At 49.5% G+C, this 288,358-nt stretch overlaps 1 long non-coding RNA gene across 1 annotated transcript; it reads left to right on the plus strand.

Moving 5' to 3' along the window:
- Window positions 1-53,739: 53,739 nt before the first annotated feature.
- On the plus strand, window positions 53,740-154,438 carry LOC140459038 (uncharacterized). Its single transcript, XR_011953833.1, has 3 exons — window positions 53,740-53,849; window positions 102,132-102,353; window positions 154,268-154,438. It is a non-coding gene; the product is annotated as an uncharacterized lncRNA (long non-coding RNA).
- Window positions 154,439-288,358: the final 133,920 nt, after the last annotated feature.

The raw sequence follows: 288,358 nt of genomic DNA on the forward strand, positions 1-288,358 counted from the left end.
ACCTCTGACAATGCTGCACCCCGTCCAGACTGATCCTCTGACAATGCTTCACCCCCTCCACACTGATCCTCTGACAATGCTGCAGTCCCTCCATACTGACCCTCTGACAATGCTGCACTAAATCCACACTGTCTCTCTGACAATGCTGCACTCCCTTCATACTGATCCTCTGATAATGCTGCACCCCCTCCACACTTATCCTCTGACAATGCTACACTCCCTCCACACTGACCCACTGACAATGCTGCATTCCCTCCATACTGACCCTCTGACAATGCTGCACTCCCTCCATACTGATCCTCTGAGAATGCTGCACTCCCTCCACACTGATACTCTGACAATGCTGCACTCCCTCCATACTGACCCTCTGACAATGCTGCACTCCATTCATACTGATCATCTGATAATGCTGCCCCACCTCCACACTGATCCTCTGACAATGCTGCACTTCCTCCACACTGTCGCTCTGACAATGCAGCATTCCCTCCACACTGATCCTCTGACAATGCTGCACTCCATCCATACTGATCCTCTGTCAATGCTGCACATCCTCCACACTGATCCTCTGACAATGCTGCACTCTCTCCACACTGACCATCTGACAATGCTGCACCCCCTCCACACTGATCCTCTGACAATGCTGCACCCCCTCCACACTGACCCTTTGACAATGCTGCACTCCATCCATACTGATCCTCTGACAATGCTGCACATCCTCCACACTGATCCTCTGACAATGCTGCACTCTCTCCACACTGATCCTCTGACAATGCTGCACTCACTCCACACTGACCCTCTGACAATGCTGCACTCACTTCATACTGATCCTCTGACAATGCTGCACTCCGTCCATACTGACCCGCTGACAATGCTGCACTCAATCCACACTGACTCTTTGACAATGCTGCACTCCCTTCATACTGACCCTCTGACAATGCTGCTCTCCCTCCACACTGATCCTCTGACAATTCTGCACTCCCTCCACAATGACCCTCTGACAATGCTGCACTCACTCCACACTGATCCTCTGACAATGCTGCAACACCTCCAGACTGATCCTCTGACAATGCCGCACCCCCTCCAGTCTGATCCTCCGATAATGCTGCACTCCCTCTACACTTATCCTCTGACAATTGCGCACGCCCTCCATACTGATCCTCTGACAATGCCGCACTCCCTCCATACCGATCCTCTGACAATGCTGCACCCCCTCCACACTGATCCTCTGACAATGCTGCACTCCATCCATACTGATCCTCTGACAATGCTGCACATCCTCCACACTGATCCTCTGACAATGCTGCACTCTCTCCACACTGATCCTCTGACAATGCTGCACCTGCTCCACACTGATCCTCTGACAATGATGCACTCAATCCACACTGATTCTCTGACAATGCTGCACTCCCTTCATACTGATCCTCTGATAATGCTGCACACCCTCCACACTGATCCTCTGACAATGGTGCACTCCCTCCACACCGACCCTCTGACAATGCTGCACTCCCTCCACACTGATCCTCTGATAATGCTGCACTTCCTCCACACTGATACTCTGACAATGCTGCACTCCCTCCACACTGACCCTCTGACAATGCTGCACTCGCTCCACACTGATCCTCTGACAATGCTGCACCCCCTCCAGACTGATCCTCTGACAATGCTGCAACCCCTCCACTCTGATCCTCTGATAATGCTGCACTCCCTCCACACTGATCCTCTGACAATGCTGCACTCCCTCCATACTGACCCTCTGACAATGCTGCACTCCCTCCACACTGACTCTATGGCAATGCTGCACTCCCTCCACACTGATCCTCTGACAATGCTGCACTCCCTCCACACTGACTCTCTGACAAAGCTGCACCCCCTCCATACTGATCCTCGGACAATGCTGCACACCCTCCATACTGATCCTCTGACAATGCTGCACCCCCTCCACACTGACCCTCCGACAATGCTGTACTCCCTCCACATTGACCCTCTGACAATGCTGCACCTCCTTCACACTGATCCTCCCTCAATGCTGCATTCCCTCCAAACCGTTCTCTGACAATGCTGCACTCCCTCCACATTAATCCTCTGACAATGCTGCACTCCCTCCACACTGATCCTCTGACAATGCTGCACTCCCTCCACAAAGACCCTCTGACAATTATGCACATCCTCCAACTGATTCTCTAACAATGCTGCACTCCCTCCACACTGATCCTCTGACAATGCTGCACTCCCTCCACACTGACCCTTTGACAATGCTGCACTCCATCCATACTGATCCTCTGACAATGCTGCACATCCTCCACACTGATCCTCTGACAATGCTGCACTCACTCCACACTGACCCTCTGACAATGCTGCACTCACTTCATACTGACCCTCTGACAATGCTGCACTCACTTCATACTGACCCTCTGACAATGCTGCACTCACTTCATACTGATTCTCTGATACTGCTGCACCTGCTCCACAGTGATCCGCTGACAATGCTGCACTCCCTCCACACTGATCCTCTGACAATGCTGCACTCCCTCCACACTGATCCTCTGATAATGCTGCACTTCCTCCACACTGATACTCTGACAATGCTGCACTCCCTCCACACTGACCCTCTGACAATGCTGCACTCGCTCCACACTGATCCTCTGACAATGCTGCACCCCCTCCAGACTGATCCTCTGACAATGCTGCACTCCCTCCATACTGACCCTCTGACAATGCTGCACTCCCTCCACACTGACTCTCTGACAATGCTGCACTCCCTCCATACTGATCCTTTGACAATGCTGCAGCACCTCCATTCTGAGCATCTGAGAATGCTGCACCCCCTCCACACTGATCCTCTGACAATGCTGCACTCCCTCCACACTGACCCTCTGACAATGCTGCACCCCCTCCATACTGATCCTCTGACAATGCTGCACACCCTCCATACTGATCCTCTGACAATGCTGCACCCCCTCCATACTGATCCTCTGACAATGCTGCACCACCTCCATACTGATCCTCTGACAATGCTGCACACCCTCCATACTGATCCTCTGACAATGCTGCACCCCCTCCACACTGATCCTCCGACAATGCTGTACTCCCTCCACATTGACCCTCTGACAATGCTGCACCTCCTTCACACTGATCCTCCCTCAATGCTGCATTCCCTCCAAACCGATTCTCTGACAATGCTGCACTCCCTCCACACTGATCCTCTGACAATGCTGCACTCCCTCCACACTGATCCTCTGACAATGCTGCACTCCCTCCACAAAGACCCTCTGAAAATTATGCACATCCTCCAACTGATTCTCTAACAATGCTGCACTCCCTCCACACTGATCCTCTGACAATGCTGCACTCCCTCCAAACTGATCCTCTGACAATGCTGCGATCTCTCCACACTGACCCATTGACAATGCTACACCCCCTCAATACTGAACCTCTGAAAATGCTGCACTTCCTCCACACTGACCCTCTGACAATGCTGCACTCCCTCCACACTGACCCTCTGACAATGCTGCACGCCCTCCACACTGACCCTCTGACAATGCTGCACTCGCTTTACACTGACCCTCTGACAATGCTGCACTTCCTCCACACTGATCCTCTGACAATGCTGCACTCCCTCCACACTAACCCTCTGACAATGAAGCACTCCCTCCACACTGACCCTCTGACAATGCTGCACCCCTTCCACACTGATCCTCTGACAATACTGCACTCACTCCACATTGACCCTCTGACAATGCTGCACCTCCTTCACACTGATCCTCCCTTAATGCTGCATTCCCTCCAAACCGATTCTCTGACAATGCTGCACTCCCTCCACACTGATATTCTGACAATTTTGCACTCCCTCCACACTGATCCTCTGACAATGCTGCACTCCCTCCACAAAGACCCTCTGACAATGCTGCACTTCCTCCACACTGATCCTCTGACAATGCTGCACTCCCTCCACACGAACCCTCTGACAATGAAGCACTCCCTGCACACTGACCCTCTGACAATGCTGCACTCCCTCCACACTGATCCTCTGACAATACTGCACTCCCTCCACACTGACCCACTGACAAGGCTGCACCCCCTCCATACTGATCCTCTGACAATGCTGCACCGCCTCCACACTGACCCTCTGACAATGCTGCACTCCCTCCACACTGATCCTCTGACAATGCTGCACTCCCTCTTCACGGACCCTCTGACAATGCTGCACTCCCTCCACACTGATCCTCTGACAATGCTGCTCTCCCTCTACACGGACCCTCTGACAATGCTGCACCCCCTCCACACTGACACTCTGAAAATGCTGCACTCCCTCCACACTGATCCTCTGACAATGCTACACTGCCTCCATACTGATCCTCTGACAATGTTGCACACCCTCCACACTGATCCTCTGATAATATTTCACTCCCTCCACCCTGATCCTCTGACAATGCTGCACTCCCTCCACACTGATCCTCTGACAATGCTGCACTCCCTCCACACTGACCCTCTGACAATACTGCACCCCCTCCACACTGATCCTCTGATAATGCTGCACTCCCTCCACACTGATCCTCTGACAATGCTACACTCCCTCCATACTGATCCTCTGACAATGCTGCACACCCTCTACACGGACCCTTTGACAATGTTGCACTCCCTCCATACTGACTCTCTGACAATGCTGCACCCCCTCCATACTTACCCTCTGACAATACTGCACCCCCTCCACACTGATCCTCTGATAATGCTGCACTCCCTCCACACTGATCCTCTGACAATGCTGCACTCGCTCCACACTGATCCTCTGACAATGCTGCACCCCCTCCATACTGATCCTCTGACAATGTTGCACCCCCTCCACACTGATCCTCTGAAAATGCTGCACTCCCTCCACACTGATCCTCTGACAATGCTGCACTCCCTCTACACGGACCCTTTGACAATGTTGCACTCCCTCCACACTGACTCTCTGACAATGCTGCACCTCCTCCATACTGATCCTCTGAAAATGCTGCACCCCCTCCAAACTGATCTTTGACAATGCTGCACCCCCTGTACACTGATCCTATAATAATGCTGCACTCCCTCCACACTGACTCTCTGACAATGCTGCACCCCCTCTACACTGATCCTCTAATAATGCTGCACCCCCTCCACACTGATCCTCTGACAATGCTGCACTCCCTCCGCACTGCTCCTCTGATAATGCTGCCCTCCCTCCGCACTGACAATGCTGTACTCCCTCCACACTGATCCTCTGACAATGCTGCACCCCCTCCATACTGATCCTCTGACAATGCTGCATCCACTCCACGCAGATCCTTTGACAATGCTGCACCCCCTCCACACTGACCCTCTGACAATGCTGCACTACCTCCATACTGACCCTCTGACAATGCTGCCCTCCCTCCACACTGAGCCTCTGACAATGCTGCACTCCCTCCAGACTGACCCACTGACAATGCTGCACTACCTCCATACTGACCTTCTGACAATGCTGCCCTCCCTCCACACTGAACCTCTGACAATGCTGCACCCCGTCCAGACTGATCCTCTGACAATGCTGCACCCCCTCCACACTGATCCTCTGACAATGCTGCAGTCCCTCCATACTGACCCTCTGACAATGCTGCACTAAATCCACACTGTCTCTCTGACAATGCTGCACTCCCTTCATACTGATCCTCTGATAATGCTGCACCCCCTCCACACTTATCCTCTGACAATGCTACACTCCCTCCACACTGACCCACTGACAATGCTGCATTCCCTCCATACTGACCCTCTGACAATGCTGCACTCCCTCCATACTGATCCTCTGAGAATGCTGCACTCCCTCCACACTGATACTCTGACAATGTTGCACTCCCTCCATACTGACCCTCTGACAATGCTGCACTCCATTCATACTGATCATCTGATAATGCTGCCCCACCTCCACACTGATCCTCTGACAATGCTGCACCCCCTCCATACTTACCCTCTGACAATACTGCACCCCCTCCACACTGATCCTCTGATAATGCTGCACTCCCTCCACACTGATCCTCTGACAATGCTGCACTCGCTCCACACTGATCCTCTGACAATGCTGCACCCCCTCCATACTGATCCTCTGACAATGTTGCACCCCCTCCACACTGATCCTCTGAAAATACTGCACTCCCTCCACACTGATCCTCTGACAATGCTGCACTCCCTCTACACGGACCCTTTGACAATGTTGCACTCCCTCCACACTGACTCTCTGACAATGCTGCACCTCCTCCATACTGATCCTCTGAAAATGCTGCACCCCCTCCAAACTGATCTTTGACAATGCTGCACCCCCTGTACACTGATCCTATAATAATGCTGCACTCCCTCCACACTGACTCTCTGACAATGCTGCACCCCCTCTACACTGATCCTCTAATAATGCTGCACCCCCTCCACACTGATCCTCTGACAATGCTGCACTCCCTCCGCACTGCTCCTCTGATAATGCTGCCCTCCCTCCGCACTGACAATGCTGTACTCCCTCCACACTGATCCTCTGACAATGCTGCACCCCCTCCATACTGATCCTCTGACAATGCTGCATCCACTCCACGCAGATCCTTTGACAATGCTGCACCCCCTCCACACTGACCCTCTGACAATGCTGCACTACCTCCATACTGACCCTCTGACAATGCTGCCCTCCCTCCACACTGAGCCTCTGACAATGCTGCACTCCCTCCAGACTGACCCACTGACAATGCTGCACTACCTCCATACTGACCTTCTGACAATGCTGCCCTCCCTCCACACTGAACCTCTGACAATGCTGCACCCCGTCCAGACTGATCCTCTGACAATGCTGCACCCCCTCCACACTGATCCTCTGACAATGCTGCAGTCCCTCCATACTGACCCTCTGACAATGCTGCACTAAATCCACACTGTCTCTCTGACAATGCTGCACTCCCTTCATACTGATCCTCTGATAATGCTGCACCCCCTCCACACTTATCCTCTGACAATGCTACACTCCCTCCACACTGACCCACTGACAATGCTGCATTCCCTCCATACTGACCCTCTGACAATGCTGCACTCCCTCCATACTGATCCTCTGAGAATGCTGCACTCCCTCCACACTGATACTCTGACAATGTTGCACTCCCTCCATACTGACCCTCTGACAATGCTGCACTCCATTCATACTGATCATCTGATAATGCTGCCCCACCTCCACACTGATCCTCTGACAATGCTGCACTTCCTCCACACTGTCGCTCTGACAATGCAGCATTCCCTCCAAACTGACCCTCTGACAATGCTGCACTCCCTCCACACTGATCCTCTGACAATGCTGCACCCCCTCCAGAATGATCCTCTGACAATGCTGCACACCCTCCACACTGATCCTCTGATAATGTTTCACTCCCTCCACCCTGATCCTCTGACAATGCTGCACTCGTTCCACACTGATCCTCTGACAATGCTGCACAGCCTCCACACTGATAGGATAGGATTTATGCACATCTGGATAAGAATGATGTGATCAAGGATAGTCAGCATGGTTTTGTGAAGGGCAGGTCGTGCCTCACAAACCTTATTGAATTCTTTGAGAAGGTGACGAAGGAGGTAGATGAGGGGAAAGCGGTAGAAGTGGTATATATGGATTTTAGTAAGGCGTTTGATAAGTTCCCCCATGGTAGGCTACTGCAGAAAATACAGAGATATGGCATTGAGGGTGAGTTGGAGGTTTGGATTAGGAATTGGCTCTCTGGAAGAAGACAGAGGGTAGTAGTTGATGGCAAAGGTTCATCTTGGAGTGCCGTCACTAGCGGTGTTCCGCAAGGATCTGTTTTGGGACCATTGCTGTTTGTCATTTTTATAAATGACCTGGAGGAAGGGTTAGAAGGTTGGGTGAGCAAGTTTGCGGATGATACGAAAGTCGGAGGAGTTGTAGACAGTGAGGAAGGATATGGCAGGTTACAGCAGGTTATAGAGAAGCTGCAGAGCTGGGCAGAAAGGTGGCAAATGGAGTTCAATGTAGCTAAGTGTGAAGTGATTCACTTTGTTAAGAGTAATAAAAAGATGGATTTCTGGGCTAATGGTAGACTACTTGGTAGTGTGGAAGAGCAGAGGGATCTTGGTGTCCATGTACACAGATCTCTGAAAGTTGCCACCCAGGTAAATAGTGCAGTGAAGAAGGCATATGGCGTACTGGCTTTTCTTGGTAGAGGAATTGAGTTCCGGAGTCCTGAGGTCATGCTGCAGTTGTATAAGACTCTGGTGCGGCCGCATCTGGAATATTGTGTGCAGTTTTGGTCGCCATACTATAGGAAGGATGTGGAGGCACTGGAACGGGTGCAGAGGAAGTTTACCAGGATGTTGCCTGGTATGGTAGGAAGATCCTATGAGGAAAGGCTGAGGCACTTGGGGTTGTTTTCTTTGGAGAAAAGAAGGTTTAGGGGTGATTTGATAGAGGTGTACAAGATGATTAGGGGGTTAGATAGGGTTGACAGTGAGAACCTTTTTCCACGTATGGAGTCAGCTATTACAAGGGGGCATAGCTTTAAATTAAGGGGGGGTAGATATAGGACTGATGTTAGGGGTAGGTTCTTCACTCAGCGAGTCGTAAGTTCATGGAATGCCCTGCCAGTAGCAGTAGTGGACTCTCCCTCTTTCTGGGTATTTAAGCGGGCATTGGATAGGTATATGGAGGATAGTGGGTTAGTGTAGGTTAGGTGGGCTTTGATCGGCGCAACATCGAGGGCTGAAGGGCCTGTACTGCGCTGTATTCTTCTATGTACTATGTTCTATGTTCTATGATCCTCTGTTAATGTTTCACTCCCTCCACCCTGATCCTCTGACAATGCTGCACCCCCTCCATACTGATCCTCTGACAATGCTGCACTCCCTACATACTGACCCTCTGACAATGCTGCACTCCCTTCACACTGGTCCTCTGACAATGCTGCAACCCCTCCACACTGATCCTCTGATAATGTTTCACTCCCTCCAACCTGATCCTCTGACAATGCTGCACTCCCTCCATACTGACCCTCTGACAATGCTGCACTCCCTCCACACTGATCCTCTAACAATGCTGCAACACCTCAATACTGATCCTCTGACAATGCTGCACACCCTCCACACTTATCCTCTGATAATGTTTCACTCCCTCCACCCTGATCCTCTGACAATGCTGCACTCCCTCCATACTGACCCTCTGACAATGCTGCACTTCCTCCACACTGGTCCTCTGACAATGCTGCAACACCTCAATACTGATCCTCTGACAATGCTGCACACCCTCCACACTGATCCTCTGATAATGTTTCACTCCCTCCACCCTGATCCTCTGATAATGCTGCACCCCCTCCACACTGATCCTCTGACAATGCTGCACCCCCTCCATACAGATCCCTTGACAATGCTGCACCCCTTCCATACTGATCCTCTGACAATGCTGCACCCCCTCCACACTGATCCTCTGAAAATGCTGCACCCCCTCCACACTGACCCTCTGACAATGCTGCTCTCCCTCCACACTGACTCTCTGACAATGCTGCACCCCCTCCATACTGATCCTCTGACAATGCTGCACCCCTTCCAACCTGACCCTCTGACAATGCTGCACTCCCTCCATACTGACCCTCTGACAATGCTGCACTCAATCCACACTTACTCTCTGACAATGCTGCACTCACTTCATACAGATCCTCTGACAATGCTGCACTCCCTCCATACTGACCCGCTGACAATGCTGCAACCCCTCCACACTGATCCTCTGATAATGTTTCACTCCCTCCACCCTGATCCTCTGGCAATGCTGCACTCCCTCCATACTGACCCTCTGACAATGCTGCACTCCCTCCACACTGGTCCTCTGATAATATTTCACTCCCTCCACCCTGATCCTCTGATAATGCTGCACTCCCTCCACACTGATCCTCTGACAATGCTGCACCCCCTCCATACAGATCCTTTGACAATGCTGCACCCCCTCCATACTGATCCTCTGACAATGCTGCACTCCCTCCATACTGACCCTCTGACAATGCTGCACTCAATCCACACTGACTCTCTGACAATGCTGCACTCCCTTCATACTGACCCTCTGACAATGCTGCTCTCCCTCCACACTGATCCTCTGACAATGCTGCAACCCCTTCACACTGATCCTCTGATAATGTTTCACTCCCTCCACCCTGATCCTCTGACAATGCTGCACTCCCTCCATACTGACCCTCTGACAATGCTGCACTCCCTCCACACTGGTCCTCTGACAATGCTGCAACACCTCAATACTGATCCTCTGACAATGCTGCACACCCGCCACACTGATCCTCTGATAATGTTTCACTCCCTCCACCCTGATCCTCTTATAATGCTGCACTCCCTCCACACTGATCCTATGACAATGCTGCACCCCCTCCATACAGATCCTTTGACAATGCTGCACCCCCTCCATACTGATCCTCAGACAACGCTACACCCCCTCCACACTGATCCTCTGAAAATGCTGCACCCCCTCCACACTGACCCTCTGACAATGCTGCTCTCCCTCCACACTGACTCTCTGACAATGCTGCACCCCCTCCATACTGATCCTCTGACAATGCTGCACCCCTTCCAACCTGACCCTCTGACAATGCTGCACTCAATCCACACTTACTCTCTGACAATGCTGCACTCACTTCATACTGATCCTCTGACAATGCTGCACTCCCTCCATACTGACCCGCTGACAATGCTGCACTCAATCCACACTGACTCTTTGACAATGCTGCACTTCCTTCATACTGACCCTCTGACAGTGCTGCTCTCCCTCCACACTGATCCTCTGACAATGCTGCACTCACTCCACACTGATCCTCTGACAATGCTGCAACACCTCCACACTGATCCTCTGACAATGCTGCACCCCCTCCAGTCTGATCCTCCGATAATGCTGCACTCCCTCTACACTGATCCTCTGACAATTGCGCACGCCCTCCATACTGATCCTCTGACAATGCCGCACTCCCTCCATACTGACCCTCTGACAATGCTGCACTCCCTCCACACTGACTCTCTGACAATGCTGCACTCCCTCCATACTGATCCTCTGAAAATGCTGCACCCCCTCCACACTGATCCTCTGACAATGCTGCACTCCCTCCACACTGACTCTCTGACAATGCTGCACCCCCTCCATACTGATCCTCTGACAATGCTGCACACCCTCCATACTGATCCTCTGACAATGCTGCACCCCCTCCACACTGACCCTCCGACAATGCTGTACTCCCTCCACATTGACCCTCTGACAATGCTGCACCTCCTTCACACTGATCCTCCCTCAATGCTGCATTCCCTCCAAACCGTTCTCTGACAATGCTGCACTCCCTCCACACTGATCCTCTGACAATGCTGCACTCCCTCCACACTGATCCTCTGACAATGCTGCACTCCCTCCACAAAGACCCTCTGACAATTATGCACATCCTCCAACTGATTCTCTAACAATGCAGCACTCCCTCCACACTGATCCTCTGACAATGCTGCACTCCCTCCAAACTGACCATCTGACAATGCTGCGATCCCTCCACACTGACCCAATGACAATGCTACACCCCCTCAAGACTGAACCTCTGAAAATGCTGCACTTCCTCCACACTAATCCTCTGACAATGCTGAACTCCCACCACACTGACCCTCTGACAATGAAGCACTCCCTCCACACTGACCCTCTGACAATGCTGCACCCCCTCCACACTGATCCTCTGACAATACTGCACTTCCTCCACACTGTCCCTCTGACAATGCAGCATTCCCTCCAAACTGACCCTCTGACAATGCTGCACTCCCTCCACACTGATCCTCTGACAATGCTGCACCCCCTCCAGAATGATCCTCTGACAATGCTGCACACCCTCCACACTGATCCTCTGATAATGTTTCACTCCCTCCACCCTGATCCTCTGACAATGCTGCACTCCCTCCATACTGACCCTCTGACAATGCTGCACTCCCTCCACACTGACCCTCTGACAATGCTGCACTCGTTCCACACTGATCCTCTGACAATGCTGCACAGCCTCCACACTGATAGGATAGGATTTATGCACATCTGGATAAGAATGATGTGATCAAGGATAGTCAGCATGGTTTTGTGAAGGGCAGGTCGTGCCTCACAAACCTTATTGAATTCTTTGAGAAGGTGACGAAGGAGGTAGATGAGGGGAAAGCGGTAGATGTGGTATATATGGATTTTAGTAAGGCGTTTGATAAGTTCCCCCATGGTAGGCTACTGCAGAAAATACAGAGATATGGCATTGAGGGTGAGTTGGAGGTTTGGATTAGGAATTGGCTCTCTGGAAGAAGACAGAGGGTAGTAGTTGATGGCAAAGGTTCATCTTGGAGTGCCGTCACTAGCGGTGTTCCGCAAGGATCTGTTTTGGGACCATTGCTGTTTGTCATTTTTATAAATGACCTGGAGGAAGTTAGAAGTTGGGTGAGCAAGTTTGCGGATGATACGAAAGTCGGAGGAGTTGTAGACAGTGAGGAAGGATATGGCATGTTACAGCAGGATATAGAGAAGCTGCAGAGCTGGGCAGAAAGGTGGCAAATGGAGTTCAATGTAGCTAAGTGTGAAGTGATTCACTTTGGTAAGAGTAATAAAAAGATGGATTTCTGGGCTAATGGTAGACTACTTGGTAGTGTGGAAGAGCAGAGGGATCTTGGTGTCCATGTATACAGATCTCTGAAAGTTGCCACCCAGGGAAATAGTGCAGTGAAGAAGGCATATGGCGTACTGGCTTTTCTTGGTAGAGGAATTGAGTTCCGGAGTCCTGAGGTCATGCTGCAGTTGTATAAGACTCTGGTGCGGCCGCATCTGGAATATTGTGTGCAGTTTTGGTCGCCATACTATAGGAAGGATGTGGAGGCACTGGAACGGGTGCAGAGGAAGTTTACCAGGATGTTGCCTGGTATGGTAGGAAGATCCTATGAGGAAAGGCTGAGGCACTTGGGGTTGTTTTCTTTGGAGAAAAGAAGGTTTAGGGGTGATTTGATAGAGGTGTACAAGATGATTAGGGGGTTAGATAGGGTTGACAGTGAGAACCTTTTTCCACGTATGGAGTCAGCTATTACAAGGGGGCATAGCTTTAAATTAAGGGGGGGTAGATATAGGACTGATGTTAGGGGTAGGTTCTTCACTCAGCGAGTCGTAAGTTCATGGAATGCCCTGCCAGTAGCAGTAGTGGACTCTCCCTCTTTCTGGGTATTTAAGCGGGCATTGGATAGGTATATGGAGGAGAGTGGGTTAGTGTAGGATAGGTGGGCTTTGATCGGCGCAACATCGAGGGCTGAAGGGCCTGTACTGCGCTGTATTCTTCTATGTACTATGTTCTATGTTCTATGATCCTCTGTTAATGTTTCACTCCCTCCACCCTGATCCTCTGACAATGCTGCACCCCCTCCATACTGATCCTCTGACAATGCTGCACTCCCTACATACTGACCCTCTGACAATGCTGCAACCCCTCCACACTGATCCTCTGATAATGCTGCAACACCTCAATACTGATCCTCTGACAATGCTGCAACACCTCAATACTGATCCTCTGACAATGCTGCACGCCCTCCACACTGATCCTCTGATAATGTTTCACTCCCTCCACCCTGATCCTCTGATGATGCTGCACTCCCTCCACACTGATCCTCTGACAATGCTGCACCCCCTCCATACAGATCCTTTGACAATGCTGCACCCCCTCCACACTGACCCTCTGACAATGCTGCTCTCCCTCCACACTGACTCTCTGACAATGCTGCACCCCCTCCATACTGATCCTCTGACAATGCTGCACCCCTTCCAACCTATCCCTCTGACAATGCTGCACTCCCTCCATACTGACCCTCTTACAATGCTGCACTCAATCCACACTTACCCTCTGACAATGCTGCACTCACTTCATACTGACCCGCTGACAATGCTGCAGTCAATCCACACTGACTCTCTGACAATGCTGCACTCCCTTCATACTGACCCTCTGACAATGCTGCTCTCCCTCCACACTGATCCTCTGACAATGCTGCAACCCCTCCACACTGATCCTCTGATAATGTTTCACTCCCTCCACCCTGATCCTCTGACAATGCTGCAACCCCTCCACACTGATCCTCTGATAATGCTGCAACACCTCAATACTGATCCTCTGACAATGCTGCACACCCTCCACACTGATCCTCTGATAATATTTCACTCCCTCCACCCTGATCCTCTGATAATGCTGCACTCCCTCCACACTGATCCTCTGACAATGCTGCACCCCCTCCATACAGATCCTTTGACAATGCTGCACCCCCTCCATACTGATCCTCTGACAATGCTGCACTCCCTCCATACTGACCCGCTGACAATGCTGCACTCAATCCACACTGACTCTCTGACAATGCTGCACTCCCTTCATACTGACCCTCTGACAATGCTGCTCTCCCTCCACACTGATCCTCTGACAATGCTGCAACCCCTCCACACTGATCCTCTGATAATGTTTCATCCCTCCTCCCTGATCCTCTGACAATGCTGCACTCCCTCCATACTGACCCTCTGACAATGCTGCACTCCCTCCACACTGGTCCTCTGACAATGCTGCAACACCTCAATACTGATCCTCTGACAATGCTGCACACCCTCCACACTGATCCTCTGATAATGTTTCACTCCCTCCACCCTGATCCTCTGACAATGCTGCACCCCCTCCATACAGATCCTTTGACAATGCTGCACCCCTCCATACTGATCCTCTGACAATGCTGCACCAACTCCACACTGATCCTCTGAAAATGCTGCACCCCCTCCACACTGACCCTCTGACAATGCTGCTCTCCCTCCACACTGACTCTCTGACAATGCTGCACCCCCTCCATACTGATCCTCTGACAATGCTGCACCCCTTCCAACCTGATCCTCTGACAATTCTGCACTCCCTCCACAATGACCCTCTGACAATGCTGCACTCAATCCAACTTACTCTCTGACAATGCTGCACTCACTTCATACTGATCCTCTGACAATGCTGCACTCCCTCCATACTGACCCGCTGACAATGCTGCACTCAATCCACACTGACTCTCTGACAATGCTGCACTCCCTTCATACTGACCCTCTGACAATGCTGCTCTCCCTCCACACTGATCCTCTGACAATTCTGCACTCCCTCCACAATGACCCTCTGACAATGCTGCACTCACTCCACACTGATCCTCTGACAATGCTGCACCCCCTCCACACTGACCCTTTGACAATGCTGCACTCCATCCATACTGATCCTCTGACAATTGCGCACGCCCTCCATACTGATCCTCTGACAATGCCGCACTCCCTCCATACCGATCCTCTGACAATGCTGCACCCCCTCCACACTGATCCTCTGACAATGCTGCACCCTCTCCACACTGACCCTTTGACAATGCTGCACTCCATCCATACTGATCCTCTGACAATGCTGCACATCCTCCACACTGATCCTCTGACAATGCTGCACTCTCTCCACACTGATCCTCTGACAATGCTGCACTCACTCCACACTGACCCTCTGACAATGCTGCACTCACTTCATAATGATCCTCTGATACTGCTGCACCTGCTCCTCACTGATCCTCTGACAATGATGCACTCAATCCACACCGACCCTCTGACAATGCTGCACTCCCTCCACACTGATCCTCTGATAATGCTGCACTTCCTCCACACTGATACTCTGACAATGCTGCACTCCCTCCACACTGACCCTCTGACAATGCTGCACTCGCTCCACACTGATCCTCTGACAATGCTGCACCCCCTCCAGACTGATCCTCTGACAATGCTGCAACCCCTCCACTCTGATCCTCTGATAATGCTGCACTCCCTCCACACTGATCCTCTGACAATGCTGCACTCCCTCCATACTGACCCTCTGACAATGCTGCACTCCCTCCACACTGACTCTCTGACAATGCTGCACTCCCTCCATACTGATCCTCTGACAATGCTGCAGCACCTCCATTCTGAGCATCTGAGAATGCTGCACCCCCTCCACACTGATCCTCTGACAATGCTGCACTCCCTCCACACTGACTCTCTGACAATGCTGCACCCCCTCCATACTGATCCTCTGACAATGCTGCACACCCTCCATACTGATCCTCTGACAATGCTGCACCCCCTCCACACTTACCCTCCGACAATGCTGTACTCCCTCCACATTGACCCTCTGACAATGCTGCACCTCCTTCACACTGATCCTACCTCAATGCTGCATTCCCTCCAAACCGATTCTCTGACAATGCTGCACTCCCTCCACACTGATCCTCTGACAATGCTGCACTCCCTCCACACTGATCCTCTGACAATGCTGCACTCCCTCCACAAAGACCCTCTGACAATTATGCACATCCTCCAACTGATTCTCTAACAATGCAGCACTCCCTCCACACTGATCCTCTGACAATGCTGCACTCCCTCCAAACTGACCCTCTGACAATGCTGCGATCCCTCCACACTGACCCATTGACAATGCTACACCCCCTCAATACTGAACCTCTGAAAATGCTGCACTTCCTCCACACGAATCCTTTGACAATGCTGCACTCCCACCACACTAACCCTCTGACAATGAAGCACTCCCTCCAGACTGACCCTCTGACAATTCTGCACCCCCTCCGCACTGATCCTCTGACAATGCTGCACACCCTCCGTCCTGACTCTCTGACAATGCTGCACTACCTCCACACTGATCCTCTGACAATCCTGCACTCCCTCCATACTGACCCTCTGACAGTGCTGCACCTCCTCCACACTGACCCTCTGACAATGCTGCACTAACTTCATACTGACCCTCTGACAATGCTGCACCCCCTCCACACTGATCCTCTGGCAATTCTGCACACCCTCCACACTGATCCTCTGATAATGTTTCACTCCCTCCACCCTGATCCTCTGACAATGCTGCACTCCCTCCATACTGACCCTCTGACAATGCTGCACTAACTTCATACTGACCCTCTGACAATGCTGCACACCCTCCACACTGATCCTCTGATAATGCTGCACTCCCTCCATACTGATCCTCTGACAATGCTGCACTCCCTCCATACTGACCCGCTGACAATGATGCACTCAATCCACACTGACTCTCTGACAATGCTGCACTCCCTCCACACTGACCCTCTGACAATGCTGCACTCCCTTCATACTGATCCTCTGACAATGCTGCACTCCCTCCACACTGAACCTCTGACAATGATGCACTCCCTCCATACAGATCCTTTGACAATGCTGCACCCCCTCCATACTGATCCTCTGACAATGCTGCACCCCCTCCACACTGATCCTCTGACAATGCTGCACCCCCTCCACACTGATCCTCTGACAATGCTGCTCTCCCTCCACACTGACTCTCTGACAATGCTGCACCCCCTCCATACTGATCCTCTGACAATGCTGCACTCCCCCCACACTGACCCTCTGACAATGCTGCAGTCCCTCCACACTGACCCTCTGACAATGCTGCACTCCCTCCACACTGACCCTCTGACAATGCTGCACTCCCTCCACACTGACCCTCTGACAATGCTGCTCTACCTCCACACTGACTCTCTGACAATGCTGCACCCCCTCCATACCGATTCTCTGACAATGCTGCACCCGCTCCACACTGATCCTCTGACAATGCTGCATTCACTCCACACTGATCCTCTGACAATGCTGCATTCCCTCCACACTGACCCTCTGACAATGCTGCACTCCCACCACACTGATCCTCTGACAATGCTGCACTCCCTCCACACAGACCCTCTGACAATGATGCACTCCCTCCACACTGACCCTCTGACAATGCTGCACTCCCTCCGCACTGACCCATTGACAATGCTGCACTCCCTCAATACTGATCCTCTGAAAATGCTGCACTTCCTCCACACTGACTCTCTGACAATGCTGCACTCCCAACATACTAATCCTCTGACAATGCTGCACCCCCTCCAGACTGATCCTCTGACAATGCTGCACTACCTCCGCACTGACCATTGACAATGCTGCACCTCCTCCACACTGATCCTCTGACAATGCTGCACTCCCCCGACACTGAACCTCTGACAATGATGCACTCCCTCCATACTGACCCTTTGACAATGCTGCTCTCCCTCCATACTGATCCTCTAACAATGCTGCACCCCCTCCACACTCATCCTCTGACAATGCTGCACTCCCTCCACACTGATCCTCTGACAATGCTGCACTCCCTCCATACGGACCCTCTGACAATGATGCACTCCCTCCACACTGATCCTCTAACAATGCTGCACTCAATCCACACTTACTCTCTGACAATGCTGTACTCACTTCATACTGATCCTCTGACAATTCTGCACCCCCTCGACACTGACCCTCTCACAATGCTGCACTACCTCCACACTGACTCTCTGACAATGCTTCACCCCCTCCATACTGATCCTCTCACAATGCTGCACCCCCTCCACACTGATCCTCTGACAATGCTGCACCCCCTCCATACTGATCCTCTGATAATGATGCAACCCCTCCACACTGATTCTCTGACAATGCTGCACTCCCTCCATACTGACCCTCTGACAATGCTGCACCCACTACACACTGATCCTCTGATAATACTGCACTCCCTCCATACTGACCCTCTGACAATGCTGCACTCCGTCCATACTGAGCCTCTTACACTGCTGTATTCCGACCACTCTGATCCTCTGAAAATGCTGCACGCCCTCCATACTGATCCTCAGACAATGCTGCACCCACTCCACACTGATCCTGTGATAATTCTGCACTCCCTCCTCACTGACCCTCTGACAATGCTGCACTGCCTCCACACTGACTCTCAGACAATGCTGCACTCCCTCCACACTGACCCTCTGACAATGCTGCACCCCCTCCACACTGACTCTCTGACAATGCTGCACTCCCTCCACACTGACCCTCTGACAATGCTGCACTCCCTCCACACTGACTCTCTAACAATGCTGCACTCCCTCCACACTGACCCTCTGACAATGCTGCACTCCCTCCACACTGATCCTCTGATCATGATGCAACCCCTCCACACTGATCCTCTGACAATGCTGCACTCCCTCCATACTGACCCTCTGACAATGCTGCACCCACTACACACTGATCCTCTGATAATACTGCACTCCCTCCATACTGACCCTCTGACAATGTTGCACTCCCTCCACACTGACTCTCTGACAATGCTGCACTCCCTCCACACTGATCCTCTGACAATGCTGCACTCCCTCCATACTGATCCTCTGATAATGCTGCACTCCCTCCACACTGATCCTTTGACAATGCTGCACTCCCTCCATACTGACCCTCTGACAATGCTGCACTCCCTCCACACTGACCCCTTGACAATGCTGCACACGCTTCATACTGATCCTCTGACAATTCTGCACTTCCTCCCAACTGATCCTCTGACAATGCTGCACTCACTCCACACTGACCCGCTGACAATGCTGCACTTCCTCCACACTGACCGTCTGACAATGCTGCACTTCCTCCACACTGACCCTCTGACAATGCTGCACTCCCTCCATACTGATCCTCTGACAATGCTGCACCCCCTCCATACTGATCCTCTGACAATGCTGCACTCCCCCCACACTGACCCTCTGACAATGCTGCACTCCCTCCATACTGACCCTCTGACAATGCTGCATTCCCTCCACACTGATACTCTGATAGTGATGCACTCCCTCCACACTGACCCTCTGACAATGCTGCACTTCCTCCACACTGACCCTCTGACAATGCTGCACTCCTTCCACACTGACCCTCTGACAATGCTGCACTCCCTCAACACTGACCCTCTGACAATGCTGCAACACCTCCACACTGATCCTCTGACAATGCTGCACTCCCTCCGTCCTGACTCTCTGACAATGCAGCACTCCCTCCACACAGATCCTCTGACAATGCTGCACTCCCCCCACACTGACGCTCTGACAATGATGCACTCCCTCCACACTGATCCTCTGTCAATGCTGCACTTCCTCCACACTGACCGTCTGACAATGCTGCACTTCCTCCACACTGAACCTCTGACAATGATGCACTCCCTCCACACTGACCCTTTGACAATGCTGCTCTCCCTCCATACTGATCCTCTAACAATGCTGCACCCCCTCCACACTCATCCTCTGACAATGCTGCACTCCCTCCACACTGATCCTCTGACAATGCTGCACTCCCTCCATACGGACCCTCTGACAATGATGCACTCCCTCCACACTGATCCTCTAACAATGCTGCACTCAATCCACACTTACTCTCTGACAATGCTGTACTCACTTCATACTGATCCTCTGACAATTCTGCACCCCCTCGACACTGACCCTCTCACAATGCTGCACTCCCTCCACACTGACTCTCTGACAATGCTGCACTCCCTCCACACTGACCCTCTGACAATGCTGCACTCCCTCCACACTGACTCTCTAACAATGCTGCACTCCCTCCACACTGACCCTCTGACAATGCTGCACTCCCTCCACACTGACTCTCTAACAATGCTGCACTCCCTCCACACTGACCCTCTGACAATGCTGCACTCCCTCCACACTGATCCTCTGATCATGATGCAACCCCTCCACACTGATCCTCTGACAATGCTGCACTCCCTCCATACTGACCCTCTGACAATGCTGCACCCACTACACACTGATCCTCTGATAATACTGCACTCCCTCCATACTGACCCTCTGACAATGTTGCACTCCCTCCACACTGACTCTCTGACAATGCTGCACTCCCTCCACACTGATCCTCTGACAATGCTGCACTCCCTCCATACTGATCCTCTGATAATGCTGCACTTCCTCCACACTGATCCTTTGACAATGCTGCACTCCCTCCATACTGACCCTCTGACAATGCTGCACTCCCTCCACACTGACCCCTTGACAATGCTGCACACGCTTCATACTGATCCTCTGACAATTCTGCACTTCCTCCCAACTGATCCTCTGACAATGCTGCACTCACTCCACACTGACCCGCTGACAATGCTGCACTTCCTCCACACTGACCGTCTGACAATGCTGCACTTCCTCCACACTGACCCTCTGACAATGCTGCACTCCCTCCATACTGATCCTCTGACAATGCTGCACCCCCTCCATACTGATCCTCTGACAATGCTGCACTCCCCCCACACTGACCCTCTGACAATGCTGCACTCCCTCCATACTGACCCTCTGACAATGCTGCATTCCCTCCACACTGATCCTCTGATAGTGATGCACTCCCTCCACACTGACCCTCTGACAATGCTGCACTTCCTCCACACTGACCCTCTGACAATGCTGCACCCCTTCCACACTGACCCTCTGACAATGCTGCACTCCCTCAACACTGACCCTCTGACAATGCTGCAACACCTCCACACTGATCCTCTGACAATGCTGCACTCCCTCCGTCCTGACTCTCTGACAATGCAGCACTCCCTCCACACAGATCCTCTGACAATGCTGCACTCCCCCCACACTGACGCTCTGACAATGATGCACTCCCTCCACACTGATCCTCTGTCAATGCTGCACTTCCTCCACACTGACCGTCTGACAATGCTGCACTTCCTCCACACTGAACCTCTGACAATGATGCACTCCCTCCATACTGACCCTTTGACAATGCTGCTCTCCCTCCATACTGATCCTCTAACAATGCTGCACCCCCTCCACACTCATCCTCTGACAATGCTGCACTCCCTCCACACTGATCCTCTGACAATGCTGCACTCCCTCCATACGGACCCTCTGACAATGATGCACTCCCTCCACACTGATCCTCTAACAATGCTGCACTCAATCCACACTTACTCTCTGACAATGCTGTACTCACTTCATACTGATCCTCTGACAATTCTGCACCCCCTCGACACTGACCCTCTCACAATGCTGCACTCCCTCCACACTGACTCTCTGACAATGCTGCACTCCCTCCACACTGACCCTCTGACAATGCTGCACTCCCTCCACACTGACTCTCTAACAATGCTGCACTCCCTCCACACTGACCCTCTGACAATGCTGCACTCCCTCCACACTGACTCTCTAACAATGCTGCACTCCCTCCTCACTGACCCTCTGACAATGCTGCACTCCCTCCACACTGACTCTCTGACAATGCTGCACTCCCTCCACACTGACCCTCTGACAATGCTGCAACCCCTCCACACTGACCCTCTAACAATGTTGCACTCCCTCCACACTGATCCTCTGACAATGCTGCACTCCCTCCGTCCTGACTCTCTGACAATGCAGCACTCCCTCCACACAGATCCTCTGACAATGCTGCACTCCCCCCACACTGACGCTCTGACAATGCTGCATCCCCTCCATACTGATCCTCTGATAATGCTGCAACCCCTACACACTGATCCTCTGTCAATGCTGCACTGCCTCCACACTGATCTTCTGACAATGCTGCACTACCTCCACACTGACTCTCTGACAATGCTTAACCCCCTCCATACTGATCCTCTGACAATGCTGCATCCCCTCCTCACTGATCCTCTGACAATGCTGCACCCCCTCCATACTGATCCTCTGATAATGATGCAACCCCTCCACACAGATCCTCTGACAATGCTGCACTCCCTCCATACTGACCCTCTGACAAAGCTGCACCCACTACACACTGATCCTCTGATAATACTGCACTCCCTCCATACTGACCCTCTGACAATGTTGCACTCCCTCCACACTGACTCTCTGACAATGCTGCACTCCCTCCACACTGATCCTCTGACAATGCTGCACTCCCTCCATACTGATCCTCTGACAATGCTGCACCCCTTCCAACCTGACCCTCTGACAATGCTGCACTCCCTCCATACTGACCCTCTGACAATGCTGCACTCCCTCCACACTGACCCTCTGACAATGCTGCACTCCCTCCACACTGACACTCTGACAATGCTTCACCCCCTCCATACTGATCGTCTGATAATGATGCAACCCCTCCACACTGATCCACTGAAAATGCTGCACTCCCTCCATACTGACCCTCTGACAATGCTGCACCCACTACACACTGATCCTCTGATAATACTGCACTCCCTCCATACTGACCCTCTGACAATGTTGCACTCCCTCCACACTGACTCTCTGACAATGCTGCACTCCCTCCACACTCATCCTCTGACAATGCTGCACTCCCTCCATACTGATCCTCTGACAATGCTGCACACCCTTCATACTGATCCTCTGACAATTCTGCACTTCCTCCCAACTGATCCTCTGACAATGCTGCACTCCCTCCACACTGATCCTCTGACAATGCTGCACTCCCTCCACACTGACCCTCTGACAATGCTGCACTCCCTCCACACTGATCCTCTGATAGTGATGCACTTCCTCCACACTGACCCTCTGACAATGCTGCACTTCCTCCACACTGACCCTCTGACAATGCTGCACTCCTTCCACACTGACCCTCTGACAATGCTGCACTCACTCCACACTGACCCTCTGACAATGCTGCACTCCCTCCTGACTGAGCCTCTGACAATGCTGCATTCCGACCACTCTGATCCTCTGAAAATGCTGCACGCCCTCCATACTGATCCTCAGACAATGCTGCACCCACTCCACACTGATCTAGTGATAATTCTGCACTCCCTCCTCACTGACCCTCTGACAATGCTGCACTCCCTCCACACTGACTCTCTGACAATGCTGCACTCCCTCCACACTGACCCTCTGACAATGCTGCACCCCCTCCACACTGACTCTCTGACAATGCTGCACTCACTCCACACTGACCCTCTGACAATGCTGCACTCCCTCCACACTGACTCTCTAACAATGCTGCACTCCCTCCTCACTGACCCTCTGACAATGCTGCACTCCCTCCACACTGACTCTCTGACAATGCTGCACTCCCTCAACACTGACCCTCTGACAATGCTGCAACCCCTCCACACTGATCCTCTGACAATGCTGCACTCCCTCCGTCCTGACTCTCTGACAATGCAGCACTCCCTCCACACAGATCCTCTGACAATGCTGCATTCCCCCCACACTGACGCTCTGACAATGATGCACTCCCTCCACACTGATCCTCTGTCAATGCTGCACTGCCTCCACACTGATCCTCTGACAATGCTGTTCTACCTCCACACTGACTCTCTGACAATGCTGCACCCCCTCCACACTGATCCTCTGACAATGCTGCACTCCCTCCACACTGACTCTCTAACAATGCTGCACTCCCTCCTCACTGACCCTCTGACAATGCTGCACTCCCTCCACACTGACTCTCTGACAATGCTGCACTCCCTCAACACTGACCCTCTGACAATGCTGCAACCCCTCCACTCTGATCCTCTGACAATGCTGCACTCCCTCCGTCCTGACTCTCTGACAATGCAGCACTCCCTCCACACAGATCCTCTGACAATGCTGCACTCCCCCCACACTGACGCTCTGACAATGATGCACTCCCTCCACACTGATCCTCTGTCAATGCTGCACTGCCTCCACACTGATCCTCTGACAATGCTGTTCTACCTCCACACTGACTCTCTGACAATGCTGCACCCCCTCCACACTGATCCTCTGTCAATGCTGCACTGCCTCCACACTGATCCTCTGACAATGCTGCTCTACCTCCACACTGACTCTCTGACAATGCTGCACCCCCTCCACACTGATCCTCTGTCAATGCTGCACTGCCTCCACACTGACTCTCTGACAATGCTGCACCCCCTCCATACTGATTCTCTTACAATGCTGCACCCCCTCCACACTGATCCTCTGACAATGCTGCACCCCCTCCATACTGATCCTCTGATAATGCTGAAACCCCTACACACTTATCCTCTGACAATGCTGCACTCCCTCCATACTGACCAACTGACAATGCTGCACTTCCTCCCAACTGATCCTCTGACAATGCTGCACTCCCTCCACACTGACCCTCTGACAATGCTGCACTTCCTCCACACTGACCCTCTGACAATGCTGCACTTCCTCCACACTGACCCTCTGACAATGCTGCACTCCCTCCATACTGATCCTCTGACAATGCTGCACCCCCTCCATACTGATCCTCTGACAATGCTGCACTCCCCCAACACTGACCCTCTGACAATGCTGCACTCCCTCCACACTGACCCTCTGACAATGCTGCACTCCCTCCACACTGATCCTCTGATAGTGATGCACTCCCTCCACACTGACCCTCTGACAATGCTGCACTTCCTCCACATTGACCCTCTGACAATGCTGCACTCCTTCCACACTGACCCTCTGACAATGCTGCACTCCCTCCACACTGACCCTCTGACAATGCTGCACTCCCTCCATACTGATCCTCAGACAATGCTGCACCCACTCCACACTGATCCTGTGATAATTCTGCACTCCCTCCTCACTGACCCTCTGACAATGCTGAACTCCCTCCACACTGACCCTCTGACAATGCTGCACTCCCTCCACACTGACTCTCTAACAATGCTGCACTCCCTCCACACTGACCCTCTGACAATGCTGCACTCCCTCCACACTGACTCTCTAACAATGCTGCACTCCCTCCTCACTGACCCTCTGACAATGCTGCACTCCCTCCACACTGACTCTCTGACAATGCTGCACTACCTCCACACTGACTCTCTGACAATGCTTCACCCCCTCCACACTGATCCTCTGACAATGCTGCACCCTCTCCATACTGATCCTCTGATAATGATGCAACCCCTCCACACTGATCCTCTGACAATGCTGCACTCCCTCCATACTGACCCTCTGACAATGCTGCACCCACTACACACTGATCCTCTGATAATACTGCACTCCCTCCATACTGACCCTCTGACAATGTTGCACTCCCTCCACACTGACTCTCTGACAATGCTGCACTCCCTCCACACTGATCCTCTGACAATGCTGCACTCCCTCCATACTGATCTTCTGATAATGCTGCACTCCCTCCACACTGATCCTTTGACAATGCTGCACTCCCTCCATACTGACCCTCTGACAATGCTGCACTCCCTCCACACTGATCCTTTGACAATGCTGCACTCCCTCCATACTGATCCTCTGACAATTCTGCACTTCCTCCCAACTGATCCTCTGACAATGCTGCACTCCCTCCACACTGACCCTCTGACAATGCTGCACTTCCTCCACACTGATCCTCAGACAATGCTGCACCCACTCCACACTGACTCTCTGACAATGTTGCACTCCCTCCACACTGACTCTCTGACAATGCTGCACTCCCTCCACACTGATCCTCTGACAATGCTGCACTCCCTCCATACTGACCCTCTGACAATGCTGCACTCCCTCCATACTGATCCTCAGACAATGCTGCACCCACTCCACACTGATCCTCAGACAATGCTGCACCCACTCCACACTGACTCTCTGACAATGTTGCACTCCCTCCACACTGATCCTCTGACAATGTTGCACTCCCTCCACACTGACTCTCTGACAATGCTGCACTCCTTCCACACTGACCCTCTGACAATGCTGCACTCCCTCCACACTGACCCTCTGACAATGCTGCACTCCCTCCATACTGAGCCTCTGACAATGCTGCATTCCGACCACTCTGATCCTCTGAAAATGCTGCACGCCCTCCATACTGATCCTCAGACAATGCTGCACCCACTCCACACTGATCCTGTGATAATTCTGCACTCCCTCCTCACTGACCCTCTGACAATGCTGCACTCCCTCCACACTGACTCTCTGACAATGTTGCACTCCCTCCACACTGACTCTCTGACAATGCTGCACTCCCTCCACACTGATCGTCTGACAATGCTGCACTCCCTCCATACTGATCCTCTGATAATGCTGCACTCCCTCCACACTGATCCTCTGACAATGTTGCACTCCCTCCACACTGACTCTCTGACAATGCTGCACTCCCTCCACACTGATCCTCTGACAATGCTGCACTCCCTACACACTTATCCTCTGACAATGCTGCACTCCCTCCACACTGACTCTCTGACAATGTTGCACTCCCTCCACACTGACTCTCTGACAATGCTGCACCCCCTCCATACTGATCCTCTGATAATGCTGAAACCCCTACACACTTATCCTCTGACAATGCTGCACTCCCTCCATACTGACCAACTGACAATGCTGCACTCCCTCCACACTGATCCTCTGACAATGCTGCACCCCCTCCACACTGATCCTCTGACAATGCTGCACCCCCTCCATACTGATCCTCTGACAATGCTGCACCCCCTCCGCACTGATTCTCTGAAAATGCTGCACTCCCTCCACACTGATCCTCTGACAATGCTGCACTCCCTCCATACTGACCAACTGACAATGCTGCACCCCCTCCATACTGGTCCTCTGACAATGCTGCACCCCCTCCGCACTGATTCTCTGAAAATGCTGCACTCCCTTCATACTGATCCTCTGACAATGCTGCACTCCCTCCACACTGACTCTCTGACAATGCTGCACTCCCTCCATACTGATCCTCTGACAATGCTGCAACCCCTCCATACTGATCCTCTGACAATGCTGCAACCCCTCCACACTGATGGTCTGATAATGCTGCACTCCCTCCATACTGACCCTCTGACAATGCTGCACTCCCTCCACACTGACTCTCGGACAATGCTGCACTCCCTCCACACTGACCCTCTGACAATGCTGCACTCCCTCCACACTGACCGTCTGACAATGCTGCAACCCCTCCACACTGACCATCTAACAATGCTGCACTCCCTCCACACTGATCCTCTGACAATGCTGCACTCCCTCCGTCCTGACTCTCTGACAATGCTGCACTCCCTCCACACTGATCCTCTGACAATGCTGCACCCCCTCCACACTCATCCTCTGACAATGCTGCACTCCCACCACACTGATCCTCTGACAATGCTGCACTCCCTCCATACGGACCCTCTGACAATGCTGCACTCCCTCCATACAGACCCTCTGACAATGCTGCACTCAATCCACACTGACCCTCTGACAATGCTGCACTCCCTTCACACTGATCCTCTCACAATGCTGCATTCCCTCCAAACTGATTCTCTGACAATGCTGCACTCCCTCCACACTGATCCTCTGACAATGCTGCATTCACTCCACACTGATCCTCTGACAATGCTGCATTCCCTCCACACTGACCCTCTGACAATGCTGCACTCCCACCACACTGATCCTCTGACAATGCTGCACTCCCTCCACACAGACCCTTTGACAATGATGCACATCCTCCACACTGATTCTCGGACAATGCTGCACTCCCTCCACACTGATCCTCTTACAATGCTGCACTCCCTCCACACTGACCCTCTGACAATGCTGAACTCCCTCCGCACTGACCCATTGACAATGCTGCACTCCCTCCACACTGATCCTCTGACAATGCTGCACTCCCTCCATACTGATCCTCTGACAATGCTGCACCCCTTCCAACCTGACCCTCTGACAATGCTGCACTCCCTCCATACTGACCCTCTGACAATGCTGCACTCCCTCCACACTGACCCTATGACAATGCTGCACTCCCTCCACACTGACTCTCTGACAATACTTCACCCCCTCCACACTGATCCTCTGATAATGATGCAACCCCTCCACACTGATCCTCTGATAATACTGCACTCCCTCCATACTGACCCTCTGACAATGCTGCACTCCCTCCACACTGACTCTCTGACAATGCTGCACTCCCTCCACACTGACCCTCTGACAATGCTGCACTCCCTCCACACTGACCCTCTGACAATGCTGCAACCCCTCCACACTGACCATCTAACAATACTGCACTCCCTCCACACTGATCCTCTGACAATGCTGCACTCCCTCCGTCCTGACTCTCTGACAATGCTGCACTCCCTCCACACTGATCCTCTGACAATGCTGCACCCCCTCCACACTCATCCTTTGACAATGCTGCACTCCCACCACACTGATCCTCTGACAATGCTGCACTCCCTCCATACGGACCCTCTGACAATGCTGCACTCCCTCCATACAGACCCTCTGACAATGCTGCACTCAATCCACACTGACCCTCTGACAATGCTGCACTCCCTTCACACTGATCCTCTCACAATGCTGCATTCCCTCCAAACTGATTCTCTGACAATGCTGCACTCCCTCCACACTGATCCTCTGACAATGCTGCATTCACTCCACACTGATCCTCTGACAATGCTGAATTCCCTCCACACTGACCCTCTGACAATGCTGCACTCCCTCCACACTGATCCTCTGACAATGCTGCACTTCCTCCACACTGACCGTCTGACAATGCTGCACTTCCTCCACACTGACCCTCTGACAATGCTGCACTCCCTCCATACTGATCCTCTGACAATGCTGCACCCCCTCCACACTGATCCTCTGACAATGCTGCACTCCCCCCACACTGACCCTCTGACAATGCTGCACTCCCTCCACACTGACCCTCTGACAATGCTGCACTCCCTCCACACTGATCCTCTGATCGTGATGCACTCCCTCCACACTGACCCTCTGACAATGCTGCACTTCCTCCACACTGACCCTCTGACAATGCTGCACTCCTTCCACACTGACCCTTTGACAATGCTGCACTCCCTCCACACTGACCCTCTGACAATGCTGCACTCCCTCCATACTGAGCCTCTGACAATGCTGCATTCCGACCACTCTGATCCTCTGAAAATGCTGCACGCCCTCCATACTGATCCTCAGACAATGCTGCACCCACTCCACACTGATCCTGTGATAATTCTGCACTCCCTCCTCACTGACCCTCTGACAATGCTGCACTCCCTCCACACTGACTCTCTGACAATGCTGCACTCCCTCCACACTGACCCTCTGACAATGATGCACTCCCTCCACACTGACTCTCTAACAATGCTGCACTCCCTCCTCACTGACCCTCTGACAATGCTGCACTCCCTCCACACTGACTCTCTGACAATGCTGCACTCCCTCAACACTGACCCTCTGACAATGCTGCAACCCCTCCACACTGACCCTCTAACAATGTTGCACTCCCTCCACAGTGATCCTCTGACAATGCTGCACTCCCTCCGTCCTGACTCTCTGACAATGCAGCACTCCCTCCACACAGATCCTCTGACAATGCTGCACTCCCCCCACACTGACGCTCTGACAATGATGCACTCCCTCCACACTGATCCTCTGACTATGCTGCACACCCTCCACACTGACCCTCTTACAATGCTGCACTCCCCCCACACTGACGCTCTGACAATGCTGCACTCCCTCCACACTGATCCTCTCACAATGCTGCACTCCCCCCACACTGACCCTCTGACAGTGATGCACTCCCTCCACACTGATCCTCTGTCAATGCTGCACTGCCTCCAAACTGATCCTCTGACAATGCTGCTCTACATCCACACTGACTCTCTGACAATGCTGCACCCCCTCCACACTGATCCTCTGTCAATGCTGCACTGCCTCCACACTGATCCTCTGACAATGCTGCTCTACCTCCACACTGACCCTCTGACAATGCTGCACCCCCTCCATACAGATTCTCTGTCAATGCTGCACTGCCTCCACACTGACCCTCTGACAATGCTGCACCCCCTCCATACAGATTCTCTGACAATGCTGCACCCCCTCCACACTGATCCTCCGACAATGCTGCACCCCCTCCATACTGATCCTCTGATAATGCTGAAACCCCTACACACTTATCCTCTGACAATGCTGCACTCCCTCCATACTGACCAACTGACAATGCTGCACTCCCTCCACACTGATCCTCTGACAATGCTGCACCCCCTCCACACTGATCCTCTGACAATGCTGCACCCCCTCCGCACTGATTCTCTGAAAATGCTGCACTCCCTCCACACTGATCCTCTGACAATGCTGCACTCCCTCCATACTGACCAACTGACAATGCTGCACTCCCTCCATACTGATCCTCTGACAATGCTGCAACCCCTCCATACTGATCCTCTGACAATGCTGCAACCCCTCCACACTGATGGTCTGATAATGCTGCACTCCCTCCAAACTGACCCTCTGACAATGCTGCACTCCCTCCACACTGACTCTCTGACAATGCTGCACTCTCTTCACACTGACCCTCTGACAATGCTGCACTCCCTCCACACTGACCCTCTGACAATGCTGCACTCCCTCCACACTGACCCTCTGACAATGCTGCACTCCCTCCACACTGACCCTCTGACAATGCTGCACTCCCTCCACACTGACCCTCTGACGATGCTGCACTCCCTCCACACTGACCCTCTGACAATGCTGCAACCCCTCCACACTGACCCTCTGACAATGCTGCACTCCCTCCACACTGACTCTCTGACAATGCTGCACTCCCTCCACACTGACCCTCTGACAATGCTGCACTCCCTCCACACTGACCCTCTGACAATGCTGCAACCCCTCCACACTGACCATCTAACAATGCTGCACTCCCTCCACACTGATCCTCTGACAATGCTGCACTCCCTCCGTCCTGACTCTCTGACAATGCTGCACTCCCTCCACACTGATCCTCTGACAATGCTGCACCCCCTCCACACTCATCCTCTGACAATGCTGCACTCCCACCACACTGATCCTCTGACAATGCTGCACTCCCTCCATACGGACCCTCTGACAATGCTGCACTCCCTCCATACAGACCCTCTGACAATGCTGCACTCAATCCACACTGACCCTCTGACAATGCTGCACTCCCTTCACACTGATCCTCTCACAATGCTGCATTCCCTCCAAACTGATTCTCTGACAATGCTGCACTCCCTCCACACTGATCCTCTGACAATGCTGCATTCACTCCATACTGATCCTCTGACAATGCTGCATTCCCTCCACACTGACCCTCTGACAATGCTGCACTCCCACCACACTGATCCTCTGACAATGCTGCACTCCCTCCACACAGACCCTTTGACAATGATGCACATCCTCCACACTGATTCTCGGACAATGCTGCACTCCCTCCACACTCATCCTCTTACAATGCTGCACTCCCTCCACACTGACCCTCTGACAATGCTGAACTCCCTCCGCACTGACCCATTGACAATGCTGCAATCCCTCCACACTGATCCTCTGACAATGCTGCACTCCCTCCATACTGATCCTCTGACAATGCTGCACCCCTTCCAACCTGACCCTCTGACAATGCTGCACTCCCTCCATACTGACCCTCTGACAATGCTGCACTCCATCCACACTGACCCTATGACAATGCTGCACTCCCTCCACACTGACTCTCTGACAATACTTCACCCCCTCCATACTGATCCTCTGATAATGATGCAACCCCTCCACACTGATCCTCTGATAATACTGCACTCCCTCCATACTGACCCTCTGACAATGCTGCACTCCCTCCACACTGACTCTCTGACAATGCTGCACTCCCTCCACACTGACCCTCTGACAATGCTGCACTCCCTCCACACTGACCCTCTGACAATGCTGCAACCCCTCCACACTGACCATCTAACAATGCTGCACTCCCTCCACACTGATCCTCTGACAATGCTGCACTCCCTCCGTCCTGACTCTCTGACAATGCTGCACTCCCTCCACACTGATCCTCTGACAATGCTGCACCCCCTCCACACTCATCCTCTGACAATGCTGCACTCCCACCACACTGATCCTCTGACAATGCTGCACTCCCTCCATACGGACCCTCTGACAATGCTGCACTCCCTCCATACAGACCCTCTGACAATGCTGCACTCAATCCACACTGACCCTCTGACAATGCTGCACTCCCTTCACACTGATCCTCTCACAATGCTGCATTCCCTCCAAACTGATTCTCTGACAATGCTGCACTCCCTCCACACTGATCCTCTGACAATGCTGCATTCACTCCACACTGATCCTCTGACAATGCTGCATTCCCTCCACACTGACCCTCTGACAATGCTGCACTCCCTCCACACTGACCCTCTGACAATGCTGCACTTCCTCCACACTGACCGTCTGACAATGCTGCACTTCCTCCACACTGACCCTCTGACAATGCTGCACTCCCTCCATACTGATCCTCTGACAATGCTGCACCCCCTCCATACTGATCCTCTGACAATGCTGCACTCCCCCCACACTGACCCTCTGACAATGCTGCACTCCCTCCACACTGACCCTCTGACAATGCTGCACTCCCTCCACACTGATCCTCTGATCGTGATGCACTCCCTCCACACTGACCCTCTGACAATGCTGCACTTCCTCCACACTGACCCTCTGACAATGCTGCACTCCTTCCACACTGACCCTCTGACAATGCTGCACTCCCTCCACACTGACCCTCTGACAATGCTGCACTCCCTCCACACTGAGCCTCTGACAATGCTGCATTCCGACCACTCTGATCCTCTGAAAATGCTGCACGCCCTCCATACTGATCCTCAGACAATGCTGCACCCACTCCACACTGATCCTGTGATAATTCTGCACTCCCTCCTCACTGACCCTCTGACAATGCTGCACTCCCTCCACACTGACTCTCTGACAATGCTGCACTCCCTCCACACTGACCCTCTGACAATGATGCACTCCCTCCACACTGACTCTCTAACAATGCTGCACTCCCTCCTCACTGACCCTCTGACAATGCTGCACTCCCTCCACACTGACTCTCTGACAATGCTGCACTCCCTCAACACTGACCCTCTGACAATGCTGCAACCCCTCCACACTGACCCTCTAACAATGTTGCACTCCCTCCACACTGATCCTCTGACAATGCTGCACTCCCTCCGTCCTGACTCTCTGACAATGCAGCACTCCCTCCACACAGATCCTCTGACAATGCTGCACTCCCCCCACACTGACGCTCTGACAATGATGCACTCCCTCCACACTGATCCTCTGACTATGCTGCACACCCTCCACACAGATCCTCTGACAATGCTGCACTCCCTCCACACTGATCCTCTCACAATGCTGCACTCCCCCCACACTGACCCTCTGACAATGATGCACTCCCTCCACACTGATCCTCTGTCAATGCTGCACTGCCTCCATACTGACCAACTGACAATGCTGCACTCCCTCCACACTGATCCTCTGACAATGCTGCACCCCCTCCACACTGATCCTCTGACAATGCTGCACCCCCTCCATACTGATCCTCTGACAATGCTGCACCCCCTCCGCACTGATTCTCTGAAAATGCTGCACTCCCTCCACACTGATCCTCTGACAATGCTGCACTCCCTCCATACTGACCAACTGACAATGCTGCACCCCCTCCATACTGGTCCTCTGACAATGCTGCACCCCGTCCGCACTGATTCTCTGAAAATGCTGCACTCCCTTCATACTGATCCTCTGACAATGCTGCACTCCCTCCACACTGACTCTCTGACAATGCTGCACTCCCTCCATACTGATCCTCTGACAATGCTGCAACCCCTCCATACTGATCCTCTGACAATGCTGCAACCCCTCCACACTGATGGTCTGATAATGCTGCACTCCCTCCATACTGACCCTCTGACAATGCTGCACTCCCTCCACACTGACTCTCTGACAATGCTGCACTCCCTCCACACTGACCCTCTGACAATGCTGCACTCCCTCCACACTGACCCTCTGACAATGCTGCAACCCCTCCACACTGACCATCTAACAATGCTGCACTCCCTCCACACTGATCCTCTGACAATGCTGCACTCCCTCCGTCCTGACTCTCTGACAATGCTGCACTCCCTCCACACTGATCCTCTGACAATGCTGCACCCCCTCCACACTCATCCTCTGACAATGCTGCACTCCCACCACACTGATCCTCTGACAATGCTGCACTCCCTCCATACGGACCCTCTGACAATGCTGCACTCCCTCCATACAGACCCTCTGACAATGCTGCACTCAATCCACACTGACCCTCTGACAATGCTGCACTCCCTTCACACTGATCCTCTCACAATGCTGCATTCCCTCCAAACTGATTCTCTGACAATGCTGCACTCCCTCCACACTGATCCTCTGACAATGCTGCATTCACTCCACACTGATCCTCTGACAATGCTGCATTCCCTCCACACTGACCCTCTGACAATGCTGCACTCCCTCCACACTGACCCTCTGTCAATGCTGCACTTCCTCCACACTGACCGTCTGACAATGCTGCACTTCCTCCACACTGACCCTCTGACAATGCTGCACTCCCTCCATACTGATCCTCTGACAATGCTGCACCCCCTCCATACTGATCCTCTGACAATGCTGCACTCCCCCCACACTGACCCTCTGACAATGCTGCACTCCCTCCACACTGACCCTCTGACAATGCTGCACTCCCTCCACACTGATCCTCTGATCGTGATGCACTCCCTCCACACTGACCCTCTGACAATGCTGCACTTCCTCCACACTGACCCTCTGACAATGCTGCACTCCTTCCACACTGACCCTCTGACAATGCTGCACTCCCTCCACACTGACCCTCTGACAATGCTGCACTCCCTCCATACTGAGCCTCTGACAATGCTGCATTCCGACCACTCTGATCCTCTGAAAATGCTGCACGCCCTCCATACTGATCCTCAGACAATGCTGCACCCACTCCACACTGATCCTGTGATAATTCTGCACTCCCTCCTCACTGACCCTCTGACAATGCTGCACTCCCTCCACACTGACTCTCTGACAATGCTGCACTCCCTCCACACTGACCCTCTGACAATGATGCACTCCCTCCATACTGACTCTCTAACAATGCTGCACTCCCTCCTCACTGACCCTCTGACAATGCTGCACTCCCTCCACACTGACTCTCTGACAATGCTGCACTCCCTCAACACTGACCCTCTGACAATGCTGCAACCCCTCCACACTGACCCTCTAACAATGTTGCACTCCCTCCACACTGATCCTCTGACAATGCTGCACTCCCTCCGTCCTGACTCTCTGACAATGCAGCACTCCCTCCACACAGATCCTCTGACAATGCTGCACTCCCCCCACACTGACGATCTGACAATGATGCACTCCCTCCACACTGATCCTCTGACTATGCTGGACACCCTCCACACTGACCCTCTGACAATGCTGCACTCCCTCCTTCCTGACTCTCTGACAATGCTGCACTCCCTCCACACTGATCCTCTCACAATGCTGCACTCCCCCCACACTGACCCTCTGACAATGATGCACTCCCTCCACACTGATCCTCTGTCAATGCTGCACTGCCTCCAAACTGATCCTCTGACAATGCTGCTCTACATCCACACTGACTCTCTGACAATGCTGCACCCCCTCCACACTGATCCTCTGTCAATGCTGCACTGCCTCCACACTGATCCTCTGACAATGCTGCACCCCCTCCATACTGATCCTCTGATAATGCTGAAACCCCTACACACTTATCCTCTGACAATGCTGCACTCCCTCCATACTGACCAACTGACAATGCTGCACTCCCTCCACACTGATCCTCTGACAATGCTGCACCCCCTCCATACTGATCCTCTGACAATGCTGCACGCCCTCCGCACTGATTCTCTGAAAATGCTGCACTCCCTCCACACTGATCCTCTGACAATGCTGCACTCCCTCCATACTGACCAACTGACAATGCTGCACCCCCTCCATACTGGTCCTCTGACAATGCTGCACCCCCTCCGCACTGATTCTCTGAAAATGCTGCACTCCCTTCATACTGATCCTCTGACAATGCTGCACTCCCTCCACACTGACTCTCTGACAATGCTGCACTCCCTCCATACTGATCCTCTGACAATGCTGCAACCCCTCCATACTGATCCTCTGACAATGCTGCAAACCTTCCACACTGATGGTCTGATAATGCTGCACTCCCTCCATACTGACCCTCTGACAATGCTGCACTCCCTCCACACTGACTCTCTGACAATGCTGCACTCCCTCCACACTGACCCTCTGACAATGCTGCACTCCCTCCACACTGACCCTCTGACAATGCTGCAACCCCTCCACACTGACCATCTAACAATGCTGCACTCCCTCCACACTGATCCTCTGACAATGCTGCACTCCCTCCGTCCTGACTCTCTGACAATGCTGCACTCCCTCCACACTGATCCTCTGACAATGCTGCACCCCCTCCACACTCATCCTCTGACAATGCTGCACTCCCACCACACTGATCCTCTGACAATGCTGCACTCCCTCCATACGGACCCTCTGACAATGCTGCACTCCCTCCATACAGACCCTCTGACAATGCTGCACTCAATCCACACTGACCCTCTGACAATGCTGCACTCCCTTCACACTGATCCTCTCACAATGCTGCATTCCCTCCAAACTGATTCTCTGACAATGCTGCACTCCCTCCACACTGATCCCCTGACAATGCTGCATTCACTCCACACTGATCCTCTGACAATGCTGCATTCCCTCCACACTGACCCTCTGACAATGCTGCACTCCCACCACACTGATCCTCTGACAATGCTGCACTCCCTCCACACAGACCCTTTGACAATGATGCACACCCTCCACACTGATTCTCGGACAATGCTGCACTCCCTCCACACTGATCCTCTTACAATGCTGCACTCCCTCCACACTGACCCTCTGACAATGCTGAACTCCCTCCGCACTGACCCATTGACAATGCTGCACTCCCTCCACACTGATCCTCTGACAATGCTGCACTCCCTCCATACTGATCCTCTGACAATGCTGCACCCCTTCCAACCTGACCCTCTGACAATGCTGCACTCCCTCCATACTGACCCTCTGACAATGCTGCACTCCCTCCACACTGACCCTATGACAATGCTGCACTCCCTCCACACTGACTCTCTGACAATACTTCACCCCCTCCATACTGATCATCTGATAATGATGCAACCCCTCCACACTGATCCTCTGATAATACTGCACTCCCTCCATACTGACCCTCTGACAATGTTGCACTCCCTCCACACTGACTCTCTGACAATGCTGCACTCCCTCCACACTGATCCTCTGACAATGCTGCACTCCCTCCATACTGATCCTCTGACAATGCTGCACACCCTTCATACTGATCCTCTGACAATTCTGCACTTCCTCCCAACTGATCCTCTGACTATGCTGCACTCCCTCCACACTGATCCTCTGACAATGCTGCACTCCCTCCACACTGACCCTCTGACAATGCTGCACTCCCTCCACACTGATCCTCTGATAGTGATGCACTCCCTCCACACTGACCCTCTGACAATGCTGCACTTCCTCCACACTGACCCTCTGACAATGCTGCACTCCTTCCACACTGACCCTCTGACAATGCTGCACTCACTCCACACTGACCCTCTGACAATGCTGCACTCCCTCCAGACTGAGCCTCTGACAATGCTGCATTCCGACCACTCTGATCCTCTGAAAATGCTGCACGCCCTCCATACTGATCCTCAGACAATGCTGCACCCACTCCACACTGATCCTGTGATAATTCTGCACTCCCTACTCACTGACCCTCTGACAATGCTGCACTCCCTCCACACTGACTCTCTGACAATGCTGCACTGCCTCCACACTGACCCTCTGACAATGCTGCACCCCCTCCACACTGACTCTCTGACAATGCTGCACTCCCTCCACACTGACCCTCTGACAATGCTGCACTCCCTCCACACTGACCCTCTGACAATGCTGCACTCCCTCCACACTGACTCTCTAACAATGCTGCACTCCCTCCTCACTGACCCTCTGACAATGCTGCACTCCCTCCACACTGACTCTCTGACAATGCTGCACTCCCTCAACACTGACACTCTGACAATGCTGCAACCCCTCCACACTGATCCTCTGACAATGCTGCACTCCCTCCGTCCTGACTCTCTGACAATGCAGCACTCCCTCCACACAGATCCTCTGACAATGCTGCACTCCCCCCACACTGACGCTCTGACAATGATGCACTCCCTCCACACTGATCCTCTGTCAATGCTGCACTGCCTCCACACTGATCCTCTGACAATGCTGTTCTACCTCCACACTGACTCTCTGACAATGCTGCACCCCCTCCACACTGATCCTCTGTCAATGCTGCACTGCCTCCACACTGATCGTCTGACAATGCTACTCTACCTCCACACTGACTCTCTGACAATGCTGCACCCCCTCCACACTGATCCTCTGTCAATGCTGCACTGCCTCCACACTGACTCTCTGACAATGCTGCACCCCCTCCATACTGATTCTCTGACAATGCTGCACCCCCTCCACACTGATCCTCTGACAATGCTGAACCCCCTCCATACTGATCCTCTGATAATGCTGAAACCCCTACACACTTATCCTCTGACAATGCTGCACTCCCTCCATACTGACCAACTGACAATGCTGCACTCCCTCCACACTGATCCTCTGACAATGCTGCACCCCCTCCATACTGATCCTCTGATAATGCTGCACTCCCTCCACACTGATCCTTTGACAATGCTGCACTCCCTCCATACTGACCCTCTGACAATGCTGCACTCCCTCCACACTGATGTTCTGACAATGCTGCACACCCTTCATACTGATCCTCTGACAATTCTGCACTTCCTCCCAACTGATCCTCTGACAATGCTGCACTCCCTCCACACTGACCCTCTGACAATGCTGCACTTCCTCCACACTGACCCTCTGACAATGCTGCACTCCCTTCACACTGATCCTCTCACAATGCTGCATTCCCTCCAAACTGATTCTCTGACAATGCTGCACTCCCTCCACACTGATCCTCTGACAATGCTGCATTCACTCCACACTGATCCTCTGACAATGCTGCATTCCCTCCACACTGACCCTCTGACAATGCTGCACTCCCACCACACTGATCCTCTGACAATGCTGCACTCCCTCCACACAGACCTTTTGACAATGATGCACATCCTCCACACTGATTCTCGGACAATGCTGCACTCCCTCCACACTGATCCTCTTACAATGCTGCACTCCCTCCACACTGACCCTCTGACAATGCTGAACTCCCTCCGCACTGACCCATTGACAATGCTGCACTCCCTCCACACTGATCCTCTGACAATGCTGCACTCCCTCCATACTGACCCTCTGACAATGCTGCACTCCCTCCATACTGACCCTCTGACAATGCTGCACTCCCTCCACACTGACCCTATGACAATGCTGCACTCCCTCCACACTGACTCTCTGACAATACTTCACCCCCTCCATACTGATCCTCTGATAATGATGCAACCCCTCCACACTGATCCTCTGATAATACTGCACTCCGTCCATACTGACCCTCTGACAATGCTGCACTCCCTCCACACTGACTCTCTGACAATGCTGCACTCCCTCCACACTGACTCTCTGACAATGCTGCACTCCCTCCACACTGACCCTCTGACAATGCTGCAACCCCTCCACACTGACCATCTAACAATGCTGCACTCCCTCCGTCCTGACTCTCTGACAATGCAGCACTCCCTCCACACAGATCCTCTGACAATGCTGCACTCCCCCCACACTGACGCTCTGACAATGATGCACTCCCTCCACACTGATCCTCTGACTATGCTGCACACCCTCCACACTGACCCTCTGACAATGCTGCACTCCCTCCTTCCTGACTCTCTGACAATGCTGCACTCCCTCCACACTGATCCTCTCACGATGCTGCTCTCCCTCCACACTGACCCTCTGACAATGATGCACTCCCTCCACACTGATCCTCTGTCAATGCTGCACTGCCTCCAAACTGATCCTCTGACAATGCTGCTCTATATCCACACTGACTCTCTGACAATGCTGCACCCCCTCCACACTGATCCTCTGTCAATGCTGCACTGCCTCCACACTGATCCTCTGACAATGCTGCACTCCCCCCACACTGACCCTCTGACAATGATGCACTCCCTCCACACTGACCCTCTGACAATGCTGCTCTACCTCCACACTGACCCTCTGACAATGCTGCACCCCCTCCATACTGATCCTCTGATAATGCTGCACCCCCTCCATACTGATCCTCTGATAATGCTGAAACCCCTACACACTTATCCTCTGACAATGCTGCACTCCCTCCATACTGACCAACTGACAATGCTGCACTCCCTCCACACTGATCCTCTGACAATGCTGCACCCCCTCCACACTGATCCTCTGACAATGCTGCACCCCCTCCATACTGATCCTCTGACAATGCTGCACCCCCTCCGCACTGATTCTCTGAAAATGCTGCACTCCCTCCACACTGATCCTCTGACAATGCTGCACTCCCTCCATACTGACCAACTGACAATGCTGCACCCCCTCCATACTGGTCCTCTGACAATGCTACACCCCCTCCGCACTGATTCTCTGAAAATGCTGCACTCCCTTCATACTGATCCTCTGACAATGCTGCACTCCCTCCACACTGACTCTCTGACAATGCTGCACTCCCTCCATACTGATCCTCTGACAATGCTGCAACCCCTCCATACTGATCCTCTGACAATGCTGCAACCCCTCCACACTGATGGTCTGATAATGCTGCACTCCCTCCATACTGACCCTCTGACAATGCTGCACTCCCTCCACACTGACTCTCTGACAATGCTGCACTCCCTCCACACTGACCCTCTGACAATGCTGCACTCCCTCCACACTGACCCTCTGACAATGCTGCAACCCCTCCACACTGACCATCTAACAATGCTGCACTCCCTCCACACTGATCCTTTGACAATGCTGCACTCCCTCCGTCCTGACTCTCTGACAATGCTGCACTCCCTCCACACTGATCCTCTGACAATGCTGCACCCCCTCCACACTCATCCTCTGACAATGCTGCACTCCCACCACACTGATCCTCTGACAATGCTGCACTCCCTCCATACGGACCCTCTGACAATGCTGCACTCCCTCCATACAGACCCTCTGACAATGCTGCACTCAATCCACACTGACCCTCTGACAATGCTGCACTCCCTTCACACTGATCCTCTCACAATGCTGCATTCCCTCCAAACTGATTCTCTGACAATGCTGCACTCCCTCCACACTGATCCTCTGACAATGCTGCATTCACTCCACACTGATCCTCTGACAATGCTGCATTCCCTCCACACTGACCCTCTGACAATGCTGCACTCCCACCACACTGATCCTCTGACAATGCTGCACTCCCTCCACACAGACCCTTTGACAATGATGCACATCCTCCACACTGATTCTCGGACAATGCTGCACTCCCTCCACACTGATCCTCTTACAATGCTGCACTCCCTCCACACTGACCCTCTGACAATGCTGAACTCCCTCCGCACTGACCCATTGACAATGCTGCACTCCCTCCACACTGATCCTCTGATAATGCTGCACACCCTCCATACTGATCCTCTGACAATGCTGCACCCCTTCCAACCTGACCCTCTGACAATGCTGCACTCCCTCCATACTGACCCTCTGACAATGCTGCACTCCCTCCACACTGACCCTATGACAATGCTGCACTCCCTCCACACTGACTCTCTGACAATACTTCACCCCCTCCATACTGATCCTCTGATAATGATGCAACCCCTCCACACTGATCCTCTGATAATACTGCACTCCCTCCATACTGACCCTCTGACAATGTTGCACTCCCTCCACACTGACTCTCTGACAATGCTGCACTCCCTCCACACTGATCCTCTGACAATGCTGCACTCCCTCCATACTGATCCTCTGACAATGCTGCACACCCTTCATACTGATCCTCTGACAATTCTGCACTTCCTCCCAACTGATCCTCTGACAATGCTGCACTCCCTCCACACTGACCCTCTGACAATGCTGCACTCCCTCCACACTGATCCTCTGATAGTGATGCACTCCCTCCACACTGACCCTCTGACAATGCTGCACTTCCTCCACACTGACCCTCTGACAATGCTGCACTCCTTCCACACTGACCCTCTGACAATGCTGCACTCACTCCACACTGACCCTCTGACAATGCTGCACTCCCTCCAGACTGAGCCTCTGACAATGCTGCATTCCGACCACTCTGATCCTCTGAAAATGCTGCACGCCCTCCATACTGATCCTCAGACAATGCTGCACCCACTCCACACTGATCCTGTGATAATTCTGCACTCCCTCCTCACTGACCCTCTGACAATGCTGCACTCCCTCCACACTGACTCTCTGACAATGCTGCACTGCCTCCACACTGACCCTCTGACAATGCTGCACCCCCTCCACACTGACTCTCTGACAATGCTGCACTCCCTCCACACTGACCCTCTGACAATGCTGCACTCCCTCCACACTGACCCTCTGACAATGCTGCACTCCCTCCACACTGACTCTCTAACAATGCTGCACTCCCTCCTCACTGACCCTCTGACAATGCTGCACTCCCTCCACACTGACTCTCTGACAATGCTGCACTCCCTCAACACTGACCCTCTGACAATGCTGCAACCCCTCCACACTGATCCTCTGACAATGCTGCACTCCCTCCGTCCTGACTCTCTGACAATGCAGCACTCCCTCCACACAGATCCTCTGACAATGCTGCACTCCCCCCACACTGACGCTCTGACAATGATGCACTCCCTCCACACTGATCCTCTGTCAATGCTGCACTGCCTCCACACTGATCCTCTGACAATGCTGTTCTACCTCCACACTGACTCTCTGACAATGCTGCACCCCCTCCACACTGATCCTCTGTCAATGCTGCACTGCCTCCACACTGATCGTCTGACAATGCTGCTCTACCTCCACACTGACTCTCTGACAATGCTGCACCCCCTCCACACTGATCCTCTGTCAATGCTGCACTGCCTCCACACTGACTCTCTGACAATGCTGCACCCCCTCCATACTGATTCTCTGACAATGCTGCACCCCCTCCACACTGATCCTCTGACAATGCTGCACCCCCTCCATACTGATCCTCTGATAATGCTGAAACCCCTACACACTTATCCTCTGACAATGCTGCACTCCCTCCATACTGACCAACTGACAATGCTGCACTCCCTCCACACTGATCCTCTGACAATGCTGCACCCCCTCCATACTGATCCTCTGATAATGCTGCACTCCCTCCACACTGACTCTCTAACAATGCTGCACTCCCTCCTCACTGACCCTCTGACAATGCTGCACTCCCTCCACACTGACTCTCTGACAATGCTGCACTAACTCCACACTGACTCTCTGACAATGCTTCACCCCCTCCATACTTATCCTCTGACAATGCTGCACCCCCTCCACACTGATCCTCTGACAATGCTGCACCCCCTCCATACTGATCCTCTGATAATGCTGAAACCCCTACACACTTATCCTCTGACAATGCAGAACTCCCTCCACACTGACCCTCTGACAATGCTGCACTCCCTCCACACTGACTCTCTAACAATGCTGCACTCCCTCCACACTGACCCTCTGACAATGCTGCACTCCCTCCACACTGACTCTCTAACAATGCTGCACTCCCTCCTCACTGACCCTCTGACAATGCTGCACTCCCTCCACACTGACTCTCTGACAATGCTGCACTAACTCCACACTGACTCTCTGACAATGCTTCACCCCCTCCATACTTATCCTCTGACAATGCTGCACCCCCTCCACACTGATCCTCTGACAATGCTGCACCCCCTCCATACTGATCCTCTGATAATGATGCAACCCCTCCACACTGATCCTCTGACAATGCTGCACTCCCTCCATACTGACCCTCTGACAATGCTGCACCCACTACACACTGATCCTCTGATAATACTGCACTCCCTCCATACTGACCCTCTGACAATGTTGCACTCCCTCCACACTGACTCTCTGACAATGCTGCACTCCCTCCACACTGATCCTCTGACAATGCTGCACTCCCTCCATACTGATCCTCTGATAATGCTGCACTCCCTCCACACTGATCCTCTGACAATGCTGCACCCCCTCCATACTGATCCTCTGATAATGCTGCACTCCCTCCACACTGATCCTTTGACAATGCTGCACTCCCTCCATACTGACCCTCTGACAATGCTGCACTCCCTCCACACTGATGTTCTGACAATGCTGCACACCCTTCATACTGATCCTCTGACAATTCTGCACTTCCTCCCAACTGATCCTCTGACAATGCTGCACTCCCTCCACACTGACCCTCTGACAATGCTGCACTTCCTCCACACTGACCGTCTGACAATGCTGCACTTCATCCACACTGACCCTCTGACAATGCTGCACTCCCTCCATACTGATCCTCTGACAATGCTGCACCCCCTCCATACTGATCCTCTGACAATGCTGCACTCCCCCCACACTGACCCTCTGACAATGCTGCACTCCCTCCACACTGACCCTCTGACAATGCTGCACTCCCTCCACACTGATCCTCTGATAGTGATGCACTCCCTCCACACTGACCCTCTGACAATGCTGCACTTCCTCCACATTGACCCTCTGACAATGCTGCAGTCCTTCCACACTGACCCTCTGACAATGCTGCACTCCCTCCACACTGACCCTCTGACAATGCTGCACTCCCTCCATACTGAGCCTCTTACAATGCTGCATTCCGACCACTCTGATCCTCTGAAAATGCTGCACGCCCTCCATACTGATCCTCAGACAATGCTGCACCCACTCCACACTGATCCTGTGATAATTCTGCACTCCCTCCTCACTGAACCTCTGACAATGCAGAACTCCCTCCACACTGACCCTCTGACAATGCTGCACTCCCTCCACACTGACTCTCTAACAATGCTGCACTCCCTCCACACTGACCCTCTGACAATGCTGCACTCCCTCCACACTGACTCTCTAACTATGCTGCACTCCCTCCTCACTGACCCTCTGACAATGCTGCACTCCCTCCACACTGACTCTCTGACAATGCTGCACTAACTCCACACTGACTCTCTGACAATGCTTCACCCCCTCCATACTTATCCTCTGACAATGCTGCACCCCCTCCACACTGATCCTCTGACAATGCTGCACCCCCTCCATACTGATCCTCTGATAATGATGCAACCCCTCCACACTGATCCTCTGACAATGCTGCACTCCCTCCATACTGACCCTCTGACAATGCTGCACCCACTACACACTGATCCTCTGATAATACTGCACTCCCTCCATACTGACCCTCTGACAATGTTGCACTCCCTCCACACTGACTCTCTGACAATGCTGCACTCCCTCCACACTGATCCTCTGACAATGCTGCACTCCCTCCATACTGATCCTCTGATAATGCTGCACTCCCTCCACACTGATCCTTTGAGAATGCTGCACTCCCTCCATACTGACCCTCTGACAATGCTGCACTCCCTCCACACTGACCCCTTGACAATGCTGCACACCCTTCATACTGATCCTCTGACAATTCTGCACTTCCTCCCAACTGATCCTCTGACAATGCTGCACTCCCTCCACACTGACCCTCTGACAATGCTGCACTTCCTCCACACTGACCGTCTGACAATGCTGCATTTCCTCCACACTGACCCTCTGACAATGCTGCACTCCCTCCATACTGATCCTCTGACAATGCTGCACCCCCTCCATACTGAACCTCTGACAATGCTGCACTCCCCCCACACTGACCCTCTGACAATGCTGCACTCCCTCCACACTGACCCCCTGACAATGCTGCACTCCCTCCACACTGATCCTCTGATAGTGATGCACTCCCTCCACACTGACCCTCTGACAATGCTGCACTTCCTCCACACTGACCCTCTGACAATGCTGCACTTCCTCCACACTGACCCTCTGACAATGCTGCACTCCCTCCACACTGACCCTCTAGCAATCCTGCACTCCCTCCACACTGATCCTCTGATAGTGATGCACTCCCTCAGTACTGACCCTCTGACAGTGTAGCACTCCCTCAGTACTGACTCTTTGACAGTGTGGAAGTTGCCCTATACTGACCCTCCGACAGTGTGCCCCAATCTCAGGACAAAACCTCTGACATTGCAGCACTCCCTCAGTACTGACTCATTGACAATATAGCACTCCCTCAGTACTGACCCATTGCCTTGGTCGTGCACCTCTGACAGTCCAGCAGTGCCTCAGTACTGTCTATCTGACAGTCCAGCACTCCCTCAGTACTGACCCTCTGACAGTGTAGTACTCTCTCAGTACTGACCCTCTGCCTCGGTTCTGCACCTCTGACAGTCCAGCAGTGCCTCAGGGTACAGTCTATCGGACAGTGTAACACTCTCTCTGTACTAACCCTCTGACAGTGCAGCACTCCCTCAGTACTGACCTTCTGACAGTGCAGCGCTCCCTCAGTACTGACCCTCTGACAGTGCAGCACTCCCTCAGTACTGACCCTCTGACAGTGCAGCACTCCCTCAGTACTGACCGTCTGACAGTACAGCGCTCCCTCAGTACTGACCCTCAGACAATGAGGCACTCCCTCAGTACTGACCCTGTGATGCTGTAGTGCTCTCTCAGTGCAGATCCTCTGATAGGGAGGCTTGCCGTCTGGACTGACCCTCTGACAGTTTGGTGCGCACTCAGTACTGACCCTCCGACAGTGCAGCACTCCCTCCGTCCTGACTCTCTGACAATGCTGCACTCCCTCCACACTGATCCTCTTACAATGCTGCACTCCCCCCACACTGACCCTCTGACAATGATGCACTCCCTCCACACTGATCCTCTGATAATGCTGCAAACCCTACACACTGATCCTCTGTCAATGCTGCACTGGCTCCACACTGACTCTCTGACAATGCTGCACCCCCTCCATACTGATCCTCTGACAATGCTGCACCCCCTCCACACTGATCCTCTGACAATGCTGCACCCCCTCCATACTGATCCTCTGATAATGCTGCAACCCCCATACACTTATCCTCTGACAATGCTGCACTCCCTCCATACTGATCCTCTGACAATGCTGCACCTCCTCCGCACTGATTCTCTGAAAATACTGCACTCCCTCCACACTGATCCTCTGACAATGCTGCACCCCCTCCACACTGACCCTCTGACAATGCTGCACTCCCTCCACACTGACTCTCTGACAATGCTGCACTCCCTCCACACTGACCCTCTGTCAATGCTGCACTCCCTCCGTCCTGACTCTCTGACAATGCAGCACTCCCTCCACACTGATCCTCTGACAATGCTGCACCCCCTCCACACTGACTCTCTGACAATGCTGCACTCCCTCCACACTAATGCTCTGATAATGCTGCACTCCCTCCATACTGACCCTCTGACAATGCTGCACTCCCTCCACACTGACTCTCTGACAATGCTGCACTCCCTCCACACTGACCCTCTGTCAATGCTGCACTCCCTCCACACTGACCCTCTGTCAATGCTGCACTCCCTCCGTCCTGACTCTCTGACAATGCAGCACTCCCTCCACACTGATCCTCTGACAATGCTGCACCCCCTCCACACTGACTCTCTGACAATGCTGCACTCCCTCCACACTAATGCTCTGATAATGCTGCACTCCCTCCATACTGACCCTCTGACAATGCTGCACTCCCTCCACACTGACTCTCTGACAATGCTGCACTCCCTCCACACTGACCCTCTGTCAATGCTGCACTCCCTCCACACTGACCCTCTGACAATGCTGCAACCACTCCACACTGACCCTCTAACAATGCTGCACTCCCTCCACACTGATCCTCTGACAATGCTGCACTCCCTCCGTCCTGACTCTCTGACAATGCTGCACTCCCTCCACACTGATCCTCTGACAATGATGCACTCCCTCCACACTGATCCTCTGACAATGGTGCACACCCTCCACCCTGACCCTCTGACAATGCTGCACTCCCTCCGTCCTGACTCTCTGACAATGCTGCACTCCCTCCACACTGATCCTCTCACATTGCTGCACTCCCCCCACACTGACCCTCTGACAATGCTGCACACCCTCCACACTGACTCTCTGACAATGCTGCACTCCCTCCACACTGACCCTCTGACAATGCTGCACCCCCTCCACACTGACCCTCTGACAATGCTGCACTCCCTCCTCACTGACCCTCTGACAATGTTGCACTCCCTCCACACTGACCCTCTGACAATGCTGCACTCCCTCCATACTGAGCCTCTGACAATGCTGCATTCCCACCACTCTGATCCTCTGACAATGCTGCACCCCCTCCACACTGATCCTCTGACAATGCTGCACTCCCTCCACACTGATCCTCTGATAATTCTGCACTCCCTCCTCACTGACCCTCTGACAATGCTGCATTCTCTCCACACTGACTCTCTGACAATGCTGCACTCCCTCCACACTGACCCTCTGACAATGCTGCACCCCCTCCACACTGTCCCTCTGACAATGCTGCACTCCCTCCACACTGACCCTCTGACAATGCTGCACTCCCTCCACACTGTCCCTCTGACAATGCTGCACCCCCTCCTCACTGACCCTCTAGCAATCCTGCACTCCCTCCACACTGACCCTCTGATAGTGATGCACTCCCTCAGTACTGACTCTCTGACAGTGTGGAAGTTGCCCTATACTGACCCTCCGACAGTGTGCCCCAATCTCAGGACAAAACCTCTGACATTGCAGCACTCCCTCAGTACTGACTCATTGACAATATAGCACTCCCTCAGTACTGACCCATTGCCTTGGTCGTGCACCTCTGACAGTCCAGCAGTGCCTCAGTACTGTCTATCTGACAGTCCAGCACTCCCTCCATACTGACCCTCTGACAGTGTAGCACTCCCTCAGTACTGACCCTCTGACTGTGGAAGTGGCCCTATATTGACCCTCTGACAGTGTGGCCCAATCTCAGGCCAAAACCTCTGACAGTACAGCACTCCATCATAACTGACACTCTGACAGTTCAGCACTGCATCAGTACTGACTCATTGACAGTGTAGCACTCCCTCAGCTCTGACCCTCTGCCTCGGTCCTGCACCTCTGACAGTCCAGCAGTGCCTCAGGGTACAGTCTATCGGACAGTGTAACACTCTCTCTGTACTAACCCTCTGACAGTGCAGCACTCCCTCAGTACTGACCTTCTGACAGTGCAGCGCTCTCTCAGTACTGACCCTCTGACAGTGCAGCACTCCCTCAGTACTGACCGTCTGACAGTGCAGCGCTCCCTCAGTACTGACCCTCTGACAGTGCAGCACTCCCTCAGTACTGACCCTCCGACAGTGCGGTACTCCCTCAGTACTGACCCTCTGACAATGCAGCGCTCCCTCAGTACTGACCCTCTGACAGTGCAGCACTCCCTCAGTATTGACCCTCTGACAGTGCAGCACTCCCTCAGTACTGACTCTCTGACAGTGCAGCACTCCCTCAGTATTGACCCTCTGACAGTGCAGCACTCCCACTGTACTGACTCTCTGACAGTGCAGCACTCCCTCAATATTGACTCTCTGACCGTGCAGCACTCCCTCAGTACTGACCCTCTGACAATGAGGCACTCCCTCAGTACTGACCCTCTGATGGTGCAGTGTTCTCTCAGTGCAGATCCTCTGATAGGGAGGCTTGCCGTCTGGACTGACCCTCTGACAGTGTGGTGCTCACTCAGTACTGACCCTCTGACAGTGCAGCACTCCCTCAGTACTGACCCTCTGACAGTGCAGCACTCCCTCAGTACTGACCCTCTGACAGTGCAGCACACCCTCAGTACTGACCCTCAGACAATGAGGCACTCCCTCAGTACTGACCCTCTGATGGTGCAGTGTTCTCTCAGTGCAGATCCTCTGATAGGGAGGCTTGCCGTCTGGACTGACCCTCTGACAGTGTGGTGCTCACTCAGTACTGACCCTCTGACAGTGCAGCACTCCCTCAGTACTGACCCTCTGACAGTGCAGCACTCCCTCAGTACTGACCCTCTGACAGTGCAGCACTCCCTCAGTACTGACTCTCTGACAGTGCAGCACTCCCTCAGTATTGACCCTCTGAGAGTGCAGCACTCCCTCAGTACTGACCCTCTGACCGTGCAGCACTCCCTCAGTACTGACCCTCTGACAGTGCAGCGGTCCCTCAGTACTGACCCTCTGACAGTGCAGCGCTCCGTCAGTACTGACCCTCTGACAGTGCAGCACTCCCTCAGTATTGACTCTCTGACCGTGCAGCACTCCCTCAGTACTGACCCTCTGACAGTGCAGCACTCCCTCAGTACTGACCATCTGACAGTGCAGCATTCCCTCAGTCCTGACGCTCACACAGTGCAGAACTTCCTCAGTACAGACCATCTGACTGTGTGGCTCTGCCCCCATACCGACCATGTGACAGTGCGGTACTCCCTCAGTACTGACCCTCTGACAGTGCAGCTCTTTGGCAGTGCAGCACTCCTTTAGTTCTGACATTCTTACAGTGTGGTGCTCCCTCAGTACTAACCCTCTGAGAATGCACCGCTCCATCAGTACTGACCCTCTGACACTGCAGCACTCCCTCAGTACTGACCCTCTCACAGTGCGGCACTCCATCAGTACTGACCCTCTGACATTGCAGCACTCCCTCAGTACTGACCATCTTACAGTGCATCATTCCCACAGTACTAACCCTCTGACAGTACAGCACTCCCTAGGTACTGACCCTCTGGCAGTGCAGCACTCCCTCAGGGCTTCATGGTAATTTCAGACATGATAGAGATTGAACCAACAATGTTGGCATCACGAACCTGTTAGCTGAGGTTAATGACCCCCCTTTGTAGCAGAGGGATTCAATCCCTCTGACAGTGCAGCACTCCCTCAGTGTTGACCTTCCGACAGTGTAGCACTCCCTCAGTACTGACTCTCGGACAGTGCAGCACTCCCTCAGTACTGACCTTCTGACAGTGCAGCACTCCCTCAGTACTGACCCTCTGACAGTGCAGCACTCCCTCAGTACTGACCCTCTGACAGTGCAGGACTCCCTCAGTACTGACCCTCTGACAGTGCAGCACTCCCTCAGTACTGACCCTCTGACAGTGCAGCACTCCCTCAGTACTGACCTTCTGACAGTGCAGCACTCCCTCAGTGTTGACCTTCCGACAGTGCAGCACTCCCTCAGTACTGACCCTCTGACAGTGAAGCACTCCCTCAGTACTGACCCTCTGACAGTGCGGCACTCCCTCAGTACTGACCTTCTGACAGTGCAGCACTCCCTCAGTGTTGACCATCCGACAGTGCAGCACTCCCTCAGTGTTGACCTTCCGACAGTGCAGCACTCCCTCAGTGTTGACCCTCTGACAGTGCAGCACTCCCTCAGTCTTGACCCTCTGACAGTGCAGCACTCCCTCAGTGTTGATCTTCCGACAGTGCAGCACTCCCTCAGCACTGACCCACTTTTTTTCTATTTCACAGAGTCTTGTGGAAATTTGGAGACATAGGGTTTGCAGATTCTGAGGAAGCATGAGAGAGACACACAAACCAAACCCTGTCTGAAACTCTCGGCAATAGACTATTCAGAGGCACAGAGTCACTGAGCTGAAACTCTCTGCAATAGACTATTCAGAGGCACAGAGTCACTGAGATGAAACTCTCTGCAATAGACTATTCAGAGGCACAGAGTCACTGAGATGAAACTCTCTGCAATAGACTACTCAGAGGCCCAGGGTCACAGAGATGCACAGCTTGGAAATGAACCCTCCTGTCCAACTCGCCCATACCAACCAGATATTCTCATCTCATTTCATTCCATTTGCTAGCACTTGGCTGATATCCCTCTTAACCCTTCCTATTCACATACTCATCCTGATGCCTTTGAAATGTCGCAATTATACCAGCCCCCATCACTTCCTCTGGCAGCTACCTGCATGCCCTTGAATAAGTGCTCAAACATTCATACTGTCGATACAAACTCTAATAAACACCAACCTACGAAGGATACCATTGTCATTTTCAACTGACCCTGAGCTTCTTCATTACGCTGATTTGAACAGAGGTAAAGAAACAGAGTTAGTGACCATCCACCGTCACCCTGTTATAAAACTTATTTTCAAATGTGGCTTGTATGTGATTCCCACAGCCTCTAATAGTTGCCTGGAAGGTGGGGGTGGGGTGTACTCTCTTGCTGCAGTCCTTGGGTGTCCCACAGTGATGTTAGGGACGGAGCTCTGGGATTGTGACCTGAACCATGTAAAGAGCTCTCTTACTGGAGTGCTTTTTTAAAGTTGGGAAGTTATTATAGACCAGGAGGACCCGAGAGCTGTTGTTCTGTCAGAGAGAGAGGCCTGGTGGGTCACACACCTCAGGTAAGGGGCGAGGTTGAGAAGCTGGGGCCTTCATGGTCATTTCAAACATGATAGAGATTGAGCCAACAATGTTGGCATCACGAACTTGTTAGCTGTGGTAACTGACCCCCCTTTGTAGCAGAGGGGTTCAATCCCTTGAACAGAGCAAGCTTGAGAATTCAACACTAAAATCAATCTGTACGGACGCGCTGGAGACCTGAAACATCAATATAGAGATTGCTGAAGAGGCTAAACATGTCTGGCTGCATCTCTGAAGGGAGAGGGAGAAAGAGACAGAGAGTTCACCTTTCAATCCAGTGATTTCTGCGGGAAAGTTCCTTCAGAACAGACCATTTTGATGAAGGGTCACTTGACAAAGGCACTTCACAAAGATCCTGATCAATGTAACTTTGTGATGTTAGTTCAGAAGGAACAGCTCAGACCTAACATTTCGGTGTGCCTTTGTTCTGTATCTGTTCTCCCATGTAGCCCGCCCTCTGAATACAATACCTTACACAGCCTTAAACCTGTTTGTCAACTTTCAGCAGAAGCAGCCTCAGGGCATTGAACACAGACTGAATTACTCAGTGACACTTGGATCAGGTCATGTTCTCAAGTAAACAGATGGTGGGGAAATTCAGCACAATTCAGCAGGTAGCAACGGTGAAGAGAGAGAGGAACAATTCGCATTCCAAGTGACTCTTCCTCAAAACGGTCTGTTCTGAAGGAACTTTCCCGCAGAAATCACTGGATTGAAAGGTGAACTCTCTCTCTGTCTCTTTCTCCGTCTCCCTTCCAAGATGCTGCCGGACATGCTGAGCTTCTTCAGCAATCTCTGTTTTGATGTTTCAGGTCTCTAGTGCGTCCGTACATATTGATTTTAGTGTTGAATTCTCCAGCTTACTCTATTAAAGGGATTGAATCCCTCTGCTACAAAGGGGGGTCAGTTACCACAGCTAACAGGTTCGTGATGCCAATATTGTTGGTTCGATCTCTATCATGTCTGAAATGACCATGAAGGCCCCAGCTTCTCAACCTCGCCTCTCACCTGAGGTGTGTGACCCACCAGGCCTCTCTCTCTGACAAGACAGCAGCTCTCGGGTCCTCCTGGTCTATAATAACTTCCCAACTTTAAAAAGGGCACTCCAGTAAGAGAGCTCTTTACATGGTTCAGGTCAAACTCCTGGAGCTCCCTCCCTAACATCACTGTGGGACACCCAAGGACTGCAGCAGGAGAGTACACCTCACCCCCACCTTCCAGGGAACTATTAGAGGGTGTGGGAATCACACACAAGGCACATTTGAAAATAAGTTTTATAACAGGGTGACGGTGGATGGTCACTAACTCTGTTTCTTTACCTCTGTTCAAATCAGCGTAATGAAGAAGCTCAGGGTGGGTTGAAAATGACAGAGGGTCAGTACTGAGGGAGCACCATACTGTCAGCGGGTGAGCACAGAGGGAGTGCCACACTGTCAGAGGGTCAGCACAGAGAGAGTGCTACACTGTCAGAGGGTCAGTACAGAGAGAGTGCTACACTGTCAGATGGTCAGTACAGAGAGAGTGCTACACTGTCAGCTGGTCAGTATTGAGGCACTGCTGGACTGTCAGAGGTGCAGGACCGAGCCAGAGGATTAGTACTGAGGGAGTGCTACACTGTCAATGGGTCAGTACTGAGGGACCACCGCGATGTGAGGGGGTCAGTACTGAGGGATCACCGTGCTGTGAGGGGGTCAGTACTGAGGGATCACCGCGCTGTGAGGGGGTCAGTACTGAGGGATCACCGCACTCTGAGGGGATTAGTACTGAGGGATCACCGCGCTGTGAGGGGGTCAGTACTGAGGGATCACCGCGCTGTGAGGGGGTCAGTACTGAGGGATCACCGCGCTGTGAGGGGGTCAGTACTGAGGGATCACCGCACTGTGAGGGGGTCAGTACTGAGGGATCACCGCACTGTGAGGGGATTAGTACTGAGGGATCACCGCGATGTGAGGGGGTCAGTACTGAGGGAGCACCACACTATGTGTCAGACAGTCAGTACTGAGTGATTGCTGCATTGCCAGAGGGTCAGTACTGAGAGAGTGATGCACACTCAAAGGGTCATTACTGAGGGAGCGCTACACAGTCAGTGTGTCAGTTCTGTGGGAGTGTTGTTACAGAGGGTCAGGACTGAGGGAGTGCTGGACTATCAGATGTGCAGGACTGAGGCAGTGCCGCACTATCAGAATGTCAGTACTGAGGGAGTTCTGCTCTGTCGGAGGGTCAGTACTGAGAAAATGCCACGTTATCGGAGGGTCAGTACCGAGGGAGTGCTGCACTGTAGAAATGTCAGTGCTGAGGGAATGCTATTGTGTCAGAATTTCATTTCTGAGGGTGTGCTGCAGTGTCAAAGGACCAGTGCTGAGGGATTGCAGCACTGTCAGAGTGTCAGTCCTGAGGGATTGCAGCACCGTCAGGGGCCAAGGGGCTGTTGCAGTGTCAGAGGGTCAGTTCTGAGGGAGTAATGAATGATCAGAGGATGCGCCTGTCTTAAAGTCAGTATGAAGGTGCGCCACACTGTGGGAGGGTCAGTGTACGTGCAATGCTTCACTGTCAGTACAGAGGGTCAGTACAGAGGGAGTGCTGCAGTGTCATAGGAACAGTACTGAGGGGAGTCTCACTGTCAGAGGGCCAATACCAAGGGAGTGCTGCACTGTCAGAGGGTCAGTACTGAGGGAGTGCTGCACTGTCAGAGGGTCAGTACTGAGGGAGTGCTGCACTGTCAGAGGATACTACTGCAGGAGTGCTGCACTGTCAGAGGGTCAGTACTGAGGGAGTGCTGCAATGTCAGAGGGTCAATCTGGGGGCAGTGCTGCACTGTGAGAAGGTCAGTACTGTGGGAGTGCTGCACTGACAGAGGATCATGACTGAGGGAGTGCTGCACTGACAGAGGATCATGACTGAGGGAGCGCTGCACTGTCAGAGGATCATGACTGAGGGAGTGCTACACTGTCAGAGGATCATGACTGAGGGAGCGCTGCACTGACAGAGGATCAGTACTGAGGGAGTGCTGCACTGTCAGAGGATCATTACTGAGGGAGTGCTACACTGTCGGCGCATCAGTCTGGGGGATACCTGCATTGTAAGAGAGTCAGGACTGATTGAGTGCCACACTATCAGATGGGCTGAATGGCCTAATTTCTGCTCCCATGTTTTGTGGCCTAAGAGGAATATCTGAAATTGTTCAGTATATTTCTGTCTCTGCTTCCTACATACCCTGCTCAGCAATGATTCCCAAGTCCAGATTCCAGAGACTGTGTTCAAACAGACCGTCTTCATTTGGTTACCACCCTCTTTTCCCAGTGTTGGGGTTTCTGTTTCGTGTGACTGACCTGCCAGCTCAAAGGGATATTTTCATGCTGCAGGGCTGAGGTTTATTCCTCAGCTTCTGTGTGCTCATCCCAAATGAATCCCACTGTCCCACACTCATCACAGTCGTGTGTTCCTTATTTCTGAGTTTCCCAATGCTAATCCACATCCAGACTGACATCCCACACTCCTCCAAATCGTATCACAGGCTAATTGCCTGGGAGATAGGAATGCTAAGAGGGGAAATAGAATTCTGAATGTACCTTACAGTGACATTAAGGGTGAATTGATAATGACAGAAACACAGTGAGAATTTGTGCATGGACCCAGAGGCTACAGTGAATGGATTCATTTTGTCAATGATCATTGGGACAGGGTTGATATGAAATCGTGAAGGTGCTCTGTGATACAATTAAATGAATGAGCATATATAGAGAGAGAGATGGTTCTGAGTGGTCTGGCCTTCTTACAACCCAATAAATCTCCAAAGACGGTGGAAATGTATCTCAGTTTACCGAATGAGGTGATGGAGGAAGTAGCAGGTACACTTGCAAACATTTTCAAATCACCTCTGGCCACAGGAGAGGTGTCGTCGGACTGACTATGTGGTACTGTTATTCAAGAAGGAGCATGGGATATATCAGGCAGCTACAGGCCAGTCAGGCTAATATCGTGGGTGGGAGGTCTGTTGGAAGCAATTTTGGGAGATAGAATTAATCAGCATTTAAAGAGACTGGAGTTCATGAAGACCAGTCAGAATGGTTGTGTTAAGGGGAGGTCAGGTCTGACCAATGGGATTGCACTTTTTAAGGAGGTGACCAGGTGTGTCAATAAGGGCAATACTTTCCTGTCGCCTGCTTGGAGGTCAGTAAGGCTTTTATCAGGATCCATACTGGAAACTGATAGTGAACATAAAAACTCAAGATCCAAGGAATTTGGTGCAGAATGCTGAGTGGCCGGAAACAGACAGTGATGGCCCAATTAGAAATCTCTGTCTGTTCATGTCTCACTGTTGGGGTCTTGCTGATGTGGTTGATAGAAAAGATTTAGATTTGAATGGTGGAGGGTTAATCATTGGGTTCATGAATGATATGAAGATTGGTTGGGTGATAAATACTGAGGATGATAGCCTTAGATTACAGAAGGATGGAGATGGCCTTGTCAGATGGACCGATCAGTGGCAACGGGTGAGGTGCCTGAAGACTGGAGTGTGATTAATGATGTGCCATTATTGAAGTAAGGCTGTAAGGAACAGCCATTGAACTATGGAGCTGTGAGCCTGATGGCAGTGGGGGGTAAGCTGTTGGAGGGCATTCTGAGAGACAATTTACATGGATTTGGAAAAGCAAGAATTGATTAGGGATAGTCAGCATGGCTTGTGGAAATGGTTTATCCAATTTGATAGAGGTTTTGAAGGGTTGACTGAGAAGATAGATGAGAAAGTTTCACATGGGAGACTGGTTAGTAAAAGGTTAGATGACATGACATCCAGGGAGAGAGAACAGCACAGTGCCTCAGTGGTTAGCACTGCTTCCTCACAGCACCAAGGATGCAACTTTGATTCTAGCTCCCAGCCACTGTCTGTGTGGAGTTTACACATTCTCCCTGTATCTGTGGGTTTCCTCTGGGTGTTCCGGTTTCTACCCACAATCCAAATATGTGCTGGTTAGGTGGGGTGGCCATGGGAAATGCAACATTACAGGGATAGAATAGAGAGTGTGAGTGTAGGTGGGATGCTTTTCAGACGGCCGATGTGGACCTGATGGGCCGAATGGCCTGATTTTACACTGTAGGAATTCAATGATTAATCAAGAGACCCAATAATGTTCTGAGGATCAGGGCTCCAATCTTGGACTGCGGTGGATGTCGGTCCTTACAATCTGAAGGGGTTTGTGGATGAATGCAGTCTGAGAGTTGGGCTGGGCTGTGTTCTGAGGTGTTAAGGGTGTGAATATTTTGTGGAGGTACTGTATGAGGGGCATTGTGGGTAAACACAATAGAGTGGTGCTTTCTGAGGTATGAGGGAGCACTATCTGGTGGTACAAGGTGCAGAATGTAGGAAGGTACAGATACACTTCCCTGATCATTCCCTCAGGGTCCGCAAGGCACACTGGTGTCGCAATTTGGGATGGAGGCCACGTCCATTTTAGAAGATTCAGATCTTTTTGAACAAACATTGAAAGATAACATCACCATGTGTCTTAAACATGGATTGGAGGAAAACTGTTGTCAATGTATGGTCACTTGTAGCTTGGAGACTCTCTAGAAAAGCAGGCACCCAAACAGACCAACGCTGTCGATGCAAGACGTGGTGCACAGGAAGATCCAACAAGTCATTTGCAGTTGCTGTCTGTCTCCCTACAGCAGTCATCATGCGAGATCAGGGTTTAGTCCTAGGAGAAGTAATCTCTCCATCGAACCTTCCTCCATGTTTGTACAGTAATCGTGGTTGTGTGTGTGTATCTCTGTGTGTGAGAGAGAGACAGAGAGCGAGTGTCTGTCTGTGTGTGAGAGAGAGAGTGCATGTGTGTGTATCTCTGTGTGTCTGTGTGTGTGAGAGAGGGATTATGTGTTTATGTATGTGTCTGTCTGAGTGTGTGTTTGTGTGCGTGTGTGTGTGTGAGAGAGGAATGTGTGTGTGTGTTTGAGGAAGTCAGAGTGTGTGTTTGAAAGAGAGTGTGTGTTTGTATGTATGTGTGTGAGAGGAATGTGTGTGTGTGAGAGAGAGGAATGTGTGTGTATATGTTTGAGAGTGTGTGTTTGGGAGAGTGAGTGTCTGTGAGAGTGTGTGTGTGTCTGTGTGTGTGTGTGTGTGTGTCTGTGTGTGTGTGTGTGTCTGTGTGTGTGTGTGTGTGTGTGTGTGTGTGTGTCTGTGTGTGTGTGTGTGTGTGTGTGTGTGTCTGTGTTTGTGTGTAAACTAGCCAGTCTTATTGTGTGCCCAGCTGCTGTTTCAGGTGAAATGGTCCTCGTGTCTCCAAAGACACAAAGGCTGCAAGAGTGAATTAACTGGGGGAAAGAGAGTGCTGTTCATTCCAGTGGGGATTCATCCAGTAAACCTTCCCCACACACTAACATCCCTCTGGCAATGCAGTGACTAGTCCTGAACACAGAGCTCCAGGTACAAACCAATGTAATGTCACCCTAGTCTTACCAGAGCATGGGACAGCTCCTCATTACAGAGTGGGGTCTGGTGGGGATTTAATCAGAGGGTCACCAGGGCCCAGCTGAGGGGAGAGGTTGGGAAGGAGAGTCCTTCAGGGTAACTTCAGCTAGTGTGGTAAGCTAACTGACCAGCCAACTGAGCTAACCAACCTCACTCCAGGGGCATGTCCTGTATAACCCAATTATATCCAGCCTGCACCTCAATAAGAGCCAGGAGCAAGGCCATTCGGCCCCCCACCCTAACCCAGAAGGGAGAGCACGGGAAGCTGATGAAGGAACCAAGCCCCTCCCATGTGGCCTTCTGAAATGGAGCTGGAGGACAGGGCAGACCTGGCCTGCTGTTTGCTTCCCCGAGACTGGCCTGCTCCACCTTACAGTGAGAGACTGAGGGGAATCTCAAGGAGATTTCACTTCTCACTGAGAGGCTGCAACTCCAATCCAAATCAGGCTGGTTCCCTCCGAGACTCACGGAAGGGTGCAGCACTCTACAGATCAGGGCCTTGTGGAGTCATAACCTCCAGGGTGGGGCCCAAGAGCTGGGAGGTAGTGTTAAGATCATAAGACCATCCAAAATAGAAACAGGAGATTCAGGCCGTCTGTGGGAACGGGGAGAGACAAAGGAGCATAATGCTAGAGAGGGATCTGATCCCACAGATTTCACTCCTTCCCTCTCTCTCTGCAGCTCTCATGTCTGTTTTTGTTTTTCCCAGTTCTCTCCCCCACATCTTTCCTTCAATCTCTATTTCTCAACATCCTTCACATCTCTGTCCTGTTTACATTTCCCAGTAGATTCCCTTCCCCCTTTGTCACCTCACCTGGTTTTTCAGGAATGCTTAATCATTCAGTCTTTCACAAAACTAACACCTTGCTCATCTCTCTCTGCATCTGTCTCTCAGCTCTGTGGGATCTTGCTATTCCTGTCTGTACATCACTCTAGCAACATCATAGCCCCCACTACCACCCCACTCTCTCAGCTCTATCTCTCTGCTGTTGTAACTCCTCTCTCTCTCTGTCCTATATCTCTCCCTGGGATTTCTGTCTTGCTGTCTGCCTGAACTCTCCCTGTCTTTCTCCTCCCATTTTCTCCTTGTATCTGTCTGACATTGTATTTCTCTTCCTGGAGTTTAACTCTCTCTCTCTCTCTCTCTGTCTGTCTCTGTCTGCTCTCTCTCAGTTCTTCTCACTTCCTCTACCCCCCTCTGCCTGCCTGTCTTTCTCTTGTTCTCTCCCTCCCTCTCACTGTCTGTCCATCCATCTCTCTTTCTCTCGTGTAGTTGCTCTCCCTCTTTTTCCCTGGACCCCTCTGCTCTGTCCCAGTGACTGGGGGAAGGGGCATTGGGAAGAGCTTGCCTCAGTGCCTGGTCTCTCCTAGGTTTTACACCCACTGTGGGGAGGGGGTGAGTGGAAGGAACATGAAGTACTTTTCTGAGTGAGTCTGAAATAAAGAAAAAGAGAAAGAGAAAGGGAGAGTGATAAAAAGAGAGAGAGACATGGAGAGAGTGGAGATGGAGAAAGTGGAGAGAGAGAAATGGGCAGTAAGAGTCAGGGACGCGGAGTTAGAAAAGGACAGAGTGAGAGAGACAGGGAGAGAGAGAGAGTGAGAAGGGCATATATGGAGGGAGAAGGACAGTGTGTGTACTTGGCGATGGTTTCAGAGTGGGATCTTGCTGTGCATTACTGCAGTCAGTCAAAAGGTGAGTTAGTCTCTGCACTATGTCCTCCAGCCCAGGGACTGTGAGTCTGCATGGGAAGGGGGAGAGTGGGAGACAAGGAGAGAGTGGGACAGCCAGAGACAGGGGGAGGGTTTGATGGAGTTTTGGGGTTGCTGGAGAAAGGAGGGGCTGTTGTCAGAGAGAGATGGAGGGAGGGATAACATGTGATGCAAAATCTGAGACAGGGTTGTGAAGAGGTCTCCACAGGAAGGATAGTCAATGAGGCCATTCAGGGGCCAATCCTGAGGATCCTGAACCGGTCCAGGATCATTTAATGGGTGAGGGGGGATGATGGGCAGAAAGGACTCCATCTGTGATGTAAACCTTCTGTAATTCTCGGACTGGGATCTTGCTGTACATTAAAATCGTCTCAGGCGAGTCAGTCAACCCAGACTCATTTACCTGTGTGAGAAAGTGAGGACTGCAGATGCTGGAGAGTCAGAGTTACAAAGTGTGGAGCTGGGGAAGCACAGCAGGTCAGCCAGGAGAGTCGATGGGTCAGGCCTGACCTGCTGGGCTTTTCCAGCTCCACACTTTTCCACTCAACTCCCTCTGCCCCGGGGAGGGGGGCTCACAGCAATGTTGGAGGCAGCGAAATATTTGAGGGGGGCACAGTTGGTAAGGTAGGTATTTGGGAGGGAAGGTATTTGGGGAAGGGATTAAATTTGGGAGGAGAGTTAAAATGAGGGGCAAATGTTTTTAGCGGGGTCAAAATTGGGTGAGCACTTTCAGGTCTGAAATAAAGAAAAAGAGAAAGGGAGGGTGAGAAAAAGAGAGAGAGGTAGAGCGAGTGGAGATGGAGAAGGGGGATGAGAGAAAGATGGGGCAGAGACAGACAGTGAGAGGGAGGGTGTGAGAGAAAGGCAGATTGAGAGAAAGAGACAGACAGGGAGAGAGAAGGACAAAGAGAGAAGGGGAAGTCAGACTGAGACAAACAGGCGTTAAAGCATGGACAGACTGAAGGGGTGACACTCAGTATTCCAGTTGGTTCCAGCTCTCTCTCTCTCAATGGTTTTTCACACTCCCTCTCTCCCATGCTCCTGAGGTTCCCTTCAGCTTGTCTCTCTCTCCCTCTCTCTCTCCCTCTCTCTGGATGGTGAGCTGGTCTCTGTCCCTTGCCATGTTGGTCACCTCAGAAAGTCTCCAGAAAATTCAAGAGATCAGTCTGCAGGTGATCCCTGTTTTTGTTCATTTCTGGATGGTTTCCCAGAACTTTCTATACTTCTGGCCAATTCGGAGAATCAGTTAATAGTTTGAAGCGTTGCTAATCATTTGGATGGCTTGTTCCTGTTAGTTTCTTTGTGTAGCAGGACCCGGTACCTTCCTGTTTGGGCCCTCCTTTGTTTGGTGGAGACGTTATTAGGGATATGTCTGCCCAGGGAAACTGTTGCCTTTGACATTATGCTGATGGGATAACCATCTGGCTGCTGTCTGGCTTTTGTGATTTGGGAGTATAACTTGTCCAATATACCCAGCATCTCTTAGCTGTCTATCTGTGTTTTAGCAAGGAGGCAGGAACATTTCACCCATTCCCCCTCCCCCACCCAGTCTTTTGAATAGAAAGAAGCTTATACAATGAATTACAAACCTAATTTTAAAAGCTGGTTATGTTTGTTGTCAGAGTAACCTGCTGTTTGAGCGAAAACCATTTTGTACATTGGTCAAACTGATTGTCATATGGCTGATAAGTGATACCATAGTAATCCCGACAGAGCAGAAACAGGCCCTTCAGCCCATCGAGTCCACAATGACCCTCTGAAGAGAATCCAACTCAGATCCATCCCCTGATGATATCTGTGAAACCCTGCATTTCCCATGGCTATTCCAGCTAACCTGAATATCACTCGACACTACGGGCAATCTGTCAAAAATGCCCACCATTGAACAGTGGGAGAAAACCCATGCAGATGCAGAGAGAATGTACAAACTCCACACAGACAGTCGCTCAGGAGTGGAATCAAACCCAGGTCTCTGGCGCTGTGAGGCAACAGTGCTAACCACTGAGTGACTGTCGCTCTCCAAACTGTTTTGACAAAACATATTCCGTTCTGAGAATCCATACAGAATTGTGATGCATAGCCAACATCCACTGAGCAGAATAAATGCAAGTGAATGAGACCTGCTGGCTCAAACTCCAGGAATTCCCTTCCTAAGGACATTGTGGGTCCATCACCTGCAACAGTTCCAGGAGGCAGCTCACCATCAAAACCAGCTCCCGAGCAGCTACGGACAGGCAATCAATACTGGGCCCAGCCAGGAACACTCAAACACTGCAAATGAATGAAACTAAGGTGATCACCCGGGGAGTTCCATCTACCTTCCAGTCCCTGGGGGTGTATCCAGGCATTATTCACCATGATCGTACCCATCTGTTACAGCCTGCAATCCTAACCACCGGGATCCCGAGATATATCAAGGTGAGTGCAGTTAGGACCACAGCTTGATGTGAGAGGAGCCGAATTCGTTAATGACAGGCGATGGGAATGCCATGGTATGGCCTGTTCCTTCACATTTACGTAAGTGTGGTCCCTGTCAATGTCCCCTCTATCTCCACAGCATGTGGGAGGGAATCATGATAACCCATCCAAATACCTTCTTTAATGTAATTCTGATACTTTCGACATCAAAGATCCCCATCCTAACATTGTCACTTGGGATAATTGGAATCTCCCGCACCAAGGCCAGTGCTCCACCGAAAGTATCCTTACAGCTGTCATTAACCCAGCCCTTGGTGAGCTGCTGTAACTGACAGTGAGACATGTTAGTGTGGGTGTTCTCCTGGAACAAATATTTACGTTGTTTGTCACTAACCCGGAATGGGACTTTTCTCGAGCAGTGAGGACCTCTGCCTTCATTTCATCATGGATGCCCCTCCCTCACTGTTGTCCCTCAGGGAGGGCTGAATGGCCTGGTGGACAAAGTCACAGGGTGATTAATTTAATTTGTTTGTCAGCATCCAGTCCGTGTATGACAGACTGTCAGTCTGTCTCATCCAAAAATGTATCTGTGTTTGAGACAGGATCAAACAGAGTGGCCTTTTTGGTGCTGCCCACCAGCTGGGTGGCTGGAATGGCTGTTGTGTATGGAGTGAGACCATCAGCTGTTTGACTCTGGGTAACCACAGGATTAATGGACTCTGAGTTCGGCTGTGGGTCAGGGCTGGGGGCAAAAGGTGCAGTTACCTGGGAGAAAGGCGGTGGGAGTCCCCATCTGTGAGCGGGTGTGGATGTGTCAGTGTGGAGCCTGTCAGTATCTCCCTGGGGAGGTAGAACCACAAAGGCACACACTATCCCATTCTGGGAGGAGTCCTGGTTCCCTAGGGATTGTATTTGCTCTTGACACCCCCTACTGGGGCCTGATGTGTGTTGCTCCGTGTTGTAGGTGTACAGGACCCATGTAGCTGCTTGGAGCTCATACACTGTCCTTCCAGATTGTCAATGTAACCTGAGGCTGCTTCCCCATCCCCAGAGACCCTCCTTTCACTGGATTGGGCTCTTCCCAATTGGAACTGGAGTAGTCCCATGTTCCTGCAACCTTCTGTCCTGCTCATTGTGTCGGAGACCAAGCTCGGTCACAGCCTGTAGGTTTCCCTGGGGTGAGTGTTCCCAGCTGCCTTATCCCAGCCGGGGGTCCTCCAGGCTATCGGCAGTGGAGTGAGCTTTCCAGCTTCCTTCCCCGGTTCTCTATGGACATCTCACCACAGCTCCTGTACCAGGAATCCTTCACTGCAAGGCCAGGCTGGCTTCCTGTGAAATTCTGCAGGACTGTTTCACATTTGTACCGGTTCTTGTTCCTATTGCTTTGGTCGCTTCTGTATTATGGGACACCTGGGTATGTTCATAGAGTCATAGAGTTCGACAGCATGGAGACAGGCTCTTTGGTCCAAACTGGCCCATCCACACTAACCCCGTTTCCCTGCACTTGGCCCATATCATTCCAATGCGTTGCTCTCCATGTATTTGTCCAAGTGCATTTTAAATGTTATTAAATGTATCCTCCTCGACCACTTGCACTGGTAGTTCATTCCGTATGTGTACCACCCTCTGGGTAAAAGCATTGTCCCTCAGGTTCCCTTTTAATCTTCCCCTTTCATCTTAAACTGATGCCCTTTTGTCCTCGATTCCCCAAGCCTTGGATAAAGACTGAGTGCATTCACCCTATCCATGCCTCCCATAATCTTGTACAACTCTTTCAGGACACCCCTCAGTCTCCTACACACTAAAGAAAATGTCCTTGCTTGTTCAACCTCTCTCTATATCTGTCTAGTTGAGTTCTGGCAACATCCTAATAAGTTTCTTCTGCACGCTTTCCAGTTTAATAACATCCTTCCGATAGCAAGGTGGGCAAAACTGATCACAATATTCCAAGTGCGGCCTCACTAACATCCTGCACAACTACAACAGAACTTCCCAACTTCGATATTCCATGCCCTGACTGGTGAAGGGCCCAATGTGCCAAAACCCTTCTTCACTGCCCTGTTTCCCTGAGTTCAGAGAGCCGTGCTCCTGGAATCCAAGGTCCCTCTGTTCCTCTACACTCCTTCAGGCCCTACCATTCCCCATGAAACCCCTGTCTTGATGTTACTTTCCAAAGTGCAAGATCTTGTCCTTGTCTATATTAAGCTCCATTTGCCATTTCTCAGCCCAATTCCCCAGCTGATGAAGGCCCTGTTGCAATTGCTGAGAACCTTCCTCACTTATTTTAGTGTAATCTGCAAACTTACTATTCATGCCTTAAACACCCGCATCCAAATCATTGATATTGATGGCAAACAGCAATGGGCCTAGCACTGACCAGCTCAGTGGCACAGTGGCACAGTGGTGAGCACTGCTGCCTCACAGCACCGTGGATCTGGATTCAATTCCAACCTCACAGGGTGCTCTGTGTGGATTAGATCCTGTTAGGGTTAGATTTCCGACAGTATGGAAACAGGCCATTTGGCCCAACAAGTCCACACCGACCTGCTGAAGAGTAACCCACCCAGAGCCATTCTCCCTGCCCCATATTTACCCTTGACGAATGCACCTAGCACTATGGGCAATTTCGCCTGGCCAATTCATCTGACCTGTACATTTTTGGATTGTGGGAGGAAACCGGAGCACCCAGAGGAAACCCACGCAGACACAGGGAGAATGTGTAAACTCCACACAGACAGTCACCCGAGGCTGGGGTCAAACCCGGGTCCCTGGCGCTGTGACGCAGCAGTGCCAACCACTGAGCCTCCATGCTACATCAACTGAGTTTGTGCATTCTCCCCATGTCTGCGTGGGTTTCCTCCGGGTGCTCCGATTTCCTCCCACAATCCAAAGATGTGCAGGTCAGGTAAATTGGCCATGCTAAATTGCCTATAGTGTTCATGGATGTGTAAGTAAGTTGCGTTAGTCAAGGGTTAATGTAGCGTAATAAAGTAGGGGAATGGGTTTGGGTGGAATAATCTTCAGAGGACCAGTAGACTTGTTGGGCCGAAGGGCCTGTTTCCACAGAGGAGAGATTCTATGATCCTATGACCGCTGAGGCACACCACGAGTCACAGGCCTCCAGTCTGACTATTATCCACTGCTTCCTTCCATCAGGCCAACTGTGTAGCAGTTTACCAGCGCCCCCTGGATTCCATTCGATGTAACCTTCCAGGGGGGAGTTGTGAGGGCAGAGGTGTGTCGGTATCACAACAGAAGAGGGAGATTTCAATGTGGGTAGGGATCAGTCAGGAAGGGGGTGATTACTTTATTGTGTCCACATCAGTCACGGAGTGTTTGATTCAGTGATGTATAAGGATGAGAAAGTGAGGGGGTGGATTTAGTGAGGGGTAGGGATCAGTCAGGGAGGGGGAGATTGCAGTGTTGGGTAGGGATCAGTCAGGGAGGGGGAGATTGCAGTGTTGGGTAGGGATCAGTCAGGGAAGGGTTGATTGCAGTGTTGGGAAGGGATCAGTCAGGGAGGGGAGATTGCAGTGTGGCGTAGGGATCAGTCAGGGAGGGGGGTTTCAGGTGTTGGGAGGGATCAGTCAGGGAGGGGGAGATTGCAGTGTTGTGTAGGGATCAGTCAGGGAGGGGGTGAGTGCAGTGATGGGTAGGGATCAGTCAGGGAGGGGAAGATTGCAATGATGTGAAGGGAGCAGTCAGGGAGAGCAGATTTCAGTGTTGGGTAGGGATCAGTCAGTGAGGGGGTGAGTGCAGTGTTGGGTAGGGATCAGTCAGGGAGGGGGAGAGTGCAGTGTTGGGTAGGGATCAGTCAGGGAGGGGGAGATTGCAGTGTTGGGTAGGGATCAGTCAGGGAGGGGGAGATTGCAGTGTTGGGTAGGGATCAGTCAGGGAGGGGGAGATTGCAGTGTTGGGGAGGGATCAGTCAGGGAGGGGGAGATTGTAGTGTTGGGTAGGGATCAGTCAGGGAGGGGGAGAATGTAGTGTTGGGTAGGGATGACTCAGGGAAGGGGTGAGTGAGGAGTTGGGTACGGATCATTCAGGGAGGGGGTGACTGCAGTGTTGGTGATGGGTCAGTCTTGGAGGGGGAGTTTGTCGTGTTCGGTAGGGATAAGTTAGGGAGGGGAGATTGCAGTGTGGGGCAGGGATCAGTCAGAGAGGGGGAGTTTCAGGTGTTGGGAGGGATCAAACAGGGAGGGGGTGAGTACAGTGAAATGTAGGGATCAGTCAGGGATGGGGTGATTGCAGTGATGGGTAGGGATCATTCAGGGAGGGGGTGAGTGCAGTCTTGGGTAGCGATCAGTCAGGGAGGGGGTGAGTGCAGTGTTCGGTAGGGATCGTTCAGGGAGGGGACGATTGCAGTGTTGGGTAGGGATCAGTCAGTGAGGGGAAGCATTGCAGAGTTGGGAAGGGATCAGTCAGGGATGGGGAGATTGCATTGTTGGCTGTGGGATCAGTCAGGGAGGGGTGATATTGCTGTGTTGTGTAGTGACCAGTCAGGGATGGGTGATTGCAGTGCTGGGTAGGGATCAGTCAGGGAGGGGATGATTGCATTGTTGGGTAGGGAGCAGTCAGGGTGGGGGAGAGGGCAGTGTTGTGTAGGGATCAGTCAGGGAGGGGGAGATTACAGTGTAGGTTTGGGATCAGTCAGGGGGGGGGGGAGATTGCAGTGTTTAGCAGGGATCAGTCATGGAGGGGGTTTTTGCAGTGTTGGGGAATTGTCAGTCTGGGAGCAGGAGTTTGCACTGTTGTGTAGGGATCAGTCAGGGAGGGGGAGATTGCAGTGTTGTGTAGGGATCAGTCAGGGAGGGGGAGATTGCAGGGTTGGGTAGGGATCAGTGAGGGTGGGGATATATTGCAGTGTTGGGTGGTGATCAGTCAGGGAGGGCGTGATTGCAGTGTTGGGAAGGGATCAGTCAGTGTCGGGGAGATTGCAGCTTTGGGTAGGGATCAGTCAGGGAGGGGGTAAGTGCAGTGTTGGTTAGGGATTAGTCAGGGAGGGGGAGATTGCAGTGTTGGGTAGGGATCAGTCAGGGAGGGGGTGATTGCAGGGTTGGGTAGGGATCAGTGAGGGTGGGCGTATATTGCAGTGTTGGGTGGTGATCAGTCAGGGAGGGCGTGATTGCAGTGTTGGGAAGGGATCAGTCAGTGTGGGAGATTGCACCGTTGGGTAGGGATCAGTCAGGGAGGGGGTGATTGCAGTGTTGGGTAGGGATCAGTCAGGGAGGGTGAGATTGCAGTGTTGGGTAGGGAACAGTCAGGGTGGGGGTGATTGCAGTGTTGGGTAGGGATCAGTCAGGGAGGGTGAGATTGCAGTGTTGGGTAGGGAACAGTCAGGGTGGGGGAGATTGCTGTGTTGGGTAGGGATCAGTCAGGGAGGGGAAGATTGCAGTGTTGGGTAGGGATCAGTCAGGGAGGGGGAGATAAAAGTGTTCGGTAGGGATCAGTCAGGGAGGGGGATATTACAGTGTTGCATAGGGATCAGACAGGGAGGCTGTGATTACAGTGTTGGCTCGGGATTAGTCAGTTAGTGGGTGAATTTCGTGTTGAATAGGGATCCGTCCTGGAGGTGGAGATTGCAGTGTTGGGTCGTGATCAGTCAGGGAGGGGGAGATTCTAGTCTTTTGTAGGGATCAGTCAGGGATGGGGGAGATTGCATTGTTGGTTAGGGATCAGCCAGGGAATGCGGTGAGTGCAATGTTGGTTAGGAATCACTCAGGGAGGGGGTAATTGCAGTGTTGAATAGGGATCAGTCAGGGAGGGTTGTTTGCAGTGTTGGGTCGTGATCAGTCAGGGAGGGGTTAATTGCAGTGTTGGGTAGGGATCCGTCCTGGAGGTGGAGATTGCAGTGTTGGGTCGTGATCAGTCAGGGAGGGGGAGATTCTAGTCTTTTGTAGGGATCAGTCAGGGAGGAGGGAGATTGCAGTGTTGCTAAGGGACCAGCCAGGGAATGGGGTGAGTGCAATGTTGGGTAGGAATCAGTCAGGGAGGGGGTAATTGCAGTGTTGAATAGGGATCAGTCAGGGAGGGTGAGATTGCAGTGTTGGGTAGGGATCAGTCAGGGAGGGGAAGATTGCAGTGTTGGGTAGGGATCAGTCAGGGAGGGGGAGATTGCAGTGTTGGCTAGGGATCAGTCAGGGAGGGGGAGATAAAAGTGTTCGGTAGTGATCAGTCAGGGAGGGGGATATTACAGTGTTGCATAGGGATCAGACAGGGAGGCTGTGATTACAGTGTTGGCTCGGGATTAGTCAGTCAGTGGGTGAATTTCGTGTTGAATAGGGATCCGTCCTGGAGAGGGAGATTGCAGTGTTGGGTCGTGATCAGCCAGGGAATGCGGTGAGTGCAATGTTGGTTAGGAATCACTCAGGGAGGGGGTAATTGCAGTGTTGAATAGGGATCAGTCGGGGAGGGTTGTTTGCAGTGTTGGGTCGTGATCAGTCAGGGAGGGGTTAATTGCAGTGTTGAATAGGGATCAGTCAGGGAGGGGGGAGATTGCAGTGTTGGTAAGGGACCAGCCAGGGAATGGGGTGAGTGCAATGTTGGGTAGGAATCAGTCAGGGAGGGGGTAATTGCAGTGTTGAATAGGGATCAGTCAGGGAGGGGTGATTGCAGTGTTGGGTCGGGATCAGTCAGAGAGGGTGAGATTGCAGTGTTGGGTAGGGATCAGTCAGGGAGGGGGTGATTGCAGTGTTGGGTAGGGATCAGTCAGGGACGGGGCAATTGTAGTGTTGGGTAGGGATCAGCCAGGGAGGGGGTGATTGCAGTGTTGGGTAGGGATCAGTCAGGAGGGGGCAATTGTAGTGTTGGGTAGGGATCAGCCAGGGAGGGGGGAGATTGCAGAGTTGGGTAGGGATCAGTCAGGGAGGGGGTGATTGCAGAGTTGGGTAGGGATCAGTCAGAGAGGGTGAGATTGAAGTGTTGGGTAGGGGTCAGTCAGGGAGGGGGTGATTGCAGTGTATGGGTAGGGATCAGTCAGGGAGGGGACAATTGTAGTGTTGGGTAGGGATCAGTCAGGGAGGTGAGATTGCAGTGTTGGGTAGGGATCAGCCAGGGAGGGGGGAGATTGCAGAGTTGGGTAGGGATCAGTCAGAGAGGGTGAGATTGAAGTGTTGGATTGGGATCAGTCAGGGAGGGGGAGATTGAAGTGTTGTATAGGGATCAGTCAGGGAGGCGGTGATTGCAGTGTTGTGTAAGGATCAGTCTGGGATCGTGTAATTACAGTGTTAGCGAGCGTTCAGTCAGGGAGGGGGATATTGCAGTCTTGGGTAGGGATTAGTCAGTGAGTTGGTGAATTTAGTCTTGTGTAGCAATAACTCAGGGAGGGGGAGATTACAGTGCTGTGTCGGGATCAGTCAGGGAGGGGGATATTACAGTGTTGGGTAGGGATCATTCAGGGCGGTTGAAATAGTAGTGTTGGGGAGGGATCAGTCAGTGAGGGGGAAATTACTGTGTTTGTTCGGGATCAGACAGGGAGGGGGATATTGCAGTGTTGAGTAGGGATCAGTCAGGGAGGGGGTGATTGCAGTGTTGGGTAAGGATCAGTCAGGGTGGGGGAGATGGCAGTGTTGGGCAGGGATCAGTCAGGGAGGGGGAAATTACTGTGTTTGTTTGGGATCAGTCAGGGAGGGGGATATTGCAGTGTTGGGTCGGGATCAGTCAGGGAGGAGGTGATTGCAGTGTTGGGTCGGGATCAGTCAGGGTGCGGGAGATTGCAATATTGGGTAAGGATCCATCAGGGAGGGGGAGATTGCAGTGTTGGGTAGGAATCAGTCAGGGAGGGGGAGTTTGCAGTGATGGGAAGGGATCAGTCAGGGAGGGCGAGATTGCAGAGATGGCTCGGGAGCAGTCAGTGTGGGTGAGACGGCAGTTATGTTTCGGGATCAGTCGGGATGGGGGAGAGGGTAGTGCTGGGTAGGAATTAGTTCAGGGAGGGGGTGAGTACCGTGTTGTGTAGGGATCAGTCAGGGAGGAGGAGATTACAGTGTCGGTTTGGGATCAGTCAGGGAGGGGGAGATTGCAGTGTTCAGCAGGGATAAGTCAGGGAGGGGGTGATTGCAATGTTGGGTAGGGATCAGTCAGGGAGGGGGTTAGTGCAGTGTTGGTTTGCGATCAGTCAGGGAGGGATGATTGCATTTTTGGGTATGGATCGGTCAGGGTGGGCGTATATTGCAATGTTGGGTAGAGATCAGTCAGGGTCGGGGAGATGGCAGTGTTGGGCAGGGATCAGTCAGGGAGGGTGAGATTGAAGTGAAGGGTAGGAAGCATTCAGGGAGGGTTGAGTGCAGTGTTGGTTTGCGATCAGTCAGGGAGGGGGTGATTGCAATGTTGGGTAGGGTTCAGTCAGGGTGGGCGTATATTGCAGTGTTGGGTCGGGGTCAGTCAGAGAGGGTGAGATTGCAGTGTTGGGTAGGGATCAGTCAGGGAGGGGGTGATTGCAGAGTTGGGTAGGGATCAGTCAGGGAGGGGGCAATTGCAGTGTTGGGTAGGGATCAGCCAGGGAGGGGGTGATTGCAGTGTTGGGTAGGGATCAGTCAGGGAGGGGGCAATTGTAGTGTTGGGTAGGGATCAGCCAGGGAGGGGGGAGATTGCAGAGTTGGTAGGGATCAGTCAGGGTGGGGGAGATGGCAGTGTTGGGCAGGGATCAGTCAGGGAGGGGGAAATTACTGTGTTTATTTGGGATCAGTCAGGGAGGGGGATATTGCAGTGTTGGGCAGGGATCAGTCAGGGAGGGGGTGATTGCAGTGTTGGGTCGGGATCAGTCAGGGAGGGGGAGTTTGCAGTGATGGTTAGGGAGCAGTCAGGGTGGGTGAGACGGCAGTTATGTTTCGGGATCAGTCAGGATGGGGGAGAGGGCAGTGCTGGGTAGGAATTAGTTCAGGGAGGGGGTGAGTACCGTGTTGTGTAGGTATCAGTCAGGGAGGAGGAGATTACAGTATCGGTTTGGGATCAGTCAGGGTGGGGGAGAGTGCAGTGTTCAGCAGGGATAAGTCAGGGAGGGGGTGATTGCAATGTTGGGTAGGGATCAGTCAGGGAGGGGGTTAGTGCAGTGTTGGTTTGCGATCAGTCAGGGAGGGATGATTGCATTTTTGGGTTTGGATCGGTCAGGGTGGGCGTATATTGCAATGTTGGGTAGAGATCAGTCAGGGTGGGGGAGATGGCAGTGTTGGGCAGGGATCAGTCAGGGAGGGTGAGATTGCAGTGTAGGGTAGGAACCAGTCAGGGAGGGTTGAGTGCAGTGTTGGTTTGTGATCAGTCAGGGAGGGGGTGATTGCAATGTTGGGTAGGGTTCAGCCAGGGTGGGCGTATATTGCAGTGTTGGGTAGGGATCAGTCAGGGTGGGGGAGATTGCAGTGTTGGGTAGGTATCAGTCAGGGAGGGGGTGATTGCAGTGTTGGGTAGGGATCAGTCAGTGTGGGGGAGATGACAGAGTTCGGCAGGGATCAGTCAGGGAGGCGGCAATTGTAGTCTTGGGTCGGGATCAGCCAGGGAGGGGGGAGATTGCAGAGTTGGGTAGGGATCAGTCAGGGAGGGGGTGATTGCAGTGTTGGGTAGGGATCAGTCAGAGAGGGTGAGATTGCAGTGTTGGGTAGGGACCGGTCAGGGAGGGGGTGATTGCAGTGTTGGGTAGGGATCAATCAGGGAGGGGGCATTTGCAGTGTTGGGTAGGGATCAGCCAGGGAGAGGGTGATTGCAGTGTTGGGTAGGGATCTGTCAGGGAGGGGGTGATTGCAGTATTCCGTAGGGATCAGTCTGGGAGCAGGTGAGTGTAGTGTTGGTTAGGGATCAGTCAGGAAGAGGGTGATTGCAGTGTTGGTTTGCGTTCAGTCAGTGAGGGGGAGATTGCAGTGTTGGGTAGGGATTAGTCAGTGAGCGGGTGAATTTAGTGTTGTGTAGGGATCACTTAGGGAGGGGGAGATTAGAGTGGTGTGTAGTTATCAGTCGGGGAGGGGGAGATTACAGTGCTGGGTAGGGATCATTCAGGGAGGTTGAGATAGTAGTGTTGGGGAGGGATCAGTCAGTGAGGGGAAGATTATTGTGGTCGGGATCAGTCAGGGAGGGGATATTGCAGTGTTGGGTAGGGGTCTGTCAGGGAGTGGGTGATTGCAGAGTTGTGTCGGGATCAGTCAGGGAGGGGGTGATTACAGTGTTGGGGAGGGATCAGTTAGGGAGGTGCTGGTTGCAGTGTTGGATAGGGATCAGTCAGGGAGGGGGAGATTGCATTGTTGCTTGAGGGATCAGTCAGGGAAGGGGTATACTGCAGTTCCAGTTTGGGATAAGTCAGGGAAGGGGTGATTGCAGTGTTGGGTAGTGATCAGTCAGGGAGGGGGAAATTGCAGTGTTGGGGAGGGATCAGTCAGGGAGGGGAGATTGCAGTGTTGGGTCGGGATCACGCAGGGAGGGGAGATTGCAGTGTTGGGCAGGGATCAGTCAGCAAGGGCGTGATTGCAGTGTTGGTTCGGGACTAGTCAGGGAGGGGGTGAGTGTAGTGTTGTGTAGGGATCAGTCAGGAAGGGGGTGATGGCAGATTTGGGCAGGGATCATTCAGGGAGGGGGAAATTGCAGTGTTGTGTCGGGATCAGTCAGGGAGGGGGCGAGTGCAGTGTTGGTTAGGGATCAGTCAGGGAGGAGGTGATTGAAGTGTTGTGTCTGGATCAGTCAGGGAGGGGGGATTGCAGTGTTGGGTCGGGATCAGTCATGGTGGGAAGATTGCTGTGTTGGGTGGGAATTAGTCAGGGAGGGGGTGAATACAGTGTTGTGTACGTGTCAGGCAGGGATGGGGAGATTACAGTGTTGGTTCAGGATCAGTCAGGGAGGGGGAGATTGCAGTGTTGCGTAGGGTTCAGTCAGGGAGGGGGAGATTGCAGTGTTTGGTAAGGATCAGTCAGGGAGGAGGAGATTGCAGTGTTGTGTAGGGATCAGTCAGGGTGGGGGAGTTAGCAGTGTTGGGTAAGGAGCAGTCAGGGAGGGGATCAGTGCAGTGTTGGGTAGGAGTTAGTCATGGCGGGGGTGACTACAGTGCTGTGTAGGGATCAGTCAGAGAGGGGGAGATTACAGTGTTGGTTCGGGATCAGTCAGGGACGGGGAGATTGCAGTGTTCACTAGGGATCAGGAAGGGAGGGGGAGAATGCAGTGATGGGCCGGGATCAGTCAGGGAGGGGGTGATTACAGTGTTGGGTAGGCATCAGTCAGGGTGCGGGAGATTGCAGTGTTGGGTAGGGATCGGTCATGGAGGGGGTGATTGCAGTGTTGGGTAGGGATCAGTCAGGGTGGGGGTGATTGCAGTGTTGGGTAGGGATCAGTCAGGGTGGGGGTATTGGCAGTGTTGGGTAGGGATCAGTCTGGGTGGGGGTGATGGCAGTGTTGGGTAGGGAGCAGTCAGGGAGGGGATGAATGCAGTGTTGGTTGGGGATCAGTCAGGGAGGGGGTGATTGCAGTGTTGTGTCTGGATCAGTCAGGGAGGGGGTGATTGCAGTGTTGGGTAGGGATCAGTCAGGGAGGGGGCGATTGCAGTGTTGGGTAGGGATCAATCAGGGTGCGGGAGATTGCCGTGTTGGGTCGGAATTAATCAGGGCGGGGGTGAGTGCAGTGCTGTGTAGGGATCAGTCAGGTAGGGGGAGGATACAGTGTTGGTTCTGGATCAGTCAGGGGGGGGAGATTGCAGTGTTCACTAGGGATTGGTCAGGGAGCGGGTGATTGCAGTGTTGGGCAGGGATCAGTCAGGGAGGGGGTGAGTGCAGTGTTAGGTAGGGATCAGTTACCGTGGGCGTATATTGCAGTGTTGGGTGGGGATCAGTGAGGGAGGGGTTGATTGCAGTGTTGGGTAGGGATCAGTCAGGGAGGGGATGAGTGCAGTGTTGGTTAGGTATCAGTCTGGGAGGAGGAGATTAAAGTGTTGTGTAGGGATCAGTTAGGGTCAGGGAGATTGCAGTGTTGGGTAGGATTTAGTCAGGGAGGGGGAGATTACAGTGTTCAGTAGGGATCAGTCAGGGAGGGGGTGATTGCAGTGTTGGGTAGGGATCAGTCAGGGTGGGGGAGATTGCAGTGTTGGGTCGGGATCAGTCAGGGTGCGGGAGATTGCAATGTTGGGTAAGGATCCATCAGGGAGGGGGAGATTGCAGTGTTCGGTAGGGATCAGTTATGGAGGGGGTGATTGCAGTGTTTTGTATAGGGATCAGTCAGGGAGGAGGAGATTACAGTGTAGGTTTGGGATCAGTCAGGGAGGGGGAGATTGCAGTGTTCAGCAGGGATCAGTCAGGGAGGGAGTGATTGCAATGTTGGGTAGGGATCAGTCAGGGAGGGGATTAGTGCAGTGTTGGTTTGCGATCAGTCAGGGAGGGATGATTGCAATGTTGGGTCAGGATCCATCAGGGAGGGGGAGATTGCAGTGTTCGGTAGGGATCAGTTATGGAGGAGGTGATTGCAGTGTTGGGTAGGGAGCAATTATGGAGGAGGTGATTGCAATGTTGGATAGGGATCAGTCAGGGAGGGGGAGTTTGCAGTTTTGGGTAGGGAGCAGTCAGGGTGGGGGAGAGGGCAGTGTTGGTTCGGGATCAGTCAGGGTGGGGGAGAGGGCTGTGTTGGGTAGGAATTAGTTCAGGGAGGGGGTGCATACAGTGTGGTGTAGGGATCGGTCAGGGAGGAGGAGATTACAGTGTCGGTTTGGGATCAGTCAGGGAGGGGGAGATTGCAGTGTTCAGCAGGGATCAGTCGGGGGGGGTGATTGCAATGTTGAGTAGGAATCAGTCACGGAGGGGTGAGTGCAGTGCTGGTTTGCGATCAGTCAGGGAGGGGGTGATTGCAATGTTGGGTAGGGTTCAGTCAGGGTGGGCGTGTATTGCAGTGTTGGGTGGAGATCAGTCAGGGTGGGCGTGATTGCATGTTGTTTCGGGATCAGTCAGGGTGGGTGAGATTTCATTGTTGGGTAGGGATCAGTCAGGGTGGGTGAGATTTCATTGTTGGGTAGGGATCAGTCAGGGTGGGTGAGATTGCAGTGTTGGGTAGGGATCAGTCAGGGAGGTGAAATAGTAGTGTTGGGGAGGGATCAGTCAGTGAGGGGGAGATTACTGTGTTTGGTCGGGATCAGTCAGGGAGCGGGATATTGCAGTGTTGGGTAGGGATCAGTCAGGGAGGGGGTGATTGCAGTGTTGGGTAGGGATCAGTCAGGGTGGGGGAGATGGCAGTGTTGGGCAGGGATCAGTCTGGGAGGGGGTGATTGCAGTGTTGGGTAGGGATCAGTCAGGGACGGGGTGAGTGCAGTGTTGTGTAGGGATCAGTTACCGTGGGCGTATATTGTAGTGTTGGGTGGGGATCAGTCAGGGAGGGGGTGATTGCAGTGTTGGTTAGGGATCAGTCAGGGAGGGGATGAGTGCAGTGTTGGTTAGGTATCAGTCTGGGAGGAGGAGATTGAAGTGTTGGGGAGGGATCAGTCAGGGGGGAGGTGATTGAAGTGTTGTGTAGCGATCAGTCAGGGTGGGGGAGATTGCAGTGTTGGGTAGGATTTAGTCAGTGAGGGGGAGATTACAGTGTTCAGTAGGGATCAGTCAGGGAGGGGGTGATTGCAGTGTTGGGTAGGGATCAGTCAGTGTGGGGGAGATTGCAGTGTTGGGTCGGGATCAGTCAGGGAGTGGGAGTTTGCAGTGTTGAGTAGGGATCAGTCAGGGAGTGGGAGTTTGCAGTGTTGGGTAGGGATCAGTCAGGGAGGGGGAGATTGCAGTGTTGGTTTGCGATCAGTCAGGGAGGGGGTGATTGCAATGTTTGGTAGGGTTCAGTCAGGGTGGGCGTAAATTGCAGTGTTGGGTGGAGATTAGTCAGGGAGGGCGTGATTGCAGTGTTGGGTAGGGATCAGTCAGGGTGGGGGATATTGCAGTGTTGGGTAGGGATTAGTCAGGGAGGGGGTGATTGCAGTGTTGGGTAGGGATCAGTCAGGGAGGGGGAGATTGCAGTGTTGGGTAGGGGTCAGTCAGGGTGGGTGAGATTGTAGTGTTGGGTACGGATCAGTCAGGGAGGGGGTGATTGCAGTGTTGGGTAGGGATTAGTCAGGGTGGGGGAGATGGCAGTGTTGGGCAGGGATCCGTCAGGGAGGGTGAGATTGCAGTGTTGAGTAGGGATCAGTCAGGGAGGGGGTGATTGCAATGTTGGGTAGGGATCAGTCAGGGATGGGGTTAGTGCAGTGTTGGTTTGCGATCAGTCAGGGAGGGATGATTGCATTTTTGGGTATGGATCGGTCAGGGTGGGTGTATATTGCAGTGTTGGGTAGAGATCAGTCAAGGTGGGAAGATGGCAGTGTTGGGCAGGGATCAGTCTGGGAGGGTGAGATTGCAGTGTTGGGTAGGAAGCAGTCAGGGAGGGGATGAGTGCAGTGTTGGTTAGGGATGTGTCAGGGAGAGGGTGATTGCAGTGTTGGTTTGCGATCAGTCAGGGAGGGGGTGATTGCAATGTTTGGTAGGGTTCAGTCAGGGTGGGCGTAAATTGCAGTGTTGGGTGGAGATCAGTCAGGGAGGGCGTGATTGCAGTGTTGGTTAGGGATCAGTCAGGGAGGGCGTGATTGCAGTGTTAGGTAGGGATCAGTCAGGGTGGGGGATATTGCAGTGTTGGGTAGGGATTAGTCAGGGAGGGGGTGATTGCAGTGTTGGGTAGGGATCAGTCAGGGTGGGGGAGATGGCAGTGTTGGGCAGGGATCAGTCAGGGAGGGTGAGATGGCAGTGTTGGGTAGGGATCAGTCAGGGTGGGGGAGATTGCAGTGTTGGGTAGGGATCGGTCAGGGAGGGGGTGATTGCAGTGTTGGGTGGGGATCAGTCAGGGAGGGCGTGATTGCATGTTGGGTAGGGATCAGTCAGGGTGGGTGAGATTGCAGTGTTGGGTACGGATCAGTCAGGGAGGGTGAGATTGCAGTGTTGGGTCAGGAACAGTCAGGATGGGGGAGATGGCAGTGTTGGGCAGGGATCAGTCAGGGAGGGGGCAATTGCAGTGTTGGGTCGGGATCAGCCAGGGAGGGGGGAGATTGCAGAGTTCAGTAGGGATCAGTCAGGGAGGGCGTGTATTGCAGTGTTGGGTGGAGATCAGTCAGGGTGGGCGTGATTGCATGTTGTTTCGGGATCAGTCAGGGTGGGTGAGATTTCATTGTTGGGTAGGGATCAGTCAGGGAGGGGGAGATTGCAGTGTTGGGTAGGGATCAATCAGGGAGGGGGTGAGTGCAGTGTTGGGAAGGGATCAGTTACCGTGGGCGTATATTGTAGTGTTGGGTGGGGATCAGTCAGGGAGGGGGTGATTGCAGTGTTGGTTAAGGATCAGTCAGGGAGGGGATGAGTGCAGTGTTGGTTAGGTATCAGTCTGGGAGGAGGAGATTGAAGTGTTGGGGAGGGATCAGTCAGGGGGGAGGTGATTGAAGTGTTGTGTAGGGATCAGTCAGGGTGGGGGAGATTGCAGTGTTGGGTAGGATTTAGTCAGGGAGGGGGAGATTACAGTGTTGGGTCGGGATCAGTCAGGGAGGGGGAGTTTGCAGTGTTGGGTAGGGATCAGTCAGGGAGGGGGAGATTGCAGTGTTGAGTAGGGATCAGTCAGGGAGGGGGAGATTGCAGTGATGGGTAGGGATCAGACAGGGAGGGCGAGATTGCAGTGATGGGTAGGAAGCAGTCAGGGTGGGTGAGACGGCAGTTATGTTTCGGGATCAGTCAGGATGGGGGAGAGGGCAGTGCTGGGTAGGAATTAGTTCACGGAGGGGGTGAGTACCGTGTTGTGTAGGGATCAGTCAGGGAGGAGGAGATTACAGTGTCGGTTTGGGATCAGTCAGGGTGGGGGAGAGTGCAGTGTTGGGTAGGGATCAGTCAGGGAGGGGGAGATTGCAGTGTTGGGTAGGGATCAGTCAGGAGGGGGACATTGCAGTGTTGGGTAGGGATCAGTCAGGGAGGGGGAGATTGCAGTGTTGGGTAGGGATCAGTCAGGGAGGGGGTGAGTGCAGTGTTGGTTTGCGATCAGTCAGGGAGGGGGTGATTGTAGTGTTTGGTAGGGATCAGTTACCGTGGGCGTATATTGCAGTGTTGTGTGGGGATCAGTCAGGGAGGGGCAGATTGCATTGTTTGGTCGGGATCAGTCAGGGAGGGGGAGATTGCAGTGTTGGGTAGGGATCAGTCAGGGAGGAGGCGATTGCAGTGTTGGGTAGGGATCAGTCAGGGAGTGGGACATTGCAGTGTTGGGTAGTGATCAGTCAGGGAGGGGTAGATAAATGTGTTGGGTAGGGATCAGTCAGGGAAGCTGTGATTACAGTGTTGGCTAAGGATTAGTCAGGGAGTGCGAAGATTGCAATGTTCAGTAGGGATCAGTCAGGGAAGGGGTGAGTACAGTGTTGTGTAGGGATCAGTCCGGGAAGGCGAGATTACAGTGTTCCGTCGGGATCAGTCAGGGAGGGGGAGATTGCAGTGTTGGGAAGGGATCAGTCAGCGAGGGGGAGATTGCAGTGTTGAGTCGGGATGAGAAAGGGATGGGGAGATAGCAGTGTTGCGCAGGGATCAGTCAGGGACGGGTTATTTCAGTGTTGGGTAGGGATCAGTCAGGGAGGGGGTGATTGCAGTGTTGGGTAGCGATCAGTCAGGGAGGGGGTGATTGCAGTGTTGGGTAGCGATCAATCAGGGAGGGTGTGATTACAGTGTTGCGGTGGGATCAGGCAGGGAGGGGGAGATTGCAGTGTTGGGCAGTGATCAATCAGGGAGGGAGGAGATTGCAGTGTTGTGTATGGATCAGTCAGAGAGGGGGAATTGTAGTGTTGGGTAGTGATAAGAGAGGGAGGGGCTGATTGCAGTGTTGGGTAGGGATCAGTCATGGAGGGGGGAATTGCTGTGTTGTGTAGGGATTAGTTAGGGATGGGGAGATTGCAGTGTTGGGGAGGGATCAGTCAGGGATGGGGTGAGTGCAGTGTTGCGGAGGGATCAGTCCGGGAGGGCGAGATTACAGTGTTGGTTCGGGATAAATCAGAGAGTGCGCAGATTGCAATGTTCAGTAGGGACCAGTCCGGGAGGGGGTGAGTGCAGTGTTGGGTAGGGATCAGTCAGGGCGGGGGAGATTGCAGTGTTGGGTCGGGATCAGTCAGGGCGGGGGAGATTGCAGTGTTGGGTAGGGATCAGTCAGGGAGGGGGAGATGGCAGTGTTGGGCAGGGATCAGTCAGGGAGGGGGCAATTGCAGTGTTGGGTCGGGATCAGCCAGGGAGGGGGGAGATTGCAGAGTTCGGTAGGGATCAGTCAGGGAGGGCGTGTATTGCAGTGTTAGGTGGAGATCAGTCAGGGTGGGCGTGATTGCATGTTGTTTCGGGATCAGTCAGGGTGGGTGAGATTTTATTGTTGGGTAGGGATCAGTCAGGGTGGGTGAGATTGCAGTGTTGGGTAGGGATCAGTCAGGGAGGTGAAATAGTAGTGTTGGGGAGGGATCAGTCAGTGAGGGGGAGATTACTGTGTTTGGTCGGGATCAGTCAGGGAGCGGGATATTGCAGTGTTGGGTAGGGATCAGTCAGGGACGGGGTGATTGCAGTGTTGGGTAGGGATCAGTCAGGGTGGGGGAGATGGCAGTGTTGGGCAGGGATCAGTCTGGGAGGGGGTGATTGCAGTGTTGGGTAGGGATCAGTCAGGGAGGGGGTGAGTGCAGTGTTGGGTAGGGATCAGTTACCGTGGGCGTATATTGTAGTGTTGGGTGAGGATCAGTCAGGGAGGGGGTGATTGCAGTGTTGGTTAGGGATCAGTCAGGGAGGGGATGAGTGCAGTGTTGGTTAGGTATCAGTCTGGGAGGAGGAGATTGAAGTGTTGGGGAGGGATCAGTCAGGGGGGAGGTGATTGAAGTGTTGTGTAGGGATCAGTCAGGGTGGGGGAGATTGCAGTGTTGGGTAGGATTTAGTCAGTGAGGGGGAGATTACAGTGTTCAGTAGTGATCAGTCAGGGAGGGGGTGATTGCAGTGTTGGGTAGGGATCAGTCAGTGTGGGGGAGATTGCAGTGTTGGGTCGGGATCAGTCAGGGAGGGGGAGATTGCAGTGATGGGTAGGGATCAGTCAGGGAGGGCGAGATTGCAGTGATGGTTAGGGAGCAGTCAGGGTGGGTGAGACGGCAGTTATGTTTCGGGATCAGTCAGGATGGGGGAGAGGGCAGTGCTGGGTAGGAATTAGTTCAGGGAGGGGGTGAGTACCGTGTTGTGTAGGGATCAGTCAGGGAGGAGGAGATTACAGTGTCGGTTTGGGATCAGTCAGGGAGGGGGAGATTGCAGTGTTCAGCAGGGATCAGTCAGGGAGGGGGTGATTGCAATGTTGGGTAGGGATCAGTCAGGGAGGGGGTTAGTGCAGTGTTGGTTTGCTATCAGTCAGGGAGGGATGATTGCATTTTTGGGTATGGATCGGTCAGGGTGGGTGTATATTGCAGTGTTGGGTAGAGATCAGTCAAGGTGGGGGAGATGGCAGTGCTGGGCAGGGATCAGTCAGGGAGGGTGAGATTGCAGTGTTGGGTAGGAAGCAGTCAGGGAGGGGATGAGTGCAGTGTTGGTTAGGGATGTGTCAGGGAGAGGGTGATTGCAGTGTTGGTTTGCGATCAGTCAGGGAGGGGGTGATTGCAATGTTTGGTAGGGTTCAGTCAGGGTGGGCGTAAATTGCAGTGTTGGGTGGAGATCAGTCAGGGAGGGCGTGATTGCAGTGTTGGGTAGGGATCAGTCAGGGTGGGGGATATTGCAGTGTTGGGTAGGGATTAGTCAGGGAGGGGGTGATTGCAGTGTTGGGTAGGGATCAGTCAGGGTGGGGGAGATGGCAGTGTTGGGCAGGGATCTGTCAGGGAGGGTGAGATTGCAGTGTTGGGTAGGGATCAGTCAGGGTGGGGGAGATTGCAGTGTTGGGTAGGGATCGGTCAGGGAGGGGGTGATTGCATGTTGGGTAGGGATCAGTCAGGGTGGGTGAGATTGCAGTGTTGGGTAGGGATCAGTCAGGGTGGGTGAGATTGCAGTGTTGGGTCAGGAACAGTCAGGGTGGGGGAGATGGCAGTGTTGGGCAGGGATCAGTCAGGGAGGGGGCAATTGCAGTGTTGGGTCGGGATCAGCCAGGGAGGGGGGAGATTGCAGAGTTCGGTAGGGATCAGTCAGGGAGGGGGTGATTGCAGTGTTGGGTAGGGATTAGTCAGGGTGGGGGAGATGGCAGTGTTGGGCAGGGATCCGTCAGGGAGGGTGAGATTGCAGTGTTGGGTAGGGATCAGTCAGGGAGGGGGAGATTGCAGTGTTGGGTAGGGATCAGTCAGGGAGGGTGAGATTGCAGTGTTGGGTCAGGAACAGTCAGGTTGGGGGAGATGGCAGTGTTGGGCAGGGATCAGTCAGGGAGGGGGCAATTGCAGTGTTGGGTCGGGATCAGCCAGGGAGGGGGGAGATTGCAGAGTTCGGTAGGGATCAGTCAGGGAGGGGGTGATTGCAGTGTTGGGTAGGGATCAGTCAGAGAGGGTGAGATTACAGTGTTGGGTAGGGATCAGTCAGGGAGGGAGTGATTGCAGTGTTGGGTAGGGATCAGTCAGGGAGGGGGCAATTGCAGTGTTGGGTCGGGATCAGCCAGGGAGGGGGGAGATTGCAGAGTTCGGTAGGGATCAGTCAGGGAGGGGGTGATTGCAGTGTTGGGTAGGGATCAGTCAGTGAGGGGGAGATTACTGTGTTTGGTCGGGATCAGTCAGGGAAGGGGATATTGCAGTGTTGGGTAGGGATCAGTCAGGGTGGGGGAGATGGCAGTGTTGGGCAGGGATCAGTCAGGGAGGGCGAGATTGCAGTGTTGGGTAGGGATCAGTCAGGGAGGGGGAGATTGCAGTGTTGGGTAGGGATCAATCAGGGAGGGGGTGAGTGCAGTGTTGGGAAGGGATCAGTTACCGTGGGCGTATATTGTAGTGTTGGGTGGGGATCAGTCAGGGAGGGGGTGATTGCAGTGTTGGTTAGGGATCAGTCAGGGAGGGGATGAGTGCAGTGTTGGTTAGGTATCAGTCTGGGAGGAGGAGATTGAAGTGTTGGGGAGGGATCAGTCAGGGGGGAGGTGATTGAAGTGTTGTGTAGGGATCAGTCAGGGTGGGGGAGATTGCAGTGTTGGGTAGGATTTAGTCAGGGAGGGGGAGATTACAGTGTTGGGTCGGGATCAGTCAGGGAGGGGGAGTTTGCAGTGTTGGGTAGGGATCAGTCAGGGAGGGGGAGATTGCAGTGTTGAGTAGGGATCAGTCAGGGAGGGGGAGATTGCAGTGATGGGTAGGGATCAGACAGGGAGGGCGAGATTGCAGTGATGGGTAGGAAGCAGTCAGGGTGGGTGAGACGGCAGTTATGTTTCGGGATCAGTCAGGATGGGGGAGAGGGCAGTGCTGGGTAGGAATTAGTTCACGGAGGGGGTGAGTACCGTGTTGTGTAGGGATCAGTCAGGGAGGAGGAGATTACAGTGTCGGTTTGGGATCAGTCAGGGTGGGGGAGAGTGCAGTGTTGGGTAGGGATCAGTCAGGGAGGGGGAGATTGCAGTGTTGGGTAGGGATCAGTCAGGAGGGGGAGATTGCAGTGTTGGGTAGGGATCAGTCAGGGAGGGGGAGATTGCAGTGTTGGGTAGGGATCAATCAGGGAGGGGGTGAGTGCAGTGTTGGGAAGGGATCAGTTACCGTGGGCTTATATTGTAGTGTTGGGTGGGGATCAGTCAGGGAGGGGGTGATTGCAGTGTTGGTTAGGGATCAGTCAGGGAGGGGATGAGTGCAGTGTTGGTTAGGTATCAGTCTGGGAGGAGGAGATTGAAGTGTTGGGGAGGGATCAGTCAGGGGGGAGGTGATTGAAGTGTTGTGTAGGGATCAGTCAGGGTGGGGGAGATTGCAGTGTTGGGTAGGATTTAGTCAGGGAGGGGGAGATTACAGTGTTGGGTCGGGATCAGTCAGGGAGGGGGAGTTTGCAGTGTTGGGTAGGGATCAGTCAGGGAGGGGGAGATTGCAGTGTTGAGTAGGGATCAGTCAGGGAGGGGGAGATTGCAGTGATGGGTAGGGATCAGACAGTGAGGGCGAGATTGCAGTGATGGGTAGGAAGCAGTCAGGGTGGGTGAGACGGCAGTTATGTTTCGGGATCAGTCAGGATGGGGGAGAGGGCAGTGCTGGGTAGGAATTAGTTCAGGGAGGGGGTGAGTACCGTGTTGTGTAGGGATCAGTCAGGGAGGAGGAGATTACAGTGTCGGTTTGGGATCAGTCAGGGTGGGGGAGAGTGCAGTGTTGGGTAGGGATCAGTCAGGGAGGGGGAGATTGCAGTGTTGGGTAGGGATCAGTCAGGAGGGGGACATTGCAGTGTTGGGTAGGGATCAGTCAGGAGGGGGAGATTGCAGTGTTGGGTAGGGATCAGTCAGGGAGGGGGTGAGTGCAGTGTTGGTTTGCGATCAGTCAGGGAGGGGGTGATTGCAGTGTTTGGTAGGGATCAGTTACCGTGGGCGTAAATACAGTGTTGTGTGGGGATCAGTCAGGGAGGGGCAGATTGCATTGTTTGGTCGGGATCAGTCAGGGAGGGGGAGATTGCAGTGTTGGGTAGGGATCAGTCAGGGAGGGGGCGATTGCAGTGTTGGGTAGGGATCAGTCAGGGAGTGGGACATTGCAGTGTTGGGTAGGGATCAGTCAGGGAGGGGTAGATAAATGTGTTGGGTAGGGATCAGTCAGGGAAGCTGTGATTACAGTGTTGGCTAAGGATTAGTCAGGGAGTGCGAAGATTGCAATGTTCAGTAGGGATCAGTCAGGGAAGGGGTGAGTACAGTGTTGTGTAGGGATCAGTCCGGGAAGGCGAGATTACAGTGTTCAGTCGGGATCAGTCAGGGAGGGGGAGATTGCAGTGTTGGGAAGGGATCAGTCAGCGAGGGGGAGATTGCAGTGTTGAGTCGGGATGAGAGAGGGTTGGGGAGATAGCAGTGTTGCGCAGGGATCAGTCAGGGACGGGTTATTTCAGTGTTGGGTAGGGATCAGTCAGGGAGGGGGTGATTTCAGTGTTGGGTAGGGATCAGTCAGGGAGGGGGTGAGTGCAGTGTTGGGTAGGGATCAATCAGGGCGGGGGAGATTGCAGTGTTGGGTTGGGATCAGTCAGGGAGGGGGAGATTGCAGTGTTGGGTAGGGATCAGTCAGGGAGGGGGAGATTGCAATGTTGGGTAGGGATCAGTCAGGGCGGGGGAGATTGCAGTGTTGGGTAGGGATCAGTCAGGGAGGGGGAGATTTCAATGTTGGGTCGGGATCAGTCAGGGAGGGGGAGATTGCAGTGTTGTGCAGGGATCAGTCAGGGCGGGTTATTTCAGTGTTGGGTAGGGATCAGTCAGGGAGGGGGAGAGTGCAGTGTTGGGTAGGGATCAGTCAGGGAGGGGGAGATTGCAGTGTTGGGTAGGGATCAGTCAGGGAGGGGGAGAGTGCAGTGTTGGGTAGGGATAAGTCAGGGTGGGGGTATATTGCAGTGTTGGGTGTGGATCAGTCAGGGAAGAGGAGATTGCAGTGTTGTGTCGGGATCATTCAGGGAGGGTGAGATTGCAGTGTTGTGTAGGGATCAGCCAAGGAATGGGTGAGTGCACACTTGGGTAGGAATCAGTCAGGGAGGGGGTGATTGCTGCGTTGAATAGGGATCAGTCAGGGAGGGGGGGATTGCAGTGTTGGGTAGGGATCAGTCAGGGAGGGGGGGATTGCAGTGTTGAATAGGGATCAGTCAGGGAGGGGGGGATTGCAGTGTTGGGTAGGGATCAGTCAGGGAGGGGGAGATTGCAGTGTTGGGTAGGGAATACTCAGCGAGGGGGTGATTACAGTGTGAGGTCGGGATCTCTCAGGGAGGGGTTGAGTGCGGTGTTGTGTCGGTATCAGTCAGGGAGGGTGAGATTGCAGTGTTGGGTAGGGATCAGACAGGGAGGGTGAGATTGCAGTGTTGGTTAGGGATCAGTAAGGGAGGGGGTGAGTGCAGTGTTGGGCAGCGATCAGTCCGGGAGGGGGTGAGTGCAGTGTTGGGTAGGGATCAGTCAGGGAGGGGGGATTGCAGTTTTGGTTAAGGATCAGTCAGGGAGTGGGAGATTGCAGTGTTGGGTAGGGATCAGTCAGGGAGGGGGGATTGCAGTGTTGGGTAAGGATCAGTCAGAGAGTGGGAGTTTGCAGTGTTGGGTAGAGATCAGTCAGGGAGGGGGTGAGTGCAGTGTTGGGCAGGGATTAGTCAGGGAGGGGGTGATTGCAGTATTGGGTAGCGATCAGTCAGGGATGGTGTGATTACAGTGTTGCGGAGGGATCAGGCAGGGAGGGGGAGATTGCAGTGTTGGGTAGGGATCAGTCAGGGAGGAGGCGATTGCAGTGTTAGGCAGGGATCAGTCAGGGAGGGGGAATTGCTGTGTTGTGTAGGGATTAGTTAGGGATGGGGAGTTTGCAGTGTTGGGGACGGATCAGTCAGGGATGGGGTGAGTGCAGTGTTGTGTAGGGATCAGTCCGGGAGGGCGAGATTACAGTGTTGGTTCGGGATAAATCAGGGAGTGCGCAGATTGCAATGTTCAGTAGGGATCAGTCAGGGAAGGGGTGAGTACAGTGTTGTGTAGGGATCAGTCCGGGAAGGCGAGATTACAGTGTTCAGTAGGGATCAGTCAGGGAGGGGGAGATTGCAGTGTTGGGAAGGGATCAGTCAGCGAGGGGGAGATTGCAGTGTTGAGTCGGGATGAGAGAGGGATGGGGAGATAGCAGTGTTGTGCAGGGATCAGTCAGGGACGGGTTATTTCAGTGTTGGGTAGGGATCAGTCAGGGAGGGGGTGATTGCAGTGTTGGGTAGCGATCAATCAGGGAGGGTGTGATTACAGTGTTGCGGTGGGATCAGGCAGGGAGGGGGAGATTGCAGTGTTGGGCAGTGATCAATCAGGGAGGGAGGAGATTGCAGTGTTGTGTATGGATCAGTCAGAGAGGGGGAATTGTAGTGTCGGGTAGTGATAAGAGAGGGAGGAGCTGATTGCAGTTTTGGGTAGGGATCAGTCAGGGAGGGGGTGATTGCAGTGTTGTGTTGTGATCAGTCAGGGAGGGAGTGAGTGCAGAGTTGGGTAGGTTTCAGTCAGAGAGGGGGTGAGTACAGTGTTGGCTAGGGATCAGTCAGGGAGGAGGAGATTGCAGAGTTCAGTAGGGATCAGTCAGAGATGGGAGATTGCAGTGTTGGGTAGGGATCAGACAGGGAGGGGGTGATTGCAGTGCTGGATAGCGATCAGTCGGAGAGGGATCAGTCAGTGAGGGGGAGATTGCAGTGTTGGGTAGGGTTCAGTCAGGGTGGGGGTATATTGCAGTGTTGGGTGTGGATCAGTCAGGGAAGAGGAGATTGCAGTGATGTGTCGGGATCATTCAGGGAGGGTGAGATTGCAGTGTTGTGTAGGGATCAGCCAAGGAATGGGTGAGTGCACACTTGGGTAGAAATCAGTCAGGGAGGGGGTGATTGCTGCGTTGAATAGGGATTAGTCAGGGAGGGGGGATTGCAGTTTTCAATAGGGATCAGTCAGGGAGGGGGGGATTGCAGTGTTGGGTAGGGATCAGTCAGGGAGGTGGAGATTGCAGTGTTGGGTAGGGAATACTCAGCGAGGGGGTGATTACAATGTGAGGTCGGGATCTCTCAGGGAGGGGTTGAGTGCAGTGTTTGGTCGGTATCAGTCAGGGAGGGTGAGATTGCTGTGTTGGGTAGGGATCAGACAGGGAGGGTGAGATTGCAGTGTTGGTTAGGGATCAGTAAGGGAGGGGGTGAGTGCAGTGTTGGGTAGGGATCAGTCAGGGAGGGGGGATTGCAGTGTTGGGTAAGGATCAGTCAGGGAGTGGGAGATTGCAGTGTTTTGTAGGCATCAGTCAGGGATTGGGTGAGTGCAGTGTTGGGTTGGGATCGGTCAGGGAGGGGGTGTTTGCAGTGTTGCGTAGGGATCAGTCTGGGAGGGTGAGATTGCAATGTTGTTAAGGGATCAGTCAGGGAGGGGGTGATTGCAGTGTTGCGTAGGGATCAGTCTGGGAGGGTGAGATTGCAATGTTGTTAAGGGATCAGTCAGGGAGGGGGTGATTGCTGTGCAGGGTGGGGGTCAGTCAGGGAGGTGATGAGTGCATTGCTGGGTAGGGATCACTCAGGGAGGGGGTGATTGCATTATTGGGTAGAGATCATCTGGGATGGGTGATTGCAGTTTTGGGTAGGGATCAGTCAGGGAGGGTCGAGTGCAGTGTTCGGTCGGGATCAGTCTGGGAGGGGGTGAGTGCAGAGTCGGGGAGGGATCAGTAATGGAGGGGGAGATTGCACTGTTGGATAGGGATCAATCAGTGAGGGGGAGATTGCAGTGTTGTGCAGGGCTCAGTCAGGGAGGGGGAGATTACAGAGTTGGGTAGGAATCAGCCAGGGAGGGAGAGATTGCAGTGCTGGATAGGGATCAGTCAATGAGGGGGAGATTGCAGTGTTGGGTAGGGATTAGTGAGGGAGGGAGAGATTGCCGTGTTGGGTAGCGATCAGTCATGGAGGGGATGATTGCAGTGTTGTGTGGGGATCAGTCAGGGAGGGGGAGATTGCAGTGTTGGGTATGGATCAGTCTGGGTGGGGGTGATGGCAGTGTTGGGTAGGGAGCAGTCAGGGAGGGGATGAGTGCAATGTTGGTTGGGGATCAGTCAGGGAGGAGGTGATTCCAGTGTTGTGTCTGGATCAGTCAGGGAGGGGGTGATTGCATTGTTGGGTAGGGATCAATCAGGGTGCGGGAGATTGGCGTGTTGGGTAGAAATTAATCAGGGCGGGGGTGAGTGCAGTGCTGTGTAGGGATCAATCAGGGAGGGGGAGATTACAGTGTTGGTTCTGGTTCAGTCAGGGAGGGGGCAATTGCAGTGTTCACTAGGGATCAGTCAGGGAGGGGGTGATTGGCGTGTTGGGTAGAAATTAATCAGGGCGGGGGTGAGTGCAGTGCTGTGTAGGGATCAATCAGGGAGGGGGAGATTACAGTGTTGGTTCTGGATCAGTCAGGGAGGGGGGTGATTGCAGTGTTGGCTAGGGATCAGTCAGGGAGGGGGTGAGTGCAGTGCTGGTTTGCGATCAGTCAGGGAGGGGGTGATTGCAGTGTTGGGTAGGGAACAGTTACCGTGGGCGTATATTGCAGTGTTGGGTAGGGATCAGTCAGGGAGGGGATGATTGCAGTGTTGGGTAGGGATCAGTCAGGGAGGGGGGAGATTGCAGTGTTGGGTAGGGATCAGACAGGGAATGGGGTGAGTGTAATGTTGGGAAGGAATCAGTAAGGGAGGGGGTAATTGCAGTGTTGAATATGGATCAGTCAGGGAGGGGGGAGATTGTAGTGTTGGTAAGGGATCAGTCAGGGAGGGGGTAATTGCAGTGTTGGGTAGGGATCAGTCAGGGAGGGGGAGATTGCAGTGTTGGGTAGGGATCAGTCAGGGAGCGGGAGATTGCAGTGTTGGGTAGGGATCAGTCAGGGAGCAGGAGATTGCAGTGTTGGGTAGGAATCAGTCACCGTGGGACTATATTGCAGTGTTGAGTGGGGATCAGTCAGGGAGGGAGTGATTGCAGTGTTGGGTAGGGATCAGTCAGGCTGGGGGAGATTGCAGTGTTGGGTAGGGATCAGTCAGGGAGGGGGAGATTGCAGTGTTGCGTTGGGATCAGACAGGGAGGCTGTGATTACAGTGTTGGCTAGGGATTAGTCAGTGAGTGGGTGAATTTAGTGTTGAATAGGGATCCGTCCTGGAGGGGGAGATTGCAGTGTTGGGTCGTGATTAGTCAGGGAGGGGGAGATTCCAGTGTTTTGTAGGGATCAGTCAGGGAGCGGGGAGATTGCAGTGTTGGTAAGGGATCAGCCAGGGAATGGGGTGAGTGCACCCTTGGGTAGGAATCAGTCAGGGCGGGGGAGATTGCAGTGTTGGGGATGGATCAATCAGGGAGGGGGTGATTGCAGTGTTGGATAGAGATCAGTCAGGGATGGGGTGATTTCAGTGTTGGTTAGGGATCAGTCAGGGAGGGGGAGATTGCACTGTTGGGTAGGGAATACTCAGCGAGGGGGTGATTACTGTGTTAGGTCTGGATCTCCCAGGGAGGGGTTGAGTGCAGTGTTGTGTCGGTATCAGTCAGGGAGGGTGAGATTGCAGTGTTGGGTAGGGATCAGACAGGGAGGGTGAGATTGCAGTGTTGGTTATTGATCAGTCAGGGAGTGGGAGATTGCAGTGTTGGGTAGAGATCAGTCAGGGTGGGGGTGAGTGCAGTGTTGGGTAAGGATCAGTCAGGGAGTGGGTGAGTGCAGTGTTGGGTAGGGATCAGTCAGGGAGGGGGGATTGCAGTGTTGGGTAAGGATCAGTCAGGGAGGGGGAGATTGCAGTGTTGGGGAGGGATCAGTCAGGGAGGGGGAGTTTGCAGTGTTGGTTAGGGATCAGTCAGGGAGGGGGAGTTTGCAGTGTTGGGGAGGGATCAGTCAGGGAGGGGGAGATTGCAGTGTTGGGTAGGGATCAGTCAGGGAGGGGGAGATTGCAGTGTTGGGGAGGGATCAGTTAGGGAGGGGGAGATTGCAGTGTTGGGGAGGGAATGGTCAGGGAGGGGGAGATTGTAGAGTTGGGTAGGAATCAGCCAGGGAGGGGGAGATTGCAGTGCTGGATAGGGATCAGTCAGTGAGGGGTAGATTGCAGTGTTTTGTTGGCATCAGTCAGGGAGGGGGTGAGTGCAGTATTGGGGAGGGATCAGTCAGGGATGGAGAGATTGCAGTGCCGAATAGGGATCAGTCAGTGAGGGGGAGATTGCAGTGTTTTGTAGGCATCAGTCAGGGATTGGGTGAGTGCAGTGTTGGTTGGGGATCAGTCAGGGAGGGGGAGATTGCAATTGTGAAGTGATCAGTCAGGGAGGGGGAGATTTCAGTGTTGGTGCGGTATCAGTCAGGGAGGGGGTGATTGCAGTGTTGGGTAGGGATCAGTCAGGGAGTGGGTGAGCGCTGTGTTGGGGAGCGATCAGTCAGGGAGGGGGAGATTGCAGTGTTGGGTAGGGAATCAGTCTGGGAGGGTGAGATTGCAATGTTGTTAAGGGATCAGTCAGGGAGGGGGTGATTGCTGTGTTGGGTGGGGATCAGTCCGGGATGTGATGAGTGCATTGCTGGGTAGGGATAACTCAGGGAGGGGGTGATTGCATTGTTGGGTAGAGATCATTCTGGGATGATTGATTGCAGTGTTGAGTAGGGATCAGTCAGGGAGGGGCGAGTGCAGTGTTCGGTAGGGAGGTAGGGATCAATCTGTGAGGGGGTGAGTGCAGAGTCGGGTAGGGATCAGTAAGGGAGGGGGAGATTGCACTGTTGGATAGGGATCAGTCAGTGAGGGGGAGATTGCAGTGTTGGGTAGGGATCAGTCATGGAGGGGGTGATTGCAGTGTTGGGTAGGGATCAGTCAGGGAAGGGGAGATTGCAGTGTTGGGTATGGATCAGTCTGGGTGGGGGTGATGGCAGTGTTGGGTAGGGAGCAGTCAGGGAGGGGATGAGTCCAGTGTTGGTTGGGGATCAGTCAGGGAGGAGGTGATTGCAGTGTTGGTTGGGGATCAGTCAGAGAGGAGGTGATTGCAGTGTTGGGTAGGGATCAATCAGGGTGCTGGAGATTGCCGTGTAGGGTAGGAATTAATCAGGGTGGGGGTAAGTGCAGTGCTGTGTAGGGATCAGTCAGGGAGGGGGAGATTACAGTGTTGGTTCTGGATCAGTCAGGGAGGGGGAGATTGCAGTGTTCACTTGGGAACAGTCAGGGAGCGGGTGATTGCAATTGTGAAGTGATCAGTCAGGGAGGGGGAGATTTCAGTGTTGGTGCGGTATCAGTCAGGGTGGGGGAGATTGCAGTGTTGGCATGGGATCAGTCAGGGATTGGGTGAGTGCAATGTTGGGTTGGGATCAGTCAGGGAGGGGGTGATTTCAGTGTAGGGTAGGGATCAGTCAGGGAGTGGGTGAGTGCTGTGTTGGGGAGCGATCAGTCAGGGAGGGGGAGATTGAAGTGTTGGGTAGGGAATCAGTCTGGGAGGGTGAGATTGCAATGTTGTTTAGGGATCAGTCAGGGAGGGGGAGATTACAGTGTTGGTTCTGGATCAGTCAGGGAGGGGGAGATTGCAGTGTTCACTTGGGATCGGTCAGGGAGCGGGTGATTGCAGTGTTGGGTAGGGATCAGTCAGGGAGCGGGTGATTGCAGTGTTGGGTAGGGATCAGTCAGGGAGGGGGTGATTGCAGTGTTGGGTAGGGATCAGTTACCGCGGGCGTATATTGCAGTGTTGGGTGGGGATCAGTCAGGGAGGGGATGATTGCAGTGTTGTGTAGGGATCAGTCAGGGAGGGGGTGAGTGCAGTGTTGGGTAGGGATCAGTCAGGGAGGGGGGAGATTGCAGTGTTGGGTAGGGATCAGTCAGGGAGGGGGTGAGTGCAGTGTTGCGTCGGGATCAGTCAGGGAGGCTGTGATTCCAGGGTTGGCTCGGGATTAGTCAGTGAGTGGGTGAATTTAGTGTTGAATTGGGATCCGTCCTGGAGGGGGAGATTGCAGTGTTGGGACGTGATCAGTCAGGGAGGGGGAGATTCCAGTGTTTTGTAGGGATTAGTCAGGGAGGGGGGAGATTGCAGTGTTGGTTAGGGATCAGCCAGGGAATGCGGTGAGTGCAATGTTGGGAAGGAATCAATAAGGGAGGGGGTAATTGCAGTGTTGAATAGGGATCAGTCAGGGAGGGGGGAGATTGCAGTGTTGGTAAGGGATCAGTCAGGGAGGGGGTAATTGCAGTGTTGGCTAGTGATTAGTCAGTGAGTGGGTGAATTTAGTGTTGAATAGGGATCCGTCCTGGAGGGGGAGATTGCAGTGTTGGTTCGTGATCAGTCAGGGAGGGGGAGATTGCAGTGTTTTGTAGGGATCATTCAGGGAGGGGGAGATTGCAGTGTTGTGTAGGGATCAGTCAGGGATCGGGAGATTGCAGTGTTGGGTCGGGATCAGTCACCGTGGGAGTATATTGCAGTGTTGAGTGGGGATCAGTCAGGGAGGGAGTGATTGCAGTTTTGGGTAGGGATCAGTCAGGCTGGGGGAGATTGCAGTGTTGGGTAGGGATCAGTCAGGGAGGGGGAGATTGCAGTGCTGGGTAGGGATCAGTCAGGGAGGGGAAGATTGCAGTGTTGGGTAGGAATCAGTCAGGGAGGGGGAGATTGCAGTGTTGGGTCGTGATCAGTCAGGGAGGGGGAGATTCCAGTGTTTTGTAGGGATCTGACAGGGAGGGGGGAGATTGCAGTATTGGTTAGGGATCAGCCAGGGAATGCGGTGAGTGCAATGTTGGTTAGGAATCTCTCAGGGAGGGGGTAATTGCAGTGTTGAATACGGATCAGTCAGGGAGGGTTGTTTGTAGTGTTGTGTCGTGATCAGTCAGGGAGGGGTTAATTGCAGTGTTGGGTAGGGATCAGTCAGGGAGTGGGTGATTGCAGAGTTGTGAAGTGATCAGTCAGGGAGTGAGTGAGTGCAGAGTTGGGTAGGTTTCAGTCAGAGAGGGGGTGAGTACAGTGTCGGCTAAGGATGAGTCAGGGAGGAGGAGATTGCAGTGTTCAGTAGGGATTAGTCATAGAGGGGGAGATTGCAGTGTTGGGTAGGGATCAGTCAGGGAGGGGGAGATTGCAGTGCTGGATAGCGATCAGCCGGGGAGGGATCAGTCAGGGAGGGGCAGATTGCAGTGTTGGGTAGGGTTCAGTCAGGGTGGGGGTATATTGCAGTGTTGGGTGTGGATCAATCAGGGAGGAGGAGATTGCAGTGTTGTGTTGGGATCAGTCAGGGAGGGTGAGATTGCAGTGTTGTATAGGGATCAGCCAAGAAACGGGTGAGTGCACTCTTGGGTCGGAATCAGTCAGGGAGGGGGTGATTGCTGCGTTGAATAGGGACCAGTCAGGGAGGGGTGGATTGCAGTGTTCAATAGGGATCGGTCAGGGAGGGGGGGATTGCAGTGTTGGGTCGGGATCAGTCAGGGAGGGGGAGATTGCAGTGTTGGGTAGGGATCAGCCAAGCAATGGGTGAGTGCACTCTTGGGTAGGAATCAGTCAGGGCGGGGGAGATTGCAGTGTTGGGGAGGGATCAATCAGGGAGGGGTGATTGCAGTGTTGGATAAAGATCAGTCAGGGAGGGGGTGATTGCAGTGTTGATTAGGGATCAGTCAGGGAGGGGGAGATTGCAGTGTTGGGTCGGGAATACTCAGCGAGGGGGTGATTACAGTGTTAGGTCTGGATCTCTCAGGGAGGGGTTGAGTGCAGTGTTGTGTCGGTATTAGTCAGGGAGGGTGAGATTGCAGTGTTGGGTAGGGATCAGACAGGGAGGGTGAGATTGCAGTGTTGGTTAGGGATCAGCCAGGGAGTGGGAGATTGCAGTGTTGGGTAGAGATCAGTCAGGGTGGGGGTGAGTGCAGTGTTGGGCAGGGATCAGTCAGGGAGGGGGTGAGTGCAGTGTTGGGCAGCGATCAGTCAGGGACGGGGTGAGTGCAGTGTTGGGTAGGGATCAGTCAGGGTGGGGGTGAGTGCAGTATTGGGCAGGGATCAGTCAGGGAGGGGGTGAGTGCAGTGTTGGGCAGCGATCAGTCAGGGAGGGGGTGAGTGCAGTGTTGGGTAGGGATCAGTCAGGGAGGGGGGATTGCAGTGTTGGTTAAGGATCAGTCAGGGAGGGGGAGATTGCAGTGTTGGGGAGGGATCAGTCAGGGAGGGGGAGTTTGCAGTGTTGGTTAGGGATCAGTTAGGGAGGTGGGATTACAGTTTTGGGCGTGAATCTGTCAGGGAGGAGGTGATTGCAGTGTTGGGTAGGGATCAGGCAGGGATGTGGTGAGTGCAGTGTTGAATAGGGATCAGTCAGGGAGGGGGAGATTGCAGTGTTGGGGAGGGATCAGTCAGGGAGGGGGAGTTTGCAGTGTTGGGGAGGGATCAGTCAGGGAGGGTGAGATTGAAGTGTTCGGTAGTTATCAGTCAGGGAGGGGGAGATTGCAAAGTTGGGTAGGAATCAGCCAGGGAGGGGGAGATTGCAGTGCTGGATAGGGATCAGTCAGTGAGGGGGAGATTGCAGTATTTTGTAGGCATCAGTCAGGGAATGGGGTGAGTGCAGTGTTGGGCAGGGATCAGTCAGGGAGGGGGTTAGTGCAGTATTGGGTAGGGATCAGTCAGGGATGGACAGATTGCAGTGCTGGATAGGGATCAGTCAGTGAGGGGGAGATTGCAGTGTTTTGTAGGCATCAGTCAGGGATTGGGTGAGTGCAGTGTTGGGTAGGGATCAATCAGGGAGAGGGAGATTTCAGTGTTGGTTCGGTATCAGTCAGGGTGGTGGAGATTGCAGTGTTGGCATGGGATCAGTCAGGGATTGGGTGAGTGCAATGTTGGGTTGGGATCAGTCAGGGAGGGGGTGATTGCAGTGTTGCGTAGGGATCAGTCAGGGAGTGGGTGAGTGCTGTGTTGGGGAGCGATCTGTAAGGGAGGGGGAGATTGCAGTGTTGAGTGGAGATCAGCCAGGGAGGGGGTGATTGCAGTGTTGGGTAGGGATCAGTAAGGAAGTCGGAGATTGCAGTATTAGGGAGGGATCAGCCAGTGAGGGGGAGATTGCAGTCTTGGGGAGGGATCAGTCAGGGAGGGGGATATTGCAATGTTGTGAAGTGATCAGTCAGGGAGAGGGAGATTTCAGTTTTGGTTAGGGACCAATTTGGGAGGGGGTGAGTGCAATGTTGTGAATGGATTATTCAGGGAGGGGGAGATTGCAGAGTAGGGGAGGAATCAGTCAGGGAGGGGTATATTGTTGTGTTGGGATTGGATCAGTCAGGGAGGGGGAGATTGCAGTGTTGGGTAGGGATCAGTAAGGAAGTCGGAGATTGCAGTATTAGGGAGGGATCAGTCAGGGAGGGGGAGGTTGCAGTGTTCGGGAGGGATCAGTCAGGGAGGGGGAGTTTGCAGTGTTGGGGAGGGATCAGTCAGGGAGGGTGAGATTGAAGTGTTCGGTAGGTATCAGTCAGGGAGGGGGAGATTGCAAAGTTGGGTAGGAATCAGCCAGGGAGGGGGTTAGTGCAGTATTGGGGAGGGATCAGTCAGGGAGGGGGAGACTGCAGTGTTGGATAGGGATTAGTCAGGGAGGGTAAGTGCAGTGTTATGCAGGGATCAGACAGGGAGGGGGATATTGCAGTGTTGGGTCAGGAGCATTCAGGAAGGGGGATTGCAGTTTTCGATAAGGATCAGTCAGGGAGGGGGAGATTGCAATTGTGAAGTGATCAGTCAGGGAGAGGGAGATTTCAGTGTTGGTTCGGTATCAGTCAGGGTGGTGGAGATTGCAGTGTTGGCATGGGATCAGTCAGGGATTGGGTGAGTGCAATGTTGGGTTGGGATCAGTCAGGGAGGGGGTGATTGCAGTGTTGCGTAGGGATCAGTCAGGGAGTGGGTGAGTGCTGTGTTGGGGAGCGATCTGTAAGGGAGGGGGAGATTGCAGTGTTGAGTGGAGATCAGCCAGGGAGGGGGTGATTGCAGTGTTGGGTAGGGATCAGTAAGGAAGTCGGAGATTGCAGTGTTAGGGAGGGATCAGCCAGGGAGGGGTATATTGTTGTGTTGGGATTGGATCAGTCAGGGAGGGGGAGATTGCCGTGTTGGATAGGGATCAGTCAGGGAGGGGGAGATTGCAGTGTTGGGTAGGGATCAGTCAGTGAGGGGAGATTGCAGTGATGGGTAGTGACCAGTCAGTGAGGGGCTTTATTTAATGCGGGGTAGGTATCAGTCAGGGAGGGGGAGATGACAGTGTTGGATAGCGATCAGTCAGGGAGGGGGAGATTGGAGTGTTGTGTAGGGACCAATTTGGGAGGGGGTGAGTGCAATGTTGGGAATGGATTATTCAGGGAGGGGGAGATTGCAGTGTAGGGGAGGGATCAGTCAGGGAGGGGTATATTGTTGTGTTGGGATTGGATCAGTCAGGGAGGGGGAGATTGCCGTGTTGGATAGGGATCAGTCAGGGAGGGGGAGATTGCAGTGTTGGGTAGGGATCAGTCAGTGAGGGGAGATTGCAGTGATGGGTAGTGATCAGTCAGTGAGGGGCTTTATTTAATGCGGGGTAGGTATCAGTCAGCGAGGGGGAGATGACAGTGTTGGATAGCGATCAGTCAGGGAGGGGGAGATTGGAGTGTTGTGTAGGGATCAGTCAGGGAGGGGGTGATTACAGTGTTGGGTAGGGATCAGTCAGGGAGGGGGAGATTGGAGTGTTGTGTAGGGATCAGTCAGGGAGGGGGTGATTACAGTGTTGGGTAGGGATCAGTCAGGGAGGGGGAGATTGCAGTGTTGGGTAGGGATCAGTCAGTGAGGGGAGATTGCAGTGATGGGTAGTGATCAGTCAGTGAGGGGCTTTATTTAATGCGGGGTAGGTATCAGTCAGCGAGGGGGAGATGACAGTGTTGGATAGCGATCAGTCAGGGAGGGGGAGATTGGAGTGTTGTGTAGGGATCAGTCAGGGAGGGGGTGATTACAGTGTTGGATAGGGATCAGTCAGGGAATGGGTTATATTGCAGTGTTGTGTAGGGATCAGTCAGGGAGGAGGACACTGCAGTGTTGGGTTGGGATCAGTCAGGGAGGGGGAGTTTGCAGTGTTGGGTAGGGATCAGTCAGAGAGGGGGAGATTACAGTGTTGGGTAGGGATCAGTCAGGGAGGGGGAGATTGCAGTGTTGGGTAGGGATCAGTCTGGGAGTGGGTGAGTGCAGTGTTGGGTAGGGAACAGTCAGAGAGGGGGAGATTGCAGTGTTGGGTAGGGATCAGTCAGGGAGGGGGAGATTGCAGTGTTGTGTAGGGATCAATCAGGGAGGGGGTCAGTGTAGTGTTGTGTCGGGATAGAGGAAAATCAGGAGGGCAAAAAGGGGACATGAGATTGCTTTGGCAAATAGATTTAAGGAGAATCCAAAACATTTGTATAAATCCATGCAGGACAAAAGGGTCACTGGGGAGAGTATAGAGCCCTCAAAGATCATGGCAGCCTGCACGTGGAGCTGCAGGAGATGGGGGAGAAACTGAACAAGTGTTTACTGTAGAGAAGGACATGGATGATGTAGAATAGAATGATGGTTTGGGAAATAGCATTGGGAAATAGATGATGTCATCTTGCAAAATGTCCATATTACAGAGGAGGAGGTGCTGGATGTCTTGAAATGGTTAAAGGTGGATAAATCCCCAGGACCTTTTCAGGTATACTCTCGATCTCTCGGAAGCTAGAGAAGTGATTGCTGTGCCCTTTGCTGAAATATTTGTATCATCGATAGACACAGGTGAGGTACCAGAAGACTGCAGGTTGGGCTAACGTGGTGCCACTGTTTAGGAAGGCTGGTAAGGACAAGCCAGGGAACTGCAGACTGGTTCACCTGACGTCAGTCATGGGCACGTGGAAAGATGGATACATGAGGGACAGGAATTACATGTATTTAGAAAGGCAATGTCTAATTAGGGATAGTCAGCATTGCTTCGTACGTGGGAAATCATGGCTCAAGATATTGAGTTTTTTGAAGAAGTACCAAAAGGATTGATGAGGGCAGCACGGTGGATGGGAGCGACATGGACTTCAGTAAGGTGCTCGAAATGTTTCCACATGGGAGATTGGAGAGCAAGGATAGATCTCATGGAACACAGGGTAAACCAGCCATTTGGATATGGATCTGGCAGGAAGGTATAAGACAGAGGGTGGTTGTGGAGGGTGTTTTTTTCAGTCTGGAGACCTGTGCCCAGTGGAGTGCCACAAGGATCGGTGCTGCGTCCACTACTTTCCATTAATGATATAAATGATTTGGATGTGAACACAGCAGGTATAGTTAGTAAGTTTGCAGATGACACCAAAATTGTAGTTGTAGTGGACAGTGAAGAATGTTACATCACATTACAACGGGATGGTGAACTGATGGGCCAATGGGCTGAGGAGTGGGAGATGGAGCTTTATTTAGATAAATGGGAGGTGCTACATTTTGGAAAAGCAACTCTTCGCAGGACTGATCCACTTAATGTTAAGGTCCCAGGGAGTGTTTCTGAACAAAGAGACCTTGGAGTGCAGGTTCATTGTTCCTTGAAAGGAGAATTGTGTGTCGATAGGATAGTGAAGAAGGAGTTTGGTATGGTTGTGTTTACTGATCAGTGCATTGAGTAGAGGAGTTGGGAGGTCATGTTGTGGCTGTATAGGACATTGGATAAGCCACTTTTGGAATATTGTGTGCAATTCTTGTCTCCTCCCTATCGGAAGGATGTTGTATAAATTGAAAGGGTTCAGAAAAGATTTACAAAGATGAAGATAGGATTGGTGGAATTGAGCCACAGGGAGAGGTGAAATGGACTGGGCCTGTTTTCCCTGGAATGTCTGAGGCTGAGGGGCACCCATATGTAGGTTTATAAAACCATGAGACAAATCGATAGGTATAACAGACATGTTCTTTTCCCTAGGGTGGGGTAGTCCAGAACTGGAGGGCCCAGGTTGAGGGTGAGAGGGGAAAGATATAAAAGGAACGTAAGGGACAACGTTTTGATGTGGAGGGTGTTGCGTGTATGGAATTAACTGCCAGATGAAGTTGTGGAGACTGGTACAATTACTGCATTTAAAAGGCATTTGGATGGGTATACGAACAGGAAGGGTTGAGAGGGATTTGGGCCAACTGATGGCAAATAAAACGAGATTGTGATAGGATATGTTGGTGGCGTGGATGATTTGTTTCTGTGCTGTACATCTCTATGACTGTAAATGTTTTGCACTGTCCATTTCCAGCCACACACTTCACTGTTTCCCCTGTTTACCTTGGTCAGTTCTCCTCTCAAACACATGTCAATGGCTTTGGTTGTGATTGTCGGGTGTGCTTTATGGTCACTTTAACAATCCATCATCTCACTGAATTTCACTACACGACAATTTCCCAGAGGATATCTCAGTGGGACATTACTCCTTCCCTCAGCGTCATCACCCAACGGTCGATCTGAGATAATCACCTCCCTGGCCGTTTGCACAACGTGTTATTCAAAGAAACACTGACACAAACATTCAAAGAGGAGTTCGGAGAACATCACTTTTGCCGATGTGACTGCCCTAGATTATACAAAGACTGAAGTCTCCCAGAATTATCACAGTGGCTTTGTATTACACAGGAATGTGTAACAGGGTTGAGCATTGAAATGCTGTTAGGTCACCTAAAAACTGTTCTCCTGCTTGTGTTTTTGACACGTGTTACCCAGAATCTGCATTCAGACTGATTCAGCTGCATCATCTGAGGCCAAATGCTTTCTCTGTAATGCCTTTGTTACCCATTACTGTCAGGGTTACCCATCCTGCACTCCCTGACACCCCTCAAGGAGGTGGACAATAGAATATTCATGATCCACCTTTTGTTCACCCTGTCACCACTAAATCTCATTTATCTCTGTGCCACAATCCATCCACCTTATTGCAGAGACATTATCCAGTACAAAAAAAGAACATTAAGATTGACTCTTTCCACAATTTCTTGTCACAGTCCAATTCACTGATGTACAGTTTCAGTTAAACTCTGTCTCTCCCTGTTCCTTTCTGCTTGTCTTCAGCTACATCACCATTTTCTCTTTGGATTTGGATAGGTCCTTTCACCTGAACCCTGGCCCTGCATCCTCTCTGTCAGTTTAAAGTCCTGCCCATAAGCTTACCGACACGGTTGACCAGGACACTGTTCCCAGCAGTGTTGTGTTTAATTCACTCATGGGATGTTGCTGTCTCTGGTTAGCCAGCATCGCATGCCCACTCCGAGCTGCTCTTGAGCTGAGTGCCTTGCTGGATCATTTCAGGGGGCAGTTGAGAGTCAACCCCATTGCTCTGGGTCTGGATTCATATGTAGGCCAGACCCGCTGCCCATAACAGATTTCCTTCCTGAAAGGATATGAGGCAGTTAGATGGGTATACTGCACTCCAGTATTAAGGTTTGGATGAACAGTCGGGTGAGAATAGCACGAGGCCATCACCTGTCCCAATCGTAGTTCAACCGTCAGTGAGTACTGATCCCAATGCAGCATGAATCAAACCCCTTTCACCATGACCATTGTTTGCTCCTGATATCTTCCTGCACTCTGGTGATATCACTCAGTCTCCCTCCATGTGATACCGCTCACTGTATGGGTCTAATTGCTGCCTCTGTTATGTCTCTCACTCTTGCAGTTAATCCAGATTCTGAGCTAACAGAATTCTCCACTCCAGAGAGAAAAACAGCACAGGCCAGAGATGGAGACTGAAATTTTCCAGATCTATGTGGGACTCAGTGCCATTCTCCTTGTGTAACCCTCACTTCTGAAGGGCTTTTGCCCGAAACATCGATTTCGAAGCTACTTGAATGCTGCCTGAACTGCTGTGCTCTTCCAGCACCACTAATCCAGAATCTGGTTTCCAGCATCTGCAGTCATTGTTTTTACCTCACTGTAGCAGTTTAACTTCCCATTCTGTCTATTTCTCTGTCTCCTGCAGGTAATCAGGATGTTCCTGTCTTAGCCGAATTCCTAACTCCTGTCTCGTCCATAACCACATCAAAGTCGCTTGGTCAACCAGAGATAGACGGAGAGGGAGATCTGGAGCCTTCAGTAAATCCTGCAGACGGAAAGATCACTCACAGGAAACAGCACAGCAAGGAGGTCGTGGCCTTCTATATTCAGACACGGAAGACAGGACATAGATACAGAGCTGGGCAAGGTGCAGCAACATTCTAGACTTCATTCCCACCATCTTGTGAGGGTCCTGCTTTCACCTCCGCTGTACTAGTCCTCCCTGGGACATCTCTTTCTCTCTCTCTCTCTCTCTGACTTTCTGTCTCTTTTTCTTTATCCCCTCTCTCACCCACCCACTCTCATTCTCTCTCTCACCCCCCTCTCACCCTCTCTCTCTATCTCTCTTCCCCTCACTCACTCTCTCTCTCTCACCCTCTCACTCACTCTTGCTCCCACCCCCTCACTTATTCTCCATCTCATCCCTGTCTCTCAACGCACTCTCTCTCTCTCCCTCGCGTGCCTCTCCCTCACATCCCTCTCTCTCTCTGGCTCACCCTGTATCTCTCCCTAGCTCGCTCTCCCCCTCTTTCTATCTTACTCTCTTTCTCATTCTCTCTCTTCCCCTTATCGCGCTCTCTCTCGATCTCTCAGACTCTCTCTCTCATTTCTGTCCCCTCGCTCACTCACACTTGCACCTCTCTCTCTCCCTCGCATGCCTCTCCCTCAAGTCCCCCTCTCTCTCTGGCTCGCCCTGTATCTCTCCCTATTTCGCTCTCCCCTCTTTCTATCTTACTCTCTTTCTATTTCTCTCTCATCCCCTTATCATGCTCTCTCTCTCTCGATCTCCCAGACTCTCTCACATTTCTGTCCCCTCACTCACTCTCTCTCTCGCTCGCCCCATCTCTCGCCCGTCTCCCTTGCTCACACTTCGATCACCCCTTCTCTCCCTTCACTCTCGCTCCCTTCTCTATCACTTTCTTCCCCTCTCTCTGCCCCCTCTCTATGCCCCCTCTCTCCCTCCGCCCTCTCTCCCCCACTTTCTCCCCCGTCTCTGCCCCAGTCTCTCCCGCCCCTCTCGCGCCCCTCTCTCGCCCCCTCTCTCGCCCCCTCTCTCACCCACTGTATCGACCCTCTCACTGGACCCCGTCTCTTGACCCCCTCTCTCGATCCCTCTCTCTCCTCTGTCTCCCCACCTCACCCCTCTCTCTCACCCCCTCTCTCGATCCACTCTGTCGACCCCCTCACTTGACCCCTTCACTCGACCCCCTCTCTCGACTCTCTCTCGACCCCGCTGTCTCGACCCTTCTCTCTCTACCCACCTCACTCCACCCCCTCTCTCCCCACTCTCTCTCCCCCTTTCTCCCCATCTCTCCCCCTCTCGTACCCCTCACTCGACCCTCTCTCTCGACTCCCTCTCTCAACACCCTCTCTCGACTCCCTCTTGTTCTCCCCATCCCCATCCCCCCTCCACCCCCTTTCCGCCTCCCTCTCTGCCCCTCTCTCAACCCCCTCACTCTACCCCCTCTCTCGACTCCCTCTCTCATACCTCGTTTCCCCATCTCTCCCCCTCCCCCTCACTCAACCCCCTCACTCAAGACCCCTCACTCGATCCCTCACTCATCACCCTCTCTCGACTCCCCCTCTCTCGACTCCCACTCGCTCGACTCCCTCTCTCACCCCTCTCTCCCCTTCACTCTTCCCCCTCTTTCGACTGACTCTCTCTCCCCATTCACTCCTTTTCTGTCCCCCTTTCTCCACATTCCCTCTCCCCTTCCTCACCCTCCCCCTCTCACTAATCCTGTCACTCCCCGTCTCAGCCCGTTGCTCTCCCCGTCTCTCCACCCCTCTCTCCCCCTTTCTCTCCCAGTCCCTCTCCCCCTGTCTCTCCCTCTCACTCGACACCCCTCACTCGATCCCTCTCTCTAGCGCCCCCCTTCTCTCGACCCCCCTCTCTCGACACCCCCTCTTTCAAACCCCCTCACTTTACACCATCTCTCGACTCCCTCTCAGGACCCGCCACTCTCGACCCCACCTCTTGACCCATTCACTCGAACCGCCTCACTTGAACCCCCTCTCTCTCCACCTCTCTCTCACCTTCTCCTCCTCTCCCCCATCCCTCTCTTCCCCCCTCTCGATCCCTTTTCTCCCCCTTTCTTTCCCCCCCTCGATCCCCTCACTCGACCACCCTCGAACCCCCTCTCTTGACCCCCTCTCTCGACCCCCTCACTCAACCCCCCCCCACTCGACCCCTTCACTCCAACCCCTCACTCAACCCCACCTCACTCGGCCCCCTCACTCGACCCACTCTATTGACCACCCTTTGTCTATATCCTCTCTCTCTCTCCCCTCTCTACCCCTCTCTCAACCCCCCTCATTCAACCCCCCACTCACTCAAACCCCCTCACTGGAGCGCCCTCACTCGACCCCCCCGCTCACTTCCCGCTCTCTCTCCCTCAGCCCCTTTCAGTCCCCTTTCTCCCCACTCCCTCTCCCCTTTACTCACCCTCCCCTTTCACTCCCCCTGTCTCCCCGTCACTCTCCCTGTCTCTCCACCCTTCACCCCCCCCTCTCTCGCCATCTCTATCCCTCTCCCTCTCCCCACTCTCTCTCCCCCTCTCTCTCTCCCCCTCACTCTCCCACCATTCTCTCCCCGCCTCTCTCCACACACTTTCTCACCGCCGCTCTTCTCCCTCTTTCTCAGCCCGTTATCTGCCCCCTCTCCCACTCTATCTCTCCCTTCTCTCTACCTCTTTCTCCCAGTCTGTCTCCCCCTGTCTCTCCTCACTCTCTCCCCCTCTCTCTCTCAACCTCTCACTCTCCCCTGCCCTCTCCCCCACTCTCTCCCCTCTCTCTTCCCACTCTTTCTCCCCGCTCTCTGACCCTCTCTCCTGCACTCTCTCCCACTCTCTCCCCCCTCTCCCACTCTCTCCCTCACTCTCCCCCCTCACTCTCCCCCCACATTTTCCACCTCTCTCTCCCCACTCTCTTTCCCCCGTCTTCCCTCTCCCTCTCTCCCCCACTCTCCCCATCACTCCCCTTTCCCTTGCCCCTTATCCCTTGCCTCCTCTCTCTCCTCTCTTTTGCCCCTCTCTCTCTGACCCTCTCTCTGCCCCTCTCTCTCCCCTCACTCTGTCACCTCACTTTCCCACCCTCTCTCACTCCCTCCCTCTCTCCCTTCCTCCCTCTCTCACCCTGTCATTCACTATCCTCCCTCTCCACCACTCACTGCCCCCTCTCTCCCTTTTCTCGAACCCACACTCCCCCGTCTCTTTACTTAGAACATAGAACATAGAAAAATACAGCGCAATACAGGCCCTTAAGCCCTCGATGTTGCGCCGACCGAAGCCTACCTAACCTACACTAGCCCAATAACCTCCATATGCCTCTCCAATGCCCGCTTAAATGACCATAAAGAGGGAGAGTCCACCACTGCTACTGGCAGGGCATTCCATGAACTCACAACCCGCTGAGTAAAAAATCTACCCCTAACATCTGTCCTATACCAACCTCCCCTTAAATTAAAGCTGTGTCCCCTAGTAACAGCTGACTCCATACGCGGAAAAAGGTTGTCACTGCCAACCCTATCTAAACCCCTAATCATCTTGTACACGTCTATCAAATCTCCCCTAAACCTTCTTTTCTCAAATGAGAACAGCCCCAAGTGCCTCAGCCTTTCCTCATACAATCTCCCTACCATACCAGGCAACATCCTGGTAAACCTCCTCTGCACTCGTTCCAGTGCCTCCACATCCTTCCTATAGTATGGCGACCAAAACTGCACACAATACTCCAGATAAGGCCGCACCAGAGTCCTATACAACTGCAACATGACCTCAGGACTCCGGAACTCAATTCCTCTACCAATAAAGCCCAGTACACCATATGCCTTCTTCACCGCACTATTTACCTGGGTGGCAACTTTTAAAGAACTGTGTACATGGACACCAAGATCCCTCTGCTCATCCACACTACCAAGTAGTCTACCATTAGCCCAGTAATCCATCTTCTTGTTACTCCTACCAAAGTGCATGACTTCACACTTAGCTACATTGAATTCCATTTTCCACCTTACTGCCCAGCTCTGCAACTTATCTATATCCCGCTGTAACCTGCCACATCCTTCTTCGCTGTCCACAACTCCACCGACTTTCGTGTCATCCGCAAACTTGCTCACCCAACCTTCAAGCCCCTCCTCCAGGTCATTTATAAAAATGACAAACAGCAATGGTCCCAAAGCAGATCCTTGTGGAACACCGCTAGTAACTGCGCTCCAAAATGAACCTATACCATCAACTACTACCCTCTGTCTCCTTCCAGCCAGCCAATTCCTAATCCAAACCTCTAATGCACCCTCAATGCCATACCTCCGTAGTTTTTGCATTAGCCTGCCATGGGGTACATTATCGACCGCCTTGCTAAAATCCATATACACCACATATACTGCTTTACCCTCGTCCACTTCCTTGATCACCTTCTCAAAGAATTCAATAAGGTTTGTGAGGCACGACCTGCCCTTCACAAAACCATGCTGACTATCCTTGATCACATTATTCCGATCCAGATGTTCATAAATCCTATCCCTTAAGATTCTCTCTAAGACTTTGCCCACAACAGAAGTGAGACTGACTGGCCTCTCGTTACTCGGGCTATCCCTACTCCCCTTCTTGAACAAGGGGACCACATTTGCTATCCTCCAGTCTTCTGGCACTGTCCCCGAAGACAACGACGACCTAAAAATCAAGGCCAATGGCTCCGCTATCTCCTCCCTAGCTTCCCAGAGGATCTGAGGATAAATGCCATCAGGCCCAGGGGACTTATCTATTTTCATCCTTTCCAGTATTCCCTAGACCTCTTCCCTACGTACCTTAAGGCCATCCATTCTAATCACTTGTGACTCAATATTCACATCAGCAACAATGTCCTGTTCCTGAGTGAATACTGACGAAAAGTATTGATTTAGTGTCTCACCGATCTCCTCCGCCTCCACACACAACTTCCCATTACTGTCCTTGACTGGACCGATACCTACCTTAGTCATCCTTTTATTCCTGACATACCTATAGAAAGCCTTTGGGTTTTCCCTAATCCTACCAACTAAGGACTTTTCATGTCCCCTCATTGCTGCTCTTAGCTCTCTCTTTAGATCCTTCCTGGCTACCTTATAACTCTCAATCGCCCCAACTGAACCTTCACGCCTCATCTTTACATAGGCCGCCCTCTTCCCTTTCACAAGGGATTCCAATTCGTTATTAAACCACAGCTCCCTCACAAGACCCTTTCGTCCCTGCCTGACTGGTACATACTTATCAAGGACACCCATTAGCTGTTCCTTGAACAATCTCCACATATCATTTGTGTTCTTCCCTTGAAGCCTATTTTGACAAACCACACATCCTAATTCATGCCTCACCGCATCATAATTTCCCTGCCCCCAGCTATAACTGTTGCTCTGCAGTACACACTTATCCCTCTCCATCACTAGAGTATAAGTCACCGAGTTGTGGTCACTGCCCCCGAAGTTTTCACCTACCTCCAAGTCTAACAACTGGCCTGGTTCATTACCTAGAACCAAATCCAGTATGGCCTCACCTCTTGTTGGCCTATCTACATATTGTGTCAGGAAACCCTCCTGCACACATTGGACAAACTACTTCTCTCGCTCTACCCTCTCTGTCTCTCCTCTCTCTCCACTTCACTCTCCCCATCGCTCTCCCCTCTCTTTCTCCCCGTCTCTCCCCCTCTCTACCCCCCTCTCTCCCTCTCTCTCCTCCTCTCACCACCTCTTTTCCCATCTCTCTATACCGTCTCTCTCACTCCGTCTCTCTACCCCTCACTCTCTCCCCCCTCACTTTCTCTTCACTGTCTCCCACATCCTGTCACCTAACTGTCTCCCCTCTCTCTTTCACTCACTCTCTCCCTACTCTCTCCCCCCACTCCCACCGGCCACACTCTCCCCCACTCTCTCTCCACAATCTCTCTCCCCCCTCTCTCTCCCCCTCTCTCTCTCCCCCCCTCTCTCCCCCCCTCTCTCTCCCCCTCGCTCTCCCTCTCGCTCTCCCCCTCGCTCTGCCCCTCTCTCTCCCCCTCTCTCTCCACCTCTCTCTCACCCTCCCTCTCCCCATCTCTCTCCCCCTCTCTCTCCGCCCTCTCTCTCTCCCCCTCGCTCTCCCTCTCGCTCTCCCCCTCGCTCTCCCCCTCTCTCTCCCCCTCTCTCTCCACCTCTCTCTCACCCTCCCTCTCCCCATCTCTCTCCCCCTCTCTCTCCCCCTCTCTCTCACCCTCCCTCTCCCCATCTCTCTCCCCCTCTCTCTCCGCCTCTCTCTCCCCCCTCTCTCTCCCCCCTCTCTCCCCCTCTCTCCCTCTCTCTCTCCCCGTCTCTCTCTCTCCCCCCTCTCTCTCCCTCTCTCTCTCCCCCCTCACTCTCCCCTGTCTCTCTCCCCTCTCTCTCTCCCCATCTCTCTACCCATTTCTCTCTCTCCCCTTTCTCTCCCCCATCTCTCCCTCCACTCTCTGTCCCCACTCTGTCCCCCTCCCTCTGTTCCGTCTCCCACTTCTCTCTCCCCACTCTCCCCTCTCTCTCCCCTTCCTTCTCTCTGTCTCCCGGATCTTTCTTCAATAACTCTCTCCACCTCGCTGTCACCTAAATCTCTCCCCTCTCTCACCCTCTGTCTCCATCTCTCACTCACTTCCTCTCTCACCCTCTCTCTCTTCCCCCACTCTCTTCCCCCACTCTCTCCCCCTCTCACTCCCATTTTCTGCCTCTCTCTCTCCCCCAACCCCTCTCCCCACTTCTGCTTCCCCCTCTCTCTTCGTCTCTCTCCCCGACTATATCCCCCTCTCTCTCGCCCTCTCGCTCCACCCTCACTCTCCCCCCCTCACTCCCTGTCTCTCCCACTCTCTCTCCCCCACTCTCTTCCCTGCTCTCTCACGCCTGCTCTCTCACCTCCGCTTTCTCGCCCCCTCTCTCCTCTCTCTGTCACACCCCTCAATCTCCCCTAACTTTCCCCATTTCTCTTCCCCTCTTTCTCGCCCGCTCTCTACCCCCTCTCTCTGCCCTCTCTCTACTGCCTCTCTATCTCTGCCCCTCCTCTACCTCCTCCCTTCCCCCTCTCGCCCCTCCCTCTCTCTCCCCCGCCCTTGCCCCCTCTGTCGGCCTCTCTCTTCCTTCTCCCTTGCCCCTTCTCCCTTGTCTCCTCTCCCTCCCATCTTTCACCCTCCCTCTCTCGCCCTTCTCTCTCTGCCCCTGTCTCTGCCCCTCTCTCTCCCCTCACTCTGTCACCTCACTCTCCCTCCCTCTCTCACCCCTCCCTCTCTCACCCTGTCATTCACTATCCTCTCTCTCTCCCACTCACGTCCCCCTGTCTCTCCACCTCTCTCAAACCCACACTCCCCCGTCTCTCCACTTCTCTCCCACCAACCCTCTCTCTCTCTCCCCTCTCTCTCCCGTCTCTCTCCCCCTCTTTCTCCCCGTCACTCTACCCATCTCCCTTCCCCTCTCTTTCTCTTCCTCTCTCTGCCCCTCTCACTCTCCTCCCTCTCTCTCTGCTGCCTTGCCCCCTCTCATCCACTGTCTAAGCGCTCAATCCCCCTTTCTTGCCTCCTATCTACCCCCTCTCTCCCCTCTCTCTACCGTTTCTCTCTACCGTCTCTCTCACCCCCTTTCTCTACCCTGCACTCACTGTCTCCCCTCTTTCATTCACTTAACTAACTCTCCTGGACCCTGCCACCTAACTCTCTCCCCTCTCTCTCACTCCCTCCCTAACCCTCTCCCTCGCCACTCTCTCCCCCACTCTCTCCCCCCACACTTACTGCCCACTCACTCCCCACACTCTCTCTGCTCTCTCCCCTACTCTCTCTACTCCCCATTTCTCTCCATCTCTCTCCCCCTCTCTCTCCACCCCCTCTCTCCCCCTCTCTATCCCCCTCTCTCTCCCCTCTCTCTCCCCTCTCTCTCCCTTCTCTCCCCCACCTCTCTCCTCCCTCTCTACCCCTCCCTTTGTCCCCCTCTCTCTCCCTCCACTCTTTGTTCCCCCTCTGTCTCCCTCCCTCCGTCCCCCTCACTCTCATCTCTCCACCACTCTCCCCTATCTCTCCCCTTTCCATCTCACCGCCTCGCTCTTCCTCGCTCTCTCTCTCTCCGCCCTCTCTCACCCCCTCTCTCCACCCTCTCTCTCTACCCCGTTCACCCCCTCTCTTTAACCCTCACTCTCTCTCTCCACTCTCTCTCTCTTCACTAACTCTCTCCCCCACTCTGTCACCTAAATCTCTCCCCTCTCTCTCCCTCTCTCACTCTCTCCCTCTCTCACCCTCTCAATCTCTCCTCCCTCTCCCCCACTCTTTTCCCCCACTCTTTTCCCTCACTCTCTCGCCCACTCTCTTCTCCCACCATCTTACCCCACTCTCTCCGATTTCTCTCCCCTCTCTCTGCCCCTTTCTGTCTCTTCCCCCTCCCCTTCTCTCTCCCCTCTTGCACTTCTGTCTCTCCCCCTCTCTCTTCCCATCTCTCTCCCCATCTCTCTCCCCCCTCTCTTCTCATGGTCCCCCTCTCAACACACTTTCTGTCCCCGTCTCTCTCCCCCTCCCTCTCCCCCACCTCTCCTTCCTCCGTCTCTCTCCCCGTATCTCTCTCGGTCTCTCTCCTCCCTCTCTCTACCCTCCCTCTCTACCCTCACTCTCTACCCTCACTCTCTCCCCCCCCACGCTCTACCCCCCTCTCCACACTCTCACCCCTGTCTCCCCACTCTCTCACCCCTGTCTCCCCACTCTCTCACCACTCTCTCCTTCTCTCTCTTCCCGCACACTCTACCCCCGCTCTCTCACCTCCGCTCTCTCCCCTCTCTCTCTCCCTCTCTTTCTCACCCCCTGTCTCTTCCTCCTCTTTCACCCCACGCTCTCTGCCCCTTCTCCCCCTCTCACTCTCTACTGCCTCTCTATCTCTCCAATCTCTCTCTCCCCTCCCCCTCCCCCTCCCCCCTCTCTCTCCCCCTCCCTTGCCCCTCTCTCTCGCCTGTCTCTCTCCCCTCTCTCTGAGTCTCTCTCCCCTCTCCCTTGCCCCTTCTCCCTTGCCTCATCTCCCTCCCTTCTTTCATCCTCCCTCTCTCGCCCCTCTCGCTCTGCACCTCTCTCTGACCCTCTCTCTCTCTCCCCTCACTCTGTCACATCACTCTGCCTACCTCTCTCACTCACTCCCTGTCTTCCTCCCACTCTCTCACACACTGTTACTCACGATCCTCTATTTCCCCCACTCACTCCCCCCTCTCTCTCTCTCCCCCTCACACCCACACTCCCCCTCTCCACTTCCCTTCCACCACCCCCTCTCTTTCTCCCCTCTCTCTCTCCCTCTCTCTGCCTCTCTCTTCAGCCTCTATCCCCCTCTCTCTCTCCCCTCTCCCCGTCCCTCTTCCCCAGTATCTATCTTGCTCTACCGCCTCTCACTTCACCCCTCTCCAAGACTCTCTATCTCGCTCCCCCCTCTCCACTTCCCTCTCTCGCCCCCTCTCTCACCAACTCTCCACTCCTCTCTCCCACTCTCTCTCCCCATCCTTTTCCCCTCTTCTCTCCCCTTCTCTCCCTCTCTTTCTACCGTCTCTCTCTCTCAACCCTTCTCTCTTCACCTCTCTCTCTCTGACCCCCACTCTCTCCTCTCTCTCTTCACTAACTCCCTCCCCCACTCTGTCAACCAACTCGCTCCCTCTCTCTCCCTACTTCCCTAACACTCTCCCTCCCCCAATCTCCTCCCACTCTCTCCCTACTGTCTCCCCACACTCTCCCCACTCTCTCTCTCCCCACTCTCCCCCTCACTCTCACCCCCATTGTCTCCCCTAATCTTCCCCTCACTCTCTCTGCCCCCACTCTTTCTGCACTCACTCTCTCTCTCACCCTCTCTCTCCCCTCTCCCCTCCTCTCCCCTCCTCTCTGTCCCCAAACTCTCTCTCTACTCCTTACTCTCCTCCTTTCTCTCCTCCTTTCTCTCCTCCTTTCTCTCCCTCTTTCTCTGCCCCCTCTCTCGTCTCTCTCTCTCCCCGTCGCTCTCCCCCTCTCTCTCTCCCCCGCCTCTCTCCCCCTCTCTCTTCCCCCTCTCTCCCCTCTCTCCCCCCTCTGTCCCCCCTCTCTCTCCACTCTCTCTCTCTTCCCTCTCTCTCTCTCCCCTTTCTCTCTCCCCTCACTCTTCCCTCTCCCTCCCCTCTCTCTGTCCCCTCTCTCTCTCCCCCCCTCTCTCTCCTCTCTCTCCCCTCTCTCTCTCCCCTTCTCTCTCCCCTCTCTCCCCCTCCCCCTCTCTATCCCCACACTCTCCCCCTCTCTCCCCTCTCTCTCCGTCTCTCTCCCCCCCTCTCTCCCCCTCTCTCTCCCCTCTCTTTCCCGCCTCTCCTCCCTCTCTCTACCCACTCTCTCTGGCCTCCTCTCTCTCGTCCACCCTCTCACCCCACTCTTTCTTGCCCCCCTCTCTCGCACCCTCTGACCTCCATCTCCCCTCTGTCTTGCCCCACTCTAACTCCCCTCTCCCTCCCCCTCCCTTGCTCACCTCTCTCTCTTCCCCTCTCTCTACCCCTCTCTCTCCCATCTCTCTCTCTTCACTAGCTCTGTCCCCTTACTCTGTCACCTCTTCTCCCTCCCCCTCTCACACGCTCCCTCGCTCACTCCCTCCCTCTCACTCTCCCCTACTCTCTTCCCCCCTCTCCACCTCTCTTGACCCCACTCTTGCCCTGTCTTGCCCCCTCTCTCTTGCCCCTCACTCTCACCCCCTCACTCTCATCCCCTCTCTCTCACCCCCGCTCCCTCACCGCCTCTCCCTCACCCCATCTGCCTCACCCCCTCTCTCTCCACATATCTCTCTCCACCCATCTCTCTCCATCCATCTCTCTCTCACTCTCTCTCCCCCTCTCCCCGCTCTCTCTCCTCTCTCTCTCCCCTCTCTTTCTCCGTCCCAACCCCTCTACCAGCCCCTCTGTCTCTAACCATTCTCTCCCCTCCTCTCGCGCCCTCTCTCCCCCTCTCTGGCCCCTCTCTCCCCCTCTCTCCCCAACCTCTCTCTCCCCCTCTCTCCCAAACACACTCTCTCCCTCTCTACCCCCTCTCTCCCCCCTCTATTGCCTCTCCCTCTCTCACCCCCTCTCTCTGCAACCTCTCTCAACCCCCTCTCTCTCGCCGCACTCTATTGCCCCCCTCTTTCGCCCCCTCCCTCTTGCCCCGTCTATCCCCATCTCACCCTGTCTCTCGTCGTTTTCTCTCTCTCCCCTTTCCCTCCCCCTCTCTATCTCACCCGCTCTCTCTAAGCCTCTCTCTCCATCTCTCTCTTCACGAGCTCCCTCCCCTTACTCTGTCACCTCACTCTCCCTCCCTCTCTCACGTCCTCCCTCTCTCACTCCCTCCCTCCCTCTCACTCTCCCCTGTCTCACCCCGACTCACTGCCCTGTCTCAACCCCACTCACTCCCTTCTCTCTCTCCCACTCACTCCTCTCTCTCAGTCCCTCTCTCGCGCCCCTCTCTTCCCCTCTCTCTCCCCCTCTCTCCCCCTCTACCCGCCTCCATCACCCCTCTCTCTCTACCCTCTCTCCACCCCGCTCACCCCTCTCTCTACCCCTCAATCGCTCTCTCCCCTCTCTCTCTTCACTAACTCTCTCCCCCACTCTGTCACCTAAATCTCTCCCCTCTCTTTCCCTCCCTCTCTCACTCCCTCCCTCTCTCCCTCTCTCACTCTCCCCTCTCTCCCCACTGTCTTTCCCCAATCTCTCCCGAATATCTTCCCCCACTCTCACCGCCATCTCTCTCCCCTATCTCTCCCCCTCCCTCTCTCACCCTCTCACTCTCCCCCTCTCTCCCCGTCAATCTCTCCCCACTCTCTCCCCATTCTCACTCCCCTTCTTTCTCTCCCCATCTCTCCCCTCTCTCTCCCCTCCACCGTCTTTCTCCCCTCCCTGTCCCCCTCCACCCTCTTTCTCCCCCTCCCTCTCTCACCCTCTCACTCTCCCCCCTCTCTACCTCAATCTCTCCCCACTCTCTCACCCAATCTCACTCCCCTTCTTTCTCTCCCCTTTTTCTGCCCCTTTCTCTCTCCCTTTCTCTGCCCGCTCTCTCCCCCACAACCCACTCTTCCCCCTCTCTCTGTTCCCCACTATTTCTTCCCCCCGCCCCCTGTCGCTCTGTCTCCCCTCGCTCTGTCCCCCTACTCTCTGAAGTCCACTCTGTCCATCCTTCCTCTCTGTTCCCCTCCACTCTCTGTCCCCCCTCTGTCCCCCAGTCTCCCTCTCTCTGTTCATCTCTCTCTGTCCCCCACTCTCTCTGTCCCCCTCTCGCTGTCGCCCCTCTCTTTACCAGACCCCTCTTTTTCCCCAACCCCTCTGTTCCCCCTGTCTTTGTCCCCCCTGTCTTTGTCCCCCCTCTGTTCCCCACTTTCTGACCACCTCCGTCTTTCTGTCCCCGTCTCTCTTTCCCCCAATCTCTGACTCCCACTCTCTCTGTCACACTCTCCCTGTCCCCTCGTTCCCCTCAGTCTGTCCACCCCTTGTTCCATTCCCCTCTGTCTGCGTCCCCCGACCCCCCCTCTCTTTGTCCCCCCTCACTGTCCCCCTCTCACTGTTCCCCCCTCTCACTGTCCCGCTCTCACTGTCCCCCTCGCTCTGTCCTCCCACCTCTGCCCCTCTCTCTGTCCCACCCTCGCTCCGTCCACCCTCCCCATCCCCCTGTCTCTCAGTCTCCCCCTCACTCTGTTACCCCCTCGCTCTGTCCCACCTCTCTCTGTCCCCCCTCTGTTCCCCACTATGTCTTTCTCCCTCTCCGCCCTATCTCTCTGTCCCCCTTTTTCTGTCCTCCTGTCTCTGTCCAACTCTCTCTCTTTCCTTCTCTCTGTCCCCGTCTCTCTGTCCCTCTCTCTCTGTCCCACCTGTCTGTACGCCCCCCGTCTGTCCCCCTCTCTTTGTCCCCCTCTGTCTCTGTCACCCTCTCTCTCTCTGTCTTCCTCTCTCTGTCCCTCTCGCTCTCTGTCCCCCTCTCTCTATCCCCCTCTCTCTGTCCCACCTGTCTGTCCCACCCGTCTGTCCCCCCTCTTTCTGTACCCCCTCTCTCTGTCCCCCTCTTTCTGTCCCCCCAGTCTCCCTCTCTCTGTCCCCCTCTTTCTGTCTCCCCTCTGTCCCCCAGGCTCCTAATCTCTGTTGATCTCTCCTTGTCCCCCTCTCGCTCTGTCGCCCTATCTCCCTGTCCCCCCCTCTGTCCCCCCTCTCTGCCCCTCCCTCTATGCCCCCCCGCCCCATTCTCTCTGCCCCCTCTCTCTGCCCCCTCTCTCTGTCCCCCTCTTTCTGTCCCCCCACTCTCCCTCTCTGTCCCCCGCTTCCTGTGCTCCCTCTGTCCCCCAGTCTCCCACTCTCTGTTCATCTCTCTCTGTCACTCACACTCTCTGTCCCCCTCTCTCTGCCCCCTCTCTCTGCCCCCTCTCTCTGTCCCCCTCTTTCTGTCCCCCCACTCTCCCTCTCTGTCCCCCGCTTCCTGTGCTCCCTCTGTCCCCCAGTCTCCCACTCTCTGTTCATCTCTCTCTGTCACCCACACTCTCTGTCCCCCTCTCTCTGTCACCCCTCTCTTTGCCACCCCCCTCTTTTTCCCCACCCCCTCTGTCCCCCCCTCTCTGTTCCCCACTCTCTGACCACCCCCCTCTCTCTGTCCCCCAATCTCTGACTCCCCCCTCTATGTCCACCCCTCACTCCATCCCCCTCTCCCTGCCCCCCTGACCATCCTCTCTGTGTCCCCCTCACTGTCCCCCTCTCACTGTCCCCCTCTCACTGTCCCCCTCGCTCTGTCCTCCCTCTCTTTGCCCCTCTCTCTGTCCCACCCTCGCTCTGTCCACCCTCCCTATCCCCCGTCTCTCAGTCTCCCCCTCACTCTGTCTCCCCCTCGTTCTGTCACACCTCTCTCTGTGCCCCCTCACACTGCCCCCTGCTCTCTGCCCCCCACTATCTCTTCCCCCCTCTCTGCCCTCTCTCTCTCTCCCCCTCTCTTTGTCCCCCCTCTCTGTCCCCACCCTCTGCCCCCGGCTCTCTGTCCCCCCATCCCTCCTCTTTCTGTTACCCTCTTTTTGGCCCCCTCTCTGTCCACCTTCTCTCTGTCCGCGCTCTCTCTGTCCCCCCATCCCCCACACTCTGTCGCCCCCTCTCTGTGCCTCGCTCTCTGTCCCCCCTCTTTCTGTTCTCCTCTCTGTTCGCACTCCCTCTCTCCACCCTCTCTCTCTGTCCCTCTTTCTCTGTCCACCTCTGTCTGTCCAACTCTCTCTGTTCCCCTCTCACTGTCCCCTCCCTCTGCACCCCCTTTCTTTCCTCTCTCTCTGTCCCCCTCTCTCTGTCCCCCTCTTTCTGACCCCCAGTCCCCCTCTCTCTGTCCCCCTCTTTCTGTCCATCCTCTGTCCCCCAGTCTCCCACTCTCTGTTCATCTCTCTTTGTCCCCCTCTCTCGCTGTCCCCCTATCTCTCTGTACCCCTCTCTCTGTCGCCCCCCCGTCCCCCCTCTCTCTCCCCTCTCTCTGCCCATCCCTCTCTGCCCTCCCGCTCACCTCTCTCTGCCCCCCTCTCTGCCCCCCTCTCTCTGTCCCCCTCTTTCAATCCCCCAGTCTCCCTCTCTCTGTCCTCCTCTTCCTGTCCCCCCTCTGTCCCCCAGTCTCCCACTCTCTGTTCATCTCTCTCAGTCCCCCACTCTCTCTGTCCCTTGCTCTCTGCCCCCCCCTCTTTGCCACCACCCTCTTTTTCCCCACCCCCTCTGCCCCCCCTCTTTGTCCCCCCTCTCACTGTTCCCCACTCTCTGACTCCCCCTCTCTCTGTCCACCCCTCGCACCGTCCCCCTCTCCCTGCCCCCCGACCACCCTCTCTGTGTCCCCCTCACAGTGCCCCTCTCACTGTCCCCCTCTCTCTGTCCCACCCTCGCTCTGTCCACCCTCCCTATCCCCTGTCTCTCAGTCTCCCCCTCACTCTGTCGCCCCCTCGCTTTATCACACCTCTCTCTGTACCCCCTCACACTGCCCCCCTCTCTCTGAACCCCACAACCTCTTCCCCCCTCTCTGCCCTCTCTCTCTCTGCCCCACTCTCTCTGTCTCCCTCTTTCTGCTCCCCGCAGTCTCCCTCTCTCTGGCCCCCTCGTCCTGTTCCCCATCTGACCCCCAGTCTCCCACTCTCTGTTCATCTCTCTCTGTACACCACTCTCTCTGTCTCCCTCTCTCTGTCCCCCCTCTCTTTGCCAGCCCCCTCTTTTTCCCCTCCCCCTCTGTCCCCCCTCTCTTTGTCCCCCCCCCTTTGTCCCCCCTCTCACTGTTCTCCACTCTCTGACACCCCCCCTCTGTCCCCCTCTCTCTGTCCCCCACTCTCTGACTCCCCCTCTCTCTGTCCACCCCTCGCTCCGTCCCCCGCTCCCTGCCCCCCTGACCATCCTCTCTGTGTCCCCCTCATTGTTCCCCTCTCACTGTCCCTCTCTCACTGTCCCCCCCCGCTCTGTCCTCCACTCTCTGCCCCTCTCTCTGTCCCACCCTCGCTCTGTCCACCCTCCCTATCCCCCTGTCTCTCAGTCTCCCCCTCACTCTGTAGCCCCCTCGCTCTGTCACACCTCTCTCTGTGCCCCTTCACACTGCCCCCCTCTCTCTGGACCCCAGTATCTCTTTCCCCCCTCTCTGCCCTCTCTCTCTCCCCCTCTCTCTCTGTCCCCCATTTCTGTCCACCCGTCCCTCCTCTTTCTGTTGCCCTCTTTCTGGCCCCTTCACTGTCCGCCCTCTCTCTTTCCATGCTCTCTCTGTTCCCCCCTGTCCCCCACACTCTGTCGCCCCCACTCTGTGCCCCGCTCTCTGTCCCCCCTCTGTCCCCACTCTTTCTGTCCCCCCCCCTCTGTTCGCACTCACTCTCTCCTCCCTCTCTCTCTGTCCCCCTTTCTCTGTCCCCCACACTCTGTCCAACTCTCTCTGTTCTTCTCACTCTGTCCCCCTCTCTCCGCACCCCTCTCTCTGTCCCCCTCTCTCTGCCCCCCTCTCTCTGTCCCACCTGTCTGTACCCCCCGTCTGTCCCCCTCTCTCTGTCCCCCTCTCTCTCTGTCACCCTCTCTCTCTGTCCCCCTCTCTCTGTCCCTCTCTCTCTGTCCCCCTATCTCTCTATCCCTCTCACTCTGTCCTCCTCTCTCTGTCCCCCCCGTCTGTCTGCCTCTCTCTGTCCCCCCTCTCTCTGTACCCCCTCTCTCTGTCCCCCCAGTCTCCCTCTCTCTGTTCCCCTCTCTCTGTCTCCATCTCTCTGTCTCCCCTCGCTGTCCCTCACTCTCCCCCCATGACCCCTCCCTCTGTCCCCGTCTCTCTGTCCCCATCTCTGTCCCCCTCTCTCTGTCCCCCCTCTCTCTGTCCATCTCTCACTGTCCCAGTCTCTCTCTGCCCCCCTCTCTCTATCTTGTCTCTCTGTCTCCCCCCTCTCTCTCTGTTCCCCCTCTCTCTGTCCCCCTCTCTATTTCCCCTTCTCTCTGTCCACCAAATCTCTCGGTTGCCCTGCTCTCTGTCCCCCCCACCTCTGTCCTCCTCTCATCTCTGTCACTGTGACTCTGCCCCCTCTCTCTGTTCCCGTCACTGTGTACCCTCTCTCCCTGAACCCCTTTTCCCTGCCTCACTATGACGACCTCTCTCTGTCCCCTCTCTCTGTTCCCCTCTCTCTGTCCCCACCTCTCTCTCTGCCCCCTCTCTCTCTGTCCCCCTCTCTCTGCCCCCTCTCTCTCTGTCACTCCTCTCTCTGTCCCCCCTCTCTCTGTCCCCCTCTCTCTGCCCCCTCTCTCTGTCACTGCTCTCTCTGTCCCCCCTCTCTCTGTCCCCCGTCTCTTTGTCCCCTTCTCTCTGTCCTCCATCTCTCTGTACCCGTGTCTCTTTCCCCTCTCTCTGTCCCCCATTCTTTGTCCCTGATTCTCTCTGCCCCTCCCTCACTGTCCACCTCTCTCTCTGCCCCACTCTCTCTGTCCTCCTCCTCTCTGTCACCCCTTTCTCTCTGCCACTCTCTCTGTCCCACTCTCTCTGCCCCCCTCTCACTGTCCCCCCTCTCTCTGTCCCCACTCTCTCTGACCACCCTCTCTTTGTCCGCCCTCTCTCTGTCCGCCCTCTCACAGTCCCCCTCTCATAGTCCCCCTCTCTATGTCCCCCTCTCTCTGTCCCCCCTCTCACTGTCCCCTCTCTCTCTATCCCCCCTCTCTCTATCCCCCCTCTCTCTGTCCCCCTTCTCTCTGTCCCGCTCTCTCTGCCCCCTCCCTCTGTTCCCCACTCTCTGTCCCCGTCTCTCTGTCCCCATCTCACTGTCACCCATCTCTCTGCCCCCACCTGTCCCCCTCTCTGTGTCACCCATATCTCTGTGACACTATTTCTGTCCCCCCTCTCTCTGTCACCTCTCTCTCTGTCCACCTCTCTCTGTCACTCCTATCACTGTCCCCCCTCGCTGTCCCCCTTTCACTGTCCCCTATCTCTGTCCCCACTCTCTCTCCCCCTCTCTCTGTCCCCACTCTCTCTGTCCACCTCTCTCTCAGTCCACCTCTCTCTGTCCCCCCTCTCTGTCCCCCTCTCTCTGTCCCCACTCTCTCTGTCCCCCTGTCTCTGTCAACCCTCTCTCTGCCCCCATTCTATCTGTCCCCCTTTCTCTGGCTCCCTTTCTCTGTCCCCCCTTTCACTGCCCCCCTCTCTGTCCCCCATCTCTCTGACCCCATCTCTCTGTCCCGATGCTCTCAGTCCCCACTTTCTCTGTCCCCTCCTCTCTGTCCCCCACACTCTGTCCCCCGCTCTCTGTCCCTCGCTCTCTGTCCACCTCTCACTGTCCCATTCTCTCTGCCCCCTCTCTCAGCCCCTATCTCTGTTCGCTCTCTCTGTTCCCCCCTCTCTATTTTCATCTCTCACACTCACTCTCTCTCTGCCACCCCCTCTGTCCCCCTCTCTCTGTCCCCCCTCACTGTCCACCTCTCTCTCTGCACCTTCTCTCTTCCCCCTCTCTGTGTACCCCGTTTCTCTGTCCCCATCTCTCTGTTCCCACGGTCTCTGTACCCCCTCTCTCTGTCCCCTCTCTCTGTACTACCTCTCTGCCCCCTCTTTCTGTCCCCCTCTCACTGTCCCCACTCTCTCTGTCCCCACTCTCTCTGTCCACCTCTCTCGCTGTCACCTCTCTCTCTGTCCACCTCTCTCTGTCACCCGTCTCACTGTCCCCCTCCCACTGTCCCCCTCTCACTGTCCCCCTCTCTCTGTCACCCCTCTCACTGTCCCCCTCTCACTCTCCCCTTCTCACTGTCCCCGTCTCACTGTCCCCCCTTTCTCTGTGCCCCCTCTCCCGGCCCCCACACTCTCTGTCCCCCCTCTCTCTGTACACCCTCTCTCTGTCCCCCATTCTTTGTCCCTGTCTCTCTGACGACCTCTCCCTGTCCACCTCTCTCTCTGTCACCTCTCTCTCTGTCCACCTCTCTCTGTCACGCCTATCACTGTCCCCCCTCGCTGTCCCCCTTTCACTGTCCCTCTCTCTCTGTCCCCACTCTCTCTCCGCCTCTCTCTGTCCCCACTCTCTCTGAACACCTCTCTCTCTGTCCACCTCTCTCTGTCCCCCCTCTCACTGTCCCCCTCTCACCGTCCCCCTCTCACTGTCCCCCCTCTCTCTCTGTCCCCTCCTCTCTGTCCCCCACTCTCTGTCCCCCGCTCTCTGTCCCCCGCTCTCTGTCCACATCTCACTGTCCCCTTCTCTCTGCCGCCTCTCTCTGCCCCTATCTCTGTTCGCACTCTCTGTCCCCCCTCTCTATTTCCATCTCTCACTCTCACTCTCTCTGACACCCCGGCTATCCCCCTCTCTCTGTCCCCCCTCACTGTCCGCCTCTCTCTCTGCACCATCTCTCCTGTCCCTCTCTCTGTACCTCGCGTCTCTGTCCCCATCTGTCTGTTCCCACGGTCTCTGTACCCCCTCTCTCTGTCCCCTCTCTCTGTCCTGCCTCTCTGCCCCCTCTTTCTGTCCCCCTCTCTCTGTCCCCACTCTCTCTGTCCCCACTCTCTCTGTCCACCTCTCTCTGTCACCTCTCTCTCAGTCCACCTCTCTCTGTCACCCCTCTCACTGTCCCCCTCTCTCTGTCCCCCCTCTCTGTCCCCCTCTCTCTGTCCCCCTCCTCTGTCCCCCATTCTTTGTCCCTGTCTCTCTGACCACCTCTATCTGTCCCCTCTCTCTGTCCCATTTTCTCTGTCCCCCTTTCTCTGTCTCCCTTTCTCTGTCCCCCTCTGTCTGTCCCCGTCTCTCTGTCCCCATCTCTCGGTCCCCCTCTCTCGGTCCCCCGTCCTCTCTGTCCACTGATCTATCTGTCCCCCTCTCTCACTGTCCCCAACTCTCTCTGTCCCCCACGCTCTCGGCCCCCCGCTCTCTCTGTCCCCTGCTCTCTCTGTCGCCGCTCTCTCGGTCAGCTCTCTCTGTCCCACTCTCACTGTCACGCATCTCTTTGCCCCCCATCTGTCCCCCTTCCTCACTGTCTCCCCTCTCTCTGTCCCCCTCCCTCTGTCCCTCTCTCTCTGTCCCCTTTCTCTGTCACCGTTTCACTGTCACCCATTTCTCTGCCCCCATCGGTCCCCCTCTCTCTGTGTCCCTCTCTCTGTCCCCCCTCTCCCTTCCCCCCCTCTCTCTGTCCCCCCTCTCTCTGTCCCCCTCTCTGTCAACCCTCTCTCTGCCCCCATTCTATCTGTCCCCCTTTCTCTGGCTCCCTTTCTCTGTCCCCCCTTTCTCTGCCCCCCTCTCTGTCCCCCATCTCTCTGACCCCATCTCTCTGTCCCGATGCTCTCAGTCCCCACTTTCTCTGTCCCCTCCTCTCTGTCCCCCACACTCTGTCCCCCGCTCTCTGTCCCCCGCTCTCTGTCCACCTCTCACTGTCCCATTCTCTCTGCCCCCTCTCTCTGCCCCTATCTCTGTTCGGTCTCTCTGTCCCCCCTCTCTATTTCCATCTCTCACTCTCACTCTCTCTCTGCCACCCCGTCTGTCCCCCTCTCTCTGTCCACCCTCACTGTCCGCCTCTCTCTCTGCACCCTCTCTCTTCCCCCTCTCTCTGTACCCCCTCTCTCTGTCCCCTCTCTCTGTACTACCTCTCTGCCCCCTCTTTCTGTCCCCCTTCTCTATTTCCCCGCTCTCTCTGTCCCCCATTTCTCTGTCCCCTTCTCTCTGCCCCCTCTCTCAGCCCCTATCTCTGTTCGCTCTCTCTGTTCCCCCCTCTCTATTTTCATCTCTCACACTCACTCTCTCTCTGCCACCCCCTCTGTCCCCCTCTCTCTGTCCCCCTCTCTGTCCCCCCTCTCTCTGTCCCCCCTCTCTCTGTCACCCCTCTCTCTGTCTCCCCTCTCTCTATACATCTCTCACTGTCCCAGTCTCTCTTTGCCCCCCTCTCTCTGTGTCCCCCTCTTTCTTTGCCCCTCTCTCTGTCCCCCTTTCACTGTCTCCCCTCTCACTGTCGCCCCTCTCTCTGTCCCACTATGTCTGTCCCACTCTCACTGTCCCTCTCTCTCTGTCACACCTCTATCAGTCTCCCCTCTCTCTGTCCATCTCTCACTGTCCCAGTCTCTCTCTGCCCCCATCTCTCTATCTTGTCTTTCTGTCTCCCCCCTCTCTCTCTGTACTTCTCTCTCTGTCCCACTATGTCTGTCCCCCTCTCACTGTCCCCCTCTCACTGTCCCCTTCTCACTGTTTCCCTCACTTTCCCCCCTCTCTCTTTCCCCTCTTCTCTGACCACCCTCTCTCTGTCGCCCTCTCTCTGTCCCGCTCCCTGTGTCCCCCCTCTCTGTCCCCATCACACTGTCACCCATTTCTCTGCCCCCATCTGTCCCCCTCTCTCTGTGTCCCTCTCTCTGTACCCCCTCTCCCTGTCCCCCTCTCTCTGTCCCCCCTCTCCCTGTCCCCCCTCTGTCCCCCCTCACTGTCCCCCTCTCACTGACCCTCTCTCTAACGCCCTTCTCTCTGACCCCCCTCTCTGTCCCCTTTCTCTCTGATCCCACCTCTCTCTGTCCCCCCTCTCTCTGTCCCCTTTCTCTCTGTTCGCCCTCTCTCTGTCCCCCCTCTCTCTGTCACCCCTCTCTCTGTCTCCCCTCTCTCTGTCCATCTCTCACTGTCCCTGTCTCTCTCTGCCTTCCTCTCTCTGTCCTGTCTCTCTGTCCCCCTCTCACTGTCTCCCCTCTCACTGTCGCCCCTCTCTCTGTCCGACTATGTCTGTCCCACTCTCACTGTCCCCCTTCCACTGTCCCCCTCTTACTTTCCCCCTCTCACTGTCCCCTTCTCACTGTTCCCCTCTCACCTTCCCCCCTCTCCCTGTCCCCCTTCTGTTCCCCCTCTCTCTGCTCACCTCTCTCTGTCACCCCTCTCATTGTCCCCCTCTCACTGTCCCCCTCTCACTGACCCTCTCTCTAACGCCCTTCTCTCTGTCCCCCCTCTCTCTGTCCCCATCTCTCTGTCCCCCTTTCTCTGTCTCTCTTTCTCTGTTTCCCTTTCTCTGTCCCCCTTTCTCTTTTCCCCTCTCTCTGTCCCCCTCTCTCTGTCGCCCTCTCTCTTTCCCGCTCCCTCTGTCCCCCTCTCTCTGTCCCCTCTCTCTGTCCCCGTCACACTTTCACCCATTTCTCTGCCCCCACCTGTCCCACTCTCTCTGTGTCTCTCTCTCTGTACCCCCTCTCCCTGTCCCCTCTCTCTCTGTCCCCCTCTCTCTGTGTCCCTCTCTCTGTACCCCCTCTCCCTGTCCCCCCTCTCTCTATTCCCCCTCTCACTGTCCCCCCTCTCTCCATTCCCCCTCTCACTGTCCCCCTCTCACTGTCCCCCTCTCACTGACCCTCTCTCTATCGCCCTTCTCTCTGACCCCCCTCTCTGTCCCCTCTCTCTCTGTCCCCCCCTCTCTGTCCCCCCTCTCTCTTTCCCCCTTCTCTCTGTCACCCCTCCCTCTGCCTCCTCTCTCTCTGTCCATCTCTCACTGTTCCAGTCTCTCTCTGCCTTCCTCTCTCTGTCCTGTCTCTCTCTCCCCCTCTCTCTGTGCCCCCCTCTCTCTTTCCACCTCTCTCTGTCCCCCTCTCACTGTCTCCCCTCTCACTGTCACCCCTCTCTCTGTCCCACTATGTCTGTCCCACTCTCACTGTCCCCCTTCCACTGTCCCCCTATCACTGTCCCCCTCTCACTGTCCCCTTCTCACTGTTCCCCTCTCACCTTCCCCCCTCCCTCTGTCCCCTCTCTCTGTCCCCGTCTCACTGTCACCCATTTCTCTGCCCCATCTGTCCCCCTCTCTAGGTGTCCCTCTCTCTGTCCCCCCACTCCCTGTCCCCCATCACTCTGTCCCCCCTCTCTCTATCCACCTCTCTCTGTCTCCCCTCTCACTGTCCCCCTCTCACTGTCCCACTCTCACTGTCCCCTCTCTCTGTCCCCCTTCTCTATGACCCCCCTCTCTGTTCCCCCTCTCTCTATCCCCCCTCTCTGTCCCCCCTCTCCCTGCACCCTTCTCTCTATTACGCCTCTCTCTGTCTCCCCTCTCTCTGTCCATCTCTCACTGTCCCAGTCTCTCTCTGTCCCCCTCTCTCTATCCTACTCTCACTGTCTCCCCTCTCAATGTTGCCCCTCTGTCTGTCCCACTATGTCTGTCCCCCTCTCATTTTCCCCTTCTCACTGTTCCCCTCTCACGTTCCCCCCTCTCTCTGTCCCCCCTCTCTGTTCCCCCTCTCTCTGTCCCCCCCCCCTCTGTCATCCCTCTCTCTGTCCATCTCTCTCTGTCCCAGTCTCTCTCTGCCCCCCTCTCTCTGTCCTGTCCCTCTGTCCCCCATCTCTGTGTCCCCCTCTTTCTGTCCCCCTCTCTCGGTCCCCCTCTCACTGTGTCCCCTCTCACTGTCCCCTTCTCACTGTTCCCCTCTCACTTTTCCACCTCTCTTTATCCCCTCCTCTTTATCCCCCCTTTCTCTGCCCCCTCTCTCTGTTCCGCTATCTCTGTACCCCCTCTCTCTGTATCCCTTCTCTCTGGCCCTCTCTCTCTGTCCCCCTCTCTCTGTCGCCCTCTCTCCGTCCCCCTCCCTCTTTCCCCCTCTCTCTGTCCCCTCTCTCTGTCCCTGTCTCACTGTCACCCATTTCTCTGCCCCCATCTGTCCCCCTCTCTCTGTGTCCCTCTCCCTGTCCCCCCTCTCCCTGACCCCGCTCTCTCTGTCCACCCTCTCTCTGTCCCCCCTCTCACTGTCCCCCTCTCACTGTCCCCCTCTCACTGTCCCCTCTCACTGTCCCCCTCTCACTGTCCCCTCTCACTGTCCCCCTCTCACTGTCCCCTCTCTCTGTCCCTCCTCTCTCTGTCCCCCCTCTCTGTCCCCCCTCTCTGTCCACCCACACGCTGTCCCCCCCTCTCTTTCCCCCTCTCTCTGTCCCATTTTCTCTGTCTCCCTTTCTCTGTCTCCCTTTCTCTGTCCCTCCTCTCTCTGTCCCCCCTCTCTCTGTCATCCGCCTCTTTCAGTCTCCCCTCTCTCTGTCCACTCTCACTGTCCGCCTCTCACTGTCTCCTCTCTCTGTCCCCACCTCTCTGTGTCCCCCTCTCTCTGTCCACCTCCCTCTGTCCCCCTTCACTGTTCCCACTCTCTGTCCCCCTGTCACTGTCTCCCCTCTCACTGTCGTCCCTCTCTATGTCCAACTATGTCTGTCCGACTCTCACTGTCCCCCTCTCATTGTCCCCCTCTCACTGTCCCCTCTCTCTGTCCCCCTTCTCTCTGACTCCCCCTCTGTATCCCCCCTCTCCCTGCCCCCTCACTCTATTACCCCCCTCTCTGTCCCCCCTCTCTCTGTCCCCCCTTTCTGTCCTCCCCTCTCTGTCCCCCCTCTCTCTGTCACCCCTTTCTCTGTCTCTCCTCTCTCTGTCCATCTCTCACTGTCCCAGTCTCTCTCTGCCCATCTCTCTCTGTCCTGTCTCTCTGTCCCCCCTCTCTCTGTGTCCCCCTCTCTCTGTCCTCAAAACTCTGTCCCCCTCTCACTGTCTCCCCTCTCACTGCCCCCTCACTGTTCCCTCTCACTGTCCCCTTCTCACTGTTCCCCTCTCACTTTCCCCCCTCCCTCTGTCCCCTCTCTCTGTCCCCCTCTCTCTGTCCCCCTCTCTCTGTCACCGTCTCCCTGTCACCCATTTCTCTGCCCCCTCTGTCCTCCTCTCTCTGTGACCCTTCTCTCTCTGTCCCTCCTCTCTCTGTCCCCCCCCTCTTTGCCCTCCTCTCTCTCTGTCCACCTCTCTCTCTGTCCCCCCTCCCACTGTCACTCTCCCACTGTCCTCCTTTCACTGTCCCCCTCTAACTGTCCCCTCTCTCTCTCCCCCTTCTCTATGACCCCCTCTCTGTCCCCTCTCTCTGCCCCCTCTCTCTGTCCCCCTCTCACTGTCCCCCTCTCACTGTCCCCTCTCTCTGTCCCCCTTCTCTATGACACCCCTCTCTGTCCCCACCCTGTATCCCCCCTCTCTGTCCCCCCTCTCCCTGCCCCCTCTCTCTATTAGCCCTCTCTCTGTCTCCCCTCTCTCTGTCCATCTCTCACTGTCCCAGTCTCTCTCTGTCCCCCTCTCTCTGTCCTGTCTCTCTGTCCCCCCTCTCTCTGTGTCCCCTCTCTCTGTCCCCCTCTCTCTATCCTCCTCTCACTGTCTCCCCTTTCAGTGTCGCCCCTCTCTCTGTCCTACTATGTCTGTCCCCCTCTCACTGTCCCCTTCTCACTGTTCCCCTTTCACCCTCCCCCTCTTTCTGTCCCCTCCGCTCTGTCCCTCCTCTCTGTTCCCCCTCTCTCTGTCCCATTTCTCTGTCCCCCTTTCTCTGTCTCCCTTTCTCTGTCCCTCTTTCTCTGTCCCCCTCTCTCTGTCGCCCTCACTCTTTCCCGCACTCTCTGCACCCCCTCTCTCTGTACCCCCTCACTCTGTCCCCCTCTCTCGGTCCCCCGTCCTCTCTTTCCCCCGATCTATCTGTACCCTGCACTCTCTGTCCTCCAATCGCTATGACCCCCGCGCTCTCTGTCCCTGCTCTCTCTGTCCCCACTCACTGTCCCACTCACACTGTCACCCATCTCTCTGCACCCATTTGTCCCCCTTCTCTCTCTGTCCCTCTTCCTCTCTGTTCCCCTCTCTCTCTGTTCCCCTCTCTCTGTCCTACTGTCTCTGTCCCCCCTCTCTCTGTCCCCCTCTCTCTGTCCACCTCTCTCTGTCTCCCCTCTCACTGTCCCCCTCTCACTGGCCCCCTCTCACTGTCCCCTCTCTCTCTCCCCCTTCTCTATGACCCCCCTCTCTGCCCCACTCTCCCTGCCCCCCTCTCTCTATTACCCCTCTCTCTGTCCATCTCTCACTGTCCCAGTCTCTCTCTGCCCCCCTCTCTCTGTCCTGTCTCTCTGTCCCCCCTCTCTCTGTGTCCACCTCTCTCTGTCCCCCTCTCTCTAACCCCCTCTCACTGTCTCCACTCTCACTGTCCCACTATGTCTGTCCCAATCTCACTGCCCCCCTCTCATTGTCCCCCTCTCACTGTCCCCCTCTCACTGACCCTCTCTCTAACGCCCTTCTCTCTGTCCCCCCTCTCTCTGTCCCCATCTCTCTGTCCCCCTTTCTCTGTCTCTCTTTCTCTGTTTCCCTTTCTCTGTCCCCCTTTCTCTTTCCCCCTCTCTCTGTCCCCCTCTCTCTGTCGCCCTCTCTCTTTCCCGCTCCCTCTGTCCCCCTCTCTCTGTCCCCTCTCTCTGTCCCCGTCACACTTTCACCCATTTCTCTGCCCCCACCTGTCCCACTCTCTCTGTGTCTCTCTCTCTGTATCCCCTCTCCCTATCCCCCCTCTCTCTGTCCCCTCTCTCTGTCCCCGTCACACTTTCACCCATTTCTCTGCCCCCCCGTCCCACTCTCTCTGTGTGTCTCTCTCTGTGTACCCCCTCTCCCTGTATCCCCTCTCTCTGTCCCCACTCTCACTGTCACCCCTCTCTCTGTCACCCCTCTCTCTGCCTCCCGTCTCTCTGTCCATCTCTCACTGTTCCAGTCTCTCTCTGCCTTCCTCTCTCTGTCCTGTCTCTCTCTCCCCCCTCTCTCTGTGCCCCCCCTCTCTCTGTCCACCTCTCTCTGTCCCCCTCTCGCTGTCTCCCCTCTCACTGTCGCCCCTCTCTCTGTCCCCCTATGTCTGTCCCACTCTCACTGTCCCCCTTCCACCGTCCCCCTCTCACTGTCCCCCTCTCACTGTCCCACTCTCACTTACCCTCTCTCTAACGCCCTTCTCTCTGACCCCCCTCTCTGTCCCCCTCTCTCTGTGTCCCTCTCTCTGTCCCCCTCTCCCTCTCCCCCCTCTGTCCCCCCTGTCTCTGTCCACCTCTCTCTGTCACCCCTCTCACTGTCCCCCTCTCACTGTCCCCCTCTCACTGACCCTCTCTCTAACGCCCTTCTCTCTGACCCCCCTCTCTGTCCCCTCTCTCTCTGTTCCCCCCTCTCTCATCCCCCCTCTCTCTGTCACCTCTCTCTCTGTCACCCCTCTCTCTGTCTCCCCTCTCTCTGTCCATCTCTCACTGTCCCAGTCTCTCTTTGCCCCCCTCTCTCTGTGTCCCTCTCCTTTCTTTGCCCCTCTATCTTCGTCCCCCCTTTCACTGTCTCGCCCTCTCTCTGTCCGACTATATCTGTCCCACATCTCACTTTCCCCCTTCCACTGTCCCCCCTCTGACTTTCCCCCTCTCATTGTCCCCTTCTCACTGTTCCCCTCTCACCTTCCCCCCTCTCTCTGTCCCCTCCTCCTCTTTCCCCCCTCTCTCTGTCCCCATTTCTCTGTCCCCCTTTCTCTGTCTCCCTTTCTCTGTCTCCCTTTCCCTGTCACCCTTTCTCTTTCCCCCTCTCTCTGTCCCCCTCTCTCTGTCGCCCTCTCTCTTTCCCGCTCCCTCTGTCCCCCTCTCTCTGTCCCCTCTCTCTGTCCCCATCATACTTTCACCCATTTCTCTGCCCCCACCTGTCCCCCTCTCTCTGTGTCCCTCTCTCTGTACCCCCTCCTTCCCTGTGTCCCCCATCTCTCTATTCCCCCTCTCACTGTCCCCCCTCTCTCTATTCCCCCTCTCACTGTCCCCCTCTCACTGTCCCCCTCTCACTGACCCTCTCTCTATCGCCCTTCTCTCTGACCCCCCTCTCTGTCCCCTCTCTCTCTGTCCCCCCCTCTCTGTCCCCCCTCTCTCTTTCCCCCTTCTCTCTGTCACCCCTCCCTCTGCCTCCCCTCTCTCTGTCCATCTCTCACTGTTCCAGTCTCTCTCTGCCTTCCTCTCTCTGTCCTGTCTCTCTCTCCTCCTCTCTCTGTGCCCCCCTCTCTCTTTCCACCTCTCTCTGTCCCCCTCTCACTGTCTCCCCTCTCACTGTCACCCCTCTCTCTGTCCCACTATGTCTGTCCCACTCTCACTGACCCCCTTCCACTGTCCCCCTATCACTGTCCCCCTCTCACTGTCCCCTTCTCACTGTTCCCCTCTCACCTTCCCCCATCTCTCTGTCCCCTTCCCTCTGTCCCAGTCTCACTGTCACCCATTTCTCTGCCCCCATCTGTCCCTCCCTCTCTGTGTCCCTCTCTCTGTCCCCTTCTCCCTGTCCCCCCTCTCTCTGTCGCCCCTCTCTCTGTCTCCCCTCTCTCTGTGCCGCTCTCTCTGTACCCCCTCTCTCTGTACCCCATCTGTCTGAACCCCTCTCTCTGTCCCCCTCTCTCTTTCGCTCTCTCTCTGTCCCCATCCCTCTGCCCCCCTCCCTCTGTCCCCTCTCTCTGTCCCCCCGTCTCACTGTCACCCATTTCTCTGCCCCATCTGTCCCCCTCTCTAGGTGTCCCTCTCTCTGTCCCCCCACTCCATGTCCCCCATCACTCTGTCCCCCCTCTCTCTGTCCACCTCTCTCTGTCTCCCCTCTCACTGTCCCCCTCTCACTGTCCCACTCTCACTGTCCCCTCTCTCTGTCCCCCTTCTCTATGACCCCCCTCTCTGTTCCCCCTCTCTCTATCCCCCCTCTCTGTCCCCCCTCTCCCTGCACCCTTCTCTCTATTACGCCTCTCTCTGTCTCCCCTCTCTCTGTCCATCTCTCACTGTCCCAGTCTCTCTCTGTCCCCCTCTCTCTATCCTACTCTCACTGTCTCCCCTCTCAATGTTGCCCCTCTGTCTGTCCCACTATGTCTGTCCCCCTCTCATTTTCCCCTTCTCACTGTTCCCCTCTCACGTTCCCCCCTCTCTCTGTCCCCCCTCTCTGTTCCCCCTCTCTCTGTCCCCCCCCACCTCTGTCATCCCTCTCTCTGTCCATCTCTCACTGTCCCAGTCTCTCTCTGCCCCCCTCTCTCTGTCCTGTCCCTCTGTCCCCCATCTCTGTGTCCCCCTCTTTCTGTCCCCCTCTCTCGGTCCCCCTCTCACTGTGTCCCCTCTCACTGTCCCCTTCTCACTGTTCCCCTCTCACTTTTCCACCTCTCTTTATCCCCTCCTCTTTATCCCCCCTTTCTCTGCCCCCTCTCTCTGTTCCGCTATCTCTGTACCCCCTCTCTCTGTATCCCTTCTCTCTGGCCCTCTCTCTCTGTCCCCCTCTCTCTGTCGCCCTCTCTCTGTCCCCCTCCCTCTTTCCCCCTCTCTCTGTCCCCTCTCTCTGTCCCTGTCTCACTGTCACCCATTTCTCTGCCCCCATCTGTCCCCCTCTCTCTGTGTCCCTCTCCCTGTCCCCCCTCTCCCTGACCCCGCTCTCTCTGTCCACCCTCTCTCTGTCCCCCCTCTCACTGTCCCCCTCTCACTGTCCCCCTCTCACTGTCCCCTCTCACTGTCCCCCTCTCACTGTCCCCTCTCACTGTCCCCCTCTCACTGTCCCCTCTCTCTGTCCCTCCTCTCTCTGTCCCCCCTCTCTGTCCCCCCTCTCTGTCCACCCACACGCTGTCCCCCCCTCTCTTTCCCCCTCTCTCTGTCCCATTTTCTCTGTCTCCCTTTCTCTGTCTCCCTTTCTCTGTCCCTCCTCTCTCTGTCCCCCCTCTCTCTGTCATCCGCCTCTTTCTGTCTCCCCTCTCTCTGTCCACTCTCACTTTCCGCCTCCCACTGTCTCCTCTCTCTGTCCCCACCTCTCTGTGTCCCCCTCTCTCTGTCCACCTCCCTCTGTCCCCCTTCACTGTTCCCACTCTCTGTCCCCCTGTCACTGTCTCCCCTCTCACTGTCGTCCCTCTCTATGTCCAACTATGTCTGTCCTACTCTCACTGTCCCCCTCTCATTGTCCCCCTCTCACTGTCTCCCCTCTCACTGTCGCCCCTCTCTCTGTCCCACTATGTCAGTCCCACTCTCACTGTCCACATCTCTTTGTCCCCCCTCTCACTGTCACCCCTCTCTCTCTCTCTCCACCTCTCTCTGTCCCCCCTCTCACTGTCCCCCTCTCACTGCCCCCTCTCACTGTCCCCTCTCTCTGTCCCCCTTCTCTCTGACTCCCCCTCTGTATCCCCCCTCTCCCTGCCCCCTCACTCTATTACCCCCCTCTCTGTCCCCCCTCTCTCTGTCCCCCCTTTCTGTCCTCCCCTCTCTGTCCCCCCTCTCTCTGTCACCCCTTTCTCTGTCTCTCCTCTCTCTGTCCATCTCTCACTGTCCCAGTCTCTCTCTGCCCACCTCTCTCTGTCCTGTCTCTCTGACCTCCTCTCTCTGTGTCCCCCTCTCTCTGTCCCCAAAACTCTGTCCCCCTCTCACTGTCTCCACTCTCACTGCCCCCTCACTGTTCCCTCTCACTGTCCCCCTCTCACTTTCCCCCCTCCCTCTGTCCCCTCTCTCTGTCCCCCTCTGTCTGTCCCCCTCTCTCTGTCACCGTCTCCCTGTCACCCATTTCTCTGCCCCCTCTGTCCTCCTCTCTCTGTGACCCTTCTCTCTCTGTTCCTCCTCTCTCTGTCCCCCCCCTCTTTGCCCTCCTCTGTCTCTGTCCACCTCTCTCTCTGTCCCCCCTCCCACTGTCACTCTCCCACTGTCCTCCTCTCACTGTCCCCCTCTAACTGTCCCCTCTCTCTCTCCCCCTTCTCTATGACCCCCTCTCTGTCCCCTCTCTCTGCCCCCTCTCTCTGTCCCCCTCTCACTGTCCCCCTCTCACTGTCCCCTCTCTCTGTCCCCCTTCTCTATGACACCCCTCTCTGTCCCCCCCCGTATCCCCCCTCTCTGTCCCCCCTCTCCCTGCCCCCTCTCTCTATTACCCCTCTCTCTGTCTCCCCTCTCTCTGTCCATCTCTCACTGTCCCAGTCTCTCTCTGCCCCCCTCTCTCTGTCCTGTCTCTCTGTCCCCCCTCTCTCTGTGTCCCCTCTCTCTGTCCCCCCTCTCTATCCTCCTCTCACTGTCTCCCCTTTCAGTGTCGCCCCTCTCTCTGTCCTACTATGTCTGTCCCCCTCTCACTGTCCCCTTCTCACTGTTCCCCTTTCACCCTCCCCCTCTTTCTGTCCCCTCCGCTCTGTCCCTCCTCTCTCTTTCCCCCTCTCTCTGTCCCATTTCTCTGTCCCCCTTTCTCTGTCTCCCTTTCTCTGTCCCTCTTTCTCTGTCCCCCTCTCTCTGTCGCCCTCACTCTTTCCCGCACTCTCTGCACCCCCTCTCTCTGTACCCCCTCACTCTGTCTCCCTCTCTCGGTCCCCCGTCCTCTCTTTCCCCCGATCTATCTGTACCCTGCACTCTCTGTCCTCCAATCGCTATGACCCCCGCGCTCTCTGTCCCTGCTCTCTCTGTCCCCACTCACTGTCCCACTCACACTGTCACCCATCTCTCTGCACCCATTTGTCCCCCTTCTCTCTCTGTCCCTCTTCCTCTCTGTTCCCCTCTCTCTCTGTTCCCCTCTCTCTGTCCTACTGTCTCTGTCCCCCCTCTCTCTGTCCCCCTCTCTCTGTCCACCTCTCTCTGTCTCCCCTCTCACTGTCCCCCTCTCACTGGCCCCCTATCACTGTCCCCTCTCTCTCTCCCCCTTCTCTATGACCCCCCTCTCTCTCCCTGCCCCCCTCTCTCTATTACCCCTCTCTCTGTCCATCTCTCACTGTCCCAGTCTCTCTCTGCCCCCCGCTCTCTGTCCTTTCTCTCTGTCCCCCCTCTCTCTGTGTCCACCTCTCTCTGTCCCCCTCTCTCTATCCCCCTCTCACTGTCTCCACTCTCACTGTCCCACTATGTCTGTCCCAATCTCACTGCCCCCCTCTCACTGTCCCCCTCTCACTGTCCCCCTCTCACTGTCCCCTTCTCACTGTTCCCCTCTCACCTTCCCCCATCTCTCTGTCCCCTTCCCTCTGTCCCAGTCTCACTGTCACCCATTTCTCTGCCCCCATCTGTCCCCCCCTCTCTGTGTCCCTCTCTCTGTCCCCTTCTCCCTGTCCCCCCTCTCTCTGTCGCCCCTCTCTCTGTCTCCCCTCTCTCTGTGCCGCTCTCTCTGTACCCCCTCTCTCTGTACCCCATCTGTCTGAACCCCTCTCTCTGTCCCCCTCTCTCTTTCGCTCTCTCTCTGTCCCCATCCCTCTGCCCCCCTCCCTCTGTCCCCTCTCTCTGTCCCCGTCTCACTGTCACCCATTTCTCTGCCCCATCTGTCCCCCTCTCTAGGTGTCCCTCTCTCTGTCCCCCCACTCCCTGTCCCCCATCACTCTGTCCCCCCTCTCTCTGTCCACCTCTCTCTGTCTCCCCTCTCACTGTCCCCCTCTCACTGTCCCACTCTCACTGTCCCCTCTCTCTGTCCCCCTTCTCTATGACCCCCCTCTCTGTTCCCCCTCTCTCTATCCCCCCTCTCTGTCCCCCCTCTCCCTGCCCCCTTCTCTCTATTACGCCTCTCTCTGTCTCCCCTCTCTCTGTCCATCTCTCACTGTACCAGTCTCTCTCTGTCCCCCTCTCTCTATCCTACTCTCACTGTCTCCCCTCTCAATGTTGCCCCTCTGTCTGTCCCACTATGTCTGTCCCCCTCTCATTTTCCCCTTCTCACTGTTCCCCTCTCACGTTCCCCCCTCTCTCTGTCCCCCCTCTCTGTTCCCCCTCTCTCTGTCCCCCCCCCTCTGTCATCCCTCTCTCTGTCCATCTCTCACTGTCCCAGTCTCTCTCTGCCCCCCTCTCTCTGTCCTGTCCCTCTGTCCCCCATCTCTGTGTCCCCCTCTTTCTGTCCCCCTCTCTCGGTCCCCCTCTCACTGTGTCCCCTCTCACTGTCCCCTTCTCACTGTTCCCCTCTCACTTTTCCACCTCTCTTTATCCCCTCCTCTTTATCCCCCCTTTCTCTGCCCCCTCTCTCTGTTCCGCTATCTCTGTACCCCCTCTCTCTGTATCCCTTCTCTCTGGCCCTCTCTCTCTGTCCCCCTCTCTCTGTCGCCCTCTCTCTGTCCCCCTCCCTCTTTCCCCCTCTCTCTGTCCCCTCTCTCTGTCCCTGTCTCACTGTCACCCATTTCTCTGCCCCCATCTGTCCCCCTCTCTCTGTGTCCCTCTCCCTGTCCCCCCTCTCACTGTCCCCCTCTCACTGTCCCCCTCTCACTGTCCCCTCTCACTGTCCCCCTCTCACTGTCCCCTCTCACTGTCCCCCTCTCACTGTCCCCTCTCTCTGTCCCTCCTCTCTCTGTCCCCCCTCTCTGTCCCCCCTCTCTGTCCACCCTCACGCTGTCCCCCCCTCTCTTTCCCCCTCTCTCTGTCCCATTTTCTCTGTCTCCCTTTCTCTGTCTCCCTTTCTCTGTCCCTCCTCTCTCTGTCCCCCCTCTCTCTGTCATCCGCCTCTTTCTGTCTCCCCTCTCTCTGTCCACTCTCACTGTCCGCCTCTCACTGTCTCCTCTCTCTGTCCCCACCTCTCTGTGTCCCCCTCTCTCTGTCCACCTCCCTCTGTCCCCCTTCACTGTTCCCACTCTCTGTCCCCCTGTCACTGTCTCCCCTCTCACTGTCGTCCCTCTCTATGTCCAACTATGTCTGTCCTACTCTCACTGTCCCCCTCTCATTGTCCCCCTCTCACTGTCTCCCCTCTCACTGTCGCCCCTCTCTCTGTCCCACGATGTCAGTCCCACTCTCACTGTCCACATCTCTTTGTCCCCCCTCTCACTGTCACCCCTCTCTCTCTCTCTCCACCTCTCTCTGTCCCCCCTCTCACTGTCCCCCTCTCACTGCCCCCTCTCACTGTCCCCTCTCTCTGTCCCCCTTCTCTCTGACTCCCCCTCTGTATCCCCCCTCTCCCTGCCCCCTCACTCTATTACCCCCCTCTCTGTCCCCCCTCTCTCTGTCCCCCCTTTCTGTCCTCCCCTCTCTGTCCCCCCTCTCTCTGTCACCCCTTTCTCTGTCTCTCCTCTCTCTGTCCATCTCTCACTGTCCCAGTCTCTCTCTGCCCATCTCTCTCTGTCCTGTCTCTCTGTCCCCCCTCTCTCTGTGTCCCCCTCTCTCTGTCCCCAAAACTCTGTCCCCCTCTCACTGTCTCCCCTCTCACTGCCCCCTCACTGTTCCCTCTCACTGTCCCCTTCTCACTGTTCCCCTCTCACTTTCCCCCCTCCCTCTGTCCCCTCTCTCTGTCCCCCTCTGTCTGTCCCCCTCTCTCTGTCACCGTCTCCCTGTCACCCATTTCTCTGCCCCCTCTGTCCTCCTCTCTCTGTGACCCTTCTCTCTCTGTCCCTCCTCTCTCTGTCCCCCCCCTCTTTGCCCTCCTCTCTCTCTGTCCACCTCTCTCTCTGTCCCCCCTCCCACTGTCACTCTCCCACTGTCCTCCTCTCACTGTCCCCCTCTAACTGTCCCCTCTCTCTCTCCCCCTTCTCTATGACCCCCTCTCTGTCCCCTCTCTCTGCCCCCTCTCTCTGTCCCCCTCTCACTGTCCCCCTCTCACTGTCCCCTCTCTCTGTCCCCCTTCTCTATGACACCCCTCTCTGTCCCCCCCCTGTATCCCCCCTCTCTGTCCCCCCTCTCCCTGCCCCCTCTCTCTATTACCCCTCTCTCTGTCTCCCCTCTCTCTGTCCATCTCTCACTGTCCCAGTCTCTCTCTGCCCCCCTCTCTCTGTCCTGTCTCTCTGTCCCCCCTCTCTCTGTGTCCCCTCTTTCTGTCCCCCTCTCTCTATCCTCCTCTCACTGTCTTCCCTTTCAGTGTCGCCCCTCTCTCTGTCCTACTATGTCTGTCCCCTCTCACTGTCCCCTTCTCACTGTTCCCCCCTCTCTCGGTCCCCCGTCCTCTCTTTCCCCCGATCTATCTGTACCCTGCACTCTCTGTCCTCCAATCGCTATGACCCCCGCGCTCTCTGTCCCTGCTCTCTCTGTCCCCACTCACTGTCCCACTCACACTGTCACCCATCTCTCTGCACCCATTTGTCCCCCTTCTCTCTCTGTCCCCCTTCCTCTCTGTTCCCCTCTCTCTCTGTTCCCCTCTCTCTGTCCTGCTGTCTCTGTCCCCCCTCTCTCTGTCCCCCTCTCTCTGTCCACCTCTCTCTGTCTCCCCTCTCACTGTCCCCCTCTCACTGGCCCCCTCTCACTGTCCCCTCTCTCTCTCCCCCTTCTCTATGACCCCCCTCTCTGCCCCACTCTCCCTGCCCCCTCTCTCTATTACCCCTCTCTCTGTCCATCTCTCACTGTCCCAGTCTCTCTCTGCCCCCCTCTCTCTGTCCTGTCTCTCTGTCCCCCCTCTCTCTGTGTCCACCTCTCTCTGTCCCCCTCTCTCTATCCCCCTCTCACTGTCCCCCTCTCACTGTCCCCCTCTCACTGTCCCCTTCTCACTGTTCCCCTCTCACTGTCTCCCTTTCTCTGTCCCCTCCTCTCTGTCCCCCCTCTCTCTGTCCCCTCTCTCTGTCCCCTTTTCTCTGTCCCGCTTTCTCTGTCTCCCTTTCTCTGTCCACATTTCTCTGTCCACCTCTCTCTGACTCCCTCTCTCTTTCACCCTCTGTTTGTCCCGCGCTCTCTGTAGCCCCTCTCTCTGTACCCCCTTTCTCTGACCCCTTCTATCGGTCCCCCGTCCTCTCTGTGCCCCGATCTATCTGTCCCCCGCGCTCTCTGTCCTCCGCTCGGTATGTCCCCCCTCTCTCTGTCCCCGCTCTCTCTGTCCCTTCTCTCTGTCCCCCTCTGTCTGTCCCCCCCTCTCTCTCTCACCGTCTCACTGTCACCCATTTCTCTGCCCCCATCTGTTCCCCCCTCTCTGTGACCGTCTCTCTGTCCCTCCTCACTCTGTCTCCCCTCTCACTGTCCCCTCTCACTGTCCCCCTCTCACTGTCCCCTCTCTCTGTCCCCCTACTCTATGACCCCCCTTTCTGTCCCCCCTCTCTCTGTCCACCCTCTCTGTCCCCCCTCTCTCTGTCCATCTCTCATTGTCCCAGTCTCTCTCTGCCCCCCTCTCCCTGTCCTGTCTCTCTGTCCCCCCTCTCTCTGTGTCCCCCTCTCTCTGTTCCCCTCTCTCTGTTGTCCCTCTCTCTGTCCCACTATGTCTGTCCCACTCTCACTGTCCCCCTCTCTCTGTCCCCCCTCTCTCTGTGTCCCCCTCTCTCTGTTCCCCTCTCTCTGTTGTCCCTCTCTCTGTCCCACTATGTCTGTCCCACTCTCACTGTCCCTCTCTCTCTGTCCCCATCCCTTTTTTCCCCTTCCCTCTGTCCCCTCTCTCTGTTCCCGTCTCACTGTCACCCATTTCTCTGCCCCATCTGTCCCCCTCTCTATGTGTCCCTCTCTCTGTCCCCCCTCGCGCTGTCCCCCCTCGCGCTGTCCCCCCTTTCTCTGTCCCTCCTCTCTCTGTCCACCTCTCTCTGTCTCCCCTCTCACTGTCCCCCTCTCACTGTCCCCTCTCTCTGTCCCCCTTCTCTATGACCCCCCTCTCTGTCCCCCCTCTCTCTTTCCCCCCTCTCTGTCCCCCTCTCCTTGCCCCATTCTCTCTATTACCCCTCTCTCTGGCTCCCCTATCTCTGTCCATCTCTCACTGTCCCAGTCTCTCTCTGCACCCCCCCTCTCTCTCTCCTGTCTCTCTGTCCCCCCTCTCTCTGTGTCCCCCTCTCTCTGTCCCCCTCTCTCTGTCCCATTTCTCTGTCCCCCTTTCTCTGTCTCCCTTTCTCTGTCCCCCTTTCTCTGTACCCCTCTCTCTGTCGCCCATCTCTGTCCCGGTCTCTCTGTACCCCCTCTCTCTGTACCCCCTCACTCTGACCCCCTCTCTCGGTCCCCCGTCCTCTCTTTCCCCCGATATATCTGTAATCCGCTCTCTCTGTCCTCCACTCGCTATGTCCCCCGCTCTCTCTTTCCCTGCTCTCTCTGTCTCCTCTCTCTGTCCCACTTACACTGTCACCCATCTCTCTGCCCCCCATTTGTCCCTCTCTCTCTGTCCCCCTTCCTCTCTGTTCCCCTCCCTCTCTGTCCTCCTGTCTCTGTCCCCCCTCTCTCTGTCCCCCCTCTCTCTGTACATCTCTCACTGTCTTCCCTCTCACTGTCCCCCTCTCACTGTCCCCCTCTCACTGTCCCCTCTCTCTATCCCCCTTCTCTATGACCCCCCTCTCTGTCCCCCTCTCTCTATCCCTCCTCTCTGCCCCCCTCTCTCTGTCCACCTCTCTCTGTCTCCCCTCTCACTGTCCCCCTCTCACATTCCCCCTCTCACTGTCCCCTCTCTCTGTCCCCCTTCTCTATGACCTCCCTCTCCGTAAACCCCTTTCTATACCCCCTCTCTGTCCCCCCTCTCTCTATCCTCCCTCTCTGTCCCCCCTCTCTCTGCCCCCTCTCTCTATTACCCCTCTCTCTGTCCATCTCTCACTGTCCCAGTCTCTCTCTGCCCCCTCTCTCTGTCCTGTCTCTCTGTCCCCCCTCTCTCTGTCCCCCCTCTCTCTGTCCCCCCTCTCTCTGTCCCCCCTCTCTCTGTCCCCCTCTCTTTATCCTCCTCTCACTGTCTCCCCTCTCACTGTTGCCCCTCTCTCTGTCCCACTATGTCTGTCCCCCTCTCACTGTCCCCTTCTCACTGTTCCCCTCTCACGTTCCCCCCTCTCTCTGGCCCCTCCGCTCTGTCCCCCCTCTCTCTGTCCCCCTCTCTCTGTCCCCTTTCTCTGTCTCCCTTTGTCTGTCCCTCTTTCTCTGTCCCCCTCTCTCTGTCGCCCTCTCTCTGACCCGCTCTCTCTGTACCCCCTCGCTCTGTATCCCCTCACTCTGACCCCCTCTCTTGGTCCCCCGTCCTCTCTTTCCCCCGATCTATCTGTACCGCGATCTCTCTGTCCTCCACTCGCTATTTCCCCCGCTCTCTCTGTCCCCTCTCTCTGTCCCACTCACACTGTCACCCATCTCTCTGCCCCCCATTTGTCCCCTCTCTCTGTCCCCCTTCCTCTCTGTTCCCCCCTCTCTCTCTGTTCCTCTCTCTCAGTCCCCCTGTCTCTGTCCCCCCTCTCTCTGTCCTCCCTCTCTCTGTCCACCTCTCACTGTCTCCCCTCTCACTGTCCCCCTCTCGCTGTCCCCCTCTCACTGTTCCCTCTCTCTGTCCCCCTTCTCTATGACCCCCCTCTCTGTACACCCCTCTCTATCCCACCTCTCTGTCCCCCCTCTCTCTATCCCCCCTCTCTGCCTCCCCTCTCTCTGCCCCCCTCTCTCTATTACCCCTCTCTCTGTCCATCTCTCACTCTCCCCTCTCTCTGTCCCCCTTCTCTATGATCCCCCTCTGTCCCCCCTCTCTCTGTCCCCCCTCTCTCTGTCCATCTCTCCTTGTCCCAGTCTCTCTCTGCCCCCTCTCTCTGTCCTGTCTTCCTGTCCCCCCTCTCTCTGTCCCCCTCTCACTGTCTTCCCTCTCACTGTCGTCCTGCTCTCTGTCCCACTATGTCTGTCCCACTCTCACTGTCCCCTTCTCACTCTCCCCCTCCCACTGTCCCGTTTTCTCTGTCACCCTTTCTCTGTCTCCCTTTCTCTGTCCCCCTTTCTCTGTCCCCCTCTCTCTGTGCCACTCTCTCTGTACCCCCTCTCTCTGTACCCCATCTGTCTGACCACCTTTCTCTGTCCCCCTCTCTCTTTCGCCCTGTCTCTGTCACCCTCCCTCTGTCCCTCTCCCTCTGTCCCCTCTCCCTGTCCCCGTCTCACTGTCACACATTTCTCTGCCCCATCTGTCCCCCTCTCTATGTGTCCCTCTCTCTGTCCCCCCTCTCCCTGTCCCCCTCTCACTGTCCCCTCTCTCTGTCCCCCTTCTCTATGACCCCCCTCTCTGTCCCCCCTCTCTGTATCCCCCTCTCTGTCCCCCCTCTCCCTGCCCCACTCTCTTTGTCTCTCCTCTCTCTGTCCATCTCTCACTGTCCCAGTCTTTCTCTGCCCCCTCTCTCTGTCCCTTCCGCTCTGTCCCCCCACTCTCTGTCCCCTTTTCTCGGTATCCCTTTCTCTGTCTCCCTTTCTCTGTCCCCCTCTCTCTGTCGCCCTCTCTGTCCCGCTCTCTCTGTAGCCCCTCTCTCTGTACCCCCTCTTTCTGACCCCCTCTCTCGATCCCCCGTCCTCTCTTTCCCCCGATCTATCTGTACCCTGCACTCTCTGGTCTCCACTCGCTATGTCCCCCGCTGTCTCTGTCCCTGCTCTCTCTGTCACCTCTCTCTGTCCCACTGACACTGTCACCAATCTCTCTGCACCCCCATTTGTCCCTCTCTCTCTGTCCCCCTTCTTCTCTGTTCCCTTCTCTCTCTGTCCCCCTGTCTATCTCCCCCCTCTCTCTGTCCCCCTCTCTCTGTCCACCTCTCTCTGTCTCCCCTCTCACTGTCCCCCTCTCACTGTCCCCTTTCTCTGTCCCCCTTCTCTATGAATCCCCTCTCTGTATCCCCCTCACTGTCCCCTCTCACTGTCCCCCCTCACTGTCCCCTCTCTCTGTCCCCCTTCTTTATGACACCCCTCTCTGTCCCCCCTCTCTCTATCCCCCCTCTCTCTCACCCCTCTCTCTGCCCCCCTCTCTCTATTACCCATCTCTCTGTCCATCTCTCACTGTCGCAGTCTCTCTCTGCCCCCTCTGTCTGTCCTGTCTCTCTGTCCCCCTCTCTCTGTGTCCCCCTCTCTCTTTCCCCCTCTCTCTGTCCCCCCCTCTCTCTTTCCCCCTCTCTCTGTCCCCCACTCACTGTCTCCCCTCTCACTGTCGCACCTCTCTCTGTCCCACTATGTCTGTCCCACTCTCACTGTCCCCCTCTCTCTGTCACACCTCTCTCTGTCTCCCCTCTCTCTGTCCATCTCTCACTGTCCCATTCTCTCTCTGCCCCCCACTCTCTGTCCTGTCTCTCTGATCCCCTCTCTCTGTGTCCCCCTCTCTCTGTCCCCATCTCTCTGTCCCCGTCTCACTGTCAACCATTTCTCTGTCTCCCCTCACTCTGTCCCCTCTCTCTGTCCCCGTCTCACTGTCAACCATTTCTCTGCCCCATCTGTCCCCCTCTCTATGTGTCCCTCTCCCTGTCCCCCTTCTCCCAGTCCCCCCTCTCTCTGTCCCTCCTCTCTCTGTCCACCTCTCTCTGTCTCCCCTCTCACTGTCCCCCTCTCACTGTCCCTGTCTCAGTGTCCCCTCTCTCTGTCCCCCTTCTCTATGACCCCCCCTCTCTGTCCCCCCTCTCTATCCCCCCTCTCTGTCCCCCTCTCACTGCCCCCCTCTCTCTGTCCTGTCTCTCTGTCCCCCCTCTCTCTCTGTGTCCCCCTCTCTCTGTCCTCATCTCTCTGGCCCGCTCTCACTGTCGCCCCTCTCTCTGTCCCACTATGTCTGTCCCACTCTCACTGCCCCCACTCTCTGACCCTCTCTCTCTGTCTATCTCTCACTGTCCCAGACTCTCTCTGTCCCCATCTCTCTGTCCCCCTCACTCTGTCCCCCTCTCACTGTCGCCCCTCTCACTGTCCCACTCTCTCTGTCCCACTCTCTCTGTCCCCGACTCTCTGTCCCCTCTTTCTGTCCCCTTCTCTCTGACACTCTCTCTCTGTCCCCCGCTCTCTCTGTCCTCCTCTCTCTGTCCCCCGCGCTCTCTGTCCCCCCTCCCTCTGTCCCCCCTCTCTCTGTCCCCAATGTCTCTCCCCGTCTCTCTGTCCCAGATTCTCTGTTCCCTCTTTCTTTCCCCTTCTCACTGACACCCTCTCTCTGTCCCCCGCGCTCTCTGTCCCGCCTCTCACTGCCCCCCTCTCACTGTCCACCTCTCACTGTCCGCCTCTCTCTGTCCCCTTCTCACTGTCGCCCTCTCACTTTCCCCTTCTCTCTGTCCCCCTCTCACTGTCCCCCTCTCTCTGTCCCCCCTCTCTCTGTCCCCCTCTCACTGTCCCCCTCTCTCTGTCCCCCCTCTCTCTGTCCACCCCTCTCTGTCCCCCCCTCTCGGTCCCACCTTTCTCTGTCCCCATCTCTCTGCGACCCTCTCTCTCTGTCTATCTCTCACTGTCCCAGACTCTCTCTGTCCCACTCTCTCTGTCCCCCTCTTTCTGTTCTTCTCTCTCTGCCCCCTCTCTCTGTCCCCTTTTCTCTGTCCCCTTTTCTCTGTCCCCCTTTCTCTGTCTCCCTTTCTCTGTCCCCCTCTCTCTGCCCCCTCTCTCTGTCCCCCTTTTCTCTGTCCCCCTTTCTCTGTCCCCCTTTCTCTGTCTGCCTTTCTCTGTCTCCCTTTCTCTGTCCCCCTCTCTCTGTCCCCCTCTCTCTCTGTCCCCCTCCCTGTGTCCCCCTCTCTCTGTCCCCGTCTCTCTGTTCCCTTCTCACTGTCACCCGTCTCTCTGCCCCCATCTGTCCCCTTCTCTCTGTAACCCTCTCTCTATCCCCCTCTCTCTGTAACCCTCTCTCTCTCTGCCCCTCTCTCTCTGTCCACCCTCTCTCTGTCCATATCTCCCTCTGCCCCTGTCTCCCTCTGCTCCCTCTCTCTCTGCCTTCCTCTCTGTTCCCACTCTCTCTGCCCCCCTCACTCTGTCCCCTCACTCTGCCCCCCATTTGTCCCCTCTCTCTGTCCCACTTCCTCTCTGTTCCCCTCTCTCTCTGTTCCTCTCTCTCTGTCCCTCTGTCTCTGTCCCCCCTCTCACTGTCCCCCCTCTCTCTGTCCACCTCTCACTGTCTCCCCTCTCTCTGTCCCCCTTCTCTATGACCCCACTTCTCTGTCCCCCCGCTCTCTATCCCCACTCTCTGCCCCCCTCTCTCTCTCTGTCCACCTCTCTCTGTCTCCCCTCTCACTGTGCCCCTCTCACTGTCCCGCTCTCACTGTCCCCCTCTCACTGTTCCCTCTCTCTGTCCACTTCTCTATGACCCCCCTCTCTGTACACCCCTCTCTATCCCCCCTCTCTGTCCCCCCTCTCTCTATCCCCCCTCTCTGTCCCCCTCTCTCTGCCCCCCTCTGTCTATTACCCCTCTCTCTGTCCATCTCTCTCTCTCCCCTCTCTCTGACCCCCTTCTCTATGACCCCCCTCTCTGTCACCCCTCTCTCTGTCCCCCCTCTCTCTGTCCATCACTCATTGTCCCAGTCTCTCTCTGCCCCCCTCTGTCTGTCCTGTCTTCCTGTCCCCCCTCTCTCTGTGTCCCCCTCTCTCTGTCCCCCCTCACTCTGTCCCCCTCTCACTGTCTTCCCTCTCACTGTCGTCCCGCTCTCTGTCCCACTATGTCTGTCCCACTCTCACTGTCCCCTTCACACTGCCCCCCTCCCACTGTCCCCTTTTCTCTGTCACCCTTTCTCTGTCCCCCTTTCTCTGTCCCCCTTTCTCTGTCCCCCTCTCTCTGTCACCCTCTCTCTTTGCCGCTCTCTCTGTACCCCCTCTCTCTGTACCCCATCTGTCTGACCACCTCTCTCTGTCCCCCTCTCTCTTTCGCCCACTCTCTGTCCCCCTCCCTCTGTCCCTCTCCCTCTGTCCCCTCTCTCTGTCCCCGTCTCACTGTCACACATTTCTCTGCCCCATCTGTCCCCCTCTCTCTGTGTCCCTCTCTTTGTCCCCCCTCTCACTGTCCCCGTCTCACTGTCCCCCTCTAACTGTCCCCTCTCTCTGTCCCCCTTCACTATGAATCCCCTCTCTGTCTCCCCCCTCTCTGGCCCCTCTCACTGTCTCCTCTCTGTGTCCCCCTTCTCTATGACCCCCCTCTCTGTCCCCCTCTCTCTATCCCCATCTCTCTCACCCCTCTCTCTGCCCCCTCCCTCTTCCTGTCTCTCTGCCCCTCTCTCTCTGTGTCCCCCTCTCTCTTTTCCCCTCTCTCTGTCCCCCTCTCACTGTCTCCCCTCTGACTGTCGCACCTCTCTCTGTCCCACTATGTCTGTCCCACTCTCACTGTCCCCCTCTCTCTGACACACCTCTCTCTGTATCCCCTCTCTCTGTCCATCTATCACTGTCCCAGTCTCTCTCTGTCCCCGGTCTCTTTGTCCCCCTCTCTCTGTCCCCATCTCTCTGTCCCTATCACTCTGTCCCCTTCTCAATGTCGCCCCTCTCTCTGTCTCCCCTCCCTCTGTCCCCACTCTCTGTCCCCGTCTCACTGTCACCCATTTCTCTGCCCCATCTGTCCCCCTCTCTGTGTCCCTCTCTCTGTCCCCCACTCCCAGTCCCCCCTCTCTCTGTCCCCCATCTCTCTGTCCACCTCTCTCTGTCTCCCCTCTCACTGTCCCCCTCTCACTGTCCTCCTCTCACTGTCCCCTCTCTCTGTCCCCACTCTCTATGACCTCCCTCTCTGTCCCCCCTCTCTCTATCCCCCCTCTCTGTCCCCCCTCTCCCTGCCCCCTTCTCTCTATTACCCCTCTCTCTGTCTCCCCTCTCTCTGTCCATCTCTCACTGTCCCAGTCTCTCTCTGCCCATCTCTCTCTGTCCTGTCTCTCTGTTCCCCTCTCTCTGTGTCCCCCTCTCTCTGTCCCCCTCTCTCTATCCTCCTCTCACTGTCTCCCCTCTCACTGTTGCCCCTCTCTCTGTCTCCCCTCTCTCTGTCCCTCTCTCTCTGTCCCCTTTCTCTGTCTCCCTTTGTCTGTCCCTCTTTCTCTGTCCCCTTCTCTCTGTCGCCCTCTCTCTTTCCCGCTTTCTCTGTACTCCCTCGCTCTGTCTCCCCTCACTCTGACCCCCTCTCTCTGTCCCCTCTCTCTGTCCCCCTTCTCTATGACACCCCTCTCTGTCCCCCCTCTCTCTATCCCCCCTCTCTCTCACCCCTCTCTCTGCCCCCTCTCTCTATTACCCATCTCTCTGTCCATCTCTCACTGTCGCAGTCTCTCTCTGCCCCCTCTCTCTGTCCTGTCTCTCTGTCCCCCTCTCCCTGTGTCCCCCTCTCTCTATCCCCCTTTCTCTGTCCCCCTCTCTCTGTCTCCCCTCTCTCTGTCACACCTCTCTCTGTCACACCTCTCTCTGTCACACCTCTCTCTGTCACACCTTTCTCTGTCCATCTCTCACTGTCCCATTCTCTCTCTGCCCCCCAACTCTCTGTCCTGTCTCTCTGACCCCCTCTCTCTCTGTCCCCATCTCTCTGTCCCTCTCACTCTGTCCCCCTCTCACTGTCGCCCATCTCTCTGTCTCCCTTCTCTCTGTCCCCTCTCTCTGTCCCCGTCTCACTGTCACCCATTTCTCTGCCCCGTCTGTCCCCCTCTCTATGTGTCCCTCTCTCTGTCCACCACTCTCTGTCTCCCCTCTCACGGTCCCCCTCTCACTGTCCCCCTCTCACTGTCCCCTCTCTCTGTCCCCCTTCTCTATGACACCCCTCTCTATCCCCGCTCTCTCTATCCCCCCTCTCTGTCCCCCTTCCCTGCCCCCTTCTCTCTATTACCCCTCTCTCTGTCTCCCCTCTCTCTGTCCATCTCTCACTGTCCCAGTCTCTCTCTGCCCATCTCTCTCTGTCCTGTCTCTCTGTCCCCCTCTCTCTGTGCCCCCCTCTCTCTGTCCCCCTCTCTCTATCCTCCTCTCACTGTCTCCCCTCTCACTGTTGCCCCTCTCTCTGTCCCACTATGTCTGTCCCCCTCTCACTGTCCCCTTCTCACTGTTCCCCTCTCACGTTCCCCCCTCTCTCTGTCCCCTCCGCTCTGTCCCCCCTCTCTCTGTCCCCCTCTCTCTGTCCCCTTTCTCTGTCTCCCTTTGTCTGTCCCTCTTTCTCTGTCCCCTTCTCTCTGTCGCCCTCTCTCTGTCCCGCTCTCTCTGTAGCCCCTTGCTCTGTGCCCCCTCACTCTGACCCCCTCTCATTTTCCCCTCTCACTGTCCCCTCTCTCTGTCCCCCTTCTCTATGAATCCCCTCTCTGTCTCCCCTCTCACTGTCCCCTCTCACTGTCCCCCTCTCACTGTCCCCTCTCTGTGTCCCCCTTCTCTATGACCTCCCTCTCTGTCCCCCCTCTCTCTATCCCCCCTCTCTCTCACCCCTCTCTCTGCCCCCCTCTCTCTATTACCCATCTCTCTGTCCATCTCTCACTGTCGCAGTCTCTCTCTGCCCCCTCTCTCTGTCCTGTCTCTCTGTCCCCCTCTCCCTGTGTCCCCCTCTCTCTTTCCCCCTCTCTCTGTCCCCCTCTCGCTGTCTCCCCTCTCACTGTCGCACCTCTCTCTGTCCCACTATGTCTGTCCCACTCTCACTGTCCCCCTCTCTCTGTCACAACTCTCTCTGTCACACCTCTCTCTGTCCATCTCTCACTGTCCCATTCTCTCTCTGCCCCCCACTCTCTGTCCTGTCTCTCTGACCCCCTCTCTCTGTGCCCCCTCTCTCTGTCCCCATCTCTCTGTCCCCCTCACTCTGTCCCCCTCTCACTGTCGCCCCTCTCTCTGTCTCCCCTCTCTCTGTCCCCTCTCTCTGTCCCCGTCTCACTGTCACCCATTTCTCTGCCCCATCTGTCCCCCTCTCTATGTGTCCCTCTCTCTGTCCCCCCTCTCCCTGTCCTCCCTCTCTCTGTCCCCCCTCTCTCTGTCCACCTCTCTCTGTCTCCCCTCTCACTGTCCCCCTCTCACTCTCCCCCTCTCACTGTCCCCTGTCTCTTTCCCCCTTCTCTATGACCGCCCTCTCTGTCCCCCCTCTCTTATCCCCCCTCTCTGCCCCCCTCTCCCTGCCCCCCTCTCTCTATTACCCCTCTCTCTGTCCATCTCTCACTGTCCCAGTCTCTTCTGCCCCCCTCTCTCTGTCCTGTCTCTCTGTCCCCCCTCTCTCTGTGTCCCCCTCTCTCTGTCCCCATCTCTCTCCCCCCCTCTCACTGTCGCCCCTCTCTCTGTCCCACTATGTCTGTCCCACTCTCACTGCCCCCACTCTCTCTGACCCTCTCTCTCTGTCTATCTCTCACTGTCCCAGACTCTCTCTGTCTTCCCTCTCTCTGTCCTGTTTCTCTGTCCCCCTCTCTCTGTCCCCATCTCTCTGTCCCGCTCACTCTGTCCCCCTCTCACTGTCGCCCCTCTCACTGTCGCCCCTCTCACTGTCCCCCTCTCTCTGCCCCTCTATCTCTGTCCCCACTCTCCCTGACCCCTCTCACTGTCCATCTCTCACTGTCCCAGTCTATCTCTGCCCGCGCTCTCTGTCTCCCACTCTCTGTCCCCTTCTCTCTGTCCCCCTCTCTCTGCCCCCCACTCACTGCCCTTCTCTGTCCGCCTCCTCTCTGTCCCCCTTCTCTCTGTCCCTCTCTCTGTCCTCCCCTTGCTCCGTCTCCCTCTCTCTGTCCCCTCTCTCCCTGAACCTCTCTCTGTGCCCCCTATGACCCACTCTCACTCTGTCCCCCCCTCTGTCCCCCCCTCTGTCCCCCCCTCTGTCCACCCCCTCTGTCCCCCTCCTCTCTGTCCCCCTCTCTCTGTCCCCCCTCTCTCTGTTCACCTCACTCTGTCCGAGTCTCTCTCTGTCCCCCCTCCTCTCTGTCCATCTCTCACTGTCCGAGTCTCTCTCTGTCCCCCCTCCTCTCTGTCCCCCCTCTTTGTGTCCCCCTCACTCTCTCCATCTCTAACTGTCCCAGTCTCTCTCTGCCCCCTCTCTCTGTCCCCACTCACTGTCCCCCCTTTCTCTGACCCACTCTCTCTGTCCATCTCTCACTGTCCCACTCTCTCTCTGCCCCCTCTCTCTGTCCCCACTCACTGTCCCCCCCTTTCTCTGTCCCCCTTTCTCTGTCCCCCTTTCTCTGTCCCCCTCTCTCTGTCCCCCCTCTCTCTGTCCACCTCTCTCTGTCTCCCCTCTCACTGTCCCCCTCTCACTCTCCCCCTCTCACTGTCCCCTGTCTCTTTCCCCCTTCTCTATGACCGCCCTCTCTGTCCCCCCTCTCTTATCCCCCCTCTCTGCCCCCCTCTCCCTGCCCCCCTCTCTCTATTACCCCTCTCTCTGTCCATCTCTCACTGTCCCAGTCTCTTCTGCCCCCCTCTCTCTGTCCTGTCTCTCTGTCCCCCCTCTCTCTGTGTCCCCCTCTCTCTGTCCCCATCTCTCTCCCCCCCTCTCACTGTCGCCCCTCTCTCTGTCCCACTATGTCTGTCCCACTCTCACTGCCCCCACTCTCTCTGACCCTCTCTCTCTGTCTATCTCTCACTGTCCCAGACTCTCTCTGTCTTCCCTCTCTCTGTCCTGTTTCTCTGTCCCCCTCTCTCTGTCCCCATCTCTCTGTCCCGCTCACTCTGTCCCCCTCTCACTGTCGCCCCTCTCACTGTCGCCCCTCTCACTGTCCCCCTCTCTCTGCCCCTCTATCTCTGTCCCCACTCTCCCTGACCCCTCTCACTGTCCATCTCTCACTGTCCCAGTCTATCTCTGCCCGCGCTCTCTGTCTCCCACTCTCTGTCCCCTTCTCTCTGTCCCCCTCTCTCTGCCCCCCACTCACTGCCCTTCTCTGTCCGCCTCCTCTCTGTCCCCCTTCTCTCTGTCCCTCTCTCTGTCCTCCCCTTGCTCCGTCTCCCTCTCTCTGTCCCCTCTCTCCCTGAACCTCTCTCTGTGCCCCCTATGACCCACTCTCACTCTGTCCCCCCCTCTGTCCCCCCCTCTGTCCCCCCCTCTGTCCACCCCCTCTGTCCCCCTCCTCTCTGTCCCCCTCTCTCTGTCCCCCCTCTCTCTGTTCACCTCACTCTGTCCGAGTCTCTCTCTGTCCCCCCTCCTCTCTGTCCATCTCTCACTGTCCGAGTCTCTCTCTGTCCCCCCTCCTCTCTGTCCCCCCTCTTTGTGTCCCCCTCACTCTCTCCATCTCTAACTGTCCCAGTCTCTCTCTGCCCCCTCTCTCTGTCCCCACTCACTGTCCCCCCTTTCTCTGACCCACTCTCTCTGTCCATCTCTCACTGTCCCACTCTCTCTCTGCCCTCTCTCTGTCCCCACTCACTGTCCCCCCTTTCTCTGTCCCCCTTTCTCTGTCCCCCTTTCTCTGTCCCCCTCTCTCTGTCCCCTGTCTCTGTCCTCGTGTCTCTGTCCCCCTCTCTCTGTCCCTCTTTCTCAGTCCCCCTCTCTCTGTACCCCCTGTTCCCCCACTCTCTTTCCCGTCTCTCTGTCCCCCTTTCTCTGTCCCCTCTCTCACTGTCCCCCCTATCTCTGACCCCCCTCTGTACCCTCTCTCACGGTTCCCCCTTTTTCTGTCCCCCCTCTCTGTCCCCTGTCCCCCGTCTCTCTGACCCCCCTCTCTCTGTTCCCACTCTCTCTACCCCCCTCTCTATCCTGCTCTCTCTGTCCCCTCCTCTGCCCCTCTCTCTTTGTCCCCCATCTCTGTGCCCCAACTCTCTGGACCATCTCTCTCTGTCCGCTCACTCTAACTTCCTGCGCTCTCTATCCTCCTCTCTCTTCCCCCTCTCTCTGTCCCTTTCTGTGTCCCCACTCTCTGTCTATCATCTCACTGTCCCCCTCTCTCTGTCCCCCCTCTCTCTGTCCCCACTCTGTGACCCACTCTCAGTATCCCCCTCTCTCTGCCCCCCTCTTTGTGCCTTTCTCTGTCCCCCTCTCTCTGTCCATCATATCTCTGTCCCCCTCTCTCTGAACACCCTCTCTCTGTCCCCCCTCTCTATTCCCCCTCTCTCTGTCCCCCCTCTCTCTGTCTTCCTCTCTCTGTCCCCCTCTCTCTGTCCCCCCTCTCTCTGTCCCCCCCTCTCTGTCCCCCCTCTCTCTGTCCCCCCTCTCTCTGTCCCCACTCTGTGACCCACTCTCACTATCCCCACTCTCTCTGTCCCCCACTCTCTGTCCCCCCTCTCTCTGTCCCCACTCTGTGACCCACTCTCAGTATCCCCCTCTCTCTGCCCCCCTCTCTGTGCCTTTCTCTGTCCCGCTCTCTCTGTCCATCATATCTCTGTTCCCCTCTCTCTGAACACCCTCTCTCTGTCCCCCCCTCTCTATTACCCCTCTCTCTGTCCCCCCTCTCTCTGTCCCCCGCCTCTCTGTCCCCACCTCTCTGTCCCCCCTCTCTCTGTCCCCCCTCTCTCTGTCCCCACTCTGTGACCCACTCTCACTATCCCCACTCTCTCTGCCCCCCACTCTCTGTCCCCCCTCTCTCTGTCCCCACTCTGTGACCCACTCTCACTATCCCCACTCTCTCTGCCCCCCACTCTCTGTCCCCCCTCTCTCTGTCCCCACTCTGTGACCCACTCTCAGTATCGCCTCTCTCTGCCCCCCTCTCTGTGCCTTTCTCTGTCCCGCTCTCTCTGTCCATCATATCTCTGTTCCCCTCTCTCTGAACACCCTCTCTCTGTCCCCCCCTCTCTATTACCCCTCTCTCTGTCCCCCCTCTCTCTGTCCCCCTCTCTCTGTCCCCCTCTCTCTGTCCCCCCTCTCTCTGTCTCCCCTCTCTCTGTCCCCCCTCTCTGTCCCCCCCTCTCTGTCCCCCCTCTCTCTGTCCCCACTCTGTGACCCACTCTCACTATCCCCACTCTCTCTGTCCCCCACTCTCTGTCCCTGTCTCTATCTGCTCCCTCACTCTGTCCCTCCCTCTCTGCCCCTCTCTCTGTCCCCCTCCTCTCTGTCCCCCTCCTCTCTGTCCCTCTCTCTTTCCACCCCTTGCCTCACCCCATCTCTCTGTCCCCCCTCGCTCTGACCCCGCTTTCCTTGAACCTCCCTCTCTGCCCCCCTAAGACCCCCTTTCTCTCTTTGTGCCCCCTCTCTGTGCTCCCTCTCTCTGTCCCCCTCTCTTTGTCCCCACTCTCTCTGTCCCCCTCTCACTGGCCCCGTCTCACTGTCCCCGTCTCCCTCTGCTCCCTCTCTCTCTGCCACCTCTCTGTCCCCACTCTCTCTGTCGCCCAATCGCCACTGTCTTAACCAACTCTCTGTCCCCCCTCTCTGTCCCTCTTCTCTATCCCCCCTCACTGTCCCCACTCTCGCTGTCCCCCTCTCGCTGTCCCCCCCCTGTCCCCCTCCTCTCTGTCCCTCTCTCTGTGACCCTCTCTGTTCCCGCTCTACCTGAACCCCCATTGCTGTCCCCCCTCGCTGTCCCCCCCATGCCCCCTCTCTATGTCCTACTATCTATGTCCCCCTCTCTATGTCCCCCTCTCTATGTCCACCTCTCTATGTTCCCATCTCTGTTCCCCCTCGCTGTCCCCCCTTTCACTGTCTCCCCTCTCTCTGTCCCCGACTCTCTGTCCCCCCATTCTCTGTACTCCTCTCTGTCCCGCCTCTCTGTCCCCCCTACTCTCCCCTCTCTCACGGTCCCCCCTCTCTCCGTCCCCCCCTCTCTGTTCCCCCCTCACTGTCCCCACTCTCGCTGTCAACCTCTCGCTGACCCCCCTCTCTGTCCCCACTCTCTCTGTTCCCACTCTCTCTGTCCACCTCTCTCTGTCCCCCTCTCTCAGTCCCCACTCTCTCTGTCCCCTCTCTCTCTATCCCCCCGTCTCTGTCCCCCGTCGCTCTGTCCCTCCTTCGCTCTGTCCCACCTCGCTCTGTCCCACCTTTCTCCGTCCCACCTTTCTCTGTCCCCCTTCTCTCTGTCCCCGTTTCTCAGTCCCCCTCTCTCAGTCTCCCTTTCTCGGTCCCCCCATCTCTCTCTCCCTTCACTCTGCCCCCCTCTCTCTGTCCCCCTCTCTCCGTCCCCCTCTCTCGCTCTCCCCTCTCTCTTGCCCTCCCCTCTCCCGCCTTACTCTCTCTCACGCTCCTCGTCTCTCACCCTCCCCTCCCTCCCTCCCCGGTCTCGTCGTCCCCTCTCTCAACCTCTCCCCACTCTCCCTCCCCTCCCTCTCCCCCTCTCTCGCCCTTCCCACACTCCCTCACCTCTCTCGCACTCTCCCTCCCTCTCGCCCTCCCCTCCGTCTCCCCCTCTTTCATCCTCCCCTCGCTTGCCCTCCCCCTCACTCGCGCTCCCTATCTTTCCTATCCCCTTTCTCATCCTGTCCTTTCCTCTCGCACTCCCCCTCCCTCCACTCTCTCACCGTCTCCCTCCCTCCCGCCCTTCCTTCCCTACCCTCTCTTGCCCTCCTCCTCTCCCTCCCCTCTCTCTCGTCCTCCCCCTCTCTGACACTACCCTCTCTCGCCCTCTCCCTCCCTCTCGCCCACCCCTCCCTCCCTCCCTCCCCTCTCTCGCCCTCCCCCACTCTCGCCCTCCCCCACTCTCGCCCTCCCCTCTCTCGCACTCCCCTTCTCTCCCATCCCCTCTCTCGCCCCCTCCCTCTCGCCCTCTCCTCTCTCGCCCTCTCCCTCCCACTCGCCTTCCCCCTCTCTCACACTCACCCCGTCTCGCCCTCCCCTCCCTTCCCTCCCCTCTCTTGGTCTCCCCTCTCTCGCCCTTCCCTCTCCCCCTACCGTCTCTCATCCTCCTTTGTATCGCCATCCTCCTCTCTCGCGCTCCCCTTCTCTCGCCCTCCCTTCACTCCCTCCCCTGTCTCGTCCTCCCCTCTCTTAAGCTCTCCCCTCTGTCGCCCTCCCCATTCTCCATCCCCTCTCTCGTCCCCTCCCTCCCTCGCACTCTCCCCTTTCTCGCCCTCCCCCTCTTTCACTCTCCCCCACTCTCGCCCTCCCCGTCTCTCGCCGTCCCCCTCTCTCGCACTCCACCCGTCTCCCATCCCCTCTCTAGCCCTCTCCCTCCCTCTTGATCTTCCCTCCCCCTCCCTCTCTGTCTCTCCCTCCCCTCCCTCCTTCCCCTCTATCGCCCTCCAGTATCTCACCCTATCTCTCCCTTGCCCCCTCTCTCTTTCCTCCCACTCCTTCACTCTCTCTCCACCTTCTCACTCTTGACCCCCCTCAATCAGTGTCTCTCTCTCCCTCTCTTGCTTTCCCCACTTCCATCTGTTTCTATCTGACTGAATCTCTCACCCTCCCTCCCTCTCTCTCAGACACACTCTGTTTCCCTGGTTCTTCCCACTTCCTCTGACCCAGAGACTGGGGGGTGGGGGTGTGGTTGATCTTGAGGCTGCCTGTGGTGGAGGGTGGGAGATGTGGGAGGTAGGAGGAGGGGAAAATGGGGTGTAGATGGAACTGCTCAGGGAGGCAGAGACGGCAGAACAGAGAGAATGAGGGTGAGGGGAAAGGGAAGAGTGTAGGCAGGTGCAGAAACCGGGGTTGGCGGGTGTGAGAGAGGGGGAACGAGGGAGTGTGAAGAGGAGGGTGATGTGAGAAAGGGAGAGAATTGAGTAGAAAGTGGTGGGGAAGATGAAATGGGGAGTGCAGGTTGGGGAGGAGGGGACATAGGGAGTTAAACCCAGCTCCTGAGCTCAGGGCTCGGTGCCCTCCCCTTCCCTGAGGACCAGGACTTGGAGCTGAGTCTGTCTCTCTCCAGCTCAGCTTCTCCAACACAAAGACACACAACAACATCGGTCACTCTGCTGCTCGGCACGCTTTAATCAACATTTTTATTGTTCACAAGTGGAAGTGATCTTCATCGCTGAAACACTGAACTGAAATGAGAAAATCCCGGATGGATTGATTAATGAGGGAATTTGATGGATGGATGGTTTTGGGTGAAGGGATATTTCAGCACATTCTTCAGCTGCTGCCTGAACTTAGTCTGGGTCACGGCATAAATTGCGGTGTTTGTGCAGCAACTGAGGAGCTGCAGCATGAAGCCCAAATCCTGCACAAAGGGATGGAGATACACAGACCGATACCCAATAAACAACATCCGGTACCATATAGAATACAGCATTAACATTGACCATAACAGGATGAAATTGGCCGAGATCACAAACAGTAAAATGATGGATTTTTTTCGGTTTCTCATTTCAGTGTCAGACTGAGCGTCCCCATTGGTGTGAGTGCGGAGTCTCCTGCGGGCTCTGCTGGTCACTAAAATGTGTCTGACGGTGAGAACATTGAGCAGCAGAATCAGGAGAAATGGGACACACGGGGTTAGAATGTGGTGGAGGAACTCGATTGTGACCCAGACACTGGAGAATAGAACACCGTCTGTTACATCACAAAACCAGGGGACGTTCATCAGCCGATACCGAGCCTCGAGCATAAAATACCAGGAAATGTTCTTTAAACAGCTCAGCACAGTCACTGCTCCCAGAACCACAGCCGCCGTTTTCTCACTGCAATATTTACTTTTCAGCTTCTGGCAACAAATGGCCACAAACCGATCAAAGGTGAAAGTGACGGTGAACCAGACAGAGCAGTCAGTGGCTGCATAAAGCAGGACGGCGTGGATATTACACACGGGGACGGAGTCCTTCAGGAAATAAAACTGTTCCCGATAGACAATGGGAATGTGTCTCAGGATCAGGTCGAGGATAATGACCAGGAGATCCGCCGCTGCCATGGCCCCCAGGTAACGTCTGACACATGGAGACAATCCACAATCTTTATAAAGCAGGACGTAGATGGTCACTACGTTAACTGTGAGGAAGGAAAACAAACCCATTATCCATCAGCCTGGAGGCAAAGGGACCCGTTTGATCGGGGACCCAGTGAGATTTTCAAATGTGTCCCTGTATTCAGGGATTTATTAAAATAATTGGAGCTAGAATAACAAATGGGAAGGTCGGAATTACTGACAAAAATGTGACATAAACCACAAGAAACCCTCCCTCCCCAAACACACAGAGACACATCAAAAAGGACAGATGGTTTCTAGAACATTCCCACACACTCGATCACTCGAGAGCAGACACAGGTCACTCCTTCCCAGTTCCTAATACGAAGGGTGGAAACGTTGCTGTCCTGAAGGATTCTCTCCCAGTTTCCTGAAGACAAACGGAGTTTGGGAATTCCTGTATTTTGGTCTAAATTGTGGTCGATCCTGTGTCGTGGAGAAATGTAAACACAGGGAAAACGTATTCACCCCTTTAACTGCCCGAGGGGCCTTCGGAACAGTGTCTCCTTCTCCCTGGAACGGGATCTCTTCCCTCGGGATATTATCGTTTCTTCAATTCACTGACATCCGGCCGTTCACAAACAATGTCAGGGACAGAACGTTCCGGGGAATGTCAGTTATAGAATGTCAGGGACAGAACGTTCCGGGGAATGTCAGTTATAGAATGTTGGGGACAGAACGTTCCTGGGAATGTCAGTTATAGAATGTCAGGGACAGAACGTTCCGGGGAATGGCAGTTATAGAATGTCAGGGACAGAACGTTCCTGGGAATGTCAGTTATAGAATGTCTGGTACAGAACGTTCCGGGGAATGTCAAATATAGAATGTTGGGGACAGAACGTTCCGGGGAATGTCAGTTATAGAATGTCAGGGACAGAACGTTCCGGGGAATGTCAGTTATAGAATGTTGGGGACAGAACGTTCCGGGGAATGTCAGTTATAGAATGTCAGGGACAGAACGTTCCGGGGAATGTCAGTTATAGAATGTCTGGTACAGAACGTTCCGGGGAATGTCAGTTATAGAATGTTGGGGACAGAACGTTCTAGCTAACCCCTTGACCTGTCCATGACCTTTCCCCCCTATCCACCCCACAAACATGATGTCCTGTGCCTGGACACACTGTAACATTAATGGGGTGAGAGACGGAAGGTCCAATCACAGGAATGGGAACTCAAGGCATTCCCAGATCAGCTGAAATGGTTAGTTATACCACATTCTCAATCCACCTCACAGAACCAGCCCAGAAACCATACACCCAGAGGGAGATATCTGTTCACCGTGGAACATTGTGTAGACCAGGACAGTGTCCTGCTCAGTACAACCCAGCAATCTGTCCAGATTCATCCATTACACTGGTCAATACAATCCAGCAATCTGTCCAGATTCATCCATTACACTGGGACAGTACAACCCAGCAATCTGTCCAGATTCATCCATTACACTGGTCAATACAACCCAGCAATCTGTCCAGAGTGGAACACTACACACAGATCAGATCAGGGCACTTATCTTCAAACGCAGGCTCGACATCTGTCCAGTTTTGGAAGCTGTGATAGAGAGAGAAAAGCTGCAGATGCTAGAGTCCAAAGAAGACAGGCAGGAAGCTGTGAGAACACAGCAATGCTGCCAGCATCAGGAGGTGTAACCATTCTGTAAGGATCCTGAAGGAGGGCTACACCTGAAACATCAAATTCTATACCTCCTGATGCTGCCTGGATTGCGGTGTTCCTCCAGCAAGTATTCAGCATGGGAAGCAACGCAGACCACAGCAGTGCATTGATCTATAAACCCGGACTAGATATCTGTCCAGGACGGGGAGCTGTGCAGACCACAGCAGTGCATTGATCTATAAACCCAGAAAAGATATCTGTCCAGGATGGGGAGCTTTGCAAAACAGAACAGGGCACTCATGTCTAAACCTGAAACAAATATCCATCCAGCATTGGGAGCTGCACAAACCACATCATTGTGTTATCTATAAACCTCAACTAGATAGTCTGACCAGCACAGCGACCTGTGCAGTGATCACCCATGGATTCATCTGTAAACTAGGAGCAGCTTCCCTCCCAGAATGTAGGATTATGTACACCACCGCATTGCATTAATCTGTAACCCAGGAGCAGTTACCCTCCCAGCATGTAGGACTGTGTACACCACCCCAGTGCATTGATCTGTAACCCAGGAGCAGTTACCCTCCCAGCATGTGGAGCTCTGTACCCCACCCCAGGGCATTGCTCAGTAACACTGTGTTAGATCCCTGCCCAGTGTGGGGAAACTTGCAGCCCGGGCTGGAAGTGACAGGATGTGCAGCTCCCACCCATTTACAGCTCCATCTCTCCATTGTTGCCCTAACAAGGGTGTGCTGTGGGTATGAACCTCACTGCCAGAGAGAGATGGCGGGGGACTCAGTTTAAATATCACCACATGGGAGGGGTTTAGGAAATAGATAGAGAGGGGGAAACTGAGAGACAGTATCATGGAAGGATGTGTTCCCAGGTTTCAGAATGCTGAAATGTAGACACTTCGATAACATCCTGTAACATGAGCCAGTCTTCCCAGGAAAGATGGGAAAAAAGGATCTTGGTGTGAGGTCAGATGAAACAACAGCTGCTGTGTGGTTTTGAAATTACGTTTATGTAATTGCTGTAGAGTTGGAATGGGGAAATAAGCAGTTAAGAGAAAGGGGGTCTCAGAGTTGTGAACAGTTGATGTAAAATGTTCACTTTCAGAGTTAAAAAATAAATTGATATTTTTGTTTAAACAGTGGAATTTGGGAGTTCTCTGTCACTCATATTTTAACAGTTTACAAGGCAAATTGAGCGTTTCTTTATGTTTAGTTTATATTACCAGATGAGCTCAATGTTGTGTCCTAACAATTGCTGTGTGTATCTGTGTGTCTGTGTGTGGGGCAGGTCTGGCAGTCTCTGTGGTGCTTAAAGTGATGCAATGCCACCCTCTGCTGGCCTCCCCACGCCACTGCACAGACATTGGCAGAGGGTAAAAACCAACAGAGATTCATTCAGAGAGGGGGAGGGAGAAGGCAGCTGCTCACAGCACCATCCAAACTGATGTCTTATCCATGGACTGATCTAAATGTCCTTTAAACGTTGTAACTGTCCCTGCTTTCACCACTTCCTCTAGAAGTTCATTCCACACCCAAGCCAGATTCTGTCTTACATAATTACCTCTCCTGACTTTTGTAAATCTTTTTCCTCACATCTTAAAATATCCCTCAGTTTTGAATCCCCAACTCTAGGGAAAAGACATCAGCCCTTGTGTAAAGTTACCGCAGAATCTCATATGCTTCAGTGAAAACAGTCCCAGCCTACCCAGCCTCTCCTTGTAGCTCACTCCCTCCTTTCCCAGCAACATCCAGGTTAAACTCTTCTGAACCCTCTCCAGTTTAATAATATCAAGGTCAATAATATTAAAGTGAAGAGTCAAGGTATTTTCTTAGGGCACAGGGAGTCCAAAACTAGAGGACATAGACTTAAGGTGAGAGGGGAAACATTTAAAAGTGACCTTAGGGGCAGCTTTTTCACCCAGAGGGTGGTGTGCCTATGGAATGAGCGGGCAGGATGACCAGACTGGACACTGTATTCCAGAAGAGGTCTCACTAATGTCCTGTACAACCACAACATGACGTCCCAATTCCGATACTCAAAGGGTCTGACCAATGAAGAAAAGTGTGTTAAACACCTTCTTTACCACAATATTTATATGAGATGCAAATTTTAAAGAATTAAACCTGACGGCCTAGGCCTCTGTTCTACAACACTGACAAAGTCCCTACTTTTAATTGTATAGGTCCTGTTCTTGTTTGATTTACCAAATCCAATGCCTCGCATTAATCCAAACTAAACTCCATCTGCCACCCCTCAGCCCAGTGTGTGATATTACTGTCACCTCCCCCTCACCCTTCAATTTTAAAATGCCCATCTCCCTCTCCAGGAGGCTTGCACACTCCGGCCTTGATTATCACAAAGACCCTGAGCTTGGTTTGCCTTGTGTGGTTAGGGAGAGGAGGGACAGATTGCAGACACAGTCAGTGGGGAGGAGAGGCTGGACAGTAATCAGCGGCCTGGTGTCACTTCATGGTTTTAGGAAGAGGGCAGTCGCACGTTAGAGGTGGGTAAGAGTGATCGGTGTTTTGGAGTCAGAAATTAAGCTCTTCCTTCGTCTCTGGTGTTCAGTAATAAATATCTATTTAAGACTCTTCATTGGGCAGAGTGTGTTTGCAGGATTTCTTTCCTTAATATTGCAGACTACAGATAATAGCAATTAAAGATGTTTATAGTTAACTTTGATAGCATAGCAAGTACACTCAATATCCTACAGTTGAGACAAATATCTTGTATTTGTTTAACAATACAAAGTGTTTTGTGTAGTTCAGTCATGGGAACCTGATTATAATAAATCCACACTGAGCTGAAAGTGGGCACTAAAATATGACCCAAGTCTGGGTATGGTAGTGTAGTGGGTAGTGTCCCTGACTCTGAACCAGAGGGGAAAAGTTTTGATGAGGCCTAAAGGGCACCTTTTCACACAGAGGGTGGTGTGCGTATGGAATGAGCTGCCAGAGGAAGTGATGGAGGCTGGTCCGACTACTGCATGTAAAAGGCATCTGGATGCTGACAGACCTGCTGAGCTTTTCCAGCAAATTTCTGTATTTGTTACAAAATGCATGCATTTTAACACAGGTATTCTGAATACATTAATTATTTTATTTTTTATTGATGCAGGGCCATGTAAACATATTTCAAATCGGCCGAGACCATTTTCTGCTAAGGATATGGCTCGGTGTATGACAGTAGCAATGATGTACCTACATGGAACAGGGAATGTGATGGAGACATAGTTTTGACAATGTACAAGGAGACCTCACATGGTGCAGTTTGGGAGAGGATGATATTATTGTGTGATTCAACTCAGAGAGGGAGAAACTGTAATCTGCCCGAAAAAGAATGGCCTCTTGCACTCTCTCCTTTGGGGTTCCTCATCACAGCAACGTGCGTGAGCTAAAAAAAAATCTGCAGTCATCGTTACCATTCTTATTTTTATAGAATCCCTGCAGTGTTGAAACAGGCCCTTCGGCCCAGCAACTCCATACCAACCTTCCCAACCCATAGCCCTATATTTACACCTGACTAATGAAGCTAACCTAAAAATCCCTGAACACTACAGACAATTTAGCGTGACCAATCCACCGAACCTACACAGTTTGTGGTAGGAAACTGGATCACCCATTAGAAGCTCACACAGATAAGGGGGGAATGTGCAAACTCCACAGAGACAGTCACCCAAGGCTGGAATTGAACCCAAGTTCCTAGTGCTCGGAGGCAGCAGTGCTAACCACCGTGCTACCCTTTGGGTGCTCCCTGAGCCGAATTCACTGGAATCTCCTCACTGCCTAAACCAAAGGGAATTCAGCCAAATTCAACTCTCCCAGGATGAAATCCCATTGCTAGCAGCTGTGTGAGTACAATATCTTCAGAAGCAGAATAACGTTTTGGACAATCTCAATTTTTACTTTTATCAGGAGTTACAATAATATCTGGACAAAGTTGTTTCAAGTTAAAATTGCGGAAATTTTGTTAATCTGTGTGTGTGTGTGTGTGTATGCATGTGTTTGTGTGTGTGTGTGTGTGTGTGTGTGTGTCTGTGTGTGTGTGTGTGTCTGTGTGTCTGTGTCTGTGTATGTGTGTTTAGAAAGGGAAATATTAGACCATAAGATATAGGAGGGGAAGTAAGGCCATCGGACCCATCGAGTCCACTCTGCCATTTAATCATGGCTGATGGGCATTTCAACTCCACTTACCTGAATTCTCCCCGTAGCCCTTAATACCTTGTGACATCAAGAATTTAGCAGTCTCTTCCTTGAAGACATTTAGCGTCCCGGCCTCCACTGCCCTCCGCAGCAATGAATGCCACAGGCCCCACCACTCTCTGGCGGAAGAAATGTCTCCGCATTTCTGTTCTGAATTGACCCCCTCTGATTCTAAGGCTGTATCCACGGGTCCTAGTCTCCTCGCCTAACGGAAACAATTTCTTAGCATCCATCCTTTCTAAGCCATTGATTATATATTTGCAATACCCAAACACTTTGCCATTAATCTTTCCACCATAGTTGGAGTAACATTGCTCTCGATCATAAACGTGTTGTTTGAGCAGATTAAAGAAACTAGCCTGACTTGTTCCTAAAACTGACCCTGACCCAGTCTGAGACCAATATCATCGGCCATATCACCAACCTGGTTACATTTAACATTTGTTGTGAGCAGTGGAGGAGTGGGACTAGAAAAGGAAACAGTGACCCCAAAAAGCCGGGGAACTATAGACGGGTGAGCCTGATGTCAGTGGTGGGTAAGTTGTTGGAGGGGATTCTGAGGAATAGCATTTACATACATTTGGGAAGGAAAGGGCTGTTCAGAGTAGACAACGTGGCTTTCTGCATGGGAAATCATGGCTCATTAATTTGGTTGAGTTTTTTGAAGAGGTGACAAAGAAGATTGATGAAGGCAGTTTGGTAGACATTGTCTATATGGGCTTCAGCAAGGTGTTCATTTAAAGAACAAAGAGCAAAGAAAATTTACAGCCCAGGAACAGGCCCTTTGCCCTCCAAGCCTGAGCCGATCCAAATGTACTGTCTAAATCTGTCGCCCAATTCCTAAGTATCTGTATCCCTCTGCTCCCCACCGACTCATGCATCTGTCCAGACGCATCTTAAATGAATCGACCGTGCCTGCCTCGACCACCTCTGCAGGCAATACGTTCCAAATGCCCACCACCCTCTGTATGAAGTACTTACCACGTGTATCCCCCTTAAATATTCCACCTCTCACTTTGAAAGCACGACCTCTCGTTACTGAATCCTTCACTCTGGGAAAAAGCCCCTCTCTATCCACCCTGTCTATACCCTTCATGATTTTGTAAACCTCAATCAGGTACCCCCACCCCATCTCCTTTTTTCCAGTGAAAATAAACCTAACCTACTCAGCCTCTCTTCATAGCTAGTATTTCATTCCGATTGGTAGACAGATTAGTAACTTTCTGTCACATGGGATACAGAGGAAGCTCGTCACAATTGGCTTGAAGGAAGAGGGATATTTTTCAGATTGGAGGCTTGTGAGCAGCAGTGTGCTGTTAGAATCAGTACTGAGTTCACTGCATTTCATCATTTATGTAATGGATTTAGATGTGAATATTGGGGCCATAGTTCGAAAGGTTACAGATGACATCAGAAAGGTGGTGTAGTAGATTATCTCAGATTACAACAAGACCACAATTAGATGGAACAAAGGGGCATGGATGGACAGATGAAGTTTAATTTAGATAAATACGAGGTTTTGCATTTTGTAAATGCAAACCAGGGCAGGAATTATACAATTGTTGGTAAGGTCCTGGGGCATGTTGTGAAACAACGGGGCATAGGGCTGCAGGTGCATAGTTCCTTGAAAGTGGAGTCGCAGATAGACAGTGTGGTGCAGAACACATTTGGCACATTTGCCTTAATCAGTCAGAGGATTGAGTATAGGAGTTGTGGTGGTATGGTGCATCTGTACAGGATGTTGGTGAGGCCACTTTAAGAATGCTGCGTACAACTTGGTTGTCTGCAGAAATGACTGACACACAGATGTTCCAGGACTGGAGGTTTGAGCTTTAAGGAGAGGTTGATTAGGTTGAGGTGCTTTCTCCTGGAGTGTCAGAGGCTGAAGGGTGACATTATAGAGGTTTATAAAACCATCAGGGGCATGGATATTCTGAACAGCCACGTTCTGCTCCCAAGGATAGGGGAGTCCAGAACAAGAGGGCAGAGGTTGGAGGGGAGAGGGCGAATGATTTAGAAGGGACCTGAAGATAAATGTTTCACACAGAGAGTGGTGTGTGTACAGAAATTGCTGTCAGAGGAAGTGGTGATGGCGGTTAAAATTGCACATTTAAAAAGTATCTGAAAGAAGGGGGATATTGGCCAAATTCTGGCAAATGGGACTGGATCAGATTTGATGTCTGATCGTAGTGAACAGATTGGACTAACGGGTCTGTTTCTGTTCTGCATGACTGTCTGATTCTATAAGAAGGATGACGAAAAATTCTGAAAGGACCTTTCAAGTGGGAATTCTCTTCAGTGGAACTTTATCGTGCCTCTATGTTCACATTGATTGAAAGCTGCATTAGTTAAATATTTGACAGAGAAGTGAGTCACAGATAATGGGACACAGACAGGAAAGTGGGGCTGAGACCCCAACTTGATCAGCCACAATCTTAGTGCCTGGTGGAGAAGGCTCAAAGTATCTAATGACCCACGCCTGCTCCTCAGTCCCATGTTTCTGTGTTCCATTCAGCCCATCAAACCTGCTAGACAGGAGCAGTTGGAGGCCATTTACTCCTATAACCTGTTGCACAGAAACAGGGGAGACCATTCAGCCTCTCAAGACTGTTACACATGCTTTGAGGTGATTTGGGAAATGTAATTGGAAAGCCCAGGCACGGGTATGAAAGAGGCCCCTCATCTCTCTTTACAGAGCTTCCCCTCTCTGCAACTTGAGCTTCATTTGTTGGTCATGGTTAGACCCAGATTCACTGTGAATACAGCCCCCATACCTCAACCAGAGTTGGCTCACAAAATCATCTGGTCTCCCTTACTGCAATATTTAGTAATTGCACATTCATGAAAATAACACCCACTAACACTCCAATAACAGAATGGGAGAACATCAGAAACAGGGGCAGGTCATTCACTCCCCAAACCTGCCTTGCCCTTCACTAAGATCGTGACTGATCTGCTCTTGGTCTCAAATCCTCTTTCATATCCAACTCTTCATAGCCCTCACCTCTCTGTCAGATCAATATCCATCTACATCCTCTTCAAATACTTTCAGACATCTCGCTCCCCGAACACTCTTGAGAAGAGAAATCCTGACATTCAATCCCACCTGTTTGAAGAAAACACTTGCTGCTCCTATATCATGGTTTATTGATGTGCACAAAAGAGGTTGAGACAAGGGTTCAGGTGAAAATGACTGGCCCCGATATCAAGGCTGTGGTTGGCTTCTGTTGACGTCTAGAAGCTTAACAAAACTGAACTTAATGGGAATCAGAGTAAACTCTCCAGTGTTTGGGGTCAAACATGGCACAAAGGAAGATGTTCATCATCTCAGTCCTGGGTCAGCTCTGTGGGAGATCCTCAGGGTAGCTTCCTCTTCACAAACATCTTCAGCTGCTTCATCAATGTCTCCCCAACCTCACCCTGCTCAACATAAGATCAGAAGTGGGGATGGTCACTGAAGATTCCACTATGTTCAGAACATTTTGTTCCCCTCTCAGCTCCTGAACTGGTCTGTGTTCATGTGCAACAAGACCCTGACTCCATTGAGACTTGTGCTGTTAAAGTATCAGTAACATTCATGTAACAGCACTGCCTGGCACTGCACATTGCCACAGTAAAACAAGAGTTCATTCAGCACCTCACGCTAGTTTCACAGGAATATGAGGAAGCCATTCAGCCCATTGACACTATTGGAGAAGAACAGGGACAGCCCATTCAGTGCCTCCAGCCTATTACTCAGGAAGAGAAGGAGTCTCGTGTGATGGGCCACACCAGAGCCCCTCGAAAATATTGGAAGGCAGTCTCCTAGACTCTAATGTTTTCTTATTTTAAAGGGAATGTAAATTCTCTGTTCCAGATGCAATGTGACTGGTCAAAATACTCGGTGTGAAGCTCAACACTATTTAAACACGAAAGATAAAATGAAACCAAAGAAAAAGGAAATTAGAATAACTTAATTCTATAGGACAAGTTATCAGAATAATATAGCGTGGAGATATTACTAATGAACTGTTCCGATATACGAAAATCCCATAAAGACAGCCTTTGGCAAAACTGAATATTCAGTCACAGATTGCCACAAACTCAAAGATCCTAATCTGTGAGAGCTGGTCACACCCATTCAGGCTGCATTAAAATAAACCCAAGGCCTCCCTCGCTGTTTACTCAAGTGGTCTTAACTAACCAGCTTGGTAACGATCATTCAATCTCTCTCTTAAAAGAAACCAGGACAAAATAACCTCTTAAAGCTGCAGCATCATCACACTTGTCAGTACATCGAGCTTTCAAACAGGAACCAGGGGTAAAAGGTCAGGCCCTTGGCCCTGTCCAATTGGACAAGGAAGAAGTCATTCAGTCCCCTGAGTCAATTACACAGAAACGGAACGAGGCCATTCAGCCCCTTGAGTTACTTACACATGAACAAGAGGAGGCCATTCAGCCAGTTGAGCCACTTATACAGGAACAGTAGAAGGCCATTTCCACCTCAATGCACTTACACGGGGGCAGAATAGGGTAATTGATGCTGATCCTGATGAATGTCTTATGCCCAAAATGTCGACTCTCCTGCTGTGCTTTTCCAGCAAACCACTGTCTACTCTGATCTCCAGCATGGGCAGTCCTCACTGTCTCCTAATAGATGCTCTAACGTGATGAACAATTGGAGCAGAGGCTGCACAAACAGACTGCTCCACGTTGTACCTCGTGGCGCCAACGCTCATGATACACATGTGGGACTTTAACGTGGGTTACTCACGGTGAGCAGGGAAATCATATGTGTTGTGTGAAATCTCAAGAAGGCATGTACCATCTCCGAGAAGGCTGCCTGGTGTTCTCTATGTAGGGTGGAAGCTGGTGGGAATGGCTACCTGTTTCCGATGGAAGGTATTGTGGCTGCTGTTGGGGATTGTGAATAACCTGATGTTCAGTACAGGGTTCACACGCCGACTGCTCAATAACGTGGGGAGAGTTAATTTAGGCAAATAAACTATTAGGAAAGTCACGATAGACTGATGAATGGACTCTCTAAGTTCAAATAATGGTGATTTTGTTCATGTTGACCTTGTCTAGTGCATGTCCTGTTCAGTGTAACCTGTGTGCCTTACTTTGTCCAAGTCTATTTCCACCCTATGATTTGTCTGGCCTTGCTTAATATGATCTTCCCCCACTGCTCATAAACAACGTGTTTCCCTGTACTGAGGTACACGTGACAATAAATCAAACCAATCAATCCTGGGTAAAGTATGGAATTTCTCTCCCTATCAATGTCTCTTTTGGAAATAAGTGATCGCTGCCACTCCTCGTGTTTCAGCATCACCATTTCTTCGTCTCTCACAGCTCTACAGATTAAACACTCAGCTTATTCACTCTATCCTCATATTACCATCACCCATGTCTGTGGTAAGGAGATCATTCCTTACAAAGGAGATCAAATCTGTACAGAGTGCCCCAAATGCTCTCTCAGCAAGGCTCTACAACAGCAGGAAGATGCCTTTACTTATGTACTCGAATCATCTTACAATGAAGCACAGCATACCATTGACTGCACCCATTACTTACACAGGGTTTGATTCGGAGCAGTCAGCATAGACTTGTGAGTGGGAGATCATGCTTCCCAAATTTCTTAGAGTTCTTTGGTGAAGTGACCAGGAAGGTTGATGAGGACAGAGCAGTCGACGTAGTCTCTATGGATTTCAGTATGGCCTTTGAGAAGGTTCCACATGGCAGGCTGCTCAGGAAGGTTCCATCACGTGGAATGGTGGGGGAACTGTCCAATTGGATACACAGTTGGGTTGATGGTCGGAAGCAGAGGGTTTAGTGGAAGGTTGTTTGTCAGACCGGAGGCTGGGCCCATTGCTGTTTGTTATCTATGATTTGGTTGAGAATGTACAAGGTATGATTAGTAAGTTTGCAGATGACACTAAAATAACTGGTAGCGTGATCAGTGAGGAAGTTTATCAGAAATTGCAGCAGGGACTTAATCAGGTGGGGAAGTGGGCCGAGAAATGGCAAATGGAATTTAATATAGATGGGTGATGTCTTACATTTTGGGAAATCAAATCAAGGTAGGAGTTTCATGGTGCATGGAAAGATCTTCAAGAGTGTAGTGGGCAGAGAGACCTTGGAGTTCAGGTGCACGGTTCTCTAAGAGTGGAGTCACAGGTAGACAGGGCAGTGAAGAAGGGTTTTTGCACAGTGGCCTTCATCAGGGAGGACATTGAGTACAGAGAAGCTGGGAAGTTATGTTGCAGTTATACTGGACTTTGGTCAGGCTGCACTTAGAGTATTGTGTTCAGTTTTGTCACATTGTTATAGGGAGGATGCTATTAAATTAGAAAGAGTGCAGAAGAAATTTTCAAGGACGTTGCCAGGACCCATTGGTCTGAGTTATAGGGAGAGTTTGGACAAGCTATCACTTTTTCTTTAGCGTGAAGGAGACTGAGGGAGTCCTTATAGAGCTGAATAAGATCACGATGGTAGGGTTAATGCTCTCAGTCTTTTTCCAAGGTGTAGAGAATCGAGGATTAGAGGGGACCAGTTTAAGGTTAAAGGGGAAGGAATAAAAGGGAACCTGTGGGGCCACTTCTTTACACAGAGGGCTGGGACGTGGATGAGCTGCCAGCAGATGTGGTTGAGGGGGGTACATTAACAACATTTCAAAAGCATTTGGATAAATATGTGGATAGGAAAAGTCTAGGATGATATTGGCCAACTGCAGGGAATTGGGGTTAGCGTGGATGGATATTTACAAGGTGGACTCGAACCCCTCTGTTAATTAAAACCAAACACCCAGAAAAGCTCGCCTCACCTCGTAATCTGTTAAAATATGAGCGACAGCGATCTCCTACATTCCACTATTTAAACAAAAATTAACAAGTTAGTTTCTTAACTTTAATAGTGAACACTAGAGGGGCTTCACAAATACAAGCCCCTCTTTTCTTAGCTACTTACTATCTGACTCTGACTCTGTCAAAATCTGCTGTTCCAACAACCCACATATGAAACATTACAATCTCAAGACCACACAGTCTCTATCTTCCCTGCTGTGTTCACTCTTCCAGCTGCTGATCTCCCTGGGTCATGTTTTTATTGCAAGTAGGTTTACATGAACATGTATCTTTGATAGAGAGTGTTTGGGATGGTCAGTTAGCACTCCTGCTCTACAGCAGTTACTCTGCTGTTGGATGGCAGTGGCTCTCCCTCGAGTGTTCAAAATGCTGGATTTATATACTTCCAATGATACAATAATTCTCACATTTGATTGCTTTCCAGGTACCCAAACAGTAATATTCAAATTCCGTTGGCTTCTGGTATCCTGAACGTTATTTAAACTCTTTGGTTGTATTTGAATTGTTGTCAAAACAGCAACCAAAGCCCAGGTATCATTTCCCAGCTAATTGTGACATATGGAACAATCAGACATTTAGCTGGCATCTGTGCTGTACTTTGCATTCAACAAAACCCGTTCTGTCTTAAAGTGACCTGACCTGCTTTCGGCTTCATAACACCACCCCCCTTCAGAAAAAAAAAGAACCATCAGAATGAAAAGATGGCTTCGTTTCCTTTCCTCTAATTCTTAATCCCATTATTATGAAATACAAAAGTATTAATCTCAGTTATATCATTCATATTAATTTTGCACACATATAAAACACTGGGATAAGTCAAATCTTATCAACACCTGTTCCTTTAAATCCGCGATAACACATCTGCTATCACATTTTAGGACCCACAGCATGTACATTGTGTAAGTTTAAAGTCAGCGTGATAAGACTCCAATGAAATATTCTCATATTCTGGTCTTTAAATATTCCAAAAAACGCGAGAGGTTTGTCGTTGTCCACAACCATCTCCAACAATTTATTTGTCACATAAACATTAAAATATTGTCAGGCCAGTGCGAAACTTAGTCATTCTTTTTCAGTAATGGAGATGTTGTATTTTGTTTCTGGTGGATATTGAGTTTTTTTGACAAGTAGCCAATTAGCCATTCAATCCCATCATCATCTTTCTGAATCAATACATCTCCGACCCCTATATCCCGAGGGTTTCAGAATATTTGGTATGGCTAAAACTGGTGCGGTGATTAATCCTGCTTTAAAATTCTCAAATGCCTCCTGGCATTGTTCTGTCCACCACAATTCTGTGTTCTTCTTTACTAAGTCCATCAGTGGTGCCAATACGCTGCTGAAGTTTGGAACAAACTTCCGATAGAATCCACTCAGTTCCAAAAATCGAAGCACCTCTTTCTTCGAGGATGGTTGTGGAAATTCCTCAAAGCCCTTCGTCTTTGTGTTCCATGGGGTCAATCTTCCATGTCTAATGTAATGTCCCAAGAACGGCACCTTTGCCTTCGTGAATTCTGTTTTCTTTAAGTTTATTACCAAGTTTGCTTCTTGTAATCGTTCAACATGCTCTGCCAACTGTAACGTGTGAGCTTTAAATCACTTGCTAAAGGTCACTACATCATACAGATAAACTGCACAATTTGTTCATCTGACTGTAACTCTGTTCCTGAGTCACTAAACCTGGCTGTGAAGGGAATTCCTATCACTGGTGACAATACTAATACGTCATCCCCACAGGAAATCGTCAAAATTTCAGAGTTTTTATCTGCCACTTGCTTCATTCTATGCTGTGCCCTTCAGGTGCTGTTTAGCGAACTCACCTACTCCATCTAATCTCTCCCTCACCTCAGATACATAATCCGAGTGTGAGATCTCTGACTTCGGTCCTGTCAATTTATATTCAATTAATTTCAAAGGACCTCTCACTTCATGTACATATATTAACTCAAAGGAAGTAAACTGAGTAGATTTATTTGGGGCAAATAATTTTTGTCCAATGGCAAACAATTCAATGAGACACCTTCATTCCAATCATTCCGGTAATCCTGACAGTACACTGTTAATATGGTCTTCAGCGTCTGATGCTAACTTTCCAAGGCTCCCTGGGATTCAGGATGGGACGCCCTTGATTTAAACTGCTGTATGCCTAAGCTATCCATGACTTCCTTAAACAGCTGAGCGGTAACATGAGACCTTGGTCTGACTGAATCTCTCTGCGGAGCCCACAGTGAGTAAAGAAAGCTACCAACTCCTCCACCTCCCTTTTTACCTTAACATTCCATAATAGAATTGCCTCTGGAAATCTGGTAGACACATCCATTATGGCTAGCAAATAATGGTTTCCACCTTTTTTTTAGATAGGGGAGCGACACAACTAATCATAACCTACGTGAAATGTTCTTCGAATGCAGGAATTGGTAACAAAGGTGCTGGTTTTATTACTGCCTGTGACTGACCTATCGTTTAGAATGTTTGACATGTGTGCAACAAAAAAAAAACCACGTACTTGTGCATTCCAGGCCACTAGAAATGCCTCTGTACCTTAACCTGATTCTTCTGTCCACCTAGGTGACCCCCTGCAGTTAGTTTATGTGCTACCCGTAACACTGTACGTTACTGCTAACACAATATCGTGCACTTCAGCCCATTTCCCTTCTGCAGTAACCTATCGGGGTCTCCATTTTAATTTTATGATTCTATCTTTAAGTTAATAATGTTCGACAATATATTCTGATTCCTTTTCTGTGTGTGTGCATGTGAATGTGTGTGTGAATGTGTGTGTATATATCTGTTGTAAGTCCATGAGCCTTTCTGGCCTAAACCCCTCTGCCTGATCCTCTGCCTGTTCAGGTTTTTCCTGCACCGTGACATCAAACAGGGGGTCAGTTCACTGAGCATCAACTCCTTTGGCTTTTTATTTCGGTTTTCCTTCCTGCTCTAACTTATGACAGTGGGATCTTGTTACTACACAGTCTGGAAAAAATCCTGGGTATTTTTCTTTTAACTCCCCAATTCCCTAGTTTTCCTTTTGCCTTCTCCAACACAAGGGGTGCCACTCCCACCTTGGATCCTGTTAAATCTTTCACAAGAATAAACTATATTCCTGGAAATGACACTCTGTTACTCACTGTCGCTGTTACTGCCCCAACCTTGATTTGGCATTCCATCCTGATGTCACACAAGGGAATACTTAATTTCTAACCCCATTCCACAAATTGTCACGATCTTGATTAATATGACAGAAAGAGTGAAAATACTTTCATCTCTCACTATTAGAGGCCGAGAGAAAGTGAGGGCTGCAGATGCTGGAGGTGAGAGTTGAAAAGTGTGGGGCTGGAAAAGCATAGCCAACCAGGCAGCATCTGAGGGGCAGAAGAGTTGACATTTCAGGCATAAATTCTTCATCAGGAAAGTGGGAGGTGGGGTAAGGGAGGGGGAAGGGGGCCGAGAAATAAATAGGAGAGTGGGAGTGGAGCTGGGTGTAAGATAGCTTGGAAGGCGATAGGTAGACGCAGGTGGGGTGTGATGGTGATAGCTCGGAGAGGAGGGTGTTGTGGATAGGTGGTAGGACAACTAGAACCCTCAAACTAGAACCATCATCCACGTTGACTTCACCAAATTCCAAATCTCCCCTCCACCAACCTCTCCCATATCCAACCGTTCAACCTAGCACTGCCCTCTTGAACTGCCCTAACTGGCCATCTTCCTTCCCACCTACCGACTCCACCCTCCAAACCGATATATCACTATTACTCCAACCGACATCTTCTTATCGCCTTCCCGGTGACCCTCCCACCAGCCCAGCTACTGCCCTCGTATTTATCTTTCAGTCCCCTTGTCTCCGCCCCCCCCCCAAATTCCTGACGATGGGTTTCTGCCTGATATTCAATTGTCTTGCTGTCTGGATGCTGCCTGATCTTTTGTGCTTTTCCAGCGTCTCTCTTCTCAACTATTAGAGACTGAGCAGATCCCACATCTCACAAAATTATAACTTCTTGTCCTTCTCCCCCGATCTTTCTAAGTAAACTTTATCTACAGAGGTGAATTCTTTCAGAGATCAGGTACCGACTCCATACCCAGACCCTGCCTCGGCTGTGCACTCTCCTGCAGCTCCTCGGCTCTACTTGGGGTCTCCTTTACCAGTTTCACTAATGCCACTGGCTTAGCCTCTTCTACCGCATCTTTCCCCAAAGTGCCTTCCTTCAACGACCATCACAGTGTGTCCCAGCTTACTTCAATGAAAACACCTTTTCCCAGTGCCCTCCTTAAACCATCAGCACTGTCATTTTATGTGTTCCACTCCCTTATACTGAGAACACCTGAGGCCTTTCACCTCCTTTCAACCCCTTTGGGCTTCTTTTTTCACCTGTGGTAAACTATTGTGCGCTACTGTTTGCTTTGTAATGTGTGAACTTCCCTTCTCCCAATTTCTATCCCTCATTGCATGTAAATTCTCCCGGAAGCTAAATTTCATCTCATGCACCAATGCATATTTACCTGCCATTTCTGCCGCGCTTCTCGCTTCTTGAACTTTCTGTTCGTGCACATGAATTCTTACCATCTCTGGAAGTGAGTCTTTAAACATCTCCAGCATAATAATCTCCCTTCGAGCCTCACAGGTCTTATCTATTTTTAAGTCCAGCACACAACTATCAAAATGACTGCAGTTAATTCTTTCAGACTTAACATAAGTCTGACCTGGTTCCGTCTCTATTTTTCTGAACCTCTGTCTACATGCTTCTGGTACCAATTCATAGCCAATCAAAATAGCCAATTTGACACCTGCATAATCTCTTGATCCCTCATCTGACAGCGCTGTACATACCTCACCAGCTGTGCCCACCAGCTTAGTCTGAACGAGCATTCCCCACAAGTTCACTGGACACGTCATCTGCCGAGTCATTTTTTTCAAATGAAATAAAAAAAGTTTTGACATTTTTCTCACCGAAATATGGCAAGGTACTAATATATTTGTATACATGCCGACGTTCTCCCTTCATCTCCATCCTGTTAATTCAACTTTCTTGTCTAATTCCCAACTTCTGAATCTCAAATTCTCTCTCTCTTTCTTTTTCCTCTCCTCTTTTTTCTCTCTCTGTTTCCGTCTCTTTCTTTATCTTCTAACTTCAGTTGCCATATTTGCAATTTAAGTTTTTTCTAACTCGACTGCACTTGTCTGTTTCTTTGATACATCAAATTGCTTGACCAAATCCATTACAATTTCAGCTTTCCTTTTGTCCCTGGTTAAACCCAATTCCAACCTATTTGCTAATTCTAAAAAATGTCCTGCTTCTGTCTTTCTAAACTTTCTTGGCAAATTTGGGAACCTCTTTAGTAATTTTAAAAGCCTTTTCCCTCACTTTTAATTTAAACAACCACCAGTAAACAAAATTAAACAGATTTTCAGACCGGTTTTATTTGAAGATCTAGGTCACTAATTGCAACGTGTTGGAATTTGCTGGGACATTTTGTACCTGAAATCTGTTCAAATCTGTCCCAGTCCATTATGGCATGGCCCCAAACTGTGGAGACATCTATGTCGAGCACTTCTGTTAATTAAAACCACAAACCCAAGAAAGCTCACCTCACCTCGTAATCTGTTAATACATGAGTGACAAAGAACTCCCAAATTCCACTAATAAAAGAAAAATAACAGTTTGTATGTATGCAAGTTAGCTCGCTGTGCTTGAAGGTTTGTTTTCTGATGATTCGATACTATGACTAGGTAACATCATCAGTGAGAGTCTCTGCTGAAGTGCTGGTGGTATGTTGCGCCTCTCTATTTTTAGGTCTTGGGTTCTTAAGATGGGTGATGTCATTTCCAGTTCTTTTGTTTTACAAGAGTAGGTAGATAGGATCTAAATTGATGCGTTTATTGATGGACTTCTGGTCAGAATGCCTTTCCTCTCAGAATGTCCTTGCGTGTCTTAGTATATGTGTACTTTGTCTCAGTCAAAGTGGTGCCCTTCTTTGTCTGTATGTATGGAACATAGTGATAGTGCGTCCTGTCTTTTGGTGGCTAGTTGGTGTTCGTGTATCCGCGTAACACAACAACAGGACAGTTTCAATGGTGGAACAATGATTTTATATGCACTGTTTAATCAATGTGTGTGTGCAGATAAGTAACATTTTTCATATGTGCACAACACATTCTAAATGAATAACGGAGACACAGTTAACAAAAAGTGATGCATATGATGTAAAGAATTTATAAAACATTAAAACATCATTTGATTCTCATCTAAAATGATATGTTCCCTTTCTCTCAACGATCCCTCCTTTTCTGGAATTCTCTACTCCAATCTCTCCTTCTTATCAGGATGTGTTATAAATTCTTGCTTCTGGTGTCCCAACTTATTTCAGTTAATCCCCTTTCTACCAGAATTCAATATATTGGCCTGTTGGATATTTTCCAAAGCTAGTGTCTGTCATATTATTGGAGATAAAAATTCTGGCATCAGAGCCAGCATTTGAACACATTGCTCTGTTGTCCATGCACTATACTAAGGACCACAGCGCACAGGAATTGCCAAAACATTGAGGGATATGCATCTACTTCTTTCGATGATCTAATTTTCTCATTTTTCACATTTCCTCATCTATGTTGTCTCGCTCTTTCTCTCTTTGTATCTAGTTAAGAAATTTACCAATTATTCTTTGCGTCTCTTCTCTCAAAGCTCCTTCTTTCAGTTTATATCTATTGCTCTCTTCTTGATGTAATGTGATTATAAATGTGCAATGTAACTTCAAAGGCATGCGGGAGGAGCTGGCCAGAGTTAATTGGAAGGGGAGCCGAGCAGGGCAGACCATGGAACAGCAAAAGCAGGAATTTCTGGGGATATTTCGGAGGATATCAGAAATTCATCCCAAAGGAGATGAAACATACTCATGGCAGGACAAGGCAACCATGAGTAATAAGGCATCAAACCAAAAAAAGAAACACAATGTGGTGAAGATGATTGGGAATCCAGAGAATTCATTGGCTCTGAAACTCCATAAGGCTGGCATCACTGTCACTGCAGAGCTCTTAGTCATGGTCAGGGAGAGAAACAGAGGAAACACATTCACTTTAAACACAGAAAATGGTATTACTCAAGGAAAAAGATTCAGATGAATTAAACAATTGAATTAAAATCAGTTAATTGTTTTGCAGAATGTGTCAGATTGAAAGCATGACCCGGGAAGAGACCCTCAGCAGAATGACAGTATGAAAATGGAAGTGTTACCACATCAGAAACCAGAGTAGGTCACTGAGTACATGACTGATGGGTGAATGGGTCTCGATGTGAACTAAAGGACAGACAGCAGAATTGCATTGCAGATATTGCAGCTCAAAACTGCGTTTTTATGTAGTGCTGTAGACTACAGCAGGAGAAGCAAAACAGCATTCAACCACAACCTGTAACTTTTAGCCTCGAATAATTTCCTCAGTCTGCCATTGCCATCAATATGATCTATGTTTCAGTAATGACTGTGGGTGAACATGACTGGGTCAGAACCACGTGAACCTAAACCTGATGCTCACCCATTAAAGCTACCACATTTGACCAACAGATCTGATCGAAGCTCCGCAATCCTGTCACATTCTGTCATAAATGGTGATGGATGATTAAACAAATGACTGGAGCAAAGGGCTCCACAAATATCCCCATCCTAAATAATTGAACAGTCCTGTACATCAGTGTAAAAGACCAGGATGTGGTATCTGCACCACCCTCAGCCAGAAGTGTGGAGTTGATGATCCACCTCACCCTCGCCATGATACCCACAGAATCACAGATGCCCGTCTTCAACCAATTCAATTTGCTGTTCGTGACATGAAAAAACAGCTGAACACAGTACGTACGAAAAAGGCAATGGTCCCTGACCCCATTCCTGTAATAGGACTGAAGACTTGTGCTGCACAACAAGCCGTGTCCCTGGGGAAACTGTTTCATTCCAGCTCCAACTCTTACATCTCCCTGGTAATGTGGAAAATTACTCAACTATGTCCAGTTCCTAAGAGGATTATAATTACAATCTGACCAGTTACCTCCCCCTCAGACCCACCTCGACAGTCAAATTGGTGGGAGTTCTTTTTGACAGAGTTATCAAACAGCACAGAAATAACCTGCTCAGTATGATTTCAGATAGGTCCCCATGTAGAGATGGTGCAGCTGTGGAAAAGTCACTGGATTACTAATCCAGACCAGGCTAATGCACTGGCAGCTGGTGGAAGTTAAACACAATTGACAAAATATTAGGATGCAAAATCTGGTGTCCGTAAATAGTGACCTTCAAGCCAATGTCGATTGTTCACACCAATTTGCTTCACAAATGTCCTTTTAGAAAATGAATCTCCCGTGCTTTCCTGGTCTGGCCTAAACGTGACTGCAGACACACAGACATGTGATAAACTCTTCAATGGTCTCTGAATCCGCCAAACAAGACATTCTATTGTATGAAACTGTTCCGAGGTCTAAAGGATAAAACCGGACAGAACACCCGGCCCCAGCCTCAGTATCGGAATAGGGAATGAGAAACACAGTCCTGTTGACCCTGCAGAGACCTCCTTCCTAACATCTGAGAGCTTGTGACAACATTTACAAACTACATAGAAACATCGGGAATGGAGTAGGTCATACAACACATTGAGCCTTCCCCCATTCCAGTTCATGTTCAAATATGTACACACTGCACTTTTCCCACACACTGTACACATCCCTTAATGTGATTAACTGTGGGAAGCTATAAAGTAGGAAGTGCACTCGTCCCTTTGGTCTGTCGAGTTTGCTACCCAATTCAATATAATGATACCTGGCCCTTTATTTCCATATCGTTCTCCTTCTCTCCGACCATTCCTTTACTGTCTCTACGTCCGTATTTATTTTCAGTGTCTTGGCTTCCAGGTTCGAGTGCATTCCCCAGGTTCACCAGTCGCTGAGTGCAGACATTTATTGTCATCTCATTGCAGAATGGTCTGTCTGTACCTAATACTGTGGACCCTTGTTTTAGATACCACAGCCAGGGGAATTATTATCCCTGCTTCCAATCCATCTCACCCTGTCAGAGCTTGATATATCTCACTGAGATCTCCACTCATTTTCCTAAACCCCATAGAATACAGGCCCAGTCGCCCCAACCTCTGCTCCCACAACAAGCCTGTCATCACAAAGATCGGTCTGGTCATCCTTCACTGCTCTCCCTCAATGTCAGGTTTGTCCTTTATTATGTACCGAGACCAAATCTGCACAGAATACTGCACAGTGTTTGAGATAGGGTCACACCAAAGCCCTCTACAGCTGCAGTAAGACACCCTTACTCCTGGACTCAAATCCCCCTGAAATGAAGGTCAGCACATCATTGATCTTCCTATCTGGTTCTTGCTCCTGCAATATTGCTTTCAGTGACTGGTTTACAGGGAGATCCAGATCCTTTGCAATGTTGTAGCTCCCCACTTGGTAGGGCTATGTACACTGGGCAGCGTGTGAATGCCATTCCCAGTGTTGCCTTGTGGGTTCAGACCTCACTGTGCTGCAGGGACCTCGGAGGGCCGCGCAGAAGGAAACAACAAAAAGGCCCATACGTCGCTTTTCAGATCAACATGTTTCAAACGATCCCTTTTCAAATGAAAAGCTGCCAATCTCTTGTTCCCACTAAAGGGTACACCGTCACCTCTACCCACCTTGCTCTCCTTCTGCCACGTATTTGCCCATTCACTCCACTTGTCTTAGTCATCTTGAAGCTTTTTTACAACCTCCTCACCCACTCGCAATCCAACATCCTTTAGTTCTCTCAGCAGGTTGGGATATATTGTATTTGATTGACGCAACCAAATGTTTAATGGTTATTGTGAACAGATGGGACCCGAGCACCGATACCTGTGATACCTCAGCAACCTTCCTCTGTTCAAAAAATCTGGTTTTTCAATTAATTTATTTTGTGAATCTGGGTGTGACTGGCTGGGCCGGCATTTATTTCCTGTCCCTAGTTGCCCCTTGAGAAGGTGGTGGTGAGCTGCCTTGTTGAACCACTGCGGTCCACTGTGGATTCAGTGATAGTAACACCATTGAATGCCAAGGGCAGTGTTTAGATTGCATTTTAGTGGTGATGGTCACGGTCTGGCAATTGTGTGATGTGAATATTACTTGCCACTTGTCAGCCTGGATACTGTCCAGATCTTGCTGCATTTGGACATAGACTGCTTCAGTATCTGATGAGCCACAATGTTGCTGAATATTGTGCAATCATTGGCGAACATCCCCACTTCTGACCTTAGAATAGAGGCAAGGTCATTGCTCAAGCAGCCCTGAAGATGTATGGACCTAGGCCACTGCCCGAGGGACTCCTACAGACTTGTCCTGGAGCTGAGTTGACTGACCTTTATCAACCATGACCACCTTCCTACATGTTAGGTATGATTCCAACCAGCGGGGAGTTTCCCTCTGATACCCATTGATTCCAGTTTTGCTAAGGCCCCTTGACACCACACTTGGTCGAAGGCAGCCTTGATTTAAAGGGCTATCGCTCTCACCCCACCTCTGTAATTCAGCTCTATTGTCCATGTTTGAACCACGGTAATGAGGTCAGGAGCTGAGTGGCCCTGGTGGAGCCCAAACTGAGCGTCATTGACCAGGGTATTGCTGGGCAGGTGCTGCTTGAAAGCACTGAGACCTTTCACCACTTTACTGATGATCGAGAGTAGACTGATGGGTTGGTAATTGGCCGGATTGGATTTGTTCTGCTTTTTGTATACAGGAGACACTTGGGGTAATTTTCCACATAATCAGGGAAATGTAATTGTTGTAACGGTATTGGAACAGCTTGGTGAGGGCAGTGACAAGGTCTGGAGAACAACGTTTCAGTACTATTGACAGAATATTGTCAGAGTATGTATCCTCTAGGGTATCCAGTATCTCCAACTGAATCTAGATATCGCGTGGACTGAATCAAATTGGCTGATGACTGGTAACTGAATTGCTGAGGACCACTGGAGGAGGCCGAGATGGATCATCCACTCAGCACTTCTGACTGAAGATTGTTGCGAATGCGTGAATATTATCTTTTGCACTGAAGTGCTGGGCTTTTCCATCATTAAGGATGGGGATACTTGTGGAATCTCCTCCTCCGACGACTTGTTTAATTGTCCATAACTATTCTCAACTAGAAGTGGAAGGACTGCAGAGCTTAGATCTGATCCGTTGCTTGTGGAATCACTTAGCTTGTCTGTCACTTACTGCTTATGCTGTCTGGCGCACAAGTAGTCCTGTTTGGTGACTTCATCAGGCAGACACCTCATTTTCAGGTATTCCCAGTGCTGCTCCTGCCATCCTGCACACTCCATTGAACCAATGTTGATCCTCTGGTTTGATGGTAATTGTTGTGAGGAGGATATGCCAGGCCATGAGGTTGTGCTGGAGTACAATTCTGCTGCTATTGATGACCCGCAACACGTTATGGAAACCCAGATAGATCTGTTCGAAGTCTGTCCCAGTTAGCACGGTGATAGTGCCACCTAAAATGGTGGAGGTTATTCTCAATGTGCAGGTGTGACTTTATCTCCACAATAACTATGCAGTGGTCATTCTTACCGACACTGTCATGGACAGATACTTCTGCAACTGGCAGATTAGTAAGGCTGTGGTCAAATATGGCTTTTCCCTCTTGTGGGTTCCTTCACCACCTGCCGTAGACCCAGTCTCTCATTTATATCCTTTAGGATACGGCCAGCTCAATCAGTAATGCTGCTGCTGAACCACTCTTTTTGTGGACATTGACGTCCCTAACCCAGAGTTACCTTAAATTAAACCTTAAATCTTACCTTAAATACAATGTCAGGCTGTTGCTCCACGTGTCTGTTTATTTCTATTCACTGTTTCTTGCCTGCTGTCCCATTCTAGAAACATGACCATATATTTGCCCCAATCCACTAAGATTTGAATTTGCAAATTAGGCTGGGAGCTTTATCAACATTTTTCTGAAAATCCACGTGTTTTACATCCATTGTTTCTCTTTCATTTGTCTCCCAGTCTGTTTCTCAAACATAATTCCCATTTCATAAACCTGTGTTAGTGTTGTCTATGACCATTATTTTCAGTCCCAATAATTTCTCCCAAACGATTTACTTACTATGTTCTATGTTCCATGTACTATTTCGTTTTCCAGACCAGACTTGGTTTTCCTGGTATTGTCAGAAAGTTGTGTGAAGACAGAACTGAAGTAGTGGATTCATAGTTTTGCCATTTCCCTGTTTCCCATTCTCCATTCTCTGGTTTCAAACTGGAAAGAAACTGCACTGTTTTTTCATACTTCTCACATTGACATAATTTGACAAGCTATAACAGTTCACTCTTATAACCTTTGTGAACATTATCTTCAGAAACCCATCAATTCCTATCTTAAGCTGCTCAGCTCCACATCAGACACGCACAGGAGCATAGTCTCTGTACCAACAGAAATACAGCACGATCTATATTAGTCCCACTTTCCAACACCAGGCACATAGCCTGGAATGTTATGAAAGTTCCAAATGCTCGTCCAAGTACTTTTAACGTTGAGAGGTTAGCCGTGATAATTCCCCACTCAGGAAGTACATTCCAGACCTCAACACCCTCTGGGTGAAAAAAAGTAATCTTTAAATCCTCTCTGAACCTCAAACCCTTCACTTTAAACGTGATGTCCCTTGTTCTTGACCCTCTGTCTAGAAGGAACAGTTGTTGTCTGTCCACACTGTCCATGCCCCTTGTTAACTTATCCTTCTGAATCACATCCCCCTCAGCCTCTCCGTCCAAAGTAAACAACCCGAGCTTATCTCGCCTCTCCCCATAGCTGATATGCTCCATCCCAGGGAACATCCTGGTGAATCCCCTCTGCAAACCCCTCCAGAACAATCACATCCATCCTGTAATGAGGCTCCCAGAACGACATACAGTACTCCAACGTGGACTAAACCAAGTCCTGTATAGCACTTATAATCTACTCCCTGCTTAATAAACGCTACACCCAAGGTTCAATTCTCAACTAGTCTATTACCCTGTTCAGTCACATTCAGGGATGTGTGGAGAAATACCCTCTGACCTTCCTAGTGTGCTGCCAATCATTGTGTACACCCCATGTCTGGTTCCTCCTTCCAAAGTACATCACCTCATATTTATCAGGATCACATTCCATCTGCCATTAATCTGCCCATCTGATCATTCCACTTGTATTTTCCTGTAAAATCAGAACTTCCTCCTCAATGCCAACCATTCGGCCAATCTTTGTGTCAAACACAAACTAACTTATCACAATTCCCACCCCTCCACCCACTCCCCCTCCAGATTCACACCTATACCATTTATGAATGCTACAAACAATAAGGGACACAGCACTGATCCCTGTGGTACACCAGGGAACACTGGTCTCCAGTCACACAAACAGCCTTCTCCCACCACCCTCTGTCTCCTGACACTAAGACAAATTTCGTTGTAACTTTTCAAGTTATCCTTGATACTCTGAGATTTTACTTTATGTTTTTCAGTTTCCCATGTGGAACTTTGTCAGAGGCCTTGTTGCAAATCTAAATAAGCGACCTCCTCAAACTAATTCAATCAAATTCATTAGATGTGACTTCACTCTGATAAAGTCATGATGGTTATCCCTGATCAAACCTTGTGACTCTGATTGGAGTTCGATTTTCTCCTTCTCTATTTTCTCCAGTAGTTTCCTGAACAGTGATCTAATACTCGCTCGTCCATAGTTACCTTGGCAAATCTCTACCACCCTTACTGTGAAGTGGAATCATATTAGCTGTTCTCAAGTCCCTCTGGCACCTCCCCTGTGGTCAGATTCCAATTAAAGTTTCCTCCCTTGACTCCAACATTATCCAGACCTGTGGATCGGTCCAATTTTATACCAGACACAGCCTCACACCCCCGCTCGTATTTTACATCAATCTGTTCAAGAGCTTTCCAGTCCATCTTCTCGAATTCTGTACCTGCATCCTCCTTCTCCCAAGTAAAACAGCTGTGATGTTTACATGTAACAATCTATCAATGTTCTCCGGCTTGACACACTGATTGCCCCCCTTTGGTTTCTAATGGATACTAACTATTTGCTGATTATTCTGTTCTACTTGCCCGTGTAGAATACCGTGAGATTCTCCCTAATCTCGCCTGCTTGCCCTTCTCCATGTCTCTCTGTTATTCAGTCCCCTCTATGTTCCTAAGTTTCTAAGTTTCACTACAATCACCTCTCATCTTTTGAAATTCGAGATCACAGGCTGAGTTTCCCCATCAGACGATCTTGCCATTTTATGGATTAATCTGGAGAATACCTTTCGCAGTTCGTCTGTAGTCAGTATATTCTATCTTAGATTGGGACTCCAAACGGTACGCAATACTCCAAGTTTAGTCTCAGCAACACTGTATGCAGCTGGTGCACGACATCTTCTATATTCCAATTACATTCACATGAATGTAAACCTAATTTTTAGTTTCCTATTTGCATGCGTTCTTCCCAATTCCTTTCACTTTAACTTTCCTTATGATGTTAGTGGGAGAGTTCTTAATGAAAGATCCTCCTGAATATCCAACGATACGTTATCCACTAGCTCCTTGTTGCCTACGTCCACAAGAATCATCTTCCAACCATTCCAAAAAATGTTTGCCACTTATGGTTTTCATTTCATCGATGCATTATCATCCTCCCCAGTTTTCCAATTACCTTCTATATATCCAGTAACACGTTCTTTGTAATTCAGCCCAAGAGACACCCGACCGCGGAGTTAACTGATCGGTAGTTCACCACTCTCCATCTTCATCCCTTCTTAAACTGTTGGATAATATTTATAACTTTTGCCACATCCAGATTGGCTAAACATCTTTCCGGAATGTATTGGAAAATAACGTGATAATCTGCGATGCATTCAATATGCCGTTTGCTGCTTCCTCTGGAATTCTTGTATGAAGTACATCTGATCTGTCAGATTTATAGGTACTCAATCCAGCTTTCTTTTCAAAGATGACCTCAACACTGATAAGAATGGTCTTAGACTTTACTTACACAATTCCCATGGTCACTTGGTATTTCTGGGAGAATTTCTGGATATTCTGCCTTGAAGATAGACCCAAAGAAATTGTTTCTTTCCCCTGTGATTTCTCTGTTCTCTACAATAAATTACCCTGTCCGCACACCTACTGTTCCACATGTGACCTTGTTTTTAGTTTTGTTTCATACACTGATGTACTTTTTTTTAAAGCAGTCTTTATGTTTTTTTAGCAGTCTTTATGTTTCTCTTCAGCAGTCTTTATGGTTTTCTTTAGCAATCTTTATGTTTTTCTTTTGTTTGCATTCTGTTTCGCTTTTTGATTTCCTTCTCATTTTCTTGGTCATCCTTTACTGGGTCTCCATTTCTCTGAATCCACTGGCTTACAACAACACTTGGCATTTTTCTAAGCTGCCTCCTTTGACCTAATAGGTAGTTAAAGGTGAGGCTGAAAGGGTTAGGTCGGAGAGGAGGGTGGACCAGATTGATGGGAAGGAAGATGAACACATTGGAACGTTCAAAAGGGGGAGTGTGCTGAGTTGGAATATTGGACTGGGATAAGGTGGAGTTACGGGAAATGGGGAAACTGGTGAAATCTACAGAAATTCCCTGTGGTTGGAGTGTCCCAAGGCAGAAAAGGAACCTTTCTTCATCCATGCTTCGGGTGGTTAGGGTTTGGCGATGGAGGAGGCCCAGGACTCTCATGTCCTTGCCAGAGTGGAAAGGGGCGTTAAAGTGTTTAGCCACAAGGTGGTGGAGTTGGTCAATGTGGCTGTTCCAGCGATGTTCTCTGAAATGATCCACGTATGTCTCGCCAATGTAGAGAAGACCACACTGAGTTTAAAGGATGCAGTAGATGAGGTGTTCTGTCTCCCTTCATCACCTATCACTTTCAACACCACCTTCATCTACCTATCACATTCCTAGCTACCTGCCTCCTGCCACACCCCCGTCTCATTTATCACTCAGCTCCCTTGACCCAGAAGCCTCATTCCTGATGAAGTGTTGTTCCCAAAACGTCAATGCTCCTGGTCCTAGTACACTGTCTGACTGTGCTTTTCCTGCGCCACTGATCTCCAGCAGCTGCAGTGCCCACTTTCTCCTCACACCTTCAGGGCTTGTATGATTCAGATTTATAACAGTGACTTCAAATAAAACAAACACTACCGTGTACTCAAACAGCATAAAAGAAAACCAATACATTGTGTTCACAGTTCCCAAAAGGTCCTTTACAGCAAAGTTTCCAATTCGTTCTTTTGATCATCCAACATCAATTTCTAAATAACCTGATCTCTAGCTCAGTGCTCGACAAAATGTCAATGCCAGCTGTCTAACACATGCTCATGAAATCCATTTTTCCCAGCATTAGCATTCAGTTGGGTTAACACAGTTTCGATATAATGTAAACAGGACATTATTACTGCAGGACCCACAAATGTGTATATCTCATTTTCCTGTTTTATAACATGTCCAGCATTTGTATTGCAGCTTTCACTTTGATATCTAACTCCCATCAATGTTTCCTTCTGCTTGCTGTTTTTATGCTCCACCTTACAAGATTCTGTAAAATCTGAGTGACGTGGACTTTGGGGAGATTAGTCGTAGAGATCATCTTGCCACATCATTTATGATCTTCTTAAGCATCATTGTGACATTTTCTCTAGATTTCCCGTTATCCTAGTGGAGTAGAGAAGAACAATGATCATTCAACAATGCTCTGTATTTGCCCCAGCGTGCTGAGACTGCTCTAACCTGGGTGGGAACCTTACAGCAGGCTGGTAAAGCATTGCTGCTGCTGTACAGGATCTTAGTGAGTTCACATCTGGAGTAGTGTGTACAGATTTGGTCTCTTCAATGAAGAAAGGATGTTGTTATATTGGAAGCAGCTCAGAGATGATCCCCTCACCTGATGCCTGCAATGAAGGTGCTAGCTTATATTGAAAGGATGATCAGGTTGATCCAATAGCCATTGGAGTTTACAAAAATGAAAGAAGATCTTATTTCAACATAGATGACAGGAAGGAGTCAACAACTGAAGAGAATTACACAGATAGTGGGGGAATCCATTCCGTTCTCCAGCCTGATACACACGAACAACAGAAGGATATTCAGGCCTTTGACACTGTTACACCAGAATAGGACGAGGCTGTTCAGCCCCTGAAGCCGAATGTATATTTCCAGGAGGACAGGAGGAGGCCAATCAGCCCCGTGATTCTATAACACTGGCCCCAGAGTTGGCCATGCAGCACCTGTATCCTATTACACAGCAACAGGATCAGCCCATTCAGCCATCTCAAGTCCGTAACATAGGAACTGAAAGTGGTCACACAGTGACTGGAGATTTGTTACACTGGGATAACAGGAGGCCATTCAGACCCACTGAGTCTGTTGCAAGAGAATTGGATAAGGATAAAAAAAATCTGAGACTTATTTCATGAGAAAGGAGGAGGTAATTCAGACACGTGTCTGTTGTGTGGGAACAAGAGAAGACCAATCTCTCCCTTGGTCCCATCTCTGGGATACATGAGGAGACCGTTCAGTATCTCCACCGATTATGGAGAAATATGAGAAGACCCATCAGACCCTCAAAATGTTACACAGTAACGGGAAGATTCCATAATCCCCCACCCCTCTAACGCATCAACAGGAGGTGGTCATTCTGGCCTTGGAGATGACAACTTGGGAACCCCAGAAAGACTTCATCCCATTGATTTTGTACACCAGCAGGATGTTGAGTCCAGTCAGCCACACATACCGCTTATGTAGCAACTGGATCACATCTCTTAAAACCCTTTTGCCCATCAAACAGGAATTCAAAGAAAACGTAAAGGGTTTAGAAAGGGAAAAACTTATAATAACTGAATACATTAGGGAGTAAAATGTAACAATAAAGTATTGTAATTTAAGGCAAATTATTCGAATCCATTGTTGTGGACATTTGCAAACGTAAACCACAATCCATCGGAGTCAACATGGTTTTACAAAGGATAAATCATGATTGAAGTGTTTTCTTGATTTCTTTAAAGATGTGACAAACAAGGTGGATAGTGGGAATCTTGGAAATGGAATATATCTGGTCTTCGTGAAGGATTCAGATACGTCACTTCTCCAAAGAGTGAGTGGTAAGACCAGACAGCATGGGTTTAGAAATAATTTATTGGTTTGGATGGAGGATTGGATATCGAACAAAATGCAGTCAGATGAATAAACTGTGTCAATTTCTATTGGAAAATGCAATTTGTTGGGTGTCATAGATTTCAGTTCTCATGCTTCAACCATTTGGGATCGATATTATTACTCGGTTGACGGGATAGAAAATACTATAGCTACATTTTCAGATGACACTAACATTGGTGGGAAATTACTTCGGAATGATGATGCAAGAGATTTAAAAACTATATGAATAGATTGGGTGAATGGGCAAACATTTGGCAATGAAAATTAAAGTGGATAAATATGGGGTTATTCAAGTTAGCCAGCCTAATAAAAAGGCAGATGATTATCTAAATGGAGAGAAACTTCAAAGTGCTTAAGTGCAGAGGGAGCTGGGTGTCTGTTTGCATATCACAGAAAACTTGCTTGCGGGTACTTGAAGTAATGAGGAATGCAAGCATAACTTCAGCGGCTATTTATAAAAGGATAGAGTAGAAAGGTAGGGAGTGTTGCTGTAGCTATGCAAGGTATTAGTGAGGCTGCAAGTGGAGTACAGTTTGGGTGTCCTGCAGAATGAGGTATTTCCATTGGAGGCAATTCAGAAGAGCTTCATTAGATTGATTCCATATTTGAAGTGTTTGTCTTATGAAAAGAAATTGAGCAGTTTAGGCCTATACTCTCGAGTTTATAAGAATGAAAGGAGAGCAAATTGAGGTCTGTAAAATGCTAAACGTAATTGAAAGTGTAGCGGTTGAATGGATATTTTTTCATGTGGCGCAATCTACAATAAGACACTACAGTTTGAGGATCGAGAGAAAGTAGGGATGTCGAACAGAGGCCGCGATGACACCAGCCATGAACGTATTCCATGGCGGAGCAGTTTCGAAGGGTTGGATTCCTGACTGATGCTCCTTGTTCATATTCAGCTTTACGACTGTGTTACACAGTAATGGGGGAGGATTATGTATCAAACAGGAAGCAGGTACAACGGATAAAACAGTCCAAATCAGTTTGACACAACGTCACCAGTGGAGTCACACAGTGACCAGTGCTGGGTCCTCAACTATTTACAATCTATATCAATGATCAGGAGGATGGAACAGATATACAGATACTGATTTTGGTCATGTTGCTGTGATAAGCAAGAGATTAAATTATCAAGAGAGAGTGGAGGGTCTACAGATAGATACAGAGAGGAAAAGGCAATGGAGAATAATTTGGCAGCTGCAATATAACATGATATAATCTGTCATTTCATTTACAGGAATAATGGAAGGCAGTATGTTACTGCAATGGAGAGGGATTACAGGGATTAATGAGACTGTGTACTGGGGGGTTCACTCAGCCCCGTTCAGACATGGGAGGTTTTGCTTCATCCCTGATCATCTGCTCCTTGATGGTCCAAGTGACCCCATTGCTCTCCGTACACATGGAATGTTTTGAAGTGTTTGGTTGGTGATGGGGGATGCTATTTTTAAACGTGTATCAAGGGATGGCCTTTATCCAAGATACATTCATTCTTTTATACATAAAGATCTGAAGACGATGGGAATGGCTGCCTGCTTGTGAATGAAGAGGCTGTGGCTGCAGTGAGGACAGCGGTATTCACCAACATGATGCACTGTGATGGGCACGCTGCAAGATTAATACAGACAGTGCTCCTTCAGTTCCTCTACCTCTCCCCATTGACATGGCTACTCCGCAGATACCATGTACACCATCGGGAATCCCATTATACTGGATACACCCGGCAGCTCCCTGCTGAGGGTGAAACAATGTATTTACCTCATCCACCATTTTTATCCTCCGTCACTGAATGGTTACATTGATGGCAACATACTGGGAGATGATGGATAGGTCACCCAGTCCTGTTTGAAAGTTCCAGAACATAGAAGTTGAATGAAACTGTGACCCGAACAGCCACTGGCAGCACCATCCTCCCCCTGGTGTGAAGCTGCAGGACATGTTAAAGGAGGTGACACCGCTCTGTGACCAGCTCCTTGTTCAATCAGTGTCCTCTCACACTCTGCTCCTGGGTTAAGTGGAGCTTGGGAAGCTGTTCCTGGAAAATCCGGGGTGGACACAGCAGATCCCTTTCCCCACACACACTGCGTGGTTTCAAAGCTTCCCCTCTCTGCAACCTCTGCTCCATTTGTTGTTCATGTTGCAGATCCAGATGTTGTAATTACAGTCCCCAGGCTCCATCCAAAGTTGGGTCACCAAATCCAAAGGTCACCCTGAATATCTGAGGCAGCTCAGAGCACAACCTCCAGCAAACCATCCCCAGCTGCTGCACTAACATTTCAATAACAGGAGTCAGTTGGAAACCCCTCGTCTAGAAGTGTTGTGGACCAGATCAGATTCCCGCAAAATATAATAAGAAGGCCGCTTAGACCCAAACCTTTCCTTATTTTGAATATAGATGTGAAGTATGCTTTCCAGATATGTTGTGACTGGTCAAACCACTCGACGTTAAGCAAAACATAATCTAATTAAATGCTTTAGTTAAAATACAATCAAAGAAAAGAACATTTCCGGATGGCTTATATGTTGGAACAGTTACACAAACAATAGATTCCGTACCTTCTTGGTATACACCGCTTGGCACAACGATATATTCAAATACAGATTCTTACATGCAGTTTTCTGATCCAGGAGAAATCAACATCAACAGAGATCTCAGAGAGAAAAGCAGCTGGGGGTCCTGTATTGAAACTCCGAACATATTTGGGATCCCCAGCAACTTCTGAATGCTGCAGCTAAAAACAAAACGAGGAAACCTGGTTTGGGAGAGCTGGCCACTGCCCTTCCATTGTTATCACCATTTTAATAAAACCTAAAGGCTTTCTCAGTTATTTACTTAAACTGTTTTCAGACAGAAATTCTTCACCTCTGCCTTAAAAACCTCTCGTCAAAAAAAAAACTAAGATAAAGTAATCTCAAAGTTTGGGAGAAGATTTGTATCTCGGGTGCTCGTTGTTGTGGTTCTGTTCGCCGAGCTGGGAATTTGTGTTGCAGACGTTTCGTCCCCTGTCTAGGTGACATCCTCAGTGCTTGGGAGCCTCCTGTGAAGCGATTCTGTGCTGTTTCCTCCGGCATTTATAGTGGCCTGTCTCTGCCGCTTCCGGTTGTCAGTTCCAGCTGTCCGCTGTAGTGGCCGGTATATTGGGTCCAGGTCGATGTGTTTGTTGATAGAGTCTGTGGATGAGTGCCATGCCTCTAGAAATTTCCTGGCAGTGCTTTGTTTGGCTTGCCCTATAATGGTAGTGTTGTCCCAGTCAAATTCATGTTGCTTCTCCTCTGTGTGTGTGGCTATCGAGGATAGCTGGTTGTGTCGTTTCGTGGCTAGTTGGTGTTCATGGATACGGATCGTTAGCTGTCTTCCTGTTTGTCCTATGTAGTGTTTTGTGCAGTCCTTGCATGGGATTCTGTACACGACATTGGTTTTGCTCATGTTGGGTATCGGGTCCTTCGTTCTGGTGAGATATTGTCTGAGAGTGGCTGTTGGTTTATGTGCTGTTATGAGTCCTAGTGGTCGCAGTAGTGTGGCTGTCAGTTCGGAAATGCTCCTGCTGTATGGTAGTGTGGCTAGTCCTTTGGGTTGCGGCATGTCCACAAGCTAGGGACACAGCCAGGCAGAACGGATTCAGGATGATCCAGGTAATGATTACAGACGCTCACAGCAGACTACACAAATACAGACATGAATTTGCGCGTTAAAACCGTTAATTTCAAAAACCACCAATCAGGAAAGGACCTGGACCATAGAACAGGCCGTCGCCATAGGACAGAACAGGTCCACACACCGCAAAAAAAACGTCACTAAAAGAAAAACTGGTCAAACTAACACACAACGAAGAGGACACCACAATACACACCTGGGTTAAAAACCTCTCCCACCGACAGCTCACGCACAAGGAAAGAACAAAACTGGCTAATGGGCACAACTACAACCACAGGGACGCCAAGACAGCAGACTTCCTAGCAGCACTAGAATGCACACTCAGGAATAATGGACTGACAGAAGAGACACAACAGTGAGACAAAATATCGTACATCTGATAACTAGAAAAAGACAAACACAACCTCAACACCAAGGAGAGGGAAGCACTAAAATCACTAAGAAATGATAAGAACATAATCATACTACCAGCAGACAAAGGCAGAATGACGGTCATCCTGGACAAAGCAGAGTACATCCAAAAAGCACAACAACTACTTGCAGATATCAACACCTACCAAAAGCGGGAGTTTGACCCCACCCCACAGCTCACTAATAGGATAAACACACTCAGGAATCTACAAAAAAGCGGACAGATAACCAGGTCTGACCGACAAAGAATGAAACCTGAAAGCAACAACACCCCCAGATTCTATGGACTACCCAAAGTGCACAAACCAGACATCCCACTCAGACCCATAGTATCACTACCAGGGACACCATCACACAAACTGTCCAAAGAATTACAGCAGAAACTGAAACACCTGATCAGCGGATCCAGACAATCTATACAATCGACACAGGAATTCTTGGACATCATCAGAAATAGTCACATAGACAAGGAAGAAACTCTGGTCTCATTCGATGTAACGGCACTCTTCACCTCTATCGACAAAACCCCAGCCAGAGAAACAATAGCCCACCCTTCTAGACAGACATAACAGACAACAGGACGTTAAATCTATCAACAAAGACGGCATACTTAAACTACTGGACTTGTGCCTCACAACACACTTCACATTCAACAACCAGATGTACGAACAAATCAACGGAACACACATGGGCTCACTGATCTCTGGAGTCATAGCAGAAGTGGTAATGCAAAAGTTAGAACAAACAGTCTTATCGCAAATTCAACCCACACTCTGGGTCAGATACGTGGATGACACCTTTGTAATAATTAAAAACACAGAGAGAGAGAACACACACCGGATCATCAATGCCACACTCACAGGAATCCAATTCACTAGAGAGGAAGAAAAGGACAACCAACTCCCATTCCTAGACGTGATGGTACAGAGAACACCGAACGGAGAGTTCACCACAAAGGTTTACAGGAAAGCCACACACACAGACCAAGTCCTAAACTATGAAAGCAACCACCCCAACACACACAAACGAAGTTGCATCAAGACACTATTCAAAAGTGTCACAACACACTGCAGCACACCAGAACTGCAAAAAGAGGAAGAGGAACACCGATACAAGGTATTAGACAAAAACAGATACTCTCGCAATTTCATCAACAGATGCCTAAGGGAAAGACAACGGAACGAGGACATGCTGCAACCCAAAGGACTAACCATACTACCATACATCAGTAGCATTTCCGAACTGACAGCCAGACTACTGCGACCACTAGGACTCATAACAGCACACAAACCAACAGCCACTCTCAGACAATATCTCACCAGAATGAAGGACCCGATACCCAACATAAGCAAAACCAATGTAGTGTCCATAATCCCATGCAAGGACTGCACAAAACATTACATAGGACAAACAGGAAGGCAGCTAACGATCCGTATCCATGAACACCAAATAACCACGAAACGACATGACCAGCTATGCTAACTAGCCACACACACAGATGAGAAGCAACATGAATTCGACTGGGACAATACTAGCATTATAGGGCAAGCCAAACAGAGAACAGTCAGGCAATTCCTAGAGGCATGGCACTCATCCACAGACTCTATCAACGAACACATCGACCGGGACCCAATAGACTGGCCACTACAGAGGACAGCTGGAACTGACAACCGGAAGCGGCAGGGACAGGCCACTATAAAAGACGGAGGAGACAGCACAGAATCGCTTCACAGGAGGCTCCCAAGCACGGAGGATGTCACCGAGACAGGGAACAAAACGATTGCAGGACAATTTCCCAGCTCGGCGAACAGAACCACAACAGAAAATAACCTTTTTACAGTGATAGTATCCTCACAACTCCATCTTTAATAAAATAATCCATCCATATACAAAGGTGGATTCATTTTAGACCTCCTAATCTTCCTCTATTGGTAGACTGGAATGAATATATATTACATTGAATCTGAGCATACAAATGTTCACAGCTAGTTTCGATTTCAGTCATTTTACTCCTGCCACAGAATGCCTTTTATCTTTTTTCGTCCAAGTCTCCACAACGTGTCAAAACTTACTTTTTCTCGCTCTGTCAACTTTATAATTTCAAGTTGAATGGCAGCAATAATAAACTCAATAAATTTTTTCTCCCTAAACTTCTCCACAAACTTTAAGGGGTCACGATCAGTGATAAAGATTTGTCTCAGGTATGTTATTCGCAATGTAAATGCTGAAATGTTGTAACGCCAACACCAAGCTCAAGGCCTCCTTCCCCATTGGGGAATAAATCTGTTGATGTTTCCACTGGACACTCCAACCACACGTTACATAATGGAGCACTTCTCATCTCTCCAATAGTCCTTCTGAATGACATAGCTCCTCATGTCTCAGCATAAAAGAGTTACATACTTCTGTATCTCTTAATGCTGTAATCTCTTTACCTGCTACTCCTGGCCTATGCCAGTAAACCTTACTCTCACAGGGAAATGTTTTAAGAAGATCTCACACATTCTTCTCAATCCCTCACAGAAACCAAACTTTGATTTCTGAACCCAATCATCATCATCAGCCATTTCTAATCTTGCCATTGTAACTCTCTGCCCTTCCACACGAGTTCTCACGACTGCAGGAAGTGAATTGTTGAACTTCTCCAAAATTAGAGTCTCACTCAGAGTGCCAAAGGTTTGTTCTGTTTTTAATACCCTTCCCCACCTTTCAAAATTACTTTGTTTGATTCTTTCAAACACAACGTGCGTTGAACCAGGGATGCTATTTTAGATTCCTGAAACACTGTCGGCTTCTGGCACAAGCTCATATGCACTTCAGTTGGTTTTCTTCACCTCCTCCGATGGGGATGCAAATACCTATCAGCTTTGTTTGGATAAACTAAATCCACATGTTCTCTGGCCACTGCACTTGTTTAGCCACTTTCTGAAATGAAATTAAAAAGGCTCCCCCATAATTCTCATCAAATTTAGATAATGCTTGGATGTATTTAAACATATCCTGATCAGGCCTTTGGCTACCATAGGGTTGCTACTACCTCACTATCCTCTAATGGAAATCCATACAAAATGAAGAGGAATTTAGAATAACTTAAGTATTGGAAAACTTAACCGAATAATGGATACAGTACGTTCTACAAATGAACTGTTCAATCTATTAACATCACCTCAACACACCCCTTGGCAAAAAGGAACATTCAGATATGCATTCTTGCATACAGTTCTCCAATCCAGGAGGAAACACCATCAAGTGAGGCTTTAGAGAGAGTAGCAGCTCGGGATAATTTACTAAAACTTCCAACCCCTTTGGGACCCCAAGCACACGGTGATTGTTACAGCTACAAGAAAAAACAAACTAGAAAGCCTGGTCTGTGTGAGCTGGCCATTGTTACTACTATTTATTAAAAACGCTAAAAGCCCCGTAAGTTATTTACTTAAGCTGTTTTCAGTCGACAGTTTGGCCTTTAAGACCTCTTACTAAAAAAGAGAAACTAACACTTTATTTAAAAAAGTGACAGCATTGTCAGGCAATTTATATGCCTTGTCCTTCACTCAGTGGGCTTCCTCGTGTTACTGATCGCAAGGTCACCTGAGAGGGACAACCACAGGTCCAGACCAAATTACAAGGATGTATCTCATAACTTCTGAAACATGCCTGTCCATCGACCATCACATGGGAAGTGAACAACAGCTTGATACACCATTTCAGTATTTCTGAGCTACACAATGCCAGCACTCGATACACGAGGGAGCCAAAACCCAAGGCCAAGGAAAGATACAGAGGGACAGAGAGATTCACTTTAAAGACAGAAACAGTCAGTTAATTAACTGAAAAGATGTTGTGGAAATATGTGGAAAAAGACAGGGCAGTGGGACTAACTATCGAAGTGAGATCTTCGTGATTAAAATAACAAGAATGAGAACATTGAATAAAGGCATTGTCAGATCAGCTGGAATAGTTTGTTACATCAAGTTCTAAATCTGCTTCACAGAACACCACAAAGAACATAAACTGGGACAAGATGACAGCCCAGCATGGAGAGCTGTGCAGACCATGCTCGTGTGTTGCTCAGTAAACTGCACTATCTGCCCAGCATGAGAGTATTGCAAACTTTACTATCATATGCAAACTATACTCACATCAGATTATTGCCTACAATGGGAAGGTGTGTGTGTGTGTGTGTGTGTGTGTGTGTGTGTGTGTGTGTGTGTGTGTGTGTGTGGTTGAATGCGAAACTCATTGTTTGAGAAGGAACGCACGTGGAGGAAACTATTATAAATATGAACAACTGGCAGGCTTTTTATGAATCAACAGAGAGAGAACGAGAGAAGTTTCATGGACAGAAAAGATAAAGTGTTTGAGAATGTGAAAATAAAGCCATTGCCAGACACAACAGCAATATACATCGGCGTGCACATGAATGACAGATGGATGGGAGTTTGGAGTGAGGTCTAATCAGATTTGTTTCGGCAGGTCTGAAGCCAGGAGCGTCAGCAGCAGATTATTGGCTTCATTAAGCCTGTACTTCATAGCTCAAGGTTCAAACAGCAGATGGAATAAACCGGTGAGATATATTCTGGAGTGGTGAGTATTTCAAGTTAGAAATGTTCAGGGTATGGTGTCAAGAATTAGGTCATAGTCAAAGAGATGTCCCACAATTGTGACTTGTCTGCTTCAGCTGCTGCTATTGGCAAGGGCTGGGATGGAAACAGTGGAAGGAAGTGGAGTTTGTAACCAGAGCAGTAGACGGTGACCTCCATGCTCTTAACAGCAAAGGCAATGATACAATGCATTGTGGTTCTCCCCTGAAACTGAATAGATCAACATAGAGACCCGTGAGTAACACTGCCAGAACAGAGAGCGAGACAGTAATTGAACACGTTCATTAATGTAGTTAGTAGTGGTCTGTAGAGTGAATATCTGGATGGAGAGATTCAACAGGAACAATAATAGTGACAAGATGTGTAGACTATATGAAATAACAATAATACAGTCATAACTGGTTTATAAAAAACAAAATCTGGACAGTGATACTCACCAGGAACACCAACGATAGCCAGGAAGGGATAATAAAAATATTGAATAATGAGAAGAGTGTAGAAGATCTGCGATGATAATGACAACCAATAAAATGAAGAAAGATACCAAACATAATCGGATAAGCTCCTGTATATTGTTTGAATATTCCAGTCTAATGTTCTCAGATTCTGATCCATTGTTGGAACATTCCAGTCTAATGTTCTCAGATTCTGATCCATTGTTGGAACATTCCAGTCTAATGTTCTCAGATTCTGATCTCTCCTCACCCTCTCTCTGGATCTGCTGATCCCTGTCAGTGCTGTCGGTGATGGTCCCGCTCATGTTATGGAATAACACATTGAACGCAGCCCATTTATCATTAAAAGATGGAAACCCTCCACTGGGATAATTAGAATCCATGGAGATTGGCATTAATCACACTTACCGAACAAATAGGCTCAGTTAACCTGTTGAAAACAACACTTTTCCCTTACTGGTTTTGGATGGAATGGATGAGGGTTGCTGAGCGATGGATCATAAATCTTTAAATCTTTTAAATCTTTTTATTAACTTGTATATGAGAGTATTAATAGGACACTGCAGGCGTCTATATATGTTCCACTCTGTTTACGAAAGGAGGCAGTTATAAAATAACAGATCGACTGCATAAAAAAAATTCGGGTGGGCAAGTTTCTCGATACCTGAACACAAAGTACAGTAATGATTGACCAGAGTGCGGCCACTCCTGGTTTTAATTCCCTGTTGTCAAATCCTTTCATAACCTTGAGATTATTGACACTGCTGCTCAGGAACAGGCCGAAGCAATTCTGTCCCTATGGGCCTCTTACAGAGGGATAGGAGAAGGCCATTCAGCCCATTTTACCCTGTTACTACTTGAAAAGGTGGAAAGCTGGAATATTGGCACATTTTGCTGAAAGAATCATTCGCTGCAGCTTTATGAAGTGTTACTGAGAGGGCACCTGGAGTAAATAGTGTTGTTTGTGTTTCTGTAACTGAGAAGGAATAGATCTCCATTAGATACAGTTTACCAGTTGATCATAATCCATGGCTTGCTATGTTATTTAATGTCTCATCTCTGTTACACAGGGACAGGAGGAGGCCATGAAGCCTCTTGAGTCCATTTCAGAGGGACAAGACGGGATCATTCAGCCTGTCCAGTCTATTACAGAGGGACAGGAGGAGCCTATTCAACCTCTCGAGCCTTTTACAGAGGGGCAGGAAATGTTTATTTAACATTCAAGTCTGTTACACATAAATATTAGTTTTAAACTAGTTGTGGAATAGGAAAGACCTGATGTAAACATTAAAGTTCTATCTTTGAACAAGGCCAATTTTGAAAGTGTTAGGCGAGCCCTGTGAAAGGCTGATTGGAATACCCTATTCACAGGGAAAGGGATGGTTGGGAAATGCAAGGCCATCAAAACTTGGTTTCAGAGAGTCCAGAGCCAACGCGTACCTATTACTGAGATGGGTAAGGCTGGTGGGTGCAGGGAGTGCTGGTTGGCTAGATATATTGATGTTATGGTCAAGGTAAGGAAGGAGGCATATGTCAGGTAAACAGAGCTGAGATTAAGTGAATCCCGAGAGGAGTATAAGGGCAATAAGTGTATAGTCAACGGGGAATTCGGGCCAGAAAAATGTGGACATGAGATAGCTTTAGAAATAGGGTTAACGAGGCATTGAAGCAACTCTACACATCCTTTAATTACAAAATATTAACTAGGGAGAGAATAGGGCACCTTAAAGATCAGTAAGGCTACGTATGTGTGGAACCATAGGAGGTGGAAGGGATACGAAACAAGTATTTTTCCTAGTATTTAATGTAGAAGAGGTTACAAGAGTGAGAGAATGAAGAAATACATAGTGATATCTTGAAAAGTATCTATATTACAAGGAGATGTTGGACATTTTAAACATATAAAGGTGAACAAATCCCTGGGACCTGATCAGTTGTATCCCAGAATATTATGGGAAGCTCGGAAAGAATTTGCACAGCGTTTTGCTGATATATCTGTAAGATTGATTTCCACAGGTGAGGTGGAAAAAAAAATTGGAGGGTTGCTAACATAGTGTCATTATTTCAGAAATTAAGGAAAACCCAGGTAACTATAGATCGGTGAGCCTGACGTCAACGGTGACTAAATTGTTGAGGGGATTTTGAGGGAAACGATGTATATGCATTTGGAAAGACAAGGACTGAAGAGGGCTTTGTACATTGGAGATCACGTCTAACTGACTCAATGGAATTTTTTGAGGAAGTGAAGAAGATGATTAATGAAGGCAGGACAGTGGATGTTGTCTTCATGGAATTCAGTAAGAAAACCAAAATGTTCTACATGGTAGACTGGTTAGCAAGGTTAGGCTGCCTGGGATCCAGGGAGAACTCACAATTTAGGTCAAAACTTTTCTTGAATATCGGAGACAGGGTGTGACAGTTGGCATTTGTTCATTAAACTTGGAGACCTGTGACCAGTGGCGCTGCTCGCCAAGATCAATAGTGGGTCCATTGCCTTTTGTTACTTTACAAATCATTTGCACTTGAGTATATGAAGTATTGTCAGTAAGTTTGTAGATAATTCCAAATTTGGTGGTGTAGTCGACAGTGAGGACTGATCTCTCAGAATATAATGGGAACTTAATTAGGTGAGCTGAGGAGTGTCAGATGGATTTTATTTTAGATAAATGCGAGGTGTTGCATTTTGGCAAGAAAAGTCAGGGCCAGGCATACAGGTCGGATCCTGTCGAAAGTTGCCAATCAAGGAGAACTCCATAGAAATTATAGAATCCCTACAGTTAGGAAACAGGATTTTCGGCCCATCGAGGCCACTCCGTCCCTCTAAACAGTATCCCACTGGACATACCCCAACCCTATCCCTCTCAGCCTGCATTTCCCATGGCTAATGCACCTTGCCCTCACATCCAAGTGTACTATGCACAATTTAGGATGGCCAACCTACCCTTACCTGTATATCATTATATTGTCGGAGGGAAACATAGCATCCGGAGGAAACTCACACAGACACGGGGAGGATGTGCAAGCTCCACACAGCCAGTCATTCAAGGATGGAATTAAACCCCGATCGCTGCCCTGTGAGGCACCTTGTGGTGCAGGTTCTCCGTTCCTTGAAATTGCCGTCACAGGTAGACAGTGCAGTGAAGAAGGCACTCGGTGTTCTTCCCGATATTGGTGCGTGCTTTGAGTCTATGCGTTTGCATGACATGTTGCATCTGTACAGGACATTGATTTGGCCACTTTTGTAATATTGCCTTTAATTCTGGTCACCCTGCTGTCGGAGAGATGTTGTCAAACTTGAAAGGGTGCAGAAGAGATTTAAAAGAATGTTGCAGGTGTTGGAGGGTTGGAGTTACAGGGAGAGTTTGAATAGGCTGGGAGTATTTTCAAGTGTTGAGGCTGAAGGTGGACCTTAAAGAAATTTATAAAATCAGGAGGGGCATAGAAAAAGTAAACAGTCAATGTATTTTCCCAGGATAGACAATTCCAAATAAGGAATATGAAGGCTTAAGGTGAGAGGAGAATGATTTAAAAAGGGAAATGAGGGACAACATTTTCACACAGAGACTGCTGCGTGTATGGATTGAACAGACAAAAGAGGTGGTGGGGGCAGGTACAGTTACACCATTTAAAAGGCATTTGGATGGATCTATGCATGGGAAGTGTTTAGAGGGAGATGGGCCAAGTGCTGGCAAGGGAGACGAGATTAATTTAGGATATTTGGTTGGTATAGATAACCAGTCCGAAGGATCTTTTTCTTTGCTATACATCTCTGAGAGTCTATTGATTCTTGAGAGTTTAACACGGGAACAGGAGGAGGCTATTCAGCTTCTGAATACTGTAAGTCAGCTGGTTTGCTCAATTACTGACAGTAAAATACAAAAATAAATCATTCAGATTTTGGTGGTGTTTTACAGAAACAGGAGAAAGGCCTTTAGCCAAGAAAAGCTGTAAGGGATGTGAAGAGGCCATTCAGTCCCTCACCTCCATTCCACAGGAGCAGCAGGTGAACACAGAGCTATTGGAGCCTGTTACTCAGGAGCAAGAGGAGGACATCTACTTTCACAAACTTGGGATCAGGAAGGAGTCACTCAGCTGCTGAAGACTGGGACACAGGAACAGGAGGGAGTCACTCAACTGCTCGAGACTGGGACACAGGAACAGGAGGGAGTCACTCAACTGCTCGAGACTGGGACACAGGAACAGGAGGGAGTCACTCAACTGCTCGAGACTGGGACACAGGAACAGGAGGTAGTCACTCAACTGCTCGAGACTGGGACACAGGAACAGGAGGGAGTCACTCAACTGCTCGAGACTGGGACAGAGGAACAGGAGGGAGTCACTCAACTGCTCGAGACTGGGACACAGGAACAGGAGGGAGTCACTCAACTGCTCGAGACTGGGACACAGGAACAGGAGGGAGTCACTCAACTGCTCGAGACTGGGACACAGGAACAGGAGGGAGTCACTCAACTGCTCGAGACTGGGACACAGGAACAGGAGGGAATTACTCCACTGCTCGAGACTGGGACAGAGGAACAGGAGGCGGTCAATCAACTGCTCGAGACTGGGACACAGGAACAGGAGGGAGTCACTCAACTGCTCGAGACTGGGACACAGGAACAGGAGGGAATTACTCCAAAACTCGAGACTGGGACACAGGAACAGGAGGCGGTCACTCAACTGCTCGAGACTGGGACACAGGAACAGGAGGGAGTCACTCAACTGCTCGAGAGTGGGACACAGGAACAGGAGGGAATTACTCCAAAACTCGAGACTGGGACATAGGAACAGGAGGGAGTCACTCAACTGCTCGAGACTGGGACACAGGAACAGGAGGGAGTCACTCAACTGCTCGAGACTGGGACACAGGAACAGGAGGGAATTACTCCACTGCTTGAGACTGGGACAACAGGAGGGAGTCACTCAACTGCTCGATACTGGGACACAGGAACAGTAGGGAGTCACTCAACTGCTCGAGACTGGGACACAGGAACAGGAGGGAGTTACTCCACTGCTCGAGACTGGGACATAGGAACAGGAGGCGGTCATTCAACTGCTCGAGACTGGGACACAGGAACAGGAGGGAATTACTCCACTGCTCGAGACTGGGACACAGGAACAGGAGGGAATTACTCCACTGCTCGAGACTGGGACACAGGAACAGGAGGCGGTCACTCAACTGCTCGAGACTGGGACACAGGAACAGGAGGGAGTCACTCAACTGCTCGAGACTAGGACACAGGAACAGGAGGGAGTCACTCAACTGCTCGAGACTGGGACACAGGAACAGGAGGGAGTCATTCAACTGCTCGTGACTGGGACACAGGGACAGGAGGGAGTCATTCAACTGCTCGAGACTGGGACACAGGAACAGGAGGGAGTTACTCCACTGCTCGAGACTGGGACATACGAACAGGAGGCGGTCATTCAACTGCTCGAGGCTGGGACATAGGAACAGGAGGCGGTCATTCAACTGCTCGAGACTGGGACACAGGAACAGGAGGGAGTTACTCAGCTGCTGAAGACTGGGACACAGGATCAGGAGACAGTCACTCAACTGCTCGAGACTGGGACACAGGAACAGGAGGGAGTCACTCAGCTGCTGAAGACTGGGACACAGGAACAGGAGACAGTTATTCAACTGCTCGAGACTGGGACACAAGATCAGGAGGGAGTTACTCAACTGCTCAAGACTGGGACACAGGAACAGGAGGCAGTCACTCAGCTGCTGAAGACTGGGACACAGGAACAGGAGGGAGTCATTCAACTGCTCGAGACTGGGACACAGGAACAGGAGGGAGTCACTCAACTGCTCGAGACTGGGACACAGGAACAGGAGGCAGCCACTCAACTGCTTGAGACTGGGACACAGGAACAGGAGGCAGTCACTCAACTGCTTGAGACTGGGACACAGGAACAGGAGGCGGTCATTCAACTACTCGAAATTTGGACACAGGGAAATCTAGAGGCTAGAGAGGCCCGAGGATCCTGTTACGCAGGAACAGGAGGAGGTAACTCACTCCCCACCAGTATAGGACACTGGGAGAGAAGGGGAGTTTGCTTGGAACAAACATAAATATATGAATAAGTTGCATTCGTGGTCCACACAATCCTGCTCCAACATTCACTCAGACCACGGCTGATCTGATGGTGTTTCCCTCATTCCATTTTACGGAGACTGTCCTCTCTGCGGCCTCTGCTCCATTTGTTGGTCATGTTGCAGACTCAGATGCTGCAACAACAGTCACCATGACTCATCCAGAGGGTCGGGTCTAACCGGATGAGTCAGGATTTGAAGGGTCCAATAACAAGAATGAAAACATAAAATAAAGGTATAGCCAGATGTTTAGTTCTCTCACATTCGCAATCCAACTCACATAACCAGCCCGTCCATTGTATGTTCAGGATGGAGCACTGTGCAGATATGGCTGCCGTACTGCAGAATACAACGCAGCAATGTCCAGAATGGAACTCTGTGCAGCCCTCACCAATGCTGGATCTATAATCATGGGCTAAATGTCCAACGTGGGGAGCTGTGCAGACCGCACTGGTTCATACATATATAAACCCAGGCTGTTGCATTGTTTGGTAACACTGTGTTAGATCACTGCCCAGTGTGGGGAAACATGTAACCAATGCTGAAAGTGACAGGATGTGCAGCTCCCATCCATTTACAGCTCCATATCTCCACTGTACTTTGACAAAGGTGCCATGGATGTGAAAATCACTGCGATGTAGAGATGTAAATGGAAACATTTTAAATACCAATAGTTCCGTTTCAGGCGAGTATCACACCAGTATTTAAAGTTGAAATACCTGAGATAATATCCAATGAGGTTTCGTGAATGGTGCAAAGTAGTTAGAGGGGGATGGTAATGTTATAGTGATTGCACTATAATCAATAATGTGAATTAGAGGAACAAATATGCAGGGGGACTGGGGAGACTTGCAGGAACAATAGGGTTGTTATAATAGGTGATTTCAATTTTCCTAACATAGACTGGGGCTTCCAGATAGTTAAGAACTTAGGTGGAACGTAATTTGTTAAGTGTGTTCAGCGAAGTTTCCACAATCAATATATAGAGTATCGTACTCGGGAAGAGACAAACACGACCTACTGTTGGGAAATAGGTGAAGGAGATAAAGTGGGGGAGCATTTTGGGAAAAGTGATCAGAGTTGTATTAATTTTAAAATAGTTATGGTAGGGACAAAATTGGTCCACAGATTCAAGTTCTAAATTGGGGCAAGGCGTATGTTGTTGGAATTAGACAGTGGATTGCAGGGGATGATTGGAGTAGTTTGATTCCAGGTAAAAGGATCTCGGGAAAGTGGGAGGGCTTTAAAAGTGAGATAGCTCGACTTCAAGGTTTCCATTTTCCTGTGAGGGTGAAGGTTATGTGAGACTGGAAGAGAGAACTCTGGATGTCAAGAGATATTGAGGCTTTGACTAGAAAAAAGGAGGCGTGGCTCATGTTCAGGCAGCTCATATCAAGGGAATCCCTGGAGGTATACAGGGGATAGAGGAGTTTACTGAAGAAGGATATCAGCAAGGCCATAAGGGGTTATCAGTTAGTCTTGGCTGAGAAGATTAGAGTGAATCCAAATTCAGTATAGTAAAGATAAAGAGCAACTAGAGAGAGAATAGGATGCTTTAAAATCCAAAACCGGCATGCATGTGTAAAACCTCAAGAGATGGGTGAAGTCCTCAATTTCCCCTCTGTGTTTATCATGAAGAAAGACATGAAGACCTGTGACCTTTGTTGGTTAGTTGTCATATCTTGGTACTGTCCATATCACAGTAGAGTTGCTGTTGGACATATTAGCATGCACAAAGTCAGACAAATCTCTTGGTCCTGACCAGATATATCTGAGGACACTGTAAGAGGCGAGAGAAAAAGCTTAGGGACCAAGATCCCGGAAGTCTGGACGGTAGCAAATGTTGTGCCCTTATTCAAGAAGGGCTGCAAAAAAAAATCCTAGGAAATATAGACCAGTAAGCTTCACACCTGTTTTCGGTAAACCACTTGAGAAAGTTCTGAGAGATAAGATGTGCATGCATTTGGAAAGAAAGAGTTTGACTTGGAGCCGTCAGCATGGCTTTATGCCTGGCGGATCATACCTTACAAATTTTGTTAGAGATTTTTGAGGAAGTGACCAGGAAGGTCGATGAGAGCAGGGATGCATGTATATTCTATATGGATTTCAGTAAGGCCTTTGCTAAGGTTCCACATAGTAGGCCGCTCTAGAAGGTTAGATCGCATGATATCCAAGGTGAACTGGCAAATTAGACTGAGCTGCCAGTGGAAGTGGTTGAAGTGAGCACACTAACAACATTGAAAAGGCAATTGGACAAATACATAGATAGGAAAGGATTAGATGCATACAGAGTAAAGGCAGAGAAATGGCAGATTGGTAGATAAGGGGCAATTACACCATGGTTTGTTGACGGAGCACGGTGGGCATATTGGATGGGCGAGTACAGAGGGGGAACATTCCCATCCTAGAGGGTGCCACACCAACAGACCCATTGAGCATGGTCTGGGCTGACTACCAAATTCAGTGCAGTAGTTGAGGTCTGAAGAAATGTCCAGCAATACAGGACAAGCATCAATAACCTTCTCCGCTCTGTCAGGATAAGGGTCACCGTATTCTGTCTGCTCCCTCACAATCACTGTATATCTGTTATGGCACTGATCCCTGAACAAGGCTCATGATCCCCCACTCTCACTACTGCATGCAACACCTTCTCTCTCTCTCTCTCTCTCTCTCTCTCTCTCTCTCTCCTTTGCAATACCTCCCACACAGTCATAGAATATACTGGAGAATGCCGATTATAGAATGTTCCAGATAATGTTCCAAATATTTCCCAGTTTCAGGAAAATGGCAGTGTCCCAGTTTGTAACACAAAAGAGTCACTTGACTCACCTTAATGATCTTAAACCAAAAACAACTTCTAAACACGCCTTGTTACAAATACAATTTCGAGCAGAGAACATTTTTACCCTCAGGCGTTATCTTGACTGTTATCTGAACTGTAACACTTTCCTTATTAAGAATGTTTCTCTTACCCTTTGTCTGTGAATGTTTCTGTCTGTAACAGTTGCACTGCCTCCCACTCAGTTGGCAGGACGGCCGGTTTGTGATGTAGAGGCAGGGCAACAGCACAGGTTCAGTTCCTCACACTGACAGAGATTACCATGAAGGGGACACTCTCTCAGCCTCACCCCATCACCCGAGATGTGGTGATCCTCAGGACAAACCACCATGAATGGTCTCACTAATGAGAGTTTTTTGGGACTGTATTCTATCAATGTTAGCATTTTAATTTTTAAAAAAAAATTAAAAAGAGATTTTTAATATTATAATACACCAATAACAACACAACTCAAATAACTGAAAAAAATTACATCCAATTGCATGTACACACAAAACAACTTAAAACACTACACAGACAGAAGAAAAAAACAAAACTAAACAATAAATAATGAATAAATAATACAGCTCAGCATAACAAAAGGACAGCTCTCGTTCATCAAGAGCATTAACTGATACACATTTTTATGTTCATAATTCTTCCTCTCTGGGAGTTCAGACATCCAACACAACAGAATATTTTTCCTAGCACAGAAAGTACGGATTGTAAGGATATATATTTTTCCCATATTCATCTGTGGAAAGTACCTTGGGCAGGCCCAGGAAAACAGAAACCAAGTCCATCTCCAATTCAGTCCCCTGGACCCACTCTACCACATCTGACACAGTGCTCCAATATAGATGAAGTCTGCAGCAGACCCACAAGCAATGAGTAAGAGTGCATGTAGTCATTCTGCATTTAGTACATGCTAAAGATCATCCGACTTTGCATTTTGAGAGACAACTTGGGGTCAGATAGACCCTACAAAGAATTTTCAACTGCATGGTATGGGTCCTATTAAAAATCAACATCTTTCGGGCTTTTTCACAAATATGTCTCCGAAGTGGCCTGAACCCCAAATCTCTCGCAGACATCACAAAGCTGCACAGTCTCGTCTGAGTGGACACTCTCCAACTAATGATAAAGGGCACTGACAGAGCGTGTATTCTAAGCAATAAGCGCCCACTTCTCTCTATCGGATCTGTAAGAGTGTGGTAAAAGTGTGTTTTTTTTTAAATCAACTCTCTGATCTGGATAAAAATACAGAAGAGGTCTCTACTAGGTAGTCCATACGTACGAGTTATTTGATCAAATGATATCATTGTTTCTCCGTCAAATAACACGTGGTGGCTCAGTGGTGAGCATTGCTGCCTCACAGCACCAGGGTTTCGGCTTTGGTTCTGGTCTTGGGTGACTGGCTGTGCGGAGTTAACATTCTCGCCGTGTCTGTGTGGGTTTACTCCCACAGTACAAAGATGTGCAGGTTAGATGAATTGGTCATTGATAAATCACCCATAGTGTTCAGAGATGTGTAGGTTTGGGCATAAGTCAGGGTAAATATAGGATGGTAGGGGATTGGGTCTGGGTGGGTTACTCTTCAGAAGGTCGAAGTGGACTTGCAGGGCCCAAGGGCGTGTATCCACACTGTAGGGATTCTACTAATTCTAAATCACTCAAGCAAGGTACAGCCCTTCCTGCCCACAGTTTAAACCTGGAATCCATTAACCCCGGATGTCAACCCAGCATACCAATTATAGGGGTAAGAAACATGGTTTTGGCTGTATTGCCCTCGATCTGACGCATTGTCATTCATGCTTTAACAATATTGATAATTATTGGGTTATGACAATACTTCATAAATGTTGTCAATTTAGCTAAGAAGAACAGCCTAATAAAGGATCACTTTATCTCATCGGATTCAATATCTCTCAGTATTGACGCTGAGTCCTCAGCAGACCAGGCACTAACATAGGATAAAAAAGAGCTTAATTGATAGCTTTTATCTGGGCGATCTACTCCCCACAATCTGTGGGGTAGTTGCAATTTGGTTAGCTTGATAAAGAGTCGCTTATGCTGCCAAATAAAAGAGCTAAACCAGCCACTATGTCCCCCAAGTACCTATGGGGGAAATATCAAAGGAAGCATTCCCACGGGGTATAGTAAATGAGGAAGGACATTCTTTAATAAGAGCTATCCGACCTAGCCAAGAAATTGGAAGTGCCTCCCATCTTTGAAGGTCTTGTATAGTCTTGTCAAACAAATGGACATAGTTCACGTTCAATTAATGATCAAAGATGGATGTAATGAATATACTGAAATAGAGAACCTCGCCCCCTCCCCCACCCCCGTGACCATTTAAAAGGAAACCAGGATTTGTCCTCATTCAGCTACTTCCCCAAGACCTCCCATAGACATGGCCTGCAACGTTGTAAAATTAATCTTAAAGCCCGAAAAGGCGACAAGCGAATTATTGCATTGCATCATGTGAGTTGCCGAAATTGCGGGATTTGACAAAAACATAAGGCCATCTGCATACAACATAGTTTTATGTGACTTTTATCCCACTTCTGGGCCAGGTATGTTGGGGTAAGATTTCCAATTGTGTAGGATGCCACCGAATCTAAGATTGTTGCAGGGATGGTGAAGAGATCAACCCTCGTGTGCCATTTCTGCGGGTTAAAGAAGAAAATAAAATCCCCACTTGTGAGGTAGATCTGCCTCCAGACATCCACCAGCTCTAGTTCGAGACACACATCCATAACTTGCTTACATTATAACGAGGGTATTGAGGGACGTTTGAACATTCTGTCCATCGTGGGGCGATAAGACAGTCAAAATCTCCTTCTACAATAATGCGCCATGTTGCAAGATAACTGAATTTGGAAAATGCATCTACCAGGATTTTAAGAGGGTGCACCGGGTGGCAACAAACATTTAAAATACTGTATGAATTCCCGTAGTTCAAGACTTTGAGGATTATGATCCTTCCATGGGTGTTAATACAATCTAGTAATTTAAATGGAAGATTCTTCCTATCCATTATGACTTTTCCCCCACTCTTAGTATTAAAAGACGAGAAATAAACCCGACCAAACCAGCCCTGCTGTAACATCAAATGTTCCTTGTCATCAAGGTGCATCTCCTGCAATAGGACAATTCTCTCTTTTTTAAGACGAGAAAGTATATTTTTCCTCTTAACTGTCAGATGCCCCCCCCCCCTAATGTTCCAGGTACACCATTTAAGCACATCATTATCCATAACACACTCAGCAACATTTGAACTCTAGAGAATTTCATATCGAATTACACATCGCTGAGCATTAATGACAAAAGACTCATCGTGCCTAAAATCTGTACAAACTAAAACTACTGCAACTAACAAGCTCTCAAAACTTTCCAAAGCTAAAAACATCAAAAAGAACGAAACAAAATCCAAAGTGCCAACGACACTTGATAGGGTTTTTACCCACCCCCCCCTCACCCAATGGGGACGCTGACGATCTAGGTCTGTGTTCTGCAACACTGACAAAGGCCCACCTTTTAATTGTGTAGGTCCTGTTCTTGTTTGATTTACCAAATGCAATACCTCGCATTAATCCAAACTAAACTCCATCAGCCACTCCTCAGCCCAATGTGTGACATTACTGTCACCTCACCTTCCCCGTTTAATTTTAAATTCCCTCCCCCTCTCCAGGAGGCCTGCAAACTCCGGCCTTGATTTTTACAAAGACCCTGAGCTTGGTTTGCCTTGTTTGGTGAGGGGGAGGAGGGACAGATTGCAGACACAGTCAGTGGGGTAGGGAGGCTGGACAGTAATCAGCGCCTGGTATCATTTCATGGTTTTAGGAAGAGGGCAGTCACACGTGAGAGTTGGGTAATACTGATCGGTTTTTTGGGGCCAGAAATTATGGCCTTTTTCCGTCTCTGGTGTTCCGTAATGAAAATCTATTCGAGACCCTTCATTGTGCAGAGTGTGTCTGCAGGATTTCTTTCCCTAATATTGCAGACGACAGATAATAGCAATTAAAGCTGTTCATACTTAACTTCGATGATACAGCACGTACACTCAACAAGGTAAAAACAATGACTGTAGATGCTGGTAACAAGATTCTGGATTCGTGGTGCTGGAAGAGCACAGCATTTCAGGCAGCATCCGAGAGGCAGTAAAATCGATGTTTCGGGCAAAAACCCTTCATCAGGAAGGGCTTTTGCCTGAAACGTCAATTTTACTGCTCTTCGGATGCTGCCTGATCTGCTGTGCTCTTCCAGCACCACGAATCACATATCCTCAACATCCTAGAGTTGAGAAAAATATTTTGCCTTTGTTTAACAATACAAAGTGTTTTCTGTAATTCAGTAATGGTAACCTGATTATAATAAATCCCCACCGAGCTGAATGTGGGCACTAAAATATGACCCAAAATCTGGATATGGTAGTGTCGTGGGTAATGTCCCTGCCTCTGAGCCAGAGGTCTGGATTTGATTCCTGAATGCGCGTGGTGGTGTTCCAAGCTCTAGACTAGAAGTTCTGGATTCAAGTCCTGCCTGTTGTAGATGTATGTCCCAGCATGTCAGAACAGGCTGATGAACAAACACACAGGAGAATAATGTTACAGCTTTATGGGTATTGCCGAGTGGTGCTAATGTCCCTACCTGCGGGCACAAAGGTCTGGGTGCAAATCCCACAGAAGTGTTTCATAACACACCTGAACAAACTGATTAAAATGGAATTAGAATTGTGACCTGATGGAGAAGGAAGAGGTGTCAGTATTGCATTTCAGAATTTAGGCCCAGGATGATTTGAAGCACAGACATTCGTGTTGATTGGTGTCACATTTCGCAGCAGTAAATGTTTATAAAATCAATATGGTCATGGATAGGGTGAGTAGTCAGGGTTTTTCCCCAGGTTAGGGGCGTCCAAAACTAGAGGGCATTGGTGGAAATTGAGAGGAAAAAGGTTTTGACATGTGCATGTGGAATGAGCTGCCACAGGAAGTGGTGGAGGCTGGTACAAATACAGCATGTAAAAGGCATCTGGATGCTGACAGACCTGCCGAGGTTTTCCAGCAATTTCTGTATTTGTTGAAAAATGCATTCATTTTAACACAGGTATTCTGAATACATTAAACATTTTATTTTTTAATGACGCAGCGACATATAAACATATCTTAAAATAGACCAAGGCCATTTTCTGCTCAGGGTGTGGCTCTGTGTATGACAGCAGCAATGATGCACCTACATGGAACAGGGAATGTGACGGAGACATAGTTTGGACAATGTACAAGGAAACCTCACATGGTCCAGTTTGGGAGAGGATGACATTACTGTGTGATTCAGCTCAGAGAGGGAGAAAATGTAATCAGCCTGAGAAGGAACGGCCGATTACTCTCTCTTCTTCATTGTTCCTCATCACAGCAATGTGTGCGAGCTAAAACAAAAAATCTGCAGTCATCGTTACCATTCCTATTTTTATAGAATCCCTACAATGTGCAAACAGGCCCTTCGGCCCAAAAGGTCCATACCAACCTTCCCAGGCTCACTCCCTTACATTTATCCCGACCGATGCATCTAACCTAGAAACCCCTGAACACTTCGGACAAATTATCATGACCAATCCATCTAACCAGCACAACTTTGGACTGTGGAAGGAAACTGGAGCAACCATTAGAAGGGCAGAATATGCAACCCGAGTCTGGAATTGAACGCAAGCCCCTGGTGCTGTGAGGCAGCGGTGCTAACCACGGAGACACTGTGATACCCTTGGGCGATCCCTGGCCAGAATTCATTGGAATCTCTTCACTGCCTAATGCAAAGAGAATTCAGCCAAATCGAACTGTTCCAGGATAAAATCCCATTGCTAGCAGCTTGTGTGAGTAGAATATCTTCAGAAGCAGAATAACATTTTGAACAATCCCTCAATTTTTCCTTATGTCATGAGTTACAATAATATATGGACAAAATGCGTTCAACTTGAAATTGCAGAGATTTTGTGTGTGTGTGTGTGTGTTTAGAAAGGGAAATGTCGATTCTGTATTTGCAATATCCAAACAGTTTGCCATTCATCTTTCCACCATAGCTTGAGTAATATTGCTCTGGATCATAAACGTGCTATTTTAGCAGATTAAAGAAACTAGCCTTACTTGGTTGTTAAAACTGACACTGACCCGGTCTGAGACCGATATCATCGGACATGTCACAAACCTGGTTACATTTGACATGTGTTGTGAGCAGTGGAGGAGTGGGACGAGAAAAGGAAACAGTGACCCAAAAAGCCGGGGAACTATAGACCGGTGAGCCTGATGTCAGTGGTGGGTAAGTTGTTGGAGGGGATTCTGAGGGACAGGATTTACATACATGCTTATGCCCGAAACGTCGATTCTCCTGCTCCTTGGATGCTGCCTGACCTGCTGTGTTTTTCCAGCAACACATTTTTCAGCTCATGCATTTGGGAAGGCAAGGGCTGATCGGGGTAGTCAACGTGGCTTTCTGCATGCGAAATCATGTCTCATTAATTTGATTGAGTTTTATGAAGAGGTGACAAAGAAGATTGATGAAGGCAGTTTGGTAGACATTGTCTACATGGACCTCAGTAAGGTGTTCACAACATTCCGATTGGTAGGCAGATGAGTAAGGTTCGGTCACACGAGATACAGAGGAAGCTCGTCACAACTGGCTTGAAGGAAGAGAGGTATTTTTCAGACTGGAGGTTTGTGAGCAGCAGTGTGCTGTAAGAATCAGTACTGACTTCACTGCATTTCATCATTTATGTAAAGGATTTAGATGCGAATATAGGGGCCATAGTTAGTTAGGTTACAGATTACATCAGAAAGGTGGTGTAGTAGATTGTCTCAGAGTACAACGAGACCACAATAAGATGGGACAAAGGGACAAGGAGTGACGATACAGATAAATTTAGATAAATACGAAGTATTGCATTATGGGAAGGCAAATCAGGGCAGAAATTATACACTTAATTGTAAGGTCCTGGGGCGTGTTGTTAATCAAAGGGACATAGGGCTGTAGGCACATAGTTCCTTGAAAGTGGAGTCGCAGGTAGACAGAGTGGTGCAGAACAAATCTGGCACATTTGTCTTAATCAGTCAGAGCATTGATTATAGGAGGTGTGGTTGCATGTTACATCTGAACAGTAAGTTGGTGATGCCACTTTAAGAATACTGCATGCAACTCGGTTTGAGCTTTAGGGAGAGGTGGATTAGGTTGAGGTGTTTTCCCCTGGAGTCTCAGAGGTCGAAGGGTGACTTGATAGAGGTTGATAGAATCATCAGAGGCATGGATATTCTGAACAGACATGTTCTGCTACTCAGGAGAGGGGAGTCCAGAACAAGAGGGAATAGGTTGAAGGGGAGAGGGCAAATAATTTAATATGGACCTGAAGGTAAATGTTTCACACAGAGAGTGGTGCGTGTACAGAAAGTGCTGTCAGAGGAAGTGGTGAAGGTGGCTAAAATCGCACATTTAAAATGTATCTGAAAGAGGAGGGATATTGGCCAAATGCTGGCAAATGGGACTGGATCAGATTTGATATCTGATCAGAGTGAACAGATTGGACTAACGGGTCTGTTTCCATTCTGCGTGACTGTCGGATTCTATAAGAGGGATGGTGAAACATTCTGAAAGGACCTTTCAAGTGGGAATTCTCTTCACTGGAAGTTTATCGTGCCACTATGTTCACATGGATTGAAAGCTGTTTAGTTATATATTTGACAGGAAGTGAGTCACGGGTAATAGTATACAGACAGGAAAGTGGGGCTGAGTCCACAATCTTAGTGCCTGGTGAAGAAGGCTCAAAGTATCTAATGTCCCACTCCTGCTTCTCAGTCCCATGTTTCTGTATTCCATCCAGCCCCGTATACCTGTTAGATAGGAGAGGTGGGAGGCCACTTACTCCTACAATCTGTTGCACAGAAACAGAGGAGACCATTCAGCCTCTCAGGCCTGTCACACACGCTTTGAAGTGATTTGGGAAATGCAATTGGAAAATCCAGGCACGGGTATGAAAGTGTCCCCTCATCTCTCTTTACAGAGCTTCCCCTCTCTGCAACTTGTGCTCCATTTGTTGGTCATGTTGTAGACCCAGATACACTGAGAATACAGCCCATATACCTCACCCAGAGATGGCTCACAAATTCGTCTGGTCTCCCTGACTGCAACATTCCATAACAGACATTCATGAAAATAAAACCCACTAACTTTCCAAGAACAAAATGTGAGAACATCAGACACAAGAACAGGTCATTCACGCCCCAAGCCTGCCTTGCCCTTCACTAAGATCATGACTGATCTGCTCTCCGTCTCAAATCCTCTTTCATACCCAATTCTTCATAGCCCTCACGTCTCTGACAGATCAATATCCATCTACCTCCTCTTCAAATACTTTCAGTCATGTAGCTCCCCAACACTCTTGAGAAGAGAAATCCTGACATTCAATACCACCTGTTTGATGAAAACACTTGCTGCTCCTATATCATGGTTTATTGATATGAACAAAAGAGGTTGAGACAAGGGTTCAGGTAAAAATGACTGGCCCCGATATCAAGGCAGTGATTGACTTGTGTTGACATCAAGGAGCTTAACAAAACTGGACTTAATGGGAATCAGAGTAAACTCTCCAGTGTTTGGGGTCAAACATGGCACAAAGGAAGATGTTCATCATCTCAGTCCTGGGTCACCCCTGTGCGAGATCCTCAGCGTAGTTTCCTCTTCACAAACAGCTTTAGCTGCTTCTTCCATGGCTCCCCTCCCCACCCTCCCCACCATAAGATCAGAAGTGGGGATGGACGCTGAAGATTGCACAATGTTCAGAACATTTTGTACCCCCGTCAGCTCCTGAACCAGCCAGTCTCCATGTGCAGCAACACCCAGGCTCCATTGAGACTTGTGCTGTTAAAGTGTCCGTAACATTCATGTACCAGCACTGCCTGACACTGCACATTGCCACAGTAAAATAAGAGTTCATTCAGCACCTCACTCTGGTTTCACAGGAATATGAGGAAGCCATTCAGCCCATTGACACGATCGGAGAAGAACAGGGACAGCCCATTCAGTGCCTCCAGCCTATTACTCTGGAAGAGAGGGAGTCTAGTGTGATGGACCACACCAGAGCCCCTCGAAAATATTTGAAGCGGTAGCCTAGACTCTTTTTTTTATTTTAAAGGAAATGTGAAGTGTCTGTCCCAGATGCAATGTGACAGGTCAAACTACTCGGTGTGAAGCTAAATACTATTTATTGAAACTCGAAAGATAAAAAGAAAGCAAAGAAAGAGGATATTAGAAAAACGTAATTCTATTAGACAAGTTAACAGAATAACAAATCTATGAACTATGACTAATGAACTGTTCCAATATAGGAAAATCCCATAAACACAGCCCCTGGCAGAAAGGGAAATTCAGACACAGATTGTCGCAAACATTTCTCTAATCCAGGAATTAAAAACAGCACCAAGAGAAAATTCAGAGAGTAGCAGCCAGGAGATAGTCACTGAAGCTTCCAACTCTGTGGAGACCCCAACAGTTTCTGATACTGCTGAGAAACCAAAACCCAGAGATTGTAACCTGTGAGAGCTGACCACACCCATTTAGGCTGCATTAAAATAAACCCAAGGCCTCCCTTTCTGTTTACTCAGTGGTCTTAACTAACCAGTTTGGTAACGATCATTCAATCTCTCTCTGAAAAGAAACCAGGACAAAATAACCTCTCAAAGCCAGCAGCATCATCACACTTGTCAGTACATTGAGCTGTCAAACAGGAACCAGTGGTAACCCAATCAGGCCCTTGGTCATGTCCAATCCGAAGAGGAAGAAGCCATTCAGACCCTTGAGTGTCTTACACAGGAACAGGAGGAGGCCATTCAGCTCCTTCAGTCTCTTACACAGGAACAGAAGGAGGCCATTCAGCCCCTAAAGTCACTTATACAGGAACAGGAGGAGGCAATTCAGCCCCTTCAGTCACTTACACAGGAACAGTAGGAGACCATTCCCCCCAACGCACTTCCAAAGGGACAGAATGAGGTAATTGATGCTGATTCCTGATGAATGGCTTATGCCCAAAACGTGGATTCTCCTGCTCCTAGGAGCTACCTGACCACCTGTGCTTTTCCAGCAATCTACTCTCTACTACAATCTCCAGCATCGGCAGTCCTCACTGTCTCCAGATTGATGCTCCAATATGATGAACAAGTGGGGCAGAGGCTGCACAGACAGACTGCTCCACGTTGTTCCTCCTGGCTCCGTTGCTCATGATAAACACGTGGGACTTTAACGTGGTTTTCTAGTATTGAGGAGGGAAGCCATATATCTTGTGTGAAGTCTCAAGAGGGCACCTTCCATCTCTGAGAATCCAGCCTGGTGTTCTTTATGTAGGGCGGAAGCTGGTGGGAATGGCTACCTGTTTCAGATGGAGGGTATTGTGGCTGCTGTTGGGGATTGTGAACAACATGACGTTCAGTACAGAGTTCACACGCCGACTGCACAATAACATGGGGAGAGTTAAGTTAGGCATATAAACTATTTGGAAAGTCATGTTATACTGATAAATGGACTCTCTAAATTCACATAATGCTGATCTTGCTCATGTTGATCTTGTCGATTGCTTGTCTTGTGCAGTATAACCTGTATGCCTTACTCTGTCCAAGCCTATTTCCACCCTATGATCTGTCTGGCCATGCTTACTATGATCTGCCTCATCTGCTCATAAATAAAGTGTTTCCCTGTACTGAGGTACACGTGACAATAAATCACACCAATCAATCCTGAGTAAAGAATGGAATTTCTCACCCTATCAATGTGTCTTTTGGAAACACACCTGCTACATCTAATGTTTCAGCATCACCATTTCTTCGTATTTCCCAGCTCTGCAGATTAAACTCTCAGGTTCTTCACTCTACCCTCATGATACCGCCATCTGCATCTGTGGGAAGGATATCATTCCTTGCAAAGGAGATCAAATCTGTACAGAGTGCCCCAAATGCTCTCTCACCAAGGCTCTACAACAGCAGGAAGATGGCTTTACTTATGTACTCAAATCATCTTACAATGAAGGACAGCGTACCATTGACTGCACCCATTACTTACACAGGGTTTGATTCGGAGCGGTCAGCATAGACTTGAGAGTGGGAGATCATGCTTCTCAAATTTGTTAGAGTTCTTTGATGAAGTGACCAGGAAGGTTGACGAGGACAAAGCAGTACTCTTAGTCTCTATGGATTTCGGTAAGGCCTTTGATAAGGTTCCACATGGCAGGCTGTTCTGGAAGATTACATCACGTGGAATGCTGGGGGAACTGGCCAATCGGATACACAGTTGGGTTGATGGTCGGAAACAGAGGGTTTCATGGAAGGATGATGGTCAGACTGAAGGCTGTGTCCATTGCTGTTTGTTATCTATGATTTGGTTGAGAATATGCAAGGCATGATTAGTAAGTTTGCAGATGACACTAAAATAAGTGATTAGATTAGATTACTTACAGTGTGGAAACAGGCCCTTCGGCCCAACAAGTCCACACCGCCCCGCCGAAGCCCAACCCACCCATACCCCTACATTTACCCCTTACCTAACACTACAGGCAATTTAGCATGGCCAATTCACCTAACCTGCACATCTTTGGACTGTGGGAGGAAACCGGAGCACCCGGCGGAAACCCAAGCAGACACGGGGAGAACGTGCAAACTCCACACAGTCAGTCGTCTGAGGCGGGAATTGAACCCGGGTCTCTGGCGCTGTGAGGCAGCAGTGCTAACCACTGTGCCACCGTGGTGGCATGATCAGTGAGGAAGTTTATCAGAAATTGCAGCAAGACCTTAATCAGGTTTTGAAGTGGGCCGTGAAATGGCAAATGGAATTTAATATAGATGCGTGAGCTCTTGCATTTTGGAAACTCAAATCAAGGTAGGAGTTTCACGGTAAAGGGGAGGGTCTTAAGAGGTGCAGGGGCAGAGATACCTTGGTTTTCACAGGCACAGTTCTCTAAGTGTAGAGTCACAGGTTGACAGGGCAGTTAAGAAGGCTTTTGGCACATTGGCCTTCATTAGGCAGGACATTGAGTATAGAAGTTGGGAATTTATGTTGCAGTTACACAGGACTTCGGTAAGGCCGCACTTGGAGTATTGTATTCACTTTTTGTAACCTTGTTATCGGGAGGATGTTATTAAATTAGAAAGAGTGCAGAAGAAATTTACAAAGACGTTGCCAGGACCAAATGGTCTGAGTTATAGGGAGAGGTTGGACAAGCTAGGACCTTTTCTTTAGAGTGTCGGAGAATGATGAGTCCTTATAGAGCTGTCTAAAATCATGTGGGTATGGATAGGGTTAATGCTCTCAGTCTTTTTCCAAGGTGTACAGAATCGAGGATTAGAGGAGATCAGTTTAAGGTTAGAGGGGAATGAATAAAAGGGAACCTGAGCGGCCATTTCTTTACACAGAGGGCTGGTACATGGATGAGTTGCCAGCAGATGTGGTTGGTGGTGGGGCGGGGGGTGGGGGGTGTACATTAAAAACATTTCAATGCATTTGGAAAATATGTCGATAGGAAAGGACTGGAAGGATATGGGCCATCTGCAGGGAAATGGGGCTAACGTGGATGGACATTTACAAGGTGGAGTCGAACCCCTCTGTTAATTAAAACCAAACACCCAGAAAAGCTCGCCTCACCCCTCGTAATCTCTTAAAATATGAGCGAGCCCGGGTGTCCTTGGAGAAGGAGCACGCGGTGTACACCAACACCCTGGAGTTGTGACTGGCCAGTCGAGCGTTTCCTTCCCTTTGGAGACTGGATCATTTTGTGACTGTGACTGTGACTGTGAACACGTGCAAGGACTCTCCCTGTTGCTAAAAAAAAATATGAGCCACACAGAGCTCCTATATTCCACTATTTAAAATAAAATTATCAAGTTAGTTTCTTAACTTTAATAGTGAACACTAAACAACAACTATTCACAAATACAAGCCCCTCTTTTCTTAGCTACTTACTATCTGACCCCAACTCTGTAAAAATATGCTGTTCCAACAATCCACATATTAAACATTACAATCTCAAGAGCACACCATCTCTATCTTCCCTGCTGTACTCATTCTTCCAGCTGCTGATCTCCCTGGGTATTTTTTTTACTGCATGTAGGTTTAGATGAACATGTGTCTTTGACAGAGAGTGTTTGAGATGGCCAGTTAGCACTCCTGCTCTACAGCAGCTAACCTGCTGTTGGATGGCAGTGGCTCTCCCTCCAGTGTCAAAATGCTGGGTATGTATACTCCCCATGAAATAATAATTCCCATAATTTGGTTGCTTACCAGGTGTCCAAACAGTAATATTCAAATTCTTTTGGCTTCTGGTATCTTGAGCGTTATTTAAACTCTTTGGTTGCATTTGAATTGCTGTCAAAACAGCAACCAAAACTCAGGTATCCATTTCTCAGCTAATGGTGACATGTCGAACAGTTTGACCGTCAGCTGGCATCTGTGGCATTAATTTCTATTCGTTAAAAATCGTTCTGTTTTAATGTACCCTACATGTTTTTAGCTTCATAACATCTTCCCGCTTCAGAAAATAAAATGAACAAGCAGAATGAAAAGATGGTTACATTTCTTTTCCTCTAATTCGTAATCCCAATTTTATGAATTGCAAAAGTATTAATCTCAGTTATATCATTCATATTAATTCCGCACACCATTATAACACTGGAATAAGGTAAATCGTATCGATACTTTTTCCTTTAAATCAGCGATAACACATCTGCTATCACATTGTAGGAGCCGCAGCATGTACATTTTGTAAGTTTAAAGTCGGTGTGATAAGATTCCAATGAAATAGTCTCATGTTCTGCTCTTTAACTATTCCAAAAAATGCGAGAGATTTGTCATTGTCCACAACCATCTCCGACAATTTGTTTGTCATATACACATTAAAATATTGTCAGGCCAGTGTGAAACTTAATCATTCTTGTTCAATAATGGGGATTTTGTATTTTTTTCTGGTGGATATTGAGTTTTTTCGACAAGTAGACAAATAGACATTCAATTCCATCATCCTCTTTCTGTATCAATACATCTCTGACCCCTATATCCCGAGCATCAAACACAGTTTTCAAAGGGTTTCAGAATATTTGGTGTAGCTAAAACTGGTGTGGTGATTAATCCTGCTTTAAAATTCTCAAATGCCTCCTGGCATTGTTCTGTCCATCACAATTCTGTGTTCTTCTTTAATAAATCCATCAGTGATGCCAATACGCTGCTGAAGTTTGGGACAAACTTCTGATAGAATCCACTCAATTCCAAAAATCGAAGCACCTCTTTCTTCGAGGATGGTCGTGGAAATTCCTCAAAGCCCTTCGTCTTTGTGTTCCATGGGGTCACACTTCCATGTCCAATGTAATGTCCCAAGAACGTCCCCTCTGCCTTCGGGAATTCTGTTTTCTTTAAGGTCATTACCAAGTTTGCTTCTTGTAATCGTTCAACATGGTCTGCTAACTGTAACATGTGAGCTTTCAATCACTTGCTAAAGATCACTACATCATACAGATAAACTGCACAATTTGTTCATCTGGCCACAGCTCTGTTCCTGAGTCTTAAATGTGGCTACTGCATTATTCATCCATATAAAATACTCGATAAAGTTTTTTGTCATCTCCAGCATCTTTACGAGATAGCTTAACTGACTCCACATTTTTTTATTTGAAAGGGGCCACTAAACTTGGCTTTGAAGGGATTTCTTACCACTGGTGGCAATACTAATACGTCATCCCCACGGGAAACCTTCAAAGTTTCAGAGTTTTTACCTGCCACCTGCTTCACTCTATGCTGTGCTCTTCAGATACTATTTAGCAAACTCACATACTCCATCTACTTTCTCCTTCACCGTACACACAGAATCCAAGTGTGAGATTTCTGACTTCGGTCCTGTCATTTTATATTTAATTAATTTCAAAGGACCTCTCACTTCACAAATGAATATTAACTCAGAGGAAGTCAACTGAGTAGATTTATTTGGGGTATCTCTAATGGAAAACAATATAATTGGACACCTTTATTCCAATCATTCGGGTAGTCATAACAGTACGCTATTAACATGGTCCTCAGTGTCTGATGCTAACTTTCCAAGGCTCCCTGGGATTCAGGATCCGACGCACTTGATTTAAACTGCTGCATGCTGAACCTATCCATGACTTCCTTAAAAAGCTGAGCAGTAAAATGAGATCCTTGGTCTGACTGAATCTTACTGCCTATCCCACAGCGAGTAAAGAAAGCTACTCACCCCTCCACCTCCTTTTTTATCTTAACATTCTGTAATGGAATTGCCTCTGGAAATCTGGTAGACATATTCACTATTGTCAGCAAATATAGTTTTCCATTTCTATTTTAGGAAGGGGAGCTACACAATTAAACATAACCCACGTATAATGTTCTTCGACTGCAGTAATTGGCGAGAAAGGTGCTGGTTTTATTACTGCCTGTTACTTACATACCATTTGCTTTTATATCATGTACAAAAAAACCCACGTCCTTGTCCATTCCAGGCCACTAGAAATGCTTCTGTACCTTAGCTTGAGTCTTCTGTACACCGAGGTGTCCGCTTGTTTATGTGCTAGCCATAACACTGTATGCTACAGGTAACACAATGTGGTGCACATCGGCCCATTTCCCTTCTGCACTGACCTATTGGGTTCTCCATTTTAATTTTAGGATTCTATCCTTAAGTTAGTAACATTCGACAATATATTCTGATTCCTTTTCTGTGTGTGTGCATGTGTATGTGTGTGTCTATATGTGTTGTAAGTCCATTAGCCTTTGAGGACTAAACACCTCTGCCTGATCGTCTGCCTGTTCAGGTGTTTTCTGCACCGTTACATCAAACAGGGAGTCAGTTCACGAAGCATCAACTCATTTGTCTTTTTCTTTCGTTTTTCCTTCCTGCTGTAACTTATGACGGTGAAACTTGGGGCGGCACGGTGGCACAGTGGCACAGTGGTTCGCACTGCTACTTCACAGCGCCAGAGACCCAGGTTCCGTTCCTGCCTCAGGCGACTGACTGACCGACTGACTGACTGACTGACTGTGTGGAATTTGCACGTTCTCCCCGTGTCTACGTGGGTTTCCTCCGAGTGATTCGGTTTCCTCCCACAGTCCAAAGATGTGCAGATCAGGTAAATTGTCCACGATAAATTGCCCGTAGTGTTAGGCAAGGGGTAAATGTAGGAGTATGGGTGGGTTGCGCTTCGGCGGGGCGGTGTGGACTTGTTGGGCCGAAGGGCCTGTTTCCACACTGTAAGTAATCTCATCTAATGATATTGGGATCTTGTTACTACACACTCTGGAAAAATTCCTCGCTATTTTTCTTTTAACATCTCAATTCCCTAGTCTTCTGTTGACTTCTCCACCACAAGGGGTGCCTATCCCACCTCGCCTCCTGCGAAATCGTTCCCAAGACCAAACTATATTCCTGGAAATGACACTCTGTTATTCACTGTCACTGTTACTTACCCAACCTTGATTTCGCACTGCATCCTGATGTTACACAAGGGAATGCTTAATTTCTGTCCCCATTCTACAAATTAACACTCTCTTGATTAACATGCCAGAAAGAGTGAAAATACTTTCATCTCTTACTATTAGAGGGTGAGAGAAAGTGAGGGCTGCAGATGCTGGAGATGAGAGTTGAAAAGTGTGGGGCAAGGAAAGCATAGCCAACCAGGCAGCATCCGAGGGGCAGGGGCGTTGACTTTTCAGGCATAAATACTTCATTAGGAAAGTGGGGGGCAAGGGAGGGGGAAGGAGGTTGAGAAATAAATGGGAGTGTGGGGATGGAGCTGGGTGGAAGGGAGCTTGGAAGGCGATTGGTCCATGCAGGTGAGCTGTAATGGTGATAGGTCGGAGAGGAGGGTGATAGGACAACTATTGGTGGTCGGACAGCTGGAACCCTCAAACTGTACAGCATCAACGTTGACTTCACCAAATTCCAAATCTCCCCTCCACCAACCTCTCCCAGATCCAACCATTCAATCTCGCACTGCCCTCTTGGACTGCCCTAACTGGCCATCTTCCTTCCCATCTATTGACTCCACGCTCCTTTCCGACATATCACTATCAATCCCACGTATATCTTCTTATTGCCTTCCCAGTGACCCTTCCACTAGCCCAACTACTACCCTCGTATTTATCTTTCAGCCCCCTTGTCCCCCCACCACATTCCTGACGATGGGTTTCTGCCTGATATTCGATTGTCCTGCTGTCTGGATGCTGCCTGATCTGTTGTGCTTTTCCGGAGCCTCACTTCTCATCTATTAGAGACTGAGCAGAGCAGATCCCATATCTCACAAAATTATAACATTTTGTCCTTCTCCCCCTGTTCTTTCTGAGTAAACTTTATCCACAGAGGCGAATTCTTTCAGAGATCAGGTACCGACTCCATACCCAGCCCTTGCCTCGTCTGTGCACTCTCCTGCAGCTCCTCGGCTCTACTTGGGGTCTCCTTTACCAATTTCACTAATGCCACTGGGCTTAGCCTCTTCTACCACATCTTTCCCCAAAGTGCCTACATTCAACGCCCATCACAGTGTGTCCCAGCTTACTGCAGTGAAACCCCCTTTTCCCAGTGCCCTTCTTAAACCATCGGCACTGTCATTGTATGTGTTCCACTCCCTTATAGTGAGAACACCTGAGGCCTTTCACTACCTTTCAACCCCCTTGGGCTTCTTTCTTCACCTGTGGGAAAGTATTGTGCGCTACTGTTTGCTTTGTAATGTGTGATCGTCCCTTCTCCCAATTTCTATCCCTCACAACGTGAAAATCCTGCCAGAAGCTAAATATCATCTCATGCCCCAGTGCATATTTACCTGCCATTTCTGCTCCACTTCTCACTTCTTGAACTTTCGGTACATTCACATGAATTCTTACTATCTCTGGAAGTGAGTCTTTTAACTTCTCCAGCAAATTTATCTCCCTCAAGCCTCACAGGTCTTATCCATTTTTAAGGCCAGCACCCAACTGTCAAAATGACTGTGGCTAATTCTTTCAAACTCAATATAAGTCTGACATGGTTCCGTCTCTATTTTTCTGAACTTCTCTCTTTATGCTTCTAGTACCAATTCATAACCATCCAAAATAGCCAATTTGACATCTTGATAATCTCTTGACACCACATATGACAGCGCTGCACATACCTCACCAGCTGTGCCCACCAGCTTAGTCTGAACTAGCATTAACCACAAGTTCATTGGACACGTCATCTGCCTTGCCATGTTTTCAAATGAATTAAAAAAGGTTTTGACATTTTTTTCACCGAAATATGACAAGTTATTAGCATAGTATTATACATCCCTACGTTCTCCCTTTATCTCCATCCTGTTAATTTAACTTCCTTGTCTAATTCCCAACTTCTGAATTTCAAATCCTCTCGTTCTTTCTTTTTCCTCTCTTTCTCTTTCTTTTCTCTCTGTTTCCTTTCCTTTTTTTTATCTTCTTTCTCCAGTTGCCACATTTGCAATTTAAGGTTTTACTAACTCTACTGCAGATACATCAAAGTGCTTGACCAACTCCATTAAAATTTCAGCTTCCCTTTTCTCCCTGGTTAAACCCAATTCCAACCTATTTGCTAATTCTAAAAAATGTCCTCCTTCTGTCCTTCTAACTTCCTTGGAAAATTTGGGAACCTCTTTAGTCATGTGAACAGCCATTTCCCTCACTTTTCATTTAACCAACCACAAGTAACAAAATTAAACGAATTTTCCCACTGGTTTTATTTGAAGATCAAAATCACTAATCGCAATGAATTGGAATTTGCTGGGACCTTTTGTACCCTAAATCTGTTCAAGTTTTTCCAAATCCCATACGGCAAGGCCCCAAACTGTTATGACATCAATGTCGAACCACTCTGTTCATTAAAACCACACACCCAGAAGAACTCACTCACATCATAGTCTGTTAAAACGTGAGCGACAGAGAACTCCTAAATTCCACTAATAAACAAAAAATAACAATTTATATGTGTGCAAGTTAGCTCACTGAGATTGAAGGTTTGTTTTCAGAAGTTTCGTCACCATGACTAGGTGACATCATCAGTGAGAGACTCCGCTGAAGCTCTGGTGGTATGTCCTGCCTCCATATTTATAGGTCTTGGTTTCTTAAGATGGGTGATGTCATTTCCGTTGATTTTAACAATACAATGTAGACAGGATCTAAATTGATGCTTTTATTGATGGACTTCTGGTTAGAATGCCATTCCTCCAAGAAGGTACTTGCGTGTCTTAGTATGTGTGTGTGCTTTGTCCCAGTCAATGTAGTGCCTTTCTTTGTCTGTATGTATGGAACATAGTGATAGTGCGTCATGTCTTTTGGTGGCCAGTTGGTGTTCATGTATCCACGTAACACAACAACAGGACAGTTTCAATGCTGGAAAATTGATTTTATATACCCTGTTTAATTAATGTGCGTGTGCAGATAAGTAGCATTTTTCATATGTGCACAACACATTGTAAATGAACAACAGAGACACAGTTAACGTAAAAAGAAACATATGATGTATAAAATTGATAAAACATTAAACATGATTTGATCCTCTCAACGTTCCTTCCTTTTCTGGCATTCCTAACTCTAATCTCTCATTCTTACCAGGATGTGTGCTCCACATTCTTGATTCTAGTGTCCCAATTTATTTAAATTAATCCCCTTTTTACCGGGACTTCAATATATTGGCCTGTTGGGTTCTTTCCAAAGTTAGTGTCTGTCATATTATTGGAGATAAATATTCTGGCATCAGGCTCAGCATTTGAACGTATTACTTTGTTGCACGCGCACAAAGGACCACAGCACACAGGCATTGCCAAAACATTGGGGAATGTTCATCTACTTCTTTCGATAATGTAGTTTTCTCATTTTCCACATCTCCATATCTATATCCTCTCTCTCGTTCTCCATTTGTATCAAGTTAAGAAATCCACCAATTATTCTTCGTGTCCTATCTCTCAAAACTCCTTCTTTCAGTTTATATCTGATACTCTCTTCAAGATGCAATGTGGTTATAAATAAGCAATGTAACTCCCAAGACATGCGGGAGGAGATGGCCAGAGTTAATTGGAAGGGGAGCTGAGCAGGAAAGACCATGGAGCAGCAATGGGATGAGGTTCTGGGGATAATTCGGAAGATAATACCAGAAATGCAACCCGAAGAAGATGAAACATACTCATGGGAGAACAAGGCAGCCATGAGTGATAAGGCATCAAACCAAAAGAGAAAACATGCAATGTGGTGAAGATGATTGGGAATCCAGAGAATTCATTGGCTCTGAAACTACATAAGGCTGGCATTACTGACACTACAGAGCTCTTAATCATAGTCAGGGAAAGGAACAGAGGAAACACATTCACTTTAAACACAGAAGATGGTATTTCTCAAGGAAAAAGATTCAGGTGAATTAAGATCAGTTAAATGCTTTTGCGGAATGGGTCAGATTGGAAGCAAGACCCGGGGAGACAGACCCTCAGCAGAATTAGAGTTTGAAAATGGAAGTATTTCCACATCAGAAACCAGGTTAGGCCACTGAGTGCAGGGCTGATGGGTGAATGGGTCTCAGTGAGAATTGGGGAACAGACAGCAGAATTGCATTGCAGATATTGCAGCTCGAAACTGCGTATTCATGTAGTGTTGTAGACCACAGCAGCAGGAGAAGCAGACATGCATTCAACCACAACCTGTAACTTTTTGCCAGGGTAATACCTCAGTGTGCCATTACCATCAACACCATAGTAATGGAAAATAAGGCTGAGTGACGAGTGTGGGTGAACATGTCAGAGTCAGAATCACATGAACTTTAACCTGATGCTAACTCATTAAAGCTACCAGACTTGGCCAACAGATCTTAACGAAGCCCTGCAGTTCTGCCACAGTTAGTCATAAATGATGATGGACGATTAAACAAATGACTGGAGGAGTGGGCTCCACACACATCGCCATACTAAATAATGGAACAGACCTGCACATCAGTGTAAAAGAGAAGGATGTTTTATCTTTTGTCTGGCACCATCTTCTGCCAGAAGTGTTGAGTCGATGATTCACCTCACCCATATCATGATGCCCACAGAATCACAGATGCCGGTCTTCAACCAATTTGATTCGCTGCATGTGCCATGGAGAACAGCTGAATACAGTAGATACGACACAGACAATGGGCCCTGACACAATTCCTGCAATAGAACTGAAGACTTGTGCTGCACAATAAGCCGTGTCCCTGTTTCATTCCAGCTCCAACTCTGATATCTCCCTGGCAATGTCGAAAATTACTAAACTAAATTACGTCCCCAAAGACCGGAATAATTACAATCTGACCAATTACCATCCCCTCAGTCCCATCACGACAGTCAAATTGGTGGGAGTTCTTTTTGACAGAGCTGTCAAGCAGCACAGAAATAACCTGCTCAGTGTGGTTTCCGATAGGTCCCCATGTTGAGATGATGCTGTTGTGGTAATGTCACCGGATTACTAATCCAGACCAGGCTAATGATCTGGCAGCGGGTGGAAGTTAAAGACAATTAATAAAATATCGAGATCTAAAATCTGGGATCAGTAACAGTGACCTTGAAGCCAATATGGATTATAAACAGAATTTCTTTCTCCAATGTACTTTTAGGAAGTGAATCTCCCCATGATTTCCTGGGCTGGCCTAAAACTGACTCCAAAGACCCTGACATGTGATAAACATTTCAATGGTCTCTGAAACGGCCAATCAAGACACTCATTTGTATCAAACTACTCCGAGGTCTGAAAGGATGAAACCGGACAGAACACCTGGCCTCAGCATCAGTGTCGGAAAAGGGAATGGGAACACAATGCTCTCGACCCTGCAGAAACCTCCTTCCTAACATCTGAGAGCTTTTGACAACATTGACAGAGCTTTCCAACAGACTGCACAGAAACAGTGGGAAAGGAGTAGGTCATACAACACAGTGAGCCTTCCCATTCTAGTTCATGGAAAAAACTCTCCTCAATGCACTTACCCCACACGATATACATATCCGTTAATGTGAGTAACCTTGGGAAGCTGTAAAATAGGTGGTGCAGTAGTACGTTTGGTCCATCGAGTTTGCTAACCAATTCAACGTAATAATGCTTGGCCCTTCATTTCCACACCGTACTCCTGCTCTCCCACCATCCCTTTACTGTCTCGAAATCCTTATTTATAATCAGTGTCTCGGTTTCCAGGTGCGAGCGAATTCCCAGGTTCACTGGTCTGTGAGTGCAGACATTTATTGTCATCTCAATGCAGAGTGACCTGCCTGTACCTAATACTGTGGCCCCTGGTTTTAGACGTCCCAACCAGGGAAATTATCATCCCTGCTTCCAATCTGTCTCACCCTGTCAGATTTTTGTATATTTCACTGACATCCCCATTCATTTTCCTAAACCCCTTGGAATACAGGCCCAGTCTCCCCAATCACTGCTCCCACAACAAGCCTGTCATCCCAGAGATCAGTCTGGTCATCCTTCACTGCTCTCCATCAATGTCAGGGTTGTCCTTTATTAGGTACGGAGATCAAAACTGCACATAATGCTGCACAATGTTTGAGATGATGTCTCACCAATACCGTATGCAGCTGCAGTAAGACACCTTTTCTCCTGGACTCAAATCCTCCTGAAATGAAGGTCATCACACCATTTATTTTCTTAACTGCTTTTTGTCCTGCAATATTGGTGTTTTTTTTACATCCTCCTCACCCACTCACAATCCCACATCTGTTAGTGCTGTCAGCAGGCTGGGATATAGTGTATCTGATTCCAGCGACCAAATGTTTAAAGGGCATTGTCAACAGCTGGTCCCCAAGCACCGATCCCTGCGACACGTCAGCAACCTTCCTCTCTTAATTTCTATTTATTTATTTCGTGAATCTGGGTGTCACTGGCTGGGCCAGCATTTATTGCCCGTCCCTAGTTGCCCTTGAGAAGGTGGTGGTGAGCTGCATTTTTGAACCGCTGCAGTCCACCTGCTTGGTTGACCTCCAATGCCATTAGGGAGGGAATCCCAGGATTCTGACCCAGTGACTGTGAAGGAGCGGTGATATATTTCCAAGTCAGGATGGTGAATGGCTTGGAGGGGAACCTAAAGATGATGGTATTCCCATACATCTGCAGCCCTTGTCCTTCTAGATAGACATGGTCGTGAGTTGGGAAGATGGTCTCTGAGGATCTTCGTTGAATCATTTCATTGCAGCATGGAGATAGGAAACCACTGCTGCTGCTGCTGAGCGTTGATGATGAAGCATTGTGGATGAAGGGACAGTCAAACTGGCTGCTTTGTTCTGGATGGTATAAAGATTCGTGAGTGTTGTTGGGGCTGCACTCTTCCAGGCAAATTGGGAGTCTTCGACCACACTTCTGACTTATGCATTGTAGATGATGGACAGACATTTGGAAGTCAGGATGTGAGTTACTCGCCGCAGTATTCCGAGCTTCTGACCTGCTCTTATAGTTACTGTGTTTATGTGGTGAGACCAGTGAGTTTCTGAGCAATGATTACCCACCAGGAATTTGATACTGGGAGATTCAGTGATAGTAACACCATTGAATGCCAAGGGGCAGGTTAGATTGTATTTTATTGGTGATGGTCACGGTCTGGCATTTGTGGCCTGAATAATACTTGCCACTTGTTAGCCTGGATACTGTCCAGATCTTGTCGCATTTGAACATGGACTGTTTCAGTATCTGAGGAGCCACAAATGTTGTAGAACATTGTACAATCATTGGTGAACATCCCCATTGCTGACCTTAAAATGGAGGGAAGGTCATTGATGAAGCAGCCCTGAAGAAGTTTTCAGCCAATTCTCGAGGGACTCCTACAGACTTGGAACTGAGTTGACTGACCTTCATCAACCATGACCATCCTCCTACGTGTCAGGTATGATTCTAACCAGCAGGGAGTTTGCCCCTGATACCCAATGATTGTAGTTTTGCTAATGCCCCTTAATGCCACACAGGGTCGAAGGCAGCCTCGTTTTAAAGGGCTGTCTCTCTCACCTCACCTCTGCAATTCAGCTCTTTTGTACATGTTTGAACCACAGTAATGAGGTCAGAATCTGAGTGGCCCTGGTGGAGCCCTAACTGGACGTCATTGACCAGGGTATTGCTGAGCACGTGCTGCTTAAAAGCACTGAGACTTTCCACCACTTTACTGATGATCGAGAGTAAACTGACAGAGTGGGAATACCATCATCTTTAGGTTCCCCTCCAAGCCATTCACCATCCTGACTTGGAAATACATTTGCTTTTTATAAACAGGAGATACTTAGGGTAATTTTCCACATAATCGGGGATAGCCATTGTTGTAACTGTATTGAAACAATTTGGCTTGGGGAGTGATAAGTTATGGAGCACAAGTTTTCAGTACTATTGCTAGAATGTTGTCAGAGCATGGACTCTTTGGAGTATCCAGTATCTCCAATCGTTTCTGGATATCGTGTGGACTGAACCAAATTGGTTGATGACTGGTAACTGAATTGCTGAGGACCACTGGAGGGGGCTGAAATGGATCATCCACTCAGCACTTCTGACTGAAGATTGTTGCGAATGCATCAGCCTTATCTTATACACTTAAGTGCTGGGCTCTTCCATCATGGAGGAAGGGGTTATTTGTGGAATCTCTTCCTCCAGTGAATTGTTTAATTGTCCCCAACGTTTCTCGACTAGATGTGGGAGGACTGCAGAACTTAGATCTGATCCTTTGCTTGTGGGATCACTTAGTTCTGTCTATCACTTACTGCTTCTGCTGTTTGGCGCACAACTAGTCCTATTTGGTGGCTTCAACAGGCTGACACCTCATTTGCAGTTTTGCCTGGTGCTACTCCACCCTCCTGCCCACTCCATTGAACCAATGATGATCCTCTGGATTGATGGTAATTGTTGTGAGGGGGATATGCCAGGCCATGAGCTTGTGTGGGTGTACAAGTCTGCTCCTATAGATGAACCACAGCACCTTAAGGACACACAGACTTGAGCTGCTAGATCTGTTCGAAGTCTGTCCTATTTAGCACCGTGATACTACCACCCAAATTGGTGGAGGATATTCTCAATGTGAAGGTGTGACTTTGTCTCCACAATGACTATGTAGTGGCCACTCTTACCGATACTGTCATGAACAGATACTTCTGCAACTGGCAGATTAGTAAGTCTGTGGTCAATATATATTTTCCTCTTGTTGGTTCCTTCACCATCTGCCGCAGTACCAGTCTAGCAGTTATATCCTTTAGGACCGGGTCAGCTCGATCAGTATTGCTATAGCTGAGATACTCTTGAAGGTGGACATTGAAATCCTCTACCCAGAGTAAATCTTGCGTCCGTGCTACCCTCAGTGCTTCCTCCAAGTGTTGATCAGCACGGAGGATTTTCCATATTTGGTATCTATACCCTCGAGTTCGACACTTTGCACAAGAATGGAAACATCAACCTTCTCCAACCTCTTCTGTGTCTTGTACGTTTGAGCAGGATCACTCCTCATTCATTTAAACCCCAATGAATAATCGCCTCACCATTTTAGAGATTCTCAATAACACAACCCTTCCTTCTCAGGAAACTGCCAAATGTACCATCTAAGTTACTTGCTGCATCATCATGCTGACTTTATGTTTCATACACAGGAAGACTCTAATGCCTTTACTGTTCCTTTTCTCGAAGTCCTCTCCATTAAATAACAGCCTGCCTTTTGATTCTCAGTGTCATCCATAAACTTGGATGTATATTGCACTCAGTTCCCTCCTTCAGGCTGTCAGCATAAATTGCAAATAACTGATGCCATCCGACTGATATTTGTGGTACTCCAGCAGATAAATCTTGACCATAAAGATCCATTAATCCTGACTCTCCGATTTCTGTGTTAAACAATCATCATCCCATGTTTATACTGTATCCAACATCCTTCGCTTCTGTTCTGTGCAAGAACTTTTAATTTGTAATACCTTGTGGAAAATCTCTGGAAAGCCTGGTGTCCACCAGATCCCCTTTATCAAGTCCGTTTGTAACATTTTCAGACATCTCCAGAAATACTTTGTATGATTTTACATGGCAAAATATCATTTCCCTTTCATAGACCCACATTGACTCTGCGTGAAGCTTTTCTAAATGTCCATGCTGAGCAAGATTTCCAAATTAAGCTCGTCCCATTTGATTTCATTTGGCCCAAAGGCCTCTAAATGTTTCCTATTCATATGTTTGTACAAATGAGTTTTAAATGTTGTAGCTCTCCTTGCATCTCCCACTCTTCCTCTGGAAGCCCATTCCATACCCACGCCACCCTCTGTGTAAGAACGCTGACCCTTCATCCCTTTTAAATCTACCCTCTTTCATCTTAAACCTATTCCCTCTCTGTTTGGATTCCCCTATCCTGTGGAAAAGACCGTGGCTATTCACCCTATCCATACCTCTCAAGATTTTATAAGTTTCTATAATGTCACTCCTCAGCATCCTACACTCCATCTAATACTAACTTCAAGAACAAGTGTTTAAAGATAAGCACTGCAAAATTGAAACAATTTTAAAAATGACAGGTAACCAACACTCAGTCCAAACGTCATACTGTGATTTGTTTTTCTCCATGTTACAATACTAAGGCAGCATGAAACGCTTACTAGTGTCAATAAGAAGTCAAGCACCTGAATTCCTTTATCTAAAGGGTGTGATGATTACGGCAGTGAAAATGTATCTGTGGCCAGATTTATATCATAAATCTTGTGCTACTGAGACTTTATAAAGCTCTGGTTAGGCCCCATTTAGAGTACTGTGCCCAGTTTTGGGCCCCCCACCTCAGGAGGGACATACTGGCAGTCCAGCGGAGCGTGTCCAGCGGAGATTCACACGGATTATCCCTGGAATGGTAGGTCTAACATATGAGGAATGGCTGAGGATCCTGGGATTATATTCATTAGAGTTTAGAAGGTTACTGGGAGATCTAATATAAACTTACAAGGTAATACATGGCTTGGAAAGGGTGAACGCTAGGAAATTGTTTCCGTTAGGTGAGGAGACTAGGACCCTTGGGCACAAACTTAGAATTAGAGGGGGTCAATTCATAACAGAAATGCAGAAACATTTCTTCAGCCAGAGAGTGGTGGGCCTGTGGAATTCATTGCCACAGAGTGCAGTGGAGGCCGGGAGGCTAAATATCTTCAAGGCAGGGATTGATAAATGCTTGATGTCACAAGGAATTAAGGGCTACGGGGAGAATGCGGGTAAGTGGAGTTGAAATGCCCATCAGCCATGATTAAATGGCGGATTGGACTCGATGGGGCGAATGGCCTTACTTCCACTCCTATGTCTTATGGTCTTTATGGTCTTATACCATATGGTCAAGATTCTCCCTCCTGGCGTCCGTATGACTTTGTATGGTTGTGTCTTCTTTATCTTGCATTCAATAGAGACAACCCCTTTCCTCCATTCACACCTTAAATTCGACCCGTTTTACAGAATCTTCTCATTCACCACTGCTAAAAAGCCGTTTTTCTTTTGCCACACCCTCTTTTCCCTGCCACCCATCCTCCACTTCTGGCAAGGGATTAAAAGAGCATTTTGCAATTGTATTCAGTTTCGATGAATTGTCACACTGGACTGGAACCGCTAACTCTGTTTCTCTGTCTCTGCAGATGTTGACAGAACTGCTGAGTTTCTCCAGAAATGAATAGGCACAGAAAAAATCTTCAGTTAAACAAATAACTATGGATACTGGAAATAAAAATGCAAAAACCTTTGTGGAAGGTTCACTGGACCTGAAAATTTAACTCTGAATTCACTCCAGAAAATTCTGCAAAACATTTAGCAATTTCTTCAGCAATTTCTATTTGTTGAACAATTTCCAACGACATATTGTCAAAGATGACCAAACATCCTGTCGAACATGGAGTGCCATACACTGGGAACTGAACAGTAACGCATGGTGACAAGTTCCTTGACTCTGAAACTGCATAAGGCTGACATCACTGACACTGCAGAGCTCTGATTCATGATCAGGGAGAAAAACAGAAGGAAACATATTCACTTCAAATACAGAAGATGGCATTACTGCAAGGAAAAGATTGAGATTAGTACCTTAAATGGATATAGTTTATGTAACAAATTGGAGGCGTGACACCAAGTAAAGACTTTCAGCAGAATGAGAACATGAAAGTGGAAGTATTTCCGCATCAGAAACCAGAGTAGGTCACTGAATACAGGGCTGATGGGTGAATGGGTCTCGGTATGAACTGGGGCCAGTCAGTAGTATTGAATTGTAGATATTGCAGCTAAAACTGGGTTATCATCTGATGCTGTAGATTTCAATGACAATCTGTAACTTTTCCCCCAGTATAGTCCATCCATCTACCATTACCATCAAGCCGATCCATGGGTCAGTGACAAGTGTGGGTGAACATGGTCGGGTCGGAATCACGTGCACCTAAACCTGATTACAATCCATTAAAGCTACCGCACTTGACTGGTTACACTACAAACAGCAGGACTAACATCTGATACAGAAAGAGATGATCCCAAGACTAACAAATCAGATCTAAGCTCTGTCGTCCTGTCAATTCCATACATAAAAGTCAATGGACCATTAAACTACTTACTGGAAGAGAGGACTCCACAAATATCCTCACCCTAAATAATGGAACAGCCCTGTACGACAGTGTAAAATATGCAGGATCTGAACCATCCTTAGCCAGAAGTGTTGAGTCGATTATCCACCTCACCCTCACCATGATGCCCACAGAATCACAGATGGCAGTCTTCAACCAATTCAATTCACTGCATGTGACATGAAAAAAAAACAGCTGGACACTGTAGATATGACTAATGCAGTGGGCCCTGACACCACGTGCTACACAACAAGCCTTGCCCCTGGGGAAGCTGTTTCATCCCAGCTCCAACTCTGACATCTCCCTGTCCATGTGGAAAGTTGCTCAACTATATCCCATCCGCTAAGAGGAGGATTACTGCAAGCTGACTCTTTACTAGTCCTTCAGTCCCATCATGACAGTTAAATTGGTGGGAGCTCAAATTTGACAGAGCTGTCAAGCAGCACAGAAATAATCTGCTCAGTGTGGTTTCCGATAGGTCCACATGTGGAGATGGTGGCGTTGTGGAAATGCCACTGGATTACTAACCCAGACCAGGCTAATGCTCTGGCAGCTGGTGCAAATTAAAAACAATTAATAAGAAATTAATAAGATCTAAAATCTGGTGTCGGTAATAGTGATCTTGTGTTCAATATCAGTTGTAAACTTCGATTTCTTTCCCCAATGTATTTCAGGAAGTGAATCGCCCGTGCTTTCCTGGTCTGGCCTAAAAGTGACTCCAGACACACAGACATGTGATAAACTCTTCAATGAGCTGTGAATGGGCCAAGCAAGACACTCAATTATATCAAACTGCACTGAAATCTTTAATGATAAACCCGTACCGAACACCAGGCCCCAGCCTCATTAGTAGAAAAGGGAATGGGAAACACAATTCTGTCGACTCTGCAGAGACCTATTTCCTAACAGTCGAGAGCTTGTGACAATATTTGCAGAGCTTTCCCACACACTGCACAGAAACATTGTGACAGGAGCAGGTCATACAACACATTGAGCTTTCCCTGTGTAGTTAATGGCCAAACATCTCCTCAGTGCAGTTTTCCCCATACAATAGTCATATCCCTTAATATGTTTAAACATTGTGAAATATCAAATGAGAACTGCTGTAGTCCCTTCAGCCCATCAGTTTTGCTCCTCCATTCAATACACAGGCAGGTCTCCGATAACACGTGCTGATTAAATACAATTTGGCTGCAATGTGATTCGTGAATCTTTTTTCTATAAAGTGAATTCCCGTTCACTGTGGCGCGATTCCTTGCCGGGAACCAGCTGGACAGCAAAACCCTGCCTCAGTATCCTCTCTCTGCAAAATGTACAAACAATGTGGTCAGCTAAAACAGGAATGCAATGCGCTCAGGAAGCCTTGAAACTGAGGCTGAAACTGGAAAGTGTAGACTACATTTCGAAATAACTTTATTTCAAACTGTGGAGAGAATCTTGAGGAGACCTGGAATTCCTCATCGGCATCACGTGGTTATTCAGCCCCCACGTGCTTTCTGGTGAAAGGTACAGTGCTCCAGTGAGTGACTGTAGTGTGAAAGTGTTACATTTATGGCACTGTTCCATTACAACATGTGATTTAAAGATTTATTTAGACTGAACTAGTGTGTGTGTGTTAGACTAAACTTAATCTTTGGTTTTTACTGATTTTTTTGGGATCGCCCCTTACCCTCTTTTTTTCCATATACACCATTATTAATATTGCATGATTTTCGACAACGCAGTGTTGCTCAGAAACACAGCTACCGTGTTATTGGAGAACAACCTGGACTGATAGCTGATCTTCTATCTTCACAACGTACTCCTGCTCTATCCCTATCCCTTTAATTTCCAGAAATCCTTATTTATATTCAGCGCCATGACTTCCACAGCCTGATCTGGGAGAGAGTACCCCTGGTTCGCCAGTCTCAGAGAGCAGACATTTATTCTAACCTCAATGCAAAGCGGCCTGTCTGTAACTGATATTGTGGCCCCTTCCTTTAGACATCCGAGCTTGGGGAATTACCAACCCTGCTTCCAATCTGTCTCGCCCAATCAGAGTGTTATATATTTCACTGAGATCTCCACTCATTTTCCTAAACCGCATGGAACACAAGTCTAGTCCCTCCAAACTCAGATCCCATAACAAGTCTGTCATCCCAGATATCAGTCTGGTCATCCTTTACTGCTCTCTCTCAATGTCAGGTATGTCCTCTATTAGGAACAGAGACCAAAACTGCACACAATGCCGCACAATGTTCGAGATGGTGTCTCACCAAGGCCCTGAACAGCTGAAGTAAGATACTCTTACTCCTGTACTCAAATCCCCCTGAATTGAAGTTGAATACAGCATTTATCTTCCTCCCTACTTGCTGCTCCTGAAATATTGCTCTCAGTGAGTGGTGTACAGGGATATCCAGTTTCCTTTCAATGTTACAGCTCCCCACTTGCTGGGTCTATAAACACTGGTCAGCGTGCCAATGCCATCACCAATATTGACTCATGGATACAGAACTCACTGCCTGACATGGACTCTGAGGGCTGCACAGAAATAAATAAAAATGCAGCTTAAGTTCCTTTATAGTGCAACATTTTTCAACTACTCCCTTTTCAAATGATAGGCTGCCATTCTATTGTTCCCACCAAAATACACAACATCTCATCTCTCCCATTGCTCTCCATCTGCCTCGTATTTGCCCAGTCATTTCACTTATCTCAGTCACCTTGGAGCTTTTTTACATCCTCCTCACCCACTCACAAGCTGACATTGTTTAGTGTTGTCAGCGAACTTGGGAATATTGCATTTGAGACACTCAACCAAATATATGATGTGTATTGGCAATAGCTGGCGCCCAAGCTACGATCCTTCCTGTATGCTCCTAGCCTTCCATAATAAAAACGTTGTTTTACTCCTACTCACTGTTTCCTGCCAGCTCTGTCCTTCGAGAACCATGTCCATGTATTAGCCCCAGTCCCACAGGATTCAAATTTGCACAGTAGGCTTGGGGCTTTATCAAAAATCTTTCTGAAATTCCAATCGTATTGCATTGATAGCTTCGACATAATTTTGCTAAAAGCCACTTTCTCAAATATGATTCCTATTTCATGAATCTCTGTTGAGTTTGTCTATGCCCATTAATTTCAGTCCGATACTTTCTCTAAACTGTTTAGTTGATAATTTAATTCTTTTCCCTTTTTCTCACCAGACTAAAGTTCCCTCATATTGCTAGGAAGTTTTCTTTTGTGTTTTGCTTTCTTCTGTGAAGGCATAACTGAAGTATTTGCTCCTTGGTTCTGCTATTTCCCTGTCCTCAATTATCTGTTATCAAACTGTAGGAAAGCTGCACATTTTTTCCCCTAATTTTGCCATTGACATATTTTCAGAAAATATTACAAGTTTTGCGGAAAAACCTTGTTAAGATATTCTTCAGAATCCTACCAATTCCTATTTTAAGGTACTCAGTGATTGGCCTTCCACAGCCATACAATCACTGAAGCAAAGACTCTGTACTATCAGAAATACAGCACGGTCTACATTAGTCCCACATTCCGACACAATACCCGTTGCCGTAAATCTTAAGGCATTTCAAGTGCACTATCATGTATTCACTAATGGTTTTGAGGTTACCATGACAACTCGCCTCTCAAGAAAAGCATTTCAGGCCCCAACACACTCTGGGTGAAAAGCAATCTTCAAATCCTCACTAAACCGCAAACCCTTCACTTTAAAAGTGTGGCTCTTTGACTCAAAGGAACAGCTGCTGTCCATCCACACTGTCCATGCTCCTCGTAATCCTATCCTTCAGAATCACGTCCCTCTCAGTCTCCTCTCCTCCAAACTAAACAACCCGAGCTCATCCAGCCTCTCTCCATAGCTGATGTGCTCCATCCCAGGGACTATCCTGGTGAATCTCCTTTGCACCCCCTCCAGTGCAGTCACATCCTTCCTGTATTGTGATTCCCAGAACTACACACAGTATTCCACCTTGGCGTCACCGAAGTTCTGCATAGCTCTTATAATCTGTGCCTCAATGAATCAAGGTTATGTTTATGGTCGCTTATGCTTTCCCAAACTGTGTATTAACATGTACATCACATTCAGGGATGTGTGGAGAAGCACCCTCTGACCTTCCTAGTGTGCTACCATTCATTGAGTCCTCCCCCGTCTGGTTCCTTCTTCCAAAGTGTATCACCTCATATTTATCAGGTTTACATTCCATCTGCCATTGATCTTCCCAGCTGACCATACCATCAATATCTTCCCGTATCTTAAGGCCTTCCTCCTCACTGCCAACCAACCGGGCAAATTGCGTATTGAACACAAACTTACTTATCACACTCCCCACCCCTCGTCCATATTCACAGCGACATCTTTTATGATTACCACAAAGATTAAAGTTGAAAATCACACAACATCAGGTTAGAGTCCAACAGGTTTGTTCGCAGGCACTAACTTTCGAAGCGCTCCTTCTTCATCAGGTATTGTGCGCTTTGATGAAGAAGCAGAACTTTGAAAGGTAGTGCCGCCGAATAAACCTGGTGGACTATAATCTGGTGTTATGCGACTTTTAGCATTGTCCACCCAGTCCAACACCAGCACCTCCGAATCACAAATAATAAGGGACACAGCACTGATCCCTGTAGTATACCATTGGACACTGGCCTCCAGTCACACAAGGAGTCAACCACCACCTTGTGTCTCCTACCACTAAACTTCATTTGGATGCAATTTGGCAAGTCACTAATGAGTCCTACCTGTTCCCCTGGTCATTCTGTTCCGCTGGACACATTTGTAGAATATCTGGGAATTCTGCCTAATCTTGCCCTGGCAGCAGGTTTCCATGAGGTAAAAACAATGGCTGCAGATGCTGGAAACCAGATTCTGGATTAGTGGTGCTGGAAGAGCACAGCAATTCAGGCAGCACCCAAGTAGCTTCTAAATCGACGTTTCGGGCAAAAGCCCTTCATCAGGAATAAAGGCAGTGAGCCTGAAGCGTGGAGAAATAAGCTAGAGGAGGGTGGGCTGGGGAGAAAGTAGCATAGAGTACAATGGGTGAGTGGGGGAGGGGATGAAGGTGATGAGGAGGTAAGGGTGGATTGGATAGGTGGTCTATCTTCTTTTCCACCTATCCACTCCACCCTCTCCTCAGTATATTCTTTCTCAGATTTGGTGACCAAAACGGAACTCAATATTACAGGTACAGTACTCACCAACACGCTGTTAAACTGCTTCAACATGTCTTTCCATCTATAATCTGACTCCCTTAAAGGAAGGCAATCCAAATTTTAACTTACCATTTGCATATATTCCTCCAAATACCCTTCACATTCATTGCATTTACGAACTCATTGTGTGCGTTCTTATAGAAAGCCTTCTGATAATCTAAAATATGCCAATTGTAATGATTCCCCATTATCTATGCTGTAAGAATCAACTTCAAACTATTCCAAAGCTTGTCAAGTATGATTTCCCTTTCAGAAATACATACTGATTCTCTCCAATGTTGCTGTTAATTTCTAAATAACGAATATCACATCCTATATGATAGTGTCCAACAGTTTCCCCACAAATGTCAAGTTAATTGGTCTGCAGTTCTCCACACTATCTCTTCTTCCCCTTGTAGATGCTTGGATCACTACCATTCATCACTAGTGCTTGGATCCAGACTATGCAGAATGCACTTCGTAATAAACACAGTCATCGACAGTGCAACGAATACTTCTATTAGTGGTTTATTTCTGAAGATTGTGGTATGAGGTACATCTGGTTTGTCAATGTTAGCAATGCTCAATCCAGCTGTATGTTAAGTAGAGCCTTGTTACTGATATAAATTGAGTTTATGTCTTTCGATCCACAAGTCCTATATGATGACGTCGTATTTCTGGGTGATTTTCTGGATCTTCCTCCATGAAGACAAATGCAAAGTAACTGGTTATTTACTTGGCCATTTCCCTGTTATCCATAATAAGCTCGTCTCTCCTGATCGCAGATTTCCACATTTGACTATGCTTTTCTCTTTTTTTTGAAATATAGAACATAGATTTATGCAGTCCTTGTGTTCCTGTTTGTTTGCATGTTCGCTTTTTGATTTCCTTCCCCATTTCATGGCCTTCCTTTTCTGGATCATAAATTTCTGAGAATTCTCAGGATTCCACAATGTGTAGAATTCTTCTGAAGTCACTTCCTGTGATTAATATAATCTTTCATTTATAATGTTAATCGTTGTTAACTCACTTTCTCACTCGTGGGTGTTTTACCTGAAATAAATAGACGTATTTTTCAGACTTTGTAGTTTTTTTCTAAATCTCCTGGTCCTGACCATATATATTCAGGAACACTGCAGGAGGACAGGAAAGAAATAGCAGGGGCCCTGGTTGGTACCTTTGCATCATCGGTAGCCAATGGGTGAGGTCCTGGAGGACTGGAGGGTAGTGAATGCTGTGCCGTTATTCACGAAGGGCTACAAATAAAAACCGGGGAACTATCGACCAATAAACCTAAAATCTGTAGCAGGTAAGTTACTTGACTAGATTCTGAGGGAGAAGATTTGCATGCATTTGGAAAGAGAGGCCCTTGTGAATGGGGGATTATGGCTCACAAATTTGTTAGACTGCTTTGATGAAGTGACCAGTAACTTTGGCAAGGGCATGGTTGTATATATAGACCTCACTAAGGCCTTCAAGAAGATTCCACATGGTACGCTGCTCTGGAAGGTTAGATCACATGGAATTGAGGGAGAGTTGGCAAATTAGGTCCAAAATTAGCTTGATGATAGGAAGAACAGGGTAATCGTGGAAGGATGCTTGTCGGACTGGGGGCCTGTGATGAGTGGAATGCCTTAGGGGGTCGGTGCTGGGACCATATATTCATATATTACACATATCTATGATTTAGATGAGAATGTACAGGCATGATTTGTAAGTTTCAAGGTGACACTAAAATAGGTGGTATCATGGACAGTGAGGAAGGTTATCAGAAATTTCAGAAATTACAGCAGTACCTTGATCAGGTGGGGAAGTGGGCCGAGAAATGGCAAATGGAATTTAATTCAGATAAGTGTAAGTTCTTGCATTTTAGAAAGTCAAATCAAGGCAGGAGTTTCATGGTGAATGGCAGGGCCTTAAGGAGTGCAGGGGAACAGAGTTACCTTGGAATTCAGGTGCACGGTTTTCTGTAAGTGGAGTCCCAGGTAGACAAGGCACTGAAAAAGGCTTTTGACTCACTGGCCTTCATCAGTTAGAGCACTGAGTATCGAAATTAGGGAGTTATGTTGCAATTATGCAAGATGTTGGTGAGTCCATACTTGTAGCGTCATGTTCAGTTTTGTTCACTTTGCTCGAGGAAGGATGTTATTAAACTGGAAAAAGTGCAGAAAAGATTTACAAGGATGTTGCCAAGATTCAATGGTCTGAGTTATAGTGAGAGGTTGAACAAGCGAGGAGTTTTTACTTTAGAATGTATGAGGCTGAGGGGGATCTGATAGTAGTGTATAAGATCATGGGAGACATGGATAGAGTCAATGCACTCAGTCGTTTTTTCCACAGGATTGGGCAATCACGGACTAGAGGGCATCAATTTAAGGTCAGAGGAGAAAGAGTAAAAGGGAACCTGAGGGGCAATTTCTTTTACACACAGGATGGTATGCATATGGGATGAGCTGACAGCAGAAGTGGTTGAGGCGGGTACATTCACAAAATTTAAAATACATTTGGACAAATACAGAGGTAGGAAAGGATGAGAAGGATACAGGGAAATGGCAGGGAAATGAGGTTAGTCTGAATGGACATTTTGTTCGGAATGGACTAGTTTGGGCCGAATGGCCTGTCTCTGTGCTGTAAGACTATATGGGTCTAACAACCATTGTTCTCCTACTGAATGTTTCATTGTATTTTCCCAATTCACTGGAGCGAACTTGACACTCTAACCTCTGGGCTTCCATGGTGTTTGACCAGAATGTTCAAACATTCCACATTGAATGCAGATGCCGTGTAAAATACGACATATTAATGTCACTATTCCTCCAAAGCTGCTTCAGAGCAAGGTTAGTAATTCGTGCTTCCGACCACACAATAGAAAATAGACAATAGACAATAGACAGTCGACAATAGGTGCAGGAGTAGGCCATCCTGCCCTTCGAGCCTGCACCACCATTCAATATGATCATGGCTGATCATCCTCAATCAGTATCACACAACACCAAATCCGAAATAATCTGCTCTCTAGTTTGATTCACAACATACTCTCCAACCCACCTGATATACACTTATGTAATTTATTTTTCACAACATTAGCAGTCACTTAGTTAACTCAGTCTCGATGCAACTTGACACCATCCATTATTACTGCAGAACCCACGAGTATTCGTTACTCATTCACAGGATGGGGACTTAGCTGGATAACCAGCATTTCCTGGCTATGCCAGACGGCATTGAAGAGTCAACAGTGTTGCCTTGGATCTGGAGTGACATGCAGGCCAGACCAGATAAGAACAGCCGTTTCCTTCCCTAAAGGACATTAGTGAACCAGATGAGTTTTTCCAACAATCAGGAATGGATTCCTGATCATCATAAACCCTTGATTCCAGAAAATTATTGAATTCAAATTCCACAATCTGACATGGCAGGATTTGAAACCATGTCCCCAGAACATTACCTGGGTCAAGAGCCCAGCGATAATATCACAATGTCATAGCTTCCCTTTATATATAGTTGCATATATAATTTCCAGAGCATATGTTGCAAAATATTTGCGTGACAGTTTTGGTTCAGATATATACACAAGTTTGTTTCTCCTTGCTATTTGTAAGACCGACCCAAATTCATTCTGTGGAATCTGAGGGACAGAGCCTGTGTCGTTCTTAGTGATAGACTTGGATAAGACATTCGGGGAGGCTCACCTCGATGCTGAGATGATCTGAAGACATGTCCAGGAATACAGGACAAGCATGAATATCCAGTCCGCTCTGTCAGGATAAGTGTCACCGTATATTCTCACTGCTCCCTCACACTCACTGTATGTCTCTTTTTGCACCGACCCTCGACCAAGTCTCACACTCTATCTCCAAATAAGGCTCAAGCACGACCACACTCACTGTTGAATTCGCACCTTCCCTCCCCGACTTTTTCTGTCCCTGATGTAATAGCCCCACACACTAATAGCACTATATGGATACAACACTATGGACAGACTCCCTCCGGCCACCTCACCATGTTACACCTCACCTAGTCCAGCACTAACAGAAGGGCCATCCACTCCCACCCTCACTCATTCCCTCCCTGTCTCCCATTCCAGGAGAAACAGTATGGAATAGGACAGAAAGGGCCACGCCGGGTGGTGGAGTGCCAGATATCCGTTCCCTCATACCCCAACCCTGATATGTGGGAGGATCCTGGAGAGAGCCGGAGAGGACCAGGAGGCCTTGTGTTGAGTATCTGAAACATCCACGTCCCACCAACCGAATAAGGAGTAGTGTTCAATAAAGAGCAATTCTCAGTTCAAACCTACTGTCAGTTACTACCTCATCTCTCTCACTCGTAGAAGAACAGATACCCCATTGCACAGAGATGCAGGCATTGATATACACAGACGTATTGGTAAATACCCAATATACTAACATAAACAATGCGTACAAGGAGATAAGCATGCACACACGGAGAAGCACACAAAGACATAAACAGTCACACACAAATAGACACAAACACAGATAGAAACACACAGGCTGATATAAAGACAGACACACATCGTCACAGAAATAAAAAAGTAACAAGGACATGGACACACACACATAAATACACATTAAGACACAGACACGAGTGCCATTAAGACACAAATAAATACGTTTTTGATTAATAAGGAGATCAAGGATTCTAGGGAGAAGGTAGGAGAATGATGTAGAGGAACATATGCGAAATGACTGAATGGTATATCAGACTCGATAGGCCAAATGGTCTAATTCTGGTCATTTATTAAATGCTCGTGTGGTGTTATGCTATCAGGTATTCTCTTCCTGAGACAGCAGCAACATATTTGATTGGAAACAGTCAGTGGTAATATGGGAAAAGATTGGAGGGCAGAATAGTTAATGTCTATTCCTAGTTATTGTACCACTATATCCGAAAAGGGGCAGTGATTTGATATGAGGTTTACACAGTTTTTAAAAAAATGTGTCCCACAATGAAAGAAGGAGTCCCTTTCCCTTTACTGTTGTGCTATCTGTGGTGTCCTCATCCTCAGGGAGCAGTGAAGACTCGGTTAATTTAGGTATTTTAGTTTGAGCTTGACTGATCTTTGCCGGACAGGAGAGTCAATGTTTATTGGGAACAGACAGGAGACGGATGGGCAGACACACTCGGATCAGCCATGAGCATTCTGAATGGTGCCACCAAATGGCCAACTGCTGCCCCTTTCCAATGTGTTGTTCCCTCAATCCACCCTCCCGGCCGTTACAGAGATATACTGCTCTCCCTACCCCGTGCGTTGTTCCCTCAATGCACCCCTCGATGCGATTAAAGGGTAGACGACCATCCCATTCAACCAGACTGGATCGTTACAATGAGACAGAAAGAGACCATTCTGCCCCTCCAAAGAATTACACAGGAATATAGGATGAAGTATTTCAGCTCGTTGAGTACATTACACGCCCAGGATGAGGCCATTCAACCCGACTGAACTGCTGCACAGGAACAGGGATGCTGTCACGAACAGGAAATAGTAGAGATATATGATTTTTTAAACAAAAGACTAACCAGTTTTGACTCAGAGATCACTGTAGGGTCATCAATGATTAATAATCTATGTAAAATATCTGAATGAAGGGACTGAATGGATCAAAGCTGAACTACCTTGTACACCAAAATGATCATTCAATAGATCTTCAAATGGAGGTAGCGAATCTGCATTATGATGTAGACAGGGAAGGTTAGTGAGCGTATCCTCAGCAGAAATAATATAATGTGATTTGTCTATTGCAGTCGGGAACAATTTAAATGGAGAGAGATTGCAGATGTTTTTCATGTTCTTGGTACATGAATCATATGAATTCTGTCTGCAGATGCAGCAAGTGATTCGGAATGTAAGTGGAATGACGCTGTTTGTGGCAACGGGTATTGGGTTTAATTAGGAATATTTCACTGTATCTCTACAGGGCATTGCTGAGACCACATCAGATACACTGGGTGCAGTTTTGATCCTCTAAACTAAAAATACAACCGGATACAATTCCTTTCAAAGATGTTCAAAGATGCTTCCCTTGACTCACTCTTGAAATGAAGGCCTTTTGTAATCGGGATTATCTGTTTAGATCTAAGATGAGAAATCTTATTAAACCACGATTTTCAGAGAAGTCTGTCAGCTGGATACATATTTTCTCCTGTTAAGAAGACCAAAGCTAGATAATAACTTTTTGAATGAGATGCATTGGTATTAACACAAATATTATGAAGATATCAACCCATTTTTAAAAATTACGCAGATGTATATAAACATCTCATCAAATCATAAAACGGGCACATTATTTTCATTTGCTAATGAAAGGCACTGTGCACAACAACAGCAATGATGCTGCATACAGCATACAGTCTATTATCATCCATTCCAGAGAATGTACATGGAGAGTGCACATGGTCCAGTTTGGTTTTCAGTTGACATTCTTGATTTTTTTTCCGCACAGAGACGGAGAAAAATATTCCTTGCTTCAGAAGCAGCAGCCAATTGGTCTCTCTCTCTTACTTTATTCTGCCTGAAAACAAGATGTGAGAGCACAAAAATCCTGAGTCATCTTTACCACCGTGGAGGATTCCTGATGAGGATTCATAGGAATCTCTGTACAGCTCGAAACAAAGGGAATTCAGCCAAATTCAACTGCTCCGGGAAGAAATCCGCATTCCCAGACATTTGTGTGAGCAGAATAAGTTCAAAGTCAGAAAAACATTTGGGACACTCTATCATTTTACCATTTGTTCACAGTTCAAATTTCTGTGTCACAGATTTTTCTAGAAAATTACCCAGTCCGATACCTATATCATTGGACACAGCACTCAACATTTAAAATTTGCTTTCACCAATAGAGGAGTGGGAAAAGACATGAGTGACCCTCCAACATTGGTCAGAACATGAACAAGAGATTCTCATGGGTTTGTGAAGGTGTGAATTCCCTTCCCCAGAAGATTGTGATGCCTGGATATTTCGATTTGTTCAAAATTGTCTATGTCAGACATTTGATAGACAAATGAATGTAGTAAAATGGTACACTGACAGAAAAGTGCTGCTGAGAACTTAATAAGATCATAGTGCATGGTAGAGCCTCACTCAGACGTGACTCAAAAATGCTTTGCTCTCTCTGATTACAACGTTCTATAACAGAACATCCAGGAAAATTATAGCTGTTTACTTTGAAATTACAGAAAATGAAAACATAAGGAACAAGAATATGTAATTCGGATGTTCAAGCCATTGTATGCGATCATGGCTGATCTACTGTTAGCATTAACACCTCCTTAATGCCCAGTTATTCACACTCCTCAGCTCTCTGACAGGTCAAAGATTCATGTACCACCTCTTTAAATACTTTCAGTGATGTAGCTCCCCTAACTCTCTAGTCCAGATAATTCCTGACATTGATTACCCTCTGTGAGAGGAAAACGCTCTCTACACATACACCGTCACCTGATTGATATGAACAAGAGGTGAACACAGGGGCTCAGGATAGAGTGAATGGCCTTGATATCAAGGCAGTGTTGACTGAGGATGTCATCGGGACCACCTAGTTTTTTGAGCTTAATGAGAATCAGGTCTAACCTCCTCACTGGTTGGGGTCTTTCAGAGCACAAAGGAAGATGTTTGTGGTCGGTGGCCAACAATCCTCTCAGTCCCGGGACATCTCTTCAGGAGATCCTCAGATTAACTTCCTCAGCACAAACATCTTCAGCTCCTTTGTCAACGTCTATGTGCCCCCATTCCTGTCACCCATTATCTATCCCAAGATCAGAAATGGAGTGACCACTGAAGATCACACAATATTCAGAACATTTTGTCCCCACTCAGCTCTTGAACCGGTCTGTGTCTATATTCAGCAAGACACAAACAACATTCACGTTTGTGCTGTTAAAGTGTCGGTAACATTCATGTAACAGAACGGCCAGGCACTGCACATTTCCACAATTAAAAGAGAAGCTCATTCAGCATCTCAAGCTGGTTACACCCGGATATGTGGAAACTATTCAGCCCATCGAAATGACTGATCAAGAGGGACAGCCCATTCAATCCTCCTGCCTGTTCGACAGGAAGAGGAGGCGTCTGGTCAGTACATTTAACTGTTAAACAGGAACGGGCAGAGTCCAGTAAGACCCCTAAACCTGTTCTATGGAACAAAAAGGAGACCATTCACCCCTCCAGACACGTACACAGGAATAGGAGGGTGTCATTGATGCTCCAACCTGGAAAACAAACGGAGCAGAGACTGCACTCATAGACTGCTCACAATGTTCCTCGTGGCTCCAATGCCTGTGGAACAAATGATTCTTTAACGTATTTTGCTGGCAGTGAGGAAGTAAGCCAAATGTTTTGTGCCAAACCTCAAGGAGGCATCTTCCATCTCCAAGAAGACAGACCCATGTTCTCTGTGGGGCTCAGAAGCTGGTGGGAATGGTTATCTGTTTTAGAATGAAGGTATTGTGGCTCCTGTCGCGATGGTGGATAACGTGAAGTATGATCACACACCAAATGCACTGTATAAATGTTGGAAGAGTTTACTTAAAGACTGGTTCTCTCTCTCTCAATCGAAATGGGGAGTGGCGTGGAGTGAGAGAAACGTTCTCAGAGTCTATTAAGTCTTCCACCGTGTGGACCCACCAGTGCTTCAGGGTGGAGGAAATGCTGAAGGCCTTCCGGCACTTGGGACAGCTGAAAGGCCTCTCCCCCAAGCGTGGGAAGGCCTTCAGCAATTCCTCCCTGCTGAAGCACTGGTGGGTCCACACTGGGAAGAGGCCCTTCAGCTACCCGAGTGCTGGAAGGCCTTCAATAATTCCTCCAACCTGCTGGCCCACTGATGGGTCAATCATGTAAACCAAGTTTAAAAAAACATGGACTTTATCACCGTATTAGTTCTGTTTATTGAACACAAAATACGGGGACAAAATGATTTTCCGTCTGTACTAAACTATTGGAAGTACGAAGAAATAAGATACACTCGTGATATTGAGCTACATAAATTGAAATGTGCATTAGAAAACCACGGAAGTGGTGTGCAATCTTTTTCAATCATTATTTGGCCCACAGCTGAGATGCTGATTACCCCTCTGTCAGTGATCCACCTCATTGAGATTCTCTGGCGCATTATCTCAGTATTGAGGGTGTTCTCAGTTCCTGCTGCTGTTCACCCAGTCTATTTAAATTAAATCACCTTCTCACTGTAGAGAAATAAAAAAAATCACTTGGCCTTTTGGAGTCTGTTTAACTGTCAGCAACTCATCTCTGTGATATTATTGGCGATAAATGCTCTGGGACCACAGTCAGTATCCGCACAGTGCTCAAACGGTATGGCAATAGATAAAGGCCTTGCAGTCCGTGAGAATTTCTAAATAAAACTTCGATTTTCTGTCCGTTCCTTTCTATCTCCCCTCATGCTGTCTTCTGATCTATCCAACTCACCCTCGTTTAACATCCCTGTTTCCAAATTGTGCAGTTGTACAGCTTGATGTTTTGGCCATTTTGGAGAAATGGATAGAGCAGGGACAGGACTGATCCTTGTAGGGTCCGGGGTTTAGATGCTTCATTGAAAAAAAGGAAGGTACTAACAGTGGGGCTGGGGTGGTGGTTGGGGTGGGGGAGGTTAGCGTGGCATTGAAAATCAAAGACAGCATTACGTTGGTATAAAGGATGCTTGATAAGGACTCGTCTAATGAGGTAGTATGGTAAGAGGTTAGAAACAAAAACGGAGAGGTCACCCTGTTGAAAGTTCTCTATTGCCTTCTGAAATGTTCCAGAGATGTAGAGGAAAGGATGACAAAGATGATACTGGATAGGAGCGAAAATAACAGAGCATTTGTTATGGAAGAATTTAACTTTCCAAATATTGATTCGAAATGGTACAGTAGAAATACTTTATATGGGTCAGTTTTTGTCCAATATGTGCAGAATGGTTTCCTGACACATTATGTAGATAGGCCAACAAGGGCCGAGGCCAAATTGGATTTGGTACTGAGTAATGAACCAGACCAGCTGTTAGATTTAGAGGTAGGTGAACACTTTGCTGATAATGACTTCAATTCAGTTATGTTTACCTTAGCGATGGAAAGGGACAGGTGTATACTGCAGGACAAGTGTTATAGCTGGGGGAAAGGCAATTATGATGCGATTAGGAAATGTTTTAGGATGCATAGGATGGGGAAGGAAACTGCAGAGGTTGGGTACAATTTAAGTGTGGACCTTTTTCAAACAACAGCTACTGTGTGTCCTTGATAATTTTATACCTGCCAGGAAAGGAGGAAGTGGTCGAGTGAGGCTGCTGTGGTTTACTGAAGCAGTTGAATCTCTTGTCAAGAGGAAGAAGGAGGCTTATGTAAAGATGAAACATGAAGGCTCAGTTCGGATGCTTGAGAGTTACAAGTTAGCCTGGAAGGACTTTTAAAAAAAGCTAAGAATAGCCAGGATAGAGCATGACAAGTCTTTGGCAAGTAGGATCGCGGAAAACCCTCAAGCTTTCTATCAGCATGTCACGAATAAAAGAATCACCAAATCAAGATTAATGGCAATCAAACACAGTAGTGTTAAGTTGTGTGTGGAGTCTGAGGAGATAGGACAGGCTGTAAATTAATATTTGAATCAGGATTCACAATGGAAAAAGAAAATGCTGTCAAGGCCAATACTGAGAAACAGGCTATTAGTCGAGATGGGATTGAAGTTCGTAACGTGGAGATGTTAGCAGTTCTGGAGAGTGTGAAAATAGATATGTCCCCTGGGCCAGATGGGATTTATCCTAGGATTCTCTGAGAAGCTAGGGAGGAGTTTATGCAACCAACTGTTCGGATTTTTACATCGCCATTGTCTACAGGAATAGTGCCAGAAGATTGGAGGACAGCAAATGTTGTCCCTTTGTTCAAGAAATGGAGAAGAGATGACCCTGGTAATTATATACCTGTCTTACTTTGGTTGTGGGTAAAGTGTTGGAAAGGATTATAAGAGATAGGATTTACTATCATCTAGAAAGGAAACATTTGATTCGGAATAGTCAACAAGGTTTTGTGAAGGGTATGTCATGCCTCACAAATCTTACCGAGTTCATTGAGAAGGTGACCAAACAGGTGGATAAGAATAAAGTGAGGTATGTGGATTTCAGTGAAGCGTTTGATAAGGTCCCTCATGGTAGGCTATTGAAGAAAATATGGAGAGCGTGGTGTTGGAAAAGCAGAACAGATGAGGCAGCGTCCAAGATGCATGCAAGTTGATGTTTCTCTTGTAAGCCCTTCATCAGTAATCAGTTTTCTGGTCTGCAGCATCAGCAGTCTTCATTTTCTCCTCGCTCCTCGGATATTGCCTGACCTGCTGTGCATTTCCAGCGCCACAATCTCGACTCTGATCTCAAACATCTGCAGTCCTTACTTTCTCCCAGAAAATATGGAGACGTGGAATTCTGGGCGATTTAGCGTTTGGATCACAAATCGGCTAGCTCAAAGCAGACAGAAGGTGATAGTTGATGGGGAATGTTCATCCTGGATTTCAGTCGCTAGTGGTATACTGCAAGGATCTGCTTTGGAGTGACTATTGTTTGTCCTTTTGAAAATGACCTTAATTAGGGAATAGAAGGATGAGTTAGTAAATTTACGGTTGTCAGTAAGGTCGGTGGATCTGTCGGCAGTGCTGAAGGATGTTGTAGGTACTGAGCTGTAATGTTCTATGTGCATGGACCTACAATGGGCTAAATAGCTTCCTTCTGTGATTTAACGATTCTGAGGCACTCTGGTCCACAATAAAAGCTTTAGGTACCTGGAGAGTCAAGCTGGTCCAGTAAAGGACACACACTGCCATCCAACATCTCATCCTGTTCTCTGATATACAGCGGCATCAAAATATCAGTCCAAACAAAATAGATTGATTCAAATTCAAGCAGTCAGGAGAACGTTCACCGGAGGGGATTGCCGTCAGGGGATTCAATGAATAATAAGATTTCAGAATAACAAAAAAAAAAGCAATATCGCAGCAGCATAATAATTGGCAGCAGAGTAAAACTTACAGTTCCAAATATGTCCAAGTTCAGCATTGTGTTCAGTTTTGGTCACCTTGCTGTAGGAAGGATGGTATTAAACTGGAACTTTACGAGGATGTTGCCAGGACTCAAGGGTCTGAGTCATAGGGAGAGGTTGGATAAGCTGGGACATTCCTCTTTAGAGCGCTGGAGACTGAGGGGAGTGAAATGCGTCGAGAGTCTAGTCATGGCCCATATCAGTTCCAGTCTCCCAGCCTGCCTCGATCCCCTACAATTTTCCTACCAGTGGAATGGGTACATAGTGGGTGCCATTTCCCTGGAACACCTGGACGACAAGGACACCCACGTCAGATGCCTGCTCATTGACTATAGGTTCACCTTCCACACCATTATTCCCTTCAGAATAATCACAAAACTCCCTGACCTTAGTCTTGGCTCTGCCCTCTGAAATTGGATCCTCAGCTTTCTGACCCACAGTACACAATCAGTGAAAATAGGTAAGGGTGTCTCTTCCATGATAACATTCAACACTGAAATCCCAAAGGATGTATCCTCAGCCCCCTACTATACTCCCTGTACACCCACGACTGTGTTGCCAAATTTTGAACGAATGCCATCGACATGTTCACTGATGACACCATCATAGTAGGACAGGTATTTAATGATAACAAGTCAAAATACAGAACCGAAATAGTGGACTTAGTGATATGCTGCACTGAGACCATCCTCTCTTTCAACATCGGCAGAACAAACCAACTGATCAATGACTTCAGAAAGAAATGAGGAGAACATGCCCCCATCTGCATCAATGGATCTGAAGTTGATAGAGTGGAAAGCATTAAGTTGCTTGGAATGACGATAACCGACCTCCCATGTAGACGTGACAGCCGAGATGGCACAACAACGTCTCTTCTTTCTCTGGCTGCTCAGGACATTTGACATGTCCACAAGGACCCTCATCAATGTCTACAAATGCACCACTGACAGCAAACTATCTGTGTGCACACTGACCTGGTGTGGTCACAGACCTGCCCAGGACAGTAAGAGAAATGACAGAAGGTTGTGTGCACAGCCCATGCCACCACGGAAACCAACGTCCTATCCATTGTCTCCATTTACACAGCTCACTGCCGTGGAAAGTCTGACAGCATTTACAAAGACCCAAAAACCCTGGATCTCCTACAATCTCTTCCATCATGCAGACAATACAGAATCTTGAACACACAAACCAGCGGCTCATGAACAGCATCTTCCCAGCCCATTATTAAACTGAGGAATGGACTCTCTCACTTCAAATAATGTTGATCTTGATCACATTGATGTTGCCTATTGCATGCCCTTTCTGGTGTAGCCTTTATGCCTCAGTCTAAGTTTTTCCTTTACCCTATGACCTGTATGTCCTTGCTTATTGTAGGAGCGAGATTCCCCAGCTAGGGAGAAAGACTCTGGAGGCAGACAGGACACAGGTACGGAATGGACTTTAATTCAAGCAAAACCTGGCTAATGCTGGGGGAATCCCAAATGATCTTCCTCGAATCTGGCTTTGACATGAGAAGACAATCCTTTCCTTAATCTTTAGCTTAGATCAGAAGGCAAATCAATGACACACTTCGGGTTTACAGTAAAAAGACAGTATTTTTATACGTTCTGTGTTGAAATGATCGTACACAACCTTGTCAGTGTACCCTCCACTCCCCTTCTGCAGAACCAATCTTGAAAAACAACTGATCAATGATGGACACTCCCATGGACAGCCCGAGGTTCTTATTTGTTTCGGAATTTTAACCATTGTTGTTATCTCTAGTCCGTGGGATCTTTCCATAATGCATTCCAAAGTTCGGGGCTCTGCTCTTTTCAGTCATATCCCTCATTGTTTATCTTGAAGGATTGCATAAATTCTATTCTCCAATGGGCACACTATCTCTTATCAAATTCCATGATCACATTTTACAGTAAAAAGCTGATTCTGATACAAAATACGTAATATTATTATTATCTACGGTTAACCTTTTTCTTCGCTAATTCGACAAGACAAGCCAGGCATCTCGTTAAGGTTTTATTATTATGTTGAAATCTGGGTCCATGATTATTTACCAAATATTTAACTAGAGCTTATTACTATTGTAAACAGTTTCAAAGGCACAGCTAGCTTCTGAAAGATAACTTGAGATGCTATTTTTGTGGATGAAAATAATCCTTACTGAGATCAGAATAAGTTACTTTTTGTAGTGATTCGTCAAAGTTTTTGTGCTACAATTTCATTTTTTCATCTGTGTTCTGTTACAAATCATCATTTTTTTTTTAAAAAAAGAACCTTCTTTACCACTATATTGGCATGTTTCAGAATCTTGCGAATCAGATTATCCTTACTTTTGCTTTGGAATAATTCGCTGTTCAAAGGCCCTTTTTTTCACTGATGCTGAAGCAATCTATTTTAATTTCTGTCTATTTTGTGGCTCTTCAGAAACAGACAGCTGAAGTAGACTTTTAATTTTCGGCCACTCCATGTCTCTAAAAAAAGGCAGCTCCAACTCTCACTATGATCTGCCAGAACTGTGTATAAACAAAGAGTTTCACTCTACTTAGATACATGCGACAACGAATCCTATCAAATCAAATAAAACCAAATCGTATGATCGAGAGAGAGAAATTGTCACAAGGTCAATACACCCAGATGAAACCTCTGCAGCCTGCCACATCCGGCCAAAAATCGTGATAGTCCATTAAACAACTAACTGTTAGAGAGGGCTCCACAATTATCCCCATTCTATCAATGGATCAGCTCTGCACATCAGTGTAAAAAACAAGGAAATAGTATCTGTACCGTCCTCAGCCAGGGGTGTTGAATCAATGATTCAATTCACCGTCATCATGATGCCCACAGGATCACAGATCAGTCTTCAACCAATTCAATTCGCTGCACGTGCCATGAAGAAAAAGCTGAACACAGTCGAGAGGCAAATGCAATGAGTCCTGACCCCATTCCTGCAATAGGAATGAAGACTTGTGCTGTACAACAAGCCGTGCCCCTGGGGAAGCGGTTTCCTTCCAGCTACAACTCTGACATCTCCCTGGCAATGTGGAAAATTACTCAGTGTCGGGGAATAATTACAATCTGGACAATTACAACCCTCTCAGTCTCATCATGATAGTCAAATTGGGAGTTTGTTTTGATAGAGCTGTCAAGCAGCACAGACATAAGCTTGCTCAGTGTGGTTTCTGATCGGTCCCCATGTGGAGATGGTGCTGTTTTGGAAAAGTCACTGGATGAATAATCCAGACCAGGCTAATGCTCTGGCAGCTGGTGGAAATTAAAAACAATTAATAAAATATCGAGATCTCAAATCTGGTGTCAGTAACAATGGCCTTGAAGTCAATGTCGATTGTAAACACCAATTTCCTTCCCCAATGTACTTTCAGGAAGTGAATCTCCCGTGCTTTCCTGGTCTGGCCTAAAAGTGACTCCAAACACACAGACATGTGATACACTCTTCAATGGTCTCTGAAAAGGCCAAGCAAGACACTCTATCGTATCAAACTGCTCTGAGGTCTAAAAGGATAAAGCCTGACAGAATATCCAGACCCCAACCTCGGTATGGAAAAGGGAACGGGAAAGACAATCATGTTGAGCCAGCAGAGACGTCCTTCCTAACATCTGTGAACTTGTGACAACATTTACAGAGCTTTCCCACAAACCGCACAGAAACATCGGGAATGTAATAGGCCATACAGCACATTGAGCCTGCCCCATTCTAGTTCATGTCTGAACATCTCCTCAATGCACTTTCCCCACACACTTTTCACACCCCTTAATGTGATTAACCTTGTGAAGCTATAAAATAGGAACTGCAGTCGTCCCCTTGGTCTGTCGAGTTTGCTATCCAATTCAATATAATGATGGCTGACCCTTTATTTCTACACCATACTCCTGCACTCTCCCCCATCCTTTGGTGTCTAGACATCCTTATTAGTCTTTAGTGCCTTGTCTTCCACAGCCTTATGTGAGAGAGAATTCCCAGGTTCACCAGTCTCTGAGTGCAGACATTTATTCGTATCTAAATGCAATGTGACCCATCTGTATTTAATACTGTGGCCTCTTGTTTTAGACTTCCCAGCCAGGGGAATTATCATCACTGCTTCCAATCTACCTCACCCTGTCAGTGTTTTATATATCTCACTGAGATCTCCACTCATTTCCCTAAACCCCATGGGATACAGGCTCAGTTGTCCCAAACCTGCTCCCACAAAAAGTCTGTCATCCCAGAGATCAGTCTGGTCATCCTTCGCTGCACTCCCTCAATGTCAGGTTTGTCCTTTATTAGGTACGGAGACCAAAACTGCACACAACACTGCACAATGTTCGAGTTGAGGTCTCACCAAGGGCCTGTACAGCTGCACTGAGACACCCTTACCCCTGGACTCCAGTCCCTCTGAAATGATGGTCAACACCCATTTATCTTCCTGACTGCTTTCTGCTCCTGCAATATTGCTTTCAGTGACTGGTGTACAGGGAGATCCCAGGTCCTTTTCAATGTTACAGCTCCCCACTTGGTGGGTCTGTGTAAACTGGTCTGTGTGCCAATGTATTCCCTGTATTGGCTTCTTTCTTCAGAACTCACTGCTCTGCATGGAACTCAGATGTCTGTCTAAATAATAACAGAAGAAAGGTGCAGTTCCCTTCATAGATCGACATTTCTCAACCACTTCCTTTTCCAATGGTTGGCTGGAACTTTAGTGTTTCACAACAAAGTAGACAACATCACATCTATCCACACTGCTCTTCATCTGCCACATGTTTACTCATTCACTCCGTTTGTTTCAATCTTCTTTAAGTTTTTTTCACATCCGCCTCACTTTCAAAATCCTAGTTCCGTCAGCAGACTTGAACACTTTGCATTTGATTCCCTCAACAAGATGTTTGAGATGCATTGTGAATGTCTGGCGCCCCATCACCAATCATTGCGATGCCTCGTGAGCCTTCCAAACTGAAAACCATCCATTTATTCCTCCTCATTGTTTCCTGTCAACACTCCCATTTTAACACCATGTTCATATATTACCCCCTATCCCATGTGCTTTTACTTTGCATACTAGGGTTGGGACTCTATTAAAATCCTTGCTGAAAATCCTAGTTCAGTGCCTCTATTGTATTTTCTTTAATTAATCTACCAGTGAATTTCTCAAATATTTCCCATTTCATCAATCTGTGTTGTTTTTTTTTCTATGCCCATTATTTTCAGTTCCAATAATTTCTCCAAATTAGTTTATTTACAAGTTTCATTCCACATCATTTTCTCGTCAGACTCAGGTTTTCTCCTATTGCTGGGAAGGCTTTGTTTATGTATTTTTCTGTGAAGGCAGAAGTGAAGTAGCTGTGTCATGTTTCTCTGTTCTCCATTCTCCATTCCCTGGTTTCACTCTGTAAGGAAGCTGAAACTTTGACTAAAACGAACAGCTGTTGTCTATTCACCCTGTCCATGCCCCTTGTAATCTTAAACCTGAATGACTTATCCGCTCAACTTCCTCTGCTCCAAAATAAATAACTCGAGCTTACCCAGCCTCTCTCCACAGCTCATATGGTCCATCCCAGGGAGCATCCTGGTGAATCTGTTCTGCACCTCATCCAGTACAATCACATCCTTCCTGTAATGTGGCTCCCAGAACTTCACACAATATTTCATTTGGCCTTACCGAAGTGCTATATAAAACTCGGATAATCTTTGGGTCAATGAATAAAGGCTTTATCTACAGTCATGCTGAACTCATCAATTATCATATCCAGTCACATTCAGGAATGTGTGGAGAAGCACGCTCTGAGCTTCCTAGTGTGATGCCATTCTTTGAGTCCTCCCCTGTCTGGTTCCTTCTTCCAAAGTGTATCACCCCATATTTATCAGGGTTACATTCCATTTGCCATTGTTCTGTCCATCTGACCATTCTATCTGTATCTTCCTGTAATATAAGACCTCCCTCCTCACTGCCAACAACACGGCCAATCTTTGTGACAAACACAAACTTACTTATCACACTCCCCCTACCCACTTCACATTGACATCACTTATGAATACCTTAAATAATACGGAACACAGCACTGATCTCTACCGGGTACACCGGGGAAATTGGGCTCCAGTCACACAAACAGCCTTCTACCATGAAGTTGAGTTGGGATGCAACTTGCCAAGTCACTAATAGGCCCTACATGTTCCCTGGTTGTTCTGTTCCACTTGATATACGTGAAGAATATCTGGGGATTCTCCTTAATCTAGCCCTGCCAACTGGCTTCCATGCCCCTGTGTTAATCAGTCCCCTCCAAGGGAAGCATTTCCTCCTTATTACGGTCTTAAATGGCATATCCCTTATCCTGTCATTATTTGCCTTAAATATAGAGTAGACAGCTAGAGAAACATCCTGTTTATTTCCACCTCATCACATGAATCATATATTTTTGAAATTTCACTGAGATCACCTCTCATGCTTTGGTCGCAGGACAAATCTCCCCATCAGAAAATCTTGTCATCTCAGGAATTAATCTGGAGAATGTTCATTGCACGTCCTCTGTGATCAGTGTAATCTTTCTTAGATTAGGTCACCGACACTGCACTCAATACCTCAGTTACAGTCGAACCAACACTCTATGCAACTGCTTCATGATGTCTTTACCTCTATATTCCAATCCCTTTAAACAAACTCCAACCTAACTTTAACTTTCCAATTACATGTATTGCTCCAAATACCATTCACACTAATTGCATTTACGAACTCACTCTGTGAGTTATCGAGGCATAGAGATGTAAAGCATGGAAACAGACCTTTCAGTCCAACCCGTCCATGTCTAGCAGATATCCCAACCCAATCTAGACCTACCTGCCCGCATCCGACCCATATCCCTCCAAACCCTTCCTATTCATATAACCATCCAAATGTCTTTTAAATGCTGCAATTGTACCAGCCTATACCACATCCTCTGGCAGCTCATTCCATACACGTACCACCATATTTGTGAAAAAGCTTCTCCTTAGGTCTCTATCACGTTTAGATTTTTTAAAGTGTGGAAACAAGTCCACAGCGACCCACCCAGATCCATCCCCCTAACCTAACAGTACAGGCAATTTAACATAGTCAATTCTCCTAGCCTGCACAAGTTTGGATTGTAGGAGGAAACCCACGCAGACATAGGGAGAATGTGCAAAGTCCACACAGCCTGAGGCGAGAATTGAACCTGAGTCTCATGGCATTGGGAAGTGGCATTGCTAACCACTGTGCCACCCAACATTCTTCACTTCTCAGCCTAAACCTATGCCCTTTAGATCTGGACTCCCCGACGCCAGGGAAAAGACTTTCTCTATTTATCCTCTCCATGCCCTTCACAATTTTGTACATCTCTAGAAGGTCACCCCTCAGCCTCTAACGCTCAAGGGAAAACACCCCCAGCCTGTACAGCCTCTCCTTATACCTCAAATTCTCCAATCCTGTCAACATCCTTGTAAATCTTTCCTGAACCCTTTCAATTTTCACAACATATTTCCAATAGGAAGGAGACCAGAATTCCAAGCAATATTCCAACAGTGGCCTAACCAGTGTCCCGTACAACCACAACATGACCTCCGAACTCCAATACTCAATACTCTAACCAATAAAGGAAAGCATACCAAACACCACCTTAACTATCCTACCTACCAGCGACTCCACTTTCAAGGAGCCATGAACGTGCACTCCAAGGTCTCTTTCTTCAGCAACACACCCAGGACATTGCCATTAAGTGTAGAAGTCCTGCTAAAATTTGCTTTCCCAAAATGCAGCACCTCGCATTTATTTCAATTAAACTCCATCTGCCACTTCTCAGCCCTTTGGCCCATCTGATCAAGATGCTGTTGTACTCTGAGGTAAACCTCTTCGCTGTCCACTACACCTCCAATTTTGTTGTCATCTGCAAACTTACTAACAATACCTATTACGCTCACATCCAAATCATTTACGTAAATGATAAAAAATTGAGGAACCAGCACTGATCCTTGTGGTACTCCACTGGTCACAGGCCTCCAGTCTAAAAAATAACCCTCCACCTCCACCCTCTGTCTTCAACCTTTGAGCCAGTTCTGTATCCATGTGGCTAGTTGTCCCTGTGTTCCATGAGATCTAAACTTGCTAACCAGTCTTCCATGAAGAATCTTGTCGAACGTGTTACTGAAGTCCATATAGAACACATCTACCACTCTGCCCTCTTCGTGACTTCTTCAATTTTTCAATCAAGATCGTGAGATATGATTTCCCACAGTTAAAGCCATGTTGACTATCCCTAATCAGTCCTTGTCTTTCCAACTCCATGTACATCCTGTCCTTCAGGATTCCCTTCAACAACTTGCTCACCACCGACGTCAGGCTCACGGGCCTATAGTTCCATGGTTTGTCCGTGCCACCCTTCTTAAACAGTGGCACCGCGTTTGCCAAACTCCAGTTTTCTGCCACCTCTCCTGTGACTATCAACGGTACGAACGTCTCAGCAAGAAGCCCAGCAATCACTTCTCTGGCTTCCCACAGAGTTCTATGGTACACCTGTTCGGGTCCTGGGGATTTACCCACTTTTACACGTTTCAAGACATCCAGCACTTCTTCCTCTGTAATATGAACATTTTTCAACGTGTAACCATCTATTTCCTGACATTCTATATCTTCCATATCCGTTTCCACAGTAAATACTGATGCAAAATCCTCGTTTAGTATCTCCCCCATTTCCTGCAGCTCCACACAAGGGCTGCCTTGCTGATCTTTGAGGGGTTCTATTCTCTCCATAATTCGACTTGCTAAAGCTTTCTCATGTCCCCTTGTTGCTCTCCTGATTTCCCTCTTAAGTATACTCCTACTGCCTTTACACTCTTCGAAGGATTCACTCGATCTATCCTGTCTATACCTGACATATGCTTCCTTCTTTTTATTAATCAAACCCTTTAGTTAGATCAGGCAGGCTAAAGGGCTGAGGAGTGTCTGATGGAATTCATGTTAGACAAGCGGAAGATGTAACATTTTGTTGAGGCAAATTGTGTTAGCACTTATCGGTAGGATCCTGGGAAGTGTTTTCAAACACAGACAGCTACATAGAAATTATAGAAGCCCTGCAGTTTGGAACCAGGCCATTTGGCCCACCGAGTCCACACTGACCCTTCAGATAACATCCCGACCAAAAAACCCAAACGTTACCCCGGTAACTCTACATTTCCCATAGACAATCCAACAAGCTGCACATCCCTGGATACTGCGGAACAATTTAGTGAGGTCACTGAAACTAACCTGGACATTTTTGGCAGTGAGAGGAAAACCAAACACCCAGAGGAAACTCACGCACACACAAGGAGAGCGTGCAAACACCGCACAAAATGTCAACAAAGGGTGGAATCGAACCCAGGTAATTGATGCTGTACGGCAGTATTGCTCTCCACTGTGACACTCAATGACCAGCTCCGCAAGAAACTGCATCCTCCCACTTTCTCTGGATCTGTCACATCTGTTCAAATGATGCCGAATTCCAGTGTGGTGCTTCCAACAAGCCTTCCTTTATCTCCACAGGGCCTTAAGCTGTGACTGACACATTGCCTGCTCTTTGCCCTCGCCGATTCCCCTCCTTCCCAGATAAAGTTACCCATTAATACTGCAGCATGCAAGATAATTGCTGATCTAAAATAAAACAAAGAGCTACATATACTGGGGATCAAAAACAAAAGATGTTCTGATGAAGAATCCCCAAATTAAAAATGTTGACTCACTCTCTTCCTACAGAGGATTAGGAAAAAGTAAATTCTGAAATGAATTCCTGGTGAAGGGCTTCTGACCGAAACATAGACTTTCCTGCTCCTTGGATGCACCCTAACCTGCTGTACTATTTGAGGGCCAAACTTTCGACTTTCTTCCTTCAAATGCCACCAGCCCCGTTGAGATTTGCCTGCAAACGCTTGTATATTTAATTTCCGGCTTAGAACATACACATTGTTTTCCCTGCAGTATTGACTTCCATACAAATCTCCCACCACTGTTTGCTTGTACTTCTTGTTTATAACCTCCAGTCAAATTGTTTCTGTGTAATCTGATTGCTAGGGTGAGATGAATGGCAGATTCAGCGAGATCTTTCCTGAGGCCTTCCTTGATGTCACAAAACCTCGCTGCACTTTGTTCGAACAATATATGAATTGGAAAGTCAGAGAAGGATATCGGCCAAGTGCAGGGAATTGGGGTTAATTTGGACGGACATTTTGGTTGGTCTGGACCAGTTTTGGCTGAAGGGCCTGTCTCCGTGCATGACTGTAAATGAAAGTGGTTTGGGGTATAGACATAGAGGGTGAGATTGAGCAACAATATCATGGAAGGATGTGCTCACAGGTTTCAGAACGCTGAGATATAGACATTTCGATAGCATCAGGCAAAATAAGCCAGTATTACCAGGAATGATGGTGAACAGAATATAGGTGTGAGTTCAGATGATGGAGAGTTGTGGATGAGGATTTGTTCTGCAGCTCTGTAACAGTGAATTGGGTCAGCAGAGTCTTCAACTCATCCGCCTGAATCTAACAATAATTTATCTTTGAGTGATTTTCATTGATTGTGACAGGGGGATTCTCTGTACGAGGCCGTGCTAGTTTCCCGGCGCTATCTTATCGAACTCACCTCATTAACTACCCACCCTAACCCATGGCGTCACTCTCATTCAATGTTAACCCGAATCTCCCACCCACTTTGGCTGGAGGTACCCACCATCGCCCAGATGCCACTGGATATTCCATTATCCCTGGCACTGGTGCCATCTTTAAAAGGACAATGGGCACTCGATTGAGCTTTCCTCAGTTTGGAGCTGCCATGTACGTTTTACCCAGAGCATAGCAGATAAGGGTCAATTAGACCACGGTTTGTCAACAGAGTCACAGATATCTTCACGGATGGGTTAGTGCATCTATTCCCAGAGTGGGCCACACCACCAGACCCACTGAGCATGATCTGAGCTCACCACCCAATTCAGTGCATTATCTGCGATCAGTAGCAATGTCCAGCAATACAGGACAAACATCAATAACATTCCCAACTCTGTGAGGATAAGGAGAAAGTGAGGACTGCGGATGCTGGAGATCAGAGGTGAAAATGTGCTGCAGGAAAAGCGCAGCAGGTCAGGCAGCCCTTCCTGAAGAAGGCCTTATGCCCGAAAGGTTGATTCTCCTGTTCCTTGGATGCTGCCTGACCTGCTGCGCTTTTCCAGCAACACATTTTCAGCTCTGTGAGGATAAGGGTCATTGTATGCTGTCTGGTCCCTCACACTCAACATAGCACCGACACCCGAACAAGGGTCATGCTCCATCACTCTCACTCTTGCATGCAGACCCCCCCCCCACCCCCAGCCCCACCTCGGCCGTGTCTCTTTCCTTTGTAATATCTCTCCACAGGTTGTAGAATGCTCCGGAGAATGTTGATTATGGAATGTTCCAGATAATATTCCAAATAATTCCCAGTTTCAGGAAAATGACACTGCCGCAGTGTGTAAAACATTAGGTGAAGTAAAGAGTGTTTTTTTTCAGTCATATGCAATTAAAATCCATAATGAGTCCATTTAGCCCTTCAAATGTGCTGTACCATTTAATAAGATCGGGTATGATCTGGCTGTCTCCTGAGCTTCACGTTGCAGGAACTTTCAATCATTCAGCCCCCTGGTTTCCTGTCACAAACCAGACGACACTCACGCACTTTATACCCTGGATTTCTTCAAGCATGTGTTCGGGAGATATTTCCCATGGGGACCAACTCTCCAAAAAATATGTTCCGTCAGCTTTTTACTTTCATACAATGGTTAGCATGTTTACACAGACCAATCAAAAATGTACTCACTTTGTATAGTTATCGACATCTAATCACAATTAATAATTCTGGTTATTTCGCTAGGTTCAACTTATTCAAGCAAAGATATCATCCAATCAACTCTCTCGTTATAAAGTACAATTTCCAGCGGAGATTGTTTTTCTCCTCAGTCATTATCTTGACCGTTAACTGAATTGTACATTTTTTTTTCCTTCTTATCAAAGTTTATATTTTACTTTGACTTTGGCTATTTCTTTTTATAGCAGTTACACAATCTCGCAATATGTTGGCTGGATGACTGGCTTATGATGCAGAGGAAAGACAACAGCGCATGTTCAATTCCCCACACAGACAGAGGTTGCCACGAAGGGCCCACCCTCTCCACATCATCCTGTCACCCGAGGTGTAATGACCTTTAATATAAATCATAATTTGTGGTCTCACGAAAGAGAAAGTGGTCCTTTGTGACTCTATTCTATCCATGTTAACATTTTAATTTTTTCAAAAATATTTTTATTCAGAGAAAATCTTTTTAATGCTTCAGTGAACCAATAAGTACCCAACTGAACCAACAACGCAAATTGAACACAATTACACCCATGTGCATGTACATAAGAAAAACAAGGTAAATCAATGGACCGAAGAAAAATAAAAAAAAATACTAGAACTCATTGTAACAAAACTGTAGCTCTCAAACTTCAAGACCATTAACTAATACACGTTCATTTGTTTGTAATTACTCCTCTCTGGACATTAGATTCATTAGTCAAGTTCGTCAAAGCTATATACAAGTCCTTATTAGAGTGGCAGATCAGCCTGTACCTTGGTAATTCAAAAAGGGCTGCCATGTCTTATAAAAAATCCTCTATTTACTGGAGCAACATACCTTTAAAAAAGTCCAAAGAGCTATGCTCCATGACGAGATTACGACAAACCAATAGACCCAGGGGTTTTTCAGACACCCAACACAACAGAACTTTTCTTTTTCTGAACACAGAGACTGAGGATATTGAAGTATTCTTTCCTATTCACATCTGAGTAAGGTAGACTGGGCAGGCCCAGGAAAAGGGAAACCTGACCCATCTCCAATTCTGTCCGCAAGATCCTCTCCATCCCAGCGAACACACCGCTCCTATAGCGCCGGTGGAAGGTCAACAATCAATGAGTAAGAGTGTCCATAGTCTTTTTGTATTTAATACATACCCCCATCTTGAATATTCAGAGAGTATCTGGGGCCAGATAGACTCTATGAAGAATCTTCAACTACATGGCAAGAGTCTTCTCACAGATCGAAATCCTTATTGCATTTTCACAAATATCCTCCCCTGTGTCCGAGGAGATCTGAACTCCCAAAACTCTTTGCAGACCTCAGAAAGGCACAACGTCTCGTCTAAGGAGCCACTCTCCAACAAATGATAAAGGGTACTGACAGAGAGTGTGTTCTTAACAATAAGCAGCCTCTTCTCTGTATCGGATCTGTACGGGTCTGTTAAAAGCGTGGTTCTTTTCTGAATAACATCTCTGATCTGATAAAAAGAAAACAGAAGAGATCTCTACTCGGTAGTCTATAGTTACGACTAATTTGATCAAGGGACATCCTTGTTTCTCCCTCAGATAAGCCATCAAAGCAAGATACACCCACGAGTTGTCCATAGTTGAAACATTGAATCCAGTATTCCCCATCGGAAACATGGTACACCACGTTTTGGGGTAAGAAATGAGGTTTGGCTATGTTGCCCTCGATCGGATACGTTGCCCTTCCTACTTTAAAATTATTGATATTTATTGGGAAATGGCAATACTTCGTAACTGTCCTCATTTTGTCTATGAGTAGCCGACTAATAAGAGGGCACTTTGCCTGAGAAGCTTCCATATCTAACCATATTTACGCCGAAACCTCACTAACATCGGGTAAAGAAGAGCTAAATTGATAGCTTTTAATATCCGGGACATCTACTCCCCACAAACTGTGGGGTCGTCTTAATTCGGTTAACTTGATTAGGGGTCGCTTATGGTGACAAATCAGCTACATCATCCATTTAGTCTCCTAAATGTCTGTCTGAGAAACATCAAAGAAAGCATTCACACAGATTTTAGCAAACAAGGGAGGGAATTTATGTTAATAAGAGTTATCTGACCCAGCCAGGATATTGGAAGTGTCGCCCAGCTTCGAAGGTCTTGTTTAATTTTGTCAAACAAATGGACAAATCACACGTTAAATATAAGTTCAAAGATAGGATTAATGAATATACGTAAACAGGGAACATCCCCATTTCCCCCTGGGACCATTGAAAAGGAAATCAGGATTCTCCCACGGCATCAGGTATTTCCCTGAGTTCGCCCAGGGGCACGGTCTCCGACTTTGTAAAATCAATAGTATAGTCGGAAAAGGCACCAAACGAACTGATGCATTGTATGAGGTGGGGTACAAAAGCTGTGGGATTTCCCAAAAATTTAAGACCAACATCTGCAGACAATGTAATCTTACGTGACTTCTATCCCACTTCTGGGGCAGATACGTTGGGGTCCCTGCAGATGGCCTTCGTCAGTGGTGCAATCACCATCGTATGGCATAAACAACCTTGTCGACTGCCTCTAGAAATATTAATTTTACAGGATCGTACACAGAGGCTAACTTGATAAGGGGTCGCTTATGGTGACAAATCAGAGCTACATCATCCATTTAGTCTCCTAAATGTCTGTCTGGGAAACATCAAAGAAAGCATTCACACAGATTTTAGCAAACAAGAGAGGGAATTCATGTTAATAAGAGTTATCTGACCCAGCCACTTGATAAAAACTTTGCCGAGACCAAACCATTCTAATGTATAGAAGAGATACAGCTACTCAACCCAAGCAAATGCCTTCTCTGGATCTAAAGAGATCATTAATACCTGCTTAATTTGCTGTTGGCACGCTTGGATCATATTGAGTAATCTCCTAACATTATTGGAATATCTGCAGCCTTTCATAAACCGGTTTGGTATACTTTGACAATGGAAGGATAAATAGTTTCCATCCTTAATGTAAGGAACTCAGGCAGAACTTTGAAATCAACATTTAGAAGTGAGATGGTCCTATAGGAAGCACAATCTTTCGGTGTCTTCCTTTTCTTCAGAATAAGAGAGATATGAGCCTCTCTTAAGGATGGTGGGACACAGTCGTAACTGTGTGAGTGACGAACATAGTCAGCATCGGCTCTGGCAATAGGTTTATAAATTCCTCATAAAGCTCACGTGGACATCCGTAAGGACCAGGTGCCCTTCCGCATGGAAGCTGCTTTACACCCTCCACCACTGACAATGGTGCATTAAGGCAAGACGCTTATTTGGGGGTTACCCCTGGAAGGTCCAAGTTCTTGAAGAAAGATTCTATCTTGATTCATCTATCCCCATAATGCTCAGTCTGATATAATTCAGAGTAAAATCTCCGAAATGCTGCTTTAATGTTTATGGGATCGGAAAGGGTCCCAGTACCTTCCCTAATTGAGGTAATGGCTTTGGAGCTCTCTTTATCATCGCAAGATAGGCTAACTACTTGCCCAGTTTATCACCATGTTCAAACAGCCTTTGTTTTGCAAACGTAAGTACCTTCTTGGCTGTCTGTGTGAGCATGGAATTCACTGCAGACCCAAGCGTTGTGATCCTCTGCAGCCTAGCTACTGAGAGTCTATCACAGTGTGCCCTCTTGGCTGCCTTCAACAGTGCCTGGAGCACGCGTTCCTGCTCCTGCTTCTGCCGCATCCAATGGAATTATTCCTTTGGCATAAGCCTTAGCAATTTTCCATAGAATGGATGTGTTACTGGTTGAATCTGAATTAATGGTTAAGAGAGATCTGAATTCATTACAGAAACACTCAATGTACTTACTATCCTTAAGAATAAAGGCATTCGCCTTTAGGCACCTGCTATATTGCCCTTAATCTTAAGCAGTAAGTATGCCGCAGCATGGTCAGAATTGGTAATATTCCCAATTGTGCAGAAAACCAATGAATCGAAGATTGCTGCAAGGTGAGGAAGAGATCAACACTAGTGTTGTATTTCTTCCGGTTAAAGAAGTAAGTAAAATCCCTATTTATGAGGTAGATCTGCCTCCATACATCCTCCAGCCCCACTTCCACACAAAACTCCACTAATTGCTTAGATTGGAAAGATGGTGCTGGGAGCCTTTGGGCATGCTGTCCACAGTGGGTGCAAAAGACAATTGAAATCTCCTCCTACGATAATGTGCTGCGAAGAAAGATTACTTAATTTGGAAAATGCATCTGTCAGGAATTTACGGCAGTGAGCCGGGGGCAATAAACATTCAAACTACTGCTTTCTTCCCCATATATCTTTGAGGGTTATGATCCTCCCGTGGGTGTCTAATACAATTTAGTAATTTAAATGAAAGATTCTTCCTCACCAGCATGGTTTCTCTCCTATTCCTAGTGTTAAAAGACTAGAAATACACCCGATCAAACCCACCTTGCTGTCATGTCAAATGTTCCTTGACATCAAAGTGCATCTCTGCAATACGACAATATCCACCCTCTCATTTTCCTTAACTGGCGAATGGCTCCCCTTAATGTTCCAGATACACCATTTAACCACGACATTAGCCAGTACACACTGAAACAATATTTGAAATCCAGAGAGGAAGAACTCAAATTACAAATCACTGAGCACCGATGAAAAAGAATCATAGAGCTTAAAAAAACATACAAACTAAAGCTACTGCAACTAACAAGCTCTCAAAACGTTCCAAAACTAAATACATACAAATACAAAAAAAAGATACAAAGTGGCAATGGCACTCAGGAGGGGCATTTACCCTCCACCGACTGGGGGCATTTGCACGTCACAAATCTCTATCTTCTGCGCCATTATCAATACTGCATCCAGGGCAATTAATCACAAACATCGGGACTGAACTGCTCTTAGGTAGGCATTCAGTCATCATGATCAACTTCACAACTCCCTCCAGCGTGAGCCGAACCCGATACACAAACTAAGCAAGAGAAAAACGAGTAGTATGACGAATGAAGAAGTTAAAAGTATGTACTCTACCCATCCCCGACTATAATTTAACACTGCTTAATACCAGAAACGGTCAACAAACTTTCTTTTAAAAAAGAGAAACAAGGTTATCGTTTTCCATTAACGCATCCAGCCTACGTTCAAGTGTCCACAAAGTTTTCTCATCCTCTGGAGAGTCAGTGGATCTATTGAAAGATCCAATAGTGCATACAGAGCACCGCTGAGTTCATTAAGGAATACTGAATCTCAGGTTCCCTTAATCTTCTCTTCATATCATCAAAAGATTTTCTTTTCTGAATCACTGCCGCTGAAAAGACCTGGAAGAACTTAATCCTGTAGCCCTCTTCGGCTCTCTCCCCTGTGTTCTGGAAGCTTCCCTAAGTCTTTGTTTGTACCTGCAACGATGTAATCGCACATGGACAGGGTGAGGGCGTTGGTGTGAGCCTGACCTGCGCACCGTAACCCGATGAACTGTCTCACTCTTCACCCGTCCCTCTTCAGCTTCGAAGTGAAGGAATCTCTGCAGCCAGTTCTTACAAAAAACCTCACTGCCTGATCACCTTATGTCCGGTCCAGCAGACCGATTATATGAACATTCTTCATCCTACCCCTGTTCTCGAGGTCAACACCTTGTTCAGTTAAGTTATGGACTTATTTTTCAAGGATAAGGATCCGCTCCTTACAGGAATCGATCACAGTCTCTGCCCCTGCAGTTTGGCTCTCGACCTCATCCGTTCTGTTTCCAAGCCTTTCAAGTTGCTGCTCATGTTTTTGGAGCACTGCTGAGAGTGGTTCTATCCTCCTGCTGAATTTTTCTTCAATCATGGATTCAATCATTTCCCGTAACTTGGTGAACTCGGTGACCAAGTCCTGATGAGTAACTCGGTCCATTGAACGAGCAGACGGTGTTACAGGTGCGGCCACAGGCATGTTCAATGCTTCTGACGGGTGCGCTGTGTGTTGGGACTTACTCGATCCTTTCCCATATTTTGTCATTTCCACTTGACAAAACGGGATTAGTAAGGATTCTATAGCTCTTTTAGTGTTCAATTGTAAGTAAATGACTGTGGTGGGGTGGGGTAGAGCATTACTGTGATGCAGAGATCAGCAAAGCTGACCTTTCAGATCGCTGCCATCTTGCTTCCGCATTAAAACTTTATCGATGTTATCATTTCATTTAATTCCTGTATATTCTGGAGCCGTGTCATTCAGTACCACTGTCTACATTTTCCCCAACACTGCACATTGCTGCCCACTCCTTGATAATCCCACTCCTCGATAATCCGTGATTCGTGAACCTTGCCTCAAAAATATTCGCTATCTCTGCCTCGAATGGTCTGCAGGGAAGAGTGTTCCAAAGACTCACTGCACCCTGAGAAAACAAAATTAAACAGACTCATTGGTGTGCGAGATTAGTTTTATTTTTGCATTCTTATCTGAGAAAGGACATAGTAACACTGGAAGCAATTCAGAGGTGATTCAATTCATTTATTCCATGCATGAAGGGCTGATATTATGGAGACGTTAAAAGTTTACCCTTGGAGTGAGAGCTGATCTTATTGAAATATACAAAGCCTTGAGGCGAGTGAACCAGGTATCTACTGACTGGGTTTTCGTAGAGCCCAAACTTGATGCTGTTGTCATTGAACCCCTACAGTGTGGAAGCAGGACATTCGACCCATCGAGTCCATACCAACCCACCAAACAGTATCCGACCAGACCTGTCCCCCTACTCTATCCATGTAACCCTGCATTTCCCATGACTTACCCTCTTAACATTCACATCGCTGGTCACTCTGGGTAATTTAGCATGGCCAATCAAACTAAGCTGCACATCTTTGAACTGTGGGAGGAAACTGGAGAACTGGGAAGAAACTCACACAGACATAGGAAGAATGTTCAAACTCCACACAGAGTGTCAGACGAGTTTGGAATTGATCTCAGCTCCTTGCTGATGTGAGGCAGCAGTGCTAACCACAAATCTAACATACTGCTCCATAGCCCTATTAGTTACCTGCGGCTGATGAAAGAAATCTGCCTGACTTGTTCCTATCACTGAACCTGACCCCGTCTGAGACATTTATCATTGGTCATATCATCAACCTCGTTACATTTAAAATGTGTCGTGGCAGTGACGGAGCGGTACTAGAAAAGGAAACAGTGACACCCTCCAAACTCAGTCAGAACCGGAGTGAGGAAAAATTCACAAAATGGGATTTCATTCAAGTGGGAATTCATTTCCCCCGAAGTTTGGAATGACTGAATCTTTATATTATATCGAGGCTGGCTTTGTCTGATTTTCCATAGACAGGTGAATCAGGGATAATGGTGCATGGAGAGAGAAGTGCAGCTGGGACCAATGAGATGAGCCATGACCTTATTTACTGGTGGGGTAGTGTCAAAGGGCCATTTAGCCCACTCGTGCCCCTCAGCCCTATGTTCTGATGTTCCATTCAGCCCTTCGGACCTGCTACACACAGGCAGCTCGAAGGCACGCCGATGGTTAGGTGTAGTTTCCGAAATGCACTTGGAAATTCCAGGCTTGGTCAGGAAGTGGCCCCCAGCTGCATCCTTTTTTCCATGCTTCCCTACTCTGTAAGTTCTGCTCTGGAATTGCTTTGAATGCAGTTCCCATATCCCATCCAGGGTTAATTCATGCAAATTTTCTCCTCTCCCCAATGCAACATTGTACAACACGCCTTCCAGGAAAATAACCAATTACTTTCCAAAAGCATGACATAAAAAACTAAGAAGTAGGAACATGAGACAATTATTCGGCCCCTCAAAACTGAACTCTCATTCAATAAGAACATGGTTGATCTACTTCCGGGCTCAACTCCACTTTCCTATCCAATTCCTTGTATCCCTCCACAACTCCCTGTGTTAGGGAATTCCAGACATTCACTACCTTCTGAGAGAGTTCATCATTTTTCACCTCAGATTGAAATCGATGTCCCTTATTCAGTATCTACCACCTCGAGTTCGAGATTGAGGGGAAACACCTTCTCAGCATCGACCTTGTCAAGCCCCCTCTGTATCTTGTACATTTCAGTAATACCAACATCATTTGTTTCAACTACAATGAATAATCGCCTCACCATTTTAAATGTATTCAATTAGTTAACCCTTCCACCTCAGGAAGCCGCCTCATGAACTAACCTAGTTACTTGCTGCATCAGCATGCTGACGTTACGTTTCATACTCAGGAACACTCCAATCCCTTTGTACTACTCCTTTTTTGGAAGTCCTCTTCATTAATTAGCAGCCTGCATTTTGGTTCTCAAAGTCATCCACTAACTCCAATGTATATTGCACTCAGCTCCCTCGGTCAGGCTATCAGTATAGATTGTAACTAACTGATGCCATCGGTCTGATATTTGTGGTAATCCAGTAGATATGTCTTTATCATAAAGATCCATTAATACTGACTCTCCGATTACTATATGTTAAGCAACCATTATCCCATGCAAATATATTATTCATCATACTACAAGCCTCTGTCTTGTGTCAGAATGTTTATTGTGTGATACCTTGTGAAAACTTTCTGGAAAGCCTCATGTTGACCAGTTCCCTTCATCAAATCTGCCTGTCACTTTCTCAGGGATTCCTGATGAAAGGCTCCTGCCCGAAACATTGTTTTTCCTGCTCTTTAGATGCTGCCTCACATGCTGTGCGTTTCCAGCATGACTCTAATCTTTACATTCTCATGGATCTCCAAAAAAGAATTTGTGTGATTTTACAGAGCAAAAATAGTTTCCCCTTCACAAAACTATGCCAACTCTGCATGAAACTTTTCTCAGTGCCCTGCTATTCCTTTCTTAATAACAGGCTCTAGCAGATTCCAAGCAAAAATTGTTAGGCTAAATTGTTCCTGCGTTCTGACTCATTCCTTTCTTGAAGACAGGCGCCACATTGGAGGTTCCCCAATTTCACTGGAACACTCCTGTAATCCAAAGAGTAATAGAACAATTCACACAATGCCTCTAGTCACTCTGTGACCACTTCTTTTAAAATTAACTATGAATTACTGCTGACCTACCTACCCTTATTCTTATCTGCGAGCTAAATACCTTGTACCTTTTGTTAGAGACAGTTCAATAACTTCCCTCCTGTTAACATTTTGTTTATACCATTGACATGCTTACACTACTTTCCTCATGAGGAGTGATTTAAAATACTAGTGTAAATTATCTGCCTGTTCCCTGTGGTCAGTTCTCCAGTCACACCCTCCTAATGGCCTCAATGTACTTTCCTCAGTTCACTTCCCCCTCAGCTCACACACACATCTTCAAGCTTTTTTTTATGTTGACAGAAAAGCTCATGATGCTTGTTTTAATATTTCTTACCAATTTATTACATCATATCTTTTCGTACATTTTCCTCAATTTCTACATCCATACAGTTATATCGTGCACGAACAGACCCTTTGGTCCAACTTGTCCATGCTGACCAGGTTTTCTACATTAAACTAATCCCATCTACTTGCACTTGGCCTATATGCCTCTAAACGTTTCCCATTCATATGTTGGTCCAAATGTCTTTGAAATATTGTAGCTGTACTTGCATCTCCCACTGTTCCTCTGGCAGCTAATTCCATACAGACATCACACTCTTTGTAAAAAATGTTGGCCCTTCGTCCGTTTCAAGTTTCCCCACTTTCACCTTAAAGCTATGCATCTGTGTTTGAACTCCCCGATCCTGCAGAAAAGACCTTCGCTATTCACTCTATCCATGCCTCCGATGATATTATAAACTTCTAGAATGCCACCCTTCAAACTCGTACGCACCATCTGATACTAACTTCAAGATCAAACATTTAATGATAAACACTGCAAATGTGCAAGAATAATAAAAATGACAGGTGTAGAAAACAGCCCAATCTTCATACTGTTAGTTTTGCTCTATGTTACAAAACTAAGGCAGCATGAAACTCTTACTAGTGCCAATAAGAGGACAAGCACCTAAATTCCATAGCGTGAAGGCAGTGATGATGTATACCGGGAAAACGTATAGATCTAGATCTATATAATACCACATTGTCAACATTCTCTCTCCTGTTCTCCCTATGGCCCTGTGTGGTTGTGTCTTCTTTATCTTACACTCACCTAGAGAGAACCCCTTTCCCCCATTCACACCTTAATTTCAACCCATTTTGCATCATCTTCTCGTTCACCACTGCTTATAGCCCGTTTCTCTTTTGCCACGCCCTCTTTTCCAAGTCACCCATCCCCCATCTCCGGCAAGGGATTAAAAAGCCCAGTGTCCATCCCTTTTCAGTTCAGAACAAGTCACATTGGACTTGTTACGCTAAATCTGCTTCTCTGCTTCTGCAGATTGTGCCAGACCTGCTGATGCTCTTCAGAAACGAATAGGCACAGCACAAACTTTCAATGAAACAAATAAATATGGAAACTGGAAATAAATACAAAATAAATCCAAAAGTTGCTGATGAAACTGTAGGCTTTTTAGAGGGCCACTGGACTCGGAAGATTAACTCTACATTCACTACAGAACATGCTGCCAGAGCTGCTTTATTTCCTCAGCAATTTCTGTTTTTGAACAAGTTCCAATGACGTGTTTGAAAGCTGCTCAAACGCCCTGTCCAACACGGAGCGCCCTACACTGGGAACTGAAGTGCACACATTCATTTGCTCAGAAACTGCACAAGGCTGACATCACTGACACCACAGAGCTCTTAATCATGTCAGGGAGAAAACCAGAGGGAAACACATTCAATTCAAACGCAGATGGCACGACAAGCAAGGAAAAGATTCAGATGAATATGTTAAAGGGTTTGAGTAATGTAACCTATTGGAAGCATGACACCAAGGGGAACCCCCAGCAGAATGAGAATATTAAAATGAAAGTATTACTGCATCAGAAAACAGGCAAGGTCACTGAGTACACCACTGATGGGTGAATGGGTCTCGATGTGAACTGGGGGACAGTCAGTAGAATTGAATTGCAGATATTGCAGCTCAAACTGGGCTTTCATGTGATGCTGTAGATAACAGCAGCAACAGAAGCAGGATTGTATTCAAACATAATCTGTAACATTTTCCCCAGGATATAACAACAGTCTACCATTACCATCAAGCCGAGCGATGGTTCAGTGACGAGTGTGGGTGAACATGCCACGATCAGAACCATGTGTGCCTAAAGCTGATCACAACCCATGACAGTTACCGCACTTGAATGGTTTCATTCCAAACAGCAGAACTAACATCTGATAGATAGGACGAAATGATCCCAAGACCAACAGATCAGATCTAAGCTCTGCAGTCCTGCCACATCTAGACATAAATGTCAGTGTACTATTTAAAAACTTACTGGAGAAGAGGACTCCAGAAATATACCCATCCCAAATAATGGAACAGCCCTGCACCTCAGTGAAAATGACAAGGATGTAGTATCTGCACCATCCTCAGCCAGAGGTGTTGAAAGGATGATCCACCTCATCCTCGCCATGATATCCACAGAATCACAGATGGCAGTGTTCACCCAATTCGATTCGCTGTATGTGACATGAAGAAACCGCTGAACACAGTAGATACGACAAAAGATTATTGAGCCTGACAGCATTCCTGCAATAGGACTGAAGACTTATGCTGCACAACAAGCCATGTACCTGGGGAAGTTGATTCATTCCAGCTCCTTGACAATGTGGAAAATTACTCAACTATTTCCGGTCCCTAATAGGGGAATAATTGCATTCTGACGATTTAACACCCCCTCAGTCTGTTCACGATAATCAAATTGGTGGGAGTTCTTTTTCAAAGGGCTGTCAAGCAGTCCAGAAATAACCCGCTCAGTGTGTTTCCAATAGGTTCCTATGTGGAGACGGTGCTGTTGTGGAAATGTCACTGGATTACTAATCCAAGACAGGATAATGCTCTGGCAGCTGGTGGAAGTTAAAGACAATTAATTAAATATCAAGATCAAGAATCTGGTGATTGTTACAGTGACCATGTATCCAATGTTGATTGTAAACTTTGATCTCATTTCCCAATGTACTTTCAGGAAGTGAATCTCCAGTGCTTTCCTTGTATGGCCTAAAAGTACTCCAGACACACAGACATGTGATAAACTCTTCAATGGTCCCTGAAACGGCCAAGCAAGACACTCTATTGTATCACACTGCTCTGAGGTCTTAAAGGAAAAAAACAGACAGAATACCCGACACCAGCCTCGATATCAGAAAAGGGAACGGGAATCACAGTCCTGTGGACCCTGCAGAGACCTCCTTCCTAACATCTGAGAGCTTGTGACAACATTTACAGAGCTTTCCCACAGACTGCACAGAAACATCGGGAAAGGTCATACAACGCATTCAGCCTTCCCCATTCTAGTTCATGGAAAAAATCTCCTCAATGCAGTTTTCCCGACACAGTGTTCATATCTATTAATATGTTTAAACATTGTGAAATAAGAAATAAGAACTGTTGTTGTTCCTTCAGTCCACAAATCTTGCTCCTCGATTCAATATATAGGCAGTTCTCTGATAATGCGTATTTATTAAACTGATTTGACTGCAATGCGATTCGTGAATTGCGCACCTTTTTTCTATAAAGTGAACTCCCGCTCACTGTGACGCGATGCCTTGCCAGGCACCAGCTGAACAACAAAACCCAGTTTCAGTATCCTCTGTCTGCCAAATGCACCCTATGAGTGTTCAGCTAAAATAGGAATGCAATCCGCTCTGCAAGCTTTGAACCTGAGCTTGAAACAGGGAATTGCTCTCTCCAATTAGAAGGAACTTTATTTCAAACCGGGGGAGAATCTGCAGGAGAACTGGAATTCCATGTTGGCATCACATAGTCAGTCAGTCCTGCGCACTTGCTGGTGAAGACCTTGGTGAAAGGTACAGGGATGTAGCCAGTGACTGCATTGTCATCATTAGCACTATTTCATTACAATATATGATTTAAAGGTTTAAATAGACTGTACCACTGCGTGTTAGACTAACTTTAATTTTTGTTTTTCACTGATATTTTGCAGTTCGCCCATTATCCTCTTTTCCCCATAGACCACATCATTAATATTGCATGATTTTCTGCAACACAGTGATGCACAGGAACACACCACCACGTTATTGGAGAACAACCCGTAATGGTATCTGATCCACTATCTACATAACATACCATGCTGCCTCCCTATCCCTTTAGTTTCCAGAAATTCATATTTATATTCAGTGCCTTGGTTTCCACAGCCTGGGAGATAGTACCCCAGGTTCACCAGTCTCTGAGTGCAAACATTTATTCTCATCTCAATGCAGAGTGGCCTGTCTGTACATAATACTGTGGTCCCTTGTTCTGATGTCCCAGACAGGGGAATTGTCACCCCTGTTTCCAATCTGTCTCGCCCTAACAGAGTTTTATATATCTCACTGAGATCTCCACTCATTTTCCTAAAGCCCATAGAATACAGGCCCAGTCGCCCCAAACCCTGTTGCCACAACAAGCCTATCATCCCAGAGATCAGTCTGGTTATCCTTTACTGCTCTCCCTCAATGTCAGGTTTGTCCTTTATTAGGTAAGGAGACCAAAACTCCAAACAATACTACACAATGTTCCAGATGAGGTCTCACCAAGGCCCTGCTCAGCTGCAGTAAAGCACCCTTACTCCTGGATTCAAATCCCCCTGAAATGAAGGTGAATACACGATTTATCTGCCTATCTGTTTTCTGCTCCTGCAAAATTGCTTTCAGTGACTCGTGCACAGGGAGATCCAGATCCTTTTCAATGTTACAGCTCCCCACTTGTTGGGTCTGTGTACACTGGTCAGCGTGCCAATGCCATTACCAGTATTGACTTCATGATTCAGATCTCATTGCAGCTTAAATTCCTTTATAGATCAACATTTATCAAACAATCCCTTTTCAGATGATAGGCTCCCGTTCTGTTTTTACAATCAAAGGTCACAATATTACATATCCCCCATAGACCATACCCCCCACCCCCCAAACCCATTGCTCTCCGTGTGCCATGTATTTACCCAGACACTCCACTTGTCGCAATCAATTTGCAGTTTTTTTTTGACAGCCTGCTCACCCACTCACAATCCGATATTGTTTAGTGCCATCAGCAAACTTGGAAATATTGAATTTGATCCACTCAACAAAATATATGATGTGTATTGGGAATAGTTGGAGCCCAAACCCCGATCCTTGCTATATCCTCCAAGCCTTTCTTTCAAAAAAAACATATTGTTTTATTCCTACTCACTGCTTCCACCCAGCTGACCCATTCTAAAACCATATTAGTCCCAGTCCCAGACGATCTGAATTTGCATAATCAGCTTGGGGCTTTATCAAAAATCTTCCTGAAAATCCAATCATATTGCATTGATTGCTTCTCCATAATTATGCTAAACGTCACTCTCACAAATATGATTCCCATTTGATCAATCTCTATTGACTTTATCTGTGCTCAATAATTTCAGTTCCAATACTTCCTGTACAACTGTTTGGTTGCTAATTTCATTCTATTCCCTTTTTCTCAACAGACTAATGTTCACTAGCATTGTTGGGAAGTTTTCTTTTTTGTTTTGTTTTCTTTTGTGAAGACATAATTAAAGTATTTGCACCATAGTTCTGCCTTTTCCCTGTCCTCAATTCTCTGGTATGAGACTGTAAGAAAGCTGCACCTTTTTCCACTTAAGTTTGCCATTGACATATTTTCAGCAGATATTACAAGTTCAATCTTACAACTCTTGTTAATATATTCTTCAGAAACCCATCAATTCCTATCTTAAGTTACTCAATGATTGACGTTTCACAGCCATCAAACACAGAAGCACAGACTTTGTGCCATCAACAATACAGCACGGTCTACATTAGTCCCACTTTCCGACACAAGACCCGTAGCCGTGAATGTAATGACATTTCAAGTGCACAGCCGTATATTTTCTAATGGTTGTGAAGTTATCATGACAACTCCTCTCTCAGGAAGGGCATTCCTGACCCCAACATCCCCTGGGTGAAAAACAAACCTCAATGTCCTCCAAGTATCAAACCCGTCACTTTAAAATGTGCTGCATTGTTCTTGGCCCTTTGAGTAAAAAGAACAGCTGCTCCCTATCCACCCTGTCCATGTCCCTCAGAATCCTATCCATCTGAATTACGGCACCCTCAGCCTTCTCTGCTCCAAACTAACCAACCCGAGCTTATCCAGCCTCTCTCCATAGCTGATATGCTCCATTCCAGGGAACATCCTAGTGAATCTCCTCTGAGCCCCCTCCACTACAATCAGATCTTTCTCGTAATGTGGTTCCCAGAACTACACACAGAACTCCATCTTGGCCAAACCAAAGTTCCGCATAGCTCTTATAATCTATGCCTTGATGAATAAAGATTATGTTTACGGTCCCTTCTGCTTTCTCAAAATTGGGCATTAACGTATTTAGTCACATTCAGGGATGAGTGGAGAAACACCCTCTGAGCTTCCTCGTGTGCTGCCAATCATTGAGTACTCCCTGTCCAGTTCCTTCATCCAAAGTGTATCACATCATATTTATCAAGGTTACATTACATCTGCCATTGCTCTGCCCATCTGACCATTCCATCTGTATCTTCCTGTAACATAAGACCTTCCTCCTCACTGCCAACCACCCGGCCAATCTTTGTATCAAACACAAACTTAGTTGTCACACTCCCAGCACCCCCGTCTATATTCACAGCTGCATCATTTATGAATACCACAAATAATAAGGTTAATGATCACACAACACCAGGTGACAGTAAAACCGATTTATTTGGAGGCACTAACTTCGAAGCGCTGCTTCTTCATTAGGTGGTTGTGAGCTTTGAAAGCTTGAGCCTCTGAATAAACCTGCTGGACTATAATTTGGTGTTATGTGATTTTTAGGTTTGTTCACCCCAGTCCAACACCAGCACCTCCGAATCACAGCACTGATCCCTGTGATACACCATTGGCCATCGGTCTCGAGTCACACAAACAGCCTTCAACCACTTCCCTCTGTCTCCTAACACTAAGTTGATTTGCTGCAACTTGACATGTCATTAATGACTCGTACCTGTTCCCTTGTTATACATTTCTGCTTGATACACTTGCAGAATATCTGGAGATTTTCCTTAATCTTACCCTGCCAGCAGGTTTCTATGACCCTGTTTTAGGCAGTTCTCACCGAGTGATGAATTTCCTCAAAATTACGGTCTTAAGTGGCCAATCCCTTATCTTGCCATTATTTGCCTTGAATTTGGATTGGGCAGCCAGGGAAGCGTCCTGCTAATTTCTGATTTGTCATATGTTTAGTGGATTTTGTAAATTTCACTATTACCCACCTCTCATTTTTTGAAACACTAGAGAACATAGGCCGAGTTTCCTCATCAGACAATCTCGCCATCAGTGAAATTAATCTGGAGAGCGTCCATTGCACTTTTATTGTGGTCAGTATATTCTTTCTCAGATTGGGTCACCAACACTGTACCCAATGCATGCAGGTTTGCTCGCTGAGCTGGCAGGTTCATTTCCCGATGTTTCCTTACCTTACTAGGTAACATCTCCAGTGGACCTCTGGCGAAGCGATGTACATACTCCTGCTTTCTTTTTAAGGTTTCTTTGGGTTGTTGATGTCATTTCCTGTGGTGAAGTCACTTTCTGTTCCTTTTCTCAGGGGGTGGGAGATGGGGTCTAACAACGAATAGCACATCGAGGTAGACATCTGCCAGAAATACATGTGGATTCTCTCCATTGATCCTATTAATTTCTAAATATCCAATATCACATGCTGCATAATAGATTCCAACAGTTTCCCTGCAGATGTCAAGTTAATTGGTCGGCAGTTCTCCAAACTATGGCTTCTTCCCTTTATAGATGTTTGGATCCCTTCCATTAATCTATAGTGCTTGGACCACGTTTACTAACTTCCATTTATCTGGAATGGCTTCCGACCTCTGCAGAATACACAGGAAAATAAAACACAGCCATCAACAGTGCAATTAATACTTCTGTTGCTGATTTAAGTCTGACATTTTAACATGAAGTACGTCAGGTTTGTCAGGTTGAGCAATGCTCAATCCATTTACACTTTCAAATACTACCTTGTTCCTGATATAAATTGACTTTTTGTCTTCAGTTGCACAAGTGCTACATGATCACTTGGTATTACTGGCTGATTTTATGGATCTTCCTCCTTGAAGACAGATACAAAGCAACTGATTATTTTCTTGGCCATTTCCCTGTTCTTCACAATAAACTCTCCTCTCCCAATTACCAATTTCCATATTTGACCTTGCTTTTACTTTGTTTCCTTTGAAATACACATTGTAGATTTATGCAGTGTTTTTGTTCCTGTTTTGTTAGCATTCATGTTCTATTTTTGATTTCCTTATCAGTTTTATGGCCCTCGTTTCTGGACCGTGAATTTCTGAGAATTCTCAGGTTTCCACAATGACTGAAATCCTCTGAAGCCATTTCCTATAATTAATACATTTTCGAATTTGTTATGTTCAACATCATTGTGTCATTTCCCTTTTTTTGGTGCTTGTGCCTGAAATAAAAAGACTTTGCAATATTTTTATAAATTTCCTGGTCCTGACCATATATATTCAGAAACACTGCAGGAGAACATAGAAGGAATTGCCGGAGCCCTGGCTGATATTTTTGCATCATCACTGGCCTACAGGCGAAGTCACGAAGGACTGGAGGACAGCGAATGCTGTGTCCTTACTAAAGAAGGGCTACAAATAAAAACGTGGGAAATATAGACCAGTAAACGTAAAATCTGTAGTAGGTAACTTACTTGAACAGGTTCTGAGAGATAAGATATACATGCATTTGGAAAGACAAGGTTTGATTAAGAGCAAGATTAGAGTGGTGCTAGAAAAGCACAGCAGGTCAAGCAGCATCTGAGGAACAGGAAAATCAACATTTTGGGGAAAAGTCCATCATCAAACTCAGCACGTCTTTGTGCATGGGAGATCATGGCTCACAAATCTGTTCGAATTCTTTGATTAAGTGACTAGCAACGTTGAGAAGGGCAGGATGGTGTATGCAGTCTTTATGGATTCCAGTAAGGCCTTCAATAAGGTTCCACATGGTACACTGCTCTGGAAGGTTAGATCGCATGAAATTGAGGAGGAGCTGCCAAATTAGATACAAAATTGTCTTGATGGTGGGAAGCAGAGGGTAATAGTGGAAGGATGCTTGTCAGCCTGGAGGCCTGTGATTAATGGACGGGTTAGTGCTGGGTCCACTACATATTACATATATCTATGGTTTAGATGAGAATGAACAGGCATGATTTGTAAGTTTGAAGACAACACTAAAATAGGCAGCATCATGGAGACTGAGGAAGGTTATCAGAAATTTCAGAATTTACAGCAGTACCTTGATCACCTGGAGAAGTGGGCTGAGGAATGGCAAATGGGTTTTAATATAGATCAGTGTAAGTTCTTGCATTTTAGAAAGTCTAGTCAAGGTTGGAGTTTCATGTGAATGGTTGGGTCCTAAGGAGTGTAGTGGAACAGAGGGACATTGGAATTCAGGTGCATGGTTCTCTGAAATTTGATTCAGAGGTAGACAGGGCAGTGAATAAAGCTTTTGACACACTGGCTTTCATCAGTGTATATCACTGAGTATGTAAATTAGGGAGTTACTTTGCAATTATACAGGATGCTGGTGAGGCCATATTGGGAGTGTTATGTTCAGCTGCGTTCACTTTGCAATGGGAAGGATGGTATTAAACTGGAAAGAGTGCAGAAGAAATTTACAAGAATGTTGCAAGTGTGTCAATGGTCTGAGTTATTGGGAGAGGTTGGACAGGCTCGGACTTTTTACTTTAGATGTATGAGGCTGAGGGGGAATCTGAGAGAAGTGTATAAGGTCATAGGAAGGACGGACAGAGTGAATGCACTCAGTTTTTTTTCCATGGTTAGGCAATCACGGACAAGAGGGCATCAGTTTAAGGTCAGAGGGGAAACAATAAAAGGGAACCTGAGGACCAACTGCTTTTCACAAAGGGGTGATATGCATATGGAATGATGTGCCTGCCGAAATGGTTGAGGCAGAAACAATCGCAACATTTAAAAGGTATTTGTACAAATACATGGACAGGAAAGGATAAGAAAGATACAGGGAAATGTCAGGGAAATGGAGTTCGCGTGGACGGATATTTTAGTCGGAATGGACGTGTTTGGGCCGAAGGGCCTGTCTCCGTGTTGTCTGACTCTATGACTCCAAAAAACATTGCTTGCCTCCCACTGTATGTTATATTGTACTTCCCCAATTCACTGGAGCGAACTTGACCCTTTAGCCTCCTGGCTACCATGATGTTTAACCAGAACGTTCAAGCATTCTATATTCATGGAGACACCGTGTAAAATACACCTTATTAACGTCTCTATTCCTTCAAAGCTGATTCAGATCAAGGTTATTAATTCTTCCTTTTGATCACACAACACCAAACCGAAAATAAACTGCTCTATAGTTTGCTTCACAACATACTCTTCAACCCACCTCACATACACGTACAGAATTTATTTTGCACAGCATAAGCAGTCACTTAGTAAATACAGTTTAGATGCAATTTGAGAATATCCAATAAAACCGCAGTATCCATGATACTTGCATATCTAATTTCCAGAGCATATGATGCTCAGATTTTCTGCAACCGATATATAACACATCAATGTTTGTTGCGCCTTTGTAAGTTCTACATAAACGGATTCTGTCGAATCTGAGGGACAGGTCTGTGTCATTATTAGTGATAGACTTGGACAGGACATTCGGGGAGGCTCACCTCGACGCTGAGATGATCTGAAGATATCTCCATCAATACAGGACAAGCAAAAATATCCTCCCCGCTCTGTCAGGATAATGGTCACCGAATTCTCTCTGCTCTGTCACCATCTCTGTATATCTGTTGTAGCACCTACCCCAGAAAATCCTTATGCTCTATCTCCAAATAAAGCTCAGGCACTTCTGGAATAGGACAGAAATGGCCAAGCCGGGTGGTGGAGTGGCCAATATCCCCTCCCTCACCCCTCCCCCACACCCGCCATGTGGGGAGGAACCAAGTGCAAGATGAAGTGGACAGGGATGCCTCGCATGAAATTTCTGAAACATCCATGTCCCACTGACCGATGAAGGAACAGTGTTCAGTGAAAGTCAATTCTCACTGTAAACACACTGGCATTTCAAACGACAGTCCTTTAACTCCCACCCACCCCCCACCCCAAATACAGTAACCTCGCTGCATAGAGATGCAGACACAGAAATACACAGAATTATTGATATCGCCCCAATATACGAACAAAGACAATACGTACAAGGGAATAGGCATACACACACGTAGAAACACACGCAGACATATTGAGTCACACACAAATAGACACAAACATAGGTAGAAACACACAGACTGATACACAGAAAGACAAACGTAGATGCACAAATACTCAGATGACAAGCAGATGGACAAACATACGCACACGTAGACACAGATACAAATTGATAAGTTTTTTGTTTTATAACGGGCTCAAGGATTCTTGGGGGAAGGCAGGAGAATGAGGTTGAGGAACACATAAGAAATTATTGAATGGTATATCAGACTCGATGGGCCGAATGGCCTCATTGTGCTCCTTTTTGCATGCGGTACTATGATAACAGGTATTCTCTTCCTGAGACAGCAGCAGAGGCTGGGTTTGATACATATTCGTTTGGAAAGGTTCAGTGGGAATGTGGGACAGGTTTGGAGTCCAAAATGCTTTATGTTTATTCCTAATTATTCTGTCCTTATATCTGCAAACAGGTGGTGATTTGATGTTCAGTTAACAAAGTTTTAAAATAACAGGTCCCACAAAGAAATAAGGACGTCCCTTTCACTTTAGTGTTGTGCTACCTGTGGTGTCCTCATCCTCAGGGAGCAGTGAAGACTCGTTTATAGAGTCATAGAGATGTACAGCATGGAAGCAGACCTTTCTGTCCAACCCGTCCATGCCGACCAGATATCTCAACACAATCTAGTCGCCCCTGCCGGCAATTGGCCCATACACCTCCAAACCCTTCCAATTCGTATACCCATCCCAAATGCCTCTCAAATGTTGCAATTGTACCGGCCTCCACCACTTCCTCTGGCAGCTCATTCCAATAAAGTTCACCCTCTGCGTGAAAAATGTTGCTCCTTAGGTCTCTTTTGTATCTTTCCCCTCTCATCCTAAACCTATGCCCTCGAGTTCTGGACTCCCCTACACCAGGGAAAAGACTTTGCCTATTTACACTATCCATGCCCCTCATAATTTTGTAAACGTCTAGAAAGTCACCCCTCAGCCTCCGATGCTCCAGTTAAAACAGCCCCAGCCTGTTCAGCCTCTCCCTGTAGCTCGAATCCTCTTACCCTGGTAAAATCTTTGTAAATCTTTTCTGAACTCATTCAAGCTTCACAACATCTTTCCGATAGGAGCGAGACCAGAATTGCACGCAATATGCCAACAATGGCCTAACCAACGTCCTGTACAGCGGGAAAATGACCTCCCAACTCCTGTACTCAATACTCTGACCAATAAAGGAAAGCATACCTAACGCCTTCTTCACTATCCTATCTACCTGCAACTCCACTTTCAAACAGCTATGAACCTTCACTCCATGGTTTCTTTGTTCAGCTACACTCCCGAGGACCTTGCCATTAAGTGTATAAGTCTGCTCTCGACTGATCTTTGTTGGACAGGAGAGTCAATGTTTATTGGGAACAGACAGGAGACGGATGAACAGACACACTCGGATCAGCTATGAGCATTCTGAATGGTGCAGCCAAATGACTAACTGGTGCCCCTACCCCGTGTGTTGTTCCCTCAATCCACCCTCGAGGCTATTACGTGGTAGGGGACCACCCCATTAAATCAGACAGGATCGATACAATGAGACAGGAGGAGACCATTCTGTCACTCTAAGGAATTGCACAGCAATATAGAATGAAGTAATTCAGCTCGTTGAGTACATTACACAGCCCAGCAGGAGGCCATTCAACACGCCTGAACGGCTACCCGGGAGCAGGGAACATTGACTCTCCTGTCCAGCAAAGATCAGTCGCTAACAGGAGATCGAGAGTAGAGACAAATGTTTATTTTCAGGCTGCAAAGCTGTAACTGATGGAGTGCCTCAGACATCACTGTGGGGTCATCAACGATCAACAATTTGTATCAAAAATCTGAAAGAAGGGGAGGGCATTGCTTGGAGCTCAATTAGCTCGTTCACCAAGATGGTTATTTAATGTGTCATCAAATGAAGGTAGTGAGTCTGCAATGTGTAACAGACAGGAAAGGTTAGTGAGCAAACCTCCAGCAGAAATAACATAAGGTAGGTTGTGTATTTTGGCATGAAGAATAAAAGAATGGTAAACAATGTAAATGCAGAGAGATTGCAGAACTCTGTGATTCAGGCGGTTTCCATGCTCTTAGGACATGAATCATATGAAGTCAGTCTGCAGTTGCAGCAAGTGATTTGGAAGGTAAGCGGAATGATGCTGTTTTTGGCAAAAGGTGTCAGATTTAATCGCAGGAATGTTAAACTGCATCGGTACAGGGCATTGCTGAGACCACATTTGATGCACTGTGTGCTGTTTTGATACCCGAAACTAAAATGAAAGGATTTAATTATTTTCGAAGATTTTCAAAGAGGTTTCCCTTTACTCATTCCTGGAATGCGGACCTTTTGTTATGGGGGATTATCAGTTTCGATCTAAGCTGAGAAATAGTATTGAACCATCCATGACTTTCTGAAGAGTGTATCAACTGGATGCACATTATCTCTTGTCAGGGAGACTAAAGCTAGAGAATAAACTTTAAGAAAAAGATGCATTGATATTAACAGACATACTATGAAGACACCTACCAATATTTACAACTTACACAGACACCTGTAAGCATGTCATCAAATTATAAAGTGGGGACTTTTTTGCGATTGAAACGAATGCACTTTCATATAATCTATAATCGGGTTTTCCAGAGAATGTTCCAGAAGAGTACACATGGTCCAGTTTGGTGTTCAGTTGACATTATCGCATGTTTCAACACAGAGAGGGAGAAAAATGTCCCCTGCCTGAGAAGCAGCAGCCTATTGATCTCTCTCTCTTATGTTGTTCCATCTGATAGCAAAGTGTAAGACCATAAAATCCCTGTGTTATCTTTACCACTAGTGAAGGATTTCTGGTGAGAATTCACTGGTATCTCTCAACTGCCTGAAACAAAAGGAATTCAGCCAAATTCCAGAGTGAAATCCCACTCCCAGTAGCTCGTGTGAGCAGAATAACTTCAAAGGCAGAATAACATTTGGGGCACTCTATCATTTTACCATTTGATATGAATCCAACTTTCAGTGTCTCACACTTTTCTAGAAAATGACCTACTCTGAGACCCACATCATTGGTCACATCACAAAACTGGTTGTATTTAAGATTGGTGTAACTAGTGGAGGAGTGGGACTGGAAAAGTCCGGAGTGACCTCCCAACATTGGTTGAAACACAAATGAGAAATTTTCAAAGGGCTCTTCAAGTGGCAATTCCCTTCCCCAGAAGCTTGTGGTGCCTGGATGCTTGCATTTATTCAAAGTTATATTTGGTGACATTTGACAGACAAGTGAATGTAGGAAAATGGCATACAGACAGAAAAATGCTGCTGAGACCACAATCACATCACCCATGGAATTTGTGAGTGGTGGAGGGGTGACAAAGTGTCTAATAGCCCACTCCTGCTGCTCAGCCCTATGGCCCTATGTTCTATTCAGCTCCTCACTGCTCCTGATATTAGCAGATGGAGGCCGCCTGCTCCAAATACCTGGTCCACCGGAACACAGGATATCATTCAATCCCTCAAGACTGTCACACACGGTTTGGTTTGGTTGGAACACTAGGCTGGTTTCGAAAGACACCTCTCGTCTCTTTACAGAGCGTCTCCTCTCTGCAACTTGTGCTTCATTTGTTGGTCATGTTGGAGACCCAGATTCACTGTGAATACACTTCCCATACCTCATCCTGAGATGACTCACAAAATACTTTATTCTCTGTGACTGCAACATTCAATAACAGAACGTTCAGGAAAATTACAATTATTAACTTTGTAATTACAGAATATGAGAACATAAGAAGCAAGATTAGGTGACTCGGACGGTCAACCCATTGTATACCATTATGGCTGACCTACTGTTAGCAATAACTGGTCTTTAATGCCCAATTCTTCACACCCTTTAACTCTCTGACAGGCCAGAAATTCATGTACCACCTCTTTGAATACTTTCAGTGATGTAACCCTCCTCACTATCTAGCCCAGATTCCTGGCATTGATTACCGTCTATGAGAGGAAAACACTCCTAACACAGACACCATCATCTATTGATATGAACAAGAGGTGAACACAGGGGCTCAGGAAAGAGTGAATGGCCTCGCCAACAAGGTAGCATTTGACTGTGGATGGCTTCAGGACCACCTACTTATTTGAGCTTAATAGGAATCAGGTGTACCCTCCCCACTGGTTGGGGTCTTTCAGAGCACAAAGGAAGATGTTTGTGTTCGGTGACCGACAATCCTGTCAGTCATGGGACATCTCTGCAGGAGATCCTCAGGGTAGCTGCCTCAAAACAAACAACTTCAGCTGCTTCATCACTGTCTTACCTTATCATAAGTTCAGAAATGGGGATGGTCACTGAAGATCACCCAATGATCAGAGCAATGTCTCACACCTCAGCTCCTGAACCAGTCTGTGTCCATGAGCGGAAGAACCGGACAGCATTCAGGTTTGTGCTGTTAAAATGTCGGTAACATTCATGTAACAGCAAGGCCAGACACTCTACATTTCCACAGTTAAATGAAGAGCTCATTCAGCATCTCAGGCACATTAGAAACGGATATGTGGAAGCCATTCAGCCCATCGAAACTACTGAACAAAGAGAGGAATAGCCTATTCAATCCTCCTGCCTGTTCCACAGGAAGAGAAGAGGTCTGATTACCAAAACAAGCTGTTAAACAGGAGCAGGCAGGGCCAGGTCAGACTGATGAACCTGTTCCATGGGACCTGGAGGAGGCCATTCAGCACCTCGAGACACTTATACAGGAACAGGAGGGTGTCATTGATGCTCCAACCTGACAAATCATTGGAGCATAGAACACATTCAGAGACGGATCCACGATGTTCCTCGTGGCTCCATTACCTGTGGGACACATGGCACTTTAACGTGGTTTGCTGGCAGTGAGGAAGGTAGCCAGATGCTTTGTCTCAAGTCTCAGAGGTGCATCTTCCATCTCTGAGAAGACAGACCCTTGTTCTCCATGGACGTCACAAGCTGGTGGGAATAGTTAACTGTTTTATAATTTAGGTATTGTGGCTGTTGTAGGGATTGTGGATAACATGACGTTTAATGCAGTATCATACACTAAATGCACTGCATTAATGTGGGGAGAATTTATTCAAAGACTGACCCTCTGTCTCTCTCAATCAACATATGGAGTGGGGGTGGGATGAGGGGAACGTCCTCGGAGGCTCTTACCCTATTGAGAATCATTTAACCCGAGTTAATAAAAGCCATGGAATTTATCATCGTATCAGTGCCTGTTTAGAACATCATGAGTGACTGTTCATCTCCCTTAAGGTTCAATACAATCATCTCTTATTCTGTCACAGAGTTTCACTCACTGCTCATGGTGCCATCACCCCAGGGATTAGTCTGGTGAAACTTGAGACCAAGTCTATCCACAGTACCCCAAATGCTTCCTCAAGAACACTCTCAGGGATGATCGCAATAATCTTTTTCTCTCACTTAGACATCGCCGTTTCTTTCCTGTGCCACAAGAAGCCATTCCTTCTCTATGCACTATCACTGACACGGAATGTATAAGTTCCTTACATCTGTACGTCAGCATCAATAAAGCCAACACCAGAGATGCGTATGGAGATGTGCATCACTCTCGGGGAGAATTTCAATGAGATGAATACACATAAAGTAGGGGATGATCACCTACTTGAATAGAAATGAGCTATAGGAATAAGGGAAACAGGCAGAGGAAGGGAGCTATCTTTACTTCTGTTCTTCTCTCACAGGATGTATGCAGCCCTGGTCAGGGCAGCATGTTATGCCGATCTTGAACTGAGTGTTTGGTTCAGCAGTTCCACACGACAGTAAAGAGAAAAGCACATTCCTGTGGGATTGTAGTGTTACAACACAGGATACATACTCCTGCTTATTGTAAAACCAACAACAGGGAAATGGTTTATCCACTGCAGTAGTCCATGATAATTCTAGAGTCCTAAACTATTTGAAGTAAAAATTAACAACTTTATTTCTTAAAGTATAGCAGGGAATAATAGACGAACGAATATTTACAGATTCTTCCTCTAAGAAATATGTTATCCCCCCCCCCCATTATGCTAGTCCTATTAGACTCCTAATTAAGATTTACAAAGCTTCTAATCTCAAAACCAAGAAGCTTTTGGTTCTTCTCCATATTCCTGTCTTCTTTTCTTCTTTGAGATTCTGCTTTTACCAGTTACTAATCAATAAAGTTACCGAGAGGAGAACTATTTTTCAGGCAGTCTTTGCCTGCTGGTAACTTGGCAGTTATCCTCTCAACTGTCAACTTCCCGCGGTCTTGTACCCCCTATACCATTGGAATGTGTCATTGGCTTTTAAGATTATCAATATACTAAATTCAAACTTGATTGGAGGTGGGCATTTTGGGTTATAATTTAAACTGTTTGGCTGAATTTGTTTTTGTCTTGAGAAAATAAGCTAATCGAGACGTTCAACCAAATGTTACATTAAATCTATTTTTCAGAAGACTTGGTGCTGTCAGGTAGTTATTGCTGGCTTTTAATTCTATTAAAGGTGCAGAACACCCACATGTTCATCACAGAAGTCACACTGAAACCTGACTAGGGAAGATGGACACATTGACTCCGCTTTAGGACTTGGGGAAAGCAGATGGGCTTTTATGGCAAATGAAAGTAGTTGCTTTTAATTTCCCTCATGAGATATCAACAGACTATTATTCTGTGGCACTAGAGTATGAGTCTTGAACACCATAAACTGTTGTCTCGTTTGTACAGAGAACAAGTTAAACATCCTCAAGAGCATTTTTTTAGTGACGGATATATGGTTAGAAGGAACTTGAAACTGTTTCATCTGGATTAAACAAAGGCACAAATTATGGTTTATTCAGAAGTTGCAATGAGACTGAGACGAGGCTGGAGTATCATGACGGTGGTATTGGACAGGATTGGTGAGTGGGGACGAGATGGAGATGTAAATCTGTGGAGGACAAAATGGATTATGGAGTTTGAGAACAGTCTGGTTCCTTCTTGCATATCAGTGAGT

This window comes from Chiloscyllium punctatum, chromosome 34 (assembly GCF_047496795.1).
Source record: "Chiloscyllium punctatum isolate Juve2018m chromosome 34, sChiPun1.3, whole genome shotgun sequence".
NCBI classification, from domain to species: Eukaryota; Metazoa; Chordata; class Chondrichthyes; order Orectolobiformes; family Hemiscylliidae; genus Chiloscyllium; species Chiloscyllium punctatum.